This window comes from Schistocerca nitens, chromosome 2 (genome assembly GCF_023898315.1).
Source record: "Schistocerca nitens isolate TAMUIC-IGC-003100 chromosome 2, iqSchNite1.1, whole genome shotgun sequence".
Classification (NCBI taxonomy): Eukaryota; Metazoa; Arthropoda; class Insecta; order Orthoptera; family Acrididae; genus Schistocerca; species Schistocerca nitens.
Window position 1 is genome coordinate 392,089,341 of NC_064615.1, and position 243,793 is coordinate 392,333,133.

Here is a 243,793-nt window from a genome sequence, read left to right on the forward strand (position 1 = left end):
GGCTGAGTCAGCCCCTTTTCTAACTATTACTGTAGATCCCTCAAACAAAAAACCATGCCCAGTTCTTGGATAAAGGCACAGGTCAAACCCATCTACCAAAAGGGTAATAGAAGTGATCAACAAAAAAAATAATAAGTTATTTTGAACAAAATGACCTCCTCAATGCCAACCAGCATGGATTTTGGAAACATCAATCGTGCGAAACCCAACTCACACTTTTCTCACATGACATACTGAAGCCTTTAGATCTAGGCAACCAGGTAGATGCAGTATTTTTTAATTTTCAAAAAACATTTGACTTGGCATGACATTTACACTTATTGTCAAAAATACGATCACATGAGTATCAAGTGAAATTTCTGACTTGATTAAGGTCTTTTTGGCAGGGAGGACACAGCAAGTTATCTTGGATGGAGAGTCATTGTCAGATGTAGAAGTAACTTCGGATGTGCTACATGGAAGGGTGTTGGGACCCTTGCTGCTCGTATTGTATATTAATGATCTTGCAGACAATAGTAAAATCAAGCTTTTTGCAGATGATGCAGTTATCCCTAATGAAGTACTATCTGAGAGAAACTGCATAAATATTCAGTCAGATCTTGATAATATTTCAAGACATTGTCAACTTGCTCTGTTCTGTTGTATTTTTGGTATATGTTTGATTTTCCTGTGGTATAACAGGTGTGTAATAATTTTTGTTTTCAAGAGGCAGTCTCTAGTGAACAACATAGTTTCATAAATGAATAAGCTTGGAACATTCAGAACACCAACATAAAATTTACAGGACTCCATCTTTTTAAGGCCATAAATTATTCTTAGAGCTCCTTTTTGCATTCTAAAGGCCTTTATGCTGTGAGTTGAGTGTCCTCAGAAGATGATGGTTACAAAACTCATTGAAACATTGTGACAAGACAGTGCCACCACTCGGCTGATAACCCGAGAAGAATTCATCAGTGGAATACACCGAGAAAGATAGACTGACAAGAGTGTTACGTAAGAAGGAATGATGGCCACATGGGCTAATATACATGCTAATATATGCAGTGCTGCTTTTCTGGGGAATGCGTACCCCTAAACCTTTTCTTCGACAAAGTAATTTTTTTACTATGTTGAGAACTTGGAAGAGTGCCTAAAATTTATTTCGTGGACGTGAATTTTTTATTTCATTTTTTCATGTTGGTAATTGCAATACAAACGATACCAGTGATGTTTTTGGTGGGAAAAGCGATGTCATTGACTGTTTCAAGCATTTCAAAGCTGCAGCAACCATTCTCAACAACTGAATCGCTGGCAGCCAGTTCGACAAGCATGTAGTGGCCTCGTCCACTAATAGTGGGCGATGGTAGTGCTAAACGGATATGCATACGTTCAAATGCCGAGCTACTGATAGATGTCTCTATGGTCCCACTACCATGATCCTTTGCGATTCATTGTGGAAAAACTTTAAGGCCTTGGTTGCTCACTTCACAGCTGCAAAAGATGATCAAAGCAGGGAAACAACTGACAGAGGTATGTACAGTGGTTTATTGAAGTACATTACCAAAGTTGACTTCATTCTCGACTTGGCTCTAATGTGTGATGCCCCCCAAGAATTATCAGAATTAAGTCTTGAGCTACAGTCAAGAGACATCACTCTGTATTCTGCCCAACAGAATATCATAAATCAGCTGTTGGTGTTTGAAGAAATAAAACTGAGCTGTGGTCCTCATTACTGTGAATCTCTCAAAGCAGTCCAAGAGCTGAACTTCAGAGAATTCCACTGGAAAAGGGGGCAACTATCACACATCTTGAGCCCAGCATATTTTACAGTTGTCTGAAACAGTGGATGGAGAATTGTCTTCTGCAGACAGAGGATATTGCTATCTCTGAATGTGCGAAAGTTTTGGACTTGTCAAATTGGCCTGAGACTCCTGGAATGACATGTGGTGAAACAAATATCACAACTTTATCTTGTCGGTTTGCTCTTCCAGAGAGAAATATGTAGAGGATGTCGGGAGTATTTGATAGAGAAAGTCAACTGAAGAGTCCGATACCTTCTTTTTTTTTAGTTCGACATGTTGATGACGTCATGGCTAAAAGCAGACGGGTGGTATCCTATGCTTCAGTTATAAGTAATTTTCGCTGCATTATATCCTATGTCAGAGTACCTTCAAACTTTTTTTTAGAAAAAAAGCACTGTTTATATGTGTTCTCCTCCCACTGCTTGGTGAGTAGATTTTTTATCCAATCAGTTACTTACATTTTCGAGGGGATAATTTTTTAATGATGCTTGAGTAGATAGTTGATTAGATGGAAGGATGTGCTGGTGTCATGATCAAATTCTATAGTTTGTTGGGGACTCACATACACATTCAACAAAATTTTCCACATAAATCAAGAAAGATAGTGAATCTAAGGTTGAGCCTTGCGGTATGCCACATCTTAGTGGTGATTTGCTAGAAAGGGAGGAGTTGTTTCTTGTTTTATTCTTAGTATTGAATTCATACTGATGTGCTACCTTATCCCTGCAGTTTTTTAGATTCAAACGTGAACAGCTATGTGCTACACCTCTTAGTCCTCATCTTTCTAATTTTTTGAGCAGAAGAGGAGAATATTTATTTATGAAACTTAAAAGCCTGTCATACAAGAATTTTTGAGAAGGAACTTACCTGTGACACAGATCAGTTGTTTCATATTTTATCAAAAGAACCTTGTTTGCAGTGGTGAAATTTCTGATATTTTAAGGATACCTGGAGAGACACCAGTTTATAGAGACAGGTTGAAAATTTTTGCTAGCAATTTTGCTATGTGGTGACCATATGCTCTTAATATGAAATCAGGTATTTCATTAAGGCCACTTGATATTTTATTGCTTAATGGTTAAATCTTACTTATAATTTCATTGCAATTTGTTTCATAAACATACATAGAGGCATCCAAGATCACTAATTTGCTGGAGGGACTTCAGAATGGTCCTTTACAGTTTACTAGAATAAGGTCTTCATCTAGTGAAGTGAAGTATTCGTAGAATTTTGTCATGACTGATTTTGGGTCTGTGACATATGAGCCCCCTGGTGTTAAAGGTACATTCCTTTTTTCTTTTTTGCACTGAGCTTTGTGTATAACCCTCCATATGAATCTCATTTTGTCAGATGAATTTTTTATCAAATTGTCATTCCACATAAATTTTCATCTCTGACTACTCTGCCATAGATTCTTTTGTAGGCTTTAGAATAATCTGCAAATTCTTAGTAACTCTATATTTCTTACAACAATACTACAGAAATCTGTTTCTCCCACTGGAAATTTTTATGCCTTTAGTTACCCATTGTTTATTGTGTTTTCACTTCTTTTGCAAATGTTACATTAAAATGGTGAAGAAAGATACTCTGAAAACCCATGTATATGCTATCAACATCATTCTGAATGCAGATCCTTTCCCAATTTTCTGTGGCCAATAAGAAATTAAAAATTCTGAGCATTTTAATGAGCATCTCTGTAAAGCTACAAACATGCTGAACAAACTTATGTTGAAATGTGCCACTTGATTTTGGATCTTCTGTATCTCTTCTATAAATCTTACCTGGTATGGGCTCCAATCTGATGAACAGTATTAAACATTGATCTAACAAGTGTTTTGTAACTCAGTTCTTCCATGGATGGATTTAATTTTCTTAGGATTCATCTTATAAATCTCAGCCTGTTTTTCCCACATCTACAGCTATGTCTACATATATATTCTGCAAGCCACAATACAATGTGTGGTGGAGGGACCTTTTACTGCTACCAGTCATTCCATTTCCTTCACAAATAGAGCAAAAGAAAAATTACTCTTATTAAACATTGTCTTTTCTCATGGTTCTCACAATTTTTTCTGAATTTTTTCCTTGCTTTTCTCCCGTTTTACTATCTTCTTCCACCATTCTGCTTCTCTTTTTTGCCACTCCCGCCATTTAGAACACTGCAAACTGTCCTCTCTTGCCATGATGAATCCTATCTCTTATTACATCCATTCCTTTTGAAAACACGCTTTTGCACTATCAAAACTAAGGTCCCACATTCTGTTTCTTGAAATCTGCTTGTACCTTGGGACCGAGCGAGGTGGCGCAGTGGTTAGCACACTGGACTCGCATTCAGGAGGATGACGGTTCAATCCCATCTCCAGCCATCCTGATTTAGGTTTTCCGTGATTTACCTAAATCGTTTCAGGCAAATGCCGGGATGGTTCCTTTGAAAGGGCATGGCCGATTTCCTTCCCCATCCTTCCCTAACCCGAGCTTGGGCTCCGTCTCTAATGACCTCGTAGTCGACGATACGTTAAAACAACACTAACCTAAACTAACCTTGTACCTTGGAGTTACTCCCAAAGGCCTAACACTGAAAGCCTCCATTTCTGGATATAATCCTACTCTACTCTAAGCTCTTTTGCAGTTTCAAATACAGAAATCTCTTACACTTACCTGACTTAACTGTGACCTGTATGCCTCATCTGCCAATCTCCACTCCACCAGACTTCTCTCCTTCAACAAAATCCTGCAGTTATCTGCCTCTCATATATCCTTGGATGGTATTATTCTCCAGACCAACTTCAAACTGCAACAACATGCCAGACTTTATCTCAAAAAGCTATCCTGTCTTCTTCTAAACTGCCTCAACAAAGGTGTTTCCCTTCCTGTCCCTCTGCAGCTCCCTAAACAGGCACACCACCAACCACCACTCCTCTCCTGCAAACTGAGATTGGCCAACCTCATCCCCCAGCCCTCACCACTGCCTCCCAGACCACTAATAACTCATAATCACAAGAACCAGTCACAACAGTACAGTGTCCTCAACCTCTCGTCTAAAGCACTTTCTCCTCCTGAACTGTCTGTACTATCCAAGTGTCTCACTTTTATCCCTAAACATATGTTTAATCATGCTGATTTGGTGAAGGATCTACTTTCCTTCACACATAAAGTCAACTGGAAATACGAGGGTAATCCCAAAAGTAAGGGCTCCTATTTTTTATAAGTACATAGATCTGTTTATTTCTACAATGGTTTACATCAGTTTACAGCTAGAACATTTAGCTATTTTTTGACATAATCACCATTTCTGTCAATGCATTTTTGTAGACGCTGGGGCAGTTTTTGTATGCCCATGTCATACCAGCTCGCCACCATGCTGTTCAGAAAGTTATGAACCTCTTCTTTCACCTCATCATTGGAGCTGAATAGCTTTCTGGCCAAATGTTCTTTTAACCTAGGGAACAGGTGATAGACACTGGGCACCAAGTCAGGACTATAGGGTGGGTGGGTGATTATGTTCCACTGAAACTGTTGCAGGAGAGCAACAGTTTGCTGAGTGATGTGTGGGCAAGTGTTGTCATGGAGAATGTGTACGCCCTTGCTCGACATTCCTCTTCTCCAGTTCTGAATTGCCTGTTTCAGTTTTTTCAGAGTCTCACAGTACCTGTCAGCATTAATTGTGGTCCCAGTGGGCAGAAAGTCGACCAACCCCTTCCCAATCCCAAAAAATGGTTGTCATGACTTTACTGGCAGACTGTGCTTGTTTGAATTTCCGTGGCTTTGGCGAAGAAGGATGCCGCCACTGACATGATTGTTGCTTGGTCTCAGGTGTAAAGTGGTATGCCCAGATTTCATCACCCATGACAATTGAGTGGAGAAAGTTGTCCTGTTTGGCTGCAAGGCGGTGAAGAAATGCATGGGAAGCATCAACTCGTTGCCGCATGTGATCCTCAGTCAGCATGCGTGGCACCCATCTTGTGCACAGCTTTCGGTAGTTCAATGTTTCCATTAAAATTCTGTGAGGAGTGCTTCAGGAAACCTCAGGAACCAACATGCAGAGATCATCCAGGGTGATCTGCCAATCTTCATGCATGCTTTGCTGAACCTTCAACACTGTCTCCTCAGAAATTGACAGTCTTTCACTCCTTTGTTTGTCGTGAATTTCGGTCCAACCACCTGCAAACTCTTTACACCACTTATGAACATTCTTGACATCCAGGCATGATTCACCCTACACTTCCATCAATTGGTGATGGATTTCAATCAGTGCAGTGCCCTTTGCGTTCAAAAACTAAATAACTGCGTCCAATTTGCCCTTGACGGTAACATCCAACGATTGGAGCTCCATTCTCAACAGCTGTGCCTCAGCACGGCATGTACATTTACACACAGTGTGTGAAGCACTCTTCATAACAGTGTGACCACCTGTCACACAAACAGAGTTCTGTACTTATAAAAAAATAGGAGACCTTACTTTTGGGATTGCCCTCATATCACTTTGCAACCCAATCTCAAAATCTTTCCAACAGCAAACCTGACATTGAATCCTGCCTCGAACAGTTCCCACCATGATCCCAACTTGATCCACCAGCACTACCTCAAAATTATCCTTTACAAGCCTTCCAAGAATTCCTCACATCCAGCATTCCTTCACAACCCTCCCTCAGGTCCCTGCAGCATGACTTTAACTTGTCCTCAGCAGAAATCCAGGCTCTGTGTTCCATAGAAGCTGATGACTCCATCATGATTCTCCCAATAGGCAAAGGATCTACCACTTTGGTACTTGACCAGCATGAGTATGTTAGTGAATGTCTGCCCCAGCTGTTTGACACCACTACATACAGAATCTGCCATCAAGATCCCATCCCTGTGACTCAAACTGACCTGCAGTCCCTCCTAAAAACCACAGGCCCCTCATGCAGACTAACATCTTGATCTGTAGAACTTCTTACCCTATTCAAACTGCGCACCCCGGCTTCCTACCTTCTTTGTAAGATCCACAAATCCAATCATCCTGGCCATCCTATAGTTGCTGGCTTTAAAGCATCCAATGAGCGTATGTCTGCCTTAGTTGATCAGCACCTGCAACCGATAGTACAAAGACTTCCCTCCTATATTAGACACACCATTTAGTTCCTATATCATCTGAAATCCATGTCCATCCCATTCCCACCACACAACTTGCTTGTCACCATTGATGCCACGACGTCCCTCTATACCAACATCCCCCATATACTGGTCTGTTTGCTGTTGAACATTTCCTCAGTCACGCCCATCTGATTCCAAACCTATGACATCCTTCCTGCTCACCTTAATCAACTTTACACTTATCAACAACTACTTCACCTCTGAGGGGGCAGACAAACTAACAGATCAGGGGTATGGCCATGGGAACCAGGATGGCTCCTTCCTATGCTGAGCTCTTCATGGGTCACTTGGATGGGGCTTTCCTGGGATCCATATGCCTTCAGCCCCTAGTTTGGTTTAGATATACTGATGATATCTTTGCAATATGGACTCATGGTGAGGTTGACCTGTTAAAATAACTGGAATATCTGAAAACCTTCTCCCAATTAAATTTCACATGGTACTATTCTGAATCCCATGCCACTTTCCTTGTTGTTGATCTCATCATCTCCAAAGACCAGATACATACTCCTGTCCACACTAAACTTGCTAACAAACAACAGTACTTACATTTTGATAGTTGCCGTCCTTTCCATGCCAATCATTCCCTCCCATACAGCCTTGGCATTTGAGGCTAACATATTTGTTTGGATGCAGACTCTTTACAGCAATACACCACTATTCTCACCACAGCCTTCACTGGACATAATTAACCCATCAGCCTAGTTCAAAAGCAGATTTCCTGGGCCATCACATCCAATCCTGGTACTGCTGATCCCCCCAAAAAACAACTTTGGAGCACATCACTTGTCACTCAGTATTATCCTGGTCTTAAATGTATTAATCAGCTAATTCAACAAGGCCATATCTTCCTAAAATCATGCCCTGAAATGAGATCCATTCTGTCTGTCAGATTTTGCCCACCACACCTAGAAAACCTTTTCGTCACCCTCTCAATCTCCACAGTACCCTTGTCAGACCCTATACTCCTTTAGCACCCATCTCCCTAACCTATGGCTCCTACCCCCGTGACCGTCCCCGCTGCAAGACTTGCCCTATGCTCCCTCCTACTGCCACCTATACCAGCCCTGCAACTGGCAAAATGTGTGTTATCAAAGGGAGAGCCATCTGTGAATGAAATATGTCACATACCACCTGTTATGTAAACAATGCTCTGCCTTTTACATCAGCATGACTACCACCAAGTTGTCTGTTAGGATGAACAGGCATAGGCAGAGGGTGTATACTGCTAACACATAATATCCTGTTGCAGAGCTTGCTCTACAATAAGACAGTTGTGACCTCGGTGCCTTTTTCACCACACACACTATCTGGATTCTTCCCTTAGACACCACTTTCTCAAAACTCCGCAGGTGGGAACTGGCACTACATGTCCTTGGTTTTTGCCACCTAGCTGGCTTTAATTTACATTAAGTTCTTCCATCTCGGCATTTCTTCACAGTAACTACTCCTTTCTTCACTCCATTTTAATTTTCTGTATCTTTCATTTTCTGACCTGTCTATTTTTCACCATCCCCCTGCCACCTCTGTTACATAGTGTGCACTTAGCTTTACACTCTTATTAGCTTGTGCATGATGTTTTAGCAATAATCTCTGTGTTGCATATTACTCTGTCTTCCACCTTTAAGCTCTCAGGTTTTCAAATCTTGTTCAATGCAGTCCCCAACAATCAATCTTTCCTTTTCATCCCGTCTGGTAAGTCTCCCCTGACCAGGGATTCTAGGTGACTTTTGCAAACTGTACCCCTTTTCCTAAAGTTCTCCATTTCCTTTCCCTTCACCCTTCTTCCTTTCCCTTTAACCCTTCTGCTGGAAGAAAGAGCCACTGGCTCCAAAAGCTTCCATAACTAAAACCTCTTTTTTATATGTGTGTTTTCCTGCCACTGCTTGGTGAGTAGATTTTATCTCTATCCAACTGCATTAACTGCCTAGTATCACAAACAGTCTACAATATTGTTAGTCCTGTTTATCTCACTGTCATTTCACATATCACAAATTTTCAGTTCATTCTCTGTTTAAGTTTTGCTTGATTTCATATATTCATCTTATATAGACACCCTTAATAGTTGTACAGTGACTCAGGTAGTTCACAAGTAAAATTCTTAAACTTGCAAAAGGAAGTGTAAATGTTCAGATTCAACTTTTATGTTTTAGCCCAAATTATTTCATAACTTAATTGTAAGGAAACTGTTGGTTTGGGATTATGCAGCTGAGCACAGTTTTTAGTGCCGTGAAATTTCATTAACTGATTGCAGCTCTTACATAAAATTCAGTAGGGCTGTTAGGTCAAGACATCACATCAAGCAGTACACAATTCATTGTTTAAAAGGAATAAAAAAAATGAGGAATAATAGTGATTATATTTTTATTATTATATCATTTGTTGCAAAAATACATAATAACAAAAAACATTTCATTGTTAGGAAGGATTGTGAAATTATAATGTATCACAGTAATCAGGCAGACTCTCATTCTGTCCCAACAACTGATTCACCAAAAACTTCTAAACTGCACTGCAAGTTTCCCAGTTGCTGTCCAATGAAATTCTGTCTTTGCAACCAGCCTCTCCTGTGAACATAAAGCAGACATTGGCTCAAATAATACACTCTTCACAAAAATGCTCAGTTATGTGATTCCTAAATGTGCATATTTTTTATCTTCTTTCAAAGTAACAGCTTTTTGTTTATTGATTTACAGCCAATTTAAGAGCAAAGCACATCAATGAGATTTTGTTGCTGACACAGACTAAACAGGCAGACACAAGTTAGTTGCAGGTAGTGTCTGAGCACTAGAGAAGCCCTGCTGCCACTGACAAAGTACAATACTGTCACATGGTGTGTGTGTGTGTGTGTGTGTGTGGTTGTTTTTTTGCGACAGTTTTGTTTTATACATACGTTATTTGGTCACTGATGTAACTTTATGTTTCATTAATAAACACAGGTTTTGAAAGTAAATATCTAAATTAACTAAAACATAACAATCCACAACAGATTTCTAACCTCCAACAAACCTGAGGAACACCAGTTACCACCGTGGTCACATTTTGGCAAATGCAAGAGCACCAACTATGAGGTCCCATTGGTCACTATTACCTTTTTACTTTGCTGAATGTTGGAATTAAACATGGGTTGTGGTGTCTCAGTTAATTTGAATACACTGTTTCATTACTTATATTTTTCAGCAAGGTATAGGACTATTGTTGCAACCACATCAAATGAATTTGCAGTTGTGAACGACTACCATCCACTGTAGAATGTACTGTTGACAATGAAAATTTGTTCAGGACCAGGACTCGAAGCCAGATTTGACACTTGTCACCTTACCATTTAGCTATCCATTCACGAATTGCAGCCAGTCCCAAACTTCCATATGTTATCAACCATGCATCTACAACAAATTCCATTCTACAGCTGATGGTAATCCTTATTTGCAATTGTGAATTCATTGATGTCTTTTGTAACAGCTGTGGTCACCACAGTGCCTTTTCCTTTGGACATGCATGCATGCATGTAATCAGAATAACACAGGCACTACAATATCATATTGTTGCAAGGGTGGCCTTCTGACATAAACTCAGAATTGTCATAATGAAATATACTGCTGAGCAGAGAAGGAGCTGTACCATACCACACAATTTTGTAATTTCACTGCCTGAACTGGCTGTATTTAGTTCTTTGCAATGTTGCGTACCTTCCAGTAATTTTCAAAGAATGCCACCATGTGAAAATATTGTTACTTGGTTGGTGGGGGCTACTCTTCTCCATGCTCAAATGCCATTTTTAACTAGCTTCTGGCATCATCTATGCTAAATCAGCTATTACTTCTATACTGTGACCTCACATATTCAAAGTACACCTAAAAAGAATCAGTTTGGATTAGTCCTCTGTTGTCAGATTATGAGAATAGTGGTTGGGATGTAGATGCAGACAAAGAATACAAATAATGATACCAAGGGAGCTCCATGTGAAACAACGAGTGAAAAATTTCAAATTTAGTTATAGATTAATGTTCTGTATCACTCAAATTAACAATAAAGGAAATGAATGGGCTGATAATAAGAGTTGCTAGAGTAACTGAATTGCATGAAGAACTTTAATGTTGACTTAATGTCAGATAGTGTTCATCAAAGACACCTAAGTTAACAGTATTTAATTACAAATCTTCAAAAAAGTAAAAATTGCAACCAGAAAGAGTTGATAATGCTGTTTATTGGGAAAGCAACAGCACATTAATGGTTCTGAACTGACACGATTGGTCCCAGATGGCTGTTCATGTTATTAAATTTCATTTAGTTTATGCTGTACATGCAGTGTTGGCTGTTTTTCATTGTGACTAAAATTCATACTGGAGTGGTAGAGCCCAGCAGCAAACAAATGATGTAGGGAAATGACTACTTTACTGTAACTGGATCTAATAATAAACTAAAACAACATAAACAACTTTCTAGGTGCTATTCATTGGAATAAATAGTATTATCAGCAGTGGCTATTTGCTGTTTTTACTTTGCACTTCTAACCAGTCACAGTTTGACCATCTTATTTTTTGACAAAATAACCTGTTCTGTTTTGCTTGACACCTACTGTAGCATTTTCCAGTGGTATATTAAAAACTGAACTACACACTGTGTGATGGTGAGACTATTTACTTTGCAAAACATAATCACTGCCAGGGCCAATTCATATCTTTGACTTTCTTAATGGAAGTTTAGTGCTCTGTGGTCTTCCCCATTGCTCAGACATGTTTGTGATCTTCTTCTGTATTTTGTGTACATAACCAAGTGCAGGTAAATCCTATTTGTTCTCGTGCACCTGTGTGAGTAATCTTCATTATGGTTAACATCCCATAAGTAGTGACTCCAGTGAAGAAGATGAACACTGAGCAGACCATTAAATGTGAGGCAAAAGTGGGTAATCTGAACAGTGGAGTCAATGTCTTCCACATTCAAGACCAGTTCCAAACTGTGTAGTATTTAATGAACTATTTGGTTTTGTGTTTCCTATGAACATTTTGCTCACCACTAATGTTGTGTGAACTGTGCTGGGCAAAAAAGTAAAGGTACCAAGTAACACAGGAGTGGGATCTGTGTCTTTGAATGTTGGAACTTAGATTTGCCACATACGGCATGTGCACTGATGAAATGCAATTTATACCTATTGTTAATGCTTTGGACACTCAAAAATTAATTCTGTGTTTTTTGTTACCAAAATTGTTATCTCTGATGCAAGAGTATTTCTCCCATGGTATTGTGTAAAGTTATTTAAAAATCTTGCAGGCAACTCATCTTGAGAATGGTTGTAAGCCTGTCAGCCAAAATAATGGAATAAGAATAAGTCATATTGCAGATACATGCCTGAAAGATGATGGCATATTAATTCTGATGTCAGACATTATTCATCAAAGACAACTACAGTATAAATACCATCATCTTAAAGACAGTGTTTTGCACAGAGTGTGTAAATCTTGAGGTCAATGTATCCAGCAAGTATGGTACTGTATAGAAACGACTGGTGATAAATCACCTTCTGAATTTTGGCACCATTTATGTGCTCTTGTCACAGAAACTGAAGTAGCAGATGCTATGTTCCAGAATGTGTTGAACCACTGTCTTTTTCCCATTAAATTCCTGTGATTTCTAATGACAAGTGTGACATTCTATCATAGGTGGACATTACCAATAAATTGCACTAAGTTTTTCAAAATGACAAGACTGGTGTTGCATCACCATCCTTCAGTGGCAGTAACCTCCATTGTCATGTGGTGGCAGTAGCTACTACCTCCTGAACAATTACAGATTCAGAGCACATCTTATAAGAGCAGCGCCCATTTCTTTCAAAAGGTTATGTAAGTTGCAACACATGTAGGTGCACTCAAGCGGCAGTTGACAAAAAATCAGAAAATGAAATGCTGACTCTCATCAACTTGGGGAGGCAGTGCTCTGCAACATTTTTGCCAAACCCTTAGCTGCAATTGGAACAAACAGATACTGACATAGTGCTGGTAACACACACGTTTCAGAGCACAGGCCAAGATGTGCATTACTCCCACTTATCCAAACAGTTGCAAGAACATAAAAAAGCATCAACCTATCAATACACAACAAATTAATGATAGTGGTGACACACAAAATTTCAGAGCAACTGTCACTGTTTTCCAACAAGATATGGATGACTACACTTCATACAACACAGCTATCTTCAAGCCAAACATTGCAAACTTGAGCACTAGTGATTCATGTTTCTTGCAGAATCTTTTGGGTGCGTTTTGTGGATTGCCTCATCTATATATTACAGGTACATGTGTACCACAGTTTTACCTAGTAGACTCAATTTCCAATATTAGCGTGTTAGCAGTGATACAACAAGGACTAACTCAGGCCAGCACATGGCTCACAGTAACCAACTGCTCACCAGTTTGTATTACGGAAGACAGACAGAAGTGACTGACTTAAGTTTCATGCAGCCTAGCAAATGTTACTGAAACTATTTTGGGTGCTGACTTCTTGCATTGCTATGATGTCAAAATACATTTATGCTCAGTGCAACTACAACTGGGTAATGAAACAGGTAAAGAACAAGTTTGGCACATTTTCTAAAAAAGCCAAAAGCTCATTCATGAATAACCTGCAACTGCAATGTCTGCAACAACAACAGCCTTATGTTTTACCAAGTCTGCAAAATAGCCTAATTACTACATAGGTTCCACATCAGAATTCACTGCAGCAGCAACAGTCTCAGCAACCACCACCGCAACAGTGGCTGGAGCCAATAATGAATGATATGAAGTAGCCACCATGATTCCTGTCCAGGCAGCTACTCCTGTGTCCACTTTTTCTGGATGTAGGTTTTGTGAAAAATGTAAAATGTGGTTGACTCGAACTTGGATGTGAAGCATAAATTGAGAACAATTTCATGCAAAAGAATGAAAACAACATTAGCAACTCAACACTGATCCAATTTGCCAGTGCGTGTGATAAACAATGCCACCAACTCACTGTTGTCAGTGTCACCTACACAACACTCACACACACTTTCCCTGAGCTCCACCCTTCTGGGAAAGAGGGGCGGGTGGGGTGGTGGTAAGATTAATGCAATTATAAAATGTAATCAGTGACAGAGGCACTTTATATATTTCCACTTCCTTAACTGAAGTTTTGTGCCCTGTGGACTTCCATGTTGCTCAGACACATTCACAATCCAGTTTGGTAGTTTGTGTATATAGCCAAATGCTAATCAAATCTCATTTGCACTTCTATGTCTGTATATGCTTAATCTTTATTGTGGTTAACATCCTACAACTGAGTTAATGTCCCACATTAATACTATGTATTTCAGTTTTCAATATGTTTATGGTTCTCCAAAAGCTGACAGAATATTTCACAAATTTCTAGTGAGGATAAAAGGGAAAATTTAGCTGACAGTTTAAAAAATTATTACTAACCTTAATTATTTGAATACAAAAGTAATAATATGTAGCTTGTTCTGAACATGATGATCAAATAATATTAAAGAAACATCTTTTGTAATTGTGACCATGTTACATAGTTCACTGATTAAGACAATGGATTCTGATTCTAGAAGACTGGGTTGCTAATCCTTGTCCATCAATGACCTTTTAGGATTGGCAAGATGGTTCTGTCAACTATAAGCTCATTAGAAATTGAGTGGGATGCTGGAAGGGTTGGTTAACGAACTCCATCCTTCCTTTCTTCATTTGCAATTTGGTTTAGATAACAAAGGCAATCTGTTATTAGAAGAGAGTAACAAATATGACTTGTCAGAATATTAAGAGAGAATCAACAGTAACAAGTGATTTAGCAAGCAGATCTAGTGAATTATAGTTTAATTCTTCCTTACTATATTTCTGTGAGATCCTGAATTCTGTTTTTCCTTGGAATAAATCATAATGTATTTGAACCAATTTATGCAAGAGTATATGCAACATCTGATATTATATATAATGTTTTTGGAATAGAAAACTCTTTTTAACTAAGAGGAGACAGTGTAATCAATAAAAGAATAATTGTAAAGTCAGACATTGGGGAAGTAAAAACCATTCTCTGTGTACTAATGAAATACACCAACAACAGGAAGTAAGTGAGTAGTGGGACATGAATGAGATTCATTTCTATGACAGTAACTGTTGTACATGAAAAGTAAGTGATATATCATAGAAAGCATGAAAACAAATTGTTATATGTATGGTAGCTAAATAATCAATGATGGTCCAGCACAAATTTTCAACTTTCCCCATTGAGGTATATCAATGCTCACTAGCAGCTAAATGTAATATTCCTCTGTATCTTGAAGAAGGACGAGGGGGGAGGGGGGGGGGGGGGAGCTACATAAGAATTATGTCAACAGTTAACAAACTCTGGTTCAGAGTGGATGACTGCAACATTGAGTGTTTCATAAGTTAGCAGTTTTAATGAAGATTATACTAACAATTTGACCTAAAAGTAATAATTAAATATTTCTGCTTTCCAAGTATTAGCTGTCACTTGATCATGATGAGTTATACCTTATGTTTTATGGATACCAATAGGTATCTATAGAGATGTGGCACAAATCATCATATTAACTTTAATAGAGAAGCAGCAGTTATAAACTGATTCTGTATCCTGCACTGAAAAAGGTGCTAGAAAATGTACAGTCAAAAATAGAACTATGATAACCAAATGCATGAGAAACATCTACTTAACAGGTAGATGCAGAGTAACAGGTACTTACAACTCCAACATATGTTGTGTGTCAGAAATGGAACACCAGCTTTGCCCTATAAGCAATATAAACCAGTAAAATTATTTTTTTTTAGCTTTAAAAATGAGGCATTATATAGATAACAGCTGAAGAAATTTTAGGAGAAGGATGATTATGTTTGAAAATGTCACTATAGTGTATAAAAGAATGAGTCATGGAAAACCACTCTTCTCATCTGTGAGAATCATCATATTATACTTTCTTCCATTATATTTCATTATTTAGCTGCTTATGCATCATCATTAAGCTGCAAATTCTGAGAAGCTTGTCTGCAGGAAGCACTCACTTCTTAGTACTTGACAACCCTCTAATATAAACTGCTCTAAAAACTTTTCTACTACTCTCATTACTTGCATTGTTAATGTTTTTTATCATAACCCTCTTTCTCAATCCTCTTTTGACATCAGGAAATCACCATGTCCAGCCACATGTGCAATTCAGGTAAAAGTAAACCTGCATTCTCAGTGCAGTGCAGCTCAGTGGTGCATGATGTGTCTCCAACTGTGGATGGGATGGTGTGGCTTGCAAACACTGTTCAGTCTATCAGGTTGCCTCAAAGAATCATTTTAAATTTTGACCATGCATGCATCATCACTTTATATCAAGAAGGATTCTCAGCACAGGCAGCTGCGCTCTGACTTGGTATACACCACATAACAGCAAAACATAAAAAGTATAAGGCCTATGTTGTAATATGGAAGCAGAGAATGACGGCTGTGCTTCTAGTGACTCTGAATATGCGGAAATATGATTTGGAAATCCATGTTTTTAATTTGGAACACCATTATGCTATTTATATAAGAATATTTTTCATTTATATTTTATGGGTGGGTCTAGTAGTCTAGTTGCTATGTATGTGCCTGGAAGCAAAGATTTCTATGCACTTGCAAATTAATATATTTGAGAAATCTGAATCAAAAATTAATTTCTGGATGTAAAGGACTGCAGTCCCCAACAATCAGTCTTTCCTCTTCATCCATCTGGTAAGTTTCTCCTGACCCTTGTTTCTGGGACATTTTCCCAATCTCCTTCCATTTCTTAAACCTCACCAGTCTTTTTCCTTCACCCCTCTTCCTTCCCTTTCAACCTGTCTGCCAGTAAAAAGAGCCACAGCTTGCAAATTTCAGTACCTTCATATGTGATTAAGTTTTTTATCTAACCAGTTACATCATACAACCAAAAATTGACTTGCTTGCTGTAGCTACGGTTCAGTCATATAAAATTTTGCAAATGACATCATGGCTGCCTTTGGACTGTAGAATAATTTATTTGTAAAACCCAGTATTACAATTCCAACCATTTGGTCATTATCAAGAGGAAGCAATTGTGTCTTACCACATGTCAATACCTCAATCTTCTGACATAACATGATACAGCAGCTGGCTTTATTGCACTGTGTTCCTGATTGTGATTTCTTGCGTGTATTTCTCCTTTTGAACTGTGTTGTGAATATGTTGATCATATTCTGTTTTATTTTTGCTCACATCTGTAATACTGTGTGTTGTAAATGATTCCATACTCATCTTTGTTTTATATAAAATACAAGCACTGTGTTCTGTGGATATCTATTCCTGCCTATGAATCCATGTGTGAACTCATGAATTTAAATAAGTATATTGTTTGTGTTTTAACTTATTTTAATTCACATCCATTTTCCATGCTTTCTCATATTTAATGGAAAACTCTGTATTAGCAGCTTTTTACGGAATTGGTATTCAACGTCTACTACTCATTCTGTGCAAGATGTAATAAAGTTGAATACCAATTCATAGGTATGCAATGCAATTTATTGCACTGAAACCACCTTGTGTATTATATAAAACAAAACCAAATATGGAATCAAGAATATTATGAAAAGTATAGATTGCCACTAACCATAATTATGACATGTTGAGTTCCAGACAGACACAAGAAAAAGACACACAATGAGCTTTTGACCAAAGCATTCCTGAAAGGAAACACACACACACACACACACACACACACACACACACACACACACACACACACAAGCAAGCAAGCACATCTCATGCATGCTAACTGCTTTCTCCAGCCGCTCTGGCCAGTCTGCAACTGTGTCAAACAAATGCAGAGTTCCAGATTGGATTGGTGAAGAGGAGTGATAGCAGGGTATGGGTCGAGGGGAGAAGTGAGTACTTCCTGGTAGAATGTGCAGGAACTAGATGATAGCAAGGTGAAGCTGTCAGGTATAGCATCAGGGGATATGATTGCAACAGAGATGGCCTATTACATAACTGCTTTCACATGTGGCCTGACCTCTGACTATAACAGGAATTACTGAGTGGATAGATTGGGCAGGTTTTGCACCTCGGACTTCCACAGAGATATGATCACTGTGGTAAGAGGTTGGGATTTGGAGTGGCATAGGGATGGTGTGGATGTTTGGAGGTTGGGTTGGTGACTTTAGGAGAGGTGAGAAGGATCCTTGGTAGGCTAACCCTCATTTCAGGACATCATGATAGGTAATCAAAGCCCTGACAAAGGATGTGGTTCAGTTTTTCCAGCCTGGGATGGTATTGGGTTTCTTTGTAGCTGGTTCTTGGAGGTTGTGGGTTGGAAGAGGATTATGTGTGTGTGTGTGGGGGGGGGGGCATATATGGTATGGGAAATCTGTTTTCAGACTAGTTCTGGAGCATATTATGTGCCTGTGAAGACTTTCGCCATACTAGGAAAGGTAGTTATTGTCACTACAGATACTACATCCCCAGCTGGCCAGGCTACAAGCGAGGATGTTTTGATGTGAAAGGGATGGCAGCTGCCAAAATGCAGGCACTGTTGGTAGTTGGTTGGTTTAATGTGGACAGAGATGTGGATGGAGCCATCAGAGAGGAGGAGGTCAACTTTGAGGAGGACTCAGGTGAAACAGATGAGAGAGAAGATGTTGAGGTTGTGAATGAATGAGGACAGTATGTCTCATTCCTGAGTCCAGATCATAAAGATATTGTCAGCGAACCTGAACCGGAATAGGAGTTTACGAGGATAGGCAGGTTTCCTTTAGATGGCCCATAAACAGGTTGGCATAGAGGGGTACCATGCAGGTGCCCATGGTTGGGCTGCAGATTTGTTTGTATACTTTTCCCTCAAAGGAGGAGTAGTTGTGTGTTAAGATAAAGTTAATAAGGTTTATGATATAGTTAGTAAGGTGTATGAGGCATGAGGTAGCTCGTTTGGAGTCGTTAATACATTGGGAGAGATAGTGTTCAGTAGTGGGAAGACCATGGGCATGAGAGATGTGATGTCAACAGTGACAAGTAGGGATCCAGGAGGGAAGGGGAGGGGAAGGTGGAGAGTCATCTATCAGCTCTGCTGCACGTACTGCACAGCTTTTTATATTGGTATAACTACCAACCAGCTGTCCATCAGGATAAATGGCTACCACCAAACTGTGGCCAAGAGGAAAGTGGACCACCCTGTGGCACAGCATGCAGCACAACACAACATGCTTGATTTCAATGGCTGCTTCACAACGTGGGTCATAGGGATCCTCCCTCCACCACCACATTATCTGAACTGTGCAGATGGTAGTTATCCTTACAACACATCCAGCACTCCCAAAATCATCCTGGCCTCAATGTACAGGAACCTACTGTCCCCATGCCTTCCATTTAACAGCTACCATCTCCTCTGTCTGTCACCTCCTCCAAATTCACTGTTGCTCCATTCCCACTCCTTCTCCCACAGCCTCCTGATACTGCAACTGGTACTCTTGTCTTGTTACCATCTAATCCCTGCATACTCCATCAGTCAGTGTTCACTTTTCTCCCACCACCCGTATCGAGCTATTGCTGCCCTTTCCCACTCCACTCCATTCTGCTGCTTCCATTTAACTCAGCTGCATTCTGGCTGGAGTTGTTGGAGATAATGGTCTTGTGTGCATGCTTGTGTGAATGTGTGTGTGTTTTCTTTCTGAAGAAGGCTTTGGCCAACTTGAAATGTCATCTTTATGGTGAGTAGCAGTATATCATTTTCATAATATTGTTGATATTCCAATTCAGTCTTTCATTTACTCCATCCAGTATCATAGATATGAGCATAAATAAAGTAGAACAGGACAAATTTATTCACAGTGCAATTCGAAGAGTTCGTACACACAAGAAATCATAATTAAGAACACCTCAGTTCCATAAAAAAGATTCGTAATGATCCAGAATTCTTAAATTTCTATCATAGATACAAAAAGATCTATAGGAAGTTGCTGATTGCTGCAAAAAAGTCATTTAATGACAAAATAATATATAATGCAGAGAATAAAAACAAAGCAGTCTTGGATGTTATAAAAAAGGAAATGGGGAGAGGCAAAAAAACGCAGAATAACATACCGCTAGGGGAGGGGGATAAGGTAATAAACGATCCACAACACTTAGCAAACTATGTAAACAAGCATTTTTCAAGTACTGCAGAGAAGTTACAGCAAAAATTCCCCAGAACAAATATAACACCTGTAAATAATGTTGCACTAAATATAATGATGTTACTTCCAACCACAGAGAGTGAAGTCAATAAAACTGTTCGAAAACTAAAAAATAAAAGGTCAGTAGGCTTAGATGAAGTAGCAATGTGTGTACTGAAACAATGCATAAGGATTATACAATGCTCCTTAACAAATGTAATAAATGAATCCTTCCTATCAGGGACATTTCCAGAGCAGTTAAAACAAGCAAGAGTTGTACCTTTGCTTAAGAAAGGTAATGCAGAAGACATAGAAAATTACTGGCCCATTTCCCTGCTCTCAGCATTCTCAAAAATAATAGAAGCAATTATGAAAGACAGATTAATAAATTACCTGAATAAATACAATCTTAGCAGATAAGATACAAAAAATAGAGATAACACATACTTCAAATACATTTAACATTTATTAAATGCTTATCAGAACCAAAATAAATTAATATAGGGGTTCCGCAAGGTATCATATTAGGACCAATACCATTCCTGATATACACTACTGGCCATTAAAATTGCTACACCACAAAGATGACATGCTACAGACATGAAATTTAACCAACAGGAAGAAAATGCTGTGATATGCAAATGATTAACTTTTCAGAGTATTCACACAAGGTTGGCGCTGGTGGCAACACCTACAACATGCTGACATGAGGAAAGTTTCCAACCGATTTCTCATACACAAACAGCAGTTCACTGGTGTTGCCAGGTGAAATGTTGTTGTGATGCCTCATGTAAGAAGGAGAAATGCGTACCATCACATTTCCAACTTCAATAAAGGTCACATTGTAGCCTATCGCAATTGCGGTTTATCATATTGCGACATTGCTGCTCGCATTGGTTGAGATCCAATGACTGTTAGCAGAATATGGAATCGGTGGGTTCAAGAGGGTAATACGGAACGCCGTGCAGGATCCCAACGGCCTCATATCACTAGCAGTCGAGATGACAGGCATCTTATCCTTATGGCTGTAACGGATAGTGCAGCCATGTCTCAATCCCTGTGTCAACCGATGTGGACATTTGCAAGACAACAACCATCTGCACGAACAGTTCGACAATGTTTACAGCAGCACGGACTATCAGCTCGGAGACCATGGCTGAGGTTACCCTTGACGCTGCATCACAGACAGGAGTGCCTGCGATGGTGTACTCAATGACAGACCTGGGTGCACGAATGGCAAAACGTCATTGTTTTGGATGAACCCAGGTTCTGTTTACAGCATCACGATGGGTGCATCCATGTTTGGCGACATCGCGGTGAACATGCATTGGAAGCGTGTATTCATCATCGCCGTATTGGCGTATCACCCGGCGTGATGGTATGGGGTGCCATTGGTTACACGTCTCGGTCACCTCTTGTTCGCTTTGAGGGCACTTTGAACAGTGGACATTACATTTCAGACGTGTTACGACCCGTGGCTCTACCCTTCATTCGATCCCAGCGAAATCCTACATTTCAGCAGGATAATGTACGACCACATATTGCAGGTCCTGTATGGGCCTTTCTGGATACAGAAAATGTTCGACTGCTGCCCTGTCCAGCACATTCTCCAGATTTCTCACCAATTGAAAACGTCTGGTCAATGGTGGCCGAGCAACTGGCTCGTCACAATACGCCAGTCACTACTCTTGATGAACTGTGGTATCATGTTGAAGCTGCATGGGCAGCTGTACCTGTACACGCCATCCAGGCTCTGTTTGACTCAAAGCCCAGGCGTATCAAGGCTATTATTACGGGCAGAGGTGGTTGTTCTGGGTACTGATTTCTCAGGATCTATGCACCCAAATTGCATGAAAATGTAATCACATGTCAGTTATATTATAATATATTTGTCCAATGAATACCCGTTTATCATCTGCATTTCTTCTTGGTGTAGCAATTTTAATGGCCAGTAGTGTACATCAATGACTTCCCCAGTAGTGTTGCTCGTGGTGAAAAAATTCTCTTCACTGATGACAGCAGTATTACAGTCACTGAGAAAACAAGAGAACTCCTTGCTGAGAAAGCAAATGAAACTCTGAAGGAAGTTTATGATTTGTCAGTAAGCAATAAAGTGACATTGAACGTAAAGAAAACTAATGCCATGAATTCTAGTTTGAAGAGGAAAAATGACAATGTTAAATTAAATGTAGATGGCACCTCTATAGACTGTCTAACAAATGCAGAATTTCTAGGAATGAATATTGATTCTCAGTTGAAGTGGTGTGAACACTCAAAGGTATTTGCAAACAGAATGTCATCAGCATGTTGTGCCCTTCAAATCCTATCATCAGTGTGTAACATGCAGTGACTTTTAGTTACATATTATTCATATGTACACTCAATTCTTAGCTATGGCATTCTTTTTGGGGAACAAATGCACAAAATATGAACACAATTTTCAAACTTCAGAAAAGAGCCATAAGAATAATAACCAAAAATACTAGTTGAGCTCATTGTAAAGATCTGTTCAAAACACTGGGGATTTTAACTGCTCCATGTGAATAAATTTACCAGTCAGTTGTACACATCAAAAATAACATTGGTAATTACTGCACAAACAGCTCTGTCCATGACCATGCAACAAGAGATAGACTCAACTTACATTTACCAAGAAAAACTAAACATAAAACTCGAAACAGCATTTTCTACCAATGAATAAAACTGTACAATAAATTACCAAAAGAGATTAAAGAAATTGCAAAAATACACTTATTTAAAAAGGCAGCTAAGAAGTACTTGTTATGCAATACATTTTACACATTGAAGGATTACTTAGATAAAACAGAGTAGGGGTTTGATAAAAAAAATATTCTACAAATAAATAATAATAATAATAATAATGATAATAATAATAATAATGATTGTGAAACATCCAACATTACACATAGCACCTCCACTTTTTCCTTTTGTTTCCTTTCTAGAAATACTTACCCCAAGCCATGCAAAGTACAATACTAACATCTCTTCCTCTTTCTGAGTTCAGCATTTCACTCTTTATGGAGGGATGCTGACTCAGTTTTTCAGGATAGCAAATGGGAAGTTGCAGTACAGTAAATGACCCAGAGATCACCAGTGTGTGTGTGTGTGTGTGTGTGTGTGTGTGTGTGTCTGTGTGTAGTGAGTGAAGTGCTATGAATCAATGTGTGTATAGTGTGTGCATTGACTGATAGTGAGATATGAGTGAACAGTGTGGCATTACATTATTTAATAAGTTATTTGTTAAATGTATTGTATACCAGGAGTAAATCTAATGATTGTCTCTAACTAGAAGTCTGTAGATACATGTTTATATGAATTAGCTTATTTTAAATTGGTCTAAAATTGTAAATACTTTGAAATGTTCTGTATCCTTGTAAAATGAGATCTACAGATGAATAAAGCTACTACTACTACTAATATGACAAAAATTAGCTTCTGTTTTGAATGAAACAAAAACAAATATGAAAGACTTTAAATCACACAGTAAGAAATTGAGATGATGGACTGACGGACTTGAAGAGCTCCTAGTGCTGTGTCAGTAAAAGGTCATGTTACTGGAAGTCTCTAAATGAGTTTCAAACCCCTGGTGTAGACTATACTGAGATTATTCAAACATCCAACCACTGTCACAAGATACAATATGTAGAAGATCTGCCACATAGTAGACACTCATGATGGGCAACACCAGCTGGTGATTACTACCTAGAAATCATGGTTTGTAGGTACCCTAAAGAGTGTGCATAGGGGCTGTGTGCTGGGTTTTTGGATGCAATTTGGAAAACTGAATTGATGAAGGCAGTACATAGCCATCTCGACATGGTCTATTTGGCCTCTACTCATCTATTACAAATCCTTTTTGTTGTGCCTATCTGCATCTCAGCATCTCTGCTATATGGTGAGTAACAAAATTGTTACATCTGTTAGAAATAACAGTCAAAATCCTACAGCACTGCTGAGTGCAAAGAAATGGGGAAGGGAAAACTAGGAATGGAATTTAGCTTAAGGATATTGGCTTCTCTCTGCCAATGAGTGCAGAGTCAGTCTGAAGTGTGACAATCATGGCGAAAGAGTACAGAAGTGACAAAGTACCAATGTATGTCTCGGAATGCAGCCTATGGGTGCAGCTGTGAGGTAGGTAAATTATGTTTTGATCTGGTATCATGTCCAGATGTTGAATACCTTCCATCACTTTTTAGAATGGTTTGAGGGTTTTGCAGTATCAGGGCAGTGTCCTCCAATCTGTTGTGCAGTCCTAAGTAAACATTTGAGTGAAGCATTTGTCTTTCAAGAGCATAGCACACAACTCCAAATTCATCTTGGAAACACCATCCTTCAGGAGCTAGCAGCCAACAAAATGGAACAGTCTTTGGTATTTGCTGGCATGAAACCAACTGATCATGCATGAGACCAGATGGAACCTATAATGTGTCATTTCAGGAACCCTCATCTCACACTGGATGACCGTAGAAGGACCAGCGCAAAAGAATGGGATGGTACAGGATAGAGCGGCAAAATCTTGATATCTTGTGGACAGCATGTCAAGAAGAGTCCAGCATATTATGATGTAGGGGTGAAGCAGAATATTGAATATTTCCCAGCAGCAGGCTATGATTCCACAGATATGCAATTTTTTGCATTTTTGAACAGACTGCCTTCATTTTAGTTATTGACTTGGTTTCATTTGACATTATAGGTATGTTTTAGTTTCATAACACTTATTCTTTTATTACCTTCTCCCCTTGAATCTAATCCCACAGATGTTTACAGTTTTTCTGGTAGAACAAAATTTTTTTGGAGCTGTTTAGGTAGTTCATATTCTTTGGTTAATTAGTCACTTATTCCACAGGTTATAGGCATACCACATTATTCTGACATGTTAGAAATTTTGCATGAAATACCTGCACATAGTTTATCTTTGTATATAATATATGTAATCATCTACAGTCAAGTAGCAAGATAATTACTCACATTGGAGTCATATTAAATTGTATTACATTTCATTGCATATATTTGTATTTCCTATCATGTATTTCATATGGTTCAGAATTTCATCCAAGGGCTTTCTCCAACAGCATAATTAAATATTTCCTGAATCAAAAGTATATAGACTTTACTCCTGATAGTATGTTTAGAGAAGTTCATACTTTTTGAATTGGCAAGAAAAGCTTCTGAGCAGCTAGTACTAAAAGTGTTATCTCCAATTCACGCGCCGGCCGGTGTGGCGTAGCGGTTCTAGGCGCTTTAGTACGGAACCGCGACCGCTACGGTTGCAGGTTCGAATCCTGCCTCGGGCATGGATGTGTGTGATGTCCTTAGGTTAGTTAGGTTTAAGTAGTTCTAAGTTCTAGGGGACTGATGATCTCAGATGTTAAGTCCCATAGTGCTCAGAGCCATTTGAACCAATTCATGTGTCTAATTTCAAAAATTCATAAGTGAAAACTAATGAAAGTAATATGTTAATTATGTAGGCCTAATGGACATTAACAAAGTATACAATGCCTGATTTTGATGCTGAGAATCATATTCACATAAAAAATATAAACAGTTGATCAACTAAACCACAATTAGTTTTATATAATGTATAAATAGTGACCTGCACAAAGTAGAGGAAAGTTGCACATCATTTGTAGGATATTTGCCAGTTTAAAAATGTCCATCTCTGGTAGATGAAGGGACAAGATGTTTCACTGTACAGTTACTTTCTTTTCTTGAATTCCTTTCACTACTCCAGAAGTCTTGACCTGCAATACACATGGTTAGCTCAGTCAATTTACAGTTGTGCAACAAATTTTTATAATCGTATAAAGGATGACAAAACAACCAAAAGGAATGTGACATTTTTTAGTCTATAGTTTCCCCTTGCTTTCATATGTTTGGAGTACCATCAGAGCAAGACCATGCTGACTAATATTACAACACCAGATGAGTCAATCATCCAGACTACTGAAAAGGCTTCTGCCCCTATTCACAAAACAAAGGTTACTCTGGTCTCACCACAGACATCCCTCCATTCTTGTCGCAACTGCAGTACAACTATCTATATCATTGAGACATGCAAGCCATCCCATCTTGGTAAGTTCCATAGTTCAAGGAGGGGAAGGGGGGGGGGTCCTTCCAATAGGACAGTGATTTTTAAAGCATTGTAGAATTCAAACCAATCTTAGGATTTTAGCACTCACCCATTGAGCTACTGAATCATCTCTTCATTTGTAAGTCTTAAATGCTTCCTCAATTTGTTTGTCCATGGTTCTACTGCAGCTATTCGAGTACAGTATGAAGTGTCCAGTAAGCCCAGCATCAGTGTGGTATGTCATACATCGGCCTGTGGGGATATTGACAGCAACATGCATTGCTGGTGAGTGAAGGGCGGCCTATTTTTGGATGGAGCAAAGTGTTCAGTGTGTTCTGTGTCATGATTGAATGTGGACATGTTGTTGTATAGTACTTTGTAAATACATCTTTCATGCAACTAATCATGTCAACTATGAGGGTGAGTCAAATGAAAACCTTAAATTTGCAATAAGAAATCGAAATTTTGCGCCGTTCTCATGTAAGTTGGTAAGCGTGCTACAAACAGTGAGCAGAATGGCCTGTAGGTGGCAGCATAGTGCAGATGCACACATACCGTCGCAGTATCAGTATAAAGATGGCCAACCCACTTGCGACTTGCACCAGGGAAGAACAGTGTTCTGTTATTTGGTTTTTGTGTAGTGAAGGTGTGAAACCTATTGAAATTCATCGACAAATGAAGGTTAAGTACGGTGATGTATGTTTGTCACAGCAGAAAGTCTACAAATGGAATAGGAAGTTCGCAAACAGTGTGATTTCAGTGCAAGATGATCCTCATCCAGGTCAGGCACAACGAGTTGTGACTCCACAGAACATTGCAGCAGTTGAAGCCATTGTGAAGGAAAACTGCTGAGTGACACTGAATGACATTGCAGCATGTTTACAGGTTAGTCATGGGTCAGCACACCACATTGTGCATGATTTTCTCCAGTTTCACAAAGTGTCTGCAAGATGGGTGCCACGGCAGCTGACTCCTGAAATGAGAGAATGGCGTGTTGATGCTTGTGAAGAGCTTCTTCAGCGCTTTGAACGAGAAGGTGATGGCTTCCTTGCAAGAATCATTACTGGGGATGAAATCTGGGTTCACTTCCATGAACCGAAAATGAAGAGAGCGAGCAAGGAATGGCACTATTCCTCATCACCAAAACCAAAGAAGTTTCAAACAGAACCATCAGCAGGGATGGATAAGCTGACTATCTTTTGGGATGAAAAAGGCGTCATTTTGGAGCATTACATGCCTAGAGGGACCACTGTCACCAGTGGATCATACACAGATCTCCTAAAAAATCATCTGTGGCCTGCAATCAAATCAAAGCGACATAGATTACTGTCAGCAGGTGTTCTTTTGCAACATGACGATGCAAGGCCCCACACTGCCCATACAACAGTTGCAACAATCACAGACCTGCATTTTGAGTGTCTTCTTCATCCACCTTACTCACCAGACCTTGCCCCAAATGATTTCCATATGTTTGGACCACTCAAAGACGCAATGGGCGGAAAGAAGTTCCATTCTGATGAAGAGGTACGCCACGCGGTGCATCAGTGGTTGTGTGGACTACCAAAAGAATTTTTTTCTAAAGGAGTTTATGCACTTTGTAAGTGCTGGAGGACTTGCATTGAGTGTGGGGGAGATTATGTCGAAAAGTGATACAGCATTGTACCACTTCTGCGCAATAAATAATATTTAAAGAAATATTTAAGGTTTTCATTTGACTCATCCTTATACATTATTAGGATGTTCCTTACGACCCAACACGAAATTTCCATTCAAGCCAAACAACTAAGACAGTTTACGTCTGATGCCTAGAGTATTAATGTCGCATCTGTTAGAAATAACAAACCAAGTCAGCCGTTGCTGAACTGTGTCTGGAACTTATTACTCCATGAACTGCAAGACTTCAAAAATCCCAGCACAGGCACTGATGTTCTGAGACTATATCATCAGAAAAGTTATTGAGATTAGGTTGCCAGAAAACCTTATCAACAGAGATGTGGGGTACAAGTTCAGAACGTCCTTGGATTAAATCCTACAGTGTTAAAAATTTTAATACTCTGGATTGCAATAAAATACAATTACAACCTGATGATTATTGGGTTTGAATGACTAGCAACTGTCCTCAGTTCTATGAAAATAAACAGAAAATTGCCTTTCACTTACTGTGAACACTTAACAGTCTTCAAAGGACAAACACTATTTACATAAATATTAATAAGCCCACCATGCTTAATAAAGAATCAGTACCTAAGTACAATGTTGGGTACAACACCATTGTTACTAAGTGTAACTTGTCAATAGTATACAGTTGGTGAGAGCATGACTATTAACATATAAAACAAGCAGAAGGTTAATCTCTGTGCATGGTTGCCTGTGCCCAACTTGGTTTGCCAGCTATGACAGACAGGTGGTGCACAAGTATACACAGTTACAGTTTTAAGAAACAAAAGGGTAAGTCAATTATTATCCGCAATTTACTTATATTTTTGTTTATTTTGGTAGTACTGTCATTTTACACTGATGACACATGCTTTGTTTATTTGTTGTTATATCTTTGCAATTTTCAAGCTGTTAGGCTAATTTCATTATCACTGCCGTGCTGTTAATCATGGCTGCTGTGCTGTCTATTTGCACCAAAGGAGAGCAACATTCAGTGATCCGTTTTTTGTGGTTGGAAGGCATATGAGGGGCCGAAATTCATCAGAGACTTTCGGTACAGTGTGGTAACAGTGTTTTGCCACAACAGAGAGTCTACGAATGTATTTAAAAATTCTGAAATGTTCGCACAAGTGTTATGTATGATGAAGGAGCTGGACGACCGTTTACCACCACAAATGAAGAAACCATTGTGCATTCACGTGAAGTGATTCTCTTAGAGAGATGATTAACTATTGACAAAGTGGCACATCGTCTGCAAATTAGTCATGGTTCTGCCTATGAAATCATCCACAACAGACTTGGGTTTCATAAAGTTTGTGTGAGATGGGTCCCAAAACAACTCACACAGTTGCATAAAGAAATGTGCTTGGACATCTGCAAAAAACATTTGGATCGCTATGGTAATGAAGGAGACAACTTCTTAGACAGGATCAGTACTGATGAGGAAATATGGATCCATCATTATGAGCTGGAGAGTAAACAGCAGAGTACAGAATGGAAACATCCAAATTTGCCATGCAAGAAAAAGTTCAAGACCCAACCGTCTGCAGGAAAGCTGATGCTTATGGTTTTTTGGGACGCACAAGGTTCAGTATTGAAACATTATGGGGAAAAGGGCACAACAATAAACAGTGTATGTTGCAGTGAGATGCATACTGCCTGGCTAAAGCCTGCAATTCGAAGCAAATGCCGAGGATTGCTATCAAAAGGTGTTGTGTTGTTGCATGACAATGCCCGTCCACATACTGCTGCCCACACTGCTGAAACTCTCCAGAAACTCAAATTTGAAGTACTGGATCACTCTTCATATAGTCCCGATCTTGCCCCTTCTGACTATCACTTTTTTGGTCCACCCAAACAGGCATTAAGGGGCCGTCTGTTTGACTTCGACAAAGCAATGAAAGAAGCGGTGCATTCCTGGCTTGCAGCTCAACTGAGAACTTTTTTTTTTATGAGGGCATCAGGAAGCTTGTACAAAGATGGACCAAGTACATTGAAATGCAAGGAGACTATGTCAAAAAAAAATGATGTTCTTGTAAGTTTCTATTTGATAAAAAATAAATTTTATAACTACTTTGCTAACAATAATTGACTTACCCTCATAGAAATAATTATTAACTGAATGACAACATGTATAAAACATAATTGAAACAAATGTGAAAATATACATGAAAATGGTAATTGTAGTATAAACAGAAAATTCAAAATATCTGTGCCAAGAATACATAAGAACAAATATTTATTATCAGATGGTAGCTACTAAAACAGGTTAAAACCAACAAATGCAATTTCTATATTAAATAAAATGAATATTGACAACAAGAGTGCTTTGATCTAATATTAAAGTTCTTATTAAAGGCCAATAGTCAGTCAGTGCTCAGTCACTGTGGCTGAGGCATTGCCTTACAGCAGGCATGTGAAGCAGAGCTGATGTCAATGCACAGGCATAGAGGGCCTCAGGGAATACAGCCAGTTCATGCTGACAGTCCTCTATTGCGAACAAATTCAAGATCCATCCATCACCAAACCAGTGCCATTAAAACACCGAGCTTTCACCCTTTAAAGCAGGTCATTAAAAATATTAAAATAAGAGTACTGACAGAATTCACCTTACTCACTGAGTATTATTTCAGGACAATTATTCTTTTTACTACAAAGTTATGTTTCTTCCAACAAAACTGAGCAACCAGCCCTTGGCTGGAAACTACTATTTTAATATTATTGATGACCTACTTTACATGGTGACAGCTTGGTGTTTTACGATGCTGGTATGCCGATAGATGATCTTGAATGTGTTCTGCATGGAGGACTGTCAGCATGGACTCAACATCTTCCCAGAGACCCCTTGTGCTCATGCAACAACATCAGCTCCGCTACACAAACATGCCGATGTAGAAGGCCCCCTACATCGGCATGACTACCACAAAATTATCAATTAGAATCAATGGGCATAGGCAGAGGGTGCATACTGGCAACTCACAATATCCTGTTGCAGAGTATGCTCTACAACATGACATTAGTGACCTCCACACCTGTTTCACCACAGACACCAGACACCAGTTACTCATCAGAACTCCGCAAGTGGAAACTGGCACTACAGCATGTACTTCATTCTCACTACCCATCTGACCTTAATTTACATTTATTTCTTGTGCCTCAGCATTTCTTCACTGTAGCTAATCTTTGCTTCACTTTGTTTTAGCTTTCTACATCTTTCATTTTCTGATCTGTTTGTTTTTTACCACCACACTCCCCCCTCTGTTATGGGCAATGCACTTAGCTTTTCACTCTTATTAGCTCATGCATGATGTTTAGGCAGTAATACCAGTCTGCATATTACCCTGTCTTCCACCTTTAAGTTCTCAGGTTTTCAAGTCTCATCCAATGCAGTCCCTAACAACCAGTCTTTCCTTCTCATCCTGTATGTTAAGCCTCCCTTGACCTGTGGTTCTGAGTGACTTTCCCAAAATCCACCCCCTTTTCCTAGATCTCTCCAGTCCTTTTCCTTCACCCCTCTTCCTTCGCCTTCAGCCCTTCTGCCTGAAGAAGGAGCCACTGGCTCTGAAAGCTTTGCAATTAAAACAGTCTTCTATGTGTGTGTTCTGCTGCTGCTTGGTGAGTAGATTTTTTATCTATCCAATTTAATAATTTTGTCAATAATTGATTCTTTTCATTGTTATATTGTCTTATATGCTGTTTCACATGATTTGTATGGTACTGGTAAAGGGGAAAATGAAATGTGTGATACACAATGAGTATGATTAATATTACTTTACACTACTGGTCTTGCCATCAAGCTGCTGAGTGTCTGGTAGACTACTAGGAAAAAATATCAAATACTTTCACCTGCAAGAGTTCTACATTGTTTGTGCTACACACACTATTTTGCTTTGATATAGGCACATAACATCAGTGCCATACTTGTTAACTTACACTTGATTTCATTTGTTTGTTGATAGATGCATTTGTATGCATAATTTTCACCTTTATCACGTTTTGAGAGCTGTGAAATTGCAACACTTATTTGAACAATTTATGGGAGATCACAGAGGTGTTGAAATGCAAGTCTGCTATTGATCCATGATGTTGTAGGAGTACTCACACTACATAAGAGAACATGTATGCATAGTTGCGCTAATTTCCACTGAACTTTGTTATGCAGCACAACATAAACCATCAGTTCATGTCAAGAGGGAAATGAAATGTTGAAAACATTAGTCCAAAGATACTAGGCCCGAAAATAATGCACATGGTGTCCTGTCAATTACTGGTTCTCACTCCCAACAGCTCCCTTCCCCTTCCCCTCCTCCCCCTCCCCCTCAAAGTTCGAAACACCCGTTATGACAGGTTACTTAAACTTCACCTCCCAATCCACATGGGTGTAAATGTTAGAGAGGCAGGTGCTGTTGGATGTTTCCACTGATGCATTTCAGTACCAGAGTGTGAAACTCGGGTGGGTCACAACTGTGTGGCTTTGGTGGGTTTGTTGGCTTGATGTGAGATGTGCATGAAGCTGGCTGTGAAGTGGTTGGTGGTGCTAGCAGTGCCCAAGTGGATTCTATGCACTCATTGGAGACTTTGATCAGCTTTCCCTGGAGGAGGAGTCCACTATGTGTGTCGCATTGCAGTACTTGGCTCAGGCCATTGTACAGTGGCTGCAGAGGGTGGCATACGAGGTACATATGAAACATGACATGTGAATGACTATTGAGAGCCTTGAATATGAAAGCTGGGTGAGTGCCAAGCTGTGACATCAGAGCTGCACAAAGTGTTTCTGCATGCTTTCTGATTTGTTGCAAGAGGCAAGGTAGCTGCACCTTGTCCATGATGGCACAGGTGCAAAAAATTCTGATGGAACACATAATGGTTCCTCGTACAATAACTCTGTTGACAAACAGTCACTGCTAGTTTTTAAGACAGTCTATAAACCCAATAAAACCATGTAATGCTTGAGTCCACAAGTCTTTGTGGCAAAAGAACATATGTATCGCAGACACAATGAATGCTGTTTGCACAGTACATTTAAAGGGATTTGAAATGAGGGTTACTTTGGATGAGTTATGGTAAAGGATATTTGTCACGCACTCATATTGCTGCAACTGACCAAAACTTATCTTGCTAGAAAGCTACTGCCTATGAAATCATATTTGTGTAAAGATAATTAAATTTGCAACTATTTATTATAACCACTATATCTGAGTATTTGAGCATCAACTGTGTATAGTTCTTTCCTGTTCCATTTCTTTATACACTATGTCGTGTATGTTGGAGTGGTGGTGAATAGTGGTTAAAAGTCAACTGCACGTATTTGCAGAAATTACTGAATTGATTAGAGACTGTCAGCCTGGGAGCACCAGAGGAATATAAAGAGACTGGAAGAAGGTATTACTACAAATTGACTGAAGTCTTCTCAAGCAGTGAGACTAGTATATAACATTTAAGAATGGATAATGCTTTTTTAATAACTATGTGAAATTAATTCTTTTATTTCTTTTTAAAATTACATGGAACTGTATAAGTCTTAAATTTGAATCTTTTTGTTAAGTTATACTTTGAGCATATAATCATAGTTACTAGATATTTGATCTGCTATACTAATTGTCCCATTTTATGTCCACTGGAGTCAACCGCATGCTGTACTGAATGGTAGCTTTTGGGGAATTTTATATTATGATTATGGATGACATAACCAGTAATTATTAAAATAATACATAAGGAATGGCAAATCAGCCATAAGACTCTCAGTTTTCTGACAGTTTTGTAACCATATTACACCATAACCGTGTAATTCTGAAAGAGAAACGTCATATCAACCGGAATTTCTTGAGTTTTCTCTTGGCACTACCACATCATTAGCTACACTGTCAAGCACTCAGCAAGTTGCAGCAAATTCTGGTGGTTTTTTTTTTACTTGCCACTGCAACATCAGAAACAAAGATGAATATTTTCTATTAATTTTTACATTCTGTAACATTTCAATTGAAACAGTTCCAGGGGTTTCAGATGAGCTTTCTACCTGTGGTTTTGCTCGCATATGCAAATGTCAAATATATGTCACACATATTTAACATAATTACATAACATGTATTTTTACACATACTTCACCTTGGAGTTTCGTTTTCGTGCAGTACAGTGTTTATGATATTGTATCTCCTGAACTATGTGCTATACAGTGATAAAATACTGCAGGTACGTCCAGTGGTAATGTGCTGTGAAATGTACTGTGACTTCCATTCAGTAGTGCTTCAGCTCCCGCTATTTTTCTGGCTTACTTGCAGCAGATGTGTGCCACTGTCCCTGGTTGTTCCAATTATCTGGATGACAGTTGTGTCAGGTTGAACCCCTGATGAACATTTGCAGAACTTGCTTGCCTTATTTACTGTACTTTTGCAGGCAGGATTCAAGTGTAACAGAGACAGGTGCAAATTTTTTCAAACTGAGATTCAGTATTTAGGACATATGATTAACGGACAGGGTATCCACCCCTCACTGTCATATCTCTGTGCGATTAGAGACTTGCCAACACCCAGGAACTTGAAAGAAGTTCAGTCTGTGTTGGGCAAAATTGCATATTATGTTCAGCTTATACCAAATGCAGCACAGATTACAGCATCTTTGCATCGCCTTAGGTGTCAGAATGTTCCTTAGAAATGCGACGCTGCTTTCCACAAGCTCAAATCTGCTTTGTTGAGTGATCATTGTTTCATTCTTTTCGATTCCTCCTAACCAGTTGTTTTGGCTGTCGATGCATCTTCTCACGGCATCGGAGTGGTTCTCTCATTCTGTTGATCACCCGATCGCTTTTTTGCTCAGATCTGCCCAGCAAAACTATTCTCGAATCGAGAAAGAGGTTTTAGCTATTGTATATGGAGTGACCAAGTTTCATGATTTTTTTGTACGCTCGCAAGTTCTGTTTGGTCACCGACCATAAGCCTCTGACGCCGTCGTTTCATCTGTCAAAGCCAGTTCCAGCCCATACTGCACAAAAGTTGCAATGTTGGTACTTGTTTTTGTCTAACTACAGTTACGAAATTTTGTTTCAGACTACGGCTCAGCATGGCAATGCTGATGTTTTGTCTCGTCTACCTATGGGTCCTGACGATGAGTTTGATTCTTCCAAATTGTCATGCATGGTTATTCATTCGCAAGATAAGGAATTAGCTGATGGTTTTCTGGTGGATTTTTGTCACATTGCTTCCACAATGGCCACTGATGCTTCTTTGTGGATTGTTTTACGATTGCTTCGTACTCAATGGCCTCTGTCTTCTATGAAGATCAGTGATCCCCTTGTTCGACATTACTATGGGCAACGTCACAATTTGTCTGTACACCACGGTGTTATTTTGTTATGAACTGACACTGATCAGTCTCATGTGGTTGTACCTCATTCGTTGCAGTCAGAAATACTCTGATTACTGCACACTAGTCATTGGGGTAAAGTGCGGACGAAGCAATTAGCATGCCGCGACTGCACTTGGGTTGGCACTGATAAACAAATTGAGAATTTGCTTGCTAATTGTCGCTCTTGTGCGGAGCATCAATCTGCTCGTCACCAGCACTTCTTCTTTGCATGGCAGACTCCTACTGTGCCTTAGCAGCGCATTCATATTGATTTTGCAGGTCCTTTCTGGGACGCCCCCTGGTTGATAGTTATTGATGCTTACAGCAACTTTCCTTTTATTGTGCCTATGTCTTCTACAACGTCTGCCTGTACTATTCAGACTTTGACATCTATTTTTTGCATTGAGGGCCTTCCTGAAGTTATTGTCTCTGGCAATGGCCACGAGTTTGTGTCCTCAGAGTTTGAAGCTTTTTGTGCTGCTAATGGCATTTTCCATCTGACCTCAGCCCCGTTCCAACCCCAGTCGAATGGCGAGGCTGAACACTTTTTTTGTACATTTAAGTTGCAGATGAGCAAGTTGTGTGCCATGCACTCTCACGAGTGCGCGCTATGGACTTTCCTTGCTTCCTATCGCTCCCAATCGCATGGCGCCCGTTTTCCAGTGGAACTGCTACATGGCCACACCCATCAGTCACTCTTGCAGCTATTGCACTCACCGCTGCACACTCCCACTGCTTCGCCTAATTCTGGCTTGGAGCCGCATGCTTTGGTGTTCTGTCACATTTTTTCTTATACGTAGAGTGGTGTATGTGAATACTGTCTGCAAAATATGTCATGAATACAGTTAGTAATAAATCAGAAATAAATTAAATTGCCATGCTTCATGCACCAGTTTTACTCCATGAACAGCAAAAAACTTTTTTCCTTTCATCATTTTGTGAAGGTCATCAATGAGAAAAGTTTTATTAAGTTCTGTAATAATGTGTAAAGTTTGTTGCCAGTCTCTCAGTGCTATCAATCTCAAATACTGAACAACTGAAATACAGGTGTTCTGGTGTCGTGGGCTACACTGCTTTTTCACCCCCATGCCTTTGATATGTGGGTGGTCTTACCCCACAGTGATTCTTTCCAGACAACAAATGATGTGTGTACCAAGTTTGGTTGAAATCGGTCCAGTGGTTTAGGAGGAGATATGAAACATAAACAGTTTTTATAATTTGTATCTATATAGCTGGCAAACCACACTGGGTACAGGCAAGCATGCAAAGAGATTAATCTTCTGCTAGTTTTATATGTTAAAAGTCATGCTCTGACCAATTTAGTAATTACTGTGTTTTGGGGAATGTTGCACTTGATTCTAATTCTATAAGGGTAGTGTTGCTTTTTGCTATTTTATTGTTTTAATTTTTGTACATAATGTATGCTTTTTTAAAGATAGTTGAGCTTCATACTAAACAAAGTCGTTTTTTGTTTATTTCCATAGAGCTGAAGATGGTTGGTAGTCCCTTGAAATGAATAATCAGCAAATTTTAGTTATATTTTATGTTGTTCAAGATGATTAAAATTTCTTAATTAATAAATCAGGCCACCCTCTGCTCCACCCAATGATATTACATTAACGAAAGAGAAAAGAAGCCCACTAAGTCTATAAAGAAAGGAATAACTCCTGTTAATCCAGCATGGTTCGAGAACTGTTGGTGAAATCAGTCATAAGGAATGCTTCAGATAAATCAAGATAACTGGGGAATTGGTGACTTACTGAACACCAACTGCACTAATTAGAATGCACTAATCAGAATGTATAAAGGGAGCTGCAGCTTCTGGTTGATTCAGTACATCAAACTGCACCTACCAATGGTGATAAATTATGTTGTCAAAATATTGTACCAAGACACAAAAAGCCAGGGGCATATACAAGAGGATATAAAAAAACATGTGAAGTATTTAGAACAATATATTACCAGAATACTTTGGTAATGGGCTGTTACAATTAAACTACTATCTCTTCCTCCTTTTTTGAAAATGTATTTTCCATATGGCTTATTAGTGTAACTTGCAATTACTGTTCTGATGAAGCTGTTCTTTCATTTTCACTGGTGTTATAAATAAAACACTTAAGTTGTGATATTACAGAAAATGATTCAGTAGGACTTTTTTTATAATATGGAAGTTATGTTGTTGTTGTTGTTGTTGTTGTTGTGGTCTTCAGTCCTGAGACTGGTTTGATGCAGCTCTCCATGCTACTCTATCCTGTGCAAGCTTCTTCATCTCCCAGTACCTACTGCAACCTACATCCTTCTGAATCTGCTTAGTGTATTCATCTCTTGGTCTCCCTCTACGATTTTTACCCTCCACGCTGCCCTCCAATGCTAAATTTGTGATCCCTTGATGCCTCAAAACATGTCCTACCAACCGATCCCTTCGTCTAGTCAAGTTGTGCCACATACTCCTCTTCTCCCCAATCCTATTAAGTACCTCCTCAGTAGTTACGTGATCTACCCACCTTATCTTCAGCATTCTTCTGTAGCACCACATTTCGAAAGCTTCTATTCTCTTCTTGTCCAAACTGGTTATCGTCCATGTTTCACTTCCATACATGGCTACACTCCATACAAATACTTTCAGAAACGACTTCCTGACACTTAAATCTATACTCGATGTTAACAAATTTCTCTTCTTCAGAAACGATTTCCTTGCCATTGCCAGTCTACATTTTATATCCTCTCTACTTTGACCATCATCAGTTATTTTACTCCCTAAATAGCAAAACATCTTTACTACTTTAAGTGTCTCATTTCCTAATCTAATCCCCTCAGCATCACCCGATTTAATTTGACTACATTCCATTATCCTCGTTTTGCTTTTGTTGATGTTCATCTTATATCCTCCTTTCAAGACACTGTCCATTCCGTTCAACTGCTCTTCCAAGTCCTTTGCTGTCTCTGACAGAATTACAATGTCATCGGTGAACCTCAAAGTTTTTCCTTCTTCTCCATGAATTTTAATACCTACTCCGAATTTTTCTTTTGTTTCCTTTACTGCTTGCTCAATATACAGATTGAATAACATCGGGGAGAGGTTACAACCCTGTCTCACTCCTTTCCCAACCACTGCTTCCCTTTCATGCCCCTCGACTTATAACTGCCATCTGGTTTCTGTACAAACTGTAAATAGCCTTTCCCTACCTGTATTTTACCCCTGCCACCTTCAGAATTTGAAAGAGTATTCCAGTTAACGTTGTCAAAAGCTTTCTCTAAGTCTACAAATGCTAGAAACGTAGGTTTGCCTTTTCTTAAGCTTTCTTCTAAGATAAGTCGTAAGGTTAGTATTGCCTCACGTGTTCCAACATTTCTACGGAATCCCAACTGATCTTCCCTGATGTCCGCATCCACTAGGTTTTCCATTTGTCTGTAAAGAATTCGCGTTAGTATTTTGCAGCTGTGACTTATTAAACTGATAGTTCGGTAATTTTCACATCTGTCAACACCTGCTTTCTTTGGGATTGGAATTATTATATTCTTCTTGAAGTCTGTGGGTATTTTGCCTGTCTCATACATCTTGCTCACCAGATGGTAGAGTTTTGTCATGACTGGCTCTCCCAAGGCCATCAGTAGTTCTAATGGAATGTTGTCTACTCCCGGGGCCTTGTTTCGACTCAGGTCTTTCAGTGCTCTGTCAAACTCTTCACGCAGTATCTTATCTCCCATTTCATCTTCATCTACATCCTCTTCCATTTCCATAATATTGTCCTCAAGTACATCGCCCTTGTATAAACCCTCTATATACTCCTTCCACCTTTCTGCCTTCCCTTCTTTGCTTAGAACTGGGTTGCCATCTGAGCTCTTGATATTCATACAAGTGGTTCTCTTCTCTCCAAAGGCCTCTTTAATTTTCCTGTAGGCAGTATTTATCTTACCCCTAGTGAGACAAGCCTCTACATCCTTACATTTGTCCTCTAGCCATCCCTGCTTAGCCATTTTGCACTTCCTGTCGATCTCATTTTTGAGACGTTTGTATTCCTTTTTGCCTGCTTCATTTACAGCATTTTTATATTTTCTACTTTCATCAATTAAATTCAATATGTCTTCTGTTATCCAAGGATTTCTATTAGCTCTCGTCTTTTTACCTACTTGATCCTCTGCTGCCTTCACTACTTCATCCCTCAGAGCTACCCATTCTTCTTCTACTGTATTTCCTTCCCCCATTCCTGTCAATTGTTCCCTTATGCTCTCCCTGAAACTTTCTACAACCTCTGGTTCTTTCAGTTTATCCAGGTCCCATCTCCTTAAATTCCCACCTTTTTGCAGTTTCTTCAGTTTCAATCTGCAGTTCATAACCAATAGATTGTGGTCAGAATCCACATCTGCCCCTGGAAATGTCTTACAATTTAAAACCTGGTTCCTAAATCTCTGTCTTACCATCATATAATCTATCTGATACCTTTTAGTATCTCCAGGATTCTTCCAGGTATACAACCTTCTTTTATGATTCTTGAACCAAGTGTTAGCTATGATTAAGTTATGCTCTGTGCAAAATTCTACAAGGCGGCTTCCTCTTTCATTTCTTCCCCCCAATCCATATTCACCTACTATGTTTCCTTCTCTCCCTTTTCCTACTGACGAATTCCAGTCACCCATGACTATTAAATTTTCGTCTCCCTTCACTACCTGAATAATTTCTTTTATCTCTTCATACATTTCATCAATTTCTTCATCATCTGCAGAGCTAGTTGGCATATAAACTTGTACTACTGTAGTAGGCATGGGCTTTGTGTCTATCTTGGCCACAATATTGCGTTCAATATGCTGTTTGTAGTAGCTAACCTGCACTCCTATTTTTTTATTCATTATTAAACCTACTCCTGCATCACCCCTATTTGATTTTGTATTTATAACCCTGTAATCACCTGACCAAAAGTCTTGTTCCTCCTGCCACCGAACTTCACTAATTCCCACTATATCTAACTTTAACCTATCCATTTCCCTTTTTAAATTTTCTAACCTACCTGCCCGATTAAGGGATCTGACATTCCACGCTCTGATCCGTAGAACGCCAGTTTTCTTTCTCCTGATAACGACGTCCTCTTGAGTAGTTCCCGCCCGGAGATCCGAATGGGGGACTATTTTACCTCCGGAATATTTTACCCAAGAGGACACCATCATCATTTAATCATACAGTAAAGCTGCATGCCCTCGGGAAAAATTACGGCTGTAGTTTCCCCTTGCTTTCAGCCGTTCGCAGTACCAGCACAGCAAGGCCGTTTTGGTTAGTGTTACAGGGCCAGATCAGTGAATCATCCAGACTGTTGCCCCTGCAACTACTGAAAAGGCTGCTGCCCCTCTTCAGGAACCACATGTTTGTCTGGCCTCTCAACAGATACCCCTCCGTTGTGGTTGCACCTACGGTACGGCCATCTGTATCGCTGAGGCACGCAAGCCTCCCCACCAACGGCAAGGTCCATGGTTCATGGGGGGGATGGAAGTTAGAGAGAAGAAATTGAATTACTGAAGGCTCAAATGGCTCTGAGCACTATGGGACTTAACTGCTATGGTCATCAGTCCCCTCGAACTTCGAACTACTTAAACCTAACTAACCTAAGGACATCACACACATCCATGCCTGAGGCAGGATTCGAACCTGTGACTGTAGCGCATCGTGTGGTTCCAGACTGTAGCACCTAGAACCACTCGGCCACTCCGGCCGGCAATTACTGAAGGTTTTGAGCTGAAGAAAGAGGTACACTCAGATAGCTCTGCTGATACAAACATTGCCTGTGGAAGCCTAGGATCTCAGTTTGAGCAAATTTTAGAACAAAAATGAGAATAATATCTATTGGACAAAATTTTTCACTTCAGTAAATAATTTTGTGGTGATTTTCTAAATTCTAAGCATTTGTGAGTCTCACAGTCTGCCCTAGCAGTCAACTGTCCCCTCGCTGTCATACCTAGATGCTCTCAAAAGCACCTACACCATAGTTGGCATCTACCAACACAAATGTCTTCCCCCCTGCCCCACTACTGTGGCCTGCCTCCTGGAGGTTCTGCTTGGAATTCCCATTGATGTGAAAGACAGACATTCTTCTGCATGTTCTAATGGTGAACGATCAATGCACCAAGTGTGCAAATGTCCCAGTTATTGTTTGTCAGCCAGTGCTTCTAATGAGGACCCAATGCTGCACAAGGACAAATGTGATGAGTCAGCCGTTTCCTTAGTGGCAGATAGCTTGCAGGCACCACAATTACCAGAGTAGGCCCAGTTGCATTCCTGTAGTTTATGACTCATGCAGCACATCATTTTTAGTATTCTGAAGTTTCTTTGGACAGTCCACCTTCCAGTTGTAGAGGCCATTAATTCCATATGCAATGACACACATAAGCACCCTGGGGGCACAGCTGCCATTGCTGACCGATCAGTTGAGCAGAGCTTCCATCCATCTCCCCAAATCTGATACTCAAGGGTCACACCTATAGTTTTCCTCCACCAGGTGATGTTTGCCATGTCCAGAATTGTGAGCAACACATAAAAGTTCACTCTCATCATTGCTAAACTTGAGCCTGCAGCTTGTGACACTCCGGGATGATGATGGCATTGAAACAGAGGATGACACGCGTAAAGCTGAAATACTAAACACCTTTTTCCAAAGCTATTTCACAGAGGAAGACCGCACTGCATTTCCTTCTCTAAATCCTCGCACAAACGAAAAAATGGCTGACATCAAAATAAGTGTCCAAGGAATAGAAAAGCAACTGGAATCACTCAACAGAGGAAAGTCCACTGGACCTGACGGGATACCAATTCGATTCTACACAGAGTACGCGAAAGAACTTGCCCCCCTTCTAACAGCCATGTACCGCAAGTCTCTAGAGGAGCGGAAGTTTCCAAATGATTGGAAAAGAGCACAGGTAGTCCCAGTCTTCAAGAAGGGTCATTGAGCAGATGCGCGAAACTATAGACCTATATCTCTGACATTGATCTGTTGTAGAATTTTAGAACATGTTTTTTGCTCGAGTATCATGTCGTTTTTGGAAACCCAGAATCTACTCTGTAGGAATCAACATGGATTCCGGAAACAGCGATCGTGTGAGACCCAATTCGCTTTATTTGTTCATGAGACCCAGAAAATATTAGATACAGGCTACCAGGTAGATGCTATTTTCCTTGACTTCCGGAAGGTGTTCCATACAGATCCGCACTGTCGCCTGATAAACAAAGTAAGAGCCTACGGAATATCAGACCAGCTGTGTGGCTGGATTGAAGAATTTTTAGCAAACAGAACACAGCATGTTGTTATCAATGGAGAGATGTCTACAGATGTTAAAGTAACCTCTGGCGTGCCACAGGGGAGTGTTATGGGACCATTACTTTTCACAATATATATAAATGACCTAGTAGATAGGGTCAGAAGTTCCATGCGGCTTTTCGCGGATGATGCTGTAGTATACAGAGAAGTTGCAGCATTAGAAAATTGTAGCGAAATGCAGGAAGATCTGCAGCGGATAGGCACTTGGTGCAAGGAGTGGCAACTGACCCTTAACATAGACAATTGTAATGTATTGCGAATACATAGAAAGAAGGATCCTCTATTGTATGATTACATGATAGCGGAACAAACACTGGTAGCAGTTACTTCTGTAAAATATCTGGGAGTATGCGTGCGGAACGATTTGAAGTGGAATGATGATATAAAATTAATTGTTGGTAAGGCGGGTACCAGGTTGAGATTCATTGGGAGAGTGCTTAGAAAATGTAGTCCATCAACAAAGGAGGTGGCTTACAAAACACTCGTTCGACCTATACTTGAGTATTGCTCATCAGTGTGGGATCCGTACCAGATCGGGTTGACGGAAGAGATAGAGAAGATCCAAAGAAGAGCGGCGCGTTTCATCACAGGGTTATTTGGTAACCATGGTAGCATTACGGAGATGTTTAGCAAACTCAAGTGGCAGACTCTGCAAGAGAGGCGCTCTGCATCGTGGTGTAGCTTGCTCGCCAGGTTTTGAGATGGTGCGTTTCTGGATGAGGGATCGAATATATTGCTTCCCCCTACTTATACCTCCCGAGGAGATCACGAACGTAAAATTAGAGAGATTTGAGTGCGCACGGAGGCTTTCAGACAGCCGTTCTTCCCACGAACCATATGCGACTGGAACAGAAAAGGGAGGTAATAACAGTGGCACGTAAAGTGCCCTCCACCACACACAGTTGGGTGGCTTGCAGAGTATAAATGTAGATGTGGATCATTGCTTGTGACATCATTGCTTCATGTCAGAGCTGAGTGTCCACATAGACTGCCCCATTTAGTTCACATGCATAGTTTTGAATTTACCTTCACATGCAACTTTCAGAGCTCATGTTGAATTTTTTAACATGTGTTAATCTTAGTGGAGGCTCCCACCTATGAATTTAATCACACTTCAAATTTGTTTAGATTATTTTTACTCCATATGCTTTGGTTTAAACAATATATAATGGTTTGTCTGACTTAATACATAGCTTGTGGTACTGGAAATTCGTCCCCATACTTCTTCTTCACTCCACTTCAACACGAATTACATATACTCCATATGTTTTTGTTTAAACAATATATAATGGTTTGTCTGACTTAATACATAGCTTGTGGTACTGGAAATTTGTCCCCATACTTTTTCTTCACTCCACTTCAACATGAATTACATATACTCCATATTTTTTTGTTTAAACAATATATAATGGTTTGTCTGACTTAATACATAGCTTGTGGTACTCGAAATTTGTCCACATACTTTTTCTTCACCCCACTTGAACATGAATTACATATTACTTCTCACCTTCTCCTTCTGTTTCCCGTAAGCTCCCTTGCTTAATAGTGGTGATGTGCATTGTGCAGTGAAACATTTATGGCACTCTATCATGTTTCCACACTAGTGACCCAGATTTCAAGCATCCTACATCTGCCACTCCCATTCCTTGCATGTTCCATGCAGTGTTCCCTCCCTTTGTGTCACTTTATGTTGCACCACAAGCTCCAAGTGGTGTTTAATTTCCACCCTCTGCCTGCACTCTTGTGAATGCCATGTACATTTTTTTCTTCTCTCCCAGTTAGATTCATTCCACACTCATGCCTGAGATGCACCTACATTGGGAAATGGTCCCTCCGAACAGACCCCTGAAATGTCATCTGAAATGGAGAGTGTTTTGTCTGGTCAGATCCTTGCACACAGTCTGTCTAACCTGCTGGCACAGGCGGCCAATTTGAATCAGTTCCTCATCCAGTCTGAACAACTAAGGAGTGTCTCTGCCTCGGGCACAACTGCCATTGCTGACCCATCAGTTGAGCAGAGCCTCCATCCATCCCCCCAAATCTGATACTCATGGGCCACACCTACGGTTTTCCTCCACCAGGCGATCCTTGCCATGTCCAGGATTATGAGCAACACATTAAAGTTCACTCTTATCATTACTAAACTTGAGCCCACTGTGGCAGCGGATGCTTGTGACATCATCACCAACCCTCTGTAGTCTGGTAGTTACAGTAAATTTAAAAGAGCACCTAATCACATGATTGCTGACATCTGAAATGCAGCACTCCTGGGCACTATTTTCTTTGGAGAAGTGTTTTGACATGAGGCCCACCCATAACACACCTTCATGCCTTAACCAAATCCCATGTCTTACCCGACAAGTTTTTATTCCAAAACTGGTATTCTCACTTGCCTGCTGTGGTCCCTAAGTCACTCACCATGCAAGGCTCTACCAACATTGACATCACCATCATAACAGCATACTGAGTGTTTGAGTCCTTTGACACCCCACCCAGTGGCAGCCACCATCTAGTCCCCCTACCTCTTGCATCCTACTCTGGCCGCTTCTGCTACCATGGCAACAAGTCCGGCAGCCCCCAAGAAGTGCAACCAGCAGCAGCATCCCTACAGCCCATGTCTCAAGATGCACAGTTAGACCCAGTGTAAACCATTGTGCATTTGAGCAGTGAGATGGTAAACTTGACCACTACTCTTGCTCGTTTTCAACTGATCACTTCTGTGTGCCCCTCTCTCCTGTGCCCTTCCCACATGACCCGAGGTCGCTACCCACATGGCTCAAGTGAATTCTCCATCTCCTTCCATGGTGAACATCAGCTTGCATGTCCATGCAAACACATTACCCCCCACCCATCTAACAAGCTGAAGGACCAGGTGTTGGTACTATGAACACTTTGGCAGTGACGCCCCCAACGGCAGGCTGCTGTGCTCATGGCACGCAAACACAGTCAGCAACTGCAGTAGGCATGCCCGTTTGCTCAACCACTCCCCAGGGTCTGTACACACTTGACAGCCAAAACCCCTGCTCACCCATCTCCTCATCATTGACATAAGCTTGGACCTCTCCATCTTCTCACACAAATATTTGCCCTTGCCTGACCCTCCATCCCTCTTCCCCCTCACCACTGCAGATGTTCCCATCATCAATAATAACTGTCTTCACACCTGGTGTTTTGATTTTGGCCTCAGTACAGAGTTTCTTTGGACCTTCAGCATGGCCGATGTCACCATCCCAATCCTCCGCACAGATTTCATCTCCCATTTCAATCTTCTCCCCACCATGACACAGCGTTGTCTAATCAATGGTGCATCAGATCTCTTCATCCCAAATTCCGTTCTCATCTTCTGGCTCTACCATGTCCCTTGCACATACTTGCAGCTCCAAAGACCACATCCATCCTACCTCACCCCCACCCCCCCTTCCCACCTTCTGTAAACCAGCTTTCAACCACCTGCTTTATCTGGCACACCCCTGCATACATTGCCCTGCTCTAGGAACATTTCTTCTGGCCCAGCATCCAAAGGAACTGTCATACTTGCACTCATGCCTACGTACCATGCTGCCACATTTATGCACTTGTTGCCTCATTTCCCCTTGTCAAGCACCAGTTCTTCAATGTTCACATCTATATTGTCAGCTCCCTGCCATCCCCAGATGGCTGCCACGATCTTCTCACAATAATAGACTGGTTTACGCATTGGCCAGAAGCCATCCATTCCAGATACTTGAGCTGAAATGGGTTTCATGTTTCAGCTGCCTCTGCCACATAACATGAGACAGCAAGCGTCAATTCACTTCCTGTTTGTTCAGAACCCTGTCTGGGACTTGCAATACCCTCATTCATTTTACTACCAGCTACCACCATGCAGCTAATCACATTGTGGAGTGTTTTCATCATATACTAAAGTCCACCCTTACCTGCTATGGTGTAAAATGGTCTGCTGGTGTGCCACTGGTCTTGTTGTGTTTGCAGATGGCCCACAAGACCAACTTTGAGGCATCCACTGATGACCTTGTATACAGGCAGGCCTAGCCCTACTAAGTGACTTTATCATGCTGCCACCTCTCTCCACTCCCACCTGTGTCCCAGGTTACTTTCAGCCACTTCAAGACTATATGGGCAGCTATGACTGTCACCTCCATGCTGCCATGGTGAGCACAAGCCTTATGTGCACCACGACTTTGCATCGTGCATGCGTGTGATGCTACACGTTGATGCCTACCAGCCCCCACTTTGACTACAATACTCAGATCCCCATTTCATTTTACAATGAAACACTAAAACAATGCCACTTTAGCAGTGTCAATCAACAGATTAAAGCCAGCTTAATTGTTCTTTCTCAGTGATGCCTGTATGCTGCCAACTGTTGGTGTCTCCCTGCCCAACACTAATACCTGTAATGCTGCAACCAACGCCAACACTGGTGGTGCCCCCAATACTGCTGGTACTGGCCCCACTAGCGCTGATGAACCATTGGCCGCAGCCTGGAACCCAGACACAGCCACCTCATCCCCCTTCACTTTCCTTCCCACTCCCTCTTCTCAGCATGTGGAGCTCCACACTCATCACATGGCACCTGATGCCGAGCATGATGCCTCACTACCACAACCTGAGTCACAGCAGCCCCATAGCACTTGCCACAACTCAAAATGCAGCCTCCAGCATCCTGGAGTCAATGTTATACTCCATCACCGTGCCAGCATCTCTCTAGGGCATCTGACAGATGGCAGCAAGAGTAACAGTAGCACTGGCTGGCATCTACAAACTCCAGAGCATGCTATGCCACACATGCCATCTGTCTGTGTGTAGCCATCTGTGCACCACCTTCCTAAGTGCCCGCCCCCACCACATGCTCAGTTGAGACTGTGCCATATTGCAGTTACATGGGCTGCTCAATGCCCCTACTGTACCTGTTGTTGTGCAATGCAGCACTTTCTTTCCTGAGTTACAGCCACAGTCCAGCACATCATCCTGTCAGTTACCCATCATGTGTTCCAGACCACCGTCCATTGGAATGCACAGCACACACCACCGGGCTACCTACCTCCACATCCCACTGACTTGGTTGCTGTGGGAGCTGCCTACTGCTGTTGTATGCCATAGTCACTACCACATGACCCCAACTGATGGCAGCACCTGGATGTTTTCCTCCATTGCACGCATCACTAGCATGCACAGCTGTCAACGTGGTGACTGTCAGGTGCCATCGACCTGCCTATCACCTGCCTGCCTCTTTCATACACCACTGTCGTCATCACACAACTACAACTGCTGACAGGGGCCAGCTGTTTTTCCCCCACGGCATGCTGTGCCATCACTCCCTGATGTCAACACAGCATCTGTCAGATCATGGATCTCAATTATTGCCTGCCCCTGCTGCTCATCTGTTGCCTCCACACACTGCCACCACTGATGATGCTCATTGCCATTGCATCCCCACCCCAGAGTTCTATGTACAAGAGCTACAATTGATGCTGTTACCATGAAATCTTTCTGGCACAGAAGGTGTGTGTGGGGGGGGGGGGGGCAGTGGTACAAGGTCAAAGAATTGTGTGGCGCTTCTCTAAATTCTTAAATTTCAGGAGTATCACAGTCTCCTGTGGTGGACGAATCTCCCATTGCAGTTATACCTAGATGCTCTCCAGAGTTGCTACACCATAGTGGGCACCTAGCAAGATGAATGTCTTCCCCCACCCCCCGCCACTGCTGTGATGTGCCTACAGAGGCATCTGCTTGGAATCCCCATCAGCAATCAGTGCAGCCATTCTTCCATGTGGTGTAATGGTGAATGGTTGATGCACCAGGTGCATGAATGCTCAGCTTTTGATTTAGCAACCAATGCTTCTAATGAGGTCCTGTGTGACACACAATGACTATTCGAGGAAAAATCTGGTGAGTTGACCATGTACATGACTTACTGGCTGACTGCTTGCAGGTGCCACAGCTATCTGAGTAGGACCCATTGAACTCCTGCAGTTTATGGCTCATGAACTGCATCCTCTTCACTATTCCTGAGCTGCTTTGAACAGCTTGCCCTCCAATTCCAGACGCCATAAATTCCACACACAGCAACACACAAAAGTGTCCTGTACAATGTATTGTTTCGTGCAAGTGCCAAGTATCCATGTGGACCGTCATGTGCAGTTCTCACACCGTTTAGAATGTACCTTCACATATAGTGGCACCCAGTCACTGTATCTCTTTTATTTTAATTTGTTGTTTCACATGGTCTCTATCAGGGATGAACTTTTAGTGTTTATCTTAAATTATTTTCTAATGTGTGTTAATCTTAGTGAAGGCTCCCTAAATGCCAGAACTGATGAACTAAGAACCTCGGCTGTGCAAATCACACCTCAAATTTATTTAATATCATTTTTACTCCTTATGTCCTTGTTTCAAAAATGCCTGGTAGCTTGTCTGACATAATACACAGCTTGTATTATCAAAAATTCATCCCCGTACCTATTCTTTGTGACACTGGAACACACACTCCATATTACTTTTCACCTTCTCCTTCCAGTTGCTTTAAGTTCCCTCGCTCGATAGCAGTGATGTGCATTGTGCAGTGAAACACTTACGGTGCCCCACTGTGTTTTCACAATTGCTTGCTGTGTGATATTACACATAATTATAAAGTAATTGGATAGATAAAAAATCTACTCACCAAGGGGTGGCAGGAGAAAACACATGTCAAGGTACTGAAATTTGCAAGCCTTCTGAGCCAGTGACTCCTTCCTTCTGGCACATGAGTTCAAGGGGTTAAGAAGAGGGGTGAAGGCAAAGGATTAGTGAGGTTTAGGAAATGGGGAGAGTGCAAAATGTCACACCGAACCTCATGTTAGGGGAGATTTACCAGACAGAACGAGAATGAAAGACTGATTATTGGGGACTGCACCATGCAAGATTTGAAAACCTGAGAGCTTACTGATGGAAGATAGAGATAGAGATAGATGCAATACAGAGATTACTATCTGAACATCAGGCACAAGTTCATAAGAGTGGAAAGCTAAGTGCATTGTATGTGGTAGAATTGGGGGTGGGATAAAGAGACTGGCCAGAAAATTGAAGACATAGAAAACTGCAATGGGAGTGAAGAAAGGAATTGTTACTGAAAAGAAATGCTGAGACTGAATAAATTCAAGTAAATGAAAGCCAGTTGGGTGGCAAGAACCAAGGGCATATTTTAATGCCAGTTCTCACATGTGGAGTTCAGGGAAACTGAAATCTGGGAGAAGAATCCAGATGGAATGTGTGGTGAAACAGGCAGTGAAGTCATGCCTGTCATGTTGTAGATCATATTCTGCAATAGGATGTCACTTCAGCTCTCACAGGTAGTAATTACCCCACAAGGATAATTCAAAAGCAAATTTTTTGGATCATCACATAAAGTCCTAGTAGTGATGATCCCTCCGAGAAACAGTTTAGGAGTACACTTCTCATCATTTAGTTTTATCCTGGTCTTGAATGTGTTAATCAGTTTTGACAATGCTATGTCTTCCTAAAATCATGCCCTGAAATGAGGTCCTTTCTGTCTGACATTTTGCCCACCACACCTAGAATAGCTTTCTGTTGCTCTCCCAATCACCACAATATCCTTGTCTGATCCTATGCTCCTTCTGTACCCATTTGCCTCCCTTGTGGCTCCTACAGCTGTCACTGGCCTCACTGTAAGACTTGCCCTATGCACTCTTCTACCACCACTTATACCAGTCCTACAACTGGTAAAACATATACATAACTGGTAAAACATATACAATCAATGGGAAAGCCACCTGTGAATTGACATATATTGTATACCACCTGTTATTTGAACACTGTTTGGCCTTTTGACTTGGCATGACTGCCAACAAATTATCAGTTAGGATGAATTGGCATGAGCAGAGGGTGTGTACTGACACACACAATATCCTGTTGCAGAGCATGCTCTACAGCAAGACAGACGTGACCTCAGTGCCTGTTTCACCACATTGCCATCTCGATTCTTCCTCCAGACACGATTTTATTAGAAACCTGCAGGTGGGAACTGTCATTACAACACATCCTTGGTTCTTGCCACTCACCTGGCCTTAATTTACTTTAATTTCTTCGGTCTCAGCTTTTCTGCTCAGTAATTATTTCTTTCTTCGCTCCCATTTTAGTTTTCTATATCTTCTGTTTTCTGACCAGTCTATTTTTCCCAGCCCCCTGCTCTACCACGTACAATGTCTGCTCTTATTAACTCTTTCACGATACTTTGTCAGTAATATCTGTCTTGCGTACTACCCTAAATTCCACCTTTAAGCTCCCACATTTTCAAATCTCTTATGGTGCAGTCCCATCTTTTGTTCTCATCCCGTCTGGTAAATCTTCCTTGACCTGGGTTCAGGGTGACTTTTCCTAACTCCCCCCCCCCCCCCCCCCATCTTTTCCTAAACCTGAGTAGTCCTTTTCCTTCACCCCTCTTCCTTGAACCCATCTGCCAGAAGAAGGAGCCACTGCCTCTGAAGGCTTACAAATTTCAATACTGTCATGTTTTCTCCTATGGCCACCTGATGAATAGATGTTTTATCTATCCAATTAAATTATATTTTCAAAAAATTATTATTTTCATTAATACAGATACTGTATATTTGTTCTGTGATAGCTAAGTTTGGAAAAGCATGTAGAAATGGCAGGAAATTGCTTCAGTTAAAGTGTTTTGCCAGAAGCAAAAAATCATGTAAACATTGATGTGCAAAGTCACTGATGGAATATAAGTAATGGAAGAAGTGAAGATAACACCTTACCTCATAAGTGAAGTGCTGTATGGTTGGTAGGCAGATAAAAAGGCTGATAATATTGCTGTGTGTGTGTGTGTTACACTAACGTATGCTAAGAACAACACACACACCCGTGCCCAAGGGAGGACTCGAACCTCCGGCGAGAGCAGCCGCGCAGTCTGTGACAAGGCGCCTCAAACCGCACAGCCACTCTGCACGGCTGTTCCATCCTACACTTTTTACTGTTGTTAATTATTGTGATTACTGTGGAAGTTTTGCTGGTGAAATCTAGATTTCATTTAATTGAACAGAATCATATAATGTCTAAGCATACACACAACTATGCAAATTATCATGAGGTTCTATCAGATGGAGGTATACGACATAGGTTTTGTGAGATCTTCGTTGATAATGCCCACGTAGTTTACCTGATAGCCATTGAAATACAGTGATTGCTTTCAATAATACTAGCATGGTAACAGCTGTGATTATGAGCAAATAAAAATTTTATATTTACTCATAAAAACATCCTGATGCAGCAAAATGACTGCTTCTAAGATACAGGATTTACTCACCATTTAAAATATTGACATGTTTAATATCTTAAAAAAGTGTTTTGTTCCACACAATGATTCATTTTTATCATTTTATAAATAATACGTGACTACGGTACTCACTTTTTAATTATATTTCTCTAAATGGAATACATGGAATTCAGGCTTGTCCCCTTATCATCTGCAATATGTCCATTACAGCTCGTTTTCCTGACTTCAAATTCTCAAAGTTGTCCATCACATCATCTGCTGTGAAGTGCACAAAATAATCACTTATTAGTTAATGCATTATTATTTGGTAATTATACAGCATCCGATATGAAATTCCATTCAGTGGCAACTGGATAACTTAGCTAGCATATTTCACTAGAGAAGACTTAGATGTCATGATTTTGTATGCCATCATCAATTACTTGTTTCAAAAAATTTCAATTCTGAGAATAAATACTGTACTAAAGGCTGATTTCCCTATTGCAAATGTTAATACTGGTACAGTAAATGCTGCTAAAGTCAATTAGGCATTCTAGAGTCAACCATTCGGGAAGAATAATGCTTTGATATTCCAGCATTTAATAATGTGTATCTTGATGAGGATAGCTGAAACAGCATTATGTTTTGAACCATCTTTTCAATTAAATTTCAAATAGCTAAAAACAAACTACAGCACATGCTCGTTTAAAAATGATAACCTCGTAAAATTCATATTCATAGTCACCATTTTTAATTTAAAAGCATTTTCTATAAGTAATTAGTTAAATAATTCATTAATTGTTACTTTGTAGGGTGAAGTTGATCATGCCAAGAGCAACTGAAGAACAAAAGTGCCTTGGATGAAATAAAATGTATGACATAAAATATTTGCTGTCAGCTGTTGAAGCAGTGAAATCAGGTCATATGAGTATCAGAAGGGCTTCCTGTGAATATGGTGTACTATATGATACACTCAATGACAGAGCTAATAATAGGCGTTCTTAAAGTTATGGGTGGCAGACAATGTTAACTTGTGATGAAGAACTATATTTAGCGGAGGGTATAATGACAGCTGCTGCATGGGAATTTCCTATGACAAAGGAAGACATTTGTGACATAGTTCAAGACTACTTTAATATTGAAGGAAAGATTGAACCCAGATTTATAAATAACAGGTCAGGAAAGGAATAGGTAAATATATTCATGCAGTGGAATAAAATATTAACAGGCCAGTGATATGAGAATGTAAAAAGATCAAAACGTGCCACGACAAGAGAGATAATGAGGTACTATTTTATCAACCTAAATAAATCCCTCCAAGATGTGCCACCATCCAGCACATTTAACTTTGATGAAACGAATTTTACCAATAACCTGGGAGTCAACAGAGTTGTGATAAAATGTGGTGTAAAACATGTGGAGCCTATTACAGACTCTTGTAAATCAAGCACGAGTCTCATGATCTGTGTTTCAGCTGATGGAGCAGTCCTTCTGCCTTAGATATAAGGCAAAACGTATCAACCCAGGTTGGTGTGAAGAAGGTGGGAGAGGAGCAGTCTTCAAAAGAAATGCTAATGGTTGGTTCAACCTGCAAATGTTACTGATTGGTTCAGGAAACTTTTTCTCCCACATCTAAGAAAATTAACTGGGCATACAATTGTAATCAGTGACAGCTTGTTCAGTCATTTGTCTTTGAAGGTGTTAAACTTTGTAAAGAAAATGACATATCTTTCATTTTACTACCTCCAAACTCAACACATCTCTGTCAACCTTTGGATGTTGCATATTTCACACCTCTGAAGAGAGCTTGGAGGAAGATGTTAATCAATGGAAGAGCAAGAACAGAGGGCTTATCCAGAAAAGTGCTTTTACAGCTGTCCTGTGTGAAGCCTTCGAGGAGTTCCGTCTGAAGTTTGCAACAAATATGAAGGTGGGGTTTATGGACTCTGTGTTGTACCCATTCAGTCCTGAAAAAGTCTGTGGGGAAATTCCAACCTTAGATGACAGAAGGTCCAGCGAATCATCCTGGGCTAATGCCTTCACCATTCATCTACAGAAAGCTTGCGTTGGAGACACTGTGCAATTGGCTAGGAGAAAAGGAAAAAGAGTATCCCTTTCACCTGGGAAAGGTATTTGCATTGAAGATATTTGCTGCAGTGAGAAAAAAGATGATACAGAGGTAGGAGGGAGGAAAGACTTGCTTGATGGAATTTTTTAACCAGAGTGGGTCCTCGGAAGAAAATTGTAAGAGATTGTATTTCTCTCAGTGAGGATGAGAAAATGCAAGCAGACAGGTCTAATATTGAAAGTGGTTTCACAGAAGGAAATATTTACACAGTAAGAGATCTTGTTCTAGTTGATCTGAAAGACAATAGTGGAACTCATAAATTTTTTTGTTGGGAAAATTATTGGTATCAATGATAAAGTAGAGGCCTGCACGATCAGTATCATGAGGAAAAGGATCACTTACAAAGAAATTTATTTTGACTTTCCCCAAGCTGCTGATGAAGCTTCTATGAAGCATGTTGATATTGTAACAAAAGTAAGAGGTCAAGATATCAGGTGAGGTCGATATGTATTAATGCCAGATGTGGATATTACACATATCAGTTAATATATTGAAAGTTTTACAGTGGTGAAACAGCATTATTTGTTTGTGATAGGCTATATCCTGCTAAGAACACTATTTGCATGGACACTAAATAAGTCTGAAGTTATTTTAATGTTTCCTGCAGTTTGTAATTAATATTATTAATAACTATAATAAGTTAATAAAGATTTCTAGTGACTCTTATTTTGTATTTGTTCCATCTTCATTTTTCCAAAGGTAAAACAGAGATCGACTGTACTGTCATAAAATTCCAAAGTCAGTTTTTATGTTATTTCAATGGTGATCAACTTTGGCAGCCTGCTATGCTACAGCTGATCACTGTTGTATCAATTTATATGTATCAACGTGCACTTAATTTTTGTTGTATTATGAAATAAGAAGGATAGGAGATTCTAATTAGTTACCAGAAGAATGATAATTAAAAGAAAGTCATAATTTTGATTGACTTTAGCAGCACATACAGGACTCATATACTGAAGTTAATATGGATGTTTGTGAGTGAAATAAGATCCTAATTATTTTATAACAAAAGCATGAAGAGAAACAAAATACTTTCATTTGATAGAACCATTGGCATCAATTGACAGCAAACTGTACGTGATGGTTCTCTTGTTCTTTTTACACTGGGAACTTCATCACTGAACTCTGTTTTGCGTAAACATTCCTGCAGTCCTGTACTGTATTCTGTATAGAGCTGTTAACCAGTGAAAGCTAGCCATAACAACACAACCAGACCATCCTCGCTTACAGTCCTGATCTGGCATATAGGGATTTTGATTTTTCATAAAAATGAAGAAGCTTGTCTTGACTCCCACAAGTTACCAGTCAAACTGTGAAGTCTACCAGTGAAATCAATCTTTGCATCAATCTATGGTCAGTAGACATACATTATATATGTTCTGCCTGAACAGGTACAACACACAATGCTGCCTTCACAGATATCACCACAATAATAGGTATTAAATCCCAGAGAGAACATTGAGTTACGCCAGTTGTCTGAAGAACAGATATCTTCTGAGTTACGCCAGTTGTCTGAAGAACAGATATCTTCTGCAAAATGTTAATATACAGACAAGTAGTTGACTGCTCCATTCTGCCTGTAATAACTATCCATTACCTTTATAAGTGCATCCCTATTGTCTCTCCCAAAAATGTTTACCTTAGCATTTTACATCTATATTCTGCAAATGACTGTGAAGTGCTTGGCAGAGGGTACGTCCAATTGTACCAGTTATCAGGCCTTTTTTCCATTCCATTTACATAAGGAGCACAGGAAGAAAGAATACTCGAAAGCCTCTGTGCGAGCTGTAGTTAGTCTAAGCTTGTCTTTGTGCCCTCTATGGGAATAATATGTAAGTGGTTGTAGTATTTTCCTAGATTCATCACCTAAAGTTGGTTCTAGACACTTAATAAGTAGGTTTTAAAAGGACAGTTTGCATTATCCTTCAGGTTTGTGCCAGTTCACTTCTTTCAGCACTGTGATAGTCTCTCATGGGTCAAACAAACCTGTGACCATTTGTTCTGCCCTTCTTTGCAACCTGTTCAATATTCTCTGTTAGTCTTTTCTGGTATGGGCCCCATACACTTGATGACTATTCTAGGATGGGCTGTATGAGTGTTTTGTACATAATCTCCTCTGCAGACTGATTGCATTTTCCTAGCATTCTACCAATGAACTGCAGTATGGCAACTGCTTTACTTACAACTGAGATTATATTATGTGGTTGTTCTATTTCACACATGTAAAAATTATTACTTCCTGGTATTTGTATGAGCTGGCCAATTCCAGCTGTGAGTCACTCATATTATGGTCATAGGATACTGCGCATTTTCATTCTGAGAAGTGCACAGTTCTACTTTTCTGAACATATAAAGTGAGTTGTCAATCCTGATCTGACTGCACATTTGTGTGTGGTTTCAATTGCCTGAGACTATAGATGTGTGTGTGTGAGTTGCGTTTGCATGTATGTATGTGTGTTTATTGTTGACAAAGGCTTTCATGGCCAAAAGCTATAATTGTGTGAATCTTTTTGTTGTGCCTATTGTGACTCAGCATATCTGCTATATGGTAAGTAGCAACTTTCCTTCTCTAATATTGTTACATTCCACCCAGGATTTTCCATTGTTGGATATTTGTACAGCATTTTCAGACAGTACTTCATTACAGCTGGCCCGAATCTAGGAGGGGGGTGGGGGTGGAGGGGTGGAGGAGGGGGGCAGGCGGGACCAGGATATCTGCCCTGGGCAGCAATTTCAGCGGGCACCAAATCCACATTTTTGAAGAAAAAACCTCGTTTCACAAAGTGCTTAGCATGTAGCGCACATGGTTCTATTGATTATTCATACAATTTTGAAATGCATGACATTTTTGAACACATTCTAAGTTGATTTCTGAACAAATCATAAGTTGATTTTTGAATGTGTGCATAGTGTAGGCCTATGTGGTGTTTCTGCCAGGGGAATCCCAGTCGCATCTTTAAAAAAAATTCCTGCAGACAAAAGGAGATTGGGCTACACAAGCTGAGACAAATAAACCCAAATGGGTGAATGCCAATCACTGTTTGTTTATGTGATAGAATGGCTGTGTGAATGATCAGTGTTGTTATAATTGTTAGTGAAATCCGCAGATTCAGACTACCACAGTGGAAATAAATTACTAACAGGAATAACAAGTAAGAAAGATTACATATTAATCTTCTTGGTGTATCTAAGAAGATGAAATTTTGACAGAAAATGTTTGCCAGATCGCTACGCTACTAAGGGCCAGTTGTACAGTCCCTGGTTAGCAGTGACTTAAGTTCTTTTCTCGGACTACGTGGAAAACAAATTATATGAACATGTAATAATGTCTAACTGGAGAATAAACTCGGGATAGCACTAAACTGGTTATTATGGCAGGGTTAGTGAAGTTAACCAGAGAATTAAGATTTGACAATTGCAGGAATAGTAACAGAATTAATTATGACAAGATTGTTTGTTAGAATGAGGAAGGAGAAGAAATGGGGGCACACAGAAATTATATGGAAGAATATGATGATTCCAAATTTATATAAACATTTCGTGCTACTACTTTTCGAACTGATGCTTGAGAAACTAGAGTGTAGGAATGAAATGTGAAAATACTTCCTAACATAAAACATTTTGCTTGTACTGTGCCTAATAGGCATCTGATATTGGTACTTCATTAATTATATTCTGTCATGTTATTTATATAAATGAGGTAGATAAAAATGTCTATTTGTGCCAAAACAGTCTCTCATATTTGGCATGTGTTACAATTACTGCAATATTAGAAAGACCTTTTTTGTTTTATCTAGCAGACAGTGACAAAATAGATGTAATCAAATTGGGAAACCACACCAGTCTTGGGTATTGTTCCTATTAACAGCTGTTTCAGTAATAGACAGTGACATTTTGATTTTTCGTGTAGCAAAATGTTTGACCAACTTTGATGAGGTAATAGATTCTTTTGCAGAAAGGAAAGCACGCCATGTAAAGCTGTAGTAAGATGAGAGAGAAAAAACTGCTGGGAACTAAGAACTGAAGAAATGCATACTGTCTTGTTTGTCTTTTGTCTTTACTGATTCTATGTTTCCTATATTTAATTTTATGTCACACAAAAAAGAAAGTTATTAGCTAATAGGCAATAAAAAGTGCAAATTTTCTGAAGATTTCTTGTTCTCCCAGTTAGAAATAATACCAGCCAGTATTAATTGTAAGTTTTTCTTTTAAGGGGGGTAGGATATCAAACTGGCTGACTGGAAGCAGGAGAGGCACCAGAGGACATTTTAATTTCCACTCTCCTGATTATAGGTTTGATGGTTCCCATTATAAAATATATGCATTTGAATTCCACAGAGAGAAGTACAGTGACGTGCGATAGAAGAACGCTATGTGAAAAGATGTGGCGCTGAACTTTGGCACACTTAAGACCAAATAACATGTCTTATATTTCCTCAGACATATACATGTCATTTATTGGAAAGATATGCACCACAAAATGAACATAGTTATGAAAAATCAATTTTTTATAATTTTGACATCCTACCTCAAATGCTTGGAAAAGGGGGGAGGGAGGGGTACGCCACTATCATGTTTTTGCCTCAGTTCGGGAATATTGTAGATCTGGGGCTGCCCACTACAGCTAACTTCATGATCTGCAAAAAGGTCTGAGGTTACTGTTAACAACATCTGGCAGGTCATTTACATACAAAACAAACAGCAAGAGACTGAACACACATCCATGGATCACTCCTCTACATCTGCTGATGATCCTCCATCAAAGATAAGATGCCATGTCTTCCCCTCCAAGGAATCCTCAGTCCAGTCAAAGTCTCACTTGATACCCTATATGATTGTACTTTCTATAATATGTGTAGAGATGGTAATGGGTCAAATGCCTTTCACAAGCCAAGAAAAACATAAGATGTATTTCATATGATCAATGTTTTCAGTATCCATGCACAATGTCATGGAAGAGGTCACGCTATTTGAGATGCCTCAGTACATTTGAGCTCAGAATACATTCTAAGATTCTACAACATTTGGACATCAAGGATACTGGATGGCAGTTTTGTGACTCACTTCTCCTGCCTGCTGGTAGATAAGTGTGAACTTTGTTTGCTGCTACCACTGGGCACAATGTTTTTATTTGAGGTGTCTGTGATGTATTATAGTTAAAAGAGGGGCTAACTCAGCCACAAATCTGGTATGGAATCTGATATGGATTCCATCAGGCTATAAAGCTTTGCTCAATTTCAATGACGTCAGCTGTCTCAGCATCATTGACTCCAGTATCTATGTCACTTGTTTCTGCAATGATATGAGAATTAAATTGGGGCAATACTCCTGAGTTGAGTTGTCCTTTTTAAAGGAACATCTGAAAATCAAGTTTAGCATTTCCAGTTTTGCTTTGCTACTCTGTGTTCATTCCTATCTTGTCCATGAGTGTCTGGACACTAACATTGGTACCATCATCAGCCTTTATATGTGACCAGAATTTCTTTGGGTTTTGTGAGAAATCTTTTGATAATATTCTTCTATGGTAGTCACTGAAGGATTCATGCATTACTCTGTTGTCAGGCAGACATATCTGATGCAGCATCTTCCTATCTATATCCCTGTGCTTCATTTTTCATCTATTATGCAGTACTCTCTGTTTCTTTAGAAGTTCCTTTAGAGTTACTGTACACCATGGAGGGTTCCTCTGATTATGAACTGTGCTGCTGGGTACCTGTCTATCAAGCAAATGATCAACTGAATCAGATAGATTATTCAAAAACTTCACTGAGTATTCTTAGGAAGATGGATGGACAACCCACACAACATATGTCAATGTGATCAAAATTCTGTCTTTCTTACGGGATCATGTTATTTCAATGTGAAAACTGTAATAGGACTCACATGATACAGTAATGTCTGATTATTTTGTACACAGATATACTAAAGGGATAAGTAATGCTTAGAGCCCATAGATCACTGATTCCATGAAAGTGTAATAAAAATTTTCAGGAGGTATGGTTGAACAGCCTGAAAATACAGGGTGTCACATAAATGTGGAACTAACCTTTTAAGAGAAAAGCTGTTGGATACATGGAAATGTATGGTCAACTAGCATGAACTGGAAGAGGGAGGAAAGACCAGTGAGTGTCCGCTACCAACATGGCCACCAGTTTGGAAGTTGTCTTCTTGGATGAAACTTTTTCATAAGAAAAGGGGATCAGGTGACATATGAAGCAGACAGTGGAATTCCATGAGAAAAACAAAGTTGGCTTTCCCATGAACATAACTTTATTCATTCTAGAGTTATACAGTCATGACATGTTTCTTCCTTACAGGTGACATAAAAGCTGATGATGTTAACACAAGCTGAACACATTGAGATCATCGATGTTATTTCAAAGGATTTCAACCAGTGCCACCCATACAGACACCCCATTACTCAAAATGCTGTGGAGCAACTTCTTGTGAAATTCTTTGAAACTGGCTCTGTAGTCGACAGTCCAAAAGCTGGACCATTGAAAAGGCAATGGATAAAGCAGTTTCAACTACAATTCTGCCACCATTCCATGAGAGCCCAGTGTGCAGTGCTCATTTAATCTCACAGGAAACTGGATCATCCATACATCAATGAGAATTTTGGTAACCTTAAAAATGCAAATTATGTTACAACATTTAACTGATAATAATTGAGATTGTCAGAATCACTTTGCTGAATGGGTGACATGTAAGCTGGATAAAAACTGTCATTTCCCCTATGATATACTGTTTACAGGTTAAGCTAATTTCTGTGTGAATGGAGAGGTAAATAAATAGATTCACAGGCACTGGTTAAGTGTCAGGCTTCATAGGATGGATCCATGACAGAGAGCTGGTGCACTGAAAGCTAAAGTGTGGAGTGGAATATGTAATGCAGGAGTAAATCTAATACAGGTTACTGAATAAGAAAATAGAAATGTGGAAGCTAATATGAACAGCATAATGAATGTATTATCATAGCCAAGATAGAGACAAAGTCAACAGCCACCACAGTAGTACAAGTTCATATACTTACTAGCTCTGCAGATAATGACGAGATTGGCATAATGTATGGTGAGATAAATTAAATTACTCAGATAGTTGTGGAGGCAACAGGAATTTGGTAGCAGGAAAAGGAAGAGATGGAAAAACAGTAAGAGAACATGAACTGGGGGGAGGGGGGAAGGAATGAATGAGGAAGCTGTCTGGTAGAATTTTACATAGAGCATAGTTTAGTATTGCTAATACTAGGTTTAAGAACAATGAAAGAAGATTGTATATATGGAAGAGACCTGGAGACACTGGAAGGTTTAAAATTCCTTATGGATGGTAAGACAGAGATTTAAAAACAAGATTTTAAACTCTAAGACATTTCCAGGAGGAGATGTGGAGTTGTTCATTACTTACTGGTATTTTGAACTACAGATTAAAACTGAAAAAATTCAAAATGGTATCAAATGAAGGAGATAGGACCTGGTTGAGTGGAAGCAACCAGAGGTTGCTTAGTGTTTCAGATGGTGCTGTAGTGGGACTTTGAATTTCGCCGCACTACACTAATTCCCTCAGATATAAATTATACCGTCGCAGCTGTACGAGCGCTCGATGGCAGAGAAAATATATAAGAAAATGAAGGTACTAAAATTGTAACTCTCTTTGTTTTTCTACCTGCTTTTGTCTTTGAGATTGGAAGCTTAACTTACTTATTAGCTAGTCGTGGTCGGATTAAGACGAAAAAACTCATTGATGTGCAGACGTATTGTGGAAGCTGGTACGAAATTTGGAGGATGGAAGTAGCAACGTAAAATAAATTGCATTCAATGCCAAGATAGTTTTGATTTGTATAAATTAGTGATTCCTGAATGACTGCAAAATTTCAGAGCAGCTACGACTTTTCACGCAGAAATGAAACAGGAAATTTTTGGAGAACAAGACCTGGGCACCGCATGAGAGAAGACATGTTAACATGGTAAAGAATGAACTCTTATCTACGCCATTTCCCCCTGTTAATCACATTTTGTTATTCTCTGTTCTCATTCAAATAATTTTTGTAGTGGAAATTGGTTTGACTTTTGCTCAGAAACGCCACAAGGACCACCACAACAATAGCTTTTCCAAATCACGAAGTCCGATAACTTTTCTGTAATACAAAGTCTGACTTGCATTTCATTCTTTCCCTTTTTCACGGTCATTAATGATTTTAAAAACCCCTTTTTATTCACGATTTCTTCCCACATTTTCAACCTTTTCTTTTCTTCTCTTTTCCTTTTTTTTATTAACCACTACAGTGCTTTAGGCAGCATTTGACTGACACGGGGGAAAGAAATACATTAGAAAAAGTATTGTTGCTTTGAAAGCTGAAACAGAAAAAGGCAGTGAAGGATCACATAGGTAAAATGACATGGCCTATTAGAAATCCTTGAATACCTAATGAGACATCAAATGTAAATGGCAAAAGAACAAAATATAAAAATGCAGCATATGAAGCAGGTCAAAGGGAATTTTGAACAAATTAGATTGACAGAAAGTGCAAAAACAATATGCAGGAACCAGTAGGGGACAAATACAAGGCTGTAGAAGCAAACATAACTAAGAAAATTAAAAAGACCTTTAGAGGAAAGAGAGGCAACTGTATGAATATCAAGAGCTCAGATAGCAAGCAAGTGCTAGGCACACAAGGGAAAGCTGAAAGGTGGGAGAAATATGTATAAGGCCTCTACAAGGGAAATGAACTTGAAGGCAGGCTTATAGAAAGTAAAGAGGAAGTAGATGAAGATGAGATAGGAAATATGACAATGCAAGAAGAATTTGATCAAGCACTGAAAGACCTAATTGGAAACAAGACTCCTGGAGTAGATGACATTCAATCAGAATTATTGAGACTTTTGGGAGAGCCAGCCATGACACAATTATTTTACCTGGCATGCAAGAAGTATGAGACATTGAGGTAGTTATGCAGAGATGAAGAGGTTTGCACAGGATAGAATAGCCTGGAGAGTTGCATCAATTCAGTCTTTGGACTGAGGACTACAACAACAATACATGAAAAATATTACAGACAACTAATTAAATGCATAATTGTTGTAAATAAATTACAAATCATTCAAAGTTTCTAAAAATTTGAAATTAAAACAAAATCTGTGTCTTATTTTTATGTCAGCTACTCCACACTGATTTTAGTATAATAACTGATTTTATTTACTTCTCATAAATTATTGAGTGTAAAGAAGTTTTGAGAACATGTTCCTTTCAAAAAATTATGTTTTTACTACAATTTCAGTTTCCATTTCCTTACTCTGAGTGAAGCAAACTCAGAGGTAATGCCATCGAAGTCAGAAGATTTAGTAACTGTGTCATAGTCTATTGACAAGGTAACTGAATTTGATAGTCTGTTTACCAATTTTTTCATACTTTGTAAATAATTCATGTCAAATTTAGAAACCATGATATATGGTTTGGTAGTACTTACACAGCCTTCTTATAAATTGGAATTATTACATTATTCTTGAAATGTGATGGGATTTTGTCTGTAGGGCTACACACTGCTGAAAGAGGACTTGGGCTGCTTACTTGCTCAACCAGTCTATGGACCTCAGTTAAAGGATCTGGGTGAATTTGTCTCATCCATGCCTGCATTTATGCTACCAGTGGGAGAGTCAGATGCATTATTGCACAGACTGCACTAGCACCTGCGTCACCCCTTGCCAGATAAACCAGTTCCACATGTTGACAGACTATTTAATTTTATAGTGATTTATTCAGATGTGCTTTTGTGTAGCTGAGAGATGACACAGTTAAAATATCACTCTCTCCACAATGAACAGATCCCATTAAAGTCATACAATACACATATAAAACATTCATAATAGAGAAAAACCTATACACAACTTAGGTAGTTGTTACTGAAACTGGGTTTACAACATGCTTCAGTCACTGGAACTGTCATAAATATCCTCATAGCTATTTTGGTGTTTGGATATGCATCTTGTAACACACATTTTGGGAAACTGTGTCAATGCTAATTATCAGCTCTTTCTACTGGAATTTGTGCGACACAATTTCATTAACTAGCTCTGCTCTACCAATATTTCTGCTAGATTTAACACCAAAATCTGATGCAGTTTTTCAAAATAAGACACACAACAGTTTCAGAAAATAAACAGCTTGCAGAAATCGTCAAAAATTGAAAGTCTTTGTCCAAATGTTACCTTAGATTAGATTTACTTTCATTCCAATTGATATGTAGTGAGGAGGTCCTGCAGGATGTAGAACATTTCAGAAAAACAATAATACATGACAAATATTTACAACTAAAACAAATAAGCTAATATACCTTCCATAGGTCCCAAGGCATCTTTTTTTTAAAATGAGCACTATATGAAAGGATCGTTTTACAACATTCATTTACTAAGGTTGCATTAATGCACTGGATTTAAAACAATTTTTTTTCATTTATAAGGTAATAAACATATAACAGAACCACTACCATACTCATTTACAATGAACACATCACTGCACTGAAATGGTGCAGAAGTTAGATTTTATATATATACGGGTATATCATAATCAATGGCATAAATGCATACAGTAAAAGTACACGATAATAGAAGCAAAAGAGTCTCAGTAAACATAGGGTCGAAAATGCATACCTTAAGAGCTACTAGCAATTTTTCATCTTTGATACAGCACATGTCTGCTGGACATTTTTTTTCTTATTTTGGTCCAAACTACCACTTCCCAAAATATGAAAAGCAAAGAACTTGAAGTAGAAGAGATTTGTTTCACAGTATCGAAGATGAAAAATTGCCTGTAGCTCTTAAGGTAGGCATTTTCGACCCTATGTTTACTGAGACTTTTTTTGCTTCTACTATCATGTAGCCTACTTTGAACTGTATGTGTTTGTGCCATTCATTATGATATGCCCTGTACATACACACACAAAACAGGTGGTTCTACTGAGAAATTCATCAATTGAATAGAAGGAGTTGGCCACCAATAAATCCTTTAGGCTTCTCTTCAACTGATTTTCATTGGTTATTAAGCTTTTTATGGCTGCTGGCAAGTTATTCAAAATGTGTGTTCCTGAATAATGTACACCTTTTTGTGCTAGAGTAAGTGACTTTAAATCATTGTGAAGACTATTCTTATTTCTAGTATTGATTCCATGAACTGAGCTGTTGGTTTGAAAAAGTGGTATATTTTTAATCACAAATCTCATTAAGGAATAAATACAGGGTGATTCAAAAAGAATACCACAACTTTAAAAATGTGTATTTAATGAAAGAAACATAATATAACCTTCTGTTATACATCATTACAAAGAGTATTTAAAAAGTTTTTTTTTCACTCAAAAACAAGTTCAGAGATGTTCAATATGGCCCCCTCCAGACACTCGAGCAATATCAACCCGATACTCCAACTCGTTCCACACTCTCTGTAGCATATCAGGCGTAACAGTTTGGATAGCTGCTGTTATTTCTCGTTTCAAATCATCAATGATGGCTGGGAGAGGTGGCCGAAACACCATATCCTTAACATATCCCCATAAGAAAAAATCGCAGGGGGTAAGATCAGGGCTTCTTGGAGGCCAGTGATGAAGTGCTCTGTCACGGGCTGCCTGGCGGCCGATCCATCGCCTCGGGTAGTTGACGTTCAGGTAGTTACGGACAGATAAGTGCCAATGTGGTGGCGCTCCATCCTGCTGAAATATGAATTGTAGTGCTTCTTGTTCGAGCTGAGGGAACAGCCAATTCTCTAACATCTCCAGATACTGTAGCCCAGTTACAGTAGCACCTTCGAAGAAAAAGGGACCAAAAACTTTATTGGCTGAAATGGCACAGAAAACGTTCACCTTAGGCGAGTCACGTTCATACTGAGTTGTTTCCCACGGATTCTCAGTGCCCCATAAACAGACATTGTGACGGTTGACTTTCCCATTAGTGTGGAAAGTTTCTTCATCACTAAACACAATCTTTGAAATGAAAGATTCATCTGTTTCCATTTGAGCAAGGATAAAATCACAGAAATCGATTCTTTCAATCTTATCAGTTGCAGACAGTGCTTGAACCAATTTCAGACGATAAGGTTTCATAACTAACCTTTACCGAGCGAGGTGGCGCAGTGGTAAGACACTGGACTCGCATTCGGGAGGACGACGGTTCAATCCCGCGTCCGGCCATCCTGATTTAGGTTTTCCGTGATTTCCCTAAATCACTCCAGGTAAATGCCGGGATGGTTCCTCTGAAAGGGCACGGCCGACTTCCTTCCCTAATCCGATGAGACCGATGACCACGCTGTCTGGTCTCCTTCCCCAAAACCAACCAACCAACTAACCTTTTTCGTAGGACTCTCCATATAGTTGATTGTGGAATTTGCAGCTCTCTGCTAGCTCTGCGAGTCGATTTTCCTGGGCTGTGAACAAATGCTTGCTGGATGCGTGCTACATTTTCATCACTCATTCTCGGCCGTCCAGAACTTTTCCCTTTGCACAAACACCCATTCTCTGTAAACTGTTTACACCAACGTTTAATACACCACCTATCAGGAGGTTTAACACCATACTTCGTTCGAAATGCACGCTGAACAACTGTCGTCGATTCACTTCTGCCGTACTCAATAACACAAAAAGCTTTCTGTTGAGCGGTCGCCATCTTAGCATCAACTGACGCTGACGCCTAGTCAACAGCGCCTCAGGCGAACAAATGTACAACTAAATGAAACTTTATAGCTCCCTTAATTCGCCGACAGATATTGCTTAGCTCTGCCTTTTGTCGTTGCAGAGTTTTAAATTGCTAAAGTTGTGGTATTCTTTTTGAATCACCCTATATATTGGGAAGCAGTAGTCAGTATCCCTAATTACCTAAACAGTCCTCTGCAGGATGTCCTTGAATTCACAGCACATGTAACTCTTATTGCATGTTTTTGTGCCCGTAAAACTTTAGCTTGGCTTGATGAGTTACCCCAAAAAATAATACCATATGACATTATGGAGTGAAAGTAAGCATGGTATGCCAGCTTTTTCATTTTTATATCCCCTATGTCTGACAGAATTCACATTGCAAATAGAGATTTGTTTAGACACTTCAGCAGTTCTGTGGTGTGCTCCTCCTGGTTGAATTTATTATCAAGCTGTAATACCAAGAATTTAACACTGTCCACTTCTTCTATCTGCTTGTCATCTGTTAGGCATATACTCGTGGGACACCCCTAACAATTTCTGAACTGCATGTAGTGTGTTTTTTCAAAGTTTAGTGACAAAGAATTGCCTAGTAACCAGTGACTAATGTCCACAAATATTTTATTAGCCGATCTTTCTAAGTCTACACTTGATTTGCTATTTACTGCAATGTTTGTATCATTGGCAAACAAATCAAACTTGGCATCTGGTAATGTTACAGATGAAAGGTCATTAATATACACAACAAAAAGTAAGGGACCTTGTGGGACCCCCAAACATCATATTAATACACTCCTGGAAATTGAAATAAGAACACCGTGAATTCATTGTCCCAGGAAGGGGAAACTTTATTGACACATTCCTGGGGTCAGATACATCACATGATCACACTGACAGAACCACAGGCACATAGACACAGGCAACAGAGCATGCACAATGTCGGCACTAGTACAGTGTATATCCACCTTTTGCAGTAATGCAGGCTGCTATTCTCCCATGGAGACGATCGTAGAGATGCTGGATGTAGTCCTGTGGAACGGCTTGCCATGCCATTTCCACCTGGCGCCTCAGTTGGACCAGCGTTCGTGCTGGACGTGCAGACCGCGTGAGACGACGCTTCATCCAGTCCCAAACATGCTCAATGGGGGACAGATCCGGAGATCTTGCTGGCCAGGGTAGTTGACTTACACCTTCTAGAGCACGTTGGGTGGCACGGGATACATGCGGACGTGCATTGTCCTGTTGGAACAGCAAGTTCCCTTGCCGGTCTAGGAATGGTAGAACGATGGCTTCGATGACGGTTTGGATGTACCGTGCACTATTCAGTGTCCCCTCGACGATCACCAGTGGTGTACGGCCAGTGTAGGAGATCGCTCCCCACACCATGATGCCGGGTGTTGGCCCGGTGTGCCTCGGTCGTATGCAGTCCTGATTGTGGCGCTCACCTGCACGGCACTAAACACGCATACGACCATCATTGGCACCAAGGCAGAAGCGACTCTCATCGCTGAAGACGACACGTCTCCATTCGTCCCTCCATTCATGCCTGTCGCGACACCACTGGAGACGGGCTGATCGATGTTGGGGCGTGAGCGGAAGACGGCCTAACGGTGTGCGGGACCGTAGCCCAGCTTCATGGAGACGGTTGCGAATGGTCCTCGCCGATACCCCAGGAGCAACAGTGTCCCTAATTTGCTGGGAAGTGGCGGTGCGGTCCCCTACGGCACTGCGTAGGATCCTACGGTCTTGGCGTGCATCCGTGCGTCGCTGCGGTCCGGTCCCAGGTCGACGGGCACGTGCACCTTCCGCCGACCACTGGCGACAACATCGATGTACTGTGGAGACCTCACGCCCCACGTGTTGAGCAATTTGGCGGTACGTCCACCCGGCCTCCCGCATGCCCACTATACGCCCTGCTCAAAGTCCGTCAACTGCACATACGGTTCACGTCCACGCTGTCGCGGTGTGCTACCAGTGTTAAAGACTGCGATGGAGCTCCGTATGCCACGGCAAACTGGCTGCCACTGACGGCGGCTGTGCACAAATGCTGCGCAGCTAGCGCCATTCGACGGCCAACACCGCGGTTCCTGGTGTGTCCGCTGTGCCGTGCGTGTGATCATTGCTTGTACAGCCCTCTCGCAGTGTCCGGAGCAAGTATGGTGGGTCTGACAGACCGGTGTCAATGTGTTCTTTTTTCCATTTCCAGGAGTGTATAAGAAATCATTCGGTATCCTCTGAGATCCTCCAAAACCATAGCAAAATTGCAGTAAAACTGAATTGTTAAAACATAAGGTACCTGTATAGCTGGCACCTGAATGAATCAAATTCACTGTTGACACGTAACCGATGTAATGTCTCTTTATGGTGTTATTTGGGTGAAATGATGTTGCGACACTGTACAATCACAGTCTTGTGTCCAGGGAAAGACTTCTTCTTGCAGGTAGGGCAGGTGAACCTTTCTACTGTTCCCAGTTAATTTTTAAATCCCCTTGTTTTGGGTCAGTTTTTGTGCCTACTCTGTGTCTGTACCCTTCGAGGGGCCTATTTCATCATGGGCTTGGTACAGCGCTACCCAAGTATAATTGCTGTTTATTTTAGTTTAAGGAATCAAGGTCTGCGAAACTGTTCAACATAATTTTTGTACTGTGTACATTAAAGATGCTCCCAGTAGGTCTGAAGACATTTTAGAGGAAGTGAGACAAAGCTTTGTTAATAGTCATACAATATCAACCCAGTGGCTTGTTGTGAGCTGGGCATCCCACATGCGACTGTTTGGTGTGTGTTAAGAAGATATCTATATCTCAAACTGTACAAGTTAACAATAGTGCAAGAACTATAAAGACACTGATAGCATTACATGTACGGACTTTGTTGCAGGGAAATATTACATCAGCTGAATGAAGATGAAGAACAAAAGGTTCTATAGGCTGACATCAGACCTTTGACACTTCAGCACAACAAAACATACCAAAAACGATGCTTTCTGGGTGCATCACTGGAACTACTGTACTGGTTTTCATAATATGCCAATAACTACCAAATATGATACACTACATTTGGCCAAGATAGACACAAAGCCCATGCCTACTACAGTAGTACAAGTTTATATGCCAACTAGCTCTGCAGATGATAAAGAAATTGATGAAATGTATGACGAGATAAAAGAAATTATTCAGGTAGTGAAGGGAGACGAAAATTTAATAGTCATGGGTGACTGGAATTCGTCAGTAGGAAAAGGGAGAGAAGGAAACATAGTAGGTGAATATGGATTGGGGGGGAAGAAATGAAAGAGGAAGCCGCCTTGTAGAATTTTGCACAGAGCATAACTTAATCATAGCTAACACTTGGTTCAAGAATCATAAAAGAGGGTTGTATACCTGGAAGAATCCTGGAGATACTAAAAGGTATCAGATAGATTATATAATGGTAAGACAGAGATTTAGGAACCAGGTTTTAAATTGTAAGACATTTCCAGGGGCAGATGTGGATTCTGACCACAATCTATTGGTTATGAACTGCAGATTGAAACTGAAGAAACTGCAAAAAGGTGGGAATTTAAGGAGATGGGACGTGGATAAACTGAAAGAACCACAGGTTGTAGAGAGTTTCAGGGAGAGCATAAGGGAACAATTGACAGGAATGGGGGAAAGAAATACAGTAGAAGAAGAATGGGTAGCTCTGAGGGATGAAGTAGTGAAGGCAGCAGAGGATCAAGTAGGTAAAAAGACGAGGGCTAATAGAAATCCTTGGGTAACAGAAGAAATATTGAATTTAATTGATGACAGGAGAAAATATAAAAATGCTGTAAATGAAGCAGGCAAAAAGGAATACAAACGTCTCAAAAATGAGATCGACAGGAAGTGCAAAATGGCTAAGCAGGGATGGCTAGAGGACAAATGTAAGGATGTAGAGGCTTGTCTCACCAGGGGTAAGATAGATACTGCCTACAGGAAAATTAAAGAGACCTTTGGAGAGAAGAGAACCACTTGTATGAATATCAAGAGCTCAGATGGCAACCCAGTTCTAAGCAAAGAAGGGAAGGCAGAAAGGTGGAAGGAGTATATAGAGGGTTTATACAAGGGCGATGTACTTGAGGACAATATTATGGAAATGGAAGAGGATGAAGATGAAATGGGAGATAAGATACTGCGTGAAGAGTTTGACAGAGAACTGAAAGGCCTGAGTCGAAACAAGGCCCTGGGAGTAGACAACATTCCATTAGAACTACTGATGGCCTTGGGAGAGCCAGTCATGACAAAACTCTACCATCTGGTGAGCAAGATGTATGAGACAGGCAAAATACCCACAGACTTCAAGAAGAATATAATAATTCCAATCCCAAAGAAAGCAGGCGTTGACAGATGTGAAAATTACCGAACTATCAGTTTAATAAGTCACAGCTGCAAAATACTAACGCGAATTCTTTACAGACGAATGGAAAAACTGGTAGAAGCGGACCTTGGGGAAGATCAGTTTGGATTCCGTAGAAATGTTGGAACACATGAGGCAATACTAACCTTACGACTTATCTTAGAAGAAAGATTAAGAAAAGGCAAACCTACGTTTCTAGCATTTGTAGACTTAGAGAAAGCTTTTGACAACGTTAACTGGAATACTCTCTTTCAAATTCTGAAGGTGGCAGGGGTAAAATACAGGGAGCGAAAGGCTATTTACAATTTGTACAGAAACCAGATGGCAGTTATAAGAGTCGAGGGGCATGAAAGGGAAGCAGTGGTTGGGAAAGGAGTGAGACAGGGTTGTAGCCTCTCCCCGATGTTATTCAATCTGTATATTGAGCAAGCAGTAAAGGAAACAAAAGAAAAATTCGGAGTAGGTATTAAAATTCATGGAGAAGAAGTAAAAACTTTGAGGTTCGCCGATGACATTGTAATTCTGTCAGAGACAGCAAATGACTTGGAAGAGCAGTTGAACGGAATGGACAGTGTCTTGAAAGGAGGATATAAGATGAACATCAACAAAAGCAAAACGAGGATAATGGAATGTAGTCAAATTAAATCGGATGATGCTGAGGGGATTAGATTAGAAAATGAGACACTTAAAGTAGTAAAGGAGTTTTGCTATTTAGGGAGCAAAATAACTGATGATGGTCGAAGTAGAGAGGATATAAAATGTAGACTGGCAATGGCAAGGAAATCGTTTCTGAAGAAGATAAATTTGTTAACATCGAGTATAGATTTAAGTGTCAGGAAGTCGTTTCTGAAAGTATTTGTATGGAGTGTAGCCATGTATGGAAGTGAAACATGGACGATAACCAGTTTGGACAAGAAGAGAATAGATACTTTTGAAATGTGGTGCTACAGAAGAATGCTGAAGATAAGGTGGGTAGATCACGTAACTAATGAGGAGGTATTGAATAGGATTGGGGATAAGAGAAGTTTGTGGCACAACTTGACTAGAAGAAGGGATCGGTTGGTAGGACATGTTTTGAGGCATCAAGGGATCACAAATTTAGCATTGGAGGGCAGCGTGGAGGGTAAAAATCGTAGGGGGAGACCAAGAGATGAATACACTAAGCAGATTCAGAAGGATGTAGGCTGCAGTAGGTACTGGGAGATGAAGAAGCTTGCGCAGGATAGAGTAGCATGGAGAGCTGCATCAAACCAGTCTCAGGACTGAAGACCACAACAACATATTTGGAAATATTGAAATAGAGATAGTGACTGCTTATTTTGTTTCTGTCAGCTAATAACAGCAAGCACAAGAAACATGATTTAATAAGCCAGTCGCAGGGAGCCTAGGACATGTGAGCTAGTCAGGCAATTGAAACATCATTTTTTCACCACACACACACAGGAATTAATATACAAACAGAGTAGTAACAAGTAATGTTATGCCTTCAAATATAATTTTGGTTGTCACAAATATTTGGCTGTTTTTATTCTGAATACATCACAATTTCTGAAGGCATTATTGACTGGGATCAAAGAGCGCAGCTGTAGCTGCTGTGAGTCAAATGAAAGTGTATGAAACTAAATATACAATAATGTATCATTGTGAATTATATACATATATTACATTGTGAAACAATGAAAGAAACAAAGGAACAAAGAAATAAAGGTTGTGTTGTGACTGTAATGCTTAGGCCTACCGTTTATTAGTCAAAATGGAGTGCAGCTTGGGTAAGCCAGCTTATGGTCATGGATGGTAGACTATAATATCCTTCCACAAACAACAGACTAGCCAAAATACTGTACTACAGCTGCCTTCATGTTGAATGAAGAAATATTCTGTTGTTGGCACCGACAAAACCTGCAGAAGAGTAGTAGTCACAGGGTCAATATGCAGCCCATTTTCAAGCAGAGTACACAGACTGGTACTTGGTTCTGTAATTCACAAATGATAAGAAAATCCCCGACTTCTGGACTATGTAGTTCTCCATATGCTTTCTAAACATGGAAAGACTTATCATAAATTTCAGGTTTTCTAAGCATATGGTGGCTGAGTAGGCTTATTTCTGTCCTGAAGTGTGTGTTGAGTGGATAATTAACAATTCACAACAGGAGTCATCACTAAAAGAGGAGAGGTGAACTTTGGGAAAAGGAAACACAGCATAGGCTGTAAAATCATTGGAGATAAGTTGTTCAATGGATTTCAGTGAGGATTGGATTCCACTGAGGACCAGAAAAGGTCTTCTGTGAGCTGTTGAAGAATGATCTAAGGAAGACTGCATGAGGATAATAAAAGAAAAAATTCTCCAGGGACAACGATCATAAGTGACGGCTGCAAGTCATATGATACTATAGATACTGAATATTTACAGCACTTAAAGTGCAGCAAGTGTGAACTTCATAGATCTGGCAGATTGTTCCATTCACATACAGAATGTGGAGGGAATATGATGTTACATCAGAGGTGCCATCCCATAATATGGCACAAAGAGTCAACATTTACGTGTCAACTTTACCTGTCAAGCAAAACTATGCGCAATAGTTCTATGGCGAGTGTTATACTTATAACACAGAAAACACCATTTAATTTCACTACGTAATATTTTATTGGCACACGATAAATCAAAACACAAAGAAATAGATTTCGACAATCACGGTAACAGTCATGACGAATGTCTCAGACCAACTAGTCAACAACCAAAGTAAAGTAAAACGAAGTACAAAAAAGCAAAGATATTAATATTTTCTGGCAGTTCTGCCACAGAGACCCCCCCCCCCCCCCCCCGAGGAGCGCATAGGAGGAGTGATAAAGGGAGGGTAAACATGTAAGGCATGACATAATCTTGAAGTCTGAGAGGTGGCCGTACGGTGTGGCCAGCACGGGTGATGGCAATAGGGGTAGGAGGATTCGGGGAAGATGAAGGAGAAGGGGGGGGGGTTACTCTTATAAATAAAACATTATTGGAGTCTACATAGGCTGAAATGTCATTTTGTGAAGTACCAGGAGCCACACTGAAGCACTGTAATAGCTTAATGTCTTTCTGGTCAGATGGCACAGAATTGTTTTAAATTTCAAATAAAAAAAGAAAAGTGTCCACAATTTGTATTTTTATAGTCATCATAGTCACTCAAGTTCACTTGAAACACTAGTTCATTACTGCTGGCACTCAGAGGCGTGAAGTACAGAAGAGGGGGGCCTTGACTTGGAGAGTGTGTTTGATTAGCTTGTGGAGAAGGGTTAGGATAGGCCTCTGAAGTTTCTTGCAAAACAGATGCATTATCGTGTATGTCGGTGTCGTTAAGGATCCATGCTGGTTTCAATCGCTCAATGGACACGACAGATGGTTTGTTCTTAAAGAGGTTCGTATAAGTATTTTCAGAGCGTGACAGGTCCCGGAATGGGCCAGTGTAGGGTGGAGCAAGGGGTGGAAGCACGGCGTCTTCTCTAAGCATCACATAGTTACAAGAACTGAGGTGTGGGTGAATGAAAACCGAAGGGATAGCATGCGATCGAGGTTGCGGAAAATGTAACTTGGTGTATGCTGTCGAACCTGTCGTACCAACTCGGGAAGTTGATCCTCGGGAAGTGGAGGAGGATCATCAAGAAAATTCGCCGGAAGTGCGAGGTTTTCTCCGTATACCATGTCAGCAACTGACGCTTTAAGGTCTTCTTTGAAAACCGTCCTCAACTCTAAAAGGACCCAGGGGAGTGCCTCAGTCCAAGAGGAAGAATGACACATGAAAGCAACCTTCAGGGTACGGTGCCATCGTTCTATTAGGCCGTTAGATTGCGGGTGATAGGCTGTAGTTCTGAATTTGTTGATACCACACAGCTGACAGAGGCGATAAAATGGATTAGATTCAAATTGTCTCCCCTGGCCTGTGGTAAGTGAAGTAGGGCAACCAAAACGAGAAAGCCAATGGTGGACAAAAGCGTTAGCTACAGTCTCGGCCGTAATGTCTGCGATGGGGATAGCCTCGGCCCAACGTGTGGTACGATCTATCATGGTCAGTAAGTAACGGAAATTGTTAGATATCGGTAACGGACCGACAATGTCCAAGTGGACATGACGGAATCTACCTGAGGGCACAGTAAATTTGCCTAACGGGGGCTTAGTATGTTTGTGTATTTTGGCTCTCTGGCAGGGTATGCATGCTCTCGCCCACCGATTACAATGTCTTTTTACATTAGGCCAAACGTATCTGTCTGTAATGAGGCACGTAGTCGCGCGAATGCTCGGGTGAGCGAGATTGTGTCGAAAACGTCTTTCCTAAGAGCTTTAGGGACTATAGGACGAGGATGACCTGTTTTAATGTCACAATACAAAGAGCAATCATCATTAGGGAAGGGAAGTAGAGCAATTTGTAAGGAAATATCAGAGTCAGAGAGAAGGTGCTGTATCTCTGGGTCGGATAGCTAGAGCTCGTGTAAGCGGTGAGGATCAATAGCTGTCTTCAGGGAGGACAGGCGTGACAGGTAGTCTGCTGCAACATTGTCATTACCCCTGATATATTGAAAGTCTGAAACATATTGTAATACTAAATCCATATGGCGGAACCTTCTGGGTAGTACATCTAATGCTGGTTTGCGGAGAGCCTCGACAAGGGGCTTGTGATCTGTGTAAACTGTCACAAGTCGGGCTTCAATATCTGTACGAAAGTACTTTACGGCCTCATAAATGGCGTAAAGTTCGCGATCAAATGTGGACCACTTTCTTTGCGTTTCGGTGAGCTTTTTTGAAAAGAAACGCAGGGATTGTAGTACCTGTTGGTAGGGTCTGTTGCAAAACTGCGCAAATGGCATTATCGCTAGCGTCTGTGGTTATTGTCAGGGAGGCGTCAGGGTGAGGGTGAGACAGGGGAATAGCATTCACTAAGGTGTACTTAAGAGAGTCGAAGGCTGGCTGCATGGTCTGATCCCATTCTATGTGTCTGTCGCCTATGGTATTCTTTCCCTTTAAGGCCTCAGTGAGAGGCGCTTGAAGAGATGCCGCACGTGGAATGTGGAGTCTAAAAAAATTTACCATTCCGAGGTATCTACGTAACTCTTTATAGGTTTGAGGGAGGGGAAGGTCAAGTATTTGTTGTACTCTATCTGAGGTGGGACGAATGCCCTCATTATTGACCAAATGTCCCAGGAAAATAACCTCTGGCTTCTCCAGTTGGGATTTGTCATGATTAATCTCGACTCCGTGTCGTGCCAATGCCGGCCGCGGTGGTCTAGCGGTTCTAGGCGCTCAGTCCGGAGCCGCGCGACTGCTACGGTCGCAGGTTCGAATCCTGCCTCGGGCATGGATGTGTGTGATGTCCTTAGGTTAGTTAGGTTTAAGTGGTTCTAAGTTCTAGGGGACTGATGACCACAGATGTTAAGTCCCATAGTGCTCAGTGCCATTTTTTTGTCGTGCCAATCTATCAAAAACCTGTTGGAGGTGTTGTTTGTGTTCCTCTGCAGTTGTGGAGAAAATAATAATGTCGTCTAGGTAGGCATAGCAAAAATTAAGGCCACGTAGAATGGTGTCAATGAATCTTTGCCAGGTCTGAGCGGCATTCTTCAATCCATAAGGCATAAACAAATATTCATATAGTCCAAATGGGGTGATGATAGCGGTTTTGGGGATATCTTCTGGGTGCATCGGAATCTGATGGTATGCCTTTTTGCAGTCTAACACAGAGAAAAAGTTGGCACCGAACATGTATTGTGAAAAGTCGTGGAGGTGTGGGACAGGGTAGTTATCAAGTATTGTTCTGGCGTTCAATCGCCTATAGTCTCCACAGAGTCGAAAGGAATTGTCCTTTTTGGGAACGACATGTATTGGGGAAGACCACGCATTGTCCGAGGGGCGGACTATACCCAAGCGCAAAAGTTCATTAATACATTCTTTGGCAGCGGTAAGTTTTTTTGCATTGAGGCGACGGGGGCGAGAACGGACAGGCGGTCCCTCAGTTGTGTTAAGCCGGTGACAGACGCCCGTAGTAATGGCCTTGATTTTGTGAATAGGTGTGGCCGAAATACGTGGAAGGACGCAGGAAGGCGCGATGTTATCGTCGGTGCGCGGTAAGTATGAAAGGGAACTAACCTGAAACACATTATCATTGAACGGTAGTTCAGTGAAAGCTGCAGTGTTGTCCGCGGAGCTGCGCTGTGCAACAGCTGGCAGGGTTCCATTGACTATAGTGTCACTGCACGAAGGAATCGTTGTGCGCGCATGCGCGGCGTCGCCTGTAACAGCTGTCCCCTCTGTGTTTTGATGAGAGGCGGAAGGTGAAGCGCAGGGTGGGGGGTTGCTGGGCGGGTTGCCGTCTTAGCTGTCCGGGTCGTTGCAGGCGCTGCTGTGGCCGCGTATAAACAGCGGTGCGGTATGCAGGTCCCGTGTAGTTTCGTGCGTGTTATTACTTTTAATTTTGATCTGCTCTCTAAACCCGCGCAATTCATCAGTCAGGGCATCACAACGTTGTAGTAGCCTTGCATTGTCTTCAGACAGTTGGTCGATTTCAAGGCGTTGCGTAACTAAGTTCACTACGGCAGCTTTGACCTCCTCAGATAGAATAGAAACTGTCTCTTTTGTCTTGTTGACAGGACGTATTCGAGCTGCATTCTGTCGGCGTGGATGGGGAAAATCTCGCCGAAAATTTTTGTTTAAAATCCACTGAGCAGAGGGCAGGTGTAATTAAGTCCAAAGAAAGGTTATGAGCAGTTAATAAGTCCAATCCTAATACTGGCTCGTCGATTTCTACTACCGGAAATGTCCATTCATAATTATATCATCGAAGTAAATGCGAAGTTGCGTTGCACCATAAACTTTTAGTGAGGAATTGTTGGCTGCTCTGATTTGGTGAGGCGAATGCTTGATTGTCCAAGTGACCATTGAACGTGGAATGAGGCTCACATCGGCACCAGTCTCCACTAAAACCATTTCTGAGAAGCTATATCCTGGATATACAAACGTCCGAGAGAATAATTCGGAAGTACCAGCCTGTGATCTGTTAGGCGACTTGACGTCACAGTGCGGACCGGTGCGCCTACAGCGGTCCGCCGTGCGTGTTTGGGCGCATTGCACAGGGTGAGCGGCAATTCCTGGCTGTATTACCGTAAACGGAGTGATACCAGCAGAGAGGATAAACTTGCTGATCCTGTGCTGTTACCGGGTGAAGGACGTCACTTGAAGCTGTGGTATGGGATGGTGAAGGACGGTGTGGAATCTGGTGCTCAGCCAGTGTATTCTGTCTGTTGTTTTGGAAAGATCGGCCTCTGCCACACGGGGGAGGCGTAATATCGAGGGGGACACACGTAGATAACTTTCTTCTGTTGATTATCTTATATGCGGCGTCGGCCAGCAATAATTTCGCTTGTAGAGGTTCCTGGTCGTGTGATAGGAGCTGCAGTTGGATAGCTTGCGGCAGCTTTGCAACCCAGAAAGAAAGTAAAGCTTCATCTGGCATAGTTTTGCTATCGAAGACTGCTCTGATACGTCGCCACAGTTGTGAAGGAGTCGAGTCTTTGAGATGTACATCTCGCAGTATGTATAAAACAGACTCTTGCGTAGTCTTAGCTAGACGTTCGCAGATCTGTTGTTTTGCCAGTGCGTAACGATTTGCGGGGGCCCCCGACAGCACTAAGTCTTGTACCCACTCAGCGTGGTCCTCTAGGGCATTAATAAGCGCAATAAATTTAGCACTGTCTGAATCAATGTTTAGGGCGGTGAATATAGTCTCTGCCAAAATAAACCACGTATGCGGATTGTCCATCGTGAACCTTGGTAATTTAGGAATTTTCTCGCTCTTGTGTTGCGGATGTAACAGATTTGATAGCACAGCGGACGGGAGTGGCGGAGTGTTTAAGAAGCTGTCACTCGCGGCTGCCGGTTTAAACACGGGAGGCGCGGCGGGCGCAGCCGGGGCTGCGGAAACAATCGGGGCGGGACGACTGTCCAACGAGTAATTGTTGTCACTGAAATTTGTACCCATCTGTTTCTGTAGTGAGAATTTGTCCAAAACCGATTTATCAGCAATATATGGGGAGCTACAAGTGATGTGGGCTCGAAAAGTCTGTGAGGTTCATAGTGTTGGGGCACTGTTGCACACTACATGTCACAAGAGGTTGTAGCTACATACGACGCACTGTGAGTCACAAATTTAGACGCAGCACTCATGATTGGTTTGTTATAGACGAACGTAGAGAAAGATTTCATAGCAGGTGACAACACTGACGATGTTGAACGAGTCCACAACGGCATTGTTGATGACGGAGAAAACTCCACGGCGTTGTACGTATCTTCCAATTTTATTCCAGTTGTTGGTGGCGTTGTGCGTAGGAAACCGTGGAAAGGCAGTGTAGAGGCACCATTAGTATCATGTTGTAGTCCGAAGGGAGCGGAAGGTGAGCAATGTGGAGATGTAAACGGCCACATTGTCGAAGCGGACGTATGTTACGCGTCGGAGGTCACCAGTATGGCGAGTGTTATACTTATAACACAGAAAACACCATTTAATTTCACTACGTAACATTTTATTGGTACACGATAAATCAAAACACAAAGAAATAGATTTCGACAATCACGGTAACAGTCATGACGAATGTCTCAGACCAACTAGTCAACAACCAAAGTAAAGTAAAACGAAGTACAAAAAAGCAAAGATATTAATATTTTCTGGCAGTTCTGCCACAGTTCCTTTGCAGAGTGCTGCGGGCCTGACCAGCAATTATAATTCTGTTGTCTCTCATGGAAACAGGTGCCTCCGTTTTCCTCAACATTACATGTGAAGGACTATCTTTCCTTGTTACTACACTGTTTGTATTTCAATTTGAGACACTAACCATTCCAATTTAATTAGTGGTGCTTACTTAGTGTTTTTCATGGTGTTTGTGTGTTCACATGAACAAAAACTCATGTTGTGATTGACTATATCATGCTGTGAATGACCAATGAGATGACATGCCCTGTATTATGACTGGCTGGCAGAAATTGTAGGACTGTTTGATTCCAAGTATGTATGTGGTTTATAAGCGATTAACACTTTATTTGTAATAAATACACTTTGCAGAAAGTGGAACACTTCTACCACACAACAAAACATTAAGCTTCACACACTAGTAATAAAGAAGCTAGTAATACAAAGATGGAGACAGTTCTGCTTATGATGGATGAATCACTATTTTAACATTTGCATTTGACCTCTGTTGATTCTACTTATTGATGTCGCTATATCAGCCACCCTCTTTTTGGAGAGCTGTGGCTTGGAAGGTCTTCCAAAACATCAAAAATTTGACCCATACAAATCCTCCTTAAATTGACAGAATTAGAAAACCCAGGAGCTCCTCTACCAGTGGGTATTTACAAGTTACCTGTCTGCTAGTCCACATGTATATTAACTGGTTTTCAGAACTATCTGGAACAGCCTCATTCCTGATGCCCTGTGCATTAAATTATGTGACCGAGGTATGGGTCTGATTGCCTCACTAACTGATGTAGACAAAGTGTCTTCTGTGTAAGCAGACTTGAGACACTCAACTGATACAGTAGATTGTTTTCCATTTTTCTCTATCATGAATGTTATATATGTGTATTGTGTGACATTAAAGGGGCCTGTACATTGTGGAGAGAGAGTGATGTTTTAACTTGTCATCCCTCAGCCACAGAAAATCACATCTGAATAAATCACTGTAAAAGAAAATGGTCTGTCAGCATGTCGAACTGGGTTCTTTGGCAAGAGATGACGCATGTCTAGAGCAGTCTGTGCAATAAAGCACGTGACTCTCCCACTGGTAGCATAGTCTCAGGCATGAGTGAGACAAATTCGCCCAGAACCTTTAACTGATCACCATAGACTGGCTGAGTCAGTAGGCAGCCCAAGTCCTCTTTCAGGACAGTGTGTAGCCCTAACAGTACTAAAGACAGTATGACTGACCAGGCCCTTGTATGGTAGGCCAAGGCTGTTTTCAGTATGTGGTGCCGAAGTGGAATGGTAGCTCGTGGTTCGAATATGTTTGCAACCGCACATGTTCTCATGAGCTCTTAAAATATCTGGTACTCAAATTGTCTACCTGTATCTGTGGAAATAACTTGTAGAATGCCAAATCTCAAGAACCAGAAATTTAGGAAGGCTTAGGTGACAGAGACTGCAGAAAAATCAGATACTGGCAGGGCCTCAAGCCACCTAGTGAATATACCTACCATAGCGGCAATTCTGACGTTACGGCTAATAATGGAAGCAAGGCTAAAGAAAAATCAAGACACTTTCATAGGATTTGTCGACCTGGAAAAAGCGTTCGACAATATAAAATGGTGCAAGCTGTTCGTGATTCTGAAAAAAGTAGGGGTAAGCTATAGGGAGAGACGGGTCATATACAATATGTACAACAACCAAGAGGGAATAATAATAATAGTGGACGATCAAGAACGAAGCACTCGAATTAAGAAGGGTGTAAGACAAGGCTGTAGCCTTTCGCCCCTACTCTTCAATCTGTAAATCGAGGAAGCAATGATGGAAATAAAAGAAAGGTTCAGGAGTGGAATTAAAACACAAGGTGAAAGGATATCAATGATACGATTCGCTGATGACATTGCTATCCTGAGTGAAAGTGAAGAAGAATTAAATGATCTGCTGAACGGAATGAACAGTCTAATGAGTACACAGTATGGTTTGAGAGTAAATCGGAGAAAGACGAAGGTAATGAGAAGTAATAGAAATGAGAACAGCGAGAAACTTAACAGCAGGATTGATGGTCACGAAGTCAATGAAGTTAAGGAATTCTGCTACCTAGGCAGTAAAATAACAAATGACGGACGGAGCAAGGAGGACATCAAAAGCAGACTCGCTATGGCAAAAAAGGCATTTCTGGCCAAGATAAGTCTACTAATATCAAATACCGGCCTTAATTTGAGGAAGAAATTTCTGAGGATGTACGTCTGGAGTACAGCATTGTATGGTAGTGAAACATGGATTGTGGGAAAACCGGAACAGAAGAGAATCGAAGCATTTGAGATGTGGTGCTATAGACGAATGTTGAAAATTAGGTGGACTGATAAGGTAAGGAATGAGGAGGTTCTGTGCAGAATCGGAGAGGAAAGGAATGTGTGGAAAACACTGATAAGGAGAAGGGACAGGATGATAGGACATCTGCTAAGACATGAGGGAATGACTTCCATGGTACTAGAGGGAGCTGTAGAGGGCAAAAACTGTAGAGGAAGACAGAGATTGGAATACGTCAAGCAAATAATTGAGAACGTAGGTTGCAAGTGCTACTCTGAGATGAAGAGGTTAGCACAGGAAAGGAATTCGTGGCGGGCCGCATCAAATCAGTCAGTAGACTGATGACCAAAAAAAAAAAAAAAAAGAAAAAAAGTAGTCAAAAAGCGAAATCCAATGGAGGGGAGAGAGGACCCACAATACCAATACAGAAATGTAAGAATCTTCGTGAAGGTGTGGGAGCAGAGTGTATGGGGGCAAATACATGTATTGAAATCCTGTAACTTTGACACTTCCTGCAACACTATGCCCAGCGCCGAAAATCTGTTTGCATTTCTGGCCAAACCAGTTTGTCTGATACTGGTTTAGCAGAAGTTTGGGTGTCATAAATTGTGAACGAATGGGTGTATCTTGTTCGAAATGCTGCACTGTACCCATTGACTCATACTGTGCTTTGGCCAGCGCTCAAGATGTAAGTTTGTCAATTTCATGATTCACATGCCAGCGTACAAGGGAAGTATCTGTCTCTTGCACTGCTGACACTGCCTCCCAGTCAATAGAGTGACAGCCACACAGTTTTGAGACAATCAGTCAGCCACAATATCATCTTGACCAGCAATGTGCTGGATGTCTCTTGTGAATTGAGCTATGAACTTGGCATGTGTACACTGTCGTGGTGAATTCAATTTCCATCTCACACTGGAATATGAATGTGAAAGGCTTGTGATCAGTAAAAATTTTAAAAACATCTCCCTCCAGCCACTGCTCATAACGTTTTACAGCCAAATACATAGCGAAGAGTTCCCTCTTAATGGTGCTCTACTGTCATTGCTCAGTAGATACTTTTTTTGAAAAGAAAGCCAGAGGCTGCCAGATACTATTCCAATATAGCACCCAGGGCTGTTTGTTTTGTGTGAACCATCAAAGCAGTGGGAATGCCAGAAACGGTGTGCCAACAATGTAGCATTACCTAATGCCATTTTTAGGTCTTAAAAAGCATTTTGAGCTTCACCACGCCAAGATATCTTTTTGCTGCCAGATGTGTTTTTGGCTGTTAGCATTTTGTTTATTGGTTCTTGTATCTCAGCTAAATGTGCCTAGTGTCAGCGACAATAGTTCAACATTACGAGGAATCGTCTAAGGCCTTTAAGTCTTGGGTGCAGAGGCATCTGCACAATACCGTCGACCTTCTTACAGAGAGGTGAAATACTTGTGCAAGATACTATGTAGCCTAGAAACTGTACCTCTTCCTTCGCAAAAACACATTTTTCTCAATTGTCCCCAAAGCACTACAACAGTTTGAACAGCACACATAAATGCCTGAGATGTTAATATTTTTGTTTTAGACAATAGACAATACCAAGATGTCACCCATGTAACAGAACAAATGGAAACCTATGCAGCTCGTCATACCTGAAACACTGTCAAGTTTGGGAAGCATTTCATAGTCCAAAAGGCATTGTATTATGTTTGAAGAGCTCACAGGGGCAGTCATTCAGTTTTATGCTTATCGTTTCTTGCCATGGGATTTGTGAGAAAGCGTTTGCAAAATCTATTGCACTCAGAAAACAAGCAAACACTGTTGTTAAAGTTGGCAATGTTAGGAACTGGGTATCTGTCTGGAACTGTGTGAGCATTCTAGCCTGTATTATCACCACACATTCTCCATGAGCCATCTGTCTTCCTTACCATCTAAGAGGTGATACCCATGCACTGTGAGATCTTGTCACGGTTGTGTCAGAATTCATCTTCTCGAACTGAGTTTGTGCAGCATGTAACTGACCAGGAGGTAACTGTCAAGGTCTGATGACCATTGGTTGTCCTGTTGGTGCTTGGATATACTGTTGAGTTGAATGGCAGTTTTGTTCTTCATCTGTACAGGGTCCGCTAGCGCTGGGAATTCTCTTTAGTTCAGAATTGCTACCTTCTAACACCGCTATAGTGAATAGTTCCTCATTACATAATATATTGACACCACATGTCTTTGATTTAAGTACATTGCACGTTTCTCTCAACTATGACACTTCCATGCATGCAGGCGATGAAGAATGAGAAGTGTTCTCAAGTAGGTTGGGACATCAGGTACCTTACAGCCAGTGCAGAGGATGTGTATAGCCCACAAATCTTCGTACATAGCATTGTGTGATACATGGCCTGACATGATGGAAAGGAGAGGAGAAAGAGGCACTTCAATTAAGCAATGGTTTAATAGATCTCGCGTCACAGAGAAATGATGGAGAAAATTGGTCTGCAGTAATGGACAACTCACGTCCTTGATAATAAATATTCAAGTAGAGCAGAAGTTGTCATCCAATTTTAAAGTAAACTCTGTCATCCCAAATGTCTCAGTATCTGAACTGTTAGCAGCCGTGAAAAGTGGAACTGTTGTGGTTGAGCCGTGTTCATTCTCTTTGAATATACACTTATCTCCAATCCAGTGTCGATCAAGAATAGATCACCAATTTTCTGTTCATTACAAATAGTCTAGTTTAGCCTGCAACTGAAAACACTGCTGCATTTCTGTTGCACTTGAGGCACTTTGAGTGTTTTGGACGAGTGCACATAACAACTGGCACTTGTCGTTTGCGTTTTGGTAGAAGGCTGGCTTTGTGTACTACCTAGCTGTCTCACTGAAGCGTCTCTGACACCAGCACCATTTAAAATTTTGTCGTTTGCTATTACAGCGTCGAAAACTGCGACGTGTGTGTGTGTGTGTGTGTGTGTGTCAGCGATCATGCCAGCCATAGATGTTCACATTTCATTTCTTGCCAAACTACAACACGACTGCTAGGAAATGTCATTAGAACGTGAAAGGAAATATTTTTCGATTCCTCTCCCACATCAGTCTGTTATATTACATGTCGACATAAACTTCGAAACAAGAAATCAGTCTCCAATTCTTTGTCATGTACAGACCAATGGAAATTTATTTTCCAAACTGCAAGATGGCGGGCGATACAAAGCACAGGAATCTGCAGACACGCTGCAATTCTATACACAGAGATGACTTCTGCATCCAGGTTGTATAGAGATCACTGGTTTGTGGCAAAGCAATGTGCCCACCGCTGCAAGTGGCTGAATTTGCAGTTTGGGGTCTCCTGCCGTTACCTCTTTAACTGCTGCTCAAGAATTATTATACATACCGGTACATGAAATGGTGATAACATTTGCCTAGCATACAAAGTTATCAATAGGAAGCTCCTAGAAGGTGGACAAAGTAGTCGAATATTCTGCATTAATCTTCGTATCCAGTTGGCAACATAAAAAGTTGGATCACTGTCTCTTTATGAGCTGTATATGGCTGTGGGTGGAAACCATCATCCAACTGCTGTATAACACTCAAATCCATCTGTGCTATAGCCAATTTAAAATTGTTCCGTGTCCAACACCAGTCCATGTAAACGTAGGTTAGACATAGTTGGGCCAAAAAGTCAGAAGTTTGATGTTATTGTTCCTGTTGCCATTGCCTGCGTCGTTATTGTTTTTCGATGTAGCTGGTGAAGGCACAACATTGCTAGCTGCCAACACCCTGGTGCTTCCCTTTCACTGCAGTGTTATTAGTGAGGTTCATTGCTCTGTGAACAAGCTTAGAATATCAACTTTAAAAGTTCAGTAAGGGGTTAGCACTATGGGAACGTTCGATTCCTCTTGAAATACAAGTATGTACACAGTTTATGAGTGATTAACATTTTATTTGAATTAAACACACTTTGCACAAAGTAAAAAACTTCTAGCACCAACAAAACATAAACCTTCACACACCAGTACTAAAGAAGCTAGTAATACAAAGACACTTCTGTAAATCACAGATGAACTACGGTTTTAGCGTTTGCATTCGAACTCTGTCAATTCTGCTTATTGAGCACATCATGAAGTACATCGAGTAGTCACCAACTTGATTTCAGTATTTTGGTAGCTAATGTGCTGTATTTGGTAATTATCATGTTTATACTTGCATATTTCAACCTCCCCCCCCTCCCCCCCTCCCGCCCCCCCCCCCAGCCCAGTGCCACATCACATTAGGGCTCTCTCCAAAAAACGTAATTTTGGTGCATAAATTTGCTGTGGGAAACGGGCTGGAACAACGGTGTCGGTCTATGGTAATGGTGCCGCCAAGGATTTCATTGGAAAAATGGAGCTTTATCTTTAGTATGAGTCAACTTTTCACTTAAGAGGTGATAAACACAATTGTAGAACTTGGGACAGTCGAACTAGACCACAAATCTTGAACATGTCTGTAATACCCTAAAAGTTAAGACTTTTGTGTACTGAGTAAGAGCAAAGTATACAATTATTTCTTTTTCTAGAGGAAACAATCAATGCAATAGTGTATTTAGATACGCTGGAAATTTTTTTATCACTTTGACTAACAAGGTTGACCAAGAAAGTAGCATACACTTAATGCAAGATGGCGGACTGATGCACTGTATCACCAACATCTGGGATTTCCCAATAACTGATTTCCAGCTAAATGACTTGCATGTCTGCCACATTCACCATCCAGATACCTCTTGATTTTTTCGCATGGAGGTTCAGCAAGGATACTGCGTTTGTACCAACCTTGCTGGCTTCTCTAGTAGAGAGTAGAGGGAGACTCTATGCCATGATTGAACGAGTTACGTCTAACATCCTGCAGTGAGTTTAGCAAGAAATCGAATTAAAATGGGATCTGTGCCCATATTTAGCCACAAGGTAAAAAAAGACCAAAACCAGGTCTGTAAGTCATATGAATAAATCTATATGAATCTATAAACAAAGATGATGTGACTTATCAAACGAAAGCGCTGGCAGGTTGATAGACACACAAACAAACACAAACATACACACAAAATTCAAGCTTTCGCAACCAACGGTTGCTTCATCAGGAAAGAGGGAAGGAGAGGGAAAGACGAAAGGATGTGGGTTTTAAGGGAGAGGGTAAGGAGTCATTCCAATCCCGGGAGCGGAAAGACTTACCTTAGGGGGAAAAAAGGACAGGTATACACTCGCATACACACACATATCCATCCGCACATACACAGACACAAGCAGACATGTGCGGATGGATATGTGTGTGTATGCGAGTGTATACCTGTCCTTTTTCCCCCCTAAGGTAAGTCTTTCCGCTCCCGGGATTGGAATGACTCCTTACCCTCTCCCTTAAAACCCACATCCTTTCGTCTTTCCCTCTCCCTCCCTCTTTCCTGATGAAGCAACCGTTGGTTGCGAAAGCTTGAATTTTGTGTGTATGTTTGTGTTTGTTTGTGTGTCTATCAACCTGCCAGCGCTTTCGTTTGGTAAGTCACATCATCTTTGTTTATAGATATATTTTTCCCACGTGGAATGTTTCCCTCTATTATATTCATATCATAAATCTATATGAATCTTCAGAGTTGTTAAGCCCTTTTAAAAACATATGCATTTTTTGGCTATTGTACTTACTGACAGAGCCACAGTGATTGGTAGCTGCCGGCTGTACGACAAAAAGGATTTTCTCAGAGTGTAATGTATATGGTTTGTTCTACAAAGATAAGCCACACTCAAATATTTAAACAGCTTTTATAAGTAATTACTAAGAGAAATGGGTTTGTGCTGTGTCATCACTATGTAGATTACGGTGGCATACAAATTATTCATGGAAATCCAATGAAACACCGTTGACCAGATCCTTATGAACTGTTTTGACTGTCTCATTTTATATTTAATTTTGTAGTAAGACATCAAACTTTTTCTGTATTTAAGTGCTGAAATGTAGTTACAGATTTGTTGCTTTGAGAATGAACTTTTTAAGTAAACAAACAAATTCTTCAAGCCTACATGGTGGAGCACCATAAAAATTACACAAAATGTATGTATTAAATATTGTTCCATAAATATTTCTTTTGCCATAATTGAAATTATGTAATTTATATAATATTGTAGAAAGGCTTACCTTCAGTACAGCCTGAGGGGCTGAGAATCATATTAAGTCCCGTGCAGATGGTACACTTCTGTCCCTGCACACCAGCTTTACACATGCAACGACCCGTCATTTGTTCACAGTCTTCTCTTACAGAGCCGTAGACAGAGCAATCACATGCTGCAATTATGAGAATATGTTCAGATTTAGTATTAACATATTAAAATGTAACATGACACCATATTTTGTTACATCACTAGAAGCTTCATCAGAGGTTACTAAGATAATGAATTGCAGGTAAATATATCTGGTTCTTGAAATTTTTGCTCATCCTGAATTAATAAACACCAACTCCATTGTTGTCGTTGCCACAATGAGAAGCCTCGACTCTAGGTGCATCCTTGTCAAACCGGTATCTCTATAGATATCAGACAAGCACATGGTTGCTGAAGAATGGCATAAACTTTTCAGTGATTACAGGTGCAACAGTCTGGATGGCTAATTAACCTGGCCTTGTAACGGAAGTTAACACGACCTTGTTATTCTGATACTGTCTCAGTTTGACAGCATGGGAAAACTACAGCCATACTTTCCCAAGTATACACAGCTCTGTCACGTGATTTAATGAAGATGACATCCGGTTGGGTAAAATACACTCCTGGAAATGGAAAAAAGAACACATTGACACCGGTGTGTCAGACCCACCATACTTGCTCCGGACACTTGCGAGAGGGCTGTACAAGCAATGATCACACGCACGGCACAGCGGACACACCAGGAACCGCGCTGTTGGCCGTCGAATGGCGCTAGCTGCGCAGCATTTGTGCACCGCCGCCGTCAGTGTCAGCCAGTTTGCCGTGGCATACGGAGCTCCATCGCAGTCTTTAACACTGGTAGCATGCCGCGACAGCGTGGACGCGAACCGTATGTGCAGTTGACGGACTATAAGCGAGGGCGTATAGTGGGCATGCGGGAGGCCGGGTGGACGTACCGCCGAATTGCTCAACACGTGGGGCGTGAGGTCTCCACAGTACATCGATGTTGTCGCCAGTGGTCGGCGGAAGGTGCACGTGCCCGTCGACCTGGGACCGGACCGCAGCGACGCACGGATGCACGCCAAGACCGTAGGATCCTACGCAGTGCCGTAGGGGACCGCACCGCCACTTCCCAGCGAATTAGGGACACTGTTGCTCCTGGGGTATCGGCGAGGACCATTCGCAACCGTCTCCATGAAGCTGGGCTACGGTCCCGCACACCGTTAGGCCGTCTTCCGCTCACGCCCCAACATCGTGCAGCCCGCCTCCAGTGGTGTCGCGACAGGCGTGAATGGAGGGACGAATGGAGACGTGTCGTCTTCAGCGATGAGAGTCGCTTCTGCCTTGGTGCCAATGATGGTCGTATGCGTGTCTGGCGCCGTGCAGGTGAGCGCCACAATCAGGACTGCATACGACCGAGGCACACAGGGCCAACACCCGGCATCATGGTGTGGGGAGCGATCTCCTACACTGGCCGTACACCACTGGTGATCGTCGAGGGGACACTGAATAGTGCACGGTACATCCAAACCGTCATCGAACCCATCGTTCTACCATTCCTAGACCGGCAAGGGAACTTGCTGTTCCAACAGGACAATGCACGTCCGCATGTATCACGTGCCACCCAACGTGCTCTAGAAGGTGTAAGTCAACTACCCTGGCCAGCAAGATCTCCGGATCTGTCCCCCATTGAGCATGTTTGGGACTGGATGAAGCGTCGTCTCACGCGGTCTGCACGTCCAGCACGAACGCTGGTCCAACTGAGGCGCCAGGTGGAAATGGCATGGCAAGCCGTTCCACAGGACTACATCCAGCATCTCTACGATCGTCTCCATGGGAGAATAGCAGCCTGCATTGCTGCGAAAGGTGGATATACACTGTACTAGTGCCGACATTGTGCATGCTCTGTTGCCTGTGTCTATGTGCCTGTGGTTCTGTCAGTGTGATCATGTGATGTATCTGACCCCAGGAATGTGTCAATAAAGTTTCCCCTTTCTTGGACAATGAATTCACGGTGTTCTTATTTCAATTTCCAGGAGTGTATTATAGAGGCAAAATAGTTTCCCATTTGAACCGCCAGGTATACTGGTGCTCTGGTTCACTAGTAATGGAAGTTTTGCTGCCAGCCTGACCTTGCCACATCACGTCACTTTCGGAGGCCCAGTCACCCTCCTTTTGACGACGACCCTGCATGAACCTTATTTTCCATGTCTGTTCCACTCAGTTTTCTGCAGGGAGGGATTCTCTCTCTCTTTGGGGCTACCTTCACGCCACCAGAGTTGAGTCCTGCTTCCCATCCAGGGTCTCCCATCCCACACGAGGACAACTTCTTGCTCCAGGAAGTTGTTCTTCTCCTCAATGGCTTTGCCGTCTCTCCATTCAGGAAGAAGGGATGCCACATTCGTGGCTGTCATCTGCGTCACAGCCGCCATCTACAGCAAGATGGCTCTGTTTCCTCCGTAGGAAAAAGGGATGCTGCATCCTCAGCTGTCCCCTATGTCACAGCTGCCAACTAAACAGCGAGATGGCTACACCATTTGCTCCATAGGAAAGAGGAATGTGGTATAGGTTGCTGGCACTTTACGATCCAGCAACCAACCACACAGCAGAGAGCCACGGGTTGTGTTCGATGTTCACTAAGTGCCATTCATCAAAGCACAGCGCTTGCCAGTCGGAGCAAAGACATCAGTGCTGTAACAGACACAAGACCTGGTTTATGGCAGTGTATCCTTACTTTGATAAACTGTGTACGCAGCTGGACCTTCAAGAACTGTTATCGAGTGGTTCAATTTCTTAAAAGATCAGGACGCTCTTTCAGCTGAACACATCCAGCAGCTTATCAGCTACTATTCAGTACCTAACGTTAGGGTGTGTTCTCTGCGTCAGTATTAAGGTCTATTGTTCTGTTTACCTGGGCAATCTCTTGTTTTGTAGTGTGACACACCCACACCTTTCAGATAACCGAAAAGATGGAAATCGTATGATGCAAGATCTGGACTGTATGGTGGACAAGCATCACTCATGTCTGTGCGGCAATGATCACATTGTTGGCACCATTTCATTACTGCTGTATGTAACATTGCATTTGGTCCATATACCGCGAGAATTTAACGATGAATCTGTGTGCAAGTTAGATGTTTTGCACATAGGACTCTTACAGTTCCGCGTACTTCAATTTTGGAGTACATCTTCAGTTGCCGCACCATTTCACGAGCAGACTATGACGCACTTGTTATCGGTACCGCACCAGAACTGTGTCTTCAAGACACCCGAGACATGTTGTCTCTTCTGACGGTTTTTGCCTGCAGCGCGTGGTCTGGAGGCTGGCATTGCTACATCTGAATGACGGGGTCGCGAGTTCTATTCCCGGCCGGATTGAGGATTTTCTCTGCCCGGGGAGAAGGTGTTTGTGTTATCCTCGTCAGTGAATCATCATCATCATCATCATCTTTTGTGACAGTGACTATATTGGATTGTGAAAAAAATGGACTGTGTAAAAACTGGAACTTTGTATAGGCGCTGATGACCGTGCAGTTGAGCGATCCAGAAACCAAACATCGTCAACGTCATCTCTTCTGATATGCGCCATTCTTGCTGCGTAATGGTCTTAGCGTTTGAGAATACGTGTAACTCACTTTCTTAAGTTCCTATGTAAGGGAAGATATAGTAGTCTGATTTTTTATCATTGTAATTATACTCACGGGTACATCCGTTGTAGCCTTCCGTTATCTTTGGAAGGCCCCAGTAGCCCGATTCACAGCGATCGCACTTCAGGCCTCCGACACCTGGTTTGCAGATGCACTGCTTGGTTAGTGGGTCGCAGGAGTCAGAAAGTGCGCCTGAAAACAATGCTCAACTGAATACCTCCTGTACAGTAACAAAACATAATTTCGAATATGCAAGGTGTTAAGGACTAAAGTTAAACATATGACAGAGGATTCTAAAGTGGGTATTTTGAGAGCAGGAACTAATACTAATGGTCGGGAATGATTATTTGGTTTATTATTCACATAAACAACTTGTACCTTACAGCACAAACTTATGGTTATTGCCGTTGTTCAGAGTGGCGACCGCCAGTCACACTGAATACCTCACAGTCGCGCAAAAGACTTCGCCACTGTCTCCCTCAAACACCATTGTAGTACAATGAGACAGGCAGCAAGGACGTTGACGAACGGTTTCTTACCACCTCCTACCGAGGCTTCATATACCAACGACTTTTTTAACCCTATAGTAAAAGCATTCACGGTAGACACATCACAGACGACTGTCTACTGTTTTCCAAGGCAGCGTCTCAACCACCGATGCAGAAAGGTGAGCACTTCGCAAACGCTTAACTCACACGCATGCTCATTCAGTATCTCGTACTTGTAGGAAATATTTATTTCTGACATTTAGTTCCTCATGTTATAAAACTCAGTTTGTGTAACTTTAATCACTAAGGATGTCACCGTTTATGTTCAGAAGTCATTAGACACAATTTTTTCTGGGTTCGTCAGTTTTCTGATTGGTCCGACGCAGCCAAACACGAATTCCCCACGTATGTCGACCACTTCAGCTCACATTAGATGGATTCTAACATCTGACATCCTCTACGGTTTTTACCCTCTACAGCTTCCTCTAGTAACGCGGAAGTAATTTTCTCATGCCTTAACACATGACATACGATCCTGTCCCTTCTCCTTGTCAGTGTTTTCCATATGTTTCTTTCTTCGCCGATCCTGCGGAAACCCTTCTCATTCCTTAACTCACCAATGTACCTAATTTTCAACATTATTCCATAGCATCACATCTCAAACGCTCGGATTCTCTTCTTTTCCGGTTTTCCCATAGTCCATGATTTGCTGCCACACAAAGCTGTGTTCAGAACTTTTCTTCCTCAAATTAACGCCGTTGTTAGATACCAGCGGACTTCACTTGGCCAGAAATCCCCTCTCTTCCTCTGCCAGCCTGCTTTTTATACCCTCTTTGTTTTATGAGTCATGTGTTATTTTACTGCCAAGGTACCAGTATTCCTTAACTTTGTCTCTAATATTTTTTCTACTTCTCCTCATTACTTTCCTCTTTCTTCAGTCTACACTCAATCCATATTCTGTTCTTACTAAACTGTTCATTCTGTTCAACAGCTCCTATAATTCTTCTTCACGTTCAGTGAGGATAATAATGTAATCACCAAATCTTATCGGGGATATCATTTCACCCTGAATATTAAGGCCACTGTTGAACTTTCTTATATTTTTATTATTGCTTCTTCGACGTGTAGATGGAACAATAGGAGAGGAGCGAAAGACTGTATCCCTATCTTACATCCTTTTTATTGTTGGGTCTTCGTTCTTCGTCTCCTATTCTTATTATCCCCTCTTGCGTCTTATATGTACCGTATGTTATTCATATTTCCCTGTAGCTTACTTCTGTTTTTTTTTTTTTAAGAATTTCGAACATCTCGCACAATTGTACATTGTCGAACGCTTTTTCCGGGTCGACAAATCCTATGAACGTGTCTTGACACTAAGGTATCGCACAAATTTAATGGAGAGTACCTGTAAGTTTTGTTATTTTGTTATTCTCCTTTCTCCTAGCGTCACTCTACTTTTCAGGGCGCGAATATCTGTGTGGACGCTCTTTCCTAATACGCAACGTCGCTAGGAGGTATTTGATGTCGCAAATCGTGCGGAGTCTATTCTGTGTGTATTCGTGCTGCATAATTATGGCAGCGATAGGGGATAAACCCAGTACCACACGTTGAGGTGATGGCGTTATACCATATACAGATGGCTACAGCATCTCATACATAAGGTGTAATAGGGCAATACATTGACGGAACTGTCATTTGTGATAAGGTGATTCTTGAGAAAAGGTTTCCGACTTGATTACGGCGACACGACGGAATGGTGGTTGCAGCTAGACGCATGGGACATTCCATTTCGGAAATCGTTAGGGGATTCAGTATTTCGAGATCCAAAATGTGATGAGTGTGCCGAGAGTACCAAATTTCAGGCATTACCTCTCACCACAGACAAAGCAGTGGCCACAGTCCTTCACTTAACGACCTAAAGCAGTGGCGTTGTGTAGAGTTGTCAGTGCTAACAGACAAGCAACACTGCGTGAAATAACCGAAGAGATCAAATGGCTCTGAGCACTATGGGACTGAACATCTTAGGTCATCAGTCTCCTAGAACTTAGAACTACTTAAACCTAACTAACCTAAGGACATCACACACATCCATGCCCGAGGCAGGATTCGAACCTGCGACCGTAGCAGTCCCGCGGTTCCGGACTGCAGCGCCTAGAACCCCGAAGAGATCAATGTGGGACGTACGACGAACGTATCCGTTAGGCCAGTGCGTCGAAATTTGACGTTAACGGGCTATAGCAAAAGACGGCCGACGAGAGTTCCTTTGTTAACAGCACGAAATCGCCTGCAGCGCCTCTCCTGGGTTCGTGACTATGTTGGTTGGTCGCTAGACAACTGGAAAATCGTGGCTTGGTCTGATGAGTCCCGATATCAGTTGGTAAGAGCTGATGGTAGGGCTCGAGTGTTGCGCAGACCCCACGAAGCCATGGGCAAAAGTTGTCACCAAGGCAGTTTGCAAGCTGCTGGTTGCTTCATAATGGTGTGGGCTGTGTATACATGGAATGGTCTTGGTCCTCTAGTTATGTTCGGCTACTTGGAGGCCATTTGTACTCGTTCATGTACTTCGTGTTTACAAATAACGATGGAATTTTTATGGATGTCAATGCACCGTGTCACGGGCCACAATAGTTCGCGATTGATCTGAAGAACATTTTGGACAATTCGCGCGAACGATTTGGCCGCCCTGATCATCCAACGTGAATCCCATCGAAAATTTATGGGACAAGATCGAGAGGCCAGTTCGTGCACAAAATCCTGCACCGGCAACACTTTCGCAATTGTGGACGGCTATAGCGGCGCCATGGCTCAATATTTCTGTTGGGGACTTGCAACGACTTTTTGAGTCCATGTCACATCTAATTACTGTACTATATGGGGCAAAAGGAGGTCCGACACGATATTGGGAGGTATCCCTTGACCTTTGTCTCCTCATTGTAGTTTAACGCTTGTTTACGTATGTTAGACTGTTCCAGCACACCATCAACGCAGTGTGGTAATAAAGTAAAGCCAAAATACCTAACCGTTGCGCTATACTAACAAGTGTTTTACGTATTTCATAACTCGGCCCTTAGATACGATGTCAAAAATAATAATAACACTATTCTATAGTTCCGCGCGGGATTAGCCGAGCGGTCTTGGACGCTGCAGTCATGGACTGTGCGGCTGGTCCCGGCGGAAGTTCGAGTCCTCCCTCGGGCATGGGTGTGTGTGTTTGTCCTTAGGATAATTTAGGTTAAGTAGTGTGTAAGCTTAGGGACTGATGATCATAGCAGTTAAGTCCCATAAGAAAAATGGCTCTGAGCACTATGGGACTCAACTGCTGAGGTTATTAGTCCCCTAGAACTTAGAACTAGTTAAACCTAACTAACCTAAGGACATCACAAACATCCATGCCCGAGGCAGGATTCGAACCTGCGACCTTAGCGGTCCTGCGGTTCCAGACTGCAGCGCCTTTAACCGCACGGCCACTTCGGCCGGCAAGTCCCATAAGATTTAACACGCATTTGAACATATTTTATTCTATAGTAATCATCCACGACCATCTTGTGCTGAAAGTAAATACAAACACAACTTTTAATCAAATTTTATTTCTTTTTTTCTTAAACTGAATGCGACAGTGAGTCGCAATGTAACTGTAAGATTTCCAGAATGAAGTTTAGAATGAGATACTGGTGAAACTAAGGCTCTGAGGAGCAGTTGTGAGTTGTGCTTGGGTAGTTCAGTTGGTAGAGCACTTGCCCGTGAAAGACAAAAGTCCTGAGTTCGAGTCTCGGCCCGGTACACAATTTTAATCTGCCAGAAAGTTTCATAACCGTAAGAAGCCATCTGTTCACAAGCATGGTGAATTACAACTGCATAGAAAATGACCTTAGGCAATAGGACTACATAATGTCTCATTCCCTTGAGTAAGACGACTCACTTTATGTTGTAAAACGTATTGTAAAATATAAGAAAATAAAAAGAAGTAATGTTTAATAAACTTTATTTTTATAAGAATATTGCCCGAGCCAAGACCTTTGCCAATAATGCGAGGGTCAGAGAGGTTTGTTGTTAGTTTAGAAGTATGTCGAATTGTAAACGCCGGCTCGCTTTTTTTAAAAAAAAAAAAAAAAAAAAAAAAAAAAAAAAAAAAGAGTGTATGCGACCTCATTACATGATTTGACTCAGAAGAAGTGTTTTTGCAGGACTCTCTGATTCCAGACGGCGCTGGATGATATTTGGGGACTAGGTAAATACAGCCAGATTTGGGGGATATTGGGAAGGACGTCCTCGTGAATCGTACGCCACGGGGAAACAGTTTCAAGGCGTATAGATAACATCATAAACCTGACTCCAATTTCACTGTCATAAAAAGAGCTTTATAATAATAACAAAACGAGAGTTTAGATTTTCGTCTTTTAGCTACTGTATTGATAGATCATCTTAAATACTCTAGTAAGGCTGAATAATAGAAAAACACCAGAAAACTTAAATAAACATGCAAATGGTTTCAGATTGCTTTTCTTTTTTGTTTATTGGAAAATGTATAGTTATAGACTCACCCATTCAGAATTTTTTATAATATTTTCTTGTTAGGGGATGACAATGTTTGTGGCATTATAGGAAATAAATAATTTAGAGTGCAGCAACATCGATTTTAGGTTGATTGAATACTCAATCAAATAGAATCCATTCGAATCATATTTATATGCACAAACTACTCTATCTTATTCTTATGTGTGTAACTATCGCATGTGGATTTGCAACCATCTGAAAAAACATGTAATCATTGTTAAATCAAAACATGAAAGACTTGCATGCTTTCTACGCTAATTGTAAGGCCTTCTTTAAGATTATCGAACTGAGATATATAAATTAAAAATAAAAATAATAATTCATGGTATATAGCAGTTGTCCAACACAGTCACTCAAAGTATGAAGTTACTCTGTACTGATCGTCAGCATAATGTTACACATTTCTGATCCATGTTCTCTTAGTGTTCTCTTATTATTCTAGCTTTCAAATTTGATTTCCTAACTTTGTCACGTTTATTTAACATTATTTGGTGTGCCGCAATTAAACAGTTACAGAAAAGTATATAAAAATTACTCAAATGAATTCATGTGTGTTCTGCGATCAGGTCTTCAGTAGGCTAATAGTTTACCATTCATAGTTGAATGTCAGATAAAAGCAGCTTACGTTTCCTCTTCCCAGTAAATATAGGTTGCTGGGTACGCAGCTAAAAGGTCTTGAACACGTAGAAATTTCTGCGTATTTGCCTTGATGACTCATCCTCATTATCCTTTCGCATTTACATTTGCTTTAATTTTTTAAAAGTTAACACGATGTTAGGACAGATTTTTTAAACTATCAGAAGTGGGAGCTAATTTGCGATCAATAATAATAAAAGGACGATGTGCAGCATCTACAGCAGTGGTCGTCAAACTGCGGCCCGTAAGCCGCATGCAGCCCGAATCAAGTACGCCTGCGGCCGGCGGTTCTCAGCCGTACTTTGTTATAATGTGCATCTACACTGAAGCGCGAAAGAAACTGGTATAGGCATGTGTATTCAAATACAGAGATACGCAAACAGGCAGAATACGGCCGCTGCGGCCGGCAACGCATACATAAGACAACAAGTGTCTGGCGCAGTTACTGCTGCTACAATGGCAGGTTACCAAAGTTTAAGAGAGTTTGAACGTGGTGTTATAGTCGACGCACGAGCGATGGGACACAGCATCTCCGAAGTAGCGAGGAAGTGGCGATTTTCCCCTACGTCCATTTCAAGAGTGCACCGTGAATACCAGGAATCCGGTAAAACATCAAATCTCCGAAGTCGCTGCGCCAGAAAAAACATCCTGCAAAAACGACGACTGAAGAGACGCGTTCAACGTGACAGAAGTGCAACACTTCCGCAAATTGCGGCAGATTTCAATACTGGACCATCAACAAGTGTCAGCGTACGAACCATTCAACGAAACATCGTCGATATGGGCTTTCGGAGCCGAACGCTCACTCGTGTACCCTTGATGACTGCACGACACAAAGCTGTATGCCTCGGCCGGCCGCTGTGGCCGAGCGGTTCTAGGCGTTTCAGTCTGGAACCGCGCGACCGCTACGGTTGCAGGTTCGAATCCTGCCTCGGGCATGGATGTGTGTGATGTCCTTAGGTTAGTTAGTTTTAAGTAGTTCTAAGTTCTAGGGGACTGATGACCTCAGATGTTAAGTCCCATAGTGCTTAGAGCCATTTGAACCATTTTTTTTGAGGTTCTGTAATGGTGTGGGACATGTGCAGTTGGAGAGATATGAGACAGCCGATACGTCTGGATATGACTCTGAGAAATGACAAGTACTTAAGCATCCTGTCTGATCACCTGTATCCATTCACGTCCATTGTGCTTTCCGACGGACTTGGGAAATTCCAGCAGGACAATGCGACACCTCACAAGCCCCGAATTCCTACAGAGAGGCTCCAGGAACACTCTTCTGAGTTTAAACAGTTCCACTGGCCACCAAACTTCCAGACATGAACATTATTGAACATGTCTAGGATGCCTTGCAACGTGCTCTTCAGAAGAGATTTCCACCCCCTCATGGTACAGATTTATCGACAGCCCTGCAGGATTCATGATATCAATTCCCTCCAGCACTACTTCAGATATTAGTCAAATCCATGCCATGTCGAGTTGCGGCACTTCTGCGTGCTCGCGGGGCCCCTACACGACTTTAGGCAGGTGTACCAGTTTCTTTGGCTCTTCGGTGTAGCAACTAACAGCCGAATCCTAAAACGTCAAGTAACGTTAAGGAAATCTTACGAGTGTAGCTTCTTTGCTCAGCAAAAAACAAAAATACAGAGACGGTAATATTTTAGGATGTGTTCCATCTTAATTGTCATTAGTGAATTCGGTCATGAGCTAAGTAAGTTGACCGCTTACCTCAGTGGCAGAGGAGTGAGCAGTGCGGCCACTGGGAGGTTAGAGGATGTGAGAGGGAAACGTTATATTGTTTGTCTTCCAGTACTGACAACTCACGGGCGTGTGTGCCTCGTACCGATCAGCTGCTACGGTATAAATTTAAAACGGAAGGAACATGGATTCGTGGATGCTCCTTATATAGACGGTTATCTCCAAATGTACATATTTACAACAAGAAATTTGGAATTTATTAAGGTTCTTGTAAAGTAATGCAATGAGTACAAGAAAAATGACATTCAGAACATTCAGCAAACATTTGTGACCGTGTCTCATACTGCATAATGAATTTAATTATAAGTGCAACAACTCTTATTAATCAGTTAATCAGCCGCTCACAGAAATAACAACTTTGTCAAGCAATTACGGTGTCACAACTTCGGTGTTGCTGAGATGCTGGGAGTGGCAGGATACTGAAACAGAGAACAGTCGACACGAAGTGCTTCGAATGCTGCCGACTTTTAACGACCCGTATTTGGTGTCCGACGGTCTCCTTATAGTGCCCTTACTAACGCTGGTCTTTTGGGGGCTCATAACATACTAGTTTATGTAGGTTGCCGAAGAATGAGGTCGGTACGTATGTTGCCCCAGGTGCCCCCCAAAGATGTTAGTACTGGCTCTTGAGGAAAAAAAGGAAGACCACTGATCTACAGCAATGTAATAAAGATACTTTATCATAACTTTTATTTTCACAAGAAATGTCTACTTTGACCATGGCAAAAATGTTGCTAGTCAAACTTCAGAAAATTTATTAATAAATCATGTGGAAGTGTTAAAAAAAGGACTGCCTCGATCATCCACCAAGATTTTTGTAAGGACAATATCATGCCCATTCCGTTAATAATACAGGTAACTTCAAGGTGTTATTTTGAAAATGCGGTCGCTACGACCAGGCTGGGTTGAAAACCCGTCTAACAGTAATGACTCTCATTGATCACTTCCGTACATCGTTAAAGTCTTGAGAGACGTACAACAGAAGCCTTCGACCGTAACTTTTAAGCAAAGCCTCTCTCAACAGATATGAAGATGGTATCTGTTCTGTCGGACATGCAGCTCTCTTAGAAAGAAATGATAATTAAAGAAAGACCCTAAGCTGTCGGCAGTCGTTGGTATACATCAAAGGGGAGAGTTGAAAATGTGTGCCCCGACCCGGGATCTCCTGCTGACTTGGCAGACGCTCTATCCATCTAAGACACCGAGGGCACAGAGGATAGTGCGACTGCAGAGATTTATCCCTTGCACGCTCCCCGTGAGACCCACATTCCCAACTTAATGTCCACGCACTACATTCGTAGTGCCCCTACCCATTACATTCATTACTCGCGGCAGACAATCTTACCGAGTCACGTAAGAGTTTGGACAATGCGTGTGTATCCAGCACAGAAGAAGAAGGTCAATGGCCGGTTAGCCTTAACTCCTCTTGTGCAACAGGGAATACCAGCATGCCGTCCCTCGGCGAACCCATTCACCTACTGAGATTACATACAACGCCGTTACTCCAAAGATCTCCTTTTCAATAGGACGTAACTTATGGATACCAAATGGTGCAAACGTTTTACCAACTTACCCAAAATATCTACAACAAGAAATGTATGTCAAAGCAAACAAAACTAAGACATTACAATACAGTAATGCAACCAGAATATCTCTATTTGATCAGTAACACTAATTTTGATCAGAAAAATAGATACTGAAAATACTGAGAAAAAGGAAAGCAAAATAGTGAGAAAAATTCTTGGTACAAAAATTGCAGACTAACAAATAAGAGCTCAGAAGCAATCAAAAAATCAAACAATATCGATACTGAGGTTTGAAAACGCAGTTTAATATCCTATGGACACATTAAACGAATGAACCGAGACAGACTTACAAAAAAAATGGTCGGTGTTTTTTTGACAGCAGGAATAAGCCAAAACTGACACGAAGAAATGATTGGCGAGGCCCAAACGGACACGAAGATATGGTTGGTGAGATCAAAAGTGATATAAAGATGGCAGAAATTACTCCGGACTACGTCTAAAACCGCGAAATCTTTGCGTCCAAAATTCACAAATCGAAAGATGACCAAGAAGAAAACCAAAGAAGACGGACTGAAGCGCTTAGAACCGCTCGGTCACAGCGGCCAGCTATAGCATTTTTCCTATAATAACAATGACTTGTTTACATCACTACTTGGTACATGGCTTTAGCTTAACATCGAGAAATTGCAATTCGGAGAAGTACACGTCACCAGTAGGCTAATCATCCGAGAAGATATTATCACTGGAATACGACGAGAAAACCTGCAACCCCACTGAGAAATAATTTTTTTTGAAAGCATTTTTCGGAAAATTTAAGAACGTATGTAATGAAAATAGTTGAAGAACAATAATACTAGCGAACTCTCGCAACCCAGACAACGCCATAACCTACACAACATAACACTTACCATTAACATTATTTCACTTATCATTACAACTGTGAATACTATGGCTATGTGAGCGAGTAAGTGAGGTAAATACTGTTTTCCTTCTGTCGTTTCCACCTACATTCAGGAAGTTAGTCTTCCTACTTATTTTTTCTATATTTTTGTAGTGCTTGGTCCCCCCACCCCCTCAGTATCTTTGCACACTCAACTTCCTGTGGTTTGTCGGTTCTACCTGTTGTCCTACGAACCGTGTCTGATTTGTTTTTGATAGCAGACACTGTCAGCCTGAGAATGCGCACTTTTACGTAGCTAGAATGTTGCCAGTCAGGTGGTAAGCCTATCGTAATTTATACCCTATGGATCTGCGCTTAGGCGTCCATTAGCATTGGAGCAAAGTCAGGAGCTCGGTTAGACATTGTGGAAACTGTAGAATTGTTTCACGTGTGGCAAGTAGAGTGTCTACATTACTTACCGAGTTTGTTGCAGCCGCAGAAAGACGGACATTCGGCGTAAGCAGGGCCACCAGCCGGCGTCTTCCCATCTGGGCAGCATCCGTACGTAGACGTTTCGCACGAGGGCGCGATCTCGGACAAGGCTGTCAAACAAAATGTTTAGCTCGTAAACAGAGAACAGTAGGTGCAGTGACACTGAAAAAGTTACCGGAGCGGACTGATGTCAGAGGTTTAGCGGCAGTCAGAGCCGTACCGAGGAGATGTGCACTCTTGGCAGAACTACCAACGCTCTGTTCCCCCCCCCCCCCCCCCCTCCCCCCTTAAAAACTGCCTTCCCGTAGTTTTTTCTGCGCAGATTTAGAAAGCTTTATAATTCTGTAAGGAGATTTATTAAAAATGAAGTGTTATTGAAAAGTACCACTTAAATGAACTGTGTTGATTGTCAATTCTGTCATGTGGAATTTGAGTGCAGTTATTTCCATAGCTAACTCTGCTGTATCATTATATCTACTGTATTTGGCACCACAATGAACAGCACATTTATTCAAGATAAGATTCAGAGATTTCGTTTGAGGCGTTTCCCGAGGCGAAATTGAAGTTGCATTACTTATTGAAAACTTTTTGTAAGATGAAATAATGCGATGTGCGACATTTCTTTTTCATTTCACTTGTTAGTCTATCAAGCGAATTGAAGCGCTCTAGCTCACACATTTATTCGGCACAATTCAAGTGTGCTACCCAGTCAGGCGTCTCTTCACCCATCCTCTTCACCTTTCTCAACCTTTTAACAGCGAAAGTGCTTTGATTGTACATAGAATCAAAAATACCTTTGGCAGATAGCATACTTGACACTACACCAAGGATAACACTCTTTCTTTGCTGCGATTTGTCTGTACAGTCCAATGTCATTAATACATCAGAGCACATCTGCAAACGGCACACATATTTGTAACCAACTTCTCTGAGAAGGATAAAAGCATTTTTGCTGTTTCAGTGTTTCATATCATGTGACACCTTATGTGCAGATGTCCAGTTCTTATGAAGTGGCGTCACAAATTGAGGCCTAAAAGAACATCTTGTATCGAAGTGTGTCTTGAGGGTGGTTTCGTGAAAACCCATACCACCTCAAAGTAGAGCAGACTGGCAGGCGTAACGCAACCAACTGTCCAGCTAGACTTGATACAAGAACTACATGGGGTTACACGTTTTGCTCAGTGATCAGCAAACAAACCTTTCGTTGCTTTAGGGTGTGCCAGAGTTTCAGTTGCACCGGAATAGCAGCGAAATACCTAATACATAAGTAACATCTACCGGTGCTTCAGCAATGCAACCGACGACCAACTGCAGAGCATACCTTTGTTTACACAAGGTATCAACTTGGATGAATGTTTACTCGTTTTAGAATTCTGGGGATGTAGAAATTGTTTTATGTCGAAATCAATCCTTTGTTAAGCCAATGTAACTTCGTATCAGGGTACGACTTAAACTTATGTATAGTATGAATTGTCAGAACCGCATGCTGTGTAACACTTCCAGATGTCTGTATTGACACGTTCCGAAAGCCAACAAAAAAAAGCAAAACGTTGGATTATGAGAATGTAACTGAATGTAGCACGACTCACAACTTCTGTAATTTTATTAATAAGGCACATTTGAATTATTCTTCAGTTCTTTCTTATTTACACAGCAGAGAGTGCCAACCACAACTTAGGGGCAGCAAAGGTACTGACAGAAGGGGTACGTACATCACATATCTCCTCCACATTTTTTCTGCTTCTTTTCTCCACTGTTGCGCTTCGTTACTGGTTTCAGCCAGAAACTTTCAGCACCCTCTTGTTCACTTACAAAAGCGTCTCGCCCACCTACAACAGAGTAGACATGTACCAACAAGAACTCCATTGTTGAACATGAGCGAGCTGTGCAGGTGGCACCTGCGCGAGCCGAGCACACCGTTACCACAGCAGCCTGTTAGAGATAGAGGCCTGTTCGATGGTAGTAGTAGTTTCTTTATAGGGCTGTTTGCAGGGAGTAGAAATGACACTGTTGACAACAGAGTGCGTTTACAGTCACGGGCTGAGGCAAAGGCTTCTTCTCGTAACCAGAAGATACGAATATTATGATGGGAAGGAGGATTCATGTACCCCTTCCGGTTGATTTTTAAACGGTATTTAATTCTTTATTTTACACTATTGGCCATTAAAATTGCTACACCAAGAAGAAATGCAGATGATAAACGGGTATTCATTGGACAAATATATTATACTAGAACTGACATGTGATTACATTTTCACGCAATTTGGGTGCATAGATCCTGAGAAATCAGTACCAAGGAAACCACCTCTGCCCGTAATAACGGCCTAGATATGTCTGGGCATTGAGTCAAACAGAGCTTGGATGGCGTGTACAGGTACAGCTGCCCATGCAGCTTCAACATGATGCCACAGTTCATCAAGAGTAGTGACTGGCGTATTGTGACGAGCCAGTTGCTCGGCCACCATTGACCAGACGTTTTCAGTTGGTGAGAGATCTGGAGAATGTGCTGGCCAGGGCAGCAGTCCAACATTTTCTGTATCCAGAAAGGACCGTACAGGACCTGCAACATGCGGTCGTGCATTATCCTGCTGAAATGTAGGGTTTTGCAGGAATCGAATGAAGGGTAGAGCCAAGGGTCGTAACACATATGAAATGTAACGTCCACTGTTCAAAGTGCCGTCAATGCGAACAAGAGGTGACCGAGACGCGTAACCAATGGCACCCCATACCACCACGACGGGTGATACGCCAGTATGGCGATGACGAATACACACTGCCAATGTGCGTTCACGGCGATGTCGCCAAACACGATGCGACCATCATGATGCTGTAAACAGAACCTGGATTCATGCGATAAAATGACGTTTTGCCATTCGTGCACCCAGGTTCGTCGTTGAGTACACCATCGCAGGCTCTGCTGTCTGTGATGCAGCGTCAAGGGTAACCGCAGCCATGGTCTCCGAGCTGATAGTCCATGCTGCTGCAAACGTCGTCGAACTGTTCGTGCAGATGGTTGTTGTCTTGCAAACGTCCCTATCTGTTGACTCAGGCATCGAGACGTGGCTGCACGATCCGTTACAGCCGTGCGGATAAGATTCCTGTCATCTCGACTGCTAGTAATACGAGGCCGTTGGGATCCAGGAAGGCGTTCCGTATTACCCTTCTGAACCCAGCGATTCCATATTCTGCTAACAGTAATTGGATCTCAACCAACGCGAGCAGCAATGTCGGAATACGATAAACCGCAATCGCGATAGGCTACAATCCGACCTTTATCAAAGTCGGAACGTGATGGTACGCATTTCTCCTCCTTACACGAGGCATCACAACAACGTTTCACCAGGTAACGCCGGTCAACTGCTGTTTGTGTATGAGAAATCGGTCGGAAACTTTCGTCATGTCAGCACGTTGTAGGTGTCGCCACCGGCGCCAACCTTGTGTGAATGCTCTGAAAAGCTAATCGTTTGCATACCACAGGGTCTTCTTGCTGTCGGTTAAATTACGCGTCTTTAGCACGTCATCTTCGTGGTGTAGGAATTTTAATGGCCAGTAGTGTACGTTCAGCATTCTCGCCCCATCTGTGCCTGTCGCCTCGCCGGGGGGCCTGTGTCGCCACATTCTCAGTACGGCCCTGATGGCGGTGAGCGTAACCTACCCTTGTCGGTTTTGATGCAGCAGCGGGCGAAGTGCGCGGTCTGGTGGCAGTAGCTGCCCGCAGGGCAGTCCTGGCGCGCCGGCCCGCTGCCGCAGTCGTACTGCCGGCCCGTGCCGGGGTGCACCAGCGGGGGCTCCCCGCCGCACGGCCGCACCTTCAGCCCTGGAAACAGTGGTTCACTTACTCTCTCCTTTCATGCTCGTATGACAAAGACATCTCACTTCTGCGAGGGTCGTTCAGTGAGTAGTGCCCCACAAATGGCTCAAATGGCTCTGAGCACTATGGGACTTAACAGCTATGGTCATCAGTCCCCTAGAACTTAGAACTACTTAAACCTAACTAACCTAAGGACAGCACACAACACCCAGCCATCACGAGGCAGAGAAAATCCCTGACCCCGCCGGGAATCGAACCCGGGAACCCGGGCGTGGGAAGCGAGAACGCTACCGCACGACCACGAGATGCGGGCTGTGCCCCACATTTAAAGTAAAAAAAAAAAAAAAAAAAAAAAAAAAAATTGATGTACGTAGACTGACGACGTCCTTATTGGTGCTGCACAGTTAATGTTAGTTCTGTGTGCCGGTGAAGTTTCGAACCGTTTTCGCACATGGCAGAGCCGTAGTTCAACGTCAAAATGACGTCTACATACGACTCACGTTACAAGTAGCGTGCTGTTATTGAATTCTTGCTTGCAGAAAAAGACACCGTTGTGAACATTCATAAACGCTTGTGTGCAGTATTTGGCGATGCTGCAGTTGATAGGAGTACAGTTGGACGATGGCTAAAGAAAGCTACAGCCTCAGGAAATGCAGAAACAGAACTCCACAGCCACTGCTCCAGACATGCTGAATTGTGCGGATGTCATTATTCGTGACGACCGGCGCGTCACAAGTCGACAGTTGGCTCTACAGTTGTAAGTCAGTATTGGAAGTGTGTCTGCAATGATCGAGACTCTAGGATATTCGAAGAGGTGCTCAGGATGAGTTCCACGAGTGCTCACAGCGGACCGCAAGAGTCAAAGAAAGGCCATTTCATCTGAATTGTTGGAGCGTTTTGAGACCGATGAAGAGGCCTTTCTGTCATGGATCCTTACGGGGGACGAAAGCTGGGTGTTAGTTAGTTAGTTTGTTGCGTGTTCCATTGATCATTCGCACGGTACGGTAGCCGTTATGATGTGGAACGTGTCAAGTGCACGAGCAATGCACATATGAGACAAGATTTTTTAATATATACATATATTACAATACAGAGTTAAAGACTAATATTTCTATTATTTACCCCATTCCCTGCACAAAATGCATGTACTATGTTTATAGATTTATTTATTCCTATTCAAGAATTCATCTATGGTATAGAAGGAGTTGTCAAAGAGATATGATTTCAATTTATTTTTAAAGTTATTACTGCTGTCTGTCAGATATTATATTTAATCTGGTAATTTGTCGAAAATTTTTATAGCAGCATATTTTACCACTTTCTGTGCCAAAGACAGGTTGAGTGAAGGATAGTGTAAGTCTTTCTTTTTTCTGGTATTATAATCATGAATGTCACTGTTGTTTTTAAACTGGTCCATGCTGTTGAGAAGAAATTTCATTAGTGAGTAAATATACTGTGAGGCTCTTGTAAGAATTCCCAATCTTTTAAAAAGATGCCTACAAGATGTACTACTATGAACTCCACACATTATTCCAATTACTTTCTTTTGAGCAGTGAATACTTTTTGTCTAAATGTTGACTTACCCCAAAATATTATTCCATATGACATCAGACAGTGAAAGTATGCGAAGTATGTTAGCTAACGAATTTCTATATCTTCAAAATTGGAAATTATTCTGATTGCAGAAGTTGCTGAACCTAGTCGCTTTAGAAGATCCAAAATATGAATTTTCCAATTAATATTCTCATTTATATGTACACCCAAAAACCTAGTATGCTCTACCCTGTCTACTGACTTCTGTTGGTGTGTTATATTTATTGAAGGAACTGTACTTTTTGAAGCAGAAAATTGGATGTACTGTGTTTTTTCAAAGTTTAGAGCAAGCTCATTTGCAGAAAACGACATTGCGCCAGAAACAGAAAGGCAGTCCGTGGAGTAGCATCATCCTCATTCACCATAAAAGAAGAAATTCAAGACAACCCCCTCTGCTGAAAAAAAAAAACATGGTGAAAGTCTTCTGGGATTGTGATGGCGTCATACTCGTGGATGTGATGCCAAGAGGGTCAACCATCAATTCAGAGGCATACGTGAAGACTCTGAATAAAGTCAAGAACCGTTTCGGACGTGTTCGATCGGACAATAAAACAGTAGAGATCTTGCTCCAACACGGTAATGCACACCCACACACAAGTCTGAGAACCCGGGAACACATCGCCAAATTGGGTTGGACATCATTGCCTCATCCATCCGACAGTTCAAACCTGGCACCCTCGGACATCCATCTCTTCGGGGCGCTTAAAGATTCTCTATGGGGAACACACTTTGAAGCTGATGAGAGTCAGTCATGCAATGAAAACATGGCTACGTCTACAGGAGAAGCAGGGAATACATGCTCTTCCACAGCGTTGGCGTACAGCCATAGAAAGTGATAGGGACTACGTAGAAAAATAGGACATGGACAAGACATGTTGGGGGTCAGGGATTTTCTCTGCCTCGTGATGACTGGGTGTTGTGTGCTGTCCTTAGGTTAGTTAGGTTTAAGTAGTTCTAAGTTCTAGGGGACTGATGACCATAGATGTTAAGTCCCATAGTGCTCAGAGCCAAGACATGTTGATGTATGTTGTCACCAAATTCTGACTCATAACAATAAATACGTTCTAAAAAAATGTGGGGCATTACATATTGAACGACCCTCGTATACAGGGTGTATAAGGGCAAATATTTTTATTGATGGCTGAGAACAGTGCATTGAACAGCATTACATCAGTATTTACTTAATTTGCAGACTAATAATTGTAGTTATTAGGAGTAATATGTTTTCAGACTGGTTAGTACCTCCAAGTACGTGGCGCAAGAGCAAGCCGTTAATGTTTAATTTCCCCTGGGCAGCAGGTCAGGTGTTGAAATATGGGCGCGTGAACGCAAAAAGGTTCGCCTCTACTGACAGGTATCGTCCACTTAGGCTGCAGTTACGACCGTGCAGACAAATCACGTAGTAATTTATCTGGTGCGTGTTGCGGAAGGGTTATTCGAAGCAGAGAACAAGTGTTTCCACGGTTTCAGAGCAGACTGTTCAGCGCAAATTGTTCAACGTCGAGCTCCACAGTAGAGGACTCTCAGGTGTCCCAATACTGACCGAACGATATCGACAATTACACTTACTGTATAATGGGCATGGGGTCACAAGAAAGGACCGTCGATCAATTGAAACGTGTCTCCCGGTCGTATGAATCACGTTTCTCGTTCCTCGCCACCGGCCTGGGTGCAGTGTTGTGCTACGGGGTACATTCACCTGGACTTCCTTGGGATCAGTGGTAATAATCGAAGGCTCCGTTCGAGAGACTTGGCGCAATGGTAAGACACTGAACTTGTATTCGGGAGGACAGCAGATCAAATGGTTCAAATGGCTCTGAGCACTATGGGACTTAACATCTGTGGTCATCAGTCCCATAGAACTTAGAACTACTTAAACCTAACTAACCTAAGGACATCACACACATCCATGCCCGAGGCAGGATTCGAACCTGCGACCGTAGCGTTCACGCGGTTCCAGACTGAAGCGCCTAGAACCGCACGGCCACACCGGCCGGCAACAGCAGATCAAATCCTCGTCTGGTGACCCAGTATTTGCTTTCCCTGATTTCCCTAAATCGCAGGGACAGAAATAACGAAGTGGTTCCTTTGAAAGGACCAAGCCAGTTTCTTTCCTCGTCGTCGACCAGATCCCTAATTTTGCTCCCTTCCTTCAAACTTAGTGAAAGATGAGAGTCTTTCAGCGTAAATATGGAGTTTATTGTGAGGATTCGAATTACTAATCAACTCCATCTTTCTAAAATTTCACTAAATCTGACTTCACTGAGCCGTTCAATCGAGAATGCCTAGGTTTTGTATCTGCACCTGTTCCAGACTGCTTCCTACATTCTGTACACCAAACATTTCTTGGTTCTTTTTTTTGTCAAGTTTAATGTTTAGTCTTATTCTCGGTTGTAACTGGGAATTGCTGAGAGTATATAACTGGCATGTGCTACATAAATGTTTAGGCATAACTAGAAAGAGGTGATGCATATGCATATCTGGCTATTCAAGTGAAAACATTTGGATTCGATCAGATCTGTAAAATCCAAAATACAGGAGATAGAGTGAGAGTCCTGTTATTGAAATTATCGTATTCTTGTAATTTTTAGTACTATTAATACCATTTTATTACAATTTCTCATATTAAAATTATAGTCATTTCGTAAGCAACTATGAAGCAAAAAACACTGTATGTGTATCAAGGTTCCATGTAAGAGAGAGGCTGAAGGCCCTAATCTGCTCAGGTTAAATAAATAAATAAAATAAAGGAAAATCCAGGATGGAATGTAACAATATTATGAAAAGGATAATTGCTACTCACCATATAGTGGAGATGCTGAGTCACAGGTAGGCAAAACAAAAAGACTCACAAAATAAGATTTCAGCCAACAAGGCCTTTGTCAAAAATAGACAACAGACACACACTCACGCATATGCAACTCAGACTCGCATGATCACAGCCTGTGGCAGCTGATGCCACACTATGAGCAGCAGCAGCAGTGCATAATGAGGGGTGCAACTGGGTGGGGGTAAGGAGGCTGGGGTGGGAAAGGGGAGCGATAGCAGGATACGGGTGGAGAACAGTGAAGTGCTGCTGGGGAGAACGCAGGGACGAGGTGGAAAAAGGCTGAGGCAGCTAGGTGCAGTCAGGAGGGTAGACAGAGGGTGAGGGAGAGGTGTGGGGGAGATAGTGGAGAAGGAGAGAATTAAAAAGACTGGGTGCGTTGGTGGAAAGAGGGCTGTGTAGTGCTGGACAATTACTAATGAAGGTTGACCGAGCGAGGTGGCGCAGTGGCTAGCACACTGGACTCGTATTCGGGAGGACGACGGTTCAATCCCGCGTCGGGCCATCCTGATTTAGGTTTTCCGTGATTTCCCTAAATCGCTCCAGGCAAATGCCAGGAAGGTTCCTTTGAAAGGGCAAGGCCGACTTCCTTCCCCATCCTTCCCTAATCTGATGAGACCAATGACCTCGCTGTCTGGTCTTCCCCAAACAACCCAACCCAACTAATGAAGGTTGGCCTCAACTTTCGTTAAGTCATTGTCCTCACCCATCTAGCCCCTTCCCTGTTCTCATTCCAGTACTACACAGCCATCAATTCCACCAATGCACCCAGTCCTTTTACTTCTCTCCTTTTCCGCTACCCCCCTCTCTCCCCCACTCTCTGTCTAACTTCCCAACTGCGCATAACTGCCCTACCCTCCCTACACCTCGTCCCTGCATCGTCCCAGTAGCAGCGCTTTACCATCCCCACCATGATCCTGCTATCCCTCCCCCTCCCCACCCCAGCCTCCTACTTACTCCCACCCAGATGCATCACTCATCATGCACTGCTGCTGCTCGTGGTGTGACGTCAGCTGCCAGAGGCTGTGGTCATGTGTATGTGAGTTGCGTTTGCGGTTGTGTGTGGGTCTGTCGTCTATTTTTGACAAAGGCCTTGTTGGGTAAAAGCTTATTTTGTGACAGTCTTTTTGTTGTGCCTGTCTGTGACTCAGCATCTCCGATATATGGTGAGTAGCAATTATCATTTTCATGATATTGTTAAGTATAATAAAGCTGAGCCATGATATCAGTGAGAACTTCTTTCACAAGTGAAACAAACAATCATAATGAAATTGTGGGTGTTGTCTATTATCACATACAGCTTACATAGAACCTGATAATGCCTTCGTCCATCAACCATTACATGATGTTTTTCTTGAACAGTTGCAAATACTTGTAGATGAATTATAACACATTTAAGCCGATTTTTATTTCAGATAATTAACATTAGTTAATAAACAACTGCATTTAGTTCGTCTTGTTGTATATTCAAACACCATTGTACATTATGCTAAATACCTAGTTGCTGCTGACGCTGGTTACGAAGCAGTGTCAATACAGGAGGCCGTGGGACTTTCGAATACAATACGATGTAAACTTATGCAGCAGAGATCTTACACACGGAATGAACGCTTGAGAGCTCAGTGTAGCGTCCAGTTACAACTAATATTTACTTTGTACTAATACTGTACTCCTTACACTGGCCCCCTTCGCTAATATTCCTTGCTTTCAGCTAAATTAGTTTCATTTTTATGCCATTTACTCATCAGATAAAAATGTTTGGAAGCCTACATGTTAGTGATATGTATGAATGATAATAAAATGTAATATGTGCTCCAAACAATTTTGAACTGTGATCGTACATAAGGTTATGAGGCGGGAACTTTTGTATTCTGACGACTGCAGGAGATCATGTTAGAAGCTCCCTGGAAGCAGAGCACAATTTTTTAAAGCATCTCTCGAAATGGTCTTAGTGACCGATGGAAGGGGCGCCAACGCAAAAGAACATTTGATTAACGGCGCCTTACTCGGTCTTTGGGCGGAACGAAAACATCAAGAAATGTTTCTCTGGAAAAGGTATGGCACTCAGTGGCATTACGACTTTACTCGTAAAAGAGCCGTCTAATAAGATCGCGATACCAAAGTGCCTAAAGCAAACAGCTCACTTCACTCTTTGCTCGTTTCCTCTCGTGATTCCGCTGCTCAGGAAAAGTTTTAGAAACGGCGGAAGACGCTGCCACGTTATCTGAGGGTTACTCGAGCTGTCTAAGGTTGTGTTCCAGCACAAAAGTGGTCATTCCCGACGTCACGTATAAAAGTATGGAGTTTTCTCATATTTGCAGTAAAACACTGAAGAGTCAAAGAAACTGGTACACCTGCCTAATATCGTGTAAGGCCCTCGTGAGCACACAGAAGTGCTGCAACACGACGTGGCATGAACTCGACTAATGTCTCAAGTAGTGCTGGAGGGAACGGACACCATGAATCCTGCAGGGATGTCCATAAAACCGTAAGAGTACGAGGGGATAGAGATCTCTTGTGAACAGCACATTGCAAGGCATTCCAGATACGCTCAATAATGTTCATGTCTGGTGGAGAGTTTGGTGGGCATCGGAAGTGTTTAAACTTAGAAGAGTGTTTCCGGAGTCACTCTGTAGCAATTCTGGACGTGTGGGGTGTCGCATTGTCCTGCTGGAATTACCCAAGTCCGACGGATTGCACAATGGACATGAATGGTTGCAGGTGATCAGACAGGATGCTTACGTACGTGTCACTTGTCAGAGTCGTATCTACACGTATCAAGGATCCCATATCACTCCAAATGCACATGCCTCATACCATTACACAGCCCCTGCTAAAGAGTGCATGAGGTTGTCTCCATACTCGTTCACGTCCATACGCTCGGTACAATTTGAAACGAGACTTGTCCGACCAGGCAATATGTTTCTAGTCAGCAACAATCCAATGTCGGTGTTAAAACTTTGTGTGGTGCAGTCATCAAGGGTACACGCTTGGGCCGTCAACACCGAAAGTCCATATCGAGGGTGTTTCGTGGAATGGTTCGCACGCTGACACTTGTTGATGTGCCACATTGAATTCTACTGAAATTTGCGCAAGGGTTGCACTTTTGTCTCGTTGAACGATTCTTTTCAGTCGTCGTTGGTCCTGTTCTTGCAGGATCTTTTTTCGGCCGCAGCGATGTCGGAGATTTGATATTTTGCTGTATTCCTGATATTCACGGTACACTAGTGAAATTTACGTACGGGAAAATCGTCACTTCATCGCTACCTCGAAGATGCTGTGTCCCATCACTTGTGCGCCGACTGTAACACCGCGTTCAAACTCACTTAAATCTCGATAACCTGCCATTGTAGCAGCAGAAACCGATCTAACAACTGCGCCAGACACTTGTTGTCTTAGTCGGCCGGAGTGGCCGAGCGGTTCTAGGCGCTACAGTCTGCACCGCTACGGTCTCAGGTTCGAATCCTGCCTCGGGCATGGAAGTGTGTGATGTCCTTATGTTAGTTAGGTTAAAGTAGTTCTAAGTTCTAGGGGGCTGATGATCTCATAGTGCTCAGAGCCATTTGAACCAACCTGCTGTCTTATACAGTATAGGCGTCGCCGACCGTAGCGCCGTATATATCTCTGTATTTGAATACGCATACCTACACCAGTTTCCTCGTCTCTTCAATATATAATGGTGTGTACTTTTTGCGTACTCGGTACTTTTCTGCAAGGGTGTTTTCATCTCCATGTGGAAGGGGGAAATGTTTACCGGTAGCCTCTCCTCCCTTCGCCAAGAGAACCTGAAATGTGCCCATCAACGTTTCTTCTTGTCGTATATCTCATGCCATATAATTTACCCCTTGATATTATAGGCTCATATGTGTCTCACACATACGGCAGACCCTTAGAAATGAGGCAAATGCTATAGAATCGGAAACTTGGTCCTGGATCTGCAAGTTCTTCCCGTTCTATTCGTACACAAAGCGCGAGAATAATGATTTCTTCGACGCATCTGTGAGCGCTGTAATTAATCTTGTCCTCATGGTTCCAGTGGTTTCAATGAAGAAGAATGAAGTCCTCCACGTATATAGGAAGAGGTCGCGAGATCTAACGCCGGCCCGATCATTTTCAGTCCCCGTTAATCTGACTTCCTTCTTCCAACAATGTGAACAGCTGCCAAGAGCGACACATGGTTCGGACCCCACGTTGGACTGTAAGTCCCATTTTCCCACTTGGATGACAGCAGGGTAGATTAGGGATGCGCAAGACGCCAAAGTGGCGTCCAATAGAAACACTTGCAGTCGGCCACTGACTCACACCCAGCTGTTATTGTTACTTCGTGATTTTCACGCATTAATTAAACGGCAACATCTTCATGTACAATTGTTCTCCGCAAACTGTTGTACGGCCTGTGATGGATTATATCGATTATTTTCCCATGCACTGCACAATTCACGATCGATTAGTGCGAATAACGATTGTCGGCAATTCTCTTTTGTAATACAGTATTTAATACTGCGATTATCGCCATTCTTCAACCTGTGTGCTGGGGGAAGTAGTGTGTTTCTCGAGATATAGAGTGTGAGTCTCTCTCCGCTGTATGCGAGGCCCTTCGTGTAGTGCCTCTCACTGGAGTGTGTTCAGAATTTCTGTCACTGTCGAGATGATTCTTCAAGACTATTCAAAATAGCTTATCTTGTGGTTCTATCTTCTCTTAGGAAAGGACGCGCTACAGAAGGATACACTTATGTTGAGAGTTATCTGCAAGACTTGACACTGAGAGGTCGTCGCCTGAAAGTATTGCTGCTATTAGTAACAATTTTGTAACATTACTCCGTCTCTGATTTTTACAATTTCGTCGTCTGTGAACAGCTTCGAAGAGCTGGAAGTGCAGTTTGGCAGGTCGTTTATGCACTCCTGGAAATTGAAATAAGAACACCGTGAATTCATTGTCCCAGGAAGGGGAAACTTTATTGACACATTCCTGGGGTCAGATACATCACATGATCACACTGACAGAACCACAGGCACATAGACACAGGCAACAGAGCATGCACAATGTCGGCACTAGTACAGTGTATATATCCACCTTTCGCAGCAATGCAGGCTGCTATTCTCCCATGGAGACGATCGTAGAGATGCTGGATGTAGTCCTGTGGAACGGCTTGCCATGCCATTTCCACCTGGCGCCTCAGTTGGACCAGCGTTCATGCTGGACGTGCAGACCGCGTGAGACGACGCTTCATCCAGTCCCAAACATGCTCAATGGGGGACAGATCCGGAGATCTTGCTGGCCAGGGTAGTTGACTTACACCTTCTAGAGCACGTTGGGTGGCACGGGATACATGCGGACGTGCATTGTCCTGTTGGAACAGCAAGTTCCCTTGCCGGTCTAGGAATGGTAGAACGATGGGTTCGATGACGGTTTGGATGTACCGTGCACTATTCAGTGTCCCCTCGACGATCACCAGTGGTGTACGGCCAGTGTAGGAGATCGCTCCCCACACCATGATGCCGGGTGTTGGCCCTGTGTGCCTCGGTCGTATGCAGTCCTGATTGTGGCGCTCACCTGCACGGCGCCAAACACGCATACGACCATCATTGGCACCAAGGCAGAAGCGACTCTCATCGCTGAAGACGACACGTCTCCATTCGTCCCTCCATTCACGCCTGTCGCGACACCACTGGAGGTGGGCTGCACGATGTTGGGGCGTGAGCGGAAGACAGCCTAACGGTGTGCGGGACCGTAGCCCAGCTTCATGGAGACGGTTGCGAATGGTCCTCGCCGATACGCCAGGAGCAACAGTGTCCCTAATTTGCTGGGAAGTGGCGGTGCGGTCCCCTACGGCACTGCGTAGGATCCTACGGTCTTGGCGTGCATCCGTGCGTCGCTGCGGTCCGGTCCCAGGTCGACGGGCACGTGCACCTTCCGCCGACCACTGGCGACAACATCGATGTACTGTGGAGACCTCACGCCCCACGTGTTGAGCAATTCGGCGGTACGTCCACCCGGCCTCCCGCATGCCCACTATACGCCCTCGCTCAAAGTCCGTCAACTGCACATACGGTTCACGTCCACGCTGTCGCGGCATGCTACCAGTGTTAAAGACTGCGATGGAGCTCCGTATGCCACGGCAAACTGGCTGACACTGACGGCGGCGGTGCACAAATGCTGCGCAGCTAGCGCCATTCGACGGCCAACAGCGCGGTTCCTGGTGTGTCCGCTGTGCCGTGCGTGTGATCATTGCTTGTACAGCCCTCTCGCAGTGTCCGGAGCAAGTATGGTGGGTCTGACACACCGGTGTCAATGTGTTCATTTTTCCATTTCCAGGAGTGTATACACTGCCTGATCAAAAGTATCCCGACACCCCTGCGTAACACGGAATTGACAGCTAGATATTACCAGAAGTGAACCCGCCAGTATAAAAGGTGGGTGGGGGGGGGGGGAGGGGCTGGGAGAGTATTTTGTTGTCAGTAGGGAAGCAGTAGCTGCAGAATTGGCCGATCAGGAGAGCTCAGTAATTTCGAACTTGGGCTGGTGATTGTATGTCATCGAAGTAACAAGTCCAGGGTCATTTTTAAACCTACCAAAGTCGAGTTTTGGTTTTGTGACTATCAAGCGGAAACGCGAAGGACAACCAGAGGTAAACCAAGACCAGGAAGACTCGTGTACTATCGGACGGGGACCGACAGGCATAGTGGAGGGTGGCTGTAAAAATACTGCACTTTCCTCCGACGCATGGATTTCTCCTCCGGCGGGAAGATCCACCAATAAGCAGGGCTTGTGTTATACAAATATCTGTACACCAGATTTTGACACAAAGCGTTTTATACCAAGACTAGCAATCCGGCACGGCTCCGCACGGGCAGCGTTGAATATTCACGGCCAGACGACTTCTCTGGCGTAGAATATTTTTGTTTGCGGGTCACCACGTAGTGTTATGAATAAAATTCAGAGACAACGTTAAGTAAATGAATATCATCACTTCAATATAATTTAAGCGATGTAAACAACACACGCCAGGGAAGTTGTCTGGAATCTGGAGGCGTGAATCTTGTGTGTTTCATACTGAATTGACGATTCGGGTGACATTGCAATGACGGGAGCACATCATGATGTAAGTAATGCGTTTACAACAAACTTAGATATTGTATGCGAATGTTGATGTGTGTGTGTGTGTGTGTGTGTGTGTGTGTGTGTAGGAGAGTGAGTGATTCAATATGTATCGGAGGCTGGCTGAGGTGCCACAAATAAAAGGAAAAAAAAGGTAAAATACGCGTGATTTACATGTTTAGCTCGTGCTGCTGCAATCCTCTTGTGAAACTTGATACGCGGTGTCATGCATTGTTGAGTCTCATTGCCGCAGTTTTTTGTCGTACACTGTTTATGGCAGACTCCTTGGCCGCCCCACACAATGAATTGTGTCTACATCTAGGTTTAATTCAAGGAAAGCGGAATTTGGCAAGTTTAAGTCATTTGCTGTGCTGCTGAAAGAATGTACCATACTGTAAGTAAGGGCAGCAAAGTTGCTGATGTAGTTGTTTCGGAAAACGTTTCACTTTCTGCATAAAAAAGTAAAACATATTTTGGATACACTTGTTTTTTCGCTATGAAATTCTTTGCAAAAGATTGGAGGGAAACTATTATTTAAAAGTATCTTATTATTTCAAATTGAGAGTCACCTCATAGCCTGACGATGAGGTAACTAATTTTTCGTTATTGTTAGTATTTATTACGATACTTCAAAGTTGAGCGACTCACTGCCCGTTGTTCGAAGAATTGACAGTGGATTAAGGATACGAATTGTGATTGCTGACCTGAGAGAAACACAAGTTGGCAGTTTGAAACTGTCGTCATATTTTGAAATGCGTTCCTCATTCAGAAGGAGGAAGTGTTTCGAAATCTTGTGTATTCATCCTTAAGAGAAATTTCTGAATCTCATTCAAAAAGAACGTGCCCCCGTCTTTATGCTCTGTAAGACGCCTAAATCTCTTTCTCGCCAGTGGACATTCGCTTACCAATCTTCTGTATAATTTGACAGTGTCGCAACAAATAATATCTTTCCCCTCATCAGGCAAAGAATCATGTCCCATATGTGCTTGAGTCAAGGAAAGCAGAAAGCTGGAAGCTGAGTATCTGTTGTGCTGCTGCAAGACATTCTTTATATAAACGAAGCAAAGCTTCCTCCCGTGCTGATTTTCGGAAAACGTTCTATTTTTTTATGTATAAGGAATTGAAAACCACAGGCTTTGGATTCACATGTTTCCTTTGCTTCGCAGTTATTCTGAAACGACTGAGCAGTTACGGTCTCTCGGTCTCACCGACAATGTGTGCTGAACATTACGTTCGTTTCTGACATTTCGTTAGTTCGGTAAGATGTGCTGAATCCTGATTACGAGGATGTATTTAATAGTATAGCATGCCCGATCAGATATTTCTTAACGACGTACTTTTTTTATTTTTATCGTGTGACTGTGCGACGTAATTTTTGGTGGAGTGTGTCGTATATCTTATCGCTGCAGCAGATAAGACGTAAGTGAAAGGAGTGCGTCTTTTATGAGCCTGCCGCCTCTCTGATAAATAGTTGGAACGAATATTAATTTTCGTGACAGAAACATGATGCAGATTAATGGGTACAAACTCTACATCCCTCTTGCTGGCAATGGACCACTGATGAACATCGTAGTTTCTTGCACGTAAACATCAATGACGCTCCGATCTAGGATAACAAATCTAAGAGCCCCGATTAGATCCCAGCCAATCTTTTGAGTTTGAATGAAAGCCATGAGCAGCGCTGGCCAAAGACTTCCAGAACAAGCTGTCACACTCATTCGGCCAACGGCCTCTCGAAAAGACAGCAGAGGGGTCGATAGAGATTCAGGGCATTTTATTTTTCTTCTGGAGGGAAGTTTTCAGCAATGAGCAACGGCTCGGAAAGCAATGGTAATAAGAGCATTAAAGACACATAATTTGCATAAAGAGGACATATCTGTAACTGAGTAAACACTGACTAGGTGTTGTTGCTTCCATAGCACTGGAAGTTGGGGAAATCGGCTAGTTACCACACGGTAAGATTCAGTCATACGTTGATAGCGTGCACTGGGGGTGGTATATCACGTCGATCGCAGTGCTATAGGGACTGAAGGTGAACGCGTAATTGGTCCGAAATTGATAATAAATAAATAAAAACAATGAGCATACGCTGAGTGGAAGAAATATGGTAAGAGAATGTTTTATTCTCAAAAACAAAACGCTAAGTAGAGGAAGGGACATGACAATAGAACATGTGTTGTGGCATTAGGCAATATTTCCATGGTAGTAGAGGGAGCCACAGGAAGCAAAAATGAAAGGGAACGCTGGAAATTGGAATATATAGAATACAATAATTTAGCCTGGACGGTGTAAATGCGACTGTGGCTCAAATGGCCCTGAGCACTATGTGACTTTACTTCTGAGGTCATCAGTCCCCCAGAACTTGGAACCACTTAAACCTAACTAACCTAAGGACATCACACACACCCATGCCCGAGGCAGGATTCGAACCTGCGAAATGCGACTGTGACATGAATAGACTAGCTCAAAGCACCGGCAAACCGGCAGACGAATATGTCCATCGCAATTTGAAACACGTTGTTTTCACTCGTTTAGCTGATCATTTCCTTTGGGTGTGTGACTGAATAAATAATTACAATGAACAACGACTACTATTCCCTTAGGTAACAATCAGAAGATCTGCTAAGTCTCTGGAGATTTTACGAGAAGCGACTGTGCCAAAGATACTTTATTCTTATCTTTTGCGGCGAACACTTCTTTATATCTAGACACCATTAACATTTGATGTCCTACGACGAGCAGAGCGGTACATTGGTAAGCCACTGGACCCATATTACTGAGAACCGTAGTTCTAATCACCGTCCGATCTTCAAGGTTAGTATTTTCTGTGCTTTCTGTAAATAACGTCAGGCCAAGTTCTTGATGTTAGTCTCCACAACGCCAAACTCGACACCCTTCCGCACCGTTAGCGAACTGTGTATTTTCCATATCTAGCGTCTCTAAGATTCTGTTGCTTAAATGCTGAATGTTTTTGTTTCGACCTAGCTTATTGACAGAAATCGTTATTACCACTACATACTAATTTCCTAAACGATGATGCACACGTTTTACTGTAGATCAGAGGCGGCCAGGAATTTGGCCCGTCAGTCTCGCTGGACACTTGCTTTCTGAGGGTGAGGACGGGGAAACCGCGAACATGCCGACATGCCTTATTTAAATGGCAAAGCAGTCACACTGCATAGATTTGGTTTTATATCTCATGTTTCTCAGCAATGCATATCACAAACAAAACAAATTTTCATTATTATGTAATCACTTTCGGCGCACTGTATAGTTTTTATCTGGTACAAACTGTCAGCATACGGACAGATATAGACAATTTCACAAATTTTTGCACTCTAGATTGCCAAGTAATCGTGAGTTATTTAGTTTCATAATTGAAAAAAGATGTTTCATACACTTATGTTGATCGAAATACACTCCTGGAAATGGAAAAAAGAACACATTGACACCGGTGTGTCAGACCCACCATACTTGCTCCGGACACTGCGAGAGGGCTGTACAAGCAATGATCACACGCACGGCACAGCGGACACACCAGGAACCGCGGTGTTGGCCGTCGAATGGCGCTAGCTGCGCAGCATTTGTGCACCGCCGCCGTCAGTGTCAGCCAGTTTGCCGTGGCATACGGAGCTCCATCGCAGTCTTTAACACTGGTAGCATGCCGCGACAGCGTGGACGTGAACCGTATGTGCAGTTGACGGACTTTGAGCGAGGGCGTATAGTGGGCATGCGGGAGGCCGGGTGGACGTACCGCCGAATTGCTCAACACGTGGGGCGTGAGGTCTCCACAGTACATCGATGTTGTCGCCAGTGGTCGGCGGAAGGTGCACGTGCCCGTCGACCTGGGACCGGACCGCAGCGACGCACGGATGCACGCCAAGACCGTAGGATCCTACGCAGTGCCGTAGGGGACCGCACCGCCACTTCCCAGCAAATTAGGGACACTGTTGCTCCTGGGGTATCGGCGAGGACCATTCGCAACCGTCTCCATGAAGCTGGGCTACGGTCCCGCACACCGTTAGGCCGTCTTCCGCTCACGCCCCAACATCGTGCAGCCCGCCTCCAGTGGTGTCGCGACAGGCGTGAATGGAGGGACGAATGGAGACGTGTCGTCTTCAGCGATGAGAGTCGCTTCTGCCTTGGTGCCAATGATGGTCGTATGCGTGTTTGGCGCCGTGCAGGTGAGCGCCACAATCAGGACTGCATACGACCGAGGCACACAGGGCCAACACCCGGCATCATGGTGTGGGGAGCGATCTCCTACACTGGCCGTACACCACTGGTGATCGTCGAGGGGACACTGAATAGTGCACGGTACATCCAAACCGTCATCGAACCCATCGTTCTACCATTCCTAGACCGGCAAGGGAACTTGCTGTTCCAACAGGACAATGCACGTCCGCATGTATCCCGTGCCACCCAACGTGCTCTAGAAGGTGTAAGTCAACTACCCTGGCCAGCAAGATCTCCGGATCTGTCCCCCATTGAGCATGTTTGGGACTGGATGAAGCGTCGTCTCACGCGGTCTGCACGTCCAGCACGAACGCTGGTCCAACTGAGGCGCCAGGTGGAAATGGCATGGCAAGCCGTTCCACAGGACTACATCCAGCATCTCTACGATCGTCTCCATGGGAGAATAGCAGCCTGCATTGCTGCGAAAGGTGGATATACACTGTACTAGTGCCGACATTGCGCATGCTCTGTTGCCTGTGTCTATGTGCCTGTGGTTCTGTCAGTGTGATCATGTGATGGTATGACCCCAGGAATGTGTCAATAAAGTTTCCCCTTCCTGGGACAATGAATTCATGGTGTTCTTATTTCAATTTCCAGGAGTGTAGTTGATAACGTTTGCAAGCTCATTATGGAGACCTAGAAACCCTTCCTGAGGAAACCAGTACAGGCGTCCTGGACAGTTTGAACGTAAAAGGATTTGTCTTTAAGACAGGAATCACCCTACAGTTCTATTGAAGTTCCATCTGCACATGCTGTTTCAACTGGAACGGCAAACGGTCCCGAAAACAGATCTAAGATTGGCGGTGTTCTGAAAACGTTTGGAGAACGATCCTTATAATTATTTCAAGGCGACAATGAATTCTTCAGACTTCGTCTTTTCTTTAACACCAGTGAGTTTAGGGAAGTAGACTGTGTTTGCCAGAATTTTTCCCTTCTGCGATACGATCTTCTTTTGAAACCATTCTCTTTAGCACAAAGTGGTTATTGATGTACAGCACAACGAATCCTGACTGTTGATCGTTGTAATTTTTTTGCTCTTCCATTGTCAAAAAATTCTTTACATTCTTTCTACAAGGTACTGTGATGCCGTTTCATAGCGAATTTGTAGTACTCATCTATTATGCAACTGCACAATATATAATAAGAATTCTCATTCCTTTCTTCTATCATTGCCATTAAATTTTAAACACTTGTGACGATAGATCGCTAGACTGATTCTTTTTGTGCAAATAACCATTGGATCTGTGAACGTCCTTTATTCCACAAACAAACAGCAAAGGGTAAACAGGGCCGACATTACGATTCTGCCGAACTGAAGAGAGTTATGCATACCGAAAAATTCCGCACTGCAAAACTAAATGAAATGTCGTGTTGTACCGCGTATTTCCGAGAAGGCCAGAACACCATCCAACACGTCGGGCTCGCGTCCTTTTTGGCACGTTGTGGCCTGCCCAGCTGTAGATGTACAGAATTAAATGGCTTAGTTACACCGTCCGAATTCGTAGAAAAAGGTGATATCGCGTACTATGAAACAAAGGTAACGTTTCTGAAACGTCGGATTTTGTGAACGTTTTGCGGGCGGCTGTGGTGAAAGTATATTGCGTCAAAAAAAAAAAAAAATAGCGCCATAATGCATAACCGCCGCGAAATGGCGTAGTTTCACACGCGATTGTGCTTCGAAGTGAAAACATGGTCTCTTTGTTGTTTTTCTGGTTACTGAAGTGGAAGCCCCGGGTTAGATTTCCGGTGCCCAGATCAGATTTTTTTGCGGTAGAAAGTCTGGAACGGGGTCTACTCAGCCTCACGAGGCCAAATGGAAAGCTACTTGATGAAATAAGCAGCGAAATTAAATCATGAACCGTAGAAGTGTGGCGTCTAGCAGAACAAGAGATTAATTTATTTATGTGTACAATATAGCGAACTTCGCTGTTTATGCGGCACCAAAGCAGAGAAACGACGTCTGCAATGATGACGACTATACATCAATGGTAAAGTCTCACAAATTTACTTAGAATTAACGGAACTGGCTTTTGGCTGGCTAGCAACGGGTATGTTTTCCAACGAAACACGTTTCTACCGTTATAGAACGGCTCAAAGTCGGCGCGTCCAGTGAGAAAACGCAGAGAAAACTCAGCAAACATTTTTGGAATAATACAAGACTGTCGGAAACGTTATGGTTTTCTGATGTTTTAGTGGTATTTTCTAGGTAAATTAAGTGATGCCAATGTGGCTACGAATTCGTCCTCTAAGGACCGAAACACGACGATTTTCTTTTCTGGAGGGAGAGGGGTAGACTCTTCCAGCGAGATGACCCCCTTTTTGAGGTAGTAAGTAGTACCCGTGAATTGTACATGCAGTAAATGGTGGTTGCTCTGGATACTACACAAATGTACGGCGCATGCCGCTAAGTCGCGATAATACGATAACAATCGACCCAGAGGTAGCCGCTTCGTACACTAGTAGAACTTTAAAGTTCCACAACAATATTTGGTATGCAAGGGGAAGGCAGATGATGGCGTAAACTTCCTGATCACCAGAGTATGCGCTACTATCCTGGGTTCAACTACAAATTATTCCGCAATGTTCATGCTGTAAGAGATTGTGACAGTACTAGCTTCGCGACCGCTGCTTCACTCTCGTAGACTGTATGCCCTGCAGAGACTTTTTGTTTTGTTGTTATTTAATAGAATTTTTATGTTGTTCACAAATTGAAATACTTCCTAAGCTTTTCTAGCTAATCAAGGTCATATAAGCATGGTCTTTTCCGAATATACTTCTGACCAAAAAGCGATTCTGGTAACTGGAGCCCAAAGTTTTTTCTGAATCATGCCTTTTCGTTCTTGTGAAGATATTTTCATAGCAACCTTCATTCCGTAACAAACATTTCTTTATTTCTAACCGAGAAGTTAAATACCAACTTTCATAAATTTAGCTTTAAAATTATTTTTAATCTAACGAAATATTTTCTTAAAAATTTTCATCCCCTATTGCACTCCCTTAGGAGTTGAGTTTCCATAAACACTGAAACCCCCATTTTTTTCTAACCTAGAAGTCAAATACCAATTGTCATAGATGTAGCCTCAAAAATCCTTTGGTAGTTCGTTAGTAATTATTTATTTTCAAAAAATCTTTCACCCACTATTTTACCCCCTTAGTAGTTGCATTTCCAAAAATGAAGAAAAACTTTTTTTTTTTATTTTCCGACTGAGGAACCAGTCCCGTAGTTCTACTTCAAAATTCCCTTAATAGGGACATACCTTCAAACAAAGTTTCATCATCTACTTCATCTCCTCAGGAATGGAAATTTGGACAATCTTCTCTTAAACGATGCCTACAGTATAAGACCGACACCATCTCTAAACTAGAAGTTTCTATCCTTAGCGGTTTGGGCTGGGGGGGGGGGGGGGGAGGAGGGGGGGAGAGGGGGGGAGGACGAATCAGTGAATCAGTCTGACCCTATTTAACCCCCTTTACGGGTTAAATTTCCAAAAACAGTAAACCACCTCTAACCAAGTAGCCGAACACCAATTTTCAAAGATTTATCATTAAAATGCTTTCGCAATTAAATATTTTCATAAAAGGTTTCACTCCCTGTTTCAATCACTTAATCCACATAGGTATTTAATTTCCAAAAGCAGTGACATGTTTACGTTTTATTTCTGCCAGAGAAGCCAAATAAAAATTTTCATAGTTTGGCTTCAAAAATGCTTGCACAATGAAATATTTCCATACAAACTTTCATCCACGTTGTGGTTGAATTTCCAAAAACAGTGAAACGCGTATTTTTTGTTTCTAACGGAGAAGCTAAATTTAAATTTTCATGATTTAGCTTTAAAAACGCTTTAATAAGAAAATATTATCATAAAAAACCTCATCCCTTATTTCAGCCCCTTACGGCTCCAATTTCCAAAAACACTGAAACACGAATTTTTTAATTTGTAACCGAAATGTAAAATACAATTTGTTCATAAATATAGCCTTAAAAATACTTTAGTAGTTCTTTAATAATGATATGTTTTCAAAAAAAGCTTTCACCTACTATTTCACCTCCATAAGAGTTAAATTCCCAAAAAAGGTGATACTTGTATTTCTTTATTTCTGACTGAGAAACGAAATACCAATTTTCGTAGGCCTAGCTTCAAAATTACCTTAATAGTGAGATCTTTTTAAAAAAAATCCCTTTGTACCCTTTCACCGCTTAGGGTTGGAATTTAGAAAAATCTCTTCTTAAAAGACGTCTACAGTGTAAGATCCACACCTTCTACAAATAAGAAGTTTCTTTCCTTAGCTGTTTTGGCGGGGCGATGATGAGTCAAGTTAGTCAGTTAGTCGGGACATTGCCCTTTATATATAGACTGATGATGGAATCTGCCCGTTGGGACGCTACTGTTTTTAAGAAGTAAGTTGTGTAGCGAAAAAGAGTTTTATCCTTTCCCCCATCAGCATCAGCTACACTCAACAAGAGTCGGCTGTAATAGTCTATATGACACAGTTATGACTGCGTTCAACGGTAAGACATACGCCGTTTGCCCTGCTTTATGAAGGTGTTCTCACACTACTCTTGCCCGCCATACTTGGGCTCCTCAGACTCGTCTGATTTTGAATATTTCATAAATTTGGTTGGACCGAAGGTAACACATGACGACAGGTTGCGCTGTCAGTCCAACGTAGTACAGAATAACCGGGTAGTTGTTTGCGGAGGTAGTTTCACTGAACTTCATTTATCGCAACCATGGCAGTAACAAAATCAACAAACCACACTTAAAGGAGTTTGAGGTAAGAACTGCAGAATGTATACCAGTCACGAAACAGAGCCCAAGATCCAGCAGGGGAAAAGTTTTCCTGTGTTTATAAGGCAGCTTTAAATAAATGTCGCTCGGGAATCTCCACTATGTTAAGACATGTCTGTAAACTGGACCAGCAGTTTCCTCACTCAATATTTTGCAAGAGGACGAAGACTTAGCGGCTGAAAGTTTGTGTAAATATATGCTACGCAGTTGAGGTCATTTAGCAGTACATAGGCTTTCTAAAGTTAGGGCAAAGATTGATTGAGATAGGGAAAAAATATGGCTCATTGGACATTAAAAGCCATCTTCCGGTGGTAAGCAATGTAATGCAAAGAAAGCTTAGTGTGAAAGAAAAGCTACTTCTTTCGGATATGTAGTGTTCAAATCAACATAAAATGAATAAAGAACTTCGTTTGTGCTAAACTGCATTTGGAAAATATAGAATGAGCTGTTTTTCAGCGAACCCGAAATACGTCGTTCACTGCGGTAATACACTCCTGGAAATTGAAATAAGAACACCGTGAATTCATTGTCCCAGGAAGGGGAAACTTTATTGACACATTCCTGGGGTCAGATACATCACATGATCACACTGACAGAACCACAGGCACATAGACACAGGCAACAGAGCATGCACAATGTCGGCACTAGTACAGTGTATATCCACCTTTCGCAGCAATGCAGGCTGCTATTCTCCCATGGAGACGATCGTAGAGATGCTGGATGTAGTCCTGTGGAACGGCTTGCCATGCCATTTCCACCTGGCGCCTCAGTTGGACCAGCGTTCGTGCTGGACGTGCAGACCGCGTGAGACGACGCTTCATCCAGTCCCAAACATGCTCAATGGGGGACAGATCCGGAGATCTTGCTGGCCAGGGTAGTTGACTTACACCTTCTAGAGCACGTTGGGTGGCACGGGATACATGCGGACGTGCATTGTCCTGTTGGAACAGCAAGTTCCCTTGCCGGTCTAGGAATGGTAGAACGATGGGTTCGATGACGGTTTGGATGTACCGTGCACTATTCAGTGTCCCCTCGACGATCACCAGTGGTGTACGGCCAGTGTAGGAGATCGCTCCCCACACCATGATGCCGGGTGTTGGCCCTGTGTGCCTCGGTCGTATGCAGTCCTGATTGTGGCGCTCACCTGCACGGCGCCAAACACGCATACGACCATCATTGGCACCAAGGCAGAAGCGACTCTCATCGCTGAAGACGACACGTCTCCATTCGTCCCTCCATTCACGCCTGTCGCGACACCACTGGAGGCGGGCTGCACGATGTTGGGGCGTGAGCGGAAGACGGCCTAACGGTGTGCGGGACCGTAGCCCAGCTTCATGGAGACGGTTGCGAATGGTCCTCGCCGATACCCCAGGAGCCAGTATGGCTGGGAAGTGGCGGTGCGGTCCCCTACGGCACTGCGTAGGATCCTACGGTCTTGGCGTGCATCCGTGCGTCGCTGCGGTCCGGTCCCAGGTCGACGGGCACGTGCACCTTCCGCCGACCACTGGCGACAACATCGATGTACTGTGGAGACCTCACGCCCCACGTGTTGAGCAATTCGGCGGTACGTCCACCCGGCCTCCCGCATGCCCACTATACGCCCTCGCTCAAAGTCCGTCAACTGCACATACGGTTCACGTCCACGCTGTCGCGGCATGCTACCAGTGTTAAAGACTGCGATGGAGCTCCGTATGCCACGGCAAACTGGCTGACACTGACGGCGGCGGTGCACAAATGCTGCGCAGCTAGCGCCATTCGACGGCCAACAGCGCGGTTCCTGGTGTGTCCGCTGTGCCGTGCGTGTGATCATTGCTTGTACAGCCCTCTCGCAGTGTCCGGAGCAAGTATGGTGGGTCTGACACACCGGTGTCAATGTGTTCTTTTTTCCATTTCCAGGAGTGTATTTAGCCGAAACAAATTAAAGTTACACAAACTAGACTTCCAAAGCCGTACTTCAATTTTCGTCGCAGTATAAATGCACATCTTCGGGTTTTTAGGTGCAAAGGATCTCCACCTTCGGAGATTGTTCTCCGTATTACAGGAAACATGTATTAAAGATGACCTGACTATGGTTGGAACTGAGACTAGTCAGTAGCAGCCACAAGAGGGTGAAGTTGGAGAGAGATAGTTCATATCGAAATAAATAAAAGAGCCTGAAGGACGTCGAAAAGAAAAAAGATACACACAAAATCCACAATTTTCTGGTCCCCAAACTTAACAATCACATACAACCGTTCGCTCGGCGAAACATCTATACCCAAAGACTGAAAAGTTGCACGGGTCGCATCAATATTCAAGAAAGGTAGTAACACTAATCCACTTAATTACATGCCAATACCATTAACGACGATATGCAGCAGCATTTTGAAACATATATAGTGTTCGAGCATTATGAATTATCTCGAAGAAAACGGTATATTGACACACAGTCAAGATGGATTTAGAAAACATCGTTCTTGTGAAACACAACTAGTTCTTTACTCGCATGACGTGTGTAAGTAGGCTGTTTAGGTTTTCTTATTGGTAACGCCACGTAGCGCTTTGTATGAAAACCACTGGCTGTGCTGTGTGCAGTCTGTGGCTAGTTTGCATTGTTGTCTGCCATTGTAGTGTTGGGCTGTTGGCTGTTAACAGCGCGTAGCGTTGCGCAGTTGGAGGTGAGCCACCCGCAGTGGTGGATGTGGGGAAGTGAGAGGGCGGATTTTTGAGAGCGGATGATCTGGAGTTAGCTGGCAGTATTGGTGCTCGCTGTATAGCAGTAGTTCTAATAACGAAGATTTTGTGAGGTAAGTGATTCATGAAAAGTATAGGTTATTGTTAGTCAGGGCCATTCTTTTGTAGGAATTATTAAAAGTCAGATTGCGTTGCTAAAAATATTGTGTGTCAGGTTAGTGATGATCAGAAGAAGTAAAGTGAGAAATGTCTGAGTACGTTCAGTTCTGCTCAGCTGTTTGAAGATCAAATAATGTAAGAGGTTTATCAGCACAGTAATTTATAAACTTTTCTAAGGGGACGTTTCATATGTCGACCATTAGCCGAGGATACCTCATTGGAATCTTCTGATTTTTTTCCTTGTAGTTTGTGTAATTAGTGTAGCTATTGTTTATTGATAGCGCGTAATTATAGAGAGAATTTCCTTTGTAGTTGTAGTTTTTCGTTGTTGTACAGTTAAACAGTTGTGGCATGCATGTAAATTTGCACCAAGTATTTCGCAGCTGCGCTTGCAAGTATTTAGATATTATTTTCAGTGCTATGTTAATGTGTTCTCTTATTTTTGCACTTCAAATTGTGCTTTTCTGTGTTATCGTGTGAAATATTGTGACAATAATGGCGTGTGGCAAACGTAACACTAGGCTCCAAAGTAAACTGAGAAATAATAGTGACGACGAGCGTAGCTTATCAGCACCACTGTGTAATGAATTAACAGACATTCAAAGTAGTAATTTGGTAATTGTGCATAGGGAAATGGAGCGGGCGGCAAATAATGGTGTAGACAATGAAACAAGTAGTGAACAGGGAAGCATTATCGATCGATCGGTCGGCAACAGCTCGCCTCAGGAATCCGAAATGACAGGGCACAATCTTGCAAATACTATAGACTCAGGTTTCGGGTCCTCACCGTTTTCTCAAATGAGTCAAGACACATTTTCTGCTTGTCAAAATGTGAATGTTGCAGGTGAAAATGCACTGCCAAAAAGCATAGAGAAAAATATTCCAGACACTAATACATTATTATTGCAATTAATGCAACAAATGGAACAAAATCAGAGACAAACACAGCAAAAGCTTCAAAAGTTAGACACAATGGAACAAAATCAGAGACAAACACAGCAAAAGCTTCAAAAGCTAGACACAATGGAACAAAATCTTCGGAAGTTAGACACCACGCTTGAACAAACACGTGAAGATTTAACTACTGAGTTACATAACATTGAATCGAAATGTCAAAAAGTCTGTAATGACGTAAAAACACAAATTTGTGAGCATTTTCAACCTATTTTTTCGCGGCATGAAAATGCATTACAGAATCACGAAGCAGCCATAAAAGAACTGCAAACTTTTGTTCATGAAAATCATGAGACCTTTCAAGCTAAAATTGACTCAGTTGCATCTAGCGATTCGGTTACGCAACTTGCAAAAACTCAGGAAAACTTAGACACAGTAGATACTCTGAAAATTGGTTCAGAAAGACACATGGAGGAACTTAGTTCATTATCAGAGAAAGTAGTTGAACTTTCGGATCAGCTAAATAATTTATCTACGAAGGTAGATGATAATCTGAATGACACAAAACCTGTAGCCTTCACTGACACAAAAGAGTATCAACAAATTAAGAAATTCAAACAAAATCAGAATCACATTAATACGCAACACAAAAGAGAAATCCGGGAAGTACAAGATCAGTTGACACAGGTAATACAAGAATTACATATTTCAGAGGACACTCGCACTCCAATACGGGAAGAGGGATATAGAAATAAGGAACAGCCACAAAATAATAACACGGGGTACTTCGGAAATTATGAAAGAAATTGGCAAGGTACACCGAATTTTGAGATGGAACCGCCGAAACGAAGAAACAATGACCGATATGCGACTCGCCGACATGATGATTTTGACTATAAGCTGTTTATTACTACACGTAAATTCAAAACATTTACGAATTCCGGCAACGACATTCATCCACAAGCGTGGCTTCATCAATTCTCTCATTGTTTTCCTCCCAACTGGTCATTAGAGCACAGATTAGAATTTATGTGTGGATATTTAGAGAATGAACCAGCTGTAAGAATGCGATCGGTCATTCACGATTGCCACAGTCAAGGAGAATTTTATCATGCCTTCCTCTCAGCATATTGGTCTCAAGCTACACAAGACCGAGTAAAACATAGCATCATAATGATGAAACATTTCGAACAATCTGAATTTTCCAGTCTTGTGAAATATTTTGAAGACATGCAAAGACGACACTGAAGCTTTTCAGGGACTCTTACAAGAATTAGAAATAGACACTGACAATCGCGGAACGCGAAAACAGGAACACAAAAATTACAGGTCACATCCGTCACAATTCCGCGATGAAAGAAATAATAACTGGACACGACAAGGCTGTTCTCACAACACAAATCGTGACCAAAACAGACACCACCCGTATGACAGTCGTTGGCAGAGTAGTAATAATTACAGGGAAAGATCGCCTCTCCGCAGTAGTGACTATCACAGAGACAATCAGAGAAACAGACAATATGGGAACCAAAATAATTATTATCACGGGAGACAGAATAACTTCAGACGCAACGGTCCACAGTGCAGTGATTATTCAGGGAGAAATTCTCCACCACTTAACTGACAAGAAAGAAACTACAGGAACTACCGACATGACGACTGACGATATAATCATAACGACAGAACTGAATTTCATCAGAACTGGCGGGATTCAAACTGGGCTGTGCACTCCCAGCAAGGTGAATTTGTAGAAGTTAGGTCTCCAAATCCCAATAAAGATGCGCGCCAACAAAGAGATAGCAGACAATGACTCGCACCGCAGGCAGCCACGTGCGCCGGCTGGCCCAGAGAAAAATAACATAAGGTAACCTTGAGAAAGGTTCCAGTATTCCTTACCGACGTATGCCACATGATAATTACGTTGAAGTTGAAACTCTGTGTACTAGGAAGAGTAAAGGTTTACACTACATTTCAAATATAAATCCGTTTATTGAAAGATAATCTGCAATGTTTGAAGTTAAATATCCTGTCAATAACCAAGAGAACTTATTTAAACAGAAATTACGAATGCATTGTTATAGTGAACAGACGACACAGTGTTGTTATTTGTACAGTCTTGCTTGTTAGTTGCACGATCACATAACGACTATAAGGCTCACATACTTAGAACATATACCGGCACTGCTAATGAGATTTTCATGCAACATTTTGGTTTACTTGAAAATACATTCTTTATTTGAAGTACTTTCTGTGGGATTAAAGATGACTTAGCATTTGGTTTCTTTGACAGCTACACGATTATATCACGACGCTACTAATATGTGACACAATTTACATTGTTGCTTTTGCGGTGTATCTGTTTTATATCTGCACAGTTTTTCTGTATTATTCTGGAAAGTAAAACATGTTTTAGTAGTAACTTTTGTGGTATAGCTACAATGAGACAGCCTTTTTCGAAGCACAACAATACGTTACATTATAGTACTTTCTTGATCACGGTAAGGTACGTAATAACTACAATATCTATACGCAAAGCGTTTCACTTTCATTTATGATGAGGTAAGTACATTGACTTCAGCAGAACTTTGCTTACAGAGGACGATAACTACAACAATTCCACAGAATTATCTTCCAGCAAGACGCACATTTAGCGCTATAGGACACGCATTTGAGTGATTAATTTTGTACTTAAACCATTTATTTTTCAAGATTTTTGAATTACAAAGAAAGTTTTCCGTGATACATTTCATTCCATTGCTGTAATCTGTAACACCTGAGGGTATAATTACATTAATCCTCAGGGGGGTACACGCTTACTTTGTGTACCATGTGTTTGGCAAGCACAAGGAACCCTAGCTAATATGGTATTTGCTTATACAACTTTACACATCGGTACCATATTTCTCTAACACAAAAATTACACAGCTATATGATCATTTAACTGAGAGAGGCAAACATCTTTTTTACTACATCAGTGACACATGTTTATGCAATTACACAGTTAGATAATTTCACACTTATGAAATTGTATGTTGTCTGTACTGTATGAACTGTTCATATTTTTTCAGAACCATTGTGATACTATGAGAGCTTTGAATGATGCATTTGGTAAGGGATAATGATTTTTGAAGTACATTTGAGGTAGATGACTTTATTGAAGGTCTTGAAATTATTGAAAGAAGCTGCGACGATTCTGAGATGTGATTGACCTGTTATGATGTTATTATTACGATGACGATGTGTATTATGCTGTGGAGGTATGTTTATGATCAATAAGCTGAGAATCGTAATTTAAGAGTTATGAAATGTGTGTAAATGCGTGAATGTATCACAATGCAGGTGAAACTTTTTGCACACTGTTATATTTATAGGATTTTGTTTCTACAGATTTGTAACGCAAATATTTCGACCTGTGAAATTTTATTTGTATCAAACTGTCACTGTAGCGGAAACTGATGTTGTAAATATTTCAGTAAGGAAGGTAGGTCACTGTAAGCACCCTGCTGCATGACAGTCGCCTGGAAAAAAGCCATTAGTGTGTGCCTTTCAGAAGCACAGGTGGAGAAAAAAAGGAGGCCATTATCCTCGTTATTGACATTTCTTTGTAGAAAGTATCGCAGATACGACACGCTCAAACATGAAAACATATGATTATACTGTGGAGCTCTTAATTTATGATATTTACTAAAATGCCTAATGAAATGATGAGAAACATTTTACATCTATTGTCTTTCTGGTTGAGAGTTTGCTCATTTTGTTTCATATCTAGTTTCTAGCTGCACTGCAGCATTGGTTAAAATAAAATTTTATAGATGTACTAATATAGATATTTTATGCCTACAGATCCAGTAAATAATAACTTTATGATCTACTTAAAAAAAACGAAGGAGCACAAAAAGACATTTCCCTTCACAGGAATTGCATACATAATTTTCTTTTCAACTACTAGGTAATATTTTTCGTAGAAAAAGTTGTGGTGCACCACTTTAGTTACATAGACATTAAGATGTGAATAGACATTTCCCTTATCTGCATTGTTGTCTTTAGTGTAATATTTTTTCTGCTTGAGCTTTGCCATGTTTAGGTATAGGTTATAGCATTTGCTGCTGCTGTTTGCCAGGCATAGTGCTACTAAATTTCACTTTATATTACTCTGTTAAGCCAGTTTTACTACCGATTTATTTTTCTTGTTGCTGCACATTGGCTCATATTAGTTGTAATATTGCAATTGCTTTGCTAATTTATATATACTGCTGCTTGTTTTGCCAATTTCCATTTTTTTGGTCTTGCTGTTTGTGTTAATTTGTTATGTGTTGCTGCACTACCTCGTCCCTTAGTTTAGCATCTGAGCTCAGTAGATTTAAGTTAGCTTAAGTTGGGGTAGGCTATATAAGAGAACGAGTTGTGATGAATTGGAAGAAATGCATTGAGAAGCTATAAGAAAATGGTTTGGCCAAAAAAAGTATTTTGAAAGAGGATATGAACAAAAAAGTATGGTTTAGGGACAACAGGTTTAGGTAGGATTTTCTTGGAAATAAATGATGAGGTAAGATAATGGAAAATAAATAATGAGGTAAGAAATATGTGAACATATAAATACAGAATGCATGCTTGAATAGGATTTTTTTGGCGGAAACAAATGTTGTAATAAGACGAAAGATCGATGGAATGAAGTTTTGGATGGGACTGCAGTACCAAATGTTACACTGAAAACAAACCCTGTCCTTTCCTCCTGTGTTATTCTGCTATGTGTTTGTGTACTCTTGTGTATTTGTGTTTTTCCTGTCTTTATGTGTTTAGCTAATACGATTTATGTTGTACAATTTTTCTGGTAATAAGCTACATTCATTATGATGAGGAATACTGTTATCCTCAAATATAATTTGCATTTATAATATGTTATTTTCTTTGTAAAGATGTTCAGACATTATTTATTCTGTTCTGTTTCAATGCTCATATGTGAAATTAATGTTTCGAAAACTATTCTCATTATTTTATATATTTACTTATGTCATAATTCCTGTAACGCTGATGTATATGTTTATTTCTGTTCTTTTGTAAAGCCTGTATTACTACAAATGTTATCTGTATTATTATGTTTTTAATGGTGTTTTCTGTATCTTAGTAATTGTATTCTCATGTTATAAAATTGTAAAGGACACCAGTTCAGCAAATTAAGTAACTTTTAAGCATTCATTTCAGTGCACACGTTTCTGTTGGTCATAGTATATGCACAATATGTGAGAAGTTGGGACCGTTAGTGTTTGCATGTGTGTTGATAATTCAACAAAGGACTGGTTAACAGCACTGCTGGTTCTAAGGACAATTCCAAAAACTTTGTGAGTGCACAAGTGGTGGTTTATGGACTTGTTATATAGTACAAGACTCTTTGATGGTGATTGTGCACCTACACAGTCGCAAGAGATGGCTGCTGGCCGTCTATACAAGGACTGAAGTGGGTCTGCACCTTTGATGATCCACCAATACCATTATTTCTACAAGGACTGCAGTGGGACTGCACCTCTGGTGGCCCACCAATACCATACTCTCTACCAAGACTATAGTGGGTCTGCTCTGTGATGACCTACCTACCAATATTCTTCAAAACTTCGAATGACCCTGCTGTGGGTTTGCTCTGTTGTGGCCCATTACCTGTCTGCATGTCAAGAGTCAGCACTGTCTTTCCATTGGAAGGACAACAATACTTCTTCAAGACTGCATGGAAATCCACAACTACCGTGTGCATTTTCTTTTACTGCTTTGACTTTGAGAAAAAGACTGCAATTTTACTGTGATGAACGATCAGGACTGTCTTTATGGACTTTGAGAAAATTTTAGCTTTTGACCAACATTGTATCAATAAGTGTGTGCATTTGATTTCTTTGTTATTGTAATTGTGAAAAATTTTAACAAATATGTATTGGCCAGTGCCCAAAACAATTTGTAAAATTTGTTGTTGGGAGCATGGGGGCTATGTAAGTAGGCTGTTTAGGTTTTCTTATTGGTAACGCCACGTAGCGCTTTGTATGAAAACCACTGGCTGTGCTGTGTGCAGTCTGTGGCTAGTTTGCATTGTTGTCTGCCATTGTAGTGTTGGGCTGTTGGCTGTTAACAGCGCGTAGCGTTGCGCAGTTGGAGGTGAGCCACCCGCAGTGGTGGATGTGGGGAAGTGAGAGGGCGGATTTTTGAGAGCGGATGATCTGGAGTTAGCTGGCAGTATTGGTGCTCGCTGTATTGCAGTAGTTCTAATAACGAAGATTTTGTGAGGTAAGTGATTCATGAAAAGTATAGGTTATTGTTAGTCAGGGCCATTCTTTTGTAGGAATTATTAAAAGTCAGATTGCGTTGCTAAAAATATTGTGTGTCAGTTTAGTGATGATCAGTATAAGTAAAGTGAGAAATGTCTGAGTACGTTCAGTTCTGCTCAGCTGTTTGAAGATCAAATAATGTAAGAGGTTTATCAGCACAGTAATTCATAAACTTTTCTAAGGGGACATTTCAAGTGCTGAGTGCTATTGACAAGGAATTTAAATTTATTCCGTATTTCTGTATTTCCGGAAGGCTTTTGACACTGTTCCACACAAGCGGCTTGTAGTGAAATTGCGTGCTTATGGAATATCGTCGCAGTTATGTGACAGGATTCGTGATTTCCTGTCAGAGAGGTCACAGTTCGTAGTAATTGACGGAAAAGTCATCGAGTAAAACATAAGTGACTTTTGGCGTTTTCCAAGGTAGTGTGTTGTAGATCCTTCGCTGTTCCTTATCTATATTAACGATTTGGGAGACAATCTGAGCAGCCGTCTCAGGTTGTTTGCAGTAGTTCAGCTAATAAAGTCATCAGAAGATCAAAACAAATTGCAAAACGATTTAGGAAAGATATCCGAGTGGTGCGAAAATTGGCAGTTAACCCTAAATAACGAAAAGTGTGATGTCATCCACATGAGTGCTAAAAGGAAATCGTTAAACATCGGTTACACGATAAATCAGTCTAATCTAAAAGTCGTAAATCCAACTAAATACACTCCTGGAAATGGAAAAAAGAACACATTGACACCGGTGTGTCAGACCCACCATACTTGCTCCGGACACTGCGAGAGGGCTGTACAAGCAATGATCACACGCACGGCACAGCGGACACACCAGGAACCGCGCTGTTGGCCGTCGAATGGCGCTAGCTGCGCAGCATTTGTGCACCGCCGCCGTCAGTGTCAGCCAGTTTGCCGTGGCATACGGAGCTCCATCGCAGTCTTTAACACTGGTAGCATGCCGCGACAGCGTGGACGTGAACCGTATGTGCAGTTGACGGACTTTGAGCGAGGGCGTATAGTGGGCATGCGGGAGGCCGGGTGGACGTACCGCCGAATTGCTCAACACGTGGGGCGTGAGGTCTCCACAGTACATCGATGTTGTCGCCAGTGGTCGGCGGAAGGTGCACGTGCCCGTCGACCTGGGACCGGACCGCAGCGACGCACGGATGCACGCCAAGACCGTAGGATCCTACGCAGTGCCGTAGGGGACCGCACCGCCACTTCCCAGCGAATTAGGGACACTGTTGCTCCTGGGGTATCGGCGAGGACCATTCGCAACCGTCTCCATGAAGCTGGGCTACGGTCCCGCACACCGTTAGGCCGTCTTCCGCTCACGCCCCAACATCGTGCAGCCCGCCTCCAGTGGTGTCGCGACAGGCGTGAATGGAGGGACGAATGGAGACGTGTCGTCTTCAGCGATGAGAGTCGCTTCTGCCTTGGTGCCAATGATGGTCATATGCGTGTTTGGCGCCGTGCAGGTGAGCGCCACAATCAGGACTGCATACGACCGAGGCACACAGGGCCAACACCCGGCATCACGGTGTGGGGAGCGATCTCCTACACTGGCCGTACACCACTGGTGATCGTCGAGGGGACACTGAATAGTGCACGGTACATCCAAACCGTCATCGAACCCATCGTTCTACCATTCCTAGACCGGCAAGGGAACTTGCTGTTCCAACAGGACAATGCACGTCCGCATGTATCCCGCGCCACCCAACGTGCTCTAGAAGGTGTAAGTCAACTACCCTGGCCAGCAAGATCTCCGGATCTGTCCCCCATTGAGCATGTTTGGGACTGGATGAAGCGTCGTCTCACGCGGTCTGCACGTCCAGCACGAACGCTGGTCCAGCTGAGGCGCCAGGTGGAAATGGCATGGCAAGCCGTTCCACAGGACTACATCCAGCATCTCTACGATCGTCTCCATGGGAGAATAGCAGCCTGCATTGCTGCGAAAGGTGGATATACACTGTACTAGTGCCGGCATTGTGCATGCTCTGTTGCCTGTGTCTATGTGCCTGTGGTTCTGTCAGTGTGATCATGTGATGTATCTGACCCCAGGAATGTGTCAATAAAGTTTCCCCTTCCTGGGACAATGAATTCACGGTGTTCTTATTTCAATTTCCAGGAGTGTACATAGGTATCACAATTACGAACAATTTAAATTGGAAAGAACACATAGAAAATGTTGTGGGGAAGGCTAACCAAAGGCTGCGTGTTATTGGCAGGACACTTAGGAAATGTAACAGATCTACTAACGAAACTGCTTGCACTACACTTGTCCATCCTCTTTTTAGAATATTGCTGGCGGTGTGGGATCCTTACCAGCACGTTTCGTATCATCGCGAAACAGAGGAGAGAATATCACTGAAGTGATACAGGATTTGGGGTGGATATCAATAAAAGAACGGCGTTTTTCGTTGCGACGGAATCTTCTAGCGAAATTCCAATCACCAACTTTCTCCTCCGAATGCGAAAATATTTTGTTGATATCGACCTACATAGGGAGGAACGATCTCCATGATAACATAAGGGAAATCAGAGCTCGTACGGAAAGATACAGGTGTTCGTTCTTTTCGTGCGCTATACGAGATTGGAATAATAGAGAATTGTGAAGGTGCTTCGATGAACGCTCTGCCAGGCACTGAAATGTGATTTGCATGAAGAGTATCAATGTAGATGTAGATGTAGATGTAGAATGACCCAAAGTATATTTCATTGAGCCTCATTTTGTGATAGTCGGGTAACAAGCGACTTTTTATCAAGTTCCGAACTCATAACACAATAATGACAGCCTACAGAATAAACTGCTATGTAACGTAGTACCTCTGGAAGACGGACAGGCAAGCAAGACTTCTGTAGCCTAATTTTGTTGGGCATAACTTGGCTTGAATGAGAGTAAAGCAGCCTTCTCCTTCTGCTTACAGTGTTTGGTGGCTTTCCTGCCTGGCTAAAAGGCAAGCGCGGGCAGGCTAAAAGCGGAGTGTGTACACCTCTGCTATCTACGTATTAGCGACTATCTGACTGCACGCATTTCAGCTACCTATCTATTTTATTATGTCCTAAACTAAAACTTATACACAATATATATATATATATATATATATATATATATATATATAGTGTCACATAAATAAATGTTATGTGTTTTTATTGATTTATTTATTATCTACTTTTCCTGTCAACTTCTCCTGGTGTGGTCACATTTAAGGGGTTTTGGTACCTTTTTTGTCAACAAAATAATTCCTATTTCACTATTTTTTTAAAATTTGTGATGTTCAGAGCTCTTTTTTCCATAAACTCAATATTTTTATTATAATAAGAACTTTTTTAATTTTTAAATTTGTAAACCATAAGCAGTTATTACATTCCTTTGTTGAATGTCCGATACACACCCTGGCTCGCAAGCGAGCTACGATCCCCCTTGAAAATATCCCCCGCAGATGGGGACGAAACGTCAGGTTTTAAAGTGAAATCCCTTCGACCACAGCATAATAGCCTGGAATATTTTATTAATTGTGACACTTCCGGCCGTGAAAGTTTACGTTTTAGACTGTTACATTGTTTCATTTGGAAGTTTGTGAACGAGCCATCGCGGAAAAACTAGCAATCCAGGTGCTGGATGAAGCACTGGATTCTCAGTTTAAAAGTGTCATCCAGGCTGAGCATATGTACCTGTCCCCCAGGGCCAGCGTAATCTCTGTGAACTGTCAGTTGAAATCGAGCAGTTTTCAAGTTACATGTTCAAATGAACGCAAACCTCAATATTCAGACAGAACACGATACGCAAAGTTGCAGAATCGAACCCTTGTCCTGCAGATTGTATTCACCTGTCCGGAAGTTTCAACAAGGATGATGTTAACTGCGCTGTTCTCTGAAACGTATCGTGTCATCTTTGAGAACTGTGTAAGCAGATGTAGAGTGAAAACAATGTCAGGAAGATATTTGACTGTGATGTTGTATGCCATAAAGCTACAGAATTCACAGGTTAGCCATTCTCTCATGCTGATATCATAATGATGCTCCCTCGATTGCACACTGATGTCCTGCAGTTGAAGCTGTGTTTTGAAATGTTCTTTAGCGAACAAATACACTATTGAAATGACAATAGACGGACTTTATTATTAAGTTTCTTTAGGAACTCTTTTACTGTAAAATGGCCTTTAAACGTAAGACACAAACTGGAAAGAGATCGAATGAATGCCAATAAATACGTTATTCATTGCACTTCGTCTGTTTAAGACAGTGTTATTACTCAGGGAACATACATGTTGAAAGCACCGATGATGGCTGTTAATCAGTTGAAATCGATTTGCAATAGTAAATAAAGAAAACATGATCTTGCGACTGGTTGCTGCTCATTTGGTAATTTTATGGTTTACAGTCGCTGCACAACTTCGGAACAATATGGAGCCCCCCAATTATTAAATATTGTTGTCAAGCCTAATATCAGTATTTGAGTCCATTACAAAATGGCCGCAACATCTCACAAGGCATTTATGCATTTTGCTGCAGTAAGTTTGTTTAGTGGCATCACTGATGACAGCGGTATTGAAGCGAGTCAGTATGTTTTTATTTTGTGCCGATAATAATAAACAAATACAACGTAAAATATTGATTTGTTATTCAGTGATTTCAAGTCACCTTAGAACACCGACACTGGACAAAGCTACTGATAAAGAAAAATTGTAGCGACAGGCGCTGTGGGTGAGAAAAGTTACTGAACAGGGGCTCAGATATTATGGTTGTACATAGGTAGATCTCAAAGCGCTAACGCGCTGCTATCTGGACTCGGGTAGGCGCGCCGGCCTCGGATCGAATCCGCCCGGCGGATTAACGACGACGGCCGGTGTGCCAGCCAGCCTGGATGTGGTTTTTAGGCGGTTTTCCACATTGTACTAGGTGAATACCGGGCTGGTCCCCACGTCCCGCCTCAGTAACACGACTCGCAGACCTTTGAAACACATTCACACTATTCCACGATTTACACTAGCCGGAGACAGATGGGGTACACTAATTCCGTCCCGGGGGGTATTGGGGTGGCAGCAGGAAGGGCATCCGGCCGTTCATTCGACTCAGAGAACAAGTGTTTCCGCGGTTTCAGAGCACACTTCAGCGCAGATTGTTCAATGTCGGGCTCCACAGTAGAGGACTCTAAGGTGTCCCCATACTGACCGAACTATCTATCGCTTGCGTCTTTGTCCCGGTTCAAAAATGGTTCAAATGGCTCTGAGCACTATGGGACTCAACATCTGTGGTCATAAGTCCCCTAGAACTTAGAACTACTTAAACCTAACTAACCTAAGGACATCACACACATCCATGCCCGAGGCAGGATTCGAACCTGCGACCGTAGCAGTCGCGCGGTTCCTGACTGAGCGCCTAGAACCGCTAGACCACCGCGGCCGGCCTTTGTCCCGGATTGTGCGCGCGGTTGGCGTGGTTAAATCGGATCTGGCATGTTAATTTGAAGGGGTGGCCGGATGCCCTTCCTGCCGCCACCCGATAACCCCTCCGGAAAAGAATCAGAGTAGACCATCTGTCTGTGTCCAGTGTCAATCATGGAAAAGTGCGGATGGGTGTCAAATGTCTGTGAGTCGTGTAACTGAGGCGGGACGTGGGGACCAGCCCGGTATTCATCTTGGGGTGTGTGGAAAACCCCCTGAAAACCACATCCAGGCTGGCCGGCACACCGGCCGTCGTCGTTAATCCGCCAGGCGGATTCGATCCGGGGCTGGCGCGCCTACCCGAGTCCAGGAGGCGGAGCATTAGCGCTCTCGGCTAACCTGGCGGGTCTCATACCGACCGAACAACATCGACAATTACACTTAAAGTGGGCATGGGGTCAATGCGAATGGAAGCCGATCAACTGAAACGTGTCGCCTGGTCGTATGAATCACATTCCTTGTTTCACACCACCGGCCTGAGCGCAGCTTAGGATATCAGTTTTAAAAGTTCAGTAAGGGGTTAGCACTATGGGAACGTTCGATTCCACTTGAAATACAAGTACGTACACAGTTTATAAGAGATTAATATTTTATTTGTATTAAATACACTTTGCACAAAGTAAAACACTTCTACCACCAACAAAACATAAACCTTCACACACCAGTACTAAAGAAGGTCGTAATACAAAGACATTTCTGTAAATCACAGATGAACTACGGTTTTAGCGTTTGCATTTGAACTCTGTCAATTCTGCTTGTTGAGGACATCATGAAGTACATCGAGTAGTCACCAACTTGATTTTAATATTTTGGTAGCTAATGTGCAGTATTTGGTAGTTCTCATGTTTGTACTTGTATATTACAACCCCCCCCCCTCCCCCCAGTGCCACATCACATTACGGCTCTCTCCAAAAAATGTAATTTTGGTGCATATATTTGCTGTGCTAACCGGTCTGGAAATCTCGAACTACGATGTCGGTCTATGGTAATGTGCTGACGAGGATTTCAGTGGAAAAAATGGAGCTTTATCTTTAGTATGAGTCAACTTTTCACTTAAGAGGTGATAAACACAATTGTAGGATTTGGGACTTAACCCTGCCGACCCAGGACGGAATGCGGGATAAAGGCGGTAGCAAGAAAGAAAGAAAAAAGATAGGTAGATCTCAAACAGTAGCGGATATTCTAGCCAGCAGTGACGTGCGCCAGTTACATCCCATCCCTGGTGGTCAGGATAATGAGACGCTGTAGCGTTCGTCAGGTGGCTTAGGGCCGTGTGGCGGCGAGTGCGGGCGGGGGACGCGCACCGCAGAGTAGCCGGCGGGCAGGGACAGACCTTGGCAGAGTTCCATGGGCCGCAGGCGCAGCTCGCGGCGCGCGTGGCACGCCTCGGCGCGCAGCGCGCACGTCGAGGGGTAGACGCGCAGGTCGGAGGCGCAGAGCGGGCCGTCGCGCGGCGCCGCGGCGCAGTCGAAGCGGCAGGCGCACACCGCGGGCCCGCCGCCCGCCGGCTGCTCGCACGTCGCGCCCAGCTCGCACGTCGTCTCCTCGCACGTCGCCTCCGGGTACGGCCACTCGCCCTCCTCCGAAGGCGACACCGTGCCCCCGGTCGTAACTGCACCACACGATCACACTAGCACATCCACCACTTTGATTCTGCCTGGCGTTTGCTCTAAAGAGGATCTCATACTGACAATATTGCCCGATACTCAGTTGGTTCAAAAATGGTTCAAATGGGTCTGAGCTCTATGGGACTTAACTTCTAAGGTCATCAGTCCCATAGAACTTAGAACTACTTAAACCTAACTAACCTAAGGACACCACACACCTCCATGCCCGAGGCAGGATTCGAACCTGCGACCGTAGCGGTCGCGCGGTTCCAGACTGTAGCGCCTAGAACCGCTCGGCCACTCCGCCCGTCACTCAGTTGGTGTTGTCTGTCTCACATTGATACTGATGGTTTGCGCAGTATACTGAGTAATACTCCAGGCCTTTAAAAATATTGACTATACTGTATATGAAGTGTGTGAGAAAAGTAATGAGACTGATTTTTCATCTACCATAGATTTTATTTTTTTCAAATGGTTCAAATGGCTCTAACCATTATGGGACTTAACATCTGAGGTCATCAGTCCCCTAGACTTAGAACTACTTAAACCTAGGTAACCTTAGGACATCTGTTGTGTACATAGTTCTGCGTAGTCAGTCCGTACACAACTTTCCCACTAGAGCGCGCCTCGCTAAGCACAACAGTGCAGGCGCAGCGCTCATCCGTCTCCGCACTACGAGATGGTGCTGCCATAGAGACGCACCAAATTCTGCTTCCGCCGATCCACGTATTAATATGAAACGCAGGCAATGAGATTGCTGCTAATGTAGAACCTTTTCCCCTCGCGGATCGCACTCGCGCAGTGATACATGAACGCGCGAGGTATTATAACGAGTGTACAGACCTCCGATTAGTCGGTCTGCATTTGTCTGCACCAGTCTGTACCAGTCTGCATTAGTCTGTACCAGTCTGTACGAGTTCTGCATTTGTCTGTACCAGTCTATAGTCAAGTTTCAGTCTCCACATAATAAGATTACCATATTCCTGTACATAGCCATGAAGATAAATGTATAGACACTTTTGTCAAGTATCAGAGATATATGTGAGAATAAGATTAACGTACCAATACCAAAGGAACTACAGATTGTGCCGGTCGGAGTGGCCGTGCGGTTCTAGGTGCTTCAGTCTAGAACCGCACGACTGCTACAGTCGCAGGTTCGAATCCTGCCTCGGGCATGGATGTGTGTGATGTATTTAGGTTAGTTAGGTTTGACTAGTTCTACGTTCTAGGGGACTGATGACCTCAGATGTTAAGTCCCATAGTGCTCAGAGACATTTGAACTACAGATTGTCCATTGTAAATAGCATCCAGAACCAAGTTAAGTAATTTTTATGCTTGTTATTATTTTAATAAATGTGTGTGAAAATTAATCGAGTTGTGTTTAAAGTTGGTCACCGTCAATCTGCAACTCTAAGCGTGAAAGTGGCATTTCTATCGTCTGACCTAACGGAACAGCGCTGAACCGCTTCAACTTGTAGGCCCTTTAACATGTTGGTCACATTCTTTTGAATAATCTCCAGAATCACAAAATGGCGTCTTTTAAGGGAGGTAGGACGTCAAACGGGCCGACCTGGAGCAGGAGGGGCACCATAGAACATTTTAATTTCCACTGTCCGCCGCGCGGGATTAGCCGAGCGGCCTGGGGCGCTGCGTCATGGGCTGTGCGGCCGGTCCCGGTGGAGGTTCGAGTCCTCCCTCGGGCATGGGTGTGTGTGTTTGTCCTTAGGATAATTTAGGTTAAGTAGTGTGTAAGCTTAGGGACTGATGACCTTAGCAGTTAAGTCCCATAAGATTTCACACACATTTGAACATTTTTTGAATTTCCACTGTCCATACTTTTACAAATAAATTCATGAAACTTTGTCAGCATGACCAGGAAGGAAAATTTGGAAATTTGTGGTAAGGACTATGGGATCAAACTGCTGAGGTCATCAGTCCCTAGGCTTACACACTACTTAACCCTCCGTTACTCGCGCGAAAATTCGTGACATCTTCACTCCCGCGGATGACTGATGTCATCCACAAAGCAAGCGGTCTATTTGTACACTTTGAACGGTCTTTATGACCGGTTTTATGATTTTTTATTAAATATAAATATAATACATTTAATGTTTGTACACAGTATAATATTTTCTAACGTTTGAAAGAGTTTGACCATTCGAAGAACAATATCTTCAGCTGAATTACTGGCATTACATGGTCCCTCTTGTTGCTTACCGACGTACGGTTCTGAAGTCAAAGTGTAAGCTGTTTTTACATCAACCAAAGCAAACCATACTTTGCTGGTTTGTTAGGAATGTATTGCCTGAACGGGCAGTTTCCTCTAAATGTCAAAAGCTGTTCGTCAGCAGTAAGATATTCACTAGGTGAAAAATACTTTTGGAAATTGTTCGTGAATAGTTCAAGTACTACTCTGATAGGAGCCAACTTGCCAATCTCTCAGCGAGCACCTCTATTACGGATATTATCAAACCTCAGACATCTCAACAGAAACCTGAATCGGTTTTCAGTTGTGCATAAATAACATGATTCAAGTCAGTTTTTCTTTGAGTTATCCCACAATTTCGATGTACTCTCCCTAGAATATCTCAAAGATCCACACAGATATAACCTACCAATGAAAGCTCTGATCTCTATCGCATCTGTTTCTTTAGCGTCCCTTTCCTTAGAGAAGTCACCACGAACTTAATTGATGTATATATTAGTGCATGTTGCGATAATGCCTATTATGTTTTCATGCAAGAACAAATTCAGAATTACTATTTCTGTCTTTTTTATAAGAGCTTGATTTTTTGGTCCTGGCAAATGCGTAATAATATTACAAGATCTGCTTCTAACACTGGTAGGATATTTATTTTTCCTCAGTTTAGCTACTCCATCTTTCCCTATAAAAATGCATCCTCTTGAGTTATTTCTCCATGTGATTCATATTCATCATTTTCTGACACTTCTTGTTCTGTTCCTGAATCATGACCGCTTTCATGAAAAGAATCCTCAGTCTCTGAGTCAGCGCTATCACTGTGAGCATCTTCATCACTCAGCTCATTGAACCATTCCAGCCATACATTAGGATCTCTACTAAACTCTGTCCGAGGTTTTTTGCCTTTGACATTTCTTCCACAATTTAAAAATAAAGAGAATACTAGATAATATGGAAGGTAACTGCGATCAGTTTCAATAAGTCTAAATTTACGCACATGAAAGATCAACTGAATCTAGGAAAGCAATAAAGTAATACACACTTACTTTGTTTCAGATTGTGGCAGCAGAACTCGCACAGATGACAAGTGTCTTCCAGACTATAACAATGTTTCATAAACAATGTATATTTCGTAACTTAAAGACAACAATGATTGGAGCTAACAGCCGGAGAGTTAACAGAAAGGTACTGAAAATGGTGAGAACTGAATCCAGCCCTGTCTGACAAAATTGCGCGGGAAAGTCACGCGGATGACGAGTCATCCGCGCGAGCAACGAAGGGTTAATCTAACCTACACTAACTTACGCTAAGGACAACACACACACACACCCATGCCCGGGAGAGAACTCGAACCTCCGACGGGGGGAGCCGCGCGAACCGTGACAAGGCGCCCCAAACCGCACGGCTACCCCGCGTGACTGACAAGGAAGGATTCAGGAGTCACACTCATAGCAATGGAAGTTCAAAAACATAACAAAGCAATTTTTTTACATGTGAAATTTCATCATTTTTCACTTGTTATTGGCTGCATTTGTTGCTATAGGTACACTTTTCTTCATAAGTAAGAGAGATTCTACGATGAATTTTGCACAGCATACAAACCATACTTACAGGTCTATGAAACTCTAGAATTTATTTAATTTATGAAAAAATGAATGAGCTGTTACATTTTAAACTACATATTTAGAAAAAAACTCAAATTTTATAGTTAATTGTCTCAATTTTTACCACAGTTTGTAATAGATTTGGAAAATTCTAGAGTTTCATACACCTGTAAGTATAGTTTGCATGCTGTGCAAAATTCATCGAAGAATAACTCTTACTTATGAAGAAAAATGTACCTATAACAACAAATGCAGCCAATAGTAAGCAAAAATATGATGAAATTTCACAAGTAAAAAATTATTTTGTTACGTTACGAATTTCCGCTGTTATGAGCGTGAATCCTGAATCCTTCCTGGTCATGCTGACAAACTTCTATGAATTTATTTTCAAAAGTATAGGCAGTGGAAGTTAAAATGTCCTGTGGTCCATCTCCTGCTCCAAGTCGGTTCGTTTGACGTCCTACGCCCCGTAAGACATTTTTAAATTTCGGAGAAAGAAAGTCACAAGGACTCAGATCAGGTGAATAGGGGGGACTGTAATGCTTTTTAAGGTAAAAAACTCCGTGATGGTAGTAGCTGTGTGACATGGGGCGTTATCATGATGCAGCATCCTCTTGGCTGCAATGTCCGGTCTCACTCGATTCACCCTTTTCCTGAGCCTTTCAAGGACATCTCTGTAAAACACTTGGTTGACAGTTTGTCCTGGAGAAACATTCTTTATGCACGATAACCCTATTGTAAAAAAGCATATCAGGCTTGTTTTGATCGCTAATCTGCTCAGTCGTGGAGATGTATCATTGTGTCATTCCTCAGTTTTCCCGTTTGTCTCCGGATCATATTCGAACATCCAGGATTCATCACCTATAATCACACGACTGAACCATTCGTGGTCACTGGCAGTCCTGCCTTTCAGCACCATTCTGGCATAAAACTTTTGCATGTGCAAATCTTCGGTCAAAGCTTCTATTACAATTAAACTGTTTAATTTCAACAGGTCACCCATCATCTTTATTGTTAAACGTCTGTCTGATTTCACAGGAGCACGCACACGTCGGTTTTTGAAGTTGGTCTGCCTGAGCGAGGTTGATCTTCAACGTGTTCTCGCCCTTCCAGATATAATTTGTGCCAGCGAAAACTTATTCTCTTGATAAGGAATACTACCCATAGCCTTGTTTCAACTATTCAGAGGTCACACTCGCGAATTCCCCAAGCTTAACATAAAACTGTATTGCACAACGTTGCACTAAATTCGGCTGCACCGTAGTTATGCGGAGCTGAAACTCAGACTAAGAATCTGGAAGGGATGAACACGCTGATATATGCAAGGAGAACAACACAGCGTTTCCAGACCGCTCACAGTGCTGTCAGTCTCAATCCTTTTCTCGCACACGTCTTGATCTCTTACAGTAGTTTGGTATTGCGAAATACAGGACAGTTCCTGTGGAAACCGAACGAATTTCCGCAGGGAACTGAAACAAATAAATGACAGAAGATTGGAAAGAGGGGTGGAAGATGTATATGAAACAAACATGTGGTACTTCGAAGAAATGAAATTGCTGATTCATCAGGAAATCTCAGATATCTAGTTGTACGAGGTCTGTCAAAAAATTCCGGAACTTTATCCACAAAACTTTTCTGGTCTTACCTTTTACTTATAGTGCATGGTCTCCTTCGAAACACTCTCCTCCACAATTGATACACCGCACCTAACGCCGTTTCCACTTCTGGGTGCCGTCTTGGTAGGCTTCTTGCTGGATCGTTCGAATTGAAGTCTGCGAATTTTCTTTTGTCTATCGTTGCAAATTTTCATCCTTTCATCGGGGTTTTCAACTTTGGAAATAAAAAAATGTCTGCAGGAGCCAGATCTGGAGAGAACCGAGGATGAGGCAGTACTGTGATTTCGTTTCTTGTGCGATAGTCACGCACCAACAGGGATGAAAGTGCGGGTGCGTTGTCGTGATGCAAGAGCCATGAATTATCTACCCACATTTCAGGCCGTTTCCTCCTCACATTTTCTCCTAGGCGTCGCAAAACGTCCCTATAGTACCATCGATTAACAGTTTGTTCCTGTGCCACGAATCTATTATACAACAACAAATGTCGGGTAGACCGTTCGCCAGGTGCAAGTCTCAATTTGACGCCACTCCGGCGACTTACGCGTCGATGGGGATGAAATGATGATGATTAGGACAACACAACACCCAGTTCCTGAGCGGAGAAAATCTCCGTCCCAGTCGGGAATCGAACCCGGGCCCTTAGGATTGACATTCTGTCGCGCTGACAACTTTTTTTCTTTTTTTAATTCTCATTTTGTTCGTTTCCGTTCGTTGTATGTGCTCGGGGTGGACGTCGTAAGACATCCGTTTAAGTTCGTCTTTGATCGGTTGACTCAGTTTTTTTATTACAGAGGGCAGCTAACCCTCTGGCCGAACACGCTGAGCTACCATGCCGGCTGCCACTCAGCTACCGGGGGCGGACACGAGTCTATACTGCATTAACCCTTCAAAGTGAAAGAAAGCATGGCTTTGACATTTGACCTGACCTGATGAACCTTGGGCTCAACACCATAACCGTAGACCCATGTCTCATCACCAGTTGTGATTCTCGTAAGGAACGTCGTGTTCTCATTTGTGCGATCCAAAAGCTCTTCACAGATTGCGAGGTGAAGGTCTTTTTAGTCTTGACTCATGAGCCTTGGGACGAACTTGGCATTGCATTCCAAGACGTTGTGTCAGCATTCCAAGGCATATTACATTCTTCTGCAATGTCTCGGACAGTCAGTCTTGACATGCATAATTTCGTTGAGGTCGTCGGTAGACGGCGAAGGGCGTCCTGAACGAGGGTAATCTTTAACTTCCATACTGCCATTTTTAAACTGTGTGAACTATTCGTAACACCGAGTACGGCTTCAGCACTTGTCACCGCAGGCTTCCTGCATCATGTGTTGTGTCTCTGTAAACGTTTTCTTGAGTTTCACCCAAAATTTAATGCAGACGCGTTGCTCCTCTAACTCCGCCATCTCGAAATTCGCGAACTGTGCGACACAACGCTCTACTCAATGCAGCACTCAACAGTAAGTGACAGACATACAAAAGTGAAACTTCCGGCGGTTACACATTAAACACAGGCGTGTGCATGGATACCAACCACATTTCGCCCAAACGCACCACTGCGCGAAATTAAGAATGTTCCGGAATTTTTTGAACAGACCTCACACACTATGCAGATTCAACTGAAGATCGTGGTGCTTTGACAGTAAGCCAAAACGTTTATTATACTAGTTGCAATTCTCAGAAATGGCAAGCAAGATCATGTCAGCTGTCCAATGAGTATCCTTCTTGAAACAGATGTAATGGCACAGACATTAGATTATGTAAGCTATGAAACAGAATAATTGTTTTATTTCGTTTACAACAGTCGTCACAGAAGATAAATACATAGAAAACAGCATATGAACACTCTAAATATTATATTTCACTTGGTTAATTTCCGATCAGTCGTTGTTGTGAATTACGAATTATGAAAGTGCCCCAGATCTATCGAAATGTTCACAGAAAATTTCTCGGACTTGTGTCTGCCTAATTTCCAGCTACGTTTTGCAAGGAAAGCAACTCAGTCGCAATGCAGATCCACGTCGTCGAAAGCCGACGTGTTCGTTATGAAGACAGAGTTTTGGCTGACAGCTTCCGGACATAAATATTGACAATTACGTTGTACCGTTCTTGGCCTCGCACTTTCGCGCAATATACTGAAACAATATTATTCAGCCAATAACACTGAGTGTGTGACGGCTGCTTAAGACGTCTCTCACCCCATGTAGCTGACGGGAGTAGCGGTATTGAGACACGTAGGATGGCCTCGGTTGGTACAGGCAGTTTTCTCGTCTCGTCCAACATGAACAACCTTGAAGGGGGTAGGACGTCAAACCGGCCGACTTGGAGCAGGAGAGGCATCACAGGACATTTTAATTTCCAGTGTCTATACTTTTACAAATAAATTCATAAAACTTTGTCAGCATCACCAGGAAGGATTCAGGATTCACACTCATTGCAGTGGAAGTTCGAATACATAACAAAATAAATTTTTTTGCGTGTAAAAATTCATCATTTTTTCACTTACTAATGGCTGCATTTGTTGCTGTAGGTACACTTTTCTTCATAAGTTAGAGAAATTCTTCGATGAATTTTGCACAACATACATACCGTACTTACAGGTGCATGAAACTCTAGAACTTATTTAATTTATGAAAAAACGAATGAGCTGTTGTATTTTAAACTTCATGTTTAGAAAAAACACTAATTTTGTAGTTAATTACCTCAATTTTTACCACAGTTTTTAATAGATTTGGAAAATTCTAGACTTTCATACACCTTTAAGTATGGTTTGTATGCTGTGCAAAATTCATCGAAGAATCTCTGTTATTTATGAAGAAAAGTGTACCTATAGCAACAAATGCAGCCATTAGTAAGTGAAAAAATGATGAATTTTCATACGCAAAAAATTTTATTTTGTTATGTTTTACAACTTCCACTTCTAAGAGTGTGAATTCTGAATCTTTCCTGGTCATGCTGACAAAGTTTTATAAATTTATTTGTAAAAGTATAGACACTGGAAATTGAAATGTCCTGTGGTGCCTCTCCTGCTCCACGTCGGCCCGTTTGACGTCCTACCCCCCTTAAATAGCAGGCAATATGCTGTTCACCACGTCTACGTATTCGCCAACGAATGCTCGCGTAACACGTGGAGTTAAGGACCACAGAAGTGTTGCATCTAATCGTGTGTGAAGTAGTTTACATTTAGTGAGATGTTCAACGAAGGTAATCTTTGCACTCACTATTAAAAGGTAAGGTTGGCAGCGACTGGTAACAAATGAATATCTCTCGGAAATCACACGCCGTCTTCCGACTTATATCGAAACATCTACTCCTATTATCCCCTGAACTGAGAGTCCCATTGGGGAGAACTATTAATATATATTGGAGCGCCTCTACTGTTCTTAATACATTTTTAATTAATTCATCCCCCTTCGTAGCCTTCAGTAAACAAGGTACTATACGCCGTGTTTTACATTGTTGTTGTTGTGGTCTTCAGTCCAGAGACTGGTTTGATGCAGCTCTCCATGCTACTCTATCCTGTGCAAGCTTCTTCATCTCCCAGCACCTACTGCAACCTATATCCTTCTGAATCTGTTTAGTGTATTCATCTCTTGGTCTCCCTCTACGATTTTTACCCTCCCCTCTGCCCTCCAATACTAAACTGGTGATCCCTTGATGCCTCAGGATACGTCCTAACAACCGACCTCTACTTCAAGTCAAGTGTTTTACATTAAGATACGTAAACAGAAAATCTAGTATGACGAGCGGACCCAGGATCTGGACTGAATGGGGTGAGGGATTGGGATGATGGAGGGGTTGGGTGGATTGTGTGTATGTGGTGGTGGGGGGGGGGGAGGGGAGGAGGAAAGGGGGAAGTGAACAACTCATATTAGTTTTGTGGATAAGGGAGGGTAGGAGGAAACTTAACACATTCTCGTGCACAGGAATATTCAAAACTATTGAAAGCCTGTGTTTAGTAATGAGAGGACATACTAATGCTGCTTTTTGATAGACAACTTCTAGTTACAATTTACAAGATGCTTTTAATTAAAGTGAAGCTACTCACAGGGGACCAGTGAGAGCAGTAGAGAAACTTGGTAGATATTCTATTGCGTTAATGCGGAACCGATTTACACTGGAGAAAATTAATTCAAGTTTTGGCCACCAGCTGCAAATCTGGCGCTGTGAATGCAAGGAAGACTTATAAAAATGTTTCCATATGTAACTGATAAGAAACGGGACGTGGAAAGAATAGGTCAAACAAGTGAGAAAGGCGTAATGTTGATTTTATTGTTAGCCGCCGCTTACAAAGTTTGTTCAAAATGAGCACCAGAGATGTAGACGACACACTGCATCCGTAAAACGACGTGATCAACAGTTGACCGATGCAATTCTGGTGGAATCTGAGCAACTTGGTCCTGTCTATTGGTCTTCAGATCAGGTAAATACCGAACCTGTTCCTAGTAGGGGCGTTCTTTCAGATATCCTCAGAGCTAAAAGTCACATGGATTCAGATCAGGTGATCTTGCAGGCCATGTATCTGGAAAACCTCTGGAGATAACACGTTCAAGCAGATCTTTCATTGAAGAGTGACCACATATTGCATGAAAACAATGGCTTGCACACAGTTGGGCTGTTCCAAAACATGAACCCCATGTTTTACAAGGACGTCCCGATAACGTACAGACGTCGCCGAACAACTGACAGGTCCTCTGAGTGTTTTCTCTTCAAAGAGGAGTGGACCGAGGATAAAGGTGCTTATGAATTTTTTAAAATTTTTTTATTTATTGTTCCGTGGGACCAAATTAAGGAGAAGTCTCCATGGTCATGGAACGACTCAGTACATGAAATTATAACACGATAGTAGAAACAGATAAAATGAAATACAAGAAACGCATTCAGGCGACAAGTCGTAAGTTTAAGTAAAGAAAATAACAATGTAACACTGGAATTTGCTTAATTTTTCAGCTCTTCCAGGAGCTCCTCGACAGAATACGAGGAGTGAGCCATGAGGAAACTCTTCAGTTTAGACTTAAAAGCGTTTGGACTACTGCTAAGATTTTTGAGTTTTTGTGGTAGCTTATTGAAAATGGATGCAGCAGAATAGTGCACTCCTTCCTGCACAAGAGTCAAGGAAGTGCATTCCACATGCAGATTTGATTTCTGCCTAGTATTAACTGAGTGAAAGCTGCTAACTCTTGGGAATACGCTAATATTGCTAACAACGAACGACATTAAAGAAAATATATACTGTGAGGGCAATGTCAGAATTCCCAGATTTTTGAACAGGGGTCGACAAGAGGTTCTCGAACTTACACCACATATAGCTCGAACAGCCCGTTTTTGAGCCAAAAATACCCTTTTTGAATCAGAAGAATTACTCAAAAAACAATACCATATGACATAAGCGTATGAAAATATGCGAAGTAGACTACTTTTCGTGTTGAACTGTCACTTATTTCAGATACTGTTCTAATGATAAATAAAGCAGCATTTAGTTTCTGAACAAGATCCTGAACATGGGCTTTCCACAACAGCTTACTATCTATCCGAACGCCTAGGAACTTGAACTGTTCCGTCTCGCTTATAATATTCCCATTCTGTCTGATCAAAATATCAGTTCTTGTTGAATTGTGAGTTAGAACTGTAAAAACTGAGTCTTACTGTGATTTAGCATCAAATTATTTCCCACAAGCCACGAACTTATTTCATGAACTACATCATTTGATAATGTTTCAATATTACACACAAGATCCTTCACTATCAAGCTGGTGTCATCAGCAAACAGAAATATTTTTGAATCATCTGTAATACTAGAAGGCATATCATTTATATAAATAAGAAATAGCAGTGGCCCCAGCATCGACCCTTGGGAAACGCCCCACTTAACAGTGCCCCATTGGGACTGAACATCACTACCACTCTCAATATTGCGGAGAATTACCTTCTGCTATCTGTTCTTAAAGTAAGAGGCGAATCAGTTGTAAGCTACTCCCCTTACTCCATAATGGTCCAACTTTTGCAGTAATATTTTGTGGTCAACACAGTCAAAAGCCTTCGTTAAATCGCCGGCCGAAGTGGCCGTGCGGTTAAAGGCGCTGCAGTCTGGAACCGCAAGACCGCTACGGTCGCAGGTTCGAATCCTGCCTCGGGCATGGATGTTTGTGATGTCCTTAGGTTAGTTAGGTTTAACTAGTTCTAAGTTCTAGGGGACTAATGACCTCAGCAGTTGAGTCCCATAGTGCTCAGAGCCATTTGAACCATTTGAACCTTCGTTAAATCAAAGAAAACACCTAGCGTTTGTAACCTTTTATTTAATCCGTCCAAAACCTCACAGAGAAAAGAGAATATAGCATTTTCAGTTGTTAAACCATTTCTAAAACCAAACTGTACATGTGACAGCAAATTATGTGAATTTAAATGCTCCAGTAACCTTATGTATACAACCTTCTCGATAACTTTAGCAAAAGCCGATGGCATAGAAATTGGTCTATAATTGTCAACATTATCCCTGACTCCCTTTTTATAAAGTGGTTTCACTACCGAGTACTTTAATCGGCCAGGAAATCGACCACTCCTAAAGGAAATGTTACAGATATGGATAAGTACTGGTCTAACATACATAGAACAATACTTCAGTATTCTGCTAGGTACCCCGTCATGTCCATGAGAGTTCTTGGTCTTTAGTGATTTAATTATTAACTCAATCTCCCTCTTGTCAGTATCATGGAAGAGCATTTCAGGTAACAGTCTCGGAACACTTTTTTCTACGAGCGCTATATGATTCCCTGTTGGGACTAGGTTTCTAATTAGTTCACCTGCTGTATTCAGAAAGTGATTATTAAATACTGTACATATATGCGACTTATCAGTAACACGGACATTCCCACTACGCACTGATTCTATATCCTCGACCTGTCTCTGCAGACCCGCCACTTCCTTTACGACTGACCATATGGTTTTAATTTTATCCTGAGACTTAGCTATTCTATCCACACCACATGGTCACATTTGGCGAGTGCAATAGCTCTTCGCCCATAACACGCAGATTAACAGTACCCCAAATTCGGGAGTTCTGTGTATTTATTGCACCCGTAGTGTAAAACGTACCTCGTCACTCCATAGAATATCGCCCGGGCACATGCCATCAACTTCGATCCGTGCCTGAAACCAAAGAACAAATTCAGAACGTTGCTGCGGGTCATGAGGTGTCAGTTGCTGCACCTTCAGGACCTTGTTCTGGTACCAGTGTAAAAGAGACCGCAAAACATCTTGTGCTGTTGACTGTGGGAGGAAGAATTCTCGCGACACTGCAATAGCAGGACACAGAGGCAGTTTCAGCAACAGCCACGACGTCAGTAAGTCCCACCGGGACAGGGAGCCTTTCTCTTCGAGGTGGCCGGCCGCTATGACCGAGCGGTTCTAGGCGCTTCAGTCCGGAACGGCGCTGCTGCTACGGTCGCAGGTTCAAATCCTGCCTCGGGCATGGATGTGTGTGATGTCCTTAGGTTATTTAGGTTTAAGCAGTTCTAAGTCTAGGGTATTGATGACCTCAGATATTAAGTCCCATAGTGCTTCAAGCCATTTGAACCATTTTTTTCTTCCAGGTGCCACAACAAACTCACCTTTGTTTCCGAATATCATTGCCATCTTCTTCAAACAATTTAATGACATCAGGTCTCTCCTCAGACCTTTCAGTCGGGGATACTCTCCCAATGTAGCACTGTTATTGCTGCCATTCACAAAAACAGTTTCGCTAACAGAGCCCGCCCTCTCTTCTCGATGGCCATACAGTTTACGCCCGTTATGACTTGTAAAATGACAGCGTGGATGCCATACCGTCATACGAACAGTGTATAGCGCCAGATTTGCGCCTTGTGGCCAAAAGTGAAACTAATTTTCTTCCAGCGTAAATCAGTTCCGCATTCATGCAGTAGCATATCTACCAGGTTTCGCTGCCATATGATAATTACAGCCGACACTGGAACTCTGTGGGTAGCCGTAAAATGACATCTAATATTTATGCTTGACAGTGATATAAGGCCTATATTACAGTAGCAGAATAAAACTCTCTACAGCCATGAGCGCAGAATTACGTCCTTTAAATACTCAACATTCGTTTCACGTTCTGGGAATCATCATACTGATATTGACACTTCTGCCTACGTGGCGGGGGATGATTTCTGTTTGCGAAGATATTTTTTTCTCCCTATAATCTACTACTATGACTACCATTGCAATTAGATGCGTATGGAGGAATGGTAGAAAAGTTATAGAGAAATGAAGGAGGAGGGGAGTGAGAGGTGAAAGAATTGATTACTAACATCACAGTTTGAGTCCAGCATAATTTTTAACCCCGAGTCTTCTACATACTAACGGTTACATACATATTATGTATGCAGGTATTGTTAGCTCGCTCTGAGATTTAATTATCGTTCGAATTCGATTAGCAACTACTTAACAGTGCTCTTATACGAATCGCACACGAAGTATTAAGTCTTAGCATACTGTACATACGTCCTCCTCGAATTTTTTCCTCCTTTTATCAATTGTAGAGTTCTCACCATTCGTACGTTTCGGGTTCAGAAGTTCCTACAGCATCAAACTCAGACTTGCCTCATTTCAAATTTATCTTTGTATTTGTGATATGGTTCATGCCCCTTTAGGAAGCGAATTATTGGTCGTTTGAATCTGATGTGTTTCTCCTTCTTTGCAAGCAAATGATAAACCTTCTTGCAAGTGAGAAGTTTGCGGACCCAGATCACGTGTCATGGCGATACGATCCTGTACGGCTGAGTAAACAATTCTGTACTCTGAGGTGCTAGTCGCACGGGCTGGTTTGGATTCTGCATGACGTTGAGTATGGCTCACATGAACCCATCGATTCCACATTCGTATGACAGTACCGCATCTAAGAGAACAGCTGTATCGTAGTCTCAATAGGCCACTATCCTGCTGCTATCGAATTCCGACACTGCAGGTAGACTTTTCTCCTTTTTACATGAGCAAAAAAACTACATGATCCAATCTAGTAACATCATCTACCAACAAGTAACCAAAATTATATGCGATTTCTGGATGAGAAAATATTGCATGATCTTTTCTTACATACAAACCTAGATCATATTATTCCTAACTACTTTCTATGCTTGCGTTGAAATGCTTATTATTTGCATATCCACGTTTGGCAACTTGATGTTTATTGCATGTTGCCTTCACGATGTTGCAATTTTAATGGTTAGCAGTGAATTTCAGGCTCTGTGTAAATTAATAACTTCACGAGTAGTGTTAGTCTCAATATCAGACTTTTCGCGGATGACGCACATATCTATGAAATTCTACGCGGTGAAATTTGTGGTAGTATCCACTCATTTTGAGTAAATATTAGCTAGTTGCAAAGACTGGCAGCCAGCACCTGATGCAGACCAATGTAAAATTGCAAAATTCGCGAAACATAAAACTGTAGTAGCTTTTGGCTAAACTATTAATGAGTCGGTCGGGAGTCCTTGATGCCACACAGATGCCTGAGAAGAGAAGTTTATAATGGTATGGAGTTGAACGGGTGCGTCAGGTATAGATAAAACATATAACAGCTCTGATTTATTGACGTACAAGGAACTGCATAATGTCTACGAAATTAACTGCATGCAAAATACTTTAATGGTGATATGTCGAAAAACTGACAATTGTATGTCATTCATAACAGGATGAGCTAATAGGGGACATCGTAAGTAGTTAAACAAGGATAGCGCAAATGAATACAAACTAATGCGATAATCGAGAGAGGTTAACAGAAATTTTACAAAATGTAAACTGCCTAACACTCTGAGAACGAATCAAATACTTCATGAAACCCTACGAAGAATATTCCAAGAGGTGGTTTTCAGGGAGTAATCTACAAATATTCTGACGTATTTAAATATCGCTATACTAGTGCCCACAATAATAAAATAAGTCTAGTAATAATCTTTTATTACAAGCAGATATTCTTCCCATGCACAGACGCTCAGTCAGGAGGAAAAATCAATAAGTGATACCACAAGGAAACAGCCTCATTCATAGACTTTCTACGGTGATTTTCTATGTGTAGACCAAGAAGCAAATGTCTGACCTATTTCATTTTTCTTGTTCATTTCTTATTTCTAAAGTCATGAGCAGTTTATATGGGCTGCTCTGTCGTTTAATCTGTTGTCGGCGGAAGCTAGAAAAACTTACTGCTCTTGAGTTGTTCATTGCCGGAAAGTGAAAATGAGTCTATCGATTAAAAATCGCAACAAGTAAAAATTAGTATTGTGACAGAAGAAGGAAAAGTTTTTGTCGATTGCATTGTGGCACTTAAAAATCTACGTCTATAGGAGTGTCGACCAGACTTTCATATAAAGGAGTCTTCCTATAACTGCAGCAGAAAATAATCAAGAGGCCTAATTTTTGTGAAAACCTCTCCAGAGGAAAGCATCGTCTTTAACAACTCTTCCTTGTTCTGAAATATGAATCAGAATTTTCTGAAAAAAATATTGAAAAGACGTAAAGCAAGTGCACGCAAAGTTTAAGCCTAAAATGCGAAACCTGTCCTATGTGGATGAATGCAAAGGATGGTAACTTTTAAAAAATCTAGAGAAGTATAATTTTTCAGCGACTGGTTATTTTATACTGCAAACGCATAGCATAAAAATAGCCAGCCAACTTCATAAGTAGAATTGCTGAAATTCTAACTGTAAAGTTCTCATCAACTGTGTATATTACAGCTGAAAAGATGTAGAGTTCATTGGAATGGATGTCTACTTAGGAATCAATTCCCCATATAGACGTCGATGTTTGCTTGGCAACTGAATTGTGTTGATTGTAATGTGCTCTCGTATTAATGTGTACAGTGTGGCCAGCGTTTAGTTAGGCTGAGGAGGTGAGGAAAGAAACTTGTGGAAAAATCACTGATAAAAAGAGTCGGTAACATCTGAGAGTTGGTGATGTAACACACAATTGAATTTTAGATGGAAAATTAGTGCCGTAAAAATAAATTGATGAGCCAGAAAATTATGAACATTGCTAACAACAAGATTGAAAGTAGTACAGAAAGCATATATGCGAAGCAGAAACGTATGCGGAATCGTTCCAGCGACGATATGGGTCGGAAATGGAGAAATCCTCTGACATAAGCAACCTCGACAAAGGGCAGATTGGCAAAGAGCATCTTGCGAACGGAGAAGATTGTCTGCTATTCGTGTGATACTTTCGTGTTTCGTGAGATTCTCAGGGCTGGCTCTGGGGGCGGCCTGAGGGGCTGGTGGGTGGGCTGTGGGATGGGGGTGGGCGAGGGCGTGGCTGAGGGGGTTGAGGCGGAGGGGAAGGGGGAGGGTGAACCGTGCAAAACCACCCAGGGCGACAGGCTTTTCAAGACGTTGACGGTTTTGTATAAATGAAGAAGTGTGAGAATAAGCTGAAACTACAAATCATTTATCAAATCTGTTGTATTACTGAAAACAGTCTACGGTGTTGTGAAACGTATGACAAGAAAGCCCTGGAGCGTGGTCATCTTGGCTACGTCTTTGAAAATAGCAAAGGCTGCTACTGGTAGTGTTGGCAACTTTATTTCTACCAGGCGGCTACGCAACACTGAAATGCATCCACGTCAGCTCGAAAGCCCTACGGAAGCAAAAAAGTTTACAGGAGAAAAATAAAGATAAATATCAACATAAGGTGGCCTAACAATTCCTTACAATACTTTAGGGGCATCGCTGTGAAAAACACTTTGTAATAAATAAAGAATAAGTAAAATGTGCACTGCCCGGCACATGCCATAGTCTTTTAAATCCAGTCTGATCTGAACCCAATAAATCACATTTGGGACACATTGGGAATCTGATGCGCACCCACAAACTACCGGCTATCAATGTATGGGAATTGTTTGACCTGAATGTAGACAGCTGGTGCCACATGCCTCTCTACTCCTACTAAGGACTACTAGAAAATCCATACCATACAAAATCGTTGCAGCTTTGCGATTCAGAGGTGCACCAACACTGATATAACTTAGAGTGCAACAGCAACGGATAGAAAAAGATATCCGCTCACGAGTAGGATAGATAAAGGAGCACATCTATACTGCCGCAGTTTATATGACTGAAAAAAAAAAAAAAAACAACGTTGGGAACAGCAAGAAACGCATAATGTACACAACACCAAGTGACATTGGAGAGAACTCCATTGTTCTTAACAACGTTATGCTTTTGACCGGACAACGACCTTGCCGCGGTGGTAACACCGGTTCCCGTCAGATCACCGGAGTTAAGCGCTGCCGGGGTGGGCTAGCACTTGGATGGGTGACCATATGGTGTGACGAGCGCTGTTGGCAAGCAGGGTGTACTCAGCCCTTTTGAGGCAAACTGAGGAGCTACTTGATCGAGAAGTAGCGGCTCCGGTCTCGTAAACTGACATACGGCCGGGAGAGAACCACATGCCCCTACATATCCGCATCCAGTGATGCCTGTGAGCTGAGTATGAACCCGTGATCGGTCGGTACCGTTGGGCCTTCATTCCGTCATCGCTGACTGTGCATTGAGCAAAAACAGCAAACATGACACGCATATGCCTCCACTGAATTGTGTGTGGACAAATTTTGGGAGCCTGTATCTGTTCGTTTAATGCTATGCTCGTTATCAGTCCACGATTGTTCAGTAAAACGACTTTTTCATTGGCCATATCAGTTTTTTAGAGGAATTTTCCTGTGTTAGGCCTGCACTACTTTGCACGAATGTGAACACAATAAAGGATATTATTTTCTATTACTATTATTATAAAGGACTTGCACAAGTTTTGTGCAATCCATTCCTTTTAGCAGTAATGAACACTACTAACAGAGCAATATTAATTCACTTTACACACACACACACACAAACAAACACAGACAACACAGCTCTATTAATGTTCATCAATTGCTTTCCGTAATGTGTTTACAAAATATTGTGTATGTGTGTGAAATCTTATGGTACCTAACTGCTAAGGTCATCAGTCCCTAAGCTTACACACTACTTAACCTAAATTATCCTAAGGAAAAAACACACACCCGTGCCCGAGGGAGGACTCGAACCTCCGCCGGGAGCATATAAAATATGTTGATTTTCCGTTTTGTGATGAGTAGGTACCTAAGACCAACTTGCAGCGGTGTACCGTAGGTCTCTAGAAGAGCGTAGCGTTCCAAAGGATTGGAAAAGGGCACAGGTCATCCCCGTTTTCAAGAAGGGACGTCGAACAGATGTGCAGAACTATAGACCTATATCTCTAACGTCGATCAGTTGTAGAATTTTGGAACACGTATTGTGTTCGAGTATAATGACTTTTCTAGAGACTAGAAATCTACTCTGTAGGAATCAGCATGGGTTTCGAAAAAGACGGTCACGTGAAACCCAGCTCGCGCTATTCGTCCACGAGACTCAGAGGGCCATAGACACGGGTTCAAAGGTAGATGCCGTGTTTCTTGACTTCCGCAAGGCGTTCGATACAGTTCCCCACAGTCGTTTAATGAACAAAGTAAGAGCATATGGACTATCAGACCAATTGTGTGATTGGATTGAGGAGTTCCTAGATAACAGGACGCAGCATGTCATTCTCAATGCAGAGAAGTCTTCCGAAGTAAGAATGATTTCAGGTGTGCCGCAGGGGAGTGTCATAGGACCGTTGCTATTCACAATATACATAAATGACCTGGTGGATGACATCGGAAGTTCACTGAGGCTTTTTGCAGATGATGCTGTGGTGTATCGAGAGGTTGTAACAATGGAAAATTGTACTGAAATGCAGGAGGATCTGCAGCGAATTGACGCATGGTGCAGGGAATGGCAATTGAATCTCAGTGTAGACAAGTGCAATGTGCTGCGAATACTCAGAAAGATAGATCCTTTATCATTTAGCTACAAAATAGCAGGTCAGCAACTGGAAGCAGTTAATTCCATAAATTATCTGGGAGTACGCATTAGGAGTGATTTAAAATGGAATGATCATATAATGTTGATCGTCGGTAAAGCAGATGCCAGACTGAGATTCATTGGAAGAATCCTAAGGAAATGCAATCCGAAAACAAAGGAAATAGGTTACAGTACGCGTGTTCGCCCACTGCTTGAATACTGCTCAGCAGTGTGGGATCCGTGCCAGATAGGGTTGATAGAAGAGATAGAGAAGATCCAACGGTGAGCAGCGCGCTTCGTTACAGGATCATTTAGTAATCGCGAAAGCGTTACGGAGATGATAGATAAACTCCAGTGGAAGACTCTGCAGGAGAGACGCTCAGTAGCTCGGTACGGGCTTTTGTCAAAGTTTCGAGAACATACCTTCACCGAAGAGTCAAGCAGTATATTGCTCCCTCCTACGTATATCTCGCGAAGAGACCATGAGGATAAAATCAGAGAGATTAGATCCCACACAGAGGCATACCGACAATCCTTCTTTCCACGAACAATACGAAACTGGAATAGAAGGGAGAACCGATAGAGGTACTCAAGGTACCCTCCGCCACACACCGTCAGGTGGCTTGCGGAGTATGGATGTAGATGTAGATGTAAGAGTCCCAATGGTGTGTTAATGAGGCGCCTGGCGTCGTCGGAAACATCGTTTTTTTCCTCAGTACAAACAAAATATTGCTTAATGTGTCATTTAATATGTCAGATCGATAGAAATTCCATAATTTCTGTTACCACATTCATTTTGAATATACTTGCGACAGAACCAAAATGCAGGTTTCTAGCAGCCTGAGATAGGGTTGCTGTATCACGGAACACATTTTGCAGTATTATCTGATCTCTAACGTAATGAGACGTTTCGAACAGAGCGACATCCTTCACATCAACCAGTGTGGCTTCAATAAATATCGGTCATGCGAATCACAACTCGCGCCCTCTTCACAAGACATCTTGAAACCCATGGATCAAGGAGTGAGGTTAATGTAGTGTTTCTTGACTTCCGAAAAGCTTTTGACACAGTCCCACAACGACTCTTACAAACGAAAACACGATGACATGGGGTACAAAACGAAATTTATGAATGAATCGACGATTGGTGTTACATCATGTTACATCATGTTACATCATGTTATCCTGGCTGTAAAGTAATCGAAAGATTTATAAGTAACTTCTGGCGCTGTGTGTTGGGATACTTACTGTTCGCATTCTATATTAGTGACTTGGAAGACATTATTAACAGTGACCTCACACATTTGGCAGGTGGTGCAGCTGTCTGGAATGAAGTATTGTCTCGAAGAAGTTGCACAACTATTGTCAGGTTTTGATAAGAGTTAAAAGTTCTGCAAAGATTGGCAACTTGCTTTCACTGTTCAGAAATGTAGAATTAAAAAGAAACATAGTATCCTTAGACTACAATATCAGTGCGTCGTAAATGGTACCAGTCAATTCAAACATGTATTTGAATGCAACAATTTGTGGGGATATGAAACGGAATCGTCACATAGTCTCAGTCATATGGAAAATCAGGTTGTAGACTAGTTCATTGGTAGAGTACTAGAAAAATGCCGTCATTCTATACAAGGTATTGCTTACAAAATGATCACGCGGCTCAACCTAGAATATTGCACAAGTGTGTGCAACTCATACGAAATAATACTATCAGAGGTTATTTAACGTGTACAAAGATTGACAGCACCAATAATTAAAAGTGTGTATTTCTCATGGGAGAGAATCACAGAATACGCCGAAAACCTGAACTGGCAGAAATTTGCAGAAATACGTAAGCTAATCCGCGAAAACCTCCATGAAAAGTTTCAAGAATCATAACAAAGTGAAGAACCTGGAAATATACTACAACTTTTACGTAGTGTTCTAGTAGGAACCATGACGACAAGATTAGATTAATTACAGCGTGAGAGAAGTATACATGAGGTCATTATTTCAGCGATCAATATGTGAAAGGAAACGGAAGAAACACTAATACATGATAAAACCGACTTACCCTCTGCCATGCAAATATACAGGGTGAACAGTAATAAAACCGACAAACTGTAGGAAATAATTCCTGACTGAAAAAGATGGAAAAAAGGTCCTACGAACATGTGTACGGAAATGGATGGTGTGTATGCGACGACGATAAGTCGCCCCGGAACAGAGTACAGAGCTGCACCGCAGCCACGTCACAACACATGTTCATAGTGACTTCCATGAGGTGGAGTGTTAAGCAGGATACACACAGTCGTACTTTGGCTTACTCGATGTTGGCTGGCCCTTTGTCTGGAGCTTGTACTACGGTTCGGTCCTTCAAATCTGGTGTACGCATGGTTCGCCGCCTCACTTGCGGTTTCGTCTGTCTGAAAGGACCCACGATCACTGAACCGTCCAAATAGGGCTTGAAATGTTGTGTGATGTATTTGGTGTCTGTAAGGGTGCTTGTTTTGCTATAGCCGTGCTGCCCCTCGACTCTTTCCATCTGCTTAATGATACACAAACACCATCTCGGCTCGTTCCCTACATTAATACCGGACCATTCTACTGCTTACAGTACGTTCCGTCAGTCACACAGCCTGCATCACCCAACGAACGCACAGCACGTGGTCAGAAGAACTGTCATTTGTCAGCTCCATCTACTGCGGCAACCAAGCTTTCCGGATACGCGTTCATAGGACCTTATTTCCTCCATTTCCAGTCATGAATCCGTCCTTGCAGTTTTCAAGTTTTATTAATGTTCACCTCGTATAATTGTGGTACAGACGTAGACTAACATAACAGTCGATCTCAGTTGCTTCTGCAAGGACTGCTGGCTCCTTGCGTTCTACTGTCACCGTCACTAATTATCTTCCAACTAAATATCACAACAGAGTAATATGACGTCTTCCTTGAGGTTGGGTATGCAACACAGAATGAATCGTTTAGCAATATTTTAAAATTGAAACAAATGAGCCCTATGTAACAATTATTTTTAGTCTTATTGACCAGCTTTCAACACATATAAGAGTGCCTTCATCAGAATTAAACAATTAAAATGGCCTTTTTATATATTTTGTGACTAAAGCCCTTCTGGCCTGTTAATTATTTTATATGTGTCATGTAAGTACTGCATCTGTCTTTTGTTGTTAGTCAGTACCTACACTTTTATATAAAAATGTCTTTTCCTATCAGTTTGTGACCATGTTATAAGCCATTTTAATTGTTTAATTCTGATGAAGGCTCTCTTAGAACTGTTGAAACCTGTTCAATAAGACTAAAAATAATTGTGACCGAGGGTTCATTTTTTTTTTCAATTTCAATTTAGAAACGCTCACTGAACCAAGCAGCCATGTTCAAAAATTTGTAACAATATTTTGTTTGTTAATACACTACTGGCCATTAAAATTGCTACACCAAGAAGAAATGCAGATAATAAACGGGTATTCATTGGACAAATATATTATACTAGAACTGACATGTCATTACATTTTCGCTCTATTTGGGTGCATAGATCCTGAGAAATCAGTATCCAGAACAAACACCTCTGGCCGTAATAACGGCCTTGATACGCCTGGGCATTGAGTCAAACAGAGCTTGGATGGCGTGTACAGGTACAGCTGACCATGCAGCTTCAACACGGTACCACAGTTCATCAAGAGTAGTGACTGGCGTATTGTGACGAGCCAGTTGTTCGGCCACCATTGACCAGACGTTTTCAATTGGTGAGAGATCAGGAGAATGTGCTGGCCAGGGCAGCAGTCCAACATTTTCTGTATCCAGAAAGGCCCGTACAGGACCTGCAACTTGCGGTCGTGCATTATCCTGCTAAAATGTAGAGTTTCGGAGGGATCGAATGACGGGTAGAACCACGGGTCATAACACGTCTGAAATGTAACGTCCACTGTTCAAAGTGCCGTCAATACGAACAAGAGGTGACCGAGACGTGTAACCTATAGCACCCCATACCATGACGCCGGGTGATACGCCAGTATGGCGATGACGAATACACGCTTCCAATGTGCGTTCACCGCGATGTCGCCGAACACGGATGCGACCATCATGACGCTGTAAACAGAACCTGGATTCATCCGAAAAAATGACGTTTTGCCATTCATACACCCAGGTTCGTCGTTGAGTACACCATCGCAGGCGCTCCTGTCTGTGATGCAGAGTCAAGGGTAACCGCAGCCATGGTCTCCGAGTATATAGTCCATGCTGCTGCAAACGTCGTCGAACTGTTCGTGCAGATGGTTGTTGTCTTGGAAACGTCCCCATCTGTTGACTCAAGGATCGAGACTTGGCTGCACGATCCGTTACAGTCATGCGGATAAGATGCCTGTCATCTCGACTGCTAGTGATACGAGGCCGTTGGGATCCAGCACGGCGTTCCGTATTACCCTTCTGAACCCACGGATTCCATATTCTGCTAACAGTTATTGGATCTCGACTAAAGCGAGTACCAATGTCACGATACGATAAACCGCAATCGCGATAGGCTACAATCCGACCTTTATCAAAGTCGGAAACGTGATGGTACGCATTTTTCCTCCTTACACGAGGCATCACAAAAACGTTTCACCGTTCAACTGCTGTTTGTGTATGAGAAACCGGTTGGAAACTTTCCTTATGTCAGCACTTTGTAGGTGTCGTCGCCGGCGCGAACCTTGTGTGAGTGCTCTGGAAAGCTAATCATTTGCATATCACAGCATATTTCGCCTCTATAGCACGTCATCTTCGTGGTGTAGTAATTTAAATGGCCAGTAATGTAGAAAGGAACACTGTTTTCCATTGTCGCAGACCGTCGTAAGGAGTATTTATCTGAACTGATTTTCATCAAACTTTGCAGAACCAAAACCGAAAATATCTGCCAAACACGAGAGAAAACTTAATATGCGTACTTCGTGACACTACTTCGGACTGCATTAAGGTTTTCTGTGCGTCTTGTAACTACGTGAAAAAAACGACTATTCTCTGCCATCCGTAGCCTTATCTTCACTGCAGCGTGTAACTCTTCTCTACCTGCACTACAACCACCTTTCCCTCTCTACATCTTCTCACTGGTCGAGCGCGTTTCCGCAGTGCTTACCCACCTTGGAGGCCTGCACTGCTGCTGGTGTCAGGACAGGCGCCGGCGGTGACGGCGCTGACGTCGACGCCCGCAAGGCAGGCGTCGCGGCGCGCGTGGCAGGAGCTGGGGTAGGTACGTCCGGACCAGCACACCGCGTCCTCCGGGCCGGGCACGGGGCACGCCTGCTCACACTGCGCGGAGCACAGGTCACCCTCGCAGTCATCTGGAACGTGGACAGAAAAATAAGCAAGACTAGAGTCTAAGGTCCCGTCGTCAGCGCTGTCATCATATACAGAGCACGAGCTGGGTTTGCCAAACGGCGGGGAGGGAAATAGGCCATGTTATTTTCAAAGGAACCATCCAGATACGAGCCTGGGGCGATTTAGGGAAATCACGGGAACCCTGAATCAGGCCAGCCGGAGGGGCAATTGAGTCGTCGTCTAAAGATTAACAGTGACGGTGCTCTTAGTTTATAGTGAAGAGTTGCATTCTCCAAATCTACCACTGTTGTTGTTATTATAGTCTTCAGTCTAAAGATTGGTTTGATGCATCACTCCATCTTAGTCTATCCTATGTTGTTCACAGCTGGATAACCTATATCCATTTGAATCAGGTTACTAAAGTCAGGTCTTGGCAACCCGCTACGATATTTATCTTCCCGCACTCCCCTTCTTTCGAAAATGGACAATTCTTTTAGTCAAGTTGTACCGTAAGTTTATTTTATCTTCAATTCGATTAGTACCTCTTTCTTACTGATTTCATTTACCGGTCAAATCTTTAGCATTCTTCTACATCACCACATTCTAAAAGCTTCTATCCATTTCTTGACTACACAGATATCTTCCACGTTTCGCATATGAACAAGGCTACACTCCAGACAATACCCACAAAAATACCTCTTTATACATCTATATTCGCAACGACAAAAATTTTCTTCTTCAGAATCGTTTCTTCTGCTGTTCCAGCCGGTGTTTTATATCCTTCCACCTTCTCTCATGATCAGTTAGTTGACCCAAAGCCAGAATGGATCTACTGCTTTAGCTTAGTGTGCAAGACTTGCCCCATCTGATCTATATGGTAGTTTCTCGCTGTTGTTAGGTATCAGTTGTATTACAGAACGGCACCATCCTTAGTCTGCAAGTGTTGTACGAAGTACTGTACTGTATTGCTATAAAAGATTAAAAACGGGAGGAGCCACAACTAACTTGCAGCATCATATGAGAAGGAACCTGAAAACTTAACAGTTCATTCATGTATCTATGTACTGAACTGGGAACCTAGAAACGACGGATAGGTTTGGTCCCCGCCGTAGCCCTCAGTGATACACAACCCCACAACAGGCTACAGCAGTCCACTCACCCCACCGCCGCCCCACACCGAATTCAGGGTTATTGTGCGGTTCGGTTCCCAGTGGACCCTGACAGGCATGTAGATCCATGCCGACACCAGTGCCTTGGCCAACTCTTCTAGGTTTCTCGGCTGAGAATCCATTGAGCGAACAACGATCGAGATGATCTCACAGATTCTCTATTGGATTTAAATCCGGGAAGATCGGTGGGCGGGGGTATACCGTAAAATCATCCTGGTGCTCTTCGAACCATGCACGTACACTGCGAGCTGTGTGACACGTTTCATTATTGTAGTTCTGGTGTAGGCCGTCGTGCCGAGGAGAAACAAACTGCATGTAGGAATGGACATGGTCCCAAGGATAGATGCACTCTTGTGTTGATCCACTGTACCTTCTAGAATGACGAGATGATCTAGGGAATACGACGAAAAACAATACCCAGACCATAACATTCCCTCCTACGACTGGCCCATCCGCCAATTATTGCAGGATGTTTGCTTTCAGACGTTTCTCGCCCTAAATGCCAACTGCTGTCTGTCCGACGCAGCATGTAACGTGGGTCATCTGCAAAGGCCATCTGTCGCCTCTCAGTGGACGTCCAGTTGCATTGTTGGTGCGCAAATTCCAGCCTTTGTCGCCGATGAAGAGCGGTCATTGTGGGTGCGTGAACCAGGCGTCTGCTGCAGAGGCCTGATACACAGCAATGCTCGCTGAGCAGTAGTTGGGGAGACACTGTTCGCAGCCCCTTCTTTCATCGGGATGGCCAGTTCTTTTTCCTTTACTGCATTTCGATTCCCCCCCCCCCTTCAGAGGGGGGGGGGGGAAGCGGGCTGGCAGCAGCGTAATATGCTGCTCTACAACCTACAGAAAAGTTAAAAAACTTGATGCGAATATAAGCAAACAAGAAAAAAAGGCGATAAAACGATGACATTATAAAAAACTGTAAAATGGTGGAAAGTTGTGGAATTTAAAATATAAAAACACTGCGGTGACGATGCGGATGGAGACACACAATAAGTAGACAGGCACAATTTAAAAAAATCAAGGTGACAGTCTGTTTCTGTTCGCACGAGATAAAAAACACAACTAGCGACAGTATGGTGGCTGTTCGCAACACTGACAGGGGACGCACAACACTGAACACTCACTTAAAACAGCACTATACAGGTGGCATGGCGGCAGATGGGGGGGCGGGAGGACCCGGACTGATGAGGAGGAAAAAGGGGGGAGGAGAGGAAACGAAAAAAGGGGGAGCCGACGGATGGAGGTGACATAGAAAAGGGAGGGGGCAGGGCAGACGTGAGAAGGAGTGAGAAAGACAGTGGAGGGTAGAGCAAAAAGAACTCGTGGGAGAGAAGGGAGGCAGAGAGAGGGTAGGCAGGGAAAGAACAGGATGTAAGGGGGGGAGGGGAGAGGGAGCCTGGGAAAAGGACAGAGGCCGGCTGGGGTGGCCGAGCGGTTCTACGCGCTACAGTCTGGAACCGCGCGACCGCTACAGTCGCAGGTTCGAATCCTGCATCGGGCATGGATGTGTGTGATGTCCTTAGGTTTAAGTAGTTCTAAGTTCTGGGGGACTGATGACCTTAGAAGTTAAGTCTCATAGTGCTCAGAGCCATTTGAACCAAAAGGACGAAGGGAGGGGGAGGTGAGGATCAGAGTTGATAGGAGGGATAAATGGAGGGAGAGAGGGCATAATCCAGGAGGGGGAGTCGTCGGAAGCCACCTTGTTAAAGGAGATGGTGTAGAGGTGAAGGGTAGGGGGGACACAATGGTGAAGGCGTGGCAGAGGGCGAAGGTTGGAGAGGAGAGGAGCAATCAGGGGATGAGGGGCTAGGGGGCGCGAGGTGTAGAGGACGTGGATATGTTCGAGGAAAAGGTGCAGATGGGGGAAAGGAATCAGGTCGTAAGACGGCCAGTTGCCCAGTGGTAGTACGTGTATTCGTCCTTATATATCTCTGCAGCCGTCGTTCACTCTTGTTGCCTATGGCCCTCGGTGCACCACAGTTGCCTCAGTGCCTGTTTTGGATAGCGCCATTTTGCCATACGCAGTATATCATAACCCAGCGGTACACAAACAGTTTACGACCTTAGCCTTTTCGGAAATTCTTCCACACTTGGCCCGAAAACCAATGATCATGTCCTTATGGACTTCAGATGAATCGCTACGTTTCCGCAATACGACAACGACTGTACTGTTTTCCGCGTTTCCTCGACGCGCTTTATACACTCTCCGCTGCTAGTGCTGCCACCTGCCTTCCGTGAGAGGTTATTGCTTGTTGACTGCGAACACACGCGGTGGTCACATTACTGTGTAATAAGATAACAGGCTACACTTGTAGTGACACAAAAATGATCACTACATTCACGACATTTGAGAAAAACACTATGTTTTAAGTGATGCCTTAATCCTCAGTTATCACCTACATCTGCGTGATTACTCTGTTATTCGAACTTAAATGTTTGGTAAGGAGTGTATATAACTACTTTGAGATCATTTATCTACTGTTTGACTTTCAAATAGTATGTAAGAAAAATGGGCAACTAAATCCAGCTGTGCAAGATGAGATTTAATGTATCACAGTGGTCGTTTCTCTCTATGTGGGTGGGAGTCAACAAAATACTTTACCATGAAGAGGAGAAAGCCGATGATTAAAATTTTGTGAAAAGGTTTCGCCGCAACGAAAATCATGTTTCTTTTAATGATTGCCATCCCAACTCGCTTTTCATGTCTGTGACACTATTTCCCACATTTCATGGGAATACAAAACGAGCTGCCCTTAATTGAACTTTTCTGCTGTCCCCCGTAAATTTTATCAGTTAATCGCAAACCTTTACGGTGATCCTCTCCAGGCCGATGAAATTCGGCTGACTTCGGGTCACTACAGAATGCTTACGCATGTTGTGAACCTCAGATACATAACAACAATGAGCGCCGTAGCAGTAAAGCAACCACTATGAAATTAGTTTTGATTCGTGCTCGGTGTTGTGTGTAGTGGTTATTATTATTATTAATGTTATTATTATTGAGGAAAATGAGCCAAGAGGCTGTACCTGGTCCTTCTACATCAGTGATTCCGAACCTTTCTTAGACTGTTACCTCAGAGTGCTATCGGACATTAGCTAGTACCCCCGCTCTTCTCCCCACCACCTGCCGTCTGTTGCTCCTCCCCCCCCCCTTCCCCACCCTCCGTCCCGTACACTACACTAACTGTAACACCTAACTAGACAGTAAAGTGAAAGACTTTCATTCGAACACTTTTATTTTTAAAATGATATAGATGTAAAAGACTAATGATATTTAGTGTGTATATTGTTAGAATGAATGACGAAAGAATTCGTGGTGCATCGCAAGTGCTACTCACAACTCGTTCTCAGATAAGAAAGCAAACTATCTACAGTGAGTGTAGACACTGGTTACAAAATATGCTTACACTGCCGTTACCACTCTCCATTGTGGCACTTGACTGACCTGCACACTGCAACCCCACCTAAAATCAACCATGTTCGGATGTGAGCACTATACTTACTATTTGTCAATCCTTACTTCTGAACTGGCAGAAATTGGACCACTTTAGACTCAATAATAATAACAATAATAATAATAATAATACTGTTTACAGCGCTATACTAGCCCTTATGTAATTACTGCTGTGTCGTGCTGTCAATTAATTCATTTACCTGTTTTGGAGAGACTAATGAAGCAATTTCTGAACTGCTGCAGTTACTATCTACAACTTGAAGAAGACATTTTTCAGATATATCTAGCATTTCTTATGTATATGTCTCACTTTTATGGTCACCGATGTACCGGACAACATACGTGTGTAGTGGGTGGCCTATGGAGGAACCTGTAACCTCCACCGCATTAATGCTGCTAATTGGGAAAATTAATTATTGATAACTTATGTAATCAATATTAGAGTCTTACAACATTGTGATAATAGTAGTGATGTTTTGAAAATTATTTAGTTTCGTTAGTGAAACATAATCGAATAGATTACATTTTACGCCTCAGAAAATTTCAATTTACCTCTCAGCGACTAATTATTCCCAAGGTTGAGAAACACTGTTCTAGATGCTCACTATCAACTTTCGCATCAGTTCTGTGGTGTAGTGACCCATTACATGTTCATTTCTTTCATAAACTGTAAGGTAGCTACCCTAGGAGAAGGATGCGGAGCTTGTCCCACCAACCAATGTGCTACGAGCCAATTACAAGTTTTGCTCTCAGCGTCCTCCGTAAAAGGACCTTGAAGTGCGTGATTAGCAGAAGGATCCTTTGCCGCGCAGCAGTACTACAGAAAAGCATGGACAAGCGTAGTGTCAGCAGTATCTTTGGTAAACTTAGTAGTATTCTGCCAATAAAACAGTCTTTGGTTTGCCTACATCACAAAATTTTGTACACAGTTTAAGTTCTGCGTTACTATAATCCTTAGGTATTTAGTTAATTCTACAACTTTTAAATTTATATGATTTGTCTTTTACTGAAATGAAATTTTTTTTGTTGGTAATCAACGTAGAGGATGTGATACTTTTTATTGTTTGAAATCAATTGCCATTTTTTTATCATGCAGATATAATGTCTGAATCATTTTGTAATTTATCTAGATTTGCTTATGACTTTATTAGAAGGTAAATCACATCATCTGCAAATAATATCAGAAAGAAATCGTCTGTATGGATCAGGAAGAGCAGACGATCTGTAACGCTCCCTTGCAGGACAACATAATACTTTGGCTTGAATAGTTAGCTTCTCATCAATTAATACGAAAATGTGACATCTTTGAGGTATTGTATAGCGTTGGAACACATGTTCCATAGTCCTACTATAAATCGATGTTAATGATATGTGTCTATTATTCAGTGATTAATTCTATATAATGTATAATATACTGTGACCGTAGGAAGGCTTTAAGAAATTTATTTAAATAAAAAGTGATTCCATACAAAAATATTTTACGAAGTGCTGTAAAATTGTAGATTGAGACGAATGAATTTCTTGGAGTTGTTGATGTAAATGTGCTAAGTTGGCTGTGATGGAGTCAGTGTGCTAGAGTAACATGGGGAATAGAACTACATTCTTCATTAAATGCAACAGTAGATAAATCACCCTGAGATTTTGAAGAGAAATTTGAGATATTTGGGAGATGACATGGAGTCTGATGGACTACAATGGGGAAGGTGTGTGGCAGAAGATGGTGCCCCTCTGATGGACTCTGATCCCCAAAACATTATGAGCACCTGATTGACAGCATGTTAGTCCAACTTTGGAAGGGAAAATTGCAGCGATTCTGCTTGGCAAATTACTTGACATGCTTCTGGAGCTATATGGCGCAATATGTCTCTGCACAGGTCACCCAGTTCCCGTATATTGTGGGCCGAGAGTTTATGAGTGTGGCGTTGCCGCCCGATAGAGTCACATCTGCGCTCAGTCGTGTTCAGATCAGGGGAATTTGGTGTCCAAGACATCATGTTGAATCCACTATCATGCTGTCAGACCACTGTAGCACGATTCTGGCATTCCGATACGGACATTTATCCTACTGGAAAATATCATCGCTGTAAGGCAAGACATCAAGCATGAAGGGATGCAGGTCGACTACAGTTATGTTCACGTACTTTTCAGCTGTCATGGTTCTGTCGATTGCTACCACATGTTCCGCGGAAGCCCAGATGAATGTCCCTCAGAGTACAATACTGTTCCCACCAACATATGGCCATGGTTGACGGCATACCCGGACACGAACTACCGGCCTGGTGTAATAAAAAACACCATACATCATTAATTCTATCAGACGCACTTTTGAATTGATTCGCGCTTAAACGTCAGTGATCTCGTGGCTATTGCAGCCGTAATAGACACTGTTAGAGGTCATCATGGGAACACGTTAAATGTGCCAGTCTGCTCTGCAGAGTGGGCAAGCCTTCGACCTGCACTTTCTTTGATGAGGCGTGGACGTCCGACACCTTCTCACCTATTTGTAGTTTCACCGTGCTTCAACCACTTTCTGTAGATGCTTACGAAAGTAGGGCGAGAACAGCCTAACATATTAGCCGTTTCCAAGATGCTCGTTCCCAGGCGCCGGGCCATCAAAGTCTGCCCTTTGACAGTCATTCACGCCACTGAACTGCCCCATTCGCTGCACATATTTTTGCTACAGTGATTCCTCATTCGTCTTTGTTTCACTTATATATTTTCCTTGCCACGTCACGTGCCCACAACGTCTCCAGTTGGTATTCTATCGCATCTCGTGGTCGTGCGGTAGCGTTCTCGCTTCCCACACCCGGGTTCCCGGGTTCGATTCCCGGCGGGGTCAGGGATTTTCTCTGCCTCGTGATGGCTGGGTGTTGTGTGCTGTCCTTAGGTTAGTTAGGTTTAAGTAGTTCTAAGTTCTAGGGGACTGATGACCATAGATGTTAAGTCCCATAGTGCTCAGAGCCATTTTTTTTTTTTTTTTTTTTTTTTTGGTATTCTATCTAGAGTTGGGCAGCGGTCTTAACGTTTTGGCTCAACACTGTGCGTTGCTGTGAGCAAATGTATAGTTGCTCGCGAAAAAGGAAATTCTGCATCCCATACCAAATGAGGCACAATGTCAGATTTTTTTCTTTTGTATTTTATGTGACATCGATTGTCTTCAGGGCGCCACTTGGGCTATGTAAGCATACCTTACAGGAAAACCCAAAGCTTTAATTTGACGCTAGATCCTCTCCATACCTTCCAAACTTCACTACTATTATCAAGTTCTCACTCCAATCTTTATTGCTGGCCCATGTGGCCGAGCGGTTCTAGGCGCTCAGTCCGGAACAGCACTACTGCTACGGTCGCAGGTTCGAATCCTGCCTCGGGCATGGATGTGTGTGATGTCCTTAGGTTAGTTAGGTTTAAGTGGTTCTAAGTCTAGGGGACTGATGATCTCAGATGTTAAGGCCCATAGTGCTTAGAGCCATTTGAACCATTTGAACCAATCTTTATTCAGCTGATACTTAGTCGTTCTGTAAGAACCTGCGCTGTAACAAAGGAAATACAGGTCAACTATATGTACTTACGGTGCATACTTTACAGGGCGAAACGAAGTGTGGCTCCTTATTCCGGAGAAGTCAGTAACATATATTATTTAGTCCTGCTTTAAGTGTTTGCAAATGAAACAGTGGGTTAGGAATTCGCATCGGGATTCGAATTTACTCTTGCAAGAGGGGTAAGTCGCCTGATAAAACGTTTTCGGCTTCCTGTGGCGCGTCCTTTGTAAAGCGCCCACATACTAGGCCGTGCTGTGAAATAATGTCTAAGAAGTTTTCATGCGAAAACCCTTAAACTTTTTAAATAAAAAACTTTATTAACATTTTGCATCTTTATTCTTCATGTATACATATTTATTTCTCAACGTAGTCGCCCGTAGCCAACCAACCTCCCAACGAGAGACCAGTCTGTTGATACCATCATTGCAGAATGTCCGACTTTGCTGACGGAATCACGTCGACACCTTTGCTAGCATCGCGTCATCACCATAAAAGTGAAGTTCTCGAAGGTGTTCTTTAACTTATGGAAACAGACGAAAATCAACGTCTACCCTAAGGGCCCGGGTTCGCTTCCGGCTGGGTCGGAGATTTTCTCCGCTCAGGAACTGGGTATTGTGTTGTCCTAATCATCATCATTTCATCTCGACTGACGCGTAAGCCGCCGAAGTGGCGTTAAATCGAAAGACTTGCACCCGGCGAACGGTCTACCCGACGGGAGGCCCTAGTCACACGACATTTACATTGTTTTAGATGCAAATCGGATGGTGCAGTCGGGACTGTATGGAGGACGACCGATGGCAACGAACCCAAGGCGTTGGATTATTGGAGATGTCGCAGCGCTCATGTGTGGCCTGGCATTGTTATGCTGAATAAGAGGGTGCTCCACGAGTGGACGAACTCTCATTTGGTGCTTTCAATTTTCTGAGGGTCTCGCAGTACCTCGCAGAATTAGTGGTGATACCTTTAGTCGTGCATTCAAAATGTGCCACACCTTGAGTATCGCAGTACACTATGAGCATGACTATGTGTGCTGATGGCATGGTGTTGAACTTTTTTGGCACCTGTGATCCTTTGTGGCGGATATACATTATTGCTGACTTGTTTTCGGGCTCAAAAATCTGAACCAACCTTTCATCTTCTATCAAAGTGTTGACAAGGAGCCTCTCGCTCAGAACGCAAAAGAAATGGTTGACAGATGTCCAATTTTTTCTGTTCCATGTCAGGAGTATCTCCCGAACGCATTATTGTGGCCAAGGTAGACACAAAGCCCATGCCTACTACAGTAGTACAAGTTTATATGCCAACTAGCTCTGCAGATGATGAAGAAATTGATGAAATGTATGACGAGATAAAAGAAATTATTCAGGTAGTGAAGGGAGACGAAAATTTAATAGTCATGGGTGACTGGAATTCGTCAGTATGAAAAGGGAGAGAGGGAAACATATTAGGTGAATATGGATTGGGGGGAAGAAATGAAAGAGGAAGCCGCCTTGTAGAATTTTGCACAGAGCATAACTTAATCATAGCTAACACTTGGTTCAAGAATCATAAAAGAAGGTTGTATACCTGGAAGAATCCTGGAGATACTAAAAGGTATCAGATAGATTATATAATGGTATGACAGAGATTTAGGAACCAGGTTTTAAATTGTAAGACATTTCCAGGGGCAGATGTGGATTCTGACCACAATCTATTGGTTATGAACTACAGATTGAAACTGAAGAAACTGCAAAAAGGTGAGAATTTAAGGAGATGGGACCTGGTAAACTGAAAGAACCAGAAGTTGTAGAGAGTTTCAGGGAGAGCATAAAGGAACAATTGACAGGAATGGGGGAAAGAAATACAGTAGAAGAAGAATGGGTAGCTCTGAGGGATGAAGTAGTGAAGGCAGCAGACGATCAAGTAGGTAAAAAGACGAGGGCTAATAGAAATCCTTGGGTAACAGAAGAAATATTGAATTTAATTGACGAAAGGAGAAAATATAAAAATGCAGTAAATGAAGCAGGCAAAAAGGAATACAAACGTCTCAAAAATGAGATCGACAGGAAGTGCAAAATGGCTAAGCAGGGATGGCTAGAGGACAAATGTAAGGATGTAGAGGCCTGTCTCACTAGGGGCAAGATAGATACTGCCTACAGGAAAATTAAAGAGACCTTTGGAGAGAAGAGAACCACTTGTATGAATATCAAGAGTTCAGATGGCAACCCAGTTCTAAGCAAAGAAGGGAAGGCAGAAAGGTGGAAGCAGTATATAGAGGGTTTATACAAGGGCGATGTACTTGAGGACAATATTATGGAAATGGAAGAGGATGTAGATGAAGACGAAATGGGAGATAAGATACTGCGGAAAGAGTTTGACAGAGCACTGAAAGACCTGAGTCGAAACAAGGCCCGGGAGTAGACAAAATTCCATTAGAACTACTGATGGCCTTGGGAGAGCCAGTCATGACAAAACTCTACCATCTGGTGAGCAAGATGTATGAGACAGGCGAAATACCCTCAGACTTCAAGAAGAATATAATAATTCCAATCCCAAAGAAAGCAGGTGTTGACAGATGTGAAAATTACCGAACTATCAGTTTAATAAGTCACAGTTGCAAAATACTAACGCGAATTCTTTACAGACGAATGGAAAAACTGGTAGAAGCGGACCTCGGTGAAGATAAGTTTGGATTCCGTAGAAATGTTGGACCACGTGAGGAAATACTAACCTTACGACTTATCTTAGAAGCTAGATTAAGAAAAGGCAAACCTACGTTTCTAGCATTTGTAGACTTAGAGAAAGCTTTTGACAATGTTAACTGGAATACTCTCTTTCAAATTCTGAAGGTGGCAGGGGTAAAATACAGAGAGCGGAAGGCTATTTACAATTTGTACAGAAACCAGATGGCAGTTATAAGCGTCGAGGGGCATGAAAGGGAAGCAGTGGTTGGGAAAGGAGTGAGACAGGGTTGTAGCCTCTCCCCGATGTTATTCAATCTGTATATTGAGCAAGCGGTAAAGGAAACAAAAGAAAAAATTCGGAGTAGGTATTAAAATTCATGGAGAAGAAGTAAAAACTTTGAGGTTTGCCGATGACATTGTAATCCTATCAGAGACAGCAATGGACTTGGAAGAGCAGTTGAACGGAATGGACAGTGTCTTGAAAGGAGGATATAAGATGAACATCAACAAAAGCAAAACGAGGATAATGGAATGTAGTCAAATTAAATCTGGTGATGCTGAGGGAATTAGATTAGGAAATGAGACACTTAAACTAGTAATGGAGTTTTGCTATTTAGGGAGTAAAATAACTGATGATGGTCGAAGTAGAGAGGATATAAAATGTAGACTGGCAATGGCAAGGAAATCGTTTCTGAAGAAGAGAAATTTGTTAACATCGAGTGTAGATTTAAGTGTCAGGAAGTCGTTTCTGAAGGTATTTGTATGGAGTGTAGCCATGTATGGAAGTGAAACATGGACGATAACTTGTTTGGACAAGAAGAGAATAGAAGCTTTCGAAATGTGGTGCTACAGAAGAATGCTGAAGATTAGATGGGTAGATCACGTAACTAATGAGGAGGTACTGAAAAGGATTGGGGAGAAGAGAAGTTTGTGGCACAACTTGACTAGAAGAAGGGATCGGTTGGTAGGACATGTTTTGAGGCATCAAGGGATCACAAATTTAGCATTGGAGGGTAGCGTGGAGGGTAAAAATCGTAGAGGGAGACCAAGAGATGAATAAACTAAGCAGATTCAGAAGGATGTAGGTTGCAGTAGGTACTGGGAGATGAAGAAGCTTGCACAGGATAGAGTAGCATGGAGAGCTGCATCAAACCAGTCTCAGGACTGAAGACCACAACAACAACAACAAAATGTCAGGAGTGGGCATTCGAGGCCCGCACCGTGCACACAATATTCTGGGCCGCAGTTCTGCAAGGATGGCCTGCATCCGGTCTCGTGATTGGCCACATTTACTTGGAAGAAGTGTCTGTGTTATCCGACGATTTTCTCTAGTGAGATTACAACCCGATTCTGAAGATCCTCATCGGGTCTCGTACGTGGTCGTCCACTGCGACCACTCTCTCACACACGTTGAGGTTAGCATCACCGTTTCCTTCATTAAGAACGCGAACAACCCAACGTCGCTCATCACTGATGTCGATACAGTCATAACCGTTCACTGCTTTGATTCTTCCGTGGATTTCATTTGGAGGCACGTTTTCTGCGGTTAGAAGCTCCATTATAGGACGCTGTTTCTCATGCGCTGGCATAGTGACTCTAGACGCAGCCCTGTTACACCCTCTAGCGGCAAAGGGTTGCAGCTTCGGTCAGCGAAGTGAGAAAGTCGACCGAGTAACATACACCCATGCTCATAAATTAAGGATAATTCCAGAGTGTGGTGCCACACAACGTGGCACTACACAAAACTGGCGCCAATAGCATAGGCGCATATGGAACAAACACGGCACAGATCTGTAAGTACACGATATTGGTGATAAGTTGAGAAAACCGTCTCGAAACATATGTGCTACAAAACGCCACTGTTTCCTGCGCATGTTCCCCGACATCAATATGGGATATGATCACCATGCACACGTACACAGGCCGCACAACGGGTTGGCATACTCTGGATCAGGTGGTCGAGCAGCTGCTGGCGTATAGCCTCCCGTTCTTGCACCAGTGTCTATCGGAGCTCCAGAAGTGTTCTACGGGTTTGAAGACGTGCAGCGATACGTCGATAGAGAGCATCCCAGACGTGGTCGTTGGGGTTTAGGTCTGAAGAACAGACAGGCCACTCTATTCGCCTGGTATCTTCTGTTTCAGGGTACTCCTCAACGATGGCAGCTCGGTGGGGCCGTGCGTTATCTTCCATCAGGAGAAAGGTGGGACCCACTGCACCTCTGTAAAGGCGGACATACTGGTGCAAAATGACGTCCCGATACACCTGACCTGTTACAGTTCCTCCGTCAAAGACATCCATGGGTGTACTTGCACCAATCATAATCCCAGCCCACACCACCAAACCACGACCTCCATACAGGCCCCTTTCAAGGACATTAAGGGGTTGCTATCTGGTTCCTGGTTCACGCCAGATGAAAACCCGGCGAGAATCACTGTTCAGACTATACCTGGACTCGTCCGTGAAAATAACCTGGACCACTGTCCAAATGACCATGTACTGTGTTCTTGACACCAGGCTTTACGGGCTCTCCTGTGAGCAGGGGTCAATGGAATGCACCTTGCAGGTCTCCGGGCGAATAAACCAAGTCTGTTCAGTCGTCTGTAGACCGTGTGTCTTGAGACACATGTTCCAGTGTGTGTGGTAAGGTCCCGAACAAGGCTACCTGCAGTATTCCGTGGCCGTCTGCGGGCACTGATGGTGAGATATCGGTCTTCTTGTGGTGTTGTACACTGTGGACGTCCCGTACTATAGCGCCTGGACACGTTTTCTGTCTGCTGCAATCGTTGCCAAAATCTTGAGATCACACTTTGTGGCACATGGAGGGCCCGTGCTATGACCTGCTGTGTTTGACGAGCCTCCAGTCGCCCTGGTATTCTACCCCTCATAACGTCATCAATATGTGTTATTTGAGACATTTTCAACACACAGTCACAATTAACACGTCTGGAAACGTCTGCACACTTACTCGCTGCACCGTCCTCTGACATGCACCAACACACCTCTGCGTATGTGGACTGCTGCTAGCGCCACAGTCCGAGGACTGCAGGTCAAAAGCACCGCATGGTCATGCCCCGAGGTGATTTAAACCCGCAAACCGCCCATCAGAGAGTTGTTTAACCATGTATCAGCATTATCCTTAATTTATGAGCATGAGTGTGTATGACCTGTAATACCTTAACCGATATTGAAAACAGAATAAAAATTCGGAGGCATCACTTTTAGCCGGCCGAAGTGGCCGTGCGGTTAAAGGCGCTGCAGTCTGGAACCGCAAGACCGCTACGGTCGCAGGTTCGAATCCTGCCTCGGGCATGGATGTTTGTGATGTCCTTAGGTTAGTTAGGTTTAACTAGTTCTAAGTTCTAGGGGACTAATGACCTCAGCAGTTGAGTCCCATAGTGCTCAGAGCCATTTGAACCATTTTTTGCATCACTTTTCAGCAGGCCCTCTTATTTCCGGCCTTTGCCTGAGTGACTTACGTTGTAGCAGTTGTAGTAAAATGGAAATGGCCTAGAAAATAGTTAACAATTAAATTGCCTGCGACGTTTTCTGTGTCTCTTACAGGAACGGTTGTTATTGACATTATTGCTTCGCGAATAGCCACACCCAAAAATTACCATTTAGCTCTCTGAGTTAATGTAATTTCTGACAGTAGAGCTGTAGGAAATAACGTTTCTTTTTCCTCCTAACTTTTCCACGTTTGTGTTAGGAGTTCCGCAGCTGTCAGTGTGCATTAAGCGATAATCTGTGAGACCTACCCTGACACGAAGTCTGCCGTGTCTGCAAAAATGAATGGATCGTGTACGCGGAACAGGAAAATGGTCGGTGGGTGGGGGTGGGGGGGGGGGGTGGGGGGGAGGCGCATAAAATAGAAACAGCAAATGAGAGACGAGAGCAACAAAGGAGTAGGTTAAGTGGCTTCCCGAAAGGCGGGAAACCACTCCAGACGGCACACATTTCCTCTTTTTTTCTCAGGCGAGAGTAGTGCTGACAGTAATTAGTTCTCTTTCTTCCCGTCTTTTGAAACAATGTAGGATTAGGACGCGAGGTCCTCCAGGGAGTACAGACCAGCGACCTGCATTCTCAGCTACACCAGATAATTACGTGCTCGGAAGAAAACCACGCGACGTTTGACATTATAAGGAATATGTTATTATCTCGTTAGAGGTAATTTTCTTTCAAAACTTGGATGTATTCGAAGTAAGGACGAAGGTCAAAGTTTAAAGTCTAGTAGACAGTAAGGCCGCTGGAGACTTACAGGATGTATTAGATGTTGTATTAAGGTTCGTATTTCAAAATTTGAGGTGTATATCAAATTTGTACGTTTTTTTCAACGAAATTAATGCTAGCTTTCATCAGTGCTTAAAAAGGGTATGAAGTTACAACAATTCACGTCTCGACTGTTACTGTGGATGTTGTTACAAGTTGTCTGAATATTGTATTTTTGACCGATAAAACTCTTGCACAATGCAGGGCAGTGAGTTATTGTTCATATGTCCGTACGGCAGCTGTTACTATTGTTTTAACACCAGTCTGGCAGTGAGTGGGGATCAATTATGAGAGCTGAATGCCACAAGCTGCTAACCCCATAATGGAGTAGACGTACACGTCAGATCATCGCCTTATTTTGCTCATACTTTCCAGTTCAAGTCTAATCACACCGGTGATACTGCCTTTGGTTTTTTCTTGTTTATCTGATGCCAGACTCAGTAGAGAGTAATCTCTCAGCGCAGTATTGTGCAAGAACGCGAATAAAACTGTGTTCACCACAAGTAATCATTTTAACTTTAAAAATGGATAGATCCGGCATTAAACTCTTTTTTTTTAATTTTATTGGTCTGATCCACGAAATACGCAGGAATTGGTATTGTGTTGAGGATACAGGAGTGAAATTCTGGAATTCAGCAGTATGAGAAACCCGTTTCACAGAATGCAGGCTATTCTAGAGTTTGAACTAGACAATTTTTTTGGCAATTTTCACTGGAATTTTCTTGATTTTTCAGAGCAAATGTGTGTTGCTTGTAGAAACGAGTTTTCCAAATCACTGAACTATAGTTAGGTAAGGATAAAGATTGACTTTGCTCGGTTTAAATCTCAAGCAAAAACACTCACCCAAATTTGCCTTCTCCGTGAAATTCAATACGTTTTGAGATAACTCTTTAACATCTTCTGTTGCGCCAGAACTGAACAGCAGCAGCAAAATGAATGGTGATTGTCCGTTTGGTGCACCGTCGGTATACCCACTAAAGCGATAAAATTAGCTTTAGGTTGAGAAGAGAGCGCTCCTGTCGTCCCAGGGAATGGAATAGCTCGGTGTGTCACGTGACTGCGCTGTCCTTGGTCTCTTGGTCTCTTTACCGGGCGTCAGCTGATAGTCGACCACAAAATCAGCGCGTTTAAATGCGACACTTGCGGAACTTCATCTCTGGTATTGTACGAGCACTGGGCTTTCCCACCGCCACTGTGTCAGGAATGATTACCTCGATTCGCTAGAAAATGCTGCCACCAGAGTCAGCTGTCAAGGGTATCTACATGTTGACAACTGGCGTAGGCGTTGACTGTGACGATTATAGCAGCGTGTAGATGGGTGCAGTGCAGAAAATAATCCTGCAGTTGATGCTGCACAACAATTAGTGAAGCGATGTACCCCACAGAACCACCTTCTCTCTATTCGATACAATACTGGTCCGTGCATGTAACTCTGATCATTGCACACTAGAGAACATATGGTTATCTTGAGCGTAGGGACAATAGTTATGCTCTCGCAGCATGAAAACAGATTGCCTGGAGTGACGAAGTGTTCTGCACTTCGGTACATTATGATGGAAGGACCCGAGTATGTCGAAAACAGCAAGTGACTACCCATCCAGCTTGGTAACAGGCCACAGCCGGCCGAAGTGGCCGTGCGGTTAAAGGCGCTGCAGTCTGGAACCGCGAGACCGCTACGGTCGCAGGTTCGAATCCTGCCTCGGGCATGGATGTTTGTGATGTCCTTAGGTTAGATAGGTTTAACTAGTTCTAAGTTCTAGGGGACTAATGACCTCAGATGTTAAGTCCCATAGTTCTCAGAGCCATTTGAAACATTTTTTTTTTTTTTGGCAACAGGCCACCGTTCGGGTTAGGGGGGGAGGAATTTACATGTTTACTTACGTGGGGTGAAATGGGGCCAGATGCGATGCACCTGTTTCTGCCTACTCCACCAAAAAGGCAACATGCACCTTCAGAATAAAATACATTACCTCATACAATCAAAACAGTATCACAATAGTGTGAGGGATACGTCCTATGCATTCATAGTCTCTCGGATTCTGCAGAAGTTGCACTTCCATCCGTAGCCGAGGTCACGAACGCACGTCTGAGCGGTGGCGTTCGCCTCGGCGGTAAGAAGGTTCGAACCCTGGTGGTGGAAGAATTTGAATTGCCAGTATTTGGCCGGCAAGGAGAGGATAGGTATTGGTGAAGGCTCCACATCACCAGTTGTTGCACCAATGTCCTGGATTAGCTTCCAAACTTTTCCGCAGTGTCTCATGAAGTGGGGACATTTGACACTATTGACGGCGATTAGTCCGTTTGATCGAGACTTTAAGCTCGGCGGACCGCTCGGTGCTATGTGCCGGCACTGCGTTTCACTCTCTCCCTTATCATCACATAACACATCACATTCCACAAATCTACATACGACACAACTGTCACATGTCTGGGAGGAAAGCGGCCATTGAGTGTGAAGGAAGAACTCGCTTTCCGACAGGCTGCTGAACTCCGCCACTGGGTTAATCATCTTGATGTTGACGCTCTTTTGTCTGTGTGTCCGCCTTTAGCAAAACACAATTTTGTTTTTTGTCCCAGACATGTTTCACTGCAGTTGCAGCATCATCAGTGGGTTTTCTTGTTGTTATGGCTGTTAAACATAAGGAATGTTATTTACTCTTTAAATACATACAAATATTAGTTTCTAAATTGTAATTACAGGTTTTTGAGGAGCATATAAAATTGTATATTCATACCTTCTGACCACATGGTGTGGTTTTCCTGCTGTATTGCGTTTTTATAGTGTCTGTTTTTCTTTACAATTTGTCACCTATAACTATATACAACTTAATGTAGGCAAAACATTTACGAAAAAATTACGATTTCTAAACTGTTGTGGCTATGCCTGAGATTAATAATTTATGTGAAAGGTTGTGTGTGTGTGTGTTTACATTATGTTTCACTTACGCTTTCTTTTTTCGTCATCTTCATTGTCAAGTTCAGTGTTTTGAGTTGTCACTGTCTATCAGCTGTGATAACAAGATGGCTGACAGTTCACACCTTCTACTGTTCCACTGTCCGCCATCTTTTTTATCACAGCTGATAGGCAGTGACAGTGACCACTCAAAACACTGAACTTGACAATGAAGAAGATGACGAAAAAAGAAACCGTAAGTGAAACATAATGTAAACACAAACACACACACACACACACACACACACAACCTTTCACATAAATTATTAATCTCAGGCATAGCCACAACAGTTTAGAAATCGTAATTTTCGCGTAAATGTTTTGCCTACATTAAGTTGTATATATACTCCTGGAAATTGAAATAAGAACACCGTGAATTCATTGTCCCAGGAAGGGGAAACTTTATTGACACATTCCTGGGGTCAGATACATCACATGATCACACTGACAGAACCACAGGCACATAGACACAGGCAACAGAGCATGCACAATGTCGGCACTAGTACAGTGTATATCCACCTTTCGCAGCAATGCAGGCTGCTATTCTCCCATGGAGACGATCGTAGAGATCCTGGATGTAGTCCTGTGGAACGGCTTGCCATGCCATTTCCACCTGGCGCCTCAGTTGGACCAGCGTTCGTGCTGGACGTGCAGACCGCGTGAGACGACGCTTCATCCAGTCCCAAACATGCTCAATGGGGGACAGATCCGGAGATCTTGCTGGCCAGGGTAGTTGACGTACACCTTCTAGAGCACGTTGGGTGGCACGGGATACATGCGGACGTGTATTGTCCTGTTGGAACAGCAAGTTCCCTTGCCGGTCTAGGAATGGTAGAACGATGGGTTCGATGACGGTTTGGATGTACCGAGCACTATTCAGTGTCCCCTCGACGATCACCAGTGGTGTACGGCCAGTGTAGGAGATCGCTCCCCACACCATGATGTCGGGTGTTGGCCCTGTGTGCCTCGGTCGTATGCAGTCCTGATTGTGGCGCTCACCTGCAGGCCCCAAACACGCATACGACCATCATTGGCACCAAGGCAGAAGCGACTCTCATCGCTGAAGACGACACGTCTCCATTCGTCCCTCCATTCACGCCTGTCGCGACACCACTGGAGGCGGGCTGCACGATGTTGGGGCGTGAGCGGAAGACGGCCTAACGGTGTGCGGGACCGTAGCCCAGCTTCATGGAGACGGTTGCGAATGGTCCTCGCCGATACCCCAGGAGCAACAGTGTCCCTAATTTGCTGGGAAGTGGCGGTGCGGTCCCCTACGGCACTGCGTAGGATCCTACGGTCTTGGCGTGCATCCGTGCGTCGCTGCGGTCCGGTCCCAGGTCGACGGGCACGTGCACCTTCCGCCGACCACTGGCGACAACATCGATGTACTGTGGAGACCTCACGCCCCACGTGTTGAGCAATTCGGCGGTACGTCCACCCGGCCTCCCGCATGCCCACTATACGCCCTCGCTCAAAGTCCGTCAACTGCACATACGGTTCACGTCCACGCTGTCGCGGCATGCTACCAGTGTTAAAGACTGCGATGGAGCTCCGTATGCCACGGCAAACTGGCTGACACTGACGGCGGCGGTGCACAAATGCTGCGCAGCTAGCGCCATTCGACGGCCAACACCGCGGTTCTTGGTGTGTCCGCTGTGCCGTGCGTGTGATCATTGCTTGTAGAGCCCTCTCGCAGTGTCCGGAGCAAGTATGGTGGGTCTGACACACCGGTGTCAATGTGTTCTTTTTTCCATTTCCAGGAGTGTAGTTACAGGTGACAAACTGTAAAGGAAAACAGACACTATAAAAACGTAAAGCAGCAGGAAAACCATAACATGTGGTAAGGAGGTATGAATACACAATTTTTTGTGCTCCTCAAAAACCTGTAATTACAATTTAGAAACTAATATTTGTATGCATTTAAACAGTAAAGAACATCCCTTATGTGTAACAGCCATAACAACAAGAAAGCCCACTGATGATGCTGCAACTGCAGTGAAATATGTCTGGGACAAAAAACAAAATTGTGTTTTGCTAAAGGCGGACCCTACTCAAAAACATATGGTATTGTTCAGCCATTGGGAATTCCCAGCCAACAATGCCACGCCCGTCATCTCTACCGGGTCTGTTTTAAAGCTAAGAAGTATCGAATCAGGATCCTCTACTTATTGTTCGCCGGCCGCTGTGGCCCAGCGGTTCTAGGCGCTTCAGCTCAGAACCGCAGTGCTGCTATGGTCGCAGGTTCAATCCTGCCTCGAGCATGGATGTGTGTGATGTCCATAGGTTTAAGTAGTTCTAAGTCTAGGGGACTGATGACTTCCGATGTTAAGTCCCATAGTGCCTAGAGCCATTTGAACCATTTTTGAACTTATTGTTCAATCCTTTTGCCAATATTTTGGCTATTGTTTCGTCTTTCAAGACGATGTACGGAAACACCGTTCCCACATCGAGAATACCTTGCTGTAGGGGGCAGAATGGCCTACGATATCTGCTATCATAAATTCGAACATAATTGGGAGCAGTTGAAGCCTACAGTGAATCACTAGAGGAACGTACCTCACATAATGGATTCTCTCACGCCGTCTGTCGCCGAAGGCAGCAGTAACGTCTTACGGATTTTGTGGACAGCATGTCAAAGAGGATAGAAATTTCTTACAGTACAAGGTATTGACGTTATTCAGCAGCAGATTTTGATATCACAGATGTGCGGTTTGGAGCAGGTTACGTTTATTTTCTTTGTAGTATTGTTACTATTTCACGGCAACCTTTCTTTTCTACTCTCCTTGAACCTAAAAGCACATACACGTTAATACATATATAAATAGGCCTAAACATTTTTTGAGGAGTTTATATTGCGGGTTCCAATTCAGATTCGGTGTTCAAATGTCAATTTCCTTTACAGCGCAGTGCAAAAAATGGTTCAAATGGCTCTAAGCACTATGGGACTTAACATCTGAGGTCATCAGCCCCTAGACTTAGAACTACGTAAACCTAACTAACCTAAGGACATCACATACATCCATGCTCGAGGCAGGATTGGAACCTGTAGCAGCAGCGTGGGTCCGGACTGAAGCGCCTAGAGCAGCTCGGCAACAGCGGCCGGCTAGCGCAGTGCACTTTTTGTGGAGGCAAGATCCATTCGGTTGATATAACGGGTCCAGTGAACATATGACAACTCTTGTTTATTTTTTCTTGTGCCTCGCAGTTGAATAACATTAAATATTTTTAGAGACATGTAGTCGGACATTTGTTTTGACTATGTGTACCAAGAGATGTATTTTTTTAGCAATACAGACATTTGACGACCTAAAATATTTTTGTGCTCGCTGGATTTAGAAATCGTAGATAGTTTGTATTTCCAGCACAAATTTCAAATTTTCAAGGTTACTCTGAGCCAGCTCATAAACTTCCATATGAGAAGAGAAACCCACGTCGGTCAATTTAGGAAAGTAGATAATAATTCCTTTTCACCATTTGCTTTTGGCAACGATAGATTTTATGTAAAATAACTGGAAAAGTTGGAAACTTAAGGAGATGGGACCTGGATAAACTGAAAGAACCAGAGGTTTTAGAGGTTTTCAGAGAGAGCAAGAGGGAACGATTGACAAGAACGGGGGAAAGAAATACTACAGAAGAAGAATGGGTAGCTTCGAGAGATGAAATAGTGAAGGCAGCAGAGGATCAAGTAGGTAAAAAGACGAGGGCTAGTAGAAATCCTTGGGTAACTGAAGAAATATTGAACGTAACTGATGAAAGGAGAAAATATAAAAATGCAGTAAATGAAGCAGGCAAAAAGGAATACAAACATCTCAAGATGAGTTCGACAGGAAGTGCAAAACGGCTGAGCAGGGATGGCTAGAGGACAAATGTAAGGATGTAGAAGTATGCATCACTAGGGGTAAGATAGATACTGCCTACAGAAAAATTAAAGAGATCTTTGGAGAAAAGAGAACCACTTGTATGAATATCAAGATCTCTGATGGAAACCCAGTTCTAAGCAAAGAAGGGAACGCAGAAAGGCGGAAGGAGTATATAGAGGGCTATACAAGGGCGATGTACTTGAGGACAATATTATGGAAATGGGAGAGGACGCAGATGAAGATGAAATGGGAAATATGATACTGCGTGGAGAGTTTGACAGAGCACTGAAAGACCTAAGACGAAACAAGGCCCCAGGAGTGGACAACATTCCATTAGAACTACTAATAGCCTTGGGGGAGTCAGCCATGAAAAAACTCTTCCATCTCATGAGCAAGATGTATGAGACAGGCGAAATACCTTCAAACTTCAAGAAGAATATAATAATTCCAATACCAAAGAAAGCAGGTTATGACAGTTATGAAAATTACCGAACTATCAGTTTAATAAGTCAAGGCTGCAAAATACTAACACAAATTCTTTACAGACGAATGGAAAAACTGGTAGAAGATAAGTTTGTATTCTGTAGAAATGTTGGAACACGTGAGGCAATACTGACCATACGACTTATCTTAGAAAATAGATTAAGTAACGGTAAACTTACGTTCATAGCATTTGTAGACTTAGAGAAAAAATTTGACAATGTTAACTGGAATACTCTCTTACAAATTCTGAAGGTGGCAGGGGTAAAATACAGGAAGCGAAAGGCTATTTACAATTTGCACAGAAACCAGATGGCAGTTATAAGAGTAGAGGGGCATGAAAGGAAAGCAGTGGTTGGGAAGGGAGTGACATAGGGTTGCAGCCAATTCCCGATGTTATTCAATCTGTATATTGAGCAAGCAGTAAAGGAAACAAAAGAAAAGTTCGGAATAGGAATTAAAATCCACGGAGAAGAAATTAAAACTTCGAGGTTTGCGGATGACGTTGTAATTATATCAGAGACAGCAAAGGATCTGGAAGAGCAGTTGAACGGAATGGACAGTGTCTTGAAAGGAGGATATAAGATGAACATCAACAAAAGCAAAACAAGGATAATGGAATGTAGTCGAATTAAATCAAATGATGCTGAGGGAATTAGATTAGGAAATGACATATTTAAAGTCGTAAATGGGGAGCAAAATAACTGATGTCGATCGAAGTAGAGAGGATATAAAATGTAGACTGGTAGTGGCAAGAAAAGCGTTTCTGAAGAAGAGAAATTTGTTAACATCGAGTATAGGTTTAAATGTCAGGAAATCTTTTCTGAAAGTATTTGTATGGAAGTGAAACATGGACGATAAATAGTTTGGACAAGAAGAGAATAGAAACTTTCGAAATGTGGTGCTACAGAAGAATGCTGAAGATTAGATGGGTAGATCACGTAACTGATGAGGAGGTACTGAATAGAACTGGGGAGAAGAGGAATTTGTGGCACTAGACTAGACTTGACTAGAGGAAGGGATCGGTAGGTAGCACGTGTTCTGAGGCATCAAGGGATCATCAATTTAGTATTGAAGGGCAGCGTCGAGGGTAAAAATCATAGGGGGTGTCCAAGAGATGAATACACTAAGCAGATTCAGAAGGATGTAGTTTGCAGTAGGTACTGGGAGATGAAGAAGCTTGCACAGGATAGAGTAGCATGGAGAGCTGCATCAAACCAGTCTCTGGACTGAAGACCACAGTAGCAACAACAACAACAACTAGAACGTTTCCAGGTGGTACCCAAGAAGTACTACTAGAATTGCTGCTATCCCAAAATTAACTGTGAATTTTGCGCAGATGAACAATTAGTTACTGTTGTGAAGGGCATGAACGTCTTCTGCGTGAAAGCTGGCTGAACAGTACTTGCTTTGCTTAACTTCACTCCGCATTTTTCTTAAATTAATTAGTGCACCACCGCTTTTATGATTTTTAGAATACAATCTGCGTGAAGAATTTCTGGGAACCAAGGTAAAGAGCCAGATGGACGAAAACGGGAGCAGGGACGTTTTAGTTTGGGAGAATCTTTCACCCGTCAGAATTTAACAAGTCTAATTACTTTATAAAGTTGCGGGAAAATTTTCTACGTAGCCTGTTCTGAGAAGGTATTATGAGCAACTACGTAAAATAAGTAAGTACGTAAACGGAAAAAATAGCCTATCCCTTCCTCCTCCTCCTCCTCCACGCCATCCTTCATCCCTCAGTATCAGGTCCCGTAAATAAATGACGTTTCCAGAGTGGATAGATCGGTGTGGACCGTCTCCTTGGTCACCATATTGAAAGTGTGCTGCCTAATAATTTTCTCAGACCTACTGCAGCGGCATGAGCAGCTTTAAACGTTGACCTATTCTTATAAGAACGTATAATGTACCTACTCTTTGTCGAAAGACGTTGATTTTAGGGACAAAGACCCGCTTTATCTGTACAGTCACTGAATATCTCTTTTGTCAAAGTAGCGCCAGCTTCGTTATCATCCACATTAAAAAGGCAAAGTATGGATACATAAAGGGAGCATTGATTTAAATCAACGGGGAAATTTCTGCCGGATCGGGGTTCGAAGCCAGGTCTCCTGCTTACTAGACAAATGCTCTGACGACTGCGCCATCCGGACACAGTGGTCATCGCAACTTCAAGGTTTACCCTAGCACGCTAGACCCAAATTCTCAACTTATCCACACATTACAAACGTAATGCCTCTTGCCCATTATCCTCATTACTCGCGGCATCTCGCCGATTCCCGTAAGGGTTCGAGTTTGGTGTACATCCGCACTGGAGGAATAACTGGCCGTCCCGGCATGAATTATACATTTGGTGCCTGTTCTTTCCGACATGTCCGAAAAAAACAGACATCACAAAGACGTATGTAATACATGGAAACTCGTAGATAAGCACGTGTTCCCTGAGATGATGATTCATGTGATTGTCCATCTGCTATAAATTTAAAGGTGCACAAGGTATTTCTTCTTCTATAACGTGGTCATTTCAGAGTCGTCAGTTCGTGTATGAAACGTGAATCAATGAAAATTTATGCTGCTTGGCTGGGATTGCACCCAGAGACATAAAATAAAAAAGAGTGTTGCAACATATGAGAGATCAAAAGTACATCCCAAAAAGATGCGTATGTATAATGGACTTCGATGTTCGTCTAGAAAATTCAAGCTTAGGAAGTGTTTCTTCTAGCTCTCCAGTGCCTTGGACAAACCACCGGCAACATCAAGTGTATACACAACAGGGCATATATTAGAGCGGCTGGTATTCTGTAAATCACCAGCTACTGAAGTCGTCTGGAAAGGACACTTCGAGACGCAGTTTTCAAAGATCTAAGGACAACTTCAAGAAGAGGGGTTATAAGAAAGATTAGTCACACAATCACGACTGCGGGGAAGACGAAGAGCGCAGCAAGCATGTAAGTTTCGATTTTGCACCATTTAGAGTACAGGGTGTTTCCTATTACAGGCTTGTACGTGTTGTAGGGACGACTTACTAGACTGAGTTCTGATAAGGAACCAATGTTCAGAAATGTAATGTTTGGATTTAACATGAGTTTGAAGATCGGATCACTTTTAAATCTCCCGCTTCACGATGCGCACAAAAACTCAGAAGAAGGCAAAAGGTACTAGTGGAGTTACTGGAAGTCTAACCACTACGATTCCGTCAGAAAATGCGGTTCCGACACGCACCCGTTCATTTTGCACGTGGTGTCCGCGAAAATCTCAGCCAAACATATGATGAAAGGTGGATAGGTCGGCGTGGACCGTCTCCTTGGTAACCACGATTTCCAGATTTAACTCCACTTTACTTTTTTCTTTCGGTATCGTTCGAAATGTCCTGTGTATGAGACCCCTGTATACGAATTCTGGCGGCGGCAACACCGCAGGGATTGTCGATCGTGTGTATGGATCGTGTGTCACGGGTACACCTTGTGGAACGAACAGCAGGGACGTCCCGTGCAACAGGTCATGGCTCAGTGTCTCAGCTGTGTGGGTACCGTGAAACGGGACTTCTGAAAGTTATACGATCCTCAAACTTATTTTACAGCCAAACGGTACATTTCTGGACTTGGGTTCCTCAGCAAAACTTCATCTACTAAGTCCCCTTGCAATCCATAGAAGCCTGTAATAGAAATTGTGAATCATTTTGTATACAAAGTGTTTAACATAAAGTGTCGCGTATTTCTATAAGCAGAGCTGTTTCTACCGCTAGGCAAGACTAGGCGGCCAACCAGGCCGTCAAATTCCACAGGCAGAAAAGGGCGGAAAAAATTAATTTCAAATCAAACGGCGAAAAAATTGAGCAAATGAGGAGCAAAAAATGAAAAAATAAGTATCAAAAGATCGAATTGTTTTTAAAAGCACACGGAATAGTTGCTTATTAAGTCTTTACTTTGATGAAAGAAAACACATTGCCTCTACCTACCTCACAACTAAAGCAGCCCCTACTGAGTACAAAATGGAAACAAACATGACCTTGATTCATCTCTATCGAGCACTGGAGCAGCGCACGTGCGCCGGCCTGTGATCGTGTTTCGACTTGATTCCATAACTCCCTCAGTTCCTCTTTTTGTTTTTATCTCTGCAGATCATTCGTCAGGCGTCAGTCGTATTGAGTGATTCTGTTGATGTCTTTACTTTACTATTATTTCCTGAGGATAATCGATCACTTATTCACAAGCTAGGTTTTGTAATTCTCTTTCAACATACCTAAAAGGAGAAAAAGTAGGTGCAGTTCACCTAGAAATGAGTTGCTGTCTGTCTGTGGAAGGAGATTGCGTTGTTGTCCCGTAGGCTGTTGGTGGTGGCTGAGGAGGAGAGATCTCGCGGAGACCGATGGCTATAAAAAAAGAGGGAGGGTAACGTCTTCAATTTTTGCCCGTGTCAGCAAAGCACCTAGCAACGGCCCTGCCTGTAGGAGGCAGTATTGGGAACCAATAATTGTTGAGATTGGGACGTTTTACTTGTGACCGGTAACGTGTAGTATTTGGTGTTGTGGGCAGGACTCACGAGAGATGGCATAGTAAACTACCATAATACGCAAGTGTGGGCAGATGCAAATCCTCGAGCAGTCACAGAGGTGAGACTTTAGGATCGCTTCAGTAAACGATGTATGAGCAGAAATGGTCGATGATAGGGTAATTTCCGAGAACGTTTGCCTATCGAAGCCGCGTGCGATTCTAAATCGATCACGCGACTGTGGTGGCGGACGTTATGAGCATGTATTTCGTGGTCACTACAGCAATGACAAAAGAAGAGCGTTACTGAAATAGTTGTAAATACAAAGGAAACGACTTATCTCACTCGCTGTCGACGTTGTCGTCGTGAGAAAGTCGATTGGATGTGTATGCTACGGGACGCATTCCCTTTTTGTCGTAACCTGGATAGACTCGATCAATGACACGCAAACATATGGCTAGACTGTCACATTTCCGACAAAAATTCAAGCTATTCTCTGCATTGCATAAGCATGGAATTAGATTTTTCCACGTGAGGCAATCGGCCGAAGAAACGTCTATATCCCACGCACTACCGTCATAAATCGTTTGGGTTTTCCTAGCATCTCACAACGCCCGCCATCACAGTCGCGTGATGGATTTAGAATCGCACGTTCGGTATCTATCGTTTGGAGCCCGCGGCTCCAATAGGCAAACATTCTTGGAAATTACCGGTGATAGACTCATAGTGCCGTATAGTTTGTCAAACAGATTAACATATACTGTGTATCACCGACTTCCGCGCGATGAATTACCAGCGCTATTTGGAGAATGTGGCCCTTGCACAAAGACAACGACTGCGTTTTATGCAGAACGAGGCTCCACCGCGTGTTCTACGGATTGTGCGACAGTACCTCACCGCAACGTTTCATAGGCTATGGAGCGATCGAGGAGGTTCAGTTGCATGGCCGCATCATTCGCCGGTCCTTATTCCATTAGATTCCTGGGTATGAGGACGTTTGAAGGTATTGCTGTATCTCCAACATGTGTGCAGACGTTACAGGAAGCAAAATTAGAGTTTAACGTCAGGTAGACAGCACGGCCGTAAGAGACGGAGCAAAAGCCGCGAAAGTGTGGGAAAGGAACCATACTGGCATTTGCAATTTAGGGGAATCACAGAAAACCTAACTCGGGATGGCAGGGTGTGGATTTGGTTCATCGTCCTGCCGAATGCGAGTCCATTGTGTGTAGAAGTTACGGGTGCGCGTAACCAGTGCGTATGCCGCAATTCGGATGGAAACAGGTGTATTTTGACAGAGTGCGTGATTCACCGGGAAGAAAGGCTGCCAGATGTGTCAGTATGCGTTGTAACCACTTGGCAGCTCTGCCTATAGTGTCTAGTTCGACTAACAGAGAGTTGGAAGTGACCCGTATCTCAACATGTTTTGGTTTCCAGACATATCCTTACGAGAACTTTTTTTATAGTTGCGACCAATACTACCTCCCGTACATATTTTTAAACATCCTGTATATCAAGATCTCATTCAAGATGTTGAAGAGGTAGTTGCTGTTGTCCGTTTCTGGGAAGATTCTCCGTGAAATATGTTTGAGAGGCGACAGAAGTTATATCTTTCTATTTTGTTGACACGAAATATTAACGGTAAACTCCTTCGGCAAAACGTGAAAAACGGGAGGAACTTTCGATGATCGGTGTTCGTGGTGTGTACGTTGACGGCCCTTGGCTCGTGTACGAAACTGCCAGGAGTTTCGTACCACAGACTTTGACTTTCGAGTCTCAGAATTGGAAACTCACCACAGCATATTAATCTTTGGATCGTCATGTAGCGAGTAGCTCTTCAGCTCCAAATGGTTTTGAGTTTGTTTATGTTAGTTTGTACTGTTTAGGAACTTACCTATGACACAAATCTATTTGACTTCTAAATAAGAGACTGGCCACATACAGCTTATACGTAGGCTGCTCGTCTTGAAGTAAGAATTAATTGGAAATTAGAGTACATAATGAAAGTTAATTATGAACTGGATTATGTACTTAGAACAGTAACAGTGTATTAGACTTTTCCGAGAAATAAAAGTTTATGGAATAACGGGAAAACAGTCTAAGAAGGTTGTAATACGAATACTGTAAACTAGCGTTTCAGTGATGTTACTAATGGTGAGGAGTTGTCCACGTCCATGTGTTCGCATATTATAGGATTCGAAAGATGGTAAGCCGGGATGAGGGGGTGATGAGAAGTGTGGAACAAGTTAATTATCTTCGCATATTATAAGATTCGAAAGACGGTAAGCCGGGATGAGGGGGTGATGAGAAGTGTGGAACAAGTTAATTGAGCCATTGGCTGAGAGCATGGTGCATAGATTCAAAAGGTCTAAGGATTGGTGAATTTATTAAACAGTCGTATCTCTGGTGTCCGACCGACATTAGTTCAATAGTCTTAAGTGAAGCAGCTAGACGAGAAAGTATACTGACAGGGCGAAGCTTAGACTCTGGTTCAATGGCACTAGCTGGCTTGAGTGAGGCAGGAAGTAGATGGCAGCCTCATTGAAGGAATCGCTCCAGCATTGTCCTGAAGCATTTTGAAAGTGATAGAATTGCGAATTGTCACACGCATATCTCTACTACAAGGTGAGCGTCTCACTTCGAATCACTCAGAAAGAGGTTACAAGTAGCATGTGATAGTTCAGAGTATACTGGTCACATAAATTTCATTTTTATGCGTATCCTGGGGAACACCTCCTTATCAAAATACCCTGCGGGAGGATTTCTGTGCTTCTATGAAGTCAGGTCTTTGTAGGAATCTGCAATACTGGGTGGGCTACCCAAGGAATAGAGGAGTAAGCGTGCCCCTCAACGTTGGGTTGTGGGGTTCTTCTCTAGATAAGCCAATTATTAGAGTAATAAACCCTGATCGTAAATCTGTTACGAGGAGACGCCAAAATGGAATACCCCCATCTATGTTATAGCATAATCTGAGGCTATACCCTTCACGCTTTAACACATATGAGTACGCTAGTCAGTATTTCTGATCATGCGACGCAAAGTAAAGTGAGAGAATAAATACTGAGATACTGACTCTTTGTTGTTAATAGACAGTGACACTTACCACAAGGCTGTTCCTTCACAACAGAGATCGCCGTCTCTTCCAGGCACGAGTACTTCTGCAACTCACAGATGTTCTTGTAGGTGACACCGTCCGAGCCGCACACTGGACTCTCCGTCTGAAACACGTTTCAAAATCAGAAGTCTCATCTACAAGAACGTGCTGCCCATACTAATTCCGTACTTATAGTGGTTCTGTACTGGGAGTGCTTACCTTCATATAGTGCTAGCCATAGACTGCGTTTCCTGCTCTCGTTTAGTTTTACCTGGAGCATCACTATCAGACAGATTATCGGTATACTTGCTCGTCCACGCCTATGAGGACATTTGTAGTATAAAAACCATCGTACAGTGTGTAGCGGGAGGTCCATAGTGTAAAAGTGTTACGAGGGCTATTCGGAAAGTAAGAAAAGATAGGTCGCGAAATGGAAACCACAGTGAAAATCAAAACTGTTTTATTTGCAACGGTTAGCTACACCTTCCAGCTACTTCTCTACACAATCGCCGCTCAGACTTAGACATCTGTCGTATCGTTGTACCAACTTTTCAAGTCTCCCGTTACAGAAGACAGCCGCCAGTGCTTTTCGACAATTGTCTACTCTGGTCTGCAGCTCGTTGTCTGTGTCAAAATATTGTCTTCATAGCCAGCGGTTCATCTGAGCAGAGATGAACCTCAGGGGAAGCCAATTACGGGCTGTATTGTGGGTGATCAAACATTTCCCATCGAAAACGCTGTAGGAGCATCTTCATTGCCCCTGCAGAGTACGGCCGAGAATTGACTTGTAGAACGAACCGCATGACAGTTATGTTACGTGGATTGCATAGCTTCAGGCGAAATATTTCGCCAGGCCCTCATACTTGGCAGGAGATGCTAATTTCTAGCCACCTTTATACGTTCTCACTGTGAGCTCAGAACTGAAAAGAGCGGCATGAAGCGATTGACAGGCGAACTGGACACAGTGCCCAACGCATCTGTGCAAAGCTTCATCAAATTTTCACTGTATTTTCTATTTCGCGACCGATCGTCCCTTACTTTCGGAATAACCCTCGTATTTTATACTATTCACTATTTCGTTAGTATATGGTTGGCATGAAGAACATCTGGAGGTAAGCAGCCTCTGTGAAACCCTGGTTTTCTATAAGTTCATCGTTCAGTTCATTATGAAAGATGTGTGGGAAATAGGCAATATGTTTTCTTGACTATTCTTGGAACAATCCTCTCGGAATTTCGGCATCAAGCCTTTCCGTGATAAACAGAGTTTTTATTGTAGTGTCACGCGATGAAGATTGTTGAGCCTTTCAATGACTTCTAGTGCCTACCAAACAAACCAGCGACGAATAACGCGGTAGTTTTTTATTCTCTCTTTCTCTCTCTCTGCTATTAATTTAACTTCTTGACAGACCCACACTGAGAAACAAAATCCAAGAAATAAGCACACATCAGTGACTTGCTTAGCGTATAAATTTACACTTCCCAGTGTCTTCCGATGAACGCCAATTTGGCGCCCTTAAAAGTATTAGCGGATGTATTAAGTCATTGCACTTTAAATTGTTTCAGATCAATTGCACAGAATACATGAATACTGTGACAGATTATGGTGAACGCACCTTGGATCGGGTGTCCACGTCTGGCTACGTAACTTGCATTGTACTTGTCTACGTTGAGGATCAAGTGCCAATCCTTTCGTCAAGCACTGGTCGCTCTTTTTATATTACAGTGCCTACGAACTGTTATACATCGTACATGGTATAGGCCCGTTGGTTGAAACAATGGACTCGGATTCAGGATCATAGTTCAAACCTCGATCCGATCATGCAGATTTAGATTTTTCGATGTCTAAATCAGTTCATGAGAATGGAGTATTGCTGTGCTGCAAAAGGGCATGGCCGATTTCCTTCCCCTTCCAGAGTGTGTGCTCTGTCTCTGATCATATGTTGTTGAGGTGGCACTGACTCCTGATCTTTCTGTCTTCCCTGTTTCACAGCCCTTTCTCATTATATGTCGACGCTGGTTTTGCTTCCTATGATGTCAATCAATTGAAAATGAAATGAGAAATTTTGTATGACAAGAAATCTTTAATATAATCACCTACATGATATGATATCCTGTAGGCAATAATTTTGTGTATCATTCGAAAGGTATTGAAGGCTTTGAGTGAATGTAGGAACACAACATCAGCTTCGCATCTGGTGTCAACACAATTTCTCACCATAACGAGCGAAAAATTTTGAATTCACACAATCTGTGCTTGTGGATCGTTGCTCTAGATCAATAGCGTGTTCAAACCAATGGCGAAACAATAATGTAAGTTGTAAGCAGAAGTCGGGGCAATAATGCAAAAAAGGGAAAGTCGATTTCATCTCCCGGAAAGGTAATCATCAACAATTTCGGATCCGCAAAAGGAATTCCTCTTATTATATAGTTTGCAAACAGTAAAACGATAATTGGCGAACAATACGTAAGCCTTTTCACAAATCCCATGATAAAATAGAAGATAGCTGTACTGTATAATAAAAAATGCCACTTTTCATTATCGCGACATCTTACACACAACGGCAGTTTGACAATAGGCTAAACGAAGGACTACGCTATCACCATCAGCAATTGACACTGTAATCGGGGTAGCAGCTATAAATTGTTCTGTATATGAAGAAGTGCCTTTCTACCCAGCTGCGCTTTATTCGAGACATTCAACTTTAAATACGAACGGCTTCAGAATATTGCTTAGAGGACACCAGTTGGGACAGTGCACGTCGACATCGATGTCAAATAAATCGCCATTCCGTCATCGAAATCGGAACGTGCAGAAAACATATGTGTACTGGGGGAGAGTTGTTGGATTAAGCGGGATTATTTTTCCAGAGAGGTTTCCATATTACATTGCATGAAGTGGACTTCGTATCATATTTCCGCTGACATGTTTTTCAGTTACTGTTTTGCGGGTACATTGCACCTGCTTCGGTTTTCGCTGAATCAATCACGATTTCTTCGATACTGATACAGACGTGCACAGTCACAGCAAGTGACAATTGATGGTGGAATTACCACATAGAACTAACTGTAGGAAAGGTAGATGCCAGAAGTCCACCTCAGAAGAAAGTAAATAGCAAAACCCTTGTCCGACCGACAGTTGGGTTTTCGTCGTCAATGTGGTGACGTTACCAGATAGAGGAAATAAAGAACCAAATAAGAGCAGTGCGTTTCGTTTCAGGTTTGTTCAGTCGGTGTGAAACCGTCATGGAAATACTCTTATAACTCTAGTGGCATATGCTACAAGAGAAGCATTTTGCATTGCAGGGTGCTTAAATTCCGAGAATGGGAGTCAGTGTATTTCGTGAAAACAGTATTATGGTAAAATTAAACACATTCGAGTTCGTGCGAATGTTTGCCAATAGCTGTGCAACATTCATGTCTGAAACAGGAAAGGGAAAGTGGCAGTGGTACACAATCTACCCTTTGTCACACACCGTAAGGTGGCTTGTCTAATGTAACTGTAGATGTGGAGCTGTAATATTCAGAAGTCGACCACATTAACTATCACTATACAGCGCATCTGCGTGGAAAGGAGTATCTTGGTGTAACAGACTTGAGGTACGAGTTGTTGTAAAACATTTTGTGCTCGCCAAATTCGACATCCTCTGATTATTAGGCGCACTCACGTGATTACCAGAGATTTGTAGCTGGAATACTAGTGAAGGGGTTGTGGCAATCGTAGATGACTCTTTCGCAAGAGAAGTTCAGTAAGGGAATGTACTCTCTGCAGAATGTGCATTGAACTGAAGGGGGAGTTCACTGAAAAAAGAATTTTTTTTTGCTTTATTGAGTTTCGATTCCCCCCGAAGGGGGCGGACTGGCAGCATCTTAGTACACCACTCTTCAGCATACAGAATTTGTTTTAAAAAGATGAAGATAATAAATAATAAGAGCAGGCGATAAAATCGGTGACTTAAATGGTAAAATGGCGGAAAATCGTGGAACTTGAAACATAAAACAAAGGGTTGATGATGCTAATAAAATACATATGAAGCAGATAGGTAAAATAATAGACAGACAATTAAAAAAACACTGCATCAGGCTGGTTTCTGTTCGCAAGAGATATAAAATTCACACCCAGCGACAGCATGGTTTCTGTTCGCAACACTTCGAAAAGGCGAACAACACTGAACATTCACTTGAACACCGCACTAACAAATTGGGCACAAATATGACATACCACATCCGAGGGCAGACGGGGGGATCCTGGACAGATGACAGATGAGGGGAAAGGAAAGGGGGGGGGGAAGAAGAGGAAAAAACGAAGTGGAGGAGGGGGGAAAGGAGCAGATGGAGGACGAGGACCCACAAGAGAGGGGAGTGGGTGCTGGGCAGACGCGACAGGGAGTGGGGAAAGGAAGAGGAGAGGTATACAAAAGGACTCGGGGGGGGGGGGGAGGCAGAGAGAGGTGAGGTGAAAACAGGATGGAAGGGTGGAAGAGGGAGCCCGGGGAAAGGACAGAGGAAAGGAGGGGAGGTTTAAATAAGAAGTGAAATTTGATGTAATAAACACCGCCGTTCGTTATTAGGCTGAGAACTCTCCTTTGTTGTCCTCGTTTCATGTTTACCATTCTGGTCGCTGCTGGTACCCCGCATCGGTGGATGTGTGTCTTTCCAAGCGCAGTTTGATTTGAGAGTGGAGGCAGTGACAAGTGTCTCATTCAGCCAGCGCCGCCCCCACAGTGCAGCTGCGGTACTCACGTCGGCGCACTCCTCGACGCATGCGCAGTGCGCGCCGCCGCGCCCGTCGCTCTCGCAGATGGCGTAGTGGCTGCACTCCCAGCCGTCGCACACGTCTGCAACCAAAGCAACAGGTTGGTCTCCACCCGCCAGCCGGCTGCGTAGGCCGTGAGATTTTAATTACCAACAACAACAACAACAGCTCTTCATCAGCGTATGCAGTTTCCTTTAAATGAAATGACTCGTCCAGAACACAATGGCTCTCCCGTTTAGGACGGATACTATGAAACATGAACTGTGCAAAACGCGCCTCGTGTTTTTAATTCATATTCTAGACCAAGAACGAAGTGCCCAGATTAGAAAGGGTGTAACTCAGGAATGTAGTCTTTCGCTCCTATTGTTCAATCTGTACATCGAAGAAGCAATGACGGAAATAAAAGAAAGGTTCAGAAATGGGATTAATATTCAAGCCGAAAAGATATCAGTGATCATATTCGCTGATAACACTGCTATCCTCAGTGAAAACGAGGAAGAACTGTAGGCACTGTGGAGGGAGGAGGATAGTGTTTATAGTTCCGCCAACAACGAGGTCATTAGAGACGGAGCACAAGCTCGGATTAGGAAAGGATGGGCAAGGAAAACGGCCATGCCCTTTCAAAGGAAACGTCCAGCGTTTGCCTAAAGCGATTTAGGGAAATCACGGAAAACCTAAATCAGGATGACCGGACGCGGGTTAGAACCGGCGTCCTCCCGTATGCAAGTGCAGTGTGCTAACCACTGCGCCACCTTGCTCGGAAGGCACTGTTGAATGAAATTACAGTTAAATCAATACAATGAAATGAATACCCTTAGCTGTATACAGGCGATGATATGCGTCAACGGGGACAGTTGAAAATGTGTGCCCCGACCGGGACTCAAACCAGGGATCTCCTGCTTACATGGAAGACGCTCTATCCGTCTTTCCTATTTTTAATCTCATTTTGTTCGTTTTAATTCGTTGCATATGCTCGAGCGTACGTCGCAAGACACTCGTTTCAGTTAGTTGTTGATCCATTAACTTCGTTTTTTTTTTTTTTTTTTTTTTTTTTTTTTAAATACACGGGGCAGCTATCCCTCTGACAGAACACGCTGAGCTACCGTGCCGGCGTTCATCTAAGCCACCGAGGACACAGAGGATAGTGCGACTGCAGGGATTTATCTCTGACACGCATCCCGTGAGACCCACATTCCCAACTTATTGTCCCGCACTATATTTGTAGTGCCTCTGCCCATTACACTCATTACTCGCGGCTTTACCGATTCCCATAAGAGTATGGGCAAATGGCCGGTGAGCCTTAACTGTATATATGTAGATGGAGTCTGTTCTCTCGGAAATGTCCGAGAGAACTCACTATAGATAGAGAGTAAACTGAAAAATGATGAAATTACTGAGGAGTGTCAGAAATGACTTTACCGATAAGCTTAACATCAGAACTGGGGACAACGAAGTAACGAAGTGAAGTGATTCGACTCCCTTGGAAGAAAGATAACACTTGGCAGCCAGGACGTGAAAAGCAGACTAGCACAGGTGAAGAGGACATTACTAGCAAAATGAACCATACTAACATCAAACATTGGCGTTAATTTTAGGAAGAAACTTACAGGAATGTACGTCAAGAACACAGAATTGTACGGAAGTGAATAATGGCCTGTGGGAAAACTGGAAAACAAGAGAATCGAATTGTTTGAAATGTAAAGCTACAGAAAATCTGGTGGACTGATAAGGAGTAAGGACGTCCTCCACAGAACATGAGGAAACTATTAGCCAAGAAGAAGGGACAAGACGATAGGATGTGTGTTAGGCATCAAGGAATAACTAACATGATTCTTGAGAGATCTACTCAGAAACAATCCTGTTGGAAGAACATCTGCAACTGAGAATTATAGCAGAGGTTGAAAATACCGCGCCCGCAGCTCGTGATCGTGCGGTAGCGTTCTCGCTTCCCACGCCCGGGTTCCCGGGTTCGATTCCCGGCTGGGTCAGGGATTTTCTCTGCCTCGTGATGGCTGGGTGTTGTGTGATGTCCTTAGGTTAGTTAGGTTTAAGTAGTTCTAAGTTCTAGGGGACTGATGACCATAGATGTTAAGTCCCATAGTGCTCAGAGCCATTTTGAAAATACCGCTTCAGTTGTAAATTTGTTTATTTTCACACGACCGATTTCGGACCGTTATAAGCCCAACCTCAGGTGTCGTACTGGAAATAGCAAAAGGCGGGAGATAATTTTCACACGCCGCAACACACATAAAAAACAAAAAAAAATCCCTAAAAAGTTTTAAAAACTTTTAAAAACATTTAGAAACCGCCGGTCGGGCTAGGTGCTGCGAAACCTGTGTCAGTGCGCAAGTGGCACCGGACAGTACTACTACGAACGACTGCCTGGGTAGGGAAATATACAAATGGTATCAGGGCACTTAAACTGTGCTGTGGTCCCCGCCGCGTGTACCAGGCGCGGTGTGCTGTCTATGAGCACAGAACAGGGAGTAGCGGATGTAAACCACTAAATTCAAATTGTGAACGGCCGGGCTAGCGGTCCCGCGTTCTTCTCTCCGTCAGTAGATGGCAGCACTTTTGCACTTTGTTTTACCAATTTGCCTGCTCGTTCGCATCCGCTAGTCCCTGTTCTGCGCTCATAGACAGCACACCGCGCCTGGTGCACGCGGCGCTCGAGGACCACAGCACAGCTTAAGTGCCCTGATACCATTTGTATATTTCCCTACCCAGGCAGTCGTTCGTAGTAGTACTGTCTAGTGCCACTTGCGCATTGACACAGGTTTCACAGCACTTAGCCCGACCGGCGGTTTCGAAATGTTTTTTAGAAGTTTTTAAAACTTTTTAGGGAATAACATTTTTGTTTTGTTTTTATGTGTGTTGCGGCGTGTGAAAATTATCTCCCGTCTTCTGCTATTTCCAGTACGACACCTGAGGATGGGCTTATAACAGTCTGAAACCGGTTGTGTGAAAAATAACGAAATTTATAACTGAAGCGGTATTTTCAACCTCTGCTAGATCTACTCAGGGTAAAAGCTGTAAGGGAAGGCAGGTGTTGAAATACAGCCAACAGATAACTGAGCACTTAGTGCGCGTCGGCCAGAGTGTCCGAGCGGTTCTAGGCGCTTCAGTCTGGAACCGCGCGACAGCTACGGTCCCAGGTTCGAATCCTGCCTCGGGCATGGATGTGGGTGATGTCATTAGGTTAAGTAGTTCTAAGTTCTATGGGACTGATGACCTCAGCTGTTAAGTCCCATAGTTCAAATGGCTCTGAGCACTATGGGACGTAATATCTGAGGTCATCAGTCCCATTGAACTTAGAACTACTTAAACCTGACTAACCTAAGGACATCACACACATCCATGCCCGAGGCAGGATGCGAATCTGCGACCGTAGCGGTCGCGCGGTTCCAGACTGAAGCGCCTAGAACCGCTCTGCCACACCGGCCGGCTAAGTCCCATAGTGCTCAGAGCCATGTGAACCATTTTTGAACTTAGTGTGCAAACGTTATTCTGAGATGAAGAGGTTGGGACAGGAGGGAAATTCGTGGCGGGCTGTGTCAAGTCAGTTCGAAGACAAAACTATACGCGCACTCTACGAAGACTCTCGACGACAGGGCTGATGTGAGTAGCTGAATCGATAGAAATCGAATGTATTTAATTTCTGTTGTTTTCTTGCCGGTAGTTACCAACTTCACGTAGCAAACAACACTCTTTTTAGTGGACATAATATGTCGGTATACACGATTACTTTAATACGTGTAACATCTCAGCTAACGTTAACTCTGTGTATCACCTATGCTTTAGTATACAGAGACGGATTAAACAAAACGGTTGGGAGAGACAGGAATTCATTCACTGTCGGTAGACCTCAGTCGATTCAGCTAGTCGCATCACCCAACTCGCCGAGAGTCATCGTAGACTGAGGATATACTACCGACAGGATTACCGAGTTTCTTATTCCAGAACGATTACTTCACACCGTAGCAGGATGTAGGCCATTCTGAAACACCCTCACGCATTCAAACTGTTTGCTGGACTGGGTCTCAAATCTGGAAGCAGCCATTCGGCGCAATTTCCTTTCTCGCCGGAATGACTGTCCAGCGATATATGACGGGGAGTTTCTAGTGGCTTTAGAACATAGGGAATAGGCGGTTCGAGTCCTCCCTCGAGCATGGGTGTGTGTGTTTGTACCTAGGATAATTTAGGTTAAGTAGTGTGTAAGCTTAGGGACTGATGACCTTAGCAGTTAAATCCCATAAGATTTCACACACATGTGAACATTTTGAATAGGCGGTGGCAGATGGAGGCTTTGAGACATATCGTTCAAGAATATCATAATCGGAAGAAAGTCCTGCCAATGTAAGCAAGGTGACAGGGTCTCGTCCTAGTCAGGCATACTATGTTTGTCGTTGCTGAAGAAGGCTCTATCCTATATCATACATGTGTACACCACAAAAGATGCAATATCTAACTGCATTTGTGTTTGAAATAGCAATGTGCTAAAACAAATATGTAGCACCAATGAGGATCTTAAATTATGTGCACAATTGTTTGTTTATCTACATAAGTATTTGCTAGTGCAAATGGAAAGGTTTCGGTGAAATAAAGAGTTGGCATTGAAGAAAGTTGAACAATCCTTCAACCAGTGGCGCAGAATTAATCACTAAGTGACTCCTGTATACTGTATGATACATTTCTACAGCTTTCTAAAGAGAAACAGATATAAACAAAGCAATGTCAATGTTAATACTGCATATACGTTATCCGTTCGTTGCGTGTCATGTATTATGAAATCATACAACCCCTTTTTAATTATTATTTCACTACGTTTCCAGATACGTACTCGAAACTGTTATGTGGTACTTTGGTTCTGTTCGAACACGAAGTTTGTGTGAGAACTGAGCGTTTGTGGAAGTTCCTGTTTTAATAATGACACATCCAATATTAATGTCTGACTTTTAAATGTTAGAAGTATACACGGAAATATGCTAACGTATTTCTAGAATATAGTCTATAAGTAGTACGAATTTTATGTCAAATGCGTTGATTTCACAGTGTGTTCTAGGAACATCACGTGTTTCACGATAATCGCAAAGAAAGCAAGTCGCATGCACAACACGTCAGTTCATACTTGTTCCAGAAATTTTATAGTTTGTTGATTTTTGCATTTACGATAATTTACAGCAGTATGAGAGTGTGTGTGAAACTTTTTTCTACTTTCATCAATATCTTTAAGAGTGAGGTTTGAAATAGCTTTACTTTTTATATGTTTCTTTTATTAATTTGACGTTACCTCTATGGAAACACACGTGAATGTGAGTATATACATTATATGTCCGTTTTGCATTTTCTTTGGAAAGTTAAGTCATGCCTCCATGACAAGGAGTTTATGCTGTGATCATTTCGTATCGTAAAGGCAAAGCTTTCCTCAGGGGTGGTTGGCTTGTACAGAACGGTGCTTTACTATAGATGGTCGTATTAAGGGTGGTATGTCTTTGTCTTTATCCATCCCCGAACTGACTAGCCCAGCCAGTTGTTGTGAGACCTACAGTTTAATGTTAGCAGGCTGTGACTTTTTTTTAGGTTTAACAAATATTGCCAGGTATGAAACAAGCGATAGGTAATAATGAATCCTAGGAACAACTTAAGATCGAACGCTGGACCTTGGAATTCGGAGTATTACAGCTGAATGAATCGAGCGGCTTGAAAAGGAAGCAAAGTTTGGGAAGGGAGTGAGACAGCTTGTAGCCTATCCCGGATCCTGCTCAATCTGTACACTGAGCAAGCACGAAAGAAAACAAAAGAACAATTTGGAGTAGGTATTAAAGTCCAGGAAGAGGAAATAAAAACTTTCAGGTTTGCCGATGACAGTATAATTCTCTCAGAGACAGCAAAGGACTTGGAAGAGCAGTTGAACGGAATGGACAGTGTCTTGAAAGGAGAATCAACAAAAACAAAACGAGGATAATGGAATGCAGTTGAATTAAATTAGGTGATGCTGAGGGAATTAGATTAGGAAATGAGACACCTAAACTAGTACATGAGGGTTACTATTTGAGCAGCAAAATAAGTGACGTTGGCCGAAGTAAAGAAAATATAAAATGTAGACTAGCGATGGCAGGAAAAATATTTTTAAAGAAGAAAAATTTGTTACCATCGAGTATAGATTTAAATGATAGGAAGTCGTTTCTGTATGGAGTGTGGCAATGAATGGAAGTGAAACATGGACAATAAACAGTTTAGACAAGAAGGGAATAGAAGTTTTCGAAATTTGATGCTGCAGATTAGATGGGTAGACACCTAACTAATGAGGAGGTACGTTATAGAATTGGGGAGAAAAGAAATTTGAGGCAAAACTTGACTAGAGGAACGGATCGGTTGTCAGGAAACATTCTGAAACATCAAGGGGTCAACAGTTTAGTACTGGAGGGAAGCGGGGGTTTAAAAGTCGTAGAGGGAAACCAAGAGGTGAATAAAATAAGCAGATTCAGAATGATGTAGATTGCAGTAGTTGCTAGGAGATGAAGATGCTTGCAAAGGATAGAGCAGCATTGAGAGCTGCATCAATCCAGTCTTCGGACTGAAGACCCAAAAACAACAGTTGAAAGCTTTCGATTGACTGGATTTTGTTTATATTCGAACTTTGCATTAATGATAACCGTTTCTTTCTTGCGCTATAGTTCTGTCATTGGTAGACTGCTGGCCATCAAAATTGCAACACCAGGAAGGATACGAAATAACGAAATTTTATTTGATATGCGTATACATTATAGTACGAGGAAATTATGATTTACTTGCATGCGTGACTTAAAGAAAAGACAGTGTGAACTACTCACATCTGTACGGAATACTTTGAAATTAATTCGCTGACTGCGAATTCCTTGACCGCAGATGTATTGGGTAAAGATCTGCTTCCTTTCAGTGACATATGAAAGCAGGTCTCGAACCCGGATTTCTCGCTTATCGCAAGTCATCGCCTTAACAACTTCGGCTATCTGTGCACGCTACCCGCATCGACTCAGACTACCATGTGTCACACTGTTTACATCGTTTGTCGTTGTCCCGGTCCGGCGCAAGGTTTCCTGTGTGACTATTGGGTAGTAGATCTATAGCTAATACAGCTGATGTCAAGGAATTCGCAGTGCCGGCCGAAGTGGCCAAGTGGTTCTAGGCGCTACAGTTTGGAACTGCGCGACCACTACGGTCGCAGGTTCGAATCCTGCCTCGGGCATGGATGTGTGTGATGTCCTTAGGTTAGTTAGGTTTAAGTAGTTCTAAGTTCTAGGGGACAGATGACCTCAGAAGTTAAGTCCCATAGTGCTCAGAACCATTTGAACCATTTTTGAATTCGCAGTCAGCGAATTAATTTCGAGTTATAGTTTAATTTTTAGATGATTTGAGAGTGTACGGGGCGATAGATCAGTAGAACGTTCTAGCCTGGGCAACAGTCGAACAATCTCTTTGTCGACGTAGATCAGGAAAGCACGTGCTAATTGCGGTCTTCTTTATCTTGTTCGACATTACAGAGACCTTGACGACAGAGTGTATCCTTAATACGTCACAAATGCATAGCTGCTGTTGATTACCGACTACCCAAACTGGGCGTGACAATGTTGTGTATCTAACGACGTCTGCTGTCGTCACAGCAGGTGCTGGGTCCTAACGACTACGACGAATGCAGTGTGGCAACCTTTATTCTCTTCGGAGCTTCCACACACGGATACGTACACCGCTACGCTGTGCGCAGAACATGTACTTCTCTTAAATGACAACGTGATGCAACTCCTGTGTGCAGTGTTGTTGCAGGGTGCACCACTGACAGTGCGCCTCTCTGTGTTGCCACCGCGTCGAGCTAAGCTGCAACGACAGTTGTGATGACGGTTCGTGGTCCTCCAGAGGTCGTCACAACTGTCCATTTGAGTACCTGCTTTGGTGATTATAATTTAAGTGAAATTACTCACAGAGGTCCAGTGCGGGGCTATACGAGGTGTGGCTAGAAAAAAACCGGACTAGTACTGGTGAAACAATAAAATGAATGCAATAAGGCTGAAAGTCGCGTGGCCTGTCACGTGACTCTCGCTCCGCCTACTGCTCGAGTTTCATCTGCCTCCTGCACTCAGTCTGCCCGTGGCGTCTGTTTTAAGTAGTTGACGTTTTGTCTGTGCGTCGGAAAATGTTGAGTGTACAGAAAGAACAGCGTTTTACATCAAATTTTGTTTCAAACTAGGAAAATCTGCAAGTGAAACGTTTGTAATGTTACAACAAGTGTACACTTGTGTTCGCGATAAACAATCATCGCTGTACACTTGTTGTAACATTACAAACGTTTCACTTGCAGATTTTCCTAGTTTGAAACAAAATTTGATGTAAAACGCTGTTCTTTCTGTACACTCAACATTTTCCGACGCACAGACAAAACGTCAACTACTTAAAACAGACGCCACGGGCAGACTGAGTGCAGGAGGCAGATGAAACTCGAGCAGTAGGCGGAGCGAGAGTCACGTGACAGGCCACGCGACTTTCAGCCTTATTGCATTCGTTTTATTGTTTCACCAGTACTAGTCCGGTTTTTTTCTAGCCACACCTCGTAATTATCGTATAGTAGCGAAATTTGGTAGATACCGTATTTTACGGGCAAAAAGACGAAACGGACTATAAGAAGGGCCTTAATTCTTCAGCAGTTTAAAAAATACCATTTTTGTTATTAGACTGCAAAGCCAGACTAAAAAAATTCTTAGTTTATAAAACCGAATTGACCTTTAAAACCCCCGAAAATTGTCATGTGAACTTTCTTCTTTCTTCTTCTTCTTCTTCCTCCTCTTCGTTGTCATCGTTGTCCAGTTCATATATAAGATGGTCTTCACTGCTGTCGAGAGCGTTACTTACGCCGCACTTCTTGTAGGATTTAACTTTGTCTCCTCTCACTCTAGACCGCCACTGTTTTATCCACTGTCACATTTATCTGATTGTAGGTCGTTTTAAGGCTCCCTTCGGCTTGACTTCATGTCGGATTTCATGCGTCATTCATTTGTTCCATTCCTCTCTCATATACACTATAAATGGCATATTTACCGACTCATCAAGAGGTTGCAATTCTGAAGTAAATCCTCACGGAATAACAGCAAGCTCTGTGTTATTCTGTCTCAATTTGTCTTCGACAGAATTTTTCAAATGACTACCAATTATTATTGGCTTGCCTTCATGTCGGATTTCATCCGTCATCCATTTGATCCATTCCTCTCTCATATACACTATAAATGGTATATTTACCGACTCATCAAGAGGTTGCAATTCTGAAGTAAATCCTCACGGAATAACAGCAAGCTCTGTATTTTTCTGTCTCAATTTGTCTTCGACAGAATTTTTCAAATGACTACCAATTATTATTGGCTTGACTTCATGTCGCATTTCATCCGTCATCCATTTGTTCCATTCCTCTCTCATATACACTATAAATGGTATATTTACCGACTCATCAAGAGGTTGCAATTCTGAAGTACATCCTCACGGAATAACAGCAAGATCTGTATTTTTCTGTCTCAATTTGTCTTCGATAGAATTTTTCAAATGACTACCGATTATTATTGGCTTGACTTCATGTCGAATTTCATCCGTCATCCATTTGTTCCATTCCTCTCTCATATACACTATAAATGGCATATTTACCGACTCATCAAGAGGTTGCAATTCTGAAGTAAATCCTCACGGAATAACAGCAAGCTCTGTATTTTTCTGTCTCAATTTGTCTTCGACAGAATTTTTCAAATGACTACCAATTATTATTGGCTTGCCTTCATGTCGGATTTCATCCGTCATCCATTTGTTCCATTCCTCTCTCATATACACTATAAATGGCATATTTACCGACTCATCAAGAGGTTGCAATTCTGAAGTAAATCCTCACGGAATAACAGCAAGCTCTATATTTTTCTGTCTCAATTTGTCTTCGACAGAATTTTTCAAATGACTACCAATTATTATTGGCTTGCCTTCATGTCGGATTTCATCCGTCATCCATTTGTTCCATTCCTCTCTCATATACACTATAAATGGCATATTTACCGACTCATCAAGAGGTTGCAATTCTGAAGTAAATCCTCACGGAATAACAGCAAGCTCTGTATTTTTCTGTCTCAATTTGTCTTCGACAGAATTTTTCAAATGGCTACCAAAATGACCTAGCACAAGAAGAGAGCTGTTCTTCAATAAAGCACCTTTCCTTCTTCCCCATATTCTGTTTATCCATGATTTCACACCATCCTCGTCCATCCAACCCTTGTCATTTACATGAAGAACACCTGGCTGTATTTGGGAACATTTTTTACATTGTTTTGCGCTTTAAAATGATCATTGGATGAAGTTTAGTACCGTCAACACAACTGAAAAGACAAGAGTGTAGTGCACGGTTTCATGTCCACTTGTTCTTATAGCTACAGTTTTAGCACCTTTTATGGTAATAGTTCTGTTACTCGGCACGTCAAATGTCAGGAGTTTCTTGCTTATTCACTATTTGGCTTACTTCCACACTGTTTTTATTTCGATGTTAAAGCAATGGAAAGATAATAATTTTCTCTTCATAGTCTTGTTGCATTTTCGGAGTTATTTTGATTTTGATTCGCATGCTAAGTCCACGACGGTTCACAACATCACCTTTGAAGTCTGTAAAGTTCCACCGTAGCGCTAGCTTACGAGCGTGTATTTGTATCATTTTTATACCAATTCCAATGTCATTTTGACAATGTCCTTAAATCAATTACAATACGTTATTTCTACTTTTGGCCATTTTGCATTCAGTCCTCTATTTGCACATTTGCTCTTCCTCATTTCTTTCAGTTTATTAGCCAGTCAATGGCGAATGTTTTTTATTCCGTTGGTGGTAGGCCGGAATGCCGCTCAGTTGCTCTGTTTCCATGTTCTTCTGCATATGCTATTACTTTCAGTTTATAGCCCGCATCATAAGAATACCTTTAATTTTTGTTTTTCATTACGAAATTAGCTTCTACAAAAATTTTGTATTGTTACCGATAACATAAGTCAGTTCAAGTTCACTTGTACCGTAGACTGCATTGACGCATCATAGGCTAGACAATCTTCTGGGTTTGTGATGGGTGGGTGGGAGGGAGACAGTTTCAGCAAGCTTGTGAATCCCCGCAACTCATGTTCGTCGCATCAGTACAGTGCTGCAGCCTATTGAATCCAATCGCGCCAGATAGAGACAGGTTTCCCGCGGCGTCGAAAATATGCCCATTTTTAACACCGGAGGAGATTTTAAATCAAACACTGGAAACTTTTATTTTAATTTCGAGTATAAAACGCACCTGAATTCAGGAGGCAATTTTATGAACAAAAACGTGTGTCCTGTAGTCTGTAGAATACGTTATTCTAAGGCTTTAATGCGGAAGCGATTTAAGTTAGAAAAAGAATTAATGCCAGTTATAGCCACTAGGCACAAATCTGGTGAATGCAAGAGAGACGTATAGGAATTTTTCCATAAAATAACACACTCATGCTCATAAATTAAGGATAATTGCGGAATGTAGTGCCTCACAACGTGGCACTATACAAAACTGGCGCTAATAGCATAGCCACATAGGAAACACACACGACACAGATCTGTAAGTCCACAGTATTGGTGATAAGTTGAGAAAACCGTTCCGAAACACACGTGATACAAAACGCCACTGATTCCTGCGCATGTACCCCGACATCAATATGGGATATGATCACCATGCACACGTACACAGACCGCACAACGGGTTGGCATACTATGGATCAGGTGGTCGAGCAGCTGCTGGGTTATAGCCTCCCATTCTTGCACCAGTGCCTGTCAGAGCTCCTGAAGAGTACTAGGGGTGTGAAGACGTGCAGCGATACGTCGACCGAGAGCATCCCAGACGTTCTCTATAGGGTTTAGGTCTGGAGAATAGGCAGGACACTCCATTCGCCTGATATCTTCTGTTTCAAGGTACTCCTCCACGATGGCAGCTCGGGGGGGTCGTGAGTTATCATCCATCAGGAGGAAGGTGGGACCCACTGCACCCCTGAAAAGATGGACATACTGCTGCAAAATGACGTCCCGATACACCTGACCTGTTACAGTTCCTCTCTCAAAGACATGCAATGGTGTATGTGCACCAATCATAATCCTACCCCACACCATCAAACCACGACCTCTATACAGGCCCCTTTCAAGGACATTAAAGGGTTGGAATTGTTTCCTGCTTCACGCAAGATGAAAAGTCGACGAGAATCACTGTTCAGACTATACCTGGACTCGTCCGTGAACATGGGATCACTGTTCCAATGACCAAGTACTGTGTTCTTGACACCAGGCTTTACGGGCTCTCATGTGACCAGCGGTCAATGGAATGCACCTTGCAGGTCCCCCGGCGAATAAACCATGTCTGTTCAGCCGTTTGCAGACTGTGTCTGGAGACAACTGCTCCAATGGCTGCGGTAAGGTCCCGAACAAGGCTACCTGCAGTACTTCCTGCCCGTTGCGGGCACTGATGGTAAGATATTGGTCCTCTTGTGGTGATGTACACTGTCGACGTCCCGTATTGTAGCGCCTGGACACACTTCCTGCCTACTGGAATCGTTACCATAATTTTGAAATCACTCTTTGTGACACACGGAGCGTCCGTGCTACGATCTGCTGTATTTGACCAGCCTCCAGTCGCCCTAGTATTCTACCCCTCATAACGGCATCAATATGCGTTCTTTGAGCCATTTTCAACACACAGTCACCATCAGCACGTCTGAAAACGTCTGTACACTTACTGGCTGCACCGTACTCTGACTGCGTATGTGGATTGCTGCCAGCGCCACCGTGCGACGACCGCAGGTCAAAAGCACCGCATGGTCATACTCCGAGGTGATTTAAAACCGCAGACCGCCCACCAGAGCGTTGTTTCACCATGTATCAGCATTATCCTTAATTCATGAGCATGGGTGTTGATTAGGAACGGGACTTGGGCGGAAAGTTCAAAGAAGTGAGAATGGCATAATGTTGATTTTATTATTACACAACTTGTTCAGTATGAGTAGGGGAGACGTCAACGAGTTGCTGCATCCGTGAAACGACGTTATCGGCAGTTACTCGCAGCAGTTCGAATGAAACTTGGGCAGCATGTTCCTCTATACTGGCCTTCAGATCAAGTTGAAACAGAACGTGTCAGGGTGGTAAACGCGTTCTTTTAGATGTCCCCAGAACCAAAAGTCATATGAATTCAGATCAGATGATCTTATAGGCCATGCATCTGGAAAACCTCTCGAAATCATGTGTTCGTGGAAGATTGCATTAAGCAGATATTAACTGGGTGAGCGACATGAGTTGTTTGCCTCATCCTGCGTGAAAACAGTCGTTTCCACACAATTGCGCTATTCCAAAGCAGGAATCACATGCCCTACAAGGAGGTCTCGATTACGTGAAGAAGTCACGGGACACCTGACAGGCCATTGGGAATATTCTCTTCAAACAAGAACGGATGGAGAATAGAGGAGCTTAAGAATCCACAGTACACAATCACATACGGCGTGCACTAAGCGCTTTAACAGCACGCTACATTCGGCAGTTATGTGTATTCGCTGCACCCTGTAGTGTAAAATGTGCCTCGACACTCCCTGGAATATTGCCCGACCACATGTCATCTTCGATCCGTGCCAGAAACAGAAGAGCAAATTCAGAAGGTTGTTATTGTTCATGAGGTCTCACTTGCTGCACATGAAACAGACACAGTCCCAAAGATGTAAACAACTATGCAAGAGCAGCGCCTATTAAACGGAGGGGGTCCGACAGACGATGAGTTCCAGTCATTCCACCAGGAAGGAGGTACACGTCTCGTGTTGTCTGTAGTTCAACCTTGCCTAGACGGTCGATACCTCGGTTCGATCGCGTCCGCATAGTTACTTTGTGCCAGGAAGGGCTCTCAACAAGGGAAGTGTCTAGGCGTCTCGGAGTGAACCAGAGCGACGTTGTTCTGACATGGAGGAGATACAGAGAGACAGGAACTGTCGATGACATGCCTCGCTCAGGCCGCCCAAGTGTTACTACTGCAGTGCATGACCGCTACCTGCGGATTATGGCTCGGAGGAACCCTGTCAGCAACGCCACCATGTTGAATAATGCTTTTCGTGCAGCCACAGAACGTCGTGTTACGACTCAAACTGTGCGAAATAGGCTGCATGATGAGCACCTTTACTCCCCACGTCCATGGCGAGGTCCATCTTTGCCTTTGCAACAACGACACTATGCAGCGTGGTACAGATGGGCCCAACAATATGCCGAATGGACCGCCAAGGATTGTCATCACGTTCTCTTCAGCGATGAGTGTCCAACCAGACAATCGTCGGAGACGTGTTTGGAGGCAACCCGATCAGGTTGAACGCCTTAGACACACTGTCCAGCGAGTGCAGCAAGGTGGAGGTTCCCTGCTGTTTTGGGGTGGCATTATGTGGGGCCGACGAAAGTCGGTGGTAGTTATGGAAGGTGCCGTAAAGGCTGTACGATACGTGAATGCCATCCTCCGACCGATAGTGCAACCATATCGGCAGCATATTGGCGAGGCATTCGTCTTCCTGGACGAGAATTCGCGCTCCCATCGTGCACATCTTGTGAATGACTTTCTTCAGGATAACGACACCGCTCGACTAGAGAGGCCAGCGTGTTCTCCAGACACGAACTATCGAACATGCCTGGGATAGATTGAAAAGGGCTGTTTACGGACGACGTGATCCATCAACCACTCTGAGAAATTTATGCCGAATCTCCGTTAAGAAGCGGGATAATCTGGACCAACAGTGCCTTGATGAACTTGTGGATAGTATGCCACGACGAATACAGGCATGCATCAATGCAAGAGGACGTGCTACTGGGTATTAGAGGTACCAGTGTGTACAGCAATCTGGACCACCACCTCTGAAGGTCTCGCTGTATGGTGGTACAAAATGCAATGTGTGGTTTTCATGAGCAATGAAAGGGTCGGAAATGATGTTTATGTTGATCTCTATTCCAATTTTCTGTAGAGGTTCCGGAACTCTCGGAACCGAGGTGATGCTAAACTTTTTTTGATGTGTGTAATGTATTTAAATATCGTTCGGTATTCTATTATTATTAAGAGTATATAGATCAAGAGGAATCATATAAGTTCCTATTTATGCTCTGATTTGATATTTTTGACTCATGGTTCACATAGCAAGCAGCAGCTGTTCTTAAAATATTTGAATTTTCTCTCGCATCACCAACTTTCTTAATTTAATTAAGTTCAAGTAATTAAACTATTTAGCAATACTCAGATCTCACGCTGCTCACTTTGATAACCAATTCCTCCAATATCCACTTTTCGTTTTGCTATGAGAAATCTGACAATAATTTTCCCTCAAACCACTAAGTAAGCTTTCCTTAATTATCGTGATTGCTTCCCATCAATTATAAGTTTTTCGTGCAAAACTGGATCTCACGTTGGTCAGTATGACACATCATTTGTCCACTTTCCACTCTTCATTTGGCTATGAAAATCCGGACAAAAATCCACCCTGTAATTTTCCCTCAAGAGACTAATTAAATTTGGAAATTTGTGGTAAGGTCTTATGGGACCAAAGAGCTGAGGTCATCGGTCAGTAACCTTGCACATTACTTAATCTAACTTAAATTAACTTACGCTAAGGACAACACACACACCCATGCCTGAGGGAGGACTCTAACCTCCGACGGTGGAAAGAGACTAATTAGGTTCTTCCTAATTACCCAAGTTACTTTCAAGCAATTAAAAATTTTTGTGGAAGCACTGTGGATCTCATGGTGGCGAATTTGATACCTGACATGTTAAATTACTGCTATTCGTCCTGCTACAAAAATTTGGGTAAAATTTCGCCTCAAATAAGTAATCAAATTTTCTTAATTACCTTGTTACTTTGAAACAATTAAATCTTTCTATTGAAAACTAGATCCCACACTAGTGTATTGTACCTTTATCTCTCTCTGTCTGGCTACGCAAATTCTTTCAGAAATTCATCGTGTAATTCCTAGAGAGTCTGGTTTTCGCTCCACTCAAACATTTGACCAATAAGAAATGAGGAAGAGCGGTCAGTCAAAGAAGAGAAGCGCAGAAAAATATTTGGCAGAACAAACGAGAGATTACCGGAATGAGATGTTCACTATGCAGCGGAGTGTGCGCTGATAAGAAACTTCCTGACAGATTAAAACTGTGTGCCGGACCGAGACTCGAACTCGGGACTTTTGCTTTCCGCGTTCAAGTGCTCTACCAACTGAGTTACCCAAGCACGACTCACGACCCGTCCTCACAGCTTCAATTCTGCCAGTACCTCGTCTCCTACCTTCAAACTTCACAGAAGCTCTTCTGCGACCCTTGCAGAACTAGAACTCCTGGAAGAAAGGATACTGCGGAGTCATAGCTAAGCCACAGACTAGGGGATGTTTCCAGAATGACATTTTCACTGTGCAGCGGAGTGTGCGCTGATATGAAACTTCCTGGCAGATTAAAACTGTGTGCCGGACCGAGACTCGAACTCGTGACCTTTGCCTTCCGTGGGCAAGTGCTCTACCAACTGAGTTACCCAAGCACGACTCCCGACCCGTCCTCACAGCTTCAATTCTGCCAGTACCTCGCCTCCTACCTTCCAAAGTTCACAGAAGCTGTCCTGCGAACCTTGCAGAACTAGCAAAAAATGGTTCAAATGGCTCTGAGCACTATGGGACTTAACTTCTGAGGTCATCAGTCCCCTAGAACTTAGAACTACTTAGAGCTAAGGACATCACACACATCCATGCCCGAGGCAGGATTCGAACCTGCGACCGTAGCGGTTGCGCGGTTCCAGACTGTAGCGCCTAGAACCGCTCGGCCAACCCGGCCGGCAGGACTAGCACTCCTGAAAGAAAGGATATTGCGGAGACATGGCTTAGCCACAGCCTAGTGGATGTTTCCAGAATGAGATTTTCACTCTACAACGGAGTGTGCGCTGATATGAAACTTTGCCTTTGCATAGGTCCCGAGTTCGAGTCTCGGTATGGCACACAGTTTTAATCTGTCAGGAAGTTTCAAACGAGAGATTATTTTAACCCTCGATGGCTATGACGATGTGACTTTGAATTTTAAATTTGCTTAGCTCTTTTACCGACCACGTTATAAGACATTAGAGTACAGGCGTTGAAGACCTGGCAGTTATTTACCTAAACGCAAGCCACAGATGAGACAATAGGCGACCGCTCCTAGGCAGAGTGCGAGGCTGGGAGGCGGGCAGACGTACCGAGGTTGCAGGCGCCGTGGTGCAGCAGGCGGACGGCGCGGTGCGTGCGGCAGGCCTCTCGCCGCAGCGCGCACTCGTTGGAGTACGTCTTGCCGTCCGAGGCGCAGACGGGCGCCAGCTCGGGCGAGCACGTGCTCTCGCGGCAGCGGCACGACGCCGCGCCCTCCCCAGACACCACGCACTCCTCGCCTTCGGCGCACGACAGCGACGAGCAGGGGTCCGGCGGGCCCGTTGCCTCCGTAGACGTGCCTAGCAGTACGAACAATGAACGATGTCCCAGTCGTCCACCACAAGCGAGGCCTACGACAAAGGCCGCGACGCGTACGTCACGAAGGTAGTCCTCCACTCGCTCGCTCGCTCAGCTCAGCAGACAAAATGCGTTTCTGCACCTGCTAACTCGTCCACTGGACCTGACGGGATACCAATTCGATTGTACACAATGTGAAAAAACTTGCCCCCTTCTGACACCCGTGTACCGCAAGTCTCTAGAGGAACGGAAGGTTCCAAATGGTTGGAAAAGAGCACAGGTAGTTCCAGTTTCCAAGAAGGGTCGTCCAGCAAATGCGCAAAGCTATAGGCCTATATATCTGACATCGATCTGTTGCAGAATTTTAGAACATGTTTTTTGCTCGCGTATCATGTCGTTTCTGGAAACCCAGAATCTACTCTGTAGGAATCAACATGGATTCCGGAAACAGCGATCGTGTGAGACCCAACTCTCTTTATTTGCTCATGAGACCCAGAAAATATTAGACACGGGCTCCCAGGTAGTTGCCATTTTCCTTGACTTCCGGAAGGCGTTCGGTACAGTTCCGCACTGTCGCCTGATAAACAAAGTAAGAGCGTGCGGAATATCCGACCAGCTGTGTGGCTGGATTGAAGAGTTTTTAGCAAACAGAACACAGCATGTTGTTATCAATGGAGAGACGTCTATAGACGTTAAAGTAACCTCTGGCGTGCCACAGGGGAGTATTATGGGACCACTGCTTTTCACAATATATATAAATGACCTAGTAGATAGTGTCGGAAGTTCCATGCGGCTTTTCGCGGATGATGCTGTAGTATACAGAGAAGCTGCAGCATTAGAAAATTGCAGCGAAATGCAGGAAGAACTGCAGAGGATAGGCACTTGGTGCAGGGAGTGCCAACTGACCCTTAACAAAGACAAATGTAATGTATTGCGAATATATAGGAAGAAGGGTCCTTTATTGTATGATATCAGAACAAATACTGGTAGCAGTTACTTCTGTAAAATATCTGGGAGTATGCGTACGGAATGATCTGAAGTGGAATGATCATATAAAATTAATTGTTGGTAAGGCGGGTACCAGGTTGAGATTCATTGGGAGAATCCTTTGAAAATGTTGGCCATCAACAAAGGACGTGGCTTACAAAACACTCGTTCGACCTATACTTGAGTATTGGTCATCAGTGTGAGATCCGTACCAGGTCGGGTTGACAAAGGAGATAGAGAAGATCCAAAGAAGAGCGGCTCGTTTCGTCACAGGGTTATTTGGTAAGCGTTACGGAGATGTTTAGCAAACTCAAGTGGCAGACTCTGCAAGAGAGGCGCTCTGCATCGCGGCGTAGCTTGCTGTCCAGGTTTCGAGAGGGTGCGTTTCTAGATGAGGTATCGAATATATTGCTTCCCCCCACTTATACCTCCCGAGGAGATCACGAATGTAAAATTAGAGAGATTCGAGCGCGCATGGAGGCTTTCCGGCAGTCGTTCTTCCTGCGAACCATACGCGATTGGAACAGCAAAGGGAGGTAATTATAGTGGCACGTAAAGTGCCCTCCACCACACACCGTTGGGAGGCTTGCGGAGTATAAATGTAGATGTAGATGTAACTAGGAGTGTCCTTCCAAACGAAAACTGAATCTTCTACTGGAATCCGTTATTGTCGAATCTTAGTGTTATTAGCCCTATAATGATGGGAAGTCCATGGGCCTACTTATAATTTGTTACGGCTGCGCTGGCGTACAATAAAATCAAATCATGCTAAAATGATTGTCAGTTGCATAAGGCACCACTTCCAGCGTGTAATGAGTACTGCTGTAAACAAGCAGTTATACCATTTATATCGAGTATTGATCTTAAATAAAATTTTGCTGTAGTACTGTTGATCAGTAGGACTTCATAATGCAGATTCCAGTGGAAGATGCAATTCTCGTCAGTACTTACACGCCCAGCTGCGCGTTAACAGGTTTAGAAACGCATTTTGTCTGCTGAGCTGAGCGAGCGAGCGAGTTCAGGACTACCTTCGTGACGAACATGCCACGTTGTGTCTTTCTCGTAGGCCACGACCACAACTTACTCTACGTCACACTCGCTGTTCCTCTGGACATTATTCGAAAAATCAAAACACATGCTTACGCAGTCGAAGTCTTATTAGTGGAGAGAACCAGTATGTCGTTCTCAATGTGGAGGTATCAGAAGCAAAGGTGGCGTCCAGCGTAGCTCTTGTTTCTGTGGTAAGGCCGCTGCTGTTTATTTTAACTTGTGAAATTAGGGCCTTAATTTCTCTCTGACATCAGATCAGTGTTTCATACATACAGTATTTCTTTACATTGTTCCTACTTAACAGATAACAATGATTTTACTGTGATAAATATGAGTAAAATCGTATTAATATACACCGATCAGCCTGAACATTACGACCAATTACGTAATACCCGGCTTGTCCACATTTGGCTGCGTTATCGGCGGCGACGCTTCATGGCATGGGAGCGGTGAGGCCTTGTTAGGTCGCTGGGTGGAGTTGACATTACATCTGTACTGGGTATGTTGATAAAATATCGGTCTATCGATATCTCCCCCAGAAAATATCCATAAACGTCGGGGACAGTTTCTCCCCAGAGGTATCGATATGTCGATAGCGAAATGGCAATATCCAGTGCAGATATTATTATTTTGTATTATACTTTTTCCGCAGTTTGCGGTAAATATTTGAAATTGTTCTCGTGAAATTGTAGTAGAACATAATACAACTTTTACTGTGTGAAGGAGCCTGACTACGTTTTGAGTTTTCATCACGTCCAGTCTTTCTTCTTGACTGTCTCATCCAAGTATAGGTGGCACAAAAGAGGAAGTCCGTCTACTCTGGGGGGGAGGTTTTTTCTTTGGTGTGACTGGAATAAGAACATATGAAGAAATACCACGCCAGTTGCACTGAAGAACAATTTTCAACGCAGCTAGTGAGCTACACTCCTGGAAATTGAAATAAGAACACCGTGAATTCATTGTCCCAGGAAGGGGAAACTTTATTGACACATTCCTGGAGTCAGATACATCACATGATCACACCGACAGAACCACAGGCACATAGACACAGGCAACAGAGCATGCACAATGTCGGCACTAGTACAGTGTATATCCACCTTACGCAGCAATGCAGGCTGCTATTCTCCCATGGAGACGATCGTAGAGATGCTGGATGTAGTCCTGTGGAACGGCTTGCCATGCCATTTCCACCTGGCGCCTCAGTTGGACCAGCGTTCGTGCTGGACGTGCAGACCGCGTGAGACGACGCTTCATCCAGTCCCAAACATGCTCAATGGGGGACAGATCAGGAGATCTTGCTGGCCAGGGTAGTTGACTTACACCTTCTAGAGCACGTTGGGTGGCACGGGATACATGCGGACGTGCATTGTCCTGTTGGAACAGCAAGTTCCCTTGCCGGTCTAGGAATGGTAGAACGATGGGTTCGATGACGGTTTGGATGTACCGTGCACTATTCAGTGTCCCCTCGACGATCACCAGTGGTGTACGGCCAGTGTAGGAGATCGCTCCCCACACCATGATGCCGGGTGTTGGCCCTGTGTGCCTCGGTCGTATGCAGTCCTGATTGTGGCGCTCACCTGCACGGCGCCAAACACGCATACGACCATCATTGGCACCAAGGCAGAAGCGACTCTCATCGCTGAAGACGACACGTCTCCATTCGTCCCTCCATTCACGCCTGTCGCGACACCACTGGAGGCGGGCTGCACGATGTTGGGGCGTGAGCGGAAGACGGCCTAACGGTGTGCGGGACCGTAGCCCAGCTTCATGGAGACGGTTGCGAATGGTCCTCGCCGATACCCCAGGAGCAACAGTGTCCCTAATTTGCTGGGAAGTGGCGGTGCGGTGCCCTACGGCACTGCGTAGGATCCTACGGTCTTGGCGTGCATCCGTGCGTCGCTGCGGTCCGGTCCCAGGTCGACGGGCACGTGCACCTTCCGCCGACCACTGGCGACAACATCGATGTACTGTGGAGACCTCACGCCCCCCGTGTTGAGCAATTCGGCGGTACGTCCACCCGGCCTCCCGCATGCCCACTATACGCCCTCGCTCAAAGTCCGTCAACTGCACATACGGTTCACATCTACGCTGTCGCGGCATGCTACCAGTGTTAAAGACTGCGATGGAGCTCCGTATGCCACGGCAAACTGGCTGACACTGACGGCGGCGGTGCACAAATGCTGCGCAGCTAGCGCCATTCGACGGCCAACACCGCGGTTCCTGGTGTGTCCGCTGTGCCGTGCGTGTGATCATTGCTTGTACAGCCCTCTCGCAGTGTCCGGAGCAAGTATGGTGGGTCTGACACACCGGTGTCAATGTGTTCTTTTTTCCATTTCCAGGAGTGTATTTCTTCACATCGACATTCTTCAAAAACAGTTGCTGAAAATGAGGACCAAAAAAACAAGATCGGTCTTTTAGGCGGGTGGAGACGTGTGAGAGGGAATCCTGAGGTATTCGGCGCTCGCCGCGACCAACAGAAACTGCAACGTTTAGGTTCAGCTTGCTGTTTTCTAAATCATCAAGGAAAAAACATTTATTTCAACATGAAGCCAATGAGAAAATAAGGAAAAAAGTTATGAGAAGTCAACTGGAATGAAATATTGCATCACAATCCACCATGTACACAGTTGTTAGTTAAGAACACAAGATTCGACCAAAAAAGTATTGTAATACAAGCGTTTCATCTGCTCAAAGTCCAACAATTAACTTACAAATTTTCACGGTAAATGTTTTTCTTTCAATTCTTGTTCTAAGGAGGATAGACAGACTGCTACTTTGTTAGTCTACGGAATATCTAATAAAAAATCGATACTTAAAACTCTAAAACCAGCACCATATTCACAATGTGCACCCGATATTTTTATGTCGCCATATGTCCAACAATGTACAGGGTGTTTATAAATGATTATCGGCGCTTTAACGCATTATAATATTTATTACATTAAACTTACAGTCATAAATGATATGTCAAATGAAAGAGCAACTCCAACAGTTTTACCAAGAACCTTATAAATGTTCGATGTGAGCACCATTTGTCGCACGGCACACATCAAGTCTGTACCCTAGCGTTGGATAGGCCGCAAGGGGCCCAATGACAGGGCTTGCTTTGCATGGTCTCCACGTTCACCCGACCTAAAGCCATGCGATTTTTTCCCCTGGGGCTTCATCAGGGATCGTGCGTACGTGCCTCCGCTACCTGCAGACCTCCCTGATTTAAGAAACCGGATTGAAGCAGCTGTTGCTACAATCACTGAAGACACACCAACGTTTGGGAAGAATACGGCTACAGACTTGATGTGTGCCGTGTGACAAATGGTGCTCACATTGAACATTTATAAGGTTCTTGGTAAAACTGTTTGAGTTGCTCTTTCATTTGACATATCATTTATGAGTGTAAGTTTAATATAATAAATATTATAAAGCGTTAAAACCCCGATATTCATTTATAAACACCCTGTATATCGATTCTTTCATTTGATATATCGAGGACAGATAGAAAAACATTTTAAATTACGATATATCGAATTCCTCGTGGTTTGAAAAATATCAACAGTCCTAATATACACATACAAGTGACGCAATTCCCATAAATTCCGGGGAGGGGGTGATGACTGACTCCACGTTCAATTACATCACAGATGTGTTCGACCGGATTCAGATCTGGCGAGTTGGGAGGCGAGCGCATCATCTGCAACTCGCCACTGTGCTCCACGAACAACTCCATCGCACTCCTGGCCGTGTGACATGGCGTATTATCTTGTTGAAAAATACCACTGCCGTCTGGAGACATAATCGTCAGGAAAAGGTGTACGTGGTCTGCAACCAGAGTGCGATAATCTTTGGCCATTATGGTGCCTTGCACGAGTTCCATTGGACTTATGGACGTCCATGTGAATATTCCCCAGAGCATAATGAAGCCGCCGCCAGCTTGTCTCCACCCTGGGTGTCAAGGTTCTTTTCCCCTGGAAGACGATGTATTCGCGCCCTCCCATCGGCATGACGAAGAAGGCATTGGGATTCATCAGACTATGCAACGCGCCGACTTCCAGTACCGATGGTCACTTGCCCATTTAAATCGTAGTCACCGATGTCGTGGTGTTAACATTGGCGCATGCATGGGTCACCGGCTGCAGAGGATCATCCTTGGGAGTATTCGGTGCACTACGTGTTCAGACACACTTGTACTCTGCCGAACATTAAAGTTCTATGTTAGTTCCAACACAGTTCGCCGCCTGTCCTGTTTTAACAGCCTGCGCAGTTCACGACGTGTGGCATCTGTAATGCCGCGACCTCTGGACGTTTTTCCAGCTTGGTTCCGCCACCTGTTTGAAAACACTCACCACAGCACTCCCCGAACACCCGACAGGTCGTAAAGGTTTCGCAGTGCTCATGCCGAGCCTCTGGGCCATCACAATTAGCCCTCGGTCAAACTCAGACAGATCGCGCGCCTTCCCCATTCTGCACACGGGCGGCACGATAACTAATACTGAATCCATCGTGCGTGAGCCTTACCAGCAGTCATTCCCCCCCAGGTGACGCAGCTACCGCCTAGATGTGTTTATATCGATAATATGTCGGCGGTCATAATGTTCTGGCTGATCAGTGTAACAGATTTTAATATATGTAAAGATAATGTAATACTACTGTCTCCGAACAAACGAAATAAGTGTCCAAGGAATAGAAAAGCAACTGGAATCACTCAACAGAGGAAAGTCCACTGGACCTGACGGGATACCAATTCGATTCTACACAGAGTACGCGAAAGAACTTGCCCCCCTTCTAACAGCCGTGTACCGCAAGTCTCTAGACGAATGGAGGGTTCCAAATGATTGGAAAAGAGCACAGGTAGTCCCAGCCTTCAAGAAGGGTCGTCCAGCAGATGCGCAAAACTATAGACCTATATCTCTGACGTCGATCTGTTGTAGAATTTTAGAACATGTTATTTGCTCGAGTATCATGTCGTTTTTGGAAACCCAGAATCTACTATGTAGGAATCAACATGGATTCCGGAAACAGCGATCGTGTGAGACCCAACTCGCTTTATTTGTTCATGAGACCCGGAAAATATTAGATACAGGCTCCCAGGTAGATGCTATTTTCCTTGACTTCCGAAAGGCCTTCGATACAGTTCCGCACTGTCGCCTGATAAACAAAGTAAGAGCCCACGGAATATCAGACCAGCTGTGTGGCTGGATTGAAGAGTTTTTAGCAAACAGAACACAGCATGTTGTTATCAATGGAGAGACGTCTACAGACGTTAAAGTAACCTCTGGCGTGCCACAGGGGACTGTTATGGGACCATTGTTTTTCACAATGTATATAAATGACCTAGTAGATAGTGTCGGAAGTTCCATGCGGCGTTTCGCGGATGATGCTGTAGTATACAGAGAAGTTGCAGCATTAGAAAATTGTAGCGAAATGCAGGAAGATCTGCAGCGGATAGGCACTTGGTGCAGGGAGTGGCAACTGACTCTTAACATAGGCAAATGTAATGTATTGCGAATACATAGAAAGAAGGATCCTTTATTGTATGATTATATGATAGCGGAACAAACACTCGTAGCAGTTACTTCTGTAAAATATCTGGGAGTATGCGTGCGGAACGATTTGAAGTGGAATGATCATATAAAATTAATTGTTGGTAAGGCAGGTACCAGGTTGAGATTCATTGGGAGAGTGATTAGAAAATGAAGTCCATCAAAAAAGGAGGTGGCTTACAAAACACTCGTTCGACCTATACTTGAGTATTGCTCATCAGTGTGGGATCCGTACCAGAGCGGGTTGACGGATGGGATAGAGAAGATCCAAAGAAGAGCGGCGCGTTTCGTCACAGGGTTATTTGGTAACCGTGATAGCGTTACGGAGATGTTTAATAAACTCAAGTGGCAGACTCTGCAAGAGAGGCGCTCTGCATCGCGGTGTGGCTTGCTCGTCAGGTTTAGAGAGGGTGCGTTTCTGGATGAGGTATCGAATATATTGCTTCCCCCTACTTATACCTCCCGAGGAGATCACGAATGTAAAATTAGAGAGATTAGAGCGCGCACGGAGGCTTTCAGACAGTCGTTCTTCCCGCGAACCATACGCGACTGGAACAGGAAAGGGAGGTAATGACAGTGGCACGTAAAGTGCCCTCCGCCACACACCGTTGGGTGGCTTGCGGAGTATAAATGTAGATGTAGATGTTAATATTAACGGTACTACTACTACTACTACTACTACTACTGCTGCTGTTCCTGCTGCCGCTAATAATAATAACAATAATGGTAATAATAATAATCTCTATCTATACTCCATTACCTCAGGAAAATTTGTCTGGTAGTTGCGGGGATTAGCGTGTACAAACAGACAACCAGACAGACACAACTGTTTTAGATGAAATTTAAATCTTTTTTCTTCGTGATCCGATTTTCATGAATTAAGCCTATCTGTTCCTCCAAGCTATGCCCAAGATACCTCTGAAACCCACACGAAATTTCGTCAAGTAGTTTTGGAGATTAGCGTGTGCAAACAGACGGACAGACGGTTTTAGATAAAACTTAAAATTATGATATCTTTTTTTGTCCGAGATCCGATTTTGATGAAATAAAGCATATACGTTATTTGGCCCAAACCATGCTCATGTCACCTGTGAAAACACCAAGAAAATTCGTTAAGTAGTTTTTGAGATTAACGCGTTCAAAAAGACTGTGAGATAATGCGCTTTTACAGTTACAGGTAAGATGAGTGTAGCTCGAGACAACGTACAGGCGTTATTTAATCAGGATCTGATCATAAAGAAAAAAGATATCGTGAATTAAAGTTCATCTAAAACCTTCGTGTCTGTGTAATTGTCTGTCTGAACACGCTGATCTCCAAAATTTCCAACCGATTTTTCATGGGGTTTTCACAGGTAAAGTGAGCGTAGTTTGGGGCAACAGAGGAACATACAGGCTTCATTTTCTCAAATTCGGATCACAGGAGAAAAGATATCGTAATGTGAAGTTTTATAAATGTGAAAGTGTGTTTGTCTGTTGCCTTTTCACTACTAAATCGGTGAATCGACTTTGACGAAATTTGGTGTGGAGATAGTTTGAATGCTGAGGACGGACAAAGGTATTTTAAAAAAGTAAAAAAAAAAAAAGTCCACTCTTAAAAGTGTGAAGAAGTGAATGGAACACATTTTATCATCAGTAAACATAAACGCCGGCCGGACTGGCCGTGCGGTTCTAGGCGCTACAGTCTGGAACAGCGAGACCGCTACGGTCGCACGTTCGAATCCTGCCTCGGGCATGGATGTTTGTGATGTCCTTAGGTTGGTTAGGTTTAAGTAGTTCTAAGTTCTAGGGGACTGATGACCACAGCAGTTGAGTCCCATAGTGCTCAGAGCCATTTGAACCATAAACATAAACTAAGTTAAAAAATTAGTAAATTTCTTTCATAATGTACACATTGTAATATATATAGCTACTTAAATAGCACAATGCGTAGATGCGCACAGCTGCTCATGTCCATCCGCATGCACCATTCGGCAGCAACACTCTATGCGTGCCACACCTAATGGTGGGATGGGAGATGGGGCCCGCATCGTGCTACGCTTTCCCGAACAGTCAGATACGTGAGAGCAGCTGACATTACTGCCTGTACTACAGCTTATTTACTTAGCATCGCTCATATTAACAAAGCTGCCGATATGCGAGCATAGCCTTGGGTGACAGCTAGTAAGAATAACAGTACTCTGCCTTACAAAATGTGAAGCATCCTGAAGGGGAGGAGGAAACGAAATTAAACTTCATGGATTGAGATGGTACGTAATGTTATTCCATTCTTTACAAAACTGGGTCAAATTTCCAAAGCACGGCAGTATGAACCCACTTATCAATATGACGCTGCAAGCACTGTGTAAGTAGGCTGTTTAGGTTTTCTTATTGGTAACGCCACGTAGCGCTCTGTATGAAAATCACTGGCTGTGCTGTGTGCAGTCTGTGGCTAGTTTGCATTGTTGTCTGCCATTGTAGTGTTGGGCAGCGGCAGCGGCAGCTGGATGTGAACAGTGCGTAGCGTTGCGCAGTTGGAGGTGAGCCGCCAGCAGTGGTGGATGTGGGGAGAGAGATGGTGGAGTTTTGAAATTTGTAAGACTGGATGTCATGAACTGCTATATATATTATGATTATTAAGGTAAATACATTGTTTGTTCTCTATTAAAATCTTTCATTTGCTAACTATACCTATCAGTAGTTAGTGCCTTCTGTAGTTTGAATCTTTTATTTAGCTGGCAGTAGTGGCGCTCGCTGTATTGCAGTAGTTCGAGTAACGAAGATTTTTGTGATGTAAGTGATTTGCGAAAGGTATAGGTTAATGTTAGTCAGGGCCATTCTTTTGTACGGATTATTGAAAGTCAGATTGCGTTGCGCTAAAAAAAATATTGTGTGTCAGTTTAAGCACAGTCATGCATAATTTTTCAAAGGGGATTTTTCAACTGATTGGGTTGGGAAGGGGTCATAAGGGTGTTGTATCCTATCCAGAGGCGAGCTGGTTCACATTTGTTGTAACTGGTCCTTGAAATCCTGGACAGACACTATGACAGAGTTGATGGCCTAGCTGGACCCACACATGTTCTACCGCAGACAGATCTGGGTATCTTACTGGCCACAGCAGTACCTCAACAGTACTCATAAAGTTCATAGAGAAGCATGCCATGTGTGCACGAGCGATGCCCTCTAGAAAAATAGCACCACATTACTGTCGCATGAGATGTAGCACTCGAGAACGCTGGATATCAGTTAATTTGAATACAGCTGTGTCGTCAGAGTTCCCTCAGTCACTATCAGACGAAAACTGTCATCAGACCTGATTGCTCCCCACACCATGACGCCAGGAGTGACATTATTGTGCCTCTTCAAAAAAATGCAAGAATTGGACCTCTCATCAGGGCACCGCCATACTCGCCAACGAAGGACATGGGGAGCAGTGCGAAATCATGATTTACTGCTGAACACAATGCGACGCCATTTTTCAGCAGTCCATGATTCCCGGTGGCACCACCACCCCAGCAGTAGTTTGTGTTGTGATGTTAACATCAGCCTATGCATGAGACGATAATTCCCTAGCTTGGCTGCTGTTAGTCTCCAACCAACTGTCTGAGATGTGTTGTGATGTTAACATCAACCTACGCATGAGATGATAATTCCCTAGCTTGGCTGCTGCTAGTCTCCGACCAGTTGTCTGAGATGTGTTGTGATATTAACATCAGCCTACGCATGAGACGACAATTCCCTAGCTTGGCTGCTGCTAGTCTCTGACCAGTTGTCTGAGATGTGTTGTGATGTTAACATCAGCCTACACATGAGACGACAATTCCCTAGCTTGGCTGCTGCTAGTCTCCGACCAGTTGTCTGAGATGTGATGTTAACATCAGCCTACGCATGAGACGATAATTCCCTAGCTTGGCTGCTGCTAGTCTCTGACCAGTTGTCTGAGATGTGTTGTGATGTTAACATCAGCCTACGCATGAGATGATAATTCCCTAGCTTGGCTGCTGCTAGTCTCCGACCAGTTGTCTGAGATGTGTTGTGATGTTAACATCAGCCTACGCATGAGACGATAATTCCCTAGCTTGGCTGCTGCTAGTCTCCGACCAGTTGTCTGAGATGTGTTGTGATGTTAACATCAGCCTACGCATGAGACGACAATTCCCTAGCTTGGCTGCTACTAGTCTCTGACCAGTTGTCTGAGATGTGATGTTAACATCAGACTACGCATAAGATAATTCACTAGCTTGGCTGCTGCTAGTCTCTGACCAATTGTCTGAGATGTGTTGTGATGTTATCAGCCTACGCATGAGACGATAATTCACTAGCTTGGCTGCTGATAGTCTCCGACCAACAGTCCGAGATGACACAAAATGTTGCAGAAGGTCCTGCACTTGTTTTCGTATTACAGGCGCTGATGCGAAAGGGTTGCTATATGCTTGCTTGCTTGCTACGCAGTACAGTCATGCTCCCTTGCGGTGATCAGACGTGGTGAACGAATATGCCTGCCCCCACGCTCCCATGCAGTCCAACATCGGGCCACTGTCTCATCTAAGTGCTCCACAAGTCTGAAATTTGCACGATTCGACAATGAGGCTCTTTTCAAATTTTGTCTGGTGCTGATAACGCTGCCCTACACGTGTACGCCGTATTTCTCTGTCCTTCAGTGATCACTCAACATCTGACGCTATTTTCGCCCCTTAGGTACCCTATCATGCCTCGCAACAACACTAAACACGAACAACACTAATGAACTCTGGAGGCTGTTGTGCCTGTCAAAGAGAATTTCCACTCTTTGTCTTTTACATACCCGCCGATGCTGCGTACGTGTATGAAGTTACGTTAACATACTAGCATCTTCTGGTCGGTTCACTTTTTTTGTCACACGATATAACAGCGGCAAACGCAAAATGTCCGTACAGGAGAGTGCAAAACTGATATTTTATGAAATAGCGAGTTATAATGGAAGGAAATTTAGGAAGACTGGAACAGGAAATTCAGCTAGACTGCAACAGCTGAGAGCTCTAGAAACGAAGAACATCTTGTTGGGAAGAAGGATACTTAGTTGTTAAGAGGTAGCGAGTGCGTGCAGAAACAATGACAGCATTATTGTTGCTTCAGTAAATATCTTATTAACTGTCTTTTGAAGCTGGAGTTGTTATTCAGTTCTCTGGTATAATGAGGGAAGTTGTTCCAGAGGCAGATTCCTGCTACTGAGAAGGACTTCAGGAAAGAAGAAAAGATGTTTCAAACCAAAGTCATGAATTTTTGTCCGTGGAATCCGAATCTGCAATAAAATTTGGGGCTCTAATTTAAGATTTAAAGATTGCCCTCCGCCCACACACGGGGTATGGTGAGCAGTCGAGTTTGGTATGATTGGATGTCCCTCTCCGAACCGAACTAATTTTAACTATCAGTTGTTTGGACGCGATAGTTCAAATGGCTCTAAGCACTATGGGACTTAACATCTGAGGTCATCAGTCCCCTAGACTTAGAACTAGTTAAACCTAACTAACCTAAGGACATCAAACACATCCATGCCCGAGGCAGGATTCGAGCCTGCGACGGTAGCAGCAGCGCGGTTCCGGACTGAAGCGCCTCGAACCGCTCCGCCACAGCGGCCGGCTTGGATCCAATGTGTAGTTTTCGAGATATTTCAATGTCTCGAGATAAATTGAACACCCTATATATGGGGAACGGTGTACATTGACAAGGCGGTAGGGGAGAAAGAAATCTTTGCGCTTGTCTGCACATAGGCAGAATAACTGTGCATAAGATGCTGAAATATGATCAAAGAGTCGAACGTCACACATATATAAAATGTTGCCATTCATCGACAGTTTTAGGCATCATGAGGGTTCCTCAGGAAGACATTGCAGGATAACATCGCTGTTATCAACAGTGTGTAACGTTCCCTGGCAAACTCACGTGATTAAAGAACAAGAGTTTATCTGTACCATATACGCCGCTCTGGGCAAGTTGTATATATCGTAATTATTGAACAAAATTATTACTGAATGTGGTGTAAAAGTCATTTGTTATTCTCCTTATATTTTTTGTTGTAATATTTCTCTGTATTTAGAATAGGAATTTTTCTGTATCTATTATGTGATTGTAAAATGTGTCAATATTTGCGGTATCAGAGATATGAAAATTTGCCAGAAGAGAATAATATCGTCAATTTACAAAGAAATGTTAATAGTCAGCACTACTATATAAACACAATGCAATATGTATTCTTTGGTCTTCTCTGTTCAGAAGTAATTGAGGTAGGACACTGTGAAAGAGTTTTTTACGAATGTGTAGACTTCTTTTGTCTCTGTCTGGACTTGGCCGCCATTAGACGATGTGTTACGAATTAATGTGAGTTGTATTACTGTTTGATCTAAATATATTAGAATTTATCAAAAATGTGAGTTATTTATGTAAATTAGCTTGCCCACGTCATCTATAAAATTTCTTTAAGAATTTTTCAGCATTTTTTAGCGGTGTTGCTGGGCTGTGCCGCGACCAACAATAGCAGAGGCGGCACATTTAAAAAATTATCAAACCCGTAAATCGGGAACAGATGCATAAAAATCAATAGTGAATTAAGAAATTGTTCTTCTTTTTCAGTGATCCTGTGGCTGATAAAATTTGAATTAATTATACGTTTGTGCATTCGTAGGCGGATAGTTAATGTTAGTTAACATTGAAATTTAAACAGTTTGGTTCTTTAAAATAACTCAAATGCATAGTGAAGTAGGTTTGATCAGTGATAAATGTCGGCTTGGCAATAATTAAAACATTTTCTGCTAATAGAGATAATCTTGTGTTCTATGGCTAGTGCCGGGATAAAATTCAGTAAAAATATTTAACAAAACCCACTGCATCTGGAAAGTGTATGCCAAGGCCGAATGATCTAAAGGACTCAATTCTCAACCAAATATTATTATCCAGTTAATATGAGTGCACGTAAATATTTTTCTTTAAATGTACGTAATTCTTAAAAAAGTAAATTTTTTTATTACCACACGAAAATAAGAGAGTGGTTCTACAACAAAGTTCTCACGAAAGAAAATTTAACTTAAAAGCAAAAGATAAAATTTATTATTCTTCTTTAACGAAATTTCAAACAATTCATATGCGAGATTTCGTTAAATTGGCGCCCAACGTGGGGCCCGAATATGCAGTGGCCACTAAATACCCGTGAGATAACTAGGGAATTAATATAGTCGAACTTTGTTGCAGAACATTTAATAATTTTTCTATGTATTGTATGTATTGCATAACCAATATTGTGTGGTAATACCTGTGTATGATTTTTTGCATGAGAACACTATGTACCCAGAGGCAAGCTGAAGAAGAGAGCTCATTATTTCGAAAAAATTAATTACCTACCACAATATCAGGGGGCAGCTGCGCCCAAGATAGATCACCAAAAGGTAAAGCTACAGTGTAGTTGTCCTGTGGGTAGTAAAGTAGCCTCAGTGCAGTGTTCTCGGATCATTAGTGGTGTGATTGTTGTTAGTGCTTTGTTTTAAAATAACAGGACATTTAAGTAGTTAGTCATTGTAGTATATAGTAAGTGTGTATTAGTTAATGTCCATTTCTTGTGTGATTATGTCAGTGAAACCTGAGTGTTAGGATATTTAGTTCAGATTTTATTTCCTTTGTTTACTATGGTTAGATTGCGTAGTCAGAAAGATATCAACATGGATAATGAGCAACAGTCAGTAAGTAGTGATACCGAGTTGGAAAGTGGGACACAGAGTAATGTTAGTGACGTAGTTCAGGAAGTACAATGTGAGAATCTGGGGGCAGAAGGGCAAGAAATGTTGCCACTGCCACCCAGTGATTCAGTTGATAGCGGAAATACTGTGCCATCCGCAAGCACTGGACACGGACCAGAGAGTGGTGTGATGTCAGAAGTGCAATCATTAAGAGTTATGTTCGAGCGCATGCTCAATTTCCAAGCTGAATTTGCATCCAAACAAGCAGAGCGCGATAGAGAACGTGATGCTAAACAAGCAGAGCGTGACCGACGCCTGCATGAGAGGGACTTGCAGTTGATGCAAACTTTACAAGTTATGCAAAGTGGGATTGTCAGTTTCAAAAAAAAAAAAAAATGAAAACATACCCAAAACGGTGCAAGAATTAAGCGAAAGGGTAGATAGTATTCAAGTGGCTAACGCCAATATCGTAGAGGAAATCAGTGTCCTGACTAACAGAGTCGAACAATTAGAAATTGACACAACTCAAGTAATTGAGAACAAAGTGATCGAACAAGTGCACAAAGTAGAAAATGAAGTTACAAAAGAAATAGATCAGAAAGTGCACGCCGCAATTGAGGCCAGAGAAGTGGACTCAAAAGCGGAAGTGCAGAATCTAAAAAAGATTGTGCAAAAAGACATTCCGCTGCGGCAGCGGAGTGTGGACCGTCGTCTTGCCGAGATGGAGCTTAGCTTGCGGCATGACGAGGCACAGGCGTATGTCACGCCAGCCAGGTCCAACAATGATAGGCATATAAATACAGCAGTAAAAAATTGCGACTGCGAGACAGAACAGGCAACCAATGTAAGCGAAACAAATAAATGTCATTCCAAAGTAGTAATTGAAGAAAGCCTGATTAGGAACCGACAGTTTCAGATCTTTACAACGGAGAAGAAATCTGTTCACCCTGTAGTGTTTATCAAAGGATTTAGAAACATTTTGCCTAGCGTTTGGAGTCATACACAGAAAATACAGTTCGTTATGTCTTACATACAAGGAGATGCTGCATTATGGGCAACCGAAGCAGCTGACAGTTGCGATACATATGAGCAATTTGAGAAGGCATTCTTGGCCAAATATTGATCAACATGTATTCAGGAGAGATTACGGAAGGAGGTATATAATCCAGAGCCGTATTCTCCACGACTAGGCAACTTACGAAAATATTTTGAGAAGTACATTAACAAGACTCGTTACTGGGACGAGCAGATTTCATCTCGGGATTTGATCAGACTTTTGAAATCACACTTGCCGATACATGTAAAGGAAAAACTTATACACGTGCCCGAAAACGATATGGAACATTTCTTGTCTGTTCTGGACTCAATTGACCTGATTCAGGAGAATGTTAAAGCAGCCTCTGAACAGGCTAGAAATAACGGAAACGGTTATAGAAATGGTAGAAATAACACGCCTCCACCAAGTAATGGAAACGGCGGAGGTAACAATAGGAGACAAGATTATGCACAAAACGGGAATAGAGGTAGAGACCGGAATGGTAATAGTCCGCCGGTGAATAATGACAGGAAAAGGAGGTTCGATGACCGGTATGAAACAGGCCCACCAAGCAATAGTAGATGGAAAAATGCCAGGGGGCCGTGCAACACTAATACCTATAATGATGCAAACCGAACTTGGCCACAGAACCAGAGGCCCAGTCCGGACCGGCAAAACAGTGAAAGATATGACAATAACCGACCGCCACCACAAAATGCGCCAATTGCGCAACCGTGGCGGCCGACGCAACACAACGTGCACATAGTGGAGGTCAGTGACACAGAGCAGCCACACCCATCCACTAGCAATAACTCAACAAACTAGATGCAGCCGAGATACGCTCTCCATCGTCGGCTGAGGTTTGGAGTGAGAGCAGCCCGACACCGAACAACATCTGTATCCTTAGGTACAATGACGGGGTACAGATGGGAGATGAACTAATAACTGGACCATCCACGTGCATAAAGAAGCACAAAGACAAAGTACAAGCGATAATAGAGATCAAAATTAACAATATTGATGTGCAAGCGGTCGTAGATACAGGTGCTGCTGTCAGTGTTATGAGTATGGACTTATTCAAAGTACTGGGGAAGGAAAGGCGTATGCTGACTTTTCCCGTGAATAATTGTAAAGTCACTGGAGCCATAAGTGCACAGCGACAAATAATTAAACTCCAAGTGCGGGTAGAGATGTATTTAGGGGATGAAGCCATAGCGTGCTCATTCCTGGTAGTAAGGGGTTTAAAGCTAGCCTGCATTTTGGGGGTAGATTTTTTGAGAGAAAGGGACGCAATAATCGACCTTTCTCGGGGAAAATTAAGTTTGATGAATGCTGGTAGGAGAATAGAATTGTCCATGCTCAGATCTGAAGAGGTACCTGTACCTAATTGTAATGCTATTAACATAAAGTGTAGGAATCAGTCGATACTACATTTAGACAATCATTGTCTAGGACAGAATCTCTATTATCCTGACGTACAAGGTGATCAATCAAAAGCAAATATGGACGCATTAGTGAACAAAGTATCACAGTCCGAAAATTTGAATTCTATGCAACAGCAGGATTTGGTACAGTTATTATTTAATTATGCAGAGGTATTTTCTGAACGACCAGGAATTGTTAAGGGATATCAGTACAATATCGAGGTGAAACCTCACAAAACTTACTGTCGAGCCTCATACTCCATTCCTTGGTCCAAGAAGGAAATAGTAGCTAAAGAAATAAGAAAACTGATCGAGTGGGGAATAATAGAACCGTCTTTGTCTCCTTATAGTAGTCCTTTGGTGGCGGTAGCAAAAGCAGACGGACAGGTACGGTTAGTACTAGATGCAAGAGACATAAATGAAATTATTGTACCTGTCAGGACTCATCCGGAAAACCTTGATGAGCAAATTCAAAAATTCCATGGAGTGCAATATTTGACATCTATTGATATGAGAAGTTCATTCTGGCAAATCCTGCTCACACCCGAGTCGAGGAAATATACTGCATTTATATTTGGGGGAAGGAGTTACCAATTTAGGGTACTACCTTTCGGCCTAAATGTAAGTGCAGGAGTTTTCATAACAGCCCTCGACGCGGTTTTGGGTCCGGATTTGCTGCAAAGGGTAACAGTGTATGTAGACGATCTGGTGATTGCCACTGCCACCTGGGAGGAGCACGTAGAACTACTGAGTAAAGTCTTGGAAAGATTTAAGCAAGCGGGAGTAACAGCGAATCTTGATAAATCCAAATTTGGACGTAATCAGATTAAATTTCTAGGTCACATAATAACACCACAAGGCACCAAACCTGACAGCAAAAAACTTGATGCAATTCGTGGGTTTCCTAGTCCGAGAACTAAGAAACAGCTCAAAGCATTTATAGGTCTAGCATCTTTTTTTAGACGGTTTGTTCCAAACCAATTTATGAATAACGAATCTTTATTGAGCCTGTTGCGTAAAAATGCGCACTGGGTGTGGACAGAAGAATGTCAGCGCGCATTTGACGCTATCAAAAATGCCTTGGTGAACGCAAATATACTGCGACACCCAGACATGACAAAAGATTTTTGTATAGCGACAGATTCGTGTTCATACGGTCTGGGCGCTTGTTTATTTCAGTGGGACAGGAGCAACGACCCCACAACAATCAATGTAATCGGATTTGCCAGCCGCACATTAAACAGCTGCGAGAGAGCGTATTCTGCTACCGAATTAGAGGCTCTTGCAGTGGTTTGGGCGGTAAAGAAATTTAACTATTACATCTATGGTAAAGAAGTCAAAGTATTCAGTGACCACCAGGCTTTGAGCTATTTAATGACTTGCAAATTATACCATACCCGCTTGCTAAGATGGAGGTTAGCATTACAGGAATATAAAATTAAAATCATGTACCTAAAAGGACAAGATAATGTTGTAGCAGACGCCTTGTCGAGGCTTCCACTAGGGCAATCCTCAATGTCAAATATTTTGGAACAATCGGAGGAATATCGAATACTCTTAGTACAAGATAAGGTACATAGGAGGGACTTTTTACATATGTGTAAGAATGTCTATATTGCAGGAAACTGATCCGATTTGGCGAGATATCATTAGCAAAATTAAAGAAGGAACCAATCTTAAAAGTGTTCAGAATTTCAAAATAGTAGATAATATTCTGTATTATAAAACAGGTGTGTCAAATGACCATGGAGTCGTGTGTATACCGCAACAGGCTATCCCAGCTGTAGTGTGGCACACGCATTTAGCATGGGGTCACGCTGGGATAGGCAAAACAATAAGGATTTTATCCAGATTCTGTTATTTTAAGGGGATAAGCCAGCAGACTCGCAACATTATCAGGACTTGTCCTCTGTGCCAAAAAGCTAAGTTTCAAAATAAGTCCACTAGGTTTGAACTGCATCCTATAGTGCCTCATCGGCCACTTCAGTTAGTATCTATAGACATAGCAGGACCCTACCCACGAGCCAGGGGTGGATTGAAGTACATTTTAGCGGTGTATGACCTTTTCTCTAAATACTTAAAAATATACTGCCTTAAATCAGCCACTGCTCGTGGAATAGTTAAATGGTTAGGGAAAGAATATTTTACACAAGTAGGTAAGCCTGAAGCGATAATATCGGATAATGCTTCCTATTTTACAGGCCATACCTGGAAAAACTATTTACATGAACAAGATATAAAGCATATACTAATTTCCCGCTTTCACCCACAAGCAAGTTTAGTAGAGAGAACATTTGGAGAGTTAAATAAATTTTTCACGTTATACATTGCATATAAGCACACAAGATGGCCAGATCTGATACCTAAGTTTGTAGAAATTCACAATGCAACCCCGCATGCTTCTACGGGGTATCCACCAAACGAGGTTATAATGAATAATAATAGAGTTCTAAATGAGTGGCTGGCACCTTTGCCTAAGGTCCCAGTCATTCCTGAGCCTAAGGAAGAAAAGATAAGAAAAGCAGGGTGCAACCTTACCAGGTGCGCTCAGAAAAGGAAAGAAAAATATAATCGACATGTGACGAATAACCAAAAATTTAGTGTTGGGGACTTGGTACTCTTACGCAATCATCCTAAGTCCTCGGCATCCATGAAACAGAATAGCAAGTGGCAATTGGTGTACAATGGACCTTTTAGGGTAGTAAGTGTGCCACATGAGTGTAGCTATCTCTTAGCAGATCCCCACTCAGGGAGAGTACGGGGACTGTATCCGCGTAAGGATGTAAAAGCATTCCTACAGTAAAAGACTAATAGTCCTATGTGGACACCATTCTTTTGTAAATAATGAACATTAATAATGTGTGATCTCTAGAGATAATGTACTAGTGTAGAAGTATTTAGTTATAAGAATATGATTGACTTTCTCATGTGTATGGATATTTGTGTTATGTACTCTTTTAATTTGTGTTATCTAAAACATGCTCTAAATGTCTGCACAGATAATCTGATTAGTGCAATTATTTGTAGTGTTAAGCTGTGAAAGAGTTCAGTCAAGAAGAACATTTTAGTAATGATTAGTTAGCGTATTACATAATTTTCTATATGTGTGTCAAAATTGAAATATTTCTTGGCACAATCTTTTCTATTATGTGTATGTATATATATATGTGTAGCTGTCAGATTGACAGACTCGAACCCAGAATAATATCAGTAATATGAGGCCCTGAGAACTTTATTATCTCACCAATGTTATCAGAGAAAATAATGCACCCAGTAGTGACCCGAGGGCACCACGGGAGGCAAACTTGTTGCAAATTTATGTAATGCAAATTTACGCACAAAGAAGCTTCAATTGAAGCATGTACAAATTCAATCGGTAAAGAAAGAGCTAGCCAAATATACTCCAAGTCAATTTTTGCCTACAGAGACTACACTGTAGTTACGTAGGACGTTGATAGTAAAGTGTGACATGTGTTCAAAGGAGTTATTGAACAATATGCCTGAATCCGTCTGGAATGCACAAATAAAATATAATCGAACACGAATATAGATGACTTTTGGGCAAACTAATACCAAATTTTGAATATTTGTTACCATGTACGCAAATATCACACCTTGGTAAAGAGTTACGAATGTGCTGTTACAAAAAAAAAATTGTACAGCGGACATAAAAATAAAGGAACTTTAACAAAAGTGCAGTATTGTGCGACAGAGACAGACAGTGACTGTTAAACCTGCAGCAATACGTCACGGAGTAGTTGTGTATAAGTAATAAAAAACTGCATCATCGCCGTGTGTGCAAGTGGACAAGGAACTAGCACGACACGAACAGTGAACCGATAACGGACGGTGGATCAAGTTAGTGTCAAACTTTAACTCTTTGTGTGTCAAGGGACGCTAGGAAAGCGCATTGACTACAGAGATACATTTTGTCCTAAGGTGAAAACTTGCGTGTGACTAATGACAAGTCATGACATGGTGAAAAATATTGTGTGCCCATGGAACGTGTTACTGTGACAACGAAACATTGTGCAAACCAGACTAGTGAAGGCCTACTGAGTAATAACTGCCACTAACTGTGTGCGTTCTTTCCCACAGCAGGAAAAATGCCTATAAGGATAGTACACTGTTTGTGAACTTGTTGCATGTTTCCTGGAGCACTGCAAGAAGACGTCGCACGGGCGAGCTGATATCCAACGCGCATCCGGCTACATCAGCTATGCAGCGGCCGCAGCAGCCCGTAGCAGACCAGACAGACAGCCACGCCCCTCCGCGCCGTAGCTGTCAACGCCGGGGGCGGTGACCTACACGGAGTCAGCGCGCCGCGCCGAGCGCCGCTCAACAATCACTCCGCACCGCTCACCAAATACAACATTATTGACTTTTTTGAAATGTTCATATAAACTGAATAACATGTCAATGACTTCATTTCGATAAACATTGAACATTTACTATGTATGTCCGTAAGTGATATATCCTAGGACAAGTGACCTTGTAGTGTATCACAAGAATAATAGTATCACACACGAAAAACTTCCGTTGAACTGTATGTGACTGTGATATTGTGTAATTGTGTAACCGTTTGTGACGAACTGCTAATTTAATTCAAATGAATAACTGTTAAAGAGACAATATTGACTATGAACCAACTGGGATGGCTGGGCTCCGGCACAGTTTTGCCCAGGTTTCCTGTCTGCCTACGCCCAAATGGGGGAGCCATGAACTTATATAACCCTGGGACTAAATAAATGAGCCATTCCGTATAAAAAAAATTCGGAACTGAAAAGAACGTTACTGGCACCATTGTGTCAAAGTGTAAAAACTCTTTGCCAAATGCTGCCAGGGGGCAATGTAACGTTCCCTGGCAAACTCACGTGATTAAAGAACAAGAGTTTATCTGTACCATATACGCCGCTCTGGGCAAGTTGTATATATCGTAATTATTGAACAAAAATATTACTGAATGTGGTGTAAAAGACATTTGTTATTCTCCTTATATTTCTTGTTGTAATATTTCTCTGTATTTAGAATAGGAATTTTTCTGTATCTATTATGTGATTGTAAAATGTGTCAATATTTGCGGTATCAGAGATATGAAAATTTGCCAGAAGAGAATAATATCGTCAATTTACAAAGAAATGTTAATAGTCAGCACTACTATATAAACACAATGCAATATGTATTCTTTGGTCTTCTCTGTTCAGAAGTAATTGAGGTAGGACACTGTGAAAGAGTTTTTTACGAATGTGTAGACTTCTTTTGTCTCTGTCTGGACTTGGCCGCCATTAGACGATGCGTTACGAATTAATGTGAGTTGTATTACTGTTTGATCTAAATATATTAGAATTTATCAAAAATGTGAGTTATTTATGTAAATTAGCTTGCCCACGTCATCTATAAAATTTCTTTAAGAATTTTTCAGCATTTTTTAGCGGTGTTGCTGGGCTGTGCCGCGACCAACAATAGCAGAGGCGGCACATTTAAAAAATTATCAAACCCGTAAATCGGGAACAGATGCATAAAAATCAATAGTGAATTAAGAAATTGTTCTTCTTTTTCAGTGATCCTGTGGCTGATAAAATTTGAATTAATTATACGTTTGTGCATTCGTAGGCGGATAGTTAATGTTAGTTAACATTGAAATTTAAACAGTTTGGTTCTTTAAAATAACTTAAATGCATAGTGAAGTAGGTTTGATCAGTGATAAATGTCGGCTTGGCAATAATTAAAACATTTTCTGCTAATAGAGATAATCTTGTGTTCTGTGGCTAGTGCCAGGATAAAATTCAGTAAAAATA

The 243,793-nt window shown here is 42.5% G+C and overlaps 1 protein-coding gene across 1 annotated transcript; it reads right to left on the reverse strand.

Annotated features, from left to right (window-relative positions):
- Nucleotides 1-9,304: 9,304 nt before the first annotated feature.
- On the reverse strand, nucleotides 9,305-242,199 carry LOC126235046 (agrin-like). The gene is made up of 12 exons (XM_049943782.1): nucleotides 242,121-242,199; nucleotides 220,033-220,332; nucleotides 202,758-202,852; nucleotides 198,027-198,141; nucleotides 167,873-168,073; nucleotides 143,128-143,469; nucleotides 105,675-105,836; nucleotides 102,007-102,129; nucleotides 91,743-91,880; nucleotides 88,040-88,186; nucleotides 51,885-52,010; nucleotides 9,305-9,481 (listed from the first exon to the last, which is right to left on the reverse strand). Exons 1-11 carry the CDS (start codon nucleotides 242,197-242,199, stop codon nucleotides 51,922-51,924), a joined length of 1,791 nt encoding a protein of 596 aa, XP_049799739.1. The 3' UTR covers nucleotides 9,305-9,481; nucleotides 51,885-51,921.
- Between the last annotated feature and the right edge of the window lie 1,594 nt (nucleotides 242,200-243,793).

Coding starts and splice junctions, on each gene's coding strand:
- LOC126235046 (XM_049943782.1), bottom strand. CDS start 242,199: ATGCGCGTTGGATATCAGCTCGCCCGTGCGACGTCTTCTTGCAGTGCT. Junction 220,333..242,120: donor GCAACAAGTTCACAAACAGT/GTACTATCCTTA, acceptor CCTTTGTCGTAG/GCCTCGCTTGTGGTGGACGA. Junction 91,881..102,006: donor CTGCGGCTGCAACAAACTCG/GTAAGTAATGTA, acceptor CATTGTTTTCAG/GCGCACTTTCTGACTCCTGC.